Here is a 285,052-nt window from a genome sequence, read left to right as displayed (position 1 = left end):
TTGTCTTAAAAAAAAAAAAAAAAAAAAAAAAGCCAAGTATCCATGACAAGAAGCCAAACTTTATGGAGCACTTACTAGGTGCCGGGTCCTGGGCCCCCTGCTGGGATTACAGATGCACATTACCACGCACAACTAATGTTTTGTACTTTTAGTAGAGATGCGGTTTTGTCATGTTGCCCAGGCTGGTCTTAAACTCATGAGCACATTCCATTTAACCCACACACTAGCCAAGGTAGTATTATCGTCCTCATTTTATAGAGATGAAGCAAAGAGGTCATGATCCCTGGTCACACAGGCTCACACACGCAGGAGCACACTGGCATTTGAATCTAGATTATCTATATATTTCACTTAGGCTGACCCCAGTGTTCTTCGAACTGGGTTCCTTGGAGCTCTGGGTTCCTCAGAGGTGCCTGAGGAGCTTGTATGGGGTTGGACCAAGCCTGGAAACCTCTCTTCTTTCCCTTTCCAGCTGGAAATGACCCTGGTAGCCTCCTGTCATCTCTTTTCCACGTTGGATTTGGCAGAGACTCCTTTTGGGGAGAGTATTCCTTTCTCCACCAAAAGTGTCTTTCAGCTGTAGAATCTGGGGGTTCCCACTGAAATCATCTTTGGTTATAATATCCAGAGACTGGAAACAACCCAAATGCTCCTCAACTGGTGAGTAAATAAACGAACTATAGTCCAGCTATACAGTAGGAATACTACTCAGCAATGTAAAGGAACAAGCTGCTGATACATGCAATAATGTGGATGAACCTCAAAGGCATGATGCTAAGTGAAATAAGCCAGACTAAAAGTCTACAGACTATAGAATATCACTTACAGAACGTTCTGGAAAAGGCAAAATGATAGGAACAGAAAACAACTCAATGGTTGCCTGGGAGTAGGGATGGGATAGACTACTAAAGAGCAGACGGGACTTTGGGGGAGGTGATGGAACTGTGCTGTGTGTGGCGCACTCGGGTCACATGGTATTAGCCAGTGCTTTCTGACAGATCTCCCCCTCTTCCCCGCTGCTCAGGGCCCCCAGAAGCTAATCCCCATGGCAGAGGCCACTCTGAGGGATTAGTGCTGGGAAAATTAGGCGCCACATCTGCCAGCCCCTGGAGAGCTTGGTAAATAAAGCCTGTGCCTCAGAGCCCAGGAAGCCATTCCTGTCCTTTAGAACACAGGGGACTCTCAGAGGCACTGGTTAGCCAAGCTGGGGCCTGAACTGCCCTGTTCTTGCTGGAACTTTCTGAAGAGGGTAAGCTGTGACCAAGAGCCTGAGGGCCTGACTGGATTGTTCTGAGCAGGCTGGAGCGGGAAGAGAAGCTGGAATTCAATGCAGGGGCACACAGGGTGACCAATGGTCCCATTTGCCTGGGACTCAGGGGTTTCTGGGCATGCAGGACTTTCAGTGCTAAAATCAGGACAGTCCTGGACAAACTGGGATGCTGGGTCACCTGGCAGGGGTTTCTCTCACCTGGGAGGGGAGCCACGTGAAGGGGAGGGTTGCTTTGCTCCCCCCGGCTTCCTTGGCTACCCGCCTTGTTTTCTAGCTTATCTCTGCCCTTCTCTTCTTTTTCCAGCCCCCCCAGGACCTCTTTTTGCCTTTACTCCTCGGACTCAGTTTCTTGCTTACGGGATCTCCTGCGGTGTAGACCTGAATCCTCGAAGAGCCAGAATCTTCCATGCCTTGGAGAGAATGAAGACCCAGGTGAGGCACAGCCCCAAGAAGCCTTCAAATATCGGGCTAAATCCCCCCATATTGCCTTCATCATTATCATCATCATCATCACATTTCTAGAGCTTGCATCTGCAGACTAGGAAGAGTTGCAAATATTTTACATAAACTCACTGAATTCTCAAAACGAACCAGAAACTCTTTTTCCTTTTTTATACCCCCAGAGGCCTCCGCCTGGAGTGATCCCAGCTCATTCCCAACTACCTGTTCAAAGACTCTCTCCTCCTACCTCCCCTAGGCTGAGTTCATCTGTATCTGTGAGCCCTGAAGCCCCTTATTACACCTCTAGCTACCAATTGGTGAACAGCTTTCTATGGGCTTTACATGCACTATCTTATTATTTTCAACTAAGCTCTGTAAGATGTAGGAACAGTTGTTATCTGCATTATGCAGATGAGAAAACCGAGACCCAAAAGGGTGAAGTCATTTGCCCAGAACTAGTAAAGGCAGAGCCAGAGTCAAGTCGTGCTTCCCCGTCCCCAGGCCCTTGGGTCTGACCATGCCACCTTCCTGCTGGCTCCTTGAAGGCAGATGTGGCCCAGTACACAGCAAGCCCGTGGGGATTGTTTTCTGCATGAATGACTGGACAAAGAAGAGCAGTTCCACAGTGGTCCGTGAGCATGAGGAAGGAGGTGAGGGTGATTGCGGCACAGACCACCTGAGAAGGAGCAGGGGTTAGGGGTAGTGTAGCCATTTTATAGGTGGGGTTTGGGAGGTCCTGGTTCTTCCTGGGTCCTCCCCTGCTGCCAGCAATTTCCAGCTGGGAAGGGAAAGGAGAGAGATTTCCAGCGCCTACTGCAAGTCAAAATGTGAGCAGCTGGCGAGCAGCTTAGAGATTAAATACTGACCCACCTTTGGGTCTGTTGGAATAAATCCTGAGATTGGAGACAGATTTGAGATGAGGCTGGGCCCCAGAGGAGGGCTACAGATCTGGGGTACAGAGACCCCAGCTGCATTTTGAGGAGGAGTGGGGTGGTCAGTCTTACAGAGCTTGACTCTCAGCTCTGCTGTTCACTGCCCATGGATCCAGCAAGTCAATTAATGTCTCTGAATTTTATTTTTCACCTAAAATAAACTAAGGATGTGGTGGTCACATCTTAGGTGCCAGTTAAGGGATAGCGGGTTGCCTTCCCGTCGAGGGGTCCTCACTGTGCCTGCAGCTCTATGTTCACGCTAGGAGGGGAGAATCTTCCATGTGATCCTGTGACAGTGTCTGAGAGCCTTCCATTCACTCCTTTGTGGCCGAGGCATAGTCTTGTATCTGGGGTTACTCCTCCAACAGGTGGAGAATCCCAATGCTTTTGGGATCTTTAATGGCTTTATTTTATAAAATTTGAAGTGTCATTTACATGAAATAAAATCTGTGCAGTTCTATGAATTTTTTTTTTTTTTTTTGAGACAGGGTCTTACTCTGTTACCCAGGCTGGAGTGCAGTGGCATGATCACAGCTCACTATGGCCTTTAACTCTTGGGCTCAAGCAATCCTCATACCGCAGCCTCCCAAGTAGCTGGGTCTACAGGTGCATGCCACCATGCCTGGCTAATCTTTTCTATTTATTTGTACAAGACAGGGTCTCGCTACATTGCCCAGCCTGGCCTTGAACTCTTGGCCTCAAGTGATCCTCCTGCCTTGGCCTCCCAGAGTTCTATGAGTTTGAACAAATATATACAATTCCATAACCACCACCACCACAATAAACACAGCACAGTTCCATCAGCTCCCCCAAAGTCCCTTCTGCTCTTTAGTAGTCTACCCCAATCCCTATCCCCAGGCAACCGCGGAGTTGTTTTCTGTTTCTATCATTTTGCCGTTTCCAGAATGTTCTGTAAGTGATATTCTACAGTCTGTAGCCTTTTGGTCTGGCTTGTTTCACTTAGCATCATGCCTTTGAGGTTCATCCACATTATTGCATGTATCAGTAGTTTGTTCCTTTACATTGCTGAGTAGTATTCCACTGTATAGCTGGACTATAGTTTGCTTATTTACTCACCAATTGAGGAGCATTTGGGTTGTTTCCAGTCTTTGAACATTATGACCAAAGATGATTTCAGTGGGAACCCCCAGATTCTACAGCTGGAAGACACTTGTGAAATCACGCAAGATTTCCAGATGTCAAAGTAAGCTCTTTACAAGTAGCCCGACCTTCTTGTTCAACGACTGGAGAAGTAGAGGCCCAGAGAGGGGAAGAGACTTGTCCAGAGTTACAGCTGACTCAGGGGGTGGAGCTAAGATTTGAACTCAAGTCTTTCACCTTGCACGATCATGTAAAGTTCAAAGGAATTTCCTGAGAACCTGCTGGTGCCAGGTGGGGTCCCGGGTGTCGAAGGCGTAAGAGCCAGGAGGAAATTCTCTACTGGTGTTGGAAAGAATCCTCACCTCGTAGGGACCCAGACAAAGAAGCCAGTAGTAGCCAGTAACCACGAGTCGCTCTGCCTAAAGGAGAATGAGAAGGTTTCACAGATGCCCATGGGTGTTAAGGGAAGAACACAGTTTGATGGAAAAGGATAAAAGGAAACCACAGCCCCAGGGGATGGCAGATGGAAAGGTACAGAGAGGAGCAATGATGTGGGAGGTGGGGCACAAAGACACAAGTGCAGGGAAAGGGCTGGTGGAGTTCATCGGAGTCGGATCGTAGGAAGTCTCTCTTGCCAGATTGTCTCCTGTAAAACGCGCCTGGCACACGGTGCTCAATATGTGAGTGATCTTTGTTATGAAAGAGAGTGCAGACTTGGACGGGGAGGGATGGAACATAAACTCAGCGAGAGTCTCCTGGAACAGAGCCCAGAAGGCAGATGTCAGTATGTACAGACAGTTGATACATTTCAGAGTTGGCATATGAGTCGGTGGGGGACAGGTTGGTGTATTTAATGAATAGTGCCGGACTATTGATTATCCATATGGAAAAATAAAATGGGATCCCCATCTTGTTCTATAACCAAAAATTATTTTGTGTGTGAAAGTACAAAAACTTTTATCTGTGACCTCTGTGAAGAAAAAGATTTCTTAAGCACACACACACACACACACACACACACACACACACACACACACCATACACGCAATGCAAACCAAAAAGACGATAGTGATAAATTTGGCAACAACCAGAACCAAAACCAAAGTCCCTCCTATTCAAAAACACTGTAATAGCAGACCAGGTACGGTGATTCATGCTGGTAATCCCAGCACGTTGGGAAGTCAAGGTGGGAGGTTTGCTTGAGCTCATGAGTTTGAGACCAGCCTGAGCAACATAGTGAGCCCCTGTCTCTACAAAAAATACAAAAACTGATCAAATCACTGCACTCCAGCCTGGGTGACAGAGTGAGACTGTCTCAAAACAATCCCGCTGGGCACCGTGGCTCACGCCTGTAATCCCAGCTCTTAGGGAGGCAGAGGCGGGAGGATAGCTTGAGCCCAGGAGTTCGAGACCTGCCTGGGCAATATAGCGAGACCCCGTTCTCCACAAAAAGGAAAAAAAACAAAAAGACAAAAAAAAAAAAAAAAAAAAGCGTAAAACAATCCCAAAATACTGTAATAGCTAATAGGGCTTACAATGTGTCAGACAATGTTATTTTTATATGTTAACTCATCTAATCCTTACAAATTGATGAGTTAGGCACTATTATCATCCCCATTTTACAGGTGAGGAAACAGAAGCAAAGAGAGGTTAAGTGACTTTCTTAAGGTCACACAGTGGTAAGTGGCTGAGCTAAGATTGCAAATCCATGGCAATCTGGCCATGGATTCACCACTACGCTATTCCAGCTGTCCACAAAAGTTATCAATGCGGTGTGAAAATCAAGCCACAAACAAGAACTCTAATAAGTAAAGAAAAGAAAATAGAAAAGAACCAGGTCAAGGAGAACAGTCCAACTGCAGAAAATCAAACCCAGATACATACAATAAACACGTAAAAGATATTCAATGTTATTAGTCATCAAGATGATGCAGATTAAAAATGTTAATAGCAGTAAGAATCAAAGGTGGTGTGAGCACAGGCCAGGCGTGGTGGCTCACGCCTGTAATCACAGCACTTGAGAGGCTGAGGTGGGCAGATCACGAGGTCAAGAGATTGAGATCATCCCGGCCAACATAGTGAAACCCCATCTCTACTAAAATACAAAAATTAGCTGGGCGTGGTGGTGCGCACCTGTAATCCCAGCTACTTGGGAGGCTGAGGCAGGAGAATTGCTTGCAGCCAGGAGGCGGAGGTCGCAGAGAGCCGAGATCGCGCCACTGCCCTCCACTCTGGAGCCCAGTGAAAGAGTGAGACTCTGTCTCAAAAAAAAAAAAAAAAAAAGAGTGGTAGGAGGATAAATTGGAACGACAACTTTAGAGAGGAACAGAATAGCATGTGGCTAAGTTGAAGAAGGCTGCACCTTGCCACCCAGAAATGTCACTTCTAGCACAGAGTTTCCAACTGTATGGCAAAATGGTCATGCTTTTAAGGTAGCCTGGCTGCAGGCTCTAACTATTGCACCACACAGTATATCTATACAACAACACACTCTGCAGAAGGTAAAATGAATAACCCAGAACTGTAGTCAGCTAATTGAATAAAAAGCAAGTTGCATTGCAGGAGGATTATACCGTATGAAATCATTTATGTTCGTTCAAAACTGTGCAAAACAATACTGCATGCTGTTTATGGAAACATAAACACATAGTAAAAGAATAAACATGTGCATAAATCAGCATGGGTGTCACGTTTGTGGGGAGCAGGAAGGAAGTGAGATCCACAAAAGGTACACAGAGGGCTTCACCTCGACCTAGAATGTTTTATTTCTGTCCAGTCATTCATGTCATCAATATTTATTGGCCGGGTGTGGTGGCTCATGCCTGTAATCCCAGCACTTTGGGAGGCCGAGCTGGCCAGATCTTGTGAGGTCGGGAGTTTGAGACCAGCCAGACCAACATGGAGAAACCCTGTCTCTGCTAAAAATACAAAATTAGCTGGGTGTGTTGGCAGATGCCTGTAACCCCAGCTACTCGGGAAGCTGAGGTAGCAGAATTGCTTGAACCTGGGAGGTGGAGGTTGCAGTGAGCTGAGATCCCCCATTGCACTCTAGCTTGGTCAACAAGAGTGAAACTCCATCTCAAAGAAAAAAAATCCACAAATATTTATTAGGGTCTGCTATGTTCCAGGAACTGTTTTGGGTACTGGGAATACCTCAGTAAACAAAACAAACAACAATCCCTGCGGGATGGGGAAACTGAACAGAGTAAATAACCAATGACATAACATATTTGAAAAATGTAAATATATGAGAAAAATATGATATAATGTTAAGATTCAACAAAGTTGAGTGCTAAGGATTCATTACATTATGTCTCTCTCTCTCTCTCTCTCTCTCTCATATATATATATATATATATACACACATATAAAATGTGTGTGCTTATGTGTGTGTGTGTGTGTATATATATATATACATGGAGAGAGAGACAGGGTCTTGCTCTGTTGTCCATACTGGCATGTAATGGTGCAATCATGGCTCACTGCAGCCTTGACCTCCCAGGATCAAGCAATCCTCCCACCTAGACTCTCAAGTAGCTGGGACCACAGGCATGCACCATGACACCCAGCTAATTTTTATTTTTATATTTATTTATTTTGAGGCAGAGTCTCACTCTGTCACCTAGGCTGGACTGCAGTCGTGTGACCTTGGCTCACTGCAACCTCTGCCTCCCAAGCTCATGTGATTCTCCTGCCTCAGCCTCTTGAGTAGCTGGGATTACAGGTACACGCCACTATGCCTGGCTAATTTTTGTATTTTTTGTAGAGGCAGGTTTTGCCATGTTGCCCAGGCTGATCTTGAACTCCTGGACTCAAGTGATCCACTTGCCTTGGCCTCCCAAAGTGCTGGGATTACAGGTGTGAGCCACTTCACCCAGCCAATTTTTAATTTTTTGTACAAAAAGGTCTCACTATGTCACTCAGACTGGTCTCAAACTCCTGGGCTCAAGTGATCCTCCCATCTTGGCCTCCCAAAGTGCTAGGATAATAGGAGTGAGCCTCTGGGTCCAGTGTATATTTTTCAGTATGCTTGAAATATTTCCTAATTGTCACAGGCCAGCAGGGCTTGATGACTGGCTGGAGGTAGGGCTTGAAGGACAGAGAAGGGCCCAGGCAGACCCTGAAGCATGAGTGACTAAGTGGAAGCAGGTGACATGAACTGATGTTGGAAATACAAGTGAGGGAGGAGGGGGCGAAAGAAGTGAGTTGTCTTTTCTGGATGTCGAGTTCTAGATGCTTGAGGACTTCCAGGTGGAAATGGCCCTCTATCCCCAGGATAAGGGTCCTGAAGGAATTTTTTTTTTTTTTTTTTTTTTTTTGGGCAGAGTCTCGCTCTGTTGCCAGGTGCCAGGCTGGAATGCAGTGGCGCAATCTTGGCTCACTGCAACCTCCGCCTCCCAGATTCAAGCTATTCTCCTGCCTCAGCCTCCTGAGTAGCTGGGACTACAGGCGCATGCCACCAAGCCCATCTAATTTTTGTATTTTTAGTAGAGACGGGGTTTCATCATGTTGGCCATGATGATCTTGATCTCTTGACCTTGTGATCCACCTGCCTCTGCCTCCCAAAGTGCTGGGATTACAGGGGTGAGCCACAGTGCCTGGCCCTGAAGGAATCATCTTGAATTCCTTGCCAGCGCTCTCATTCTGTAGGCCTGCTAAGATAGACAGAAAAGGATCAGGGAGAGCAGGGAAGAGTCCGGATCCCAGTACAGTTTAGGCCACAGGGAACATGATGATAGTTCAAAAGAGGTCACATGTCAGATGAGAGTCAGGCAGAATGGGTTCACTACCACCTTGCTCTGCGATCTTCAGCAAGACGCATAACTTCTCTGAGCACATTTTATTATCTCTAAAATGGGCAAGCCAACTTCATGGGAAGGTTGTGAGTTGTAATAAGATAATACAAGTTAAGGGACAAGGGCAGGGCAAGGCATAAAGCTAGCATCCAATATATGATGCCTGTTCTTCTTTAGACAGGTCCTTTTCTTCCTGTAACTTCAGTTTTCCCACCTAGAAATAAGAAGGTTCCACAAATGATATTTAAGGCTCTTCCAGAACTTTGGCTGAGTAGGTTGAAAACTGGGCTTTGGGTTCAAATCCCAGCTCTGCAACTAGCTGTGTGACCTGGGGCAAGTCACTTAACTTCTCTGAACCTCATCTGTAACAAAAGGGCACTAGCAGTGCCTGCCTCATACTGACATTCCTCTTAAAAGGCTTTGCATGGGCTTAAAAGGCTTTGGGATACCAGCCGGAAGTGGCGCTGCATTTCCAGGGTCTGGGTTGACTATGAGGGAACACACAGTTCTTCTTGGGGGCAAGGAAATACCCAAGGTTGGGAAATTTTTAAAGGAAAGAGGTTTAATTGACTCACAGTTCAACATGGCTGGGGAAGCCTCAGGAAACTTACAATTATGGCAGAAGGGGAAGCAAACATGTCCTTCACATGGTGGCAGGAAGGAGAAGTGCCGAGCAAAGGCGGAAAACCCACACGTCCTCCCTCTCCAGTCTCTCAGCCTCCTCCTTCCCTGCCCTCTGCTTCCCTCTATGGCAGGCTTTAGGACCTGCTCACATCATTGCAGGCACACTCTGCGTTGCCTGCCCTGACCCATCTCCCACACCCATCTTTGGGAAAGGACCCCATTTCTCTGCAGCACCATCCTTCTAGAGGTATCCACACAGGTCCTTTTTCATTGTAAAGGTTAGGTTTTTCTACTCACTTTGGCAGAGCAACATGGGAGCTGTGGCAACGTGACCAGCCTTCCAGAGCTGGCCAGCACCGTGGGGTACCAGCCACGTGTTGAGAGCTTTATACATGCCTGCTGGGTGCTCTTTCGCAGGTTCAAGAACACTAAATTGAAGGAAAGGAAAAGGCAGATGTTCTGGCAAGTGGGTGTGGGGAGGGACGGAGGGAAGCTTCGTTTTGCACCCTCAGCGCCCACACACTCACTCCATAAGCACGCATTGGGCAGCCAGGAGAGACCAGTGGCCACAGAGGAGAAAAGTGAAGAAGGGGCCTTGCCCTTGGAGAGCTCCCACTCTAATAGGTAGATCAGCTAATATTGTAGAACGATTATGGCACTACAGAGAGTTGGATTTGCACCCTGGCTTGTTCCAAGTGCCTTGGGAGGAGACACGGGTGAGGAGATGATATGGTTTGGCTGGGTCCCCACCTAAATCTCATCTTGAATTATAGTTCCCATAATCCCCATGTGTCATGGGAGGGACATGAGAGGAGGTAATGTAATCATGGGGGTGATTACCGTCATGCTGTTCTTGTGATAGTGAGTGAGTTCTCAGGAGATCCCCTTTATAAGGGGATTTTCCCCATTTTGCTCATTCTCCTTCCTGCCACCATGTGAAGAAGGACATGTTTGCTCCCCTTCCACCATAATTGTGAGTTTCCTGAGGCCTCCCCAGCCATGTGGAACTGTGACTCAATTAAGCCTCTTTCCTTTGTAAATTACCCAGTCTTAGGTATGCCTTTATTAGCAGCGTGAGAACAGACTATTAGAAGAGAGTCGAGGAAAGCTTCCTGGAGGAGGTGGCATTTCAGCTGGTCTTAAGATATTCCACTAAGTCCATAGGGGAGTGAGGTACAGCAAGCAGAGGTGTGGGTGCTCTTGCAAGGAAGAACTATTGAAAAAGTTGCACTGGGAAGGGCGTTGGTTTCACAGGTATGAAATTTATCCAAAGCTGTGGGCTCTCATGACATCTGGCTAACCTGAGGCTAGGAGGGGGCAGGGTTAGGGTCCTTCTCTTCCCTCTGGCTGACCCCCAAGGGGACTGTACCCTATGTTCTTGCTCCCCTAGGCTGGCTGGCATCTCAGCTTGCTGAGAGTGAAGAAGAAGTGGCTCCTCCCGGCCATCTGCAGCTTCTTCTGCCTGCTCTCCGTGGTCATGACTGGCTGCTTCCTGTGGCAGTATCACCTCCCCAAGCTGAAGACTGGTGAGTGCAGAGACAGCCTTGAGTTTTTCCCCATAGCCCCGGGGGTCCTCCTGGGCTTTGAGCTGCCACCCCTGATCCTAAGGTGTAGGGGGCACCATAAGATTTAGACTCAGAAGCTCCATCCTCCATTCTGGTCCAACTCTCACTAACTGTGGCCTCTCTGTGCCTCGATGCCCTCATGTATAAAATGAGGATCCTGATGCCACTGGGGTTTGGGGGTAAAATTCAGGTACACACACACACACACACACACACACACACACACACACACACACACAAGAGCAAACAGTGTTTCCCTTCCTCTGCCTTCAGCCACCATGGTGGAATCTCCAGGCTGCAGTCCCCTTTCAAGACCCTCCTGAGGCTGTATCTAAGACCTCGATAGGAACAACTCACAGGTGTTCAGAAGCAGCAGCTGCCATGCCTGGGAGCCTCTTCTTCCTGGTGGATCAAGGCCCAATAAAGGAGCCAGCACTGCTGGTGATGCTTACCGGGCCCACTGTTGGTATAGCAATCCCTGGGACCGCCAACCCGTTGGCATCCTGGGTGGTCCAGGGTCCCACGTCTCTGCAGAAGTCGGGGAAAGAACGCCTGTCTCCATTCCTGTGTCATCCTATGTTACAGATGCTCCAAATCTCAGTGAGGTGCCCTGGGCTCCCAATCTCACAGAGATTTTTGCAGAAATGACTGCTTTTATTTTCTTGCCAGCTCCTTCCTCTCCCACCCACAGCCCTTTCTTTCTAGGGTAAGTTTCTTTATGAAGGGCTTCTTAGCCTTTCAAGCAAATAGATCCTGGGTAGGCAGCCTGGTCTGTCTTCTAGGGCCATGCTTCTCAATCTACTAACCTACCAATTCACAGCGGACCAGTATTACAAATACATAAGAATTAATTATTAGGGAAATATAAAAAGACACGCAAAAACAGAAGCCCAAGTTTTCAATTATTAGATTCAATGGATGCAGAATTACTTCATCAAGCAGCAAGAAAAGTTCTAAATGCTTAATCTCAAACTTGTACTTAATTTGTCACAAATGGGAAACAAACAGTTTGTGGTCTGCAGACCACGCTGATCTAGGTGCTCACCCTCCCATGGGTATCACCTGAGGGGTGGTTAGACAAGCAGACTCTCAGGCCCCACCCCGTATCCACTGAATCGAATCTGGAGTCTCGCTCTGTCACCCAGGCTGGAGTGCAATGGTGCCATCTCACTGCAAACTCTGCCTCCCAGGTTCAAGTGATTCTCCTGCCTCAGCCTCCTGAGTAGCTGGAATTACAGGCACCTGACGCCACACCTGGAATTTAGTAGAGGTGGGGTTTCACAATGTTGGCCAGGCTGATCTTGAACTCTTGACTTCAAGTGATCCACCCACTTTGGCCTGCCAAAGTGCTGGGATTACAGACATGAGCCGCCTCACCCGGCCATTTTTTTTTTTTTTTTTTTTTTTTTTGAGACAGAGTGTTGCTCTTGTTACCCAGGCTGGAGTGCAATGGCACGATCTCGGCTCACCGCAACCTCCGCCTCCTAGGTTCAGGCAATTCTCCTGCCTCAGCCTCCTGAGTAGCTGGGACTACAGGCACGCGCCACCATGCCCAGCTAATTTTTTGTATTTTTAGTAGAGACGGGGTTTCACCACGTTGACCAGGATGGTCTCGATCTCTCGACCTCGTGATCCACCCGCCTCGGCCTCCCAAAGTGCTGGGATTACAGGCTTGAGCCACCGCGCCCGGCCTTTTTTTTTTTTTTTTTTGAGACAGAGTCTGACTGTGTTGTCCAGGCTGAGTGCAGTGTTGCAATCTCGGGTCACTGCAAACTTTACCTCCCAGGCTCAAACCATTCTCCCACCTCAGACTCCCGAGTATCTGGGACCAGGCATACGGCACCATGTCCAGCTAATTTTTGTGATTTTTGTAGACAGGATTTCGTCATGTTGTCCAGGCTAGTGTCAAACTCCTGGGCTCAAATGATCTGCCCTCCTCGGCCTCCCAAAAGTGCTGGGATTACAGGTGTGAGCCTCTGCGCCCGGCCAACCCTGCCGTTTAAGATTCCTTGGTAGCCGGGCGCGGTGGCTCACACCTGTAATCCTAGCACTTTGGGAGGTTGAGGTGGGTGGATCACCTGAGATCAGGAGTTCAAGACCAGCCTGGCCATCATGGCGAAATCCCATCTTAGAAAAAAAAGATTCCTTGGTAATTTTTCATGTGTGTGCGTTAAAGTGGGAGGAGCACCACTGTCGACAGCAGCCCCTACCTGGGTCGCAGGCTGAGCAAAGCCTAGGCTCTAGCTGGGACCACCCTATCCTGTGAAGCCCACGTAATGACGTTGTTGAGGCATGCTCCCTGAGGTTTGTAATTTTCCTGTTTGGGACCGTGTCAGTTATCTATTGCTAAGTGACAAACCACCCCAAAGCCTACTGGCTTCAAACAAAGCAAGTGATTATTTGCCATGATTCTGTGGGCTGGCTGGCAGCTCTGCTGCTGGTCTAGCCTGGCTCTCTCCGGTGCAGAGGGCAAGTCAGCTTGTGGTGTGGGGGGCTCTGTAGACTCTCGCTCTGAAGGCCGCTATCGCAGACCTGTCCACAAGGTGGCGTTCTCAGGGAGTAAGCACCTAAAGGTCTAGCCTAGGAAGGTCGCAATTTGTTCGGCCTCATTCTTTTGGCCAAAGCAAGTCACAAAGCCAGCCAGCTTCGAAGGCGGAAGGAGCTGACAGAATGTATGGTCATATGGCTGAGCGTGGTAGCTCATGCCTGTAATCTCAGCACTTCGTGAGGCTGAGGTGGGTGGATCATCCGAGGTCAGGAGTTCAAGACCAGCCTGGCCAATATAGTGAAACCCCAGCTTTACTAAAATTACATAAATGAGCCAGGTGTGGTGGAGGACGCCTGTAGTCCCAGCTATTTGGGAGGCTGAGGCAGGAGGATCCCTTGATCCAGGGGGGCAGTGGTTGCAGTGAGCTGAGATTGCGCCACTGCACTCCAGCCTGGGTGAAAGGGTGAGACTCCATAACAACAACAATAACAACACAAAAGAATTTATGGTCATATGCAACCTCCCACAGGAACCTTGTCTCAGTTTTGGGTGGAGTCTCAGGGCAAAGTGGAAGATGAGGAGGATGTATTAATAGTCCTGCGGGGTGCTCATCCCCCTTCACACCCCACTCCAGCCTTAGAGGAAAAGGCCTGGGTGCTGCTGTGATGATATCACAGCCTGAATCCTGGCCTGCCAGCTCCTCACCATCTCCCCTGAGGTGCTGAGGAAGCCACACACCCCGACAAAGGCAGAGCAGGTTCAGCCCCACAGCCCCGATGCTCAGCTCTGGTGAGACAATGAGTTGTTGCTGTGGTTTAGGCCTGAGTCATAGGTGGGGCTGGAAGTCCACCCAAACACATAATCAGGGTGAGGGCAGGTAAGATGTACAGACAGATGTGGCTGAGCCTGCCTCATGCAGCCAGAATGGTCTAAGTTCACGGACCACAGGGAGATGGGAAGCTGGTTAAGCAAGGGAGTGGGGAGTGCAGTGACCACCAACCAGGAGCTGTGGCCTGATGGATGTCACCAGCGGGGCTGGGCCTTCTCCCCAAGGGCACGCTCTGCTCCATAGCCCCTCAGGGCCTATGGCTGGTCTCTGCACCCTGATATCTTTCAGTTCAGCTGGGGAGGGCTGTCCTTGAGGCACTGCTCCGGCCTTTGTCACCACTTTCCCCCTATCTCCTAGATTCCTGTCCTGATCTCTGTCCCCTCCTCATCATGTGATGTTCACTCCAGGTTCCCTGGGGCCAGAGGAGACCTCTGCCCCTGTGAGGATGTGTCCCCGGCATCCTGAGCCCGTGCCCCTGGTCCACCCACTCCCTGTGTTGAAGGAGGCCCTGGAAAAGGTCAGTGATGACCCATCAGGGAACTGGGCATGTGGGCTAGGCCTGGGTGATGAAGGGGAGGGCAGTCCCTCTGTGCTGGCAGTGGCATTCACTCATTTATTCATTCATTCATTCATCCGTCCAAGATGTATTTCTTGAGCATCTACTCTGTGCTAGGCACTAGGAATATGGCAGGAAGAAGACACTGACCTGCTCTCAAGAAATTACTGATCTGGAAGTGAGAACAGTGAGGACATAAACATTTATAACTCTGGGGCAAGAGTAGGGTAAGAAAAGTTTAGGGGACTTTGGGAGCACAAAGGAATGGGCCTTAGGATCAGGGAGGGCTTCTGGAGGAAGTGGTGTCTAAGCTGCAGTGTGAACAAGTAGCAGATGCCCAGATGACCTGTGTCTGGTGAGGGAGGCTGGGGTGGAGGGCTGTGCTCCAGACAGGCGGAACAGTACCTGCAAGGGCCTGGAGGCTACAGAAAGTACATGACACATGCAGAGAACTGAGAGGCCATAGGTGGGAAGTGGGGAGGGTGAGCTGGGAGAGGATGACCGAGCCCATATTGCAGAGGCCACTTCGATATGATTAAACACTCCATGCCCCCAACACAACGTTTACCATTGCAGGATGGCCAAACCCTAGAGGGAGGTGCCAGTCAGACCCCAGCCACTTGGGTCACCTTGGGAGACATGGAGACGAGTGAAACATGATCAGAAATATATGAGCCATAGCATGGTGGGGGAGACTCGAAACTGACATCTGAGGAACAGTTAAAGGGAAAGCGGTGTTGAGTCCCCAGAAGAGAGAAGGCATGGGCCAATGCAGAGCCAATAATCGCTGTTTGCAAACACCTGAAAGGCTTTTGTGAAGGGGAGAGAACAGAAGGTGCTATGTGGCTTTCAGGAGTTACAGCAGATACTCAAAAGAACAACAATAATAACCATGCCGCCTTCTGTTAGCACCTGGTAGGTGCCATTGCCACGAAGCCTCTTACACGCATTCCTCATGGATCCCTATCTACAGAGGGGACAGAGGCTCAGAGAGGCAAAGTTAGTGCAGGGATGGAAAGTGGAGGTGGACAGAGCTCAGTCAAGGATATGTAAAATCACTTGGCAAGGTGGTCTGGCAGTTAATTAAGATGTACGGGCCAGGCGTGGTGGCTCATGTCTGTAATCCCAGCACTTTGGGAGGCAGAGACGCGTGGATCACCTGAGGTCAGGAGTTCAAGACCAGCCTGGCCAACATGGTGAAACCCCATCTCTACTAAAAATACAAAAATTAGCCGGGCATGGTGGCGCCCATCTGTAATCCCTGCTACTTGGGAGGCTGAGGCAGGAGAATTGCTTGAACCTGGGAGGCAGAGGTTGCAGTGAGCCGAGATCGCAACGCTTCACTCCAGCCTGGGTGACAGAGCAAGACTCTGGTCTCAAAAACAAAAACCAAAAAACCAAAAAACAAAACAACAGCAAAAAAGAACGGGGGCTAGACTTGGCGCAGGCAGGGTTCTAACCTTGATTCCATCAGTAGCCACATGGGCAAGTCATCCCATATCTCACAGGCCCTCATTTCTCATCTGCAAAATGGACAGAAATTAGCACTGACTTACAAGGATTAAAGAAGACAAGGTATGAAAATCACTTTAGGCCATGCCTGGCACATTCTATTTTTTAATTATTATTATTATTATTATTTTTACTGTTGCTATAACAGCCTGGCACATTCCAAATGTCCAATAAATGTCAGCTGTTATCACCATCATTGTGCTTCATCATTGATAATAATGAAGTATTTTTCACTAACTGTTCAGGCTAGGTGAGGTGGCTTACACCTGTAATCAGCACATTGGGAGGCCGAGGTGGGAGAACTGCCTGAGATCAGGAGATGGAGACCAGCCTTGTGTACAGTGACACACCGTCTCTACAAAAATGTTAAACAATTAAACTGGGTGTGGTGGCATGTGTCTGTACTCCTAGCTACTCCACAAGTCTGAGGTGGGAGGGTCACCTGAGCCTGGGAGGTGGAGGCCGCAGTGAGCTGTGCGTGAGCCACTGCACTCCAGCCTGGGAGACAGAATGAGACCTCCTGTAAAAAAAAAAAAAAAAAAAAAAAACCAAACAAATAAATGTTCAAAGAGGGCCGACCGCCCTGCATTAATAGTGAATTTTCCAACATCAAGGGTTCAGGCTAGGCCTATTGGAAGTTTTCTAGGTCATCTGACATGGGTTTGACTATAAAGCAGACATGGGTTTGACAGCAGTAGTTTTTTTTTTGAGACAGAGTTTCGCTCTTGTTACCCAGGCTGGAGTGCAATGGCGATCTCGGCTCACCACAACCTCTGCCTCCTGGGTTCAGGCAATTCTCCTGCCTCAGCCTCCTGAGCAGCTGGGATTACAGGCATGTGCCACCATGCCCAGCTAATTTTTTGTATTTTTAGTAGAGACGGGGTTTCACCATGTTGACCAGGATGGTCTCAATCTCTTGACCTCGTGATCCACCCACCTCGGCCTCCCAAAGTGCTGGGATTACAGGCTTGAGCCACTGCGCCCGGCTTTTTTTTTTTTTTTTCTTTTTTTAATGGAATTTTGCTCTTGTCGCCCAGGCTGGAGTGCAATGGCGCCCTCTTGGCTTACTGCAACCTCTGCCTCCTGGGTTCAAGCGATTCTCCTGCCTGAGTCTCCCAAATAGCTGGGATTACAAGTGCCCACCACCACGCCCGACTTACTTTTTGTATTTTTAGTAGAGACAGGGTTTCACTATGTTGGCCAGGGGTAGTCTTGAACTCCTGACCTCAGGTGATCTGTCCACCTTGGCCTCCCAAAGTACTGGGATTACAGGCATGAGCCACCCCACCAGGCCTTAAAGCAAAAGTTTTAACCCCCTCTCCTTTTTTCTTTTGCTAAGAAACTGTTTCTTTGAGCAAACATCTTATGAAGAAGCCCAACAGTGGGGGCCCCAGCCCATGGCGCATGGTTTGGAGGCTCACTGGGGTGTTGTGTGCAGGGTGTGGCTGTGCAGGATGACTACTGAGGGTGAGGGTAGGGGGCCTGTCACTGAGCCCGTTCTTCTCCCTCAAGGTGGACGGGATCCTGCACCAGGCAATGTCTGCCCCAGGCGTGGCTGCCATGTCTGCAGTTGTCATCCACAATGACACTGTGCTCTGGACAGGGAACTTTGGGAAGAAGAATGGCTCAGACCCGACTTCTGGGACCCCCAATGAGTACACCATGTACAGGTCAGCTGGGTGATCTCTAGGGTCCTGTGGAGGGGTAAAGGGATGGGAGGGCAAGGGGGACCTAGGAGGTAAGGATACTGAAGAGAATCATGGCTGGGGTCTAATCTGCCAGGACCTGTTACAAAGTCGTGAAGATTGTTTTTTTGAGATGGAGTTTTGCTCTTGTTGCCCAGGCTGGAGTGCAATGGCGCGATCTTGGCTCACCACAACCTCCGTCTCCTGGGTTCAAGCGATTCTCCTGCCTTAGCCTCCTGAGTAGTTGGGGTTACAGGCATGTGCCACCACATCCAGCTAATTTTGTATTTTCAGTAGAGACGGGGTTTCTTCATGTTGGTCAGGCTGGTCTCGAGCTCCTGACCTCAGGTGATCCGCCCACCTTGGCCTCCCAAAGTGCTGAGATTACAGGTGTGAGCCACGGCACCCCACCAAGTCTTGATAATTTTTTTTTGAGATGAAGTTTCACTTTTGTTACCCAGGCTGGAGTGCAATGGTGTGATCTTGGCTCACCGCAACCTCCACCTCCTGGGTTCAAGTGATTCTCCTGCCTCAGCCTCCTGAGTAGCTGGGATCCTGAGTAGCTAGCACCACCACACCTGGCTAATTTTGTATTTTTAGTAGAGACGGGGTTTCTCCATGTTGGCCAGGCTGGTCTTGAACTCCTGACCTCAGGTGATCTCCCCGACCTTGGCCTCCCAAAGTGCTGGGATTACAGGCGTGAGCCACTGCGCTCCGTCTAAGTCTTGACAATTTTATAGAAGAGGAGACTGAAGTCCAGAGAGGACCAGTGGGTGCCCGATGTTACATCACAGGGGTAAAAGGTCAGGAAGGCATCCCTTCCGGAAAGAAACTTGGCTCTAAACCTCCCACAATAAAAAAGGCTGCCTTGTGCCCATCCCCTCAACCCTGAGCATGTGCCACAAAGGAACCATAATCAGTTCCTGGGTCCTTGTCCCAGGTTCCTATCAAGTGGCAACAGTGGCCCAGGTGGAAACAGCTGGGGATGTTTAGTTGCAAACTGGGAGTCTCCCCTCCTGTGTGCTGCCTGCAGGCTCCTCAAAGCTCATGATGTAGAGTGAACACATTTGTTCCTGGGGACACTGTGGGCTTTACAGGAATCCAGAGGGAACGGCACTGAAACGGCACCTGCTCTGTGCCGGGCATGGGGCCAACAGTTCTATCTGCTCTCACATATTGAGCACTTAGCACCTCCCAGGTAGGTAACCAGGCACTTTGCACACACAACCTCATCCCATCCTTTTATTAATACCACCGGTGAAGCAGGCAATGAGATGGAATCTCAGATGGGTCTAGAAACTTGCCCAAGGCCACAGGGCCAGTGAGAGGCAGAGGCATCATCCAAATCCAGGTCTGTTCCTGAATGGGAAATGCCTGGTAAAGAGCCTGGCACAGGATATTCATCCCACCTCAGCCCCTTTGCTCTGGGTGTGTTCTCAAGCATCCCAAAGGCAGTTCCACAGAGGCTGCTTCATTTCCGCTGGAGATGTTGACTTAAGCAGGATGCAGTGCTTCTCTAGAATACGAAACGGTTGCAGGCTGGGGGCACAGGGTGGATGTGGATTGTGGGGTCAACAGGATGTCCTTTGACCCCTTGTGTTCCCAACATTATCTAGGATCTCCAGCATCTCCAAGATCTTCCCCGTGCTCATGCTGTACCGTCTGTGGGAGGAGGGCGTCGTGGCCTCTCTAGATGACCCTCTGGAGCGGTACGCCAGCACCTTCACCATTAACAACCCGCTGGGCCTGGCATCAGCTCCTGAACGGCAGGGCCTCAGGGACGGGCTGCAGGAGGTGGGCCCTGCCCCAAGACCTTCACCTGTCACCCTTCGAAGGATGGCCAGCCAGCTCTCAGGTGAGTCTCAGAACTGACTCAGGCTGACCCAAACCATTTCAGAAGGGGAAGCTGAGGAACAGATTCTCATCTGGTTGAAATGGCTCACTCTCCCCTCTGCTTCCTGAATTGGCCCTATCTCCCTCTCACTGGATGTGGGTGGTGGGCCAGGGAAAGAAACATCTCTCGAGGTAAAAGCTGAAGGGAAGCCTGGAAACAGACCAAGTAGAAACATCAAGATGAGTTGGCAGGTCCAAATCAAGTTGATAAGGCAAGTCAGTGAGTCAATATGTGGCCAGGCTCAGTGGCTCATGCCTGCCATCCCAGTGCTTTGGGATGCCAAAGTGGGAGGATCACCTGAGCCTAGGAGTTCTAAACCAGTCTGGGCAACATAGTGAGACCCCATCTCTAAAAAAAAATTAAAAATAGCCAGGTGAGGTGGTGTACACCTGCAGTCTTAGCTACTTGGGAGGCTGCGGTGGGAAGATCACATGAGCCCAGGAGTTAAAGGCTACACTGTGCTATGATTGATGACATAGTAAGATCTCCTCTCTCACACACACACAAAAGGCTATATTTGTAAACAATGCTACAAAGACTAATTTCCCTTAATATATAAAAGTCACCTGCAAATTATTACAAAGACCAACAGCCCAACAGAAAAATGGGTAAAGGAGAGGAACAGAATTGACAGCTCATAGAAAATACTCTTAAGAATATTCTGGGCTGGGCGCGGTGGCTCAAGCCTGTAATCCCAGCACTTTGGGAGGCCGAGGCGAGTGGATCACGAGGTCAAGAGATCGAGACCATCCTGGTCAACATGGTGAAACCCCGTCTCTAATAAAAATACAAAAAAAATTAGCTGGGCATTGTGGCGCGTGCCTGTAATCCCAGCTACTCAGGAGGCTGAGGCAGAAGAATTGCCTGAACCCAGGAGGCAGAGGTTGCGGTGAGCCGAAATCACGCCATTGCACTCCAGCCTGGGTAACAAGAGCGAAATTCCGTCTCAAAAAAAAAAAAAAAGAATATTAAGGGCCAGGCGGGGTGGCTCACACCTGTAATCCCAGCACTTTGGGAGGCCGAGGCGGGTGGATCACCTGAGTTCAGGAGTTTGAGACCAGCCTGGACAACATGGTGAAATCCCGTCTCTACTAAAAATACAAAAATTAGCCCAGTGTGGTGGCTTGTGCCTATAATCCCAGCTACTCTTACTTTGTAGCACAGGCTGGAGTGCAGTGGTGTGATCTCAGCTCACTGCAACCTCTGCCTCCTGGGTCCTGGTTCAATCAATTCTCTTATGTCTGTCTACCTCCTGAGTAGTTGGGATTACAGTAACACACCACTATACCCAGCTAATATTTGTATTTTTAGTGGAGACAGGGTTTCACCATGTTGGGTAGGATGGTCTTGATCTCCTGACCTCATGATCCCCCCACCCTGGCCTCCCAAAGTGCTGAGATTACAGGTGTGAGCCACAGCGCTGGGCCCTTCTTTTTTAAAAAACAATTTTATTATCTCTCAACTCATGGAAGGTGGGGAGGGAGTGCACCCAGGGGCCCATCATCTCACCCTCAGCTGAGCCCGGTAAGTCTGATCACTGCTCCTCCTTAGGGCTGCCCAGAAGGCTCCGCTCCACTTCACTGCTGTGGAAGGGCAGCACCCAGGAGGCCCTGAACCTGCTTAAGGATGATGTGCTGGTGGTGGACCCGGGAACCAGGTGAGGAGCGTACCCTGATGCCCAGCCTCTCATTAGGAGCCTCCTGGGGAGACACACCTGCCTGGGAAAAAGCTGACATCATTTCATCCTAGGTGATCAGAGAGACTTGCTCCCCAGCTGGAAAGGCCAAGGCCTAGAGAGGGGAGGCCAGCAAGGCAGGGGAGAGCTGGGCCCAGAATCCAGTTCTGTTTGAATGGCATGTTTTTTCCATTCACCAACTTAACATTTATTGAGAACCTACTTTGTCCAGAATGTGCTAAACACAGAGGTATAGCAGCAAAGAAATCCAACTGGGCCCTCCTCATGGAGTTTGCACTCTTGGGAGGGAGACACCATGAGCAAATAAGCAAGGTGAATACAGATTTTGCCAGGCTGGAAATAAATGGGTTGCTGACCAGATGGGGAATGGATAACTGGGTGGCCATTGAACAGAGAAGCCCCACTCTGGGAGCAGTGGGACTGTGGGACCGGACAAAGGACAGCTGGCACTCTCTGGCTTCAGGGGCCCGCCTCTGGGCGGTGACCCATTTCCAAGTTTGTCCCTCTGCTTCTCCAAATGCTGAACCTCAGGCCCCACGTCCCTTAAGGAAGAAATGATCCAGGTGATGCAGAGAGGGGAGATGCCTGGACATCTTAAGGCTGGAGTCCTCCTTTCAGCTCTGTGAATAATTTATTGCAATGTGACCTTGGGTGATGCACGTTATTTCTGTGAAACTCATCTAACGAATCTTCCTCATCTGCAAAAATAAGGAAGTTGGCTTAGAGTTCAGGAATGCTTAGTAGAATTTGTGAATTTTCACCTATCCTTGCACCTTCCTGAGGCACTATTTTAGAGATTCTGAAATGGTATTTGCTCCTGGAAAGAAAAGAGGCCTCTTGCTGGTTACTGGTGTCTGCCCCAGCCTGGAAGAAGGGAGGGGTGAGACCTTGCCTCATACGTGGTCACTATCATTTTTGTTTCCCCAGAGCAATGTAAGCCTTTAATTTTTCATTCGATAAAGTAAATCTTACTAAAGTGTGAAGGGCCAATAAGATGTGTCTGCTAACTTTGCCAGGTGCACCGCTGAGCCCAGCTCTCTTCCAACCTGCTATATGACACTGGGCAATTCCCTGTCCCTCTCTGGGCCTTGGTCTTCCCAGATGTAGAAGAGAGAGCGTCAATGCCCTGAAGTCTCTTCCAGGTCTGACCACCCAGGATGCAGGGGAGCAGGTTCCTTCCCAGCCCCACCCAGTCCCATGAAACTGGTGGCATTTCAGACAGGGTGGGCAGGTGAGGAGGGGCCCCATCCCAGTTGCCACCGCTCTCCTTCCAGGTGCCATTACAGCACGCTGGCATTTTCGCTCCTGGCCCACGTCCTGGCAGCCCACACCGTCCAGGGCGACTACCAGCGCTGGGTCTCGGAGAACGTGCTGCAGCCGCTGGGGATGGCGGACACGGGCTTCGACCTCACGCCCGTCGTGCGTGCGCGCCTGGCCGCGGGCTTCTACGGCAGCGGGCGGCCGGCGCCGCTCTACGACCTGGGCTGGTACCGGCCGTCGGGCCAGATGTACTCCACCGCCGCCGACCTGGCCAAGCTGGCCATGGCGCTCCTGGGGGGCGGGCCCCGGCAGCTCCTACGGCCCGACGCGGCCAAGACGCTGCTGGCGCCGCTGCTGGCCTGCCCCGGCGCCTACTTCGCCAACGAGACGGGCACGCCGTGGGAGTTCCACGCGCAGCGGGGCTACCGCGTGGTGCGCAAGGACGGCGACCTGGACGGCTACGCCGCCACCTTCTCGCTGGTGCCCCCGCTGCGCCTGGGCCTGGTGCTGCTGCTGGCCGGGCCGCGGCCGCCCGGGCCCGACCTGGTGGCGCGGGTCTACGACGAGCTCCTGCCCGCCCTGGAGCGCGCCCTCCGGGAGGCCGAGCCCGACCCGGCCCCGCCGCCCAGCGCGCGCCCCTTCGCCGGCTACTTCACCTTCGCCAACCTGACTTTCTACGAGGTGCGCGCCGGGCCGGCTGGCGAGCTGCACCTGCGCCAGTTCGGGCCGCGCGTGGAGGCGCTGGTGCCCCCAGCATTCCGCACCCTGGCGCTGCGCCACCTGCGCGGCCGCGTCTTCCAGCTGCACGTGGCCCGCGAGTTCCCCTGCGCTCTGCCGCTCGGCGACGCGTGGCTCTCACTCGAGGCCCAGCATGGGCAGCTGGTCAACTTCTACCCTTTGGATCACCACGGGCTGTCCCCTGGCTTCGACGTGCCCGGCCTCAACACGTACCGAGTGCTGCGACTGCAGCACAAGCCGGTGTTCAAGACCCAGTGACCCTGGGCTCAGCCTGGAACCCCCCTGTCTCTGGTCTCCCAGCTTTCCCGAGTGAGGTTTGGAAGGGGAGGTTGTGGGGATGCCAACTACCTGGGTTTTCTAATAGGCATCCCCACAAATTAGCCAGGCTTGGTGGTGGGCGCCTCTAATCCCATCTACTCAGGAGGCAGAGACAGGAGAATCACTTGAATTTGGGAGGCAGAGGTTGCAGTGAGCCGAGATTGTGCCACTGCACTCCAGCCTGGGCAACAGAGTGAGACTCTGTCTCAAAAAAAAAAAAAAAAAAAAAATCAACCTAAGCTTGGGCAACATGGTGAGACCCCATCTGTACAGAAATAAAATAAAAATTAGCTGGGCATGGTGGCTGGTAGTCCCAGTTATTCAGGAGGCTGAGGCAGGAGGATTGCTTGAGTCTAGGATTTGGAAGCTGCAGTGACCCATGTTCGTGCCACTGTACTCCAGGCTGAGTGACACAGCAAGACCCTGTCAAAAAGATAAAAATAAAAATCAACCTTATTGAGTTATAATTTACATAAAATGATCACACCACCGGAGTACAGTTGGGTGATTTTGACACATATTTATGCCCACCACCACAATAGAGATATAGACAATTTTATCACCACGAAGATTTCCCCCTACTCCTTTGCGGTCAGTTCTCTCTTTCTCACCTAGCCCCAGGCATCTGCTGATCTGCTTCCTGTCACTATAGATTAGCTTTGCCTGTTCTAGAATTTCATACAAATGGAACCATATGGTGTAGTCTTTTGTGTCTGTCCTCCTTTGTCAGTACGATGGTTTAGAGGTTCGTCCATGTCTGTGTGTGTATGAATAGTTTATTGTTTTTATTCCATTGTTTATATATGCCACAATTTGTTTATTCATTTCTCTGTTGGTGGACATTTGGGTTGTCTCCAGATTAGGGCTAATTATGAAAAAGCATTTCTATATAAGTCTGTGTGTCAATACATGCTTTCATTTCTTTTGAGTAGCTATCTAGGTGTGACTGGTGTGCAGTTTTCCAAAATCTGTGTACCATTTTATATTCCTAACAGCAATATGTGACAGTTCAGTTGTTGGCATTGTCAGACTTCTACATTTTAGCCGTGTTCATAGTTGTGAAGTCCTATCTCACTGTGGTTTTAATGTATTTATTGAGCTGTAAAAGCTCTTTATATAGTCTGGATACTAGTCCTTTGTTTGATATATGCGTTACAAGTATTTTCCCCCAGTGTCTGACTTGACTTTTCATGTTCTTAATGGTGTCTTTTGAAGAGCAGAATTTTAAAATTTTGATGATTTTCATGCCTGTTAAATCTAGTATAAAATCTGGGTGTGCATTTTGTGTATCTTTTTTAAAAAGTAAACTTTTGATTTTGAGATAATTGTAAATTTGAGATAATTGTAGATTCATAAGCAATTGTAAGAAATAATCAATGTATTCTTTACCTAGTTTCTTCTAATGGAAACATCTTGCAAAACTCTAGTACAATAGCACCAGCAAAATACTCACATTAATACAGTCAAGGCTGGGCGCAGTGGCTCACGCCTGTGATCCCAGCACTTTGAGAGGCTGAGGCAGGTGGGTCATCTGAGCCTAGGAGTTCACGACCAGCCTGGGCAATATAGTGAGCCCTCATCTCTACAGAAAATAAAAAAATTAGCCAGGTTTGGTGGTGTCTGTTTATAATCCCAGCTACTGAGGAGGCTGAGGTGGGAGGATTGCTTGAATTCTGGAGGTCAAGGCTGCAGTGAGCTGTGATTGTGCCACTGCGCTCTGCTATGGATGGCAGAGTAAGACCATGTCTCAAAAAAAAAAAAAAAAAAAAAAAAAAAGCCAAGGTCCAGAACATTTTCACTAGCACAAAAATCCCTCTTTCCCCTTTCCTAACCACACCCATTTGGTCCTCAGCCACACCCTCCCCTTAACCTCTGCCAACCACCAATCTGTCTCCATTTCTATAATTTTGTCGTTTCAAGAACGTTATGTAAATGGAGACATATAATATGTAAGCTTTTGGGATTCTTTTTACCACTTGGTGTCATTCTCTGTAGAATCATCCAAGTTGTTACAAGTATCAATAGTTTGTTTCTTTTTGTTACAGAGCAGTGGTTCCCTGTATGGATATAGCACAATTTGTTTAACCATTCACTTGTTGAAGGACAAGTGGGTTGTTTACAATTTGGGGCTATTATGAATAAAACTGCTATGTAGATTTGTTTAGAGGTGTTTGTATGAAGAATGTAAGTTTTTATTTCTCTGGGATAAATGCCCAGAAGTGCAACTGATGGTTCGCATGGTTAGTTGCATGTTTAGTTTTTAAAGAAACTGCCAAACTGTTCCCCAGTGGCTGTACCCTTTTACATTCTAGCCAGCAATGTATGCATGGTCGAGTTTCCCCCTATTTTCTGGCTAGCATTTGGTACTGTCACTATTTTTTTATTTTAGTAATTCTAATAGGTGTGTAGTGTTGTATCATTATGGTTTTAATTTGCACTTTCCTCATAGCTAATGAAGTTGAACTTTTTTTTTTTTTTTTTTTTTTGAGGCGGAGTTTCGCTCTTGCTACCCAGGCTGGAGTGCAATGGCACGATCTCGGCTCACCGCAACCTCTGCCTCCCGGGTTCAGGCAATTCTCCTGCCTCAGCCTCCTGAGTAGCTGGGATCACAGGCAGGCGCCACCATGCCCAGCTAATTTTTTGTATTTTTAGTAGACACGGGGTTTCACCTTGTTGACCAGGATAGTCTCGATCTCTTGACCTTGTGATCCACCCGCCTCGGCCTCCCAAAGTGCTGGGATTACAGGCTTGAGCCACCGCGCCCGGCTGAAGTTGAACATTTTTATATGCTTTTTGCCATCTGTATATCCTCTTCAGTAAAATATCTCTTTATGTCTTTTGCCCATTTTCTAATTGGATTTTTAAAAAATTGTTGAGTTTTGAGGGTTCTTTACACATTTCAGAAACTGGTCCTTTGTCAGGTACATAGTTTGCAAATCTTTACTCGTCTGTAGCTGGCCTTTTCATTCTCTTGGGTCTTCTGCAGAGAAAAAATGTAAAATTTTGATCAAGTCCAATTGTGGTAGGCTGAACAGTGGCCTCTCAAAAGATGTATACATCCTAATCCCTGGAACATGTAAAGGTACATTTTATGGCAAAAAAAAAAAAAAAGGAACTTTGCAGATGTGATTGCAGATGTGATTATGTTAAAGGTGTGTGTGTGTGTGTGTGTGTGTGTGTGTGTGTGTGTGTGTTTGACAGGGTTTTACTCTGTCCCTTGGGCTGGAGTGCAGTAGTGCATTGCAACTCACTCAGCCTCAAACTCTCAGGCTTAAGCAATCCTCTCACCCCAGCCTCCTGAGTAGGTGGGACTACAGGTGGGCACCACCAGGCCTGGCTAAAAGTTTTAAAATTTTTTGTAGAGACTAGGTCTTGTTATATTGTCCAGGCTGGTCTCGAACTCCTGAGCTCAAGTGATCCTCCTGCCTCAGCCTCCCAAAGTACTGAGATCATAGGCATGAACCACCATGCCCAGCAGGTTAAAGATCTTGAAATGAGAAGGTTATCCTGGATTACTGAGATGGGCCCTGAATGTAATCACAAGTATCCTTATGAGAGAGAGGTAGAGGATGATTCAGTACTGATGGAAGACGAAAAGGCAATGTGACCTCGGAGGCAGAGACTGGAATGATATAATCACAAGCTATGGAACTCTGTTAGCTCCCAGAAACTGGAAGAAGCAAGGAATACATCCTTTCTTATAAGCAACAAGGGTAGCACAGACCTACTGACATTTTGATTTGGTCCAGTAATATTGATGTCAGACTTCTGGCTTCTGGAACTGTGAGAGAATAAATTTCTGTTGTTTTAAACCACTAAATTTGTAGTAATCATTATAGTTCCCACAGGAAATTAACACACCACTTTATCAACTTTTTCTCTTATGGGTCGTGCTTTTGGTGTCAAGTCTGCAAACTGTTTGCCTAGCCCCAGATCCCAAAGATTTTCTCCTATGGTGTTTTTTAAAAGTCTGTCATTATGTGTTTCATATTTAAGTTTGTGATCTATTTTGAGTTAATTTTGTATAAGGTGTGAGGTTTAGGTTGGGTTTCATGTTTTTGTCCATGGGAGTCCTGTTATTTCAGCATCATTTAGTGAAAGGGCTCTCTTTCCTCCTGCCTTAGTCCATTGGTGATGCTAAAACAAAAATACCTGAGACTAGGTAATTTACAAAGACTGGAACTTTATTCCTCATAAACTAAATTTTATTTAGTTCTGGAGGCTGGGACGTTCAAGATCAGGATGCCTGCAGGTTTGATTGTCTGGTGAAGGTTGTTTTCCGCTTCCAAGATGGCGCTATGGTTGCTGCATCCTCCGGAGGGGAGGATCACGTGTCCTCACAGCAAAGGCAGAAGGACAAGCAAGCCGGATGCTGCATGAAGAGAAGACTCTTTTACACAGGACCTAATCCCATTTGAGCCCTCATGAACCATTACCTCTGAAAGGCCCCACCTATTAATATAATCACTTTGGCCATAAAATGTTAATACCTGAATTTTGGAAGGAACATATTCAAACCATTGCACCTCTGTTGAATTGCTTTTGCACCTTTGACAAAAATCAGTTGGGCTAGGCATGGTGGCTCAATCCTGTAATCCCAGCACTTTGGGAGGTCAAGGCAGGCAGGTCTCTTGAGCCCAAGAGTTTGAGACCAGCCTGGATAACATGGCAAAGTCCTGTCTCTACAAAAAAATGTCCACAAAAATTAGCTGGGCATATGGTGGCATGCACCTGTAGTCCCAGCTACTTGGGAGACTGAGATGTGAAAGGGTCGCTTGAGCCCAGGAAGATGAGCCTGCAGTGAGCCACGATTAGGCCACTGCAATGCCAGCCAAGGCAACAGAGCAAGATCCTGTTTCAGAAAAAAAAAAAAAAAATCCGCTGGGCACATTTGTGTGGGACTATTCCTGGGTTCTCTATCCTGTTTCATTGATCTATGTGTCTCTCCCTCCACCAGGTGCTGTGGTTTGAATGTATTCCTTCCTATACAGCATAGTCTTGATCATTATAGCTGTATATAAATCTTGAAGTTATAAACTGGGTAGACTGATTTCTCCTACTTTATTCTTCTTTTTCGAAATTGTTTTTTAGCTATTATGGGTTCTCTGCTTTCCATACAAATGTTATGGAAATCTTGTCTACATCTACTATAAAATAGCATGCTAGGGTTTTGATAGAAATTTTATTAAATCTGAATATCAATTTGTGACACTCAAGTCTTTTGAGTCTTCCAATTCATGATCACAATATGTCTCTCTTTTGACATCTTCTCTGGTTTCTTTTATAGGTAGTTTATAATTTTCAGCAAATAACTTTAGCATATGTTTTGTTAGATTTAAACCTAAGCATGTCATTATTTTGGAGCATTTATAAATGGTCTTATATTTTTAATTTTACTGGCCACTTGTTTGTTGGTAGTATACAGAAATGTAACTGTTTTCTGTATGTTAATCCTGTATTCTATGACCTTACCGTACCCATTCATTCATTCTAGGAGTTGTTTCAGTTTTGTTTTGGTTTTTGGTAGATTCCTTGGGATTTTTCTATGTAGACAATCATGTCATCTGTAAATATAAATAGTTTTGTTTCTTCCTTGCTAGTCTGTATACTTTTTACTTAATTTCCTTACCTTATTTCATTAGTTGGAATTCCCAATACTATGTTGAATAAGAATGGTGAGAGTGGACATCTTTGCCTTGTTCCTGATGTTAGAGGAAAACATTCAGTCTTTTTCCACTAAGTAAAATGTTAGCTGTAGGTTTTTGGCAGGTTTAAAAAAATCAAATTGAGGAAATTATTCTCTTATTCCTAGTTTTCTGAGAGTATTAAAAAAACTCATAACTGGATTTTGAATTTTGATAAAACATTCTGCATAAATTGATATGATCATGTAATTTTTCTTCTTTAGGCTATTAATCTGGTAGATTACATTGGTTGATTTAAAATATTGAACCAGCCTTGAATACCTAGGAAAAAACCCTACTGGTCATGGCAGGGCAAGGTGCAAGACCTTTTCCCAGGTAAGATTTGTCTCTTGGCAAATTTTAGAAAGCAACTCCTTGACGTCTTATTTATTCTTTCAGTCTTCCGGAAGATTGGAGTCTCCAAGACAAACGCAGTTTCCAATGAACACTCAGAAGCTGCCATACTTCCTGGGTTATTTGGGCTATAAAAGTGGCTTCGGGCTGGGCATGCTGGCTCACACCTGTAATCCTAGCACTTTGGGTGGCCAAGGCGGGTAGATTGAGCTCAGGGTTTGAGATCAGTCTGGGCAACATGGCAAAACCCTGTCTCCACAAAAAAATACAAAAATTATCTGGGCGTGGTGGTGCATGACTGTAGTCCCAGCTACTAGGGAGGTTGAGGTGGAAGGGTCGCTTGAGCCAGGAAGGTTGAGGTTGTAGTGAGCTGTGATTGCGGCACTGCGCTGTAGCCTGGGTGACAGAGTGAAATCCTGTTAAAAAAAATGGCTTCATTGTCACTTTGGAGAGTTTGTGGGAATCCCTATGGAGGAATTATTTCCTTCATTAGAGCCTTTACCACTTCGGCAGCTTTCTCAGTGCTGGTGAAGTAAGCCTTAACCCAGCCTGGCCCTCCCGACTCCTCGTTCCGTGAAACTGCTTCCCTCAGTGAAGAATTCTTGGTTGGGTTCTGTTAATGGCAAATCTGTGGGGTCCAGTCTGCTGGAATAAACTTAAACAATTATTTGAATGCAATCATCAACAGGAGCTGGAGGTTCCCTGGTAGCTGGGTGGCAGGTTCAGAGTAGAAATAACTTTAAGAGTTATCTTTGGTTTATCTAGAAGCATGGCGTGGTGCTTTTCCAGCCCTGGCAGTCAACAATAGCCCCCTTTTGCTAGAGCAGGGGAAACACAGAATGAATAGTATGTACTTTCATGGGCTGCCCAAAGGTAAACTTCTGAGCTTCCTGCAATATATCACAGGTGGCAGCCACTGCCCTTAGGCAGGTAGGCCAGCCCTTAGTTACCTTGTCAAGCTGTTTTGTAAAGTAGGCCATGGGACATTTTAAGGTTCCAAGGTCTTGAGTTAATACTCCAAGTCCAATTCCCTGTTTTTCTTGAACAAATAAATCAAAAGTTGGTGTAGGTCAGGGAGACTCAGGGCAGGGGCTGTCATCAATTTCTTTTTGACAGTTAGAAAGGCTTTTCAGCATTCTCTACTCCAAGAAAGGGTGACCCTTTCTTCTCCTTTTAAAGTCTTGTAGAGAGGTTTGGCTATTAACCTAAAGTTAGGGATGTAAATTTGACAAAATCCAGGCATCCCTAAGGGACCACATAGTTTAAGGATACTGGAGACTGCCACCTGATTTATTGCCTCTGTGATCTGAGAGAAGACTATGAGTCCCTTTGGATAGTTTGAATCCCAGGTACTGAATGATGGGATGAGAGATCTATGCCTTTTTCTTAGAAACTTTGTACCCTTTATCTGCTAGGAAATGTAAGACTTTGATGGCATGGAGGATGGAGTTACCCTCCGTTTCACTGGCTATCAAGATATCATCTGCATATTACAAAGAGTTCATATTAATTAACCTGGAATTCTTAGGACTGTCAGATCTACATCTGTATATTTCTTTTATTTTTCTTTCTTTTCTTTTGCTTTCTTTCTTTCTCCTTCCTTCCTTCCTTTCTTCCTTTCCTTCCTTCTTTCTTTCTTCAGAGTCTCACTCTGTCACTCATGCTGGAGTGTAGTGGCACCATCTCAGCTCACTGTAACCCTTGCCTTTCAGGTTCAAGTGATTTTCCTGCCACAGCCTCCTGAGTAGCTAGGCATACACCTACACAGGCATACACTACCACGCCCGGCTAATTTTTCGTATTTTTAATAGAGATGGGGTTTCACCATGTTAACTAGGTTGGTCTCAAACTCCTGACCTCAAGCAATCCAACTGGCTCGACCTCCCAAAGAGCTGAGATTACAAGCTCGAGCCACTATGCCCAGCCTCCATCTGAATATTTTGGATAAGCCTCCAAAATTCTTTCCAAAATGCTGATGGCTTCTCATCCACTTCTCTTCTAATTTCCTGCATCTTGTTTAAACTTCTGGTTTGAGGGACTCCCTTCCAGAGCCCCAGCAGAAAACAGTCCCGAAACCCTGTTTTTCAGATTCCAGTTGGGGTCATGGAGGGGCACTGCCAGACTATTACTGGTCCTCACTCCGTTATTAGGATCTCCTGTGTGTAACCGATCAACCTTCTCCTGAGCCTTTTCTAGCTCTATATGACACCCTTCAGATGCCAGCAAGACTTTAAGGAGGCTCTGTACATCAGCCCATGTGGGGTGATGAGTCATGAAAACAGACCCAAAGAGGTTAGCCATATGTTTCAGGTCACCCCTACAGGCTGGTTTGCTCTGCCTACAGTTACGTAAGTTCACCTCATTCCAGCAGGCTGTCCTTCTTCAGTTCAACCCCCAATGGAGTCTGGTCTTAGAGGGAATTGCCCTATAGGGAACAGTAGCAGAGCCAAGCCAAATTGTGTCCCCTGATGGGTGCAAGAGGACAATATCATTTCTCTGGGGTTCGCAGATGTCTCCTTGCTGAAAGGAGAGAGCAAAGGAAAAAATGGGAGAAGATCTTGGCAGAACTAGGGTGCAGGTCCTGTCCATAAGTGAGAGGGCTAGCAGGAGTCGGGAAAGAGTTTTGCAGGCTTTGGAAGTCTCAGGGGTTGGAGGCATTGACGAGGCTGAAGCTGACTGCAGGGCAGCTGGTGGAGAGTGCTGAGATGGCTGGGCTGGGCTTATAGAAGTTGTAGCAGCCCAGACTGCCTCATCTAAGGAGAATTCTTCTCTGCTGGTGACGTGGGGACCACAGGGCAAAGTGCAGATTCACCACCCTTCTTAAAAGCCTCCATCTGTGGCGTCAAAATTTTACATTTGATTTGACCAGGTTTATTCTGATAAAGGAGCATAAACGCTTAGGCGTCAGGAATTTCCCATAGGATAGCAAATGAATCTAGTTGTAAGATATGATTTATCAATTTTGAAGAATTTACACGAGCAGCCTGCATTCTGGGGTTGAATTTTGTTTTATTTATTTATTTATTCATTCATTTTATTTTTTGGGGGGTCATATTTTGATTTTCCATGACTATGTCGACACACACACACACACACACACACACACACTCACAAACACTTATCAAAATACAATCCAGACTAGGGGTGGTGGCTCATGCCTGTAATCCCAGCATTTTAGGAGGCCAAAGCAGATGGATCACTTGAGGTCAAGAGTTCGAGACCAGCCTGGCCAACATGGCAAAACCCTGTCTCTATTAAAAATACAAAAATTAGCTGGGTGTGGTGGTGCATGCCTGTGGTCCCAACTACTTGAGAGACTGAGGGAGGAGAATCACTTGAACCCGGGAGGTGGAGGTAGCAGTGAGCTGAGATTGTGCCACTGCACTCCGGCCCAGGTAACAGAGTGAGACTCGGTCTCAAAACAAAGCAGAACGAAACAAAAAGCATTTTAACTGCAGTAGTAATTAACAAGCCCCAAAAGTGTCCAAACTGAAATGAGTGCTTGCCACTCTTACATCAGTGGATTGGGCTTGTCTAACCTGCAACAAATGGAAATTCCTTCAGAATCCCCCAATTTGACAGAAGCAGCTCCTACCGTCTGGTACCCACAAAAGACACTCACCTGTCCAGATGCAGATGTCAAATTTCAAAGAATATTCTTCCAAGTGTTAGATATAGTGAACCCCAAGTTTCTCTTCAGAGAATCAGTATGTCAGTATGTTCAGGCCTCTTATTCTTTAATTCTCCATTTTAAAGTTTAACTTCCTTGTAGTTTCAGTAAGCAACCTTTTCCACCAGTTCTAATCAGTAGTTCACATCTGTTCCCCTGGTCCCTGCTCTGTCCTGACTCGTTCTGGTCACCTGCTCTGGTCACCTGCTTTGACCCCTGGTGACCTGCTCTGACCTGCCCATAACCATTCTTCCTGCCAAACTACCAACCCTTCCACTCCAGCTCGTATCTCTGCTCCCTTTAAAATAGCCAATCAGAATTAGACTACACTGTGGGGGTCTAACCTTAGCCAATAGGGGAATGACACAGCTGTAGGGGTGACTTCCTTCAGGAATAAGTACCCCTTCCCCTCCCTTGTCCAAGTGTGCACTCACCATTGTTCCATCTGTGAGCTGCACCCTTCTATAGATGTAAATTGCCTTGCTGAGGAAATTAATATTTGAGTGCTACTTCTTCTGTGGCACCGGAAAATTTTACATATAACACTAGGTAATCAGGACTGCAGTTGGGGCCAAAGAGAGAGAGACTAAAACCTCTGGCTAAATATGGCTGAGCATTTGCTAGAAGGGTTTCCAAAACTCTCCCAGCCTGTGACTGCCAAGTCACAAGCGATGCAATCCAAGTCAGGATGCCAGAATTTTGTCACTGAATTTTAGGGGTTTGACCTAGGTTCAGTTGTGCTCACTGCACAGAAAGCCAATCACTGAGACAATGAGTATTGCCATGGAAGAAAGGCTTTATTGTGGGTGATGTCATCCAGGAGATGAGAGACAAGTCTCAAATCTCTTTCCCCAATGAAAAGTTAGGGGTTTATATAAGAGTTGGTCAACAGGCATCAGATAGATAAGGGGGCTGGCACCTCACCATCCAGATACAGTGATCTGGAAAGCTTCAGCTCCCTTATACTATCTGGGAGGCCAAATAGGTATTTCCTGAGAAAGGAACTCAGATAAGAAAAATGTACATTTCTCAAGCTTCAAGACTGGAAGGGTCAATTTGTATTTTATTTTTTTTTATTTTTTTTATTTTTTTATTTTTTTTTGAGACGGAGTTTCACTCTTGTTACCCAGGCTGGAGTGCAATGGCGCGATCTCGGCTCACCGCAACCTCCGCCTCCTGGGTTCAGGCAATTCTCCTGCCTCAGCCTCCTGAGTAGCTCGGATTACAGGCATGTGCCACCATGCCCAGCTACTTTTTTTTGTATTTTTTAGTAGAGACAGGGTTTCACCATATTGACCAGGACGGTCTTGATCTCTTGACCTGGTGATCCACCCGCCTCCGCCTCCCAAAGTGCTGGGATTACAGGCTTGAGCCACCGTGCCCGGCAATTTGTATTTTATTAAAAAAAACTTGTAAACATCAGTTCTATGGGGAAATTGGGCCAGTTCAATGGTATATAGTTGTTTTGATATATTGCTGACTCTATTTGCTAATATTTTATTAAGGATTTTTGCAACTAGACTCATGAGGCATATTGGTCTACAGTTTTTTTTTTTCATTTTTGTGTGTGTTATCTTTTGTTTTGGTATCAGGATAATATTAGCTTCATAAAATGAACTGGGAAATGGGAAATGTTTGTGCCTCTTCTGTTTTCTGGAAGATATTGTGTAGATAGTGTTAATTCTTCTTTAAACACTTGGTAGTATTCTCCATTGACACTATGTGGCTCTAGAGATTTTTTTTTTTGGTAATTAAAAAACATTGTTAATTCAATTTCCTAAATGGTTATGGGATTATTCAATATAAGTGAGTTGTGGTAGTTTCTGCTTTTACTGGAATTGGCCCATTTCATCAAAGCTGTCAAATTTATGCCTGTAGAGTTATACATAATATAATATTCTCTTATTATCTGTTTTTTTTTTTTTTTTTTTTTTTTTTTTTTTTTTTTTTTTTTTTTTTTTAGACAGAGTCTTGCTCTTTCACCAGGCTGGAGTGCAGTGGCGCAATCTTGGCTCACTGCAACCTCTATCTCTCAGATTCAAGCAATTCCCCTGCCTCAGCCTCCTGAGTAGCTGGGACTACAGGCACGTGCTACTATGCCTGGCTAATTCTTATTATCTTTTTGACATCTGCAGGACCTAAAGTGACATCCTGTTTTATTCCTCATATTGGTAATTTATGTCTTCTCTTTTTCTGTTAGTCTTTCTGGAAGTTTGTCAACTTTGAAACAGTGAAGCAAACCAGCTGTTTGTTTCATTGATTTTCTTTCTTGCTCTTCTGTTTTCAATGTTATGCTCTGGTTTTATCATTTCAATCCTTTGCTTGCTTTGAGTTTATTGTGCTCTTTTTTTCCTAGATATTTTTTTTCTGGATCTTGACATGGGAACTAAGATTACTGATTTGAGACTCTTCCTCTTTTCTGATGTAAGCATTTAGTGCTATCAATTTCCCTCTCACTGCTGCTTTAGCTATACCCCACATGTGTTAATTTGGAGTATTCTTATTCTCATTAAAGTAAATGTATTTTTAAATTTCTTTTGAGATCTATTCTTTGACCAAATGAATTATTCAGAAATGTGTATCTTTGTTTCCAAGGGTTCAGAGATTTTCATGTTATCTCTACGCTGTTGATTTCTAGTTTGATTCCACTGTGGTCACAGAACACATTTTATATGATTTCAGATTTTCTTAAATTTGTTGAGGTTTGTTTTGTGGCCCAGGATGTGGTCTATCTTAGTATATATTTCACTGGTGCTTGAAAATAATATATGTTCTGCTATTGTTGAGTGGAGATTGTTGGATGTCGATTAAATTCTGTTGGTTGTAGGTATTGAGTTCTGTATTCTTCATGATTTTCCATCTGTGGTTCTATCAGTTATTGAGAGGGAAACTGAAGTCTCTAATTATAATTGTAATTTTGTTTATTTCTTTTTTCAGTGCTATCAGTTTCTGTTTCACATATTTTGCAGCTTTCCCTATTAACCTGAATGCTTGGTATGGATTTAGAACAGAGTTTTTATTTTATTTTTTTATTTTTGAGACAGGATCTTGCTTCATTGCCCAGTCTGGAGTGCAGTGTTGTGATCATGGCTCACTGCAGCCTATGCCTCCTGGGCTCAAGTGATTATCTCCAGCTCAACCTCCTAGGTAGCTAGAATTATAAGCACAAGCTACCCTGCCCTGCTAATTTTTGTATTTTTTGGAGATGGGGTTTTGCCATGTTTCCCAGGCTGGTCTTGAACTCCCGGGCTCAAGCGATCCACCTGTTTGGCCTCCCAAAGTGTAAGGATTATAGCCATGAGCCACCATGCTTGGCCTGACCTCTTTAATTATATGCATATATATATATATATATATATATGTATATATATATATATGTGTGTGTGTGTGTGTGTGTGTGTATATATATATATAAATTGTATTTTATTAACCAAAATATATGTGTGAATAAAAGATGACCACAAGTTCCCTGCTGTTACTTTTATTGAGAAGTGAGGGGCCGGGCATGGTGGCTGATGCCTATAATCCCAGCACTTTGGGAGGCCGAGGCCGGGGGATCACTTCAAGTCAGGAGTTTGAGACCAACCTGGTCAAAATGGTGAAACCCTGTCTCTACTAAAAATATAAAAAAATTAGCCGGACGTGGTGTCAGGTGCTTATAATCTTAGCCACTAGGGAGGCTGAGGCAGGAGAATTGCTTGAACCTGGAAGGTGGAGGTAGTGAGCTGAGATTGGGCCACTGCACTCCAGCCTGGGTAAAAGAGTGATTGAGACTCTGTCTGAATAAATAAATAAATAAATAAATAAATAAGTGAACTTTATGTCCCCTCTTCTTGAATCTGGGGCTTCTTGACGAATAGAATATAGAATATGTAGCGGCAATGAGATGCCCTTTTCCAGGACTGGGTCTGGCACTGGCAGTTTTCCCTTCCTTTTGAGCCATTTCCCCTGGGAAGCTTGAGCTGTCACATAAACAGGTCTGACTACTCTGAGACATGCTTTACTGGGGGTGACAGTCTCAGATGAGCCCAGACCTCCAACCATCCCTGCCAAGGCCCCAGACATGGTGTGAGTGAAGCTGCCTTGGATTCCCAGACTGACCCATCCACCTGCTGAATACCTCTGAATGACCTCTTTCAATGTCATATGGAACCAATGACCCATCCAGCCAAGCCCTGCCTGAACTTCTGACCCATGCATGCAATTAATGACTAATTAAAATAATTAATATGAATAATAATACAATGAATGACTTAAAATAATAACATTCAACTAGTTGACAATTAATAATGCAATTACTGTTTGTTTTCAGCTACTAAGTTTTGAAGTTCTTTATTACATGACAAGAGAAGACTGGACAGTTACCAGGTACCCAGCTGACATTTAGTCGTGAACTGAGGTTTCAAAAGCACTGATATAAACTGCACTGAGCCTTGGTGTTTCTGTTTCGAGTTCTGTTTGTACTATGAAGATGAGTGTGGAGCAGGATAATATATCAAGAATTAGGATAGGCACAATGGCACATGCTTGTAATCCCAGCACTTTGAGAGGCCAAGGCAAGAGGATCACTTGAGCCCAGGAGTTTGAGACCAGCCCAGACCACATGGTGAGACCCTGTGTCTAGTAAATTTTTTTTTTTTTTAGTTATCTGGGTGTGGTGATGCACACCTGTGGTCCCAACTATTAGAGAGCCTAAGGTGGGAGGATTGCTTGAGCCTGGAAGATTGAGGCTGCAGTGAGCATTGATCTCACCACCGCACTCTATCCTGGGTGAAAGAAGGAGACTCTGTCTCAAAAAGAAAAAAAAAGGTAATTTGTGTTTGTTCTCACTATATTTTTTTCTTTTTGAAAATTTTATTTTGTTTTGTTTTTATTTTTTTGAGACAGGCACCGTTATGGCTCACTGCAGCCTCGACTTCCTGGATTCAAGCAATACTCCTACCCTAGCTTCCTATGTAGCTGGGACCACAGGCTCATGCCACGCTTTGCTAATTTATAAAATTTTTTTTATTGAGACAGAGTCTTACTTTGTTGCCTAGACTGGTCTGAAACTCCTGGGCTCAAGCAACCCTCCTGCCTTGGTCTCCCAAGGTGCTGGGATCGCAGGTGTGAGCCATTGTACCTAGCCATCTTTCTCTCTTTTTTTTTTTTGAGACAGAGTTTCACTCTGTTGCCAGGCTGGAGTGCAGTGGTGCGATCTCGGCTCACTGCAACCGCCACCTCCCAGGTTAAAGCAATTCTGCTGCTTCAGCCTCCTGAGTAGCCGGGACTACAGGTGCATGCCACCATGCCCAGCTAATTGTTTCGCATTTTTAGTAGAGATGGGGTTTCACCATGTTGGCCAGGATGGTCTTGATCTCTTGACATCATGATCCTCCCGCCTCGGCCTCCAAAAGTGCTGGGATCACAGGTGTGAACAACCGTGCCCGGCCCATCTTTCTCTTTTTTAAAGGAACCCGCCAGGGCTTTAGTATTTTTAGTTCTCACTCTGGGAACCTTGCTGGGTAGAAAAGAGAACCTGCGTAAAGGCAGATGCTCCACTCTTTTGGTCAGAGCCCAGACTTGCAAAGAGCCTGTGCAAGGTGGGGAGGGAGGGGAGCAGTTTTGGGATGCCCTGAGGGAGAGGAGGAGACATCCTCAGACTGGAGCAGGGTGGAGGCAGGCAGCTTCCAGAGCAGCACCTGGGGTGCCCAGTGGGAACGTAGGTGCTGAATTCCAGCCCATGTGTCACTTGTCATGTGTCCTGGTGCAAATCCAGGCCCTCTCAGAGCAGGCATCCATATGGGCCAATGGTGGCTCTGCAAAAGGCCCCTGGACCTTTGCACAAGTCTGAGGAGGAGCCCAGTAATTACCAAGGTCAAGTTTTCTACCAGTCCAGTACAATGGGGACTCGCTGGATTTCATTGCGTCAAAGGACATAAATATGTGTCTTTTGTTTCATACCTGGAATTGCGCACTGAGACTGGTCATCTCAGCTGCACGTGCAGGGCAGATGCTTTCTTCTTCTTGGACCTTGCAAAGGTTAGGTGTGGCTCAGAAGGTAGGGCAGCTCCAGGTGCCTCTCGTTGGTGGGGTGGGCCGTCCACTACCTCATGCCTGGGGTGTGTGTGTGGGAGGGAAGGTGTCCAAGGCTGGGGCTGGGCCCGGGGGCCTGGGAAACACTCTCTGATGGTCCTGGGGTTGCATTCTCTGTGCCGAACATTCCCTCCATTATTCTTGGACCTTCAGTAAGGCCTTGTCAAAAATGCCAGTCTGGTTGGTGATCTGGGTTGCGGGGAATTAATCTGCTTACAGAGGGACGAAGGCTCCTTGGGTCTGTGTTGGACAGGACAGTGTTGTCAGTCCGGGCTCCACCTCTTAGTGGTTCTCTGGTAGACTACTTAACCTCTCTGTGCCTCAGTTTCCTCACCTATAAAATGAGAATGGCACTAATACTGCTCCCTTCGTGGACTGTGAGGATTAAATGAGATCATGTATTTAAAGCCCATAGCACAATGTCTAGCCCATGTCAGGGTGGAATAGCTACTGGGGCTACCTGAGGCAGCTGAAGGGGACCTGGACTTGGTAGGAAGAATGACAGGTTGTGGTTGGAGAGGAGGTGGGGAAACAAAGATGGGGGCATGTGCGAAATGACACCATTCCGGGCCCTTCCCTAGAAATACTGGTGTTTGCAGGGGACCTCCCCAGGGGGATCAAAGTGTTACTGGATGGAAGGTCTTGACTGTGAGTTGTCCAGGTTCTTGGCTTGTTGAGCGAAGAACTGAACAAGATACACAAAGCAACAAAAGAACAGAGTAACGGAAGCACAGGTTTCTTGAAGCAAAAGTACATTCCATAGAGTGGGTGCAGGCCTGAGCAAGTGGCTCAAGAGGCACCCCCCACCCCCGGCCCGGTGTGGTGGCTCACGCCTGTAATCCCAGCACTTGGGAGGCTGAGGTGGGCAGATCACGAGGTCAGGAGTTCAAAACCAACCTGACCAATGTGGTGAAACCCCGTCTCTACTAAAAATGCAACAACAACAAAAAAATTAGCTGGGCGTGGTGGTGCAGACCTATAGTCCCAGCTAACTGGGAGGCTGGGGCAGGAGGATCATTTGAACCCGTGAGGCGGAGGTTTTAGTGAGCTGAGATCACACCACTGCACTCCAGCCTGGGCAACAGAGTGAGACTCCGTCTCAAAAAAAATACCAAAAAACAACAACAAAAAAAGACGAGGCGCCCCCTGCCACCATTAATTTGGTAACACCTTTAGATACCATTTAGAGGCCTCCAATTGGTTATACCCTATGAAAGATTGACTAGTGACCAATCAGAGACTGAAGTGGAGGCTTGGCCCTTAGCCAATCAGAAGCTGACGTGGAAACTTCTGTCTTGTTACCCCAGGAGTGAGGATGTGGCCTGTCTGCTGCCTAATCTCGCCTAGCACTGGCTGCACCTGCTATTCTTTTGCTTCTGCCTTTACCCCTGGTCACCCTATTTCCCAATTCTCCTGCCTCAGTAGGAGGCTTTGTTATTGAGCAGGTTAGGGAGTGCTGTGATACCAGAATTTTGGCCCGTAACCCCAAATGGGACCATGGGTTACATGGGAATGTAACCCTGTGTGGTGGGCAGAATAATGGTGCCCTAAAGATGTCCATGTCCTTATCTCCAGAATCTGAGTATGTTAGAGTAATGGCAAAGGGAAATTAAAGTTGTAGATAGAATTCAGTTGCTAATCAGCTGACTTTTATTTTTATTTATTTATTAATCTTTGAGACAGAGCCTTGCTCTATTGCTCAGGCTAGGGTGCAGTCGTAAGATCCATGGCTCACTGCAACCCTGACCTCGGGCTCGAGCGATCTTCCTGACTCAGTCTCCTGAGTAGCTGGGGCCACAGGCTGCACCACCACACTCAGCTAGTTTTTTTTTTTTTTTTTTTTTTTTTAATTTTTGCAGAGATGGGGGTATCACTTTGTTGCCCAGGCTGGTCTGGAACTCCTGGCCTCAAGGGATCCTCCTACCTCACCCTCTCAAAGTGCTGGAAGTACAGGAGTGAGCCACTGTGCCCATCCCTTAGCTGACTTTTAAAATAGGGAGATTATCCTGGATTATCTGAATGGGCTCAATGTAATCACAAAGGTCCTTAAAAGTGGAAGATGCAGGCAGAAGGAAATATGAGATGTAGAATAGTCAGAGAGAGATGCAACATTGCTGGCTTTGAAGACGGAAGGAGGGGCCATGAGCTAAGGAATGCAGGAAGCCTCTAGATGCTGGAAAAGACAAGCACATAGATTCTCCCCTAGAGCCTCCCCTAGAACCTCCAGCTCTGCCGACACCTCGAAGTTCGCCTGTCAGGTCTTGCATTGGAGTTGTAGTCCACAGAACTGTAAGATAATACATTTGTGTAGTTTAAGCCGCCATATTTATGGCAATTTGTGACAGCAGCAGTAGGAAACATACATCCATGTGTCAAGGGAGAGGAAACTGAGATCCAGGAAGGTTCAGCAATTTGTTTGAGGTCATCCAGCTGGAAGCTCTTTGATTCTTCCAGAATCTACTGCTCAAGTAGCCAGAAACAAGAGGTTCACCTGCCCTGCCCCCTCCTTCCAAGGGCATCTGCAATATTCTCCCTCCCTCTCCTGGGACCTGACAGTCACTCTTTTATGAATTTGGAATTTTTTTTTTTTTTTTTTTTTTTTTTTGAGACGGAGTTTCGCTCTTGTTACCCAGGCTGGAGTGCAATGGCGCGATCTCGGCTCACCGCAACCTCCGCCTCCTGGGTTCAGGCAATTCTCCTGCCTCAGCCTCCTGAGTAGCTTGGATTACAGGCATATGCCACCATGCCCAGCTAATTTTTTGTATTTTTAGTAGAGACGGGGTTTCACCATGTTGACCAGGATGGTTTCGATCTCTTGACCTTGTGATCCACCCGCCTTGGCCTCCCAAAGTGCTGGGATTACAGGCTTGAGCCACCGCGCCCGGCCCTGAATTTGGAATTTTTTTCTCTTTTTCTTTTTGAGATGGAGTTTCGCTCTTGTTGCCTGGGCTGGAGTACAATTTCAGCTCACTGCAACCTCTGCCTCCTGGGTCCAAATTCAACCTCCTGCTTCAGCCTCCCGAGTAGCTGGGATTATAGGCACACACCACCATGTACAGCTAATTTTTTTGTATTTCTAGTAGAGACAGGGTTTCACCACGTTGGCCAGGCTGGTCTTGAACTCCTGACCTCAGGTGATCCACCTGCCTTGGCCTCCCGAAGTGCTGAGATTAACTGAGCCACCGCTCCCAGCCTGAATTTCTAAGATTCTGAGATTCTAAGATTTAGAGCTGGAAGGATCCTTAGCAATCATCTCATCACTAGTGAAACAGATTCTAGTGGTTTTTGAATTTTTTTTTTTTCTGTTTCCTGTGAAGACCTGGGTGTGGCTATGTAATTTTTGTTTCAAACAACATGTAAATCTGATTTTTTTTTCTGCTTTTTTTTTTTTTTTTTTTTTTTTTGAGACAAGGTCTTATTCTGCTGCCAAGGCTGGAGTGCTCTGGTATGGTCACAGCTCACTGCAGCTTCATGACCTCCTTAGCTCAAGCAATCCTCTCACCTCAGCCTCCTAAGTAGCTGGGACCACAGGCATGTGCCACCACAGCCCAGGATTGTTTCTTTTCTTTTTTTGTAGAGACAGTCTTACTCTGTTGCCCAGCTGGTCTTGGACTCCTGAGCTTAAGTGATCCTCCTGCCTTGGCCTCCCAAAGTGATGGGATTACAGGCATGAGCCAGGGCGTTCAGTAGTAAATCTGATCTTTAAAATAGTTAAAAGCAGAATTATTCTGGAAAAGGTGGAGTTAAGAGGCAGAGGTTGGCCCTGTGCCCTGGAAGGTCCCTAGGGCACATCCCTGAACTCTGAGGAGCAGTGAAGCACACTCAGTCCACCTTCTCCTCCAGAGGTCAGGGGCTGGAGGCTTTGCTTCTCTGACCTTCTGCTTCCTCCGCTCTTCATGTGGCTGCCACCTGCTCCTCTCCAGAGACACTTTCCCTGCCATTCTATGAACTGATGTTACAGAGGTTAGCTGGCTTCCATCCCAGCACTTAGGACCATTTGTCTTTATTCTGTTTGTTTTAATAAGGACTGTAGGGTTCATACAGGTGAGCGTCTTGTCTCTCCTGTTTCCAGATATGACCCCCATGACTGGCAGTGCCTGGTGTGCAGAATGCATTCAAGAAGTATCTGCTGAAGGGTGAATAAGGCTCAGAGAGGGAAGCAACTTGCAGAGATCACACAGCAACATAGTGGCAGAGCCAGGATGGGGAAGCCCATCTCTGGCCCATGGTTAGAGGTCACCCTGGGCAGCTGGGATGCGGGCTAGGTCTGGGCAGGGACAGATACATTAAGGGCTGGTTGCAGTAGAGCCCTTCAGAAGGAGCCCTTCAGGGACTGGGCGTGGTGGCTCAGCCTGTAAACCCAGCACTTTGGGAGGCCAAGGTGGGCAGATCATTTGAGGTCCGGAGTTCGAGACCAGCCTGGCCAACATGGTGAAACCTTGTCTCTACTGAAAAATTCAAAAATAAGCCAGGCATGCTGGCCTGCACCTGTAATCCCAGCTACTAGAGAGGCTGAGGCAGGAGAATTGCTTGAACCCGGGAGGCAGAAGTTGCAGTGAGCCGAGATCGCACCACTGCACTCTAGCCTAGGTGACAGAGTAAGACTCCATCTTAAAAAAAAAAAAAAAAAGGAACCCTTCAGAAGACCTGGGGGCACTGTAGGGGAAGAGGAAAAGCAAGGGGTTAGGATTTCTTTCCTCTCCTGGGGAGATTAAGACTCCATAGAGGGAAGACCCAAGCTAAGGACTCTGGCTGTGGGCCTCTGGCTGGAAGGTCAGGCTTCAGCCCCTTCCTACCTGGAGGAGGAAGAAAGGTGGTGAAGGGGAAGGCCCCACGGCCTCGGGCGTGGAGGAAGCCCGGATAAACTCACTCCGGAGGGTACGCGGGGTTCATCAGCTATTTCTGCAAGAGTGTAGGATTGAAAAAGAACAGATGGAAAAAGGCAGTGCCAAAAACCCAAAGTATGACCCTTTAATGGTGCAATTTGACATTGGGAATAAGCGAGGGGCTCCTGGCATCCAGTGAATCACACCATTTAAGGAAACTGGGAAGGAAGGAAGGCAGCTATTAGATAATTGTCATAGCAATCCTGAGGGTAGGAATTAGAAACCGCATTCTGCTCAGAGAAGTGAGCTGACTTGTACAAGATCATGTTTATCAGTAGGGTCCCAATACAGCTCTCTAGGTCTCTAAAGCTCTCTGTACCAATCCTTGTTGGATTTACAAGTGTGAACTAAAAATGGGTTTATTGACTCACCTGAGTGTGTGCTGGCTGGGCTGGGCTCCCTTCATTCCCTCCTGGGCCCAGGGGCTCCTTCATGGCCCCAGAGGCCATGACCCTGGAAAGTTGTGAGGAAGGAGCCGATCTCAGGCTGCCTTTGCCAGAAATTTGGTTTCAAAGAGGGAGGAAGAGGAAGAAGAAATTCTGTATATTGCGCTGAAGTGCTCTAGGGATGCAGAGATGTGGGGAGAGAAGATGCTGGAATTTTCTGGGAAGGGAGTTTGAAAATCTAGGAAACAGTTGAAATAACTCAGCGTAAGAGCAAAATATACCTGGGTGTTACCCCAACCAGGCATTCAGTGTGACCTTCAGTGCTCGAGATGCCCCCTCTCTGTGAGCCTCAGTTTCCACCATTGTAAAATGGGAGAGCAGCCCAGTGTTGTGTGGGAGATAGTTCACACTGGATCTTAAGAGCCAACTGGTACATTTCCAGGAATTTTGGGAGCCAGTTGTTAATGTCATCATCAAAAATTAAATTCTCAGCAGGGCGTGATGCCTCATGCCTATAATCCCAGCACTTTGGGGGGCTGAGTTGGGCAGATCACGGGGTCAGGAGTTCAAGACCACCTGGCCAACATGGTGAAACCCTGTCTCTATAAAAAAATAAATTCTCTAATAGAAATCACTGTCACTGAGGAATGAATGAAGTTCCAACATAAACTTTATTATTTCTTTTCTTTTCTTTTTTTTTTTTTTTTTGAGATAGGCTCTCACCATGTCACTCAGGCTAGAGTGCTGTGGCACAATCATGACTCATTACCACCTCCACCTGGGCTCACATGATCCTCCTATCTCAGTCTCCTGAGTAGCTAGCTGGGACTACAGGCACATATCACACCACGCATAGCTAATTAAAAAAAATTTTTTTTTGGTAGACACGGGGTCCCACTATATTTCCCAGCTTGACCTCAAACTCCTGGGCTCAAGCTAGCCTCCTGCTTTGGTCTCCTGAAATACTGGGACTACAGGCATGAGCCACTGTGCCTGGCCCGTTTCCTGTTTCATCTTACCCCTTAACTTAAACAGAAAGGTCAACCAGCATCCAGGGTGGTTGTTAGGTTGGCAACCTTCCCTGGGGCAACCAGGGAAGGTTGGAGGTTGGTTGTTAAACCTGTGATAGTCCACTCTGGTAGTAACTATCTAGGTGGTCATGACATTCAGTGACGAAATACACATGATGGAGGTGTCATGGTGGCGGTGTCCATCGGCTGCCCCTCCCCAGACTGCCTCCGATAAACTCGCCATCTGAAGACAAACAGCTCCCTGGCTAGGTAACTCCAACCACAAGACCAGTCTCCTAGTCCCTCACCCCAGTGACTGGCTGCTCTCGAGTTGGTCCTGCAGAGAAATTCTGAGGCCAGTAGGCTGGAGCTGACATACATTATTATTTCTCATTTTCCATTATTTTGTAGAGACAGGGTTTCACCATGTGGCCCAGGCCGGTCTTAACTTCTGGCCTCAAGTGATCTTCCTGCCTTGGCCTCCCAGAGTGCTGGGATTACAGGTGTAAGCCACCACGCCCAGCCAGTATTATTAATAAATCAGAAGTGGGGGCTTTGAAAGAGGTACCCAGGGGAGCTGATAGGGAAATAATCTTTGATTTGACTTTCTCTGCTTCCTGTCCCATCACTGTGTCTTTAGCTCCCCACACATTGGCCTGGATCCCAGCTGGGGTGGGAAGCTGGGGGCAGAGTCAAATACCGACCGCTCCCCACCTATTCCAGGATATTATAAAATGCTTCTCTCTGGGGCTCAGCTCCAGCTGTTGCACGCCCCATCCCCCAGGGGGCAGAGTGGCTCCATGGAAAAGAGGCCAAGCTCAGCCTCCATCCCTGCCCCGCCTCCCATCCTCCACTGGCAGTGCAGGGCTGCTTCTAGGGGGTCACAGGGAGTAGCGCTTACAGAGCTCTTACTATGTGCCAGGCTGTCTGTTGGGCACTGTGGCCACCCATTAGCTCTATTTAGCCCTCTCTAAATAGCCTAAATAGGGTGGGCCTATTTAGCCCTCATGAAGATCTTGCAAGGTAGAAGGTTAACACTCTCCGCTTGCCTCTCAGGCCATCAGGGAGACTTCCCACCCGGTACTTCCCACCTCCTCCTCCCACCTGAGCCTCCCGAGTAGCTGGGACCACAGGTGCATGCCACCACACCTGGCTCATTTTTTGTCTTTTTTTTTTTTTTTTTTTTTGGTAGAGATGGGGTTTTGCCATGTTGCCCAGGCTGGCCTTGAACTCCTGGGCTCAAGTGATCTACTCTCATCGGTCTCCCAAAGTGCTGAGATTACAGGTTCGAGCCACCGTGCCTGGCTGGGTCTGCATTCTTGGTGCTTTCAATAACCACCTGGGATGCTGCTGCTGACACCCTGCCTGTGGGTTCCTTGAACTCCTCCCTTGCCATCTGTCCTACCTCCTGTGTCCTATGGTCATTCCCTTGACTTAACAACAGCAGCCTCTCAATCATCCTAATTTTAAGGACCCCGGTTTCCAACCACTACCTCTTATACTCCTGTCACGTCTCCAGCATCCTCATTCCAGTCTCCCCCCACCCACAAAATGAATGCATTGGCCCCACGCCTTTGCCTTGTCCTCATGCTGCCCTGCGCTCTGAACCTAGCTTTGGCCCCAAGGCCCATGGCTATTGTCACTCCATTTTTTTTTTCTTTTTTTTTGAGATGGAGTCTCGGCTCTGTCACCCAGGCAGGAGTGCAGCAGCATGATTTCAGCTCACTGCAACCTCTGCCTCCCAGGTTAAAGTGATTCTCCTGCCTCAGGCCTCCCGAGTAGCTGGGATTACAGGCCTGTGCCACCATGCCTGGCTAATTTTTGTATTTTTAGTAGAGTCAGAGTTTCGCCATGTTGGCCAGGCTGGTCTCGAACTCCTGACCTCAGGTGATCTGCCTGCCTCGGCCTCCTAAAGTGCTGGGATTACAGGTGCGAGCCACCTTGCCCAGCCGCTATTGTCACTCTTGCATTTACTCTCATCTCCTTGGTTCTGCTCTGGCTTTGTCAGACTCATCTGGCGAAATCCCAGATTCCAGATTTACTCCTCTGCCTCCAGATCATATATCCAATTGCCTGCTTGATGTTTAAGCAGGCAATTTATGATCACTAACTTACGCCCGTAATGGAATTCTCCATCCTCCCTTAAACAGGCTCCTCCTGCGGTCTGCCTCATTTTAGTTGGTGGCAGCTCCATCTTTCCTGTTGCTCAGGTCAGACACTTTGGAGGCCCCTCTGGTCCCAGTTTCTCTCACACCCACATCCAATCCATCAGCAAATCCTGCCGGCTTGACCTTCATACTGTGCCCAGAACCCAATCACTTTTCACCACTTCTGCTCCTGCTGCCCTGTTCCAAGCCCCTCTCCTCTCCCTCTAGGGTTATTCTTGGTATTTCCTAACTGTCTCCCTGCTTCTCTCCTGGCTCCCTGTGATGGTTGCTTTTCTCGTGTCATCTTGGCTAAGCTGTAGAGCCTGATTATTCAAACACTAATCCATGTGTTGCTGTGAAGGTATTTGGAGATGTGGCTCACATCTGCAATCAGTGGACTTTAAGTAAAGGAGATTATCTTCAGTAATCTGGGTAGGCCTCAGCCAATTGGTGAAAGGCGCCTTAAGAGCAAAACTGAGGTTTCCCCAAGGAAGGAGAAATTCTGCATCTGGACTGCAGCGTCAGCTCCTGCCTGAGACATTCCAGCCTGCTGGTCCGCCTAGCGGATTCTGGATATGCTAGCTGATTTGGGTAAGTCAATTCCTTGAAATAAATCTTTTAGTATATATCATACTGGTTTTGTTTTTCTGGAGAATGCTGACTGATATGTCCCCCCACCATCATTCTGCAGGGCAATCAGAGCAATCCTTTTAAAAGTCAGATCATGGCACTGGTGCTCTCAGACACTCCACAAGCTTTCACCTCATGCAGTGAAAAGTGCAGGTCCCCTCCTGGTCCACAGAGGACCCCAGCTCTTGACAGTCTCCCCCTTCTTCTTTCTGCTCCAGCCATCCTGGCCTCCTTGCAGCTCCTTGAGCACTCCAGGCATCCTCTGGTCTCAGGGCCTTTGCTCCTGCTGTCCCCTCTGTCTGGAAAACACTTCCCCAGTGGACCACTCGCTTGCTCCTTCACACCTTCAGCCATTTTTTTTTTTTTTTTTTGGAGACAGAATCTCACTCTGTTGCCCAGGCTTGAGGGCAGTGGTGCCATCTCGGCTCACTACAACCTCCACCTCCTGAGTTCAAATGATTCTCCTGCCTCCCGAATAGCTGGGATCACAGGTGCGCCTACTACGCCTGGCTAATTTTTGTATTTTTAATAGAGATGGTGTTTCGTCAAGTTGGCCAGGCTAGTCTCGAACTCCTGGCCTCAAGTGATCCACCTGCCTTGGCCTCCCAAAGTGCTGGGATTATAGGTACAAGCCACCATGCCTGGCCCTTTTCAGCTATTTCTTTATTCAAATGTCGTCTTCTCAATGAGAACTTCCCTGGCCATGCTATTTTTGTAAACCTTGGGATAATGTACAAAAGTGTTTCTGGTGCAGTAATCTTTGTGTCTTTTTTTTTTTTTTTTTTAAACATATGCCTGTACCTGTGCAACCACCAACTAGATCAAGAAGTAGAACATTTCCAGCCCTCCAAACGCCTCGGAAGTAACTACTCTTAGGAATTCTATCGCCATCGATGAACTCTTCTTGATCTTCGTACAAACGGGATTTTAGATTACGTGCTCTCTGTCCTCAATCCCTCTATTGTAAAATTGCAGCCCTGCTCAAGAACTCCCCAGAGGCTTTCCCACTAACTTTTTCATGGCTTCCTTCCCACCTAATATATTGTGTTTGATTGTCTAAGTGCCTATCAACCCCTCTCAGGATGTGAGCTCTGCGTGGGCAAATGTTTTTGTCCGATTGGTTCATTGCTCTATTTCCAGTACCTGGCGAACTGACCATCACTTGTGGGCCGTCAATAAATATTTGTTCAGTAAATAATGAATTAGGCTGGGCGTCGTGGCTCATGCTTGTAATCCCAGCACTTTGGGAGGCCGAGGCGGGTGGATCACTCGAGGTCAGGCGTTCGAGACCATCCTGGCCAACATGGTGAAATCCCATCTTTACTAAAAAAATTAGCTGGATGTGATAGCATGTGCCTATAATCCCAGCTACTTGACAGGTTGAGGCATGAGAATAGCTTGAACCCAGGAGGCAGAGGTTACAGTGAGCGGAGATTACACCACTGTACTCCAGCCTGGGCAATGGAGCAAGACTCCATCTTAAAAAAAAAAGATGAATTAATCTCCATTTTCTAGATGATGACATTGAGGTTTAGGGACGCACTTCACTGTGTCACACGGCATTAATGATGGAGACGGGATTTGAACTGTCATGTACCTGAACCCAAAGCCTGTGCTTAGCCCACTGTTTCAGTCCCTCCGTGCATGAGTCTGTGCACATGTGTTCATGTGTCATTGTGGCTAAGGAGGTGAATAAACAGAAGGGTATTGATTTATTTGGGAATATTTTCTGAGTGCCTACTGTGTGTCAAGCACTGTGCTGGCACTGGGAACCTTCTTGGTTAGCAAAACAGAGACATCTATTTACTTGTGGCTGTATGTCTGTGTGTGCACATGCGTGTTTACTGCAGTGGATGGATACATGCTCATTTGTGCATGCTTATGTTGGAAGTGCTTGCCCCTATGTGTATGCAGGTGTCTTCTGTGGTGCGTGTGAGTGGAGCTCTGTGTCCAAGTGTGAAGGGACCCGAGACGAGTTTTAGAGCAGACCACCTGGGTTTGAATCCTGGCTCCTGCCCTTGCTAGCTGTGTAACTGTGGGCAACTTCTTTCAAAATACTGCGCCTCACTTTTCCCATCTGTGAGATGGGGATGATGACAGTTGTTTACTTTCTTGGGTGCTTTAGGGCAGTGCCACTCAAAACATAGCCAGGATTGGGGCCTTAGAATTATTTATTATCAGTGTATAACAAGATAGGTACGGACATTTTAGAACCTTGTGTGACAGCCTGAAATTGGCAGGACATCCAAATGTGATTGGTGGTCTTTTGGAACACGGTTTGGGTGTTGGACAAGTTTGGATGTTGATTTCACAGCCCGACCACCTATTGGATTCTGAAACAGGTTGGGAGTTAAAAAAAAAAAAAAAGCTGGGCATGGTGGTACACAGCTGTAGTCCCAGCTCTTCGGGAGGCTGAGGTGGGGAGGATCACTTGACCCTGGAGCTGGAGGCTGCAGCGAGCTATGATGATGCCACTGCACTCCATCCTGGTGACAGAGTGAGATGCCATCTCTAAAAATAATAAAAAATAACAAATACAAAAGGAAAAACAAATCTAGTCTTTCACTGAAGATAATTTGAAAAGCACAAGTTTAGAGGATTAAGCAGGATGATACAGACAACACACTCAGAACAGTGGCTGACACAGAGTAGTGTTGGAGAATGTTCTCTGTTGTAATGACAGAGGCTGATCGCGTGTATGTGTGACTCAAGCAGAGGGCGGGGCTGAGTTTGAGCCCGAGCCTGCATCTGCGTGCCTGTGTGTATGCATGGGTGTGGGGCGGGAGGGATGTCACGGCTTTGTGTGTGGATGTGTGTCTGTGTGCAGCTGACGACAAGATTGTGCGCACCGTGGGAGTTGCTTACAAATAAGTGTGTGTAAATGTGCGGTGCCTCTGGCTGAAAGGGGGTGTTTATGATATGTGTGAGTATATAGGGCTGGGGGTGCTGAGGGAAGGGGATGGGGTCGACTCCAGCACACTTTCTGCTGCCTGGGGACTCACCATCACCAGGGTTTCTGCTGTAGCAATAGAGGTTTTTTTTTTTTTTTTTTTTTTTTTATGAGACTAAATGCTCTGTTGCCCAGGCTGAAGTACAGTGGTGTGATCTCAGCTCACTGCAAACTCTGCCTCCTGAATTCAAGCAATTCTCCTGCCTCAGCCTCCCAAGTAGCTGGGATTACAGTCACCTGCCTCCATGCCAGGCTAATTTTTAGTAGAGACAAGATTTTACCATGTTGGCCAGGCTGGTTTCAAACTCCTGACCTCAAGTGATCCACCTGCCTCAGCCTTCCAAAGCACTGGGATTATAGGCATGAGCCACCGTGCCTGGCTTGTAACAGCTGTCTTGGTTTTACCTTTGTGTCTCCGAGGGGACAGCAAGGAAGGAGGTGCTCGCAGTAGGTGTGGTTGGTAGGGGGCAGGGGGGCTGGTGGCCCCAGGATCCCCTGCACTGTGTCATCACAGTTTCTGGGGCAGGGCTGATCCAGGCAGACACTGATCTGATGGATTTGGTGGAGGAGTGCTGGAGATGGGGAGGGGCAGAACATTTCTACAGTCCCATGGGGGTGGGAGTGGGGTTTCCATGGTCATAACTCCAAACCCGGTGAGATGCTATGGGGAAAGGCTCTCTCCTGTTTCTCTTTTTCTCCTTGATGACATCTTTTGTGACAACCACAATGCCCCTGTGTCTGAGAAATGACTGAGTTTGTGGGTGCCCATTTAGGGCCTGGAGAGGCAAAGATTGGTCTCAGCTGTCCCACAGGTGGGAGAGAAGAGTGAGAAGGTTGAGAGGAACCAATAAGGGTTTGATGAGAGAGCTCAGAGTTGGGGACCTGGGTCAGGATTCCTGAGCAGGGAGCAGACCCCTGTGAGATTGTACTGGATCTCAGAACGGCAAGGAAAGTCTAAGGAAAGCCCAGTTTGGGCCAGTAACTGGGGCAAGTGGAACTAGAAAGGGGATCCAGGCTTCTCAGAGGAACCAGGTTAGGAGATGGAAGGCATCTTGAGTGATGGGTCAGAGGCCCCAGGACACCTAAGGAAGGCCTGGAATTTGCAAGCTGAGCCAACCACGCTGTGTGCCTATGTGTGGTGCCTGAGCCAGCTGACCTCACCATGAGCTGTCACAGACTCTCCTCCTTAAGGGATCTGGCGGCCTTGCCAGCCTGCTGTATGAACTGGCATAAGGGGTCATGTATCACATTTAACCTAGCAGTCACTTCCATGCCAGTGTTACTTACATAGTATCTTAGTCTGTTTCTGCAGCGATGATAAAATACCTAGGACTGGGTAACTTGTAAACAGCAGAAATTTATTTCTCACAGTTCTGAAGGCTGCGAAGTCCAAGATCAAGGCAGCAGCAGGTTCAGTGTCTGATGAGGGCCTGCTCCGCATAGACGGTGCCTTCTCTGTGTCTTCACTTGGTGGAAGGGACAGAAGGGCCAAAGGGGACAAGCTCTATGTCCTCATGTGGCAAAAGAGCAGAACAAGCAAGCTGAGCACCATGTGAAGCCTCTTTTCGGAAGGTGTCAATACCCTTCGGCAGGTCTCTGCCCTCATGGTTCAATCACCTCCTAAAGCCCCCCACTAAATACTATTACATTTGTGATTAAGTCTCAACACAGGAATTTTTGGGGACATTCAGGACATTCAGACCATAACACACAGAAATTCACAAAAGGTATTACATCAGTGTTTGACTTCATACCTTTGCGTCTGCCATTCCCTTGACCTGGAATACTATCTCCACCCCGCCTTGGCTTCCTGGGAGCTCCCCATCATGCTTTGGAACCCTGCTCAGCTCCCCAGGGGCTCTTCTTCAGGTTAGTTGCTCCTTTCCTGGAAGCTGTCGACACCTTGCATGTGGTGCACATCGCTGGGGTTGTAGTTATTCACATACCTGCTGGTCTCCTCTGACTGAGCATTTCCATGAGGCCAGGCAGGGGTCTCATTCACTGCAGTGCTCCCAGCACCAGCCTGGTGCTTGGCTCTCCATGGGTGCCTGGTTCATAGGCAGTGAAGTGGCCCAAATGCCCTGATAAGCTCTTGAGGGCAGGAGTCATTTCTGTTTCCCCCACAGCATCTAATGCAGTACTTATGTGCAGTAGGAATTCAGTTGAGTACTTTTTGAATGAATGGATGAATGAGTGAGTGAGTGAGTTATGATTCACTCATAGCTCACAGTTCTCAGTGCAGGAAGCATGATTCTGGCATCTGCTTGGCTCCCAGGAGGGCCTCAGGAAACTTACAATCATGGTGAATCAGAGGACAGCCTCCTGGTTCCCATCCCTCTCTGGCCTCTATGCCATAGTGTTTTTCAAGCCCAATTTCAAGCCCCAGCCCCAGATCTACCTCTAACTCCCAGAGCATTACCCAAGTGTGTTCCCAGGGACACTGGTCCCATGAGATGCTCTCCCAGAGGGCAAGCCTGAAAATGGTAATGCCTTCTCAGAGATTTACACTACACTTTTACCGTATTTAAGGCTCTGCAATATCCTGAGATAAATAAATCGGATTAACTTGCCTTACTCCAGAATTTGCCAAAGGTATTTGACCACAGAACCCTCCCTGAAAGTCTCTGATATCTACATGACAAATATGTATTGAGTGTTTAGCATGAGGCAAGTGATATGGTTTGGATCTGTGTCCCCACCAAGTCTTACGTCAAATTGTAATCCCCAGTATTGGAGGTGGGGCCTGGTGGGAGGTGGTTGGGTCACGGAGGCAGAGTTCTCATGAATGGATTAGCACCATCCCCGCCGTGCTGCTCTTGGATAGCGAGTGAGTTATGGTGAGATGTGGTTAAGAGCGTGGCACCTCCTCCCTCTCTCTCTTGCCCCTGCTTCCACCAGGTGACGTGTGTACCCCTCTTTGCCTTCCATCATGATTGTAAGTTTCCTGAGGCCTTCCCAGGAGCTGAGCAGATGCCAGAATCATGCTTTCTGCACAGACTTGCAGAACTCTGAGCCAATTAAACCTCTTTTCTTTATAAATACCTAGTTTCAGGTAATTATAGCAATGTGAGAATGAACTAATTCAGCAGGCATCATCTTGGTTGCAAAGAACACAGCAAGAGTGTATGATAGACACCGGCTCTGCCCAGCACAATAGTCATAGCTAATATCTATGAGTGCCAAGGCTTCCCATGCTCCATCTCATCAACTCCTCACCCACACTCTAGGAGTTAGAAACAATTGCCCTTATTTTACAGACATGAAAATGAGGCTCAGCAGTTATGTGACCTCTTCAAGGCTGCTAAAGAATGGCAGAGTTGGGCTATGAATTGCAGGGCCCCTCACAGAGCTTATACTCTTTAACACAATGGAGTGTTCTTAGAACGCTTAGAAGTTGCTTTATGTCAACACTGTACCCTAGCCCAGGCCAAATCCGCACCCCAACCCCAGCTCCAGGGCCAGCCCTAGCCTGGCTCCATTCTTAGCCCTGGAAAACTCCTAGTCATGCTTCAGAACTCTGCTCAGGGCCTCTGGGAGCTCCTACTTGTTCTCTGGGGAACCTCAGAGGAAAAAGAAATACTGAGTCCAAGTGATAATTTTTACAATTCACATTTATTTTGGGAAAAAAAAGGTTCTGCTAAAAATACTCCTACAAAGGCATTGGAGTAACAGGATCAGGATTGATCTTGGACACAGCTGGTGAGATTTCCTTGGTCACAGCAGTGGGGTCCAGAGGAGCCAGGTCTGACCCACGGCCATCGGAACCCCAGCTGCATCGCTCCCTGACCTCCCAACATTGTGAGGAAAACTCATATTTATGACCACAGGAAACCGAGTTCTGGGAAACCCTGCCAGACAGCCCCATATCCCAGTTAAGAGCTCTGGTCTGCATAGCTCAGGCTGTGGCAGACGCTTCAGGAGTGTGCGTGCTCACTCCCAGAGCCCGGGGCTCTGACAGCGGCTCCAGGGAGGCCACGCTCAAAGGGTGCCACAGTGCCCCCTGGGGATCTGGGGCTTGACTGGCAAAGGATCTGACAGTGGAGAGGGGCTGAGTGTGGAGCACTGGTAGCAGCATAGCATAGTGATTCAGAGGCGGGTGCTGGGGTCAGAGGCCACTTACTGGCTGTGTGACGGGGGAGAGCCACAATGTCATGTCTCTGAGTTTCCTAGTCTGTGGAATGGGAGTAATAACTGTACCTGTCTCATGGAGTGGCATGAGAATTAGGCAAGACACTGTGTGTAAAAAGTTGGGCACGGTGCCTGGCACATTGCTGGCACTCATGAAATAGCAGCTATGATTATGATTTGGGGGCTGGGCATGACCAAGCGGTAATTGCTCTTCTCCAGAGTCCAAAAAGGCTGATTGTGAGTGAATGTCCCTGCCAGGCCTATGCTGGGTCGGCCTCAGAGGCTCGACTTGGTGCCCCCTGCCCGTCAGAGTCCCTGTCCACAGAGGGGAAAGGGGCCAGGCCGATCATGGAGTGATCCACAGGCACCCCCGCCATGTGGCCTCCCAGCTCTGGAAGGCAGTGGCTAAGATTAGGAAAGGGCAAGGGAGGGGAGGTCCTTGGGAGGGGCTGAGGGCTGTGTGGCCATGGAAGCTACGTCCCAAACGCCAGAGGGAAGGCACCTGGCTCTGGAGTTTGCAGCAAGACCCTGTGGTTGTCCAGTGTTAAGACTCGGGCTCTGAACAGGAAGGGGTTCTGCTTGGGGAATATTCCTCAGTGGGGTTCTCCCAAGGCAAATCCCCGGCCCTGCAGTTTCCTCACTGCTGGGAGGGAAATTCCACCCCAGACGAGTCCCTCCCCAAACTGAGCCAGTGGGGCCCAGGCTTGGCTCCTAAGTCCACCAGCCAGTGGGCACTGTGGCCTGTGTGGGGCTTTACTCAGCCGTAGCCTGGAACAGCCAGCCCCTTTCCCCGCTAGGAAGGCCTGACATATGCAATTCTGCCACTCTACCAGGGAAAGAAGGTCAGCACCCCACTCAAAAGGAGGGTTTTGGCCCTTGCCAAGGTGCATCTGTAACTCAGATCCAAAGGACAGAGCTGTTGCTCGCATCTGTTTTCAGCTGTCTCCCTCCCCATCTCTTTCTCTCTTTCTTGCTCTTTTTTTTTTTGTGCTTTTTAAAAAATGCTAGGGCCCACAGGTTTGGGGACCCGCAATGAACAATGAGACTGGAAATTGCAAGAATTAGCAGCATAGACTCATAGAGTGATGGAATCTTAGAAACATGAATCGTTCCATTGGAATCTTAGAATGATGGGCTTTGCAATCTTAGAATCTGGGAATCTTCCACCTGTGGAACATCAGAATTCTTGACTCCTGCAGTCTCAGCAGGGCTCCCAAGAGTGTATGTGGTCCCGGCTCTGACCTCCTCCCTCCTCCCTCTCCTGCTTCCTCTCCTCCAACAGGGGCTGTTAGGTCTTGCATAGAGACAGGGGCCTTTGCTCCCTCTCTCCTCTAGGGAAAGCTGTGTCTTAGTCTGGGTAGCAGGGCTTGGTGGTGGGTGGGGGGCATCTGTAGCTGTAGGTCCAGCTGGAAGCCCCACCCTGCCTGTGCCTGCCCCACCTGGCCAGGTGTTGAGTGGGCAGGCCTGAACCACAGCCTTGGGGTCTGTGGGGTCTCCCAGGGTGGCCCTGAGTGGGCTGCTGGGCCCCTCCAAGGTATTAAATTGCTGCTGCTTCTTGTTATATCAGCTTTCCTGAGGCAGCCTTCATGCTGTGAAGCTAAACTCAGACACACTCTGGGTCTGAGGGTCTTTCAAATTTTTCTGAAAGCTTAGCTCGGTCTGGGCACATTCCTGAGGGTCAGCTCTACCCCTACTTCATGGGTCCTAATCTGTGTCTGGGTTTGGGCCTCCTAGCTGAAAATGCCCTGCTTCTTCTTAATCCCTGTCTACACCAGACCCTCTCTGCTGACATCGGGGCAGTTCGTGGTCGGGGAAGTCAAGCGAGGATGCCAGCGTCTGGAGGAGTCACCTAGAGGAAACTGTCAAAAATGGAGACTCTTGGGCCCAACCGCAGGGATTCTGATTTAAGGGGTTGGGGTGGAGCATGTAAAACAATAAATAGCCCGGGAGATTCTGATACAGGTGGGCGATGGCATACATTTTGAGAAATCCCGGGAGGTGGGGAGGAAGGACTGCAGGCAGATGGCCTGGTTGGAATCTTCTGGGAATCATCTCTGGGAATCAGTTTCCTCACTTGGAAATTGGAGAGGATAATGCTTTGGCACCTGATGTATGGCAAGCATTCAGTGATTATTGCAATCCCTGTGGCCTCGACCTCCTGAGATTAGCCTTCGAGGGGGTGTGCCCTGAGCCCACTCTCTTTCCTGTTATGTGACAAAGACCAAGTCCCTTTCTGCAACCAACACTCTGATCTTGGTTTCTCTGAAGGAAAAACTGGCAGCTGCAAGGCCATATCCACCCTAAGTTTGATGGCAGAAGCCATTTTGCAGAAGGCTGGGTCAAAGCCGCCTGGTGGTGCATTCGCATGTGTGTGTAGCATCACACAGCACAGTGGGGCTCCCTGAACTTCCCTCTGGGTTTCCCCAGGATAACACACTATTGGAAAAGACAGGACCCCAGACCCATTCCAGCACATGTGGGTGATCTCTCCGGGGCTAGGGTGATCAGGGCAGGAATGGGTTTCCTGAGGAGTTTCTCATGCTCACCTGCACACCTGCCCCCGCCAGGCTCAGCTCCCTCGGTGCCTGGCAGCTGTCTCCCCACCTCACCCCTGCCACCTCTAGAGAAGCTTGAAGGAAATGGGGTAGACATCAGCTGAATTAAGAATCAGGTAGCATAAGACCCAACCCTGCTGTTTCAAGCAGCTGAAGTGACTCTTTGGATTATCTGCGTCAGTGAGGATGGAAACAGATGCAGCAGAGCCTGGCTTCTCCCGAAATAAATGAGACCGGGGCCTCTTCCTTCTAGGGGAGAGGAGTAGCTGGGAGGCATCCTGCCCCATCTGATGGCTGAACTGGTGCTTCTTCCTAGTACCTAGTGCTCACCCTGCTACTCTCCTGCTCAAGAATATGCTGTGGCTGGACTGTGTATCATGCCTAAACTGCCTCCATCTCCCCTTACATCAACCCTCACTTCCCCCATTCTACCGGTCCATCCAGACTCAACTCCTCACTATGCTGGACCAATCTGGCAGCTGCATCTTGGAATGACCTTTCTCTTGACCTCTGTCATTTTCAAGACAGCCTCCTCCATGAAGCCCTCCCTGACAGCCCTAGCCTACATGAGCTTTCTCTTCTCTTACTGGCCCATGTCAGATGCTAACTGTTTCTTGTCATCTAATTGAGCATGGTAGAGGAGGCATCAGAAGCAGAGAAACCAAAGCTCATGGCCTTGCTCTGCCCCTTCAGGCTATGTAATCCTGAGCAAAGTACTTCATCTCTCTGAGCCTCAGTTTCCGCCACAAATATGCAGGGGGAACACTCCCTCCTCATGGGACCAAGGTGTGTAAGTGTCTTGCACAGCCTGCCTCACCCACTCCAATGCTCTCATTTTATAGATGGCTTAGTGAGGGGAAGTGTCTCCCCAGATCCATGTCCCTAGTGACAGGAGAAGGCTGCCACCCTGGGGTTGGGACACACCTGCCCTAGCATCCTGTGGTATCCTGTCTTTTGAATGCATTTATGTGATCTTCCCTAGCAAGCGTCTTCCAGCCTTCGGTACCATCTTCAAAGTACAGGAGCCCTGGAGAGAGCCAAGAGTGGCCCTGGGCCTAGCCCTCGGGTGGGTGGTGGTCTGGGGCCTGGGTCCTTCCGGTACTTCAGCCAGGCGGGAGGAATAACCGGGCAGGGTGGGAGCTCCCAGCCTTCTGGGGATGAGCCCCTGATGGGAGAGAAGTATGAGGCTAGCGACTGCTCACAAAGTGGTGGCAGAGAAGCCCCTAGGCGGTGGCAGGGTGGGGACCAATTAGAAATGATGGGGGAAGAGTTCAGCTGATGCCGTCTGAGTAAGAGGCACTGCTGGTTAGTAAACAGCCACAGCCCTGAGTCCCTTAAGTGTCTCCCACTGCCACGCCACCAGGTCTCGGCTCTGAGGCCTCTGGTCCAGCACACAGCCATTATCTATTCTGATTGGTCTGCCCACATCTTCCCAGTTGATATTTTGAATATCATCCTCCAGGGAGACGACTGCTGAGCACCAACAACGATCCATTTTGGGGGCTCTGGAGCAGTAGGGGTGGGGTGGGTAGCATGGCTCTCTCCTACCCAGCCTGGCCCCGCGTGGCTCTGCCAGCCGCACCCTCTCAGAGCAGCTGGTGCCCATTTCCACGGTGCCCTGGCTTGTATTTACAAGGCAGCTTTCTTTCCTCCAGTACCAACTGTGTGCAGAACAGCCGGAAACTCCCCTAACACTACTGGGCAGGCGGGGGCTGGCACTTGGGGAGGTTGAGCCAGGAAAGGATTAGTAACCAGGCAGCGGGTGGCTCAGAGCTGTGCGCCTGGGCGAGCGGGTGGCGTAAGTGGAAGGCGCTTGGCAGCACGGCCTGCCACTCCCCACTGAGCAGCAAGCAAGAGGTTGGGGCGGGGGGAACTGCCCCAGTGGCAGGTGGGGTAGATGGGTGGAGGTGGAAGAGATGTGAGCCGTGCCTGTACCCCTGGGACAGTCACAGTGACATCTGTTTGTTACCCTGAAGTGGAGACACAGAGGTCTGTAGCACCTGTGCTCTCGGAAGCAGGTGTGCAGGGGCCATGGCCACTGAGGAACTTGGCCCTGGAGGGTGGAGGGGCAGACATGCTGGCTAGCGGTCACCAGCCCAGCCGCTTAGGACAGGAAGCCATCTGACAGGAGGCACTGACTGCCAGCCCCATGTGGGGCCCCAGAGCAGTGTGGGGTGGGCTGGGGAAACAGAACTAATCTAAAGAGCATCAGGGCAGCTCCCGCCAGAAGGTGACCTTGTGTGCCGAGACAGCTGCCACCCGCGCGGGGCACTTTTGGGGCACAAAGTGAAGGCCAGTGGGCCACTGCCGGCCAGTTTGCAGGAAACCTGCCAGTGCCTTCCCTGTGGCTCACCCTGCTGCCCCCCCCAGGGAGCCCACACTTCTCTGTAATCCCTTCCTTTCCCTTTACAGCTCAGGCTCCCGGAACAGGTGAGCGACAGACGACAGGCTGGGCTGTGCTGGATGCATGCTCTGACTGTGGCACTGCTAGCTGGCTGCCTGTGGCCCGAATCTTTCCCACTGGCCATCTCCTTGGATCTGGGAAAGGTCCCGAGAGGTGGCCTCCATGGCTCCCCCTCCTCAGCCAGACCTGATGACCACGGCACATCCATCTCCCTGCCTCCTCCTGCCACATGCAGAATTCTGATTTTAATGTGAGCAGGAGCTCATTTGCACAGAGAAGACCAGAGTTGGCCTGGATAAGGTGGTCATACCTGTGGCTCTGCCTAGGGGTCCATGGGCACTCTAAGACCCTCACATTCCCGCTGTTGCAGTTGAACTGACACGTGGACCCTCTTCTAAGTGCACCCCCGTCAATGATCTGCTCCTGATGTACCTGCAGGGGCTCACCCTGATTCCCAGGGCATCGAATGCTAAGTTCGGAGCCACTTCCAACTCACTTCCTTTGCTGCCTGTGCTTTTGATAAGCCAGAGACAGAAAGGCCACGTAGAGCTGTCGTTCTCCATGTGTATTCTCTGCCCTGGGCTTTCTAGAAGCCCGAGGGAGGAAGGGCTGATTAGAATAGCAACCCTTGGCACCTGGGTCACATGGTACGTCCCAAGAGTGCCAGGGTCTCCCTTGGAACTTACAGAGAACAGGGGTCATGTTATAACTAAAGCGTTTATTTCCATTCAATTTCACTAACTGATTGCTCTGCTCAGGTGCCTGCGTTGGCTCACAGGAGGGAGTCTGTGACCGGATCCCTAGGCTGAGGGCTTCCCCATGGCCAAGACCTTCAGGCCCAGCAAAGGTCTAGTAGGGGGAAGGAGGTGGGAGAGAAATCACACACTTTCTCTCCGGGAAAGGGAAGGAGCATGCTTGCCCGTGTCTCTGAGCACACCCTCTGGAGGGCAGGGTATCACAGTGAATGATCCGGGTCCCGGCCTCCCATGCGGCCTGGTTTAGGCTCCCAGAGGCAAAACTGGGTTTTGGCCATCTGAGGGGACTCGGGAGCCTCAAAGGGGCCTGTTTGCCTGGAAGTACTAGATAGATTGTGGTAGGAGAGTGGGAAGTGGGCAAGGACTTCCAGCCCTGCAGCCTCAGAGCCCACTTCCTCCTCAATCTGTCAATTTCATCCACAGTCCTGGAGCGGGAGGCTCCTCCACCGTGGCGCCTCCCCCTCCACACTCAAATCTCACTCCAGTCTCTGAATGGCCCAGATGGCCCCATGGCAGTTGGCTTTGGTGAGGCCTGGTGGCAGGTGGGAGGACGGAAGAGTGTCAATGAAAACCGTATAAAAAATCCAGAAATGTGCATATAAAATCTCGCCCTTGGTGTATTGCCTAAGTCAGTAAGCAGAAAGCACCTTCTTTCTGGAGAAGGATCAAGTCCTCAAAAGGTAGGAAATGTCAAAGTGTCACTTCATTGTCATAAAAAAAAAAAAAAACAACCCAACAAACAAACCCCCTAAACCAAAACCACCCTGACCAAAATACCCCCGAGTCCACTAATTGCTGTAAACAAACCCAGATGCAGGACCAACCCTTCTCAGCGGCAGTTGGAGCTGACGGCAGTCACTGCAGCATCAGTCCTCGAGGCGGGGCTGGCGGGAGCAGGCACCCAGGCGTCGGGCCGCTGGGCTGTGTGCATGATATGCACCTGGAGCTGCAGACCCGGGGGCGGCCATCCTCAGGAAGGCTGACTTTTCTGGTGTCCCCAGGTCCTCCCTGACCCAGCAGGACAAAAGCCCCTTTCAGCCTCGTGAGCCCACAGGAGAAAACAGTGTCTTTCTTTGGAGTTTCTAAAATAGTCTCCAAAGACAGAAAAATTCTTCTGTTTGCCCAGTGGTGGCGGGAATAGATTTTCCCAGAGGGGTTCTCAGGGTGGCTGCCTGTCCATCTATCCCGTCCACTGGGCGCTTGGTTGTTGAGTGAGGCCTAGAGGAGCAGCGGGGACAGGAGCCAAGGGCAGCCCCTGTCTCTCCCCTTCACATTTGTTTTTCTGAAAGTGTTTCTTGGCTCTGGCCAGGTGACCTTCCCACAGGGAGTGGAAGAGAAACTGCTTTTGGTCCCCGATTGGACACGTCGCATGAATCTCCCAAGCCCTTTTGTACCCCCAGAGCAGTCATTGCTTTCCTTATGAGAATCTTCTTTAAAAAATAGTCCTTGTATTTCCCGCCCCCTCCCAGGATCTAGTTTCTTTTTTTCCCATTCCCTTTTTTTTTTTTTCTGTCGTTTGAGTTGCGTGTGTCCTTGGTGACGTCTCGTGGCTGGCGCTGCTTGATTCTTCCTGTGGCCCGTGGCCTCCTGGCGGGTGGCTGGCCCTGCAGTGGATGGAGCACCAGGAGGGCCGGCGCATGGGGCGGAGGGGGCGGGGCTTGGAGGAAGTGAGCTGAGGCAGGTGAATGTCAAACCTCCACAGACTGAATCTGGTTCATCTGCGCCCGCATCACCTGGATACTGTTCAGTATTTTTTTCTGGTGGCCAGCCAAAGTGACCCCAACCCGGAGAATGTCCCTTTGGGAGAGAAGCACGTGGGTTAGGGAAATGTGTGGATGGAGGGGCTCTGTGCCTGGGAAAGAGCTGCCTGAGCCTGGTGGGCAGGGTGGGGAGGGTGCGGGGGGGTGGGGGGGGGGAAGATGGCAAAGCAAGGAGTTCTGGGGAGTGGGGAGTGGGGAGTAGGGGGTGTGGAGTGGGGAGCGTGGAGTGGGGAGCGGTGAGTGGGGAACCGTGAGCAGGCAGGCAGCCACAGCTGGAGGGTGTGACTATGGTGCGAGGTGGAAGAGCACTTGGGTAGGAATCAGGGCGCTGAGGCACCCTTCTCTCCTCTGCTGCGGGGAAGGGAAGCCGGCTTGCATTGTCTAAGCACCTACTTCCTTCATATCTCCCTCGCCCTTCCTACCAACCCCCAGTCTGCAGGTGAGAAAACTGAGGCTGAGGGAGGTGCTATGATTCGCTCCAGGTCACACAGCTTGTAGGTGGCAGGCAGACCTAGGTATCAGTCCACGGATGACTCCAAAGGTGGCCGTCTTGTCCCTTGGTCCCTGCTTCCCTACTGGGACATGATCTATTCCTCACCCTCCAGATCACCCCACTTGGCTGGTGGGGCCTGCGGACAGGGGGAGATAAGGCGACCAGCAGAGGTGACTGAGCACTTACTCCATCATCATCTGAGACACGACATCGAAGGAGGTGAAGCCGGCATTGGCGAAGCTCTCCTTGTACTGCCCCATCTTGATGGCCTCCAGCCACTCGTCCACCGTGTTAAAGCTGGTGTAGTCGGGGATCGTGCGGTCCAGCAGCGGCAGGTTGATGCTGGGGTTGGGGGTAGGCGACAGAGACGGTCAGGGCACCTGTCCACAGGGAGTGTGCAGGGACGGGCCTGTAGGCTGCGTATGCATGAATGTGCACGTGTGCATCCATTTACATGAACATAAGTGAATGGGTATGTATGTGAGTACTTCTGCAGGAGTGCAGGCATGGGTTCGAACCTGTGGAAACATGCATGCGTATAGGTGTGAGCAGGTGAGAGTGAGCGTGTGTGCAGAACTCAAAGCTGGGACCAAGTGGGAAGTCTAGGGAAGGCACTGCAGGGATGGTGGAGAGGCTGGACCTCAGGAATGAGGAGGGAAGATGCTGCTCCATGCTTCTTATTTTCAGGGGGAGGGATTTCAGCTGGACTAGCTATGCCGGTTATTCACAGTTTCCTCTCCTAGTGCCATTCTCCATCCTTCGGCACCCTGGTTTGTGCTATGGGAAGCTCACCTTCTGGACTGTCCAGAGACTGTATCTCCAAAGCCCAGCTAAGGCTGGTGGCGCTAACGAGAATGACTTCCTGGCTGGCAAGGAGTGAAATGGCTCTCATGAGGTTTAAAGCTCAGAGGGATTTGATCTGGAGAGTTAGGGGTGGCTGATGCACGGTCATGGTGAGGAGAGACAGGCAGAGGGAAGCAGGACGATCCCTGCTTTTAAGAACATGCTGGAAGAAGGACTTTGGCCCAAGGGGTCTCTGACTACAGCCAGCCCTAGATCCTAAGGGCACCTGGCCGGACGCCCCTCTGAAGCCCTGTGGGATTGTGAGTCCTGAGGAGTAAGTGTGTGCAGGGCCAGCAGTGAGACCTGTGACTATCACCCAAGGAAGGCAGAGGGGAGCTGCTGCCCCATGGAGCCTGTCCTGGGACCTCAAGGTGAAGGGAAGCACCGGGTCCCCAAGTGAATGCCCCTCAGGCCGAGCCCGTCTCCTGGGCATGGGGATGCTGACCCCCTGTGGGGGCACAGATGGGTGTACAGTGAATACAAACTTCTGAATGGGGGTGTGTGTGCAGGTGCCTATGGATCTGTGTAGGTGTGAGAGCCTGAGACTGTGTGTGTGAGCAGGCGTGAGTGTTTGTGCCTAATTGTGTATTCATCTGTGTGCATGTAGGCCTGCATTTGTGTGAGCATGTGTGTGATGAGGATATAAATGGAAGCCAGCGGGTCCAGGTTTGAGTGTGAGGGTAGTTAGGAAGGAAACTTAGTGACAGGTAAATCTATTCATCAACTAAGATTCTGGATCCTTTGGTCATGTTTTTTTTTTTTTTAGATGGAGTTTCGCTATTGTTGCCCAGGCTGGAGTGCAATGGCACGATCTCAGCTCACTGCAACCTCTGCCTCCTGGGTTCAAGCGATTCTCTTGCCTCAGACTCCTGAGTAGCTGGGATTATAGGTGCATGCCAACTCGGCCAGCTAATTTTTAAATTTTTAGTAGAGATGGGGTTTCACCCATGTTGGCCAGGCTGGTCTTGACCTCAGGTGATTCACCTGTCTCAGCCTCCCGAAGTGCTAGGATTACAGGCATGAGCCACCACGGCTGGCCTTCATCTGGTAAGTTTTCTTCAATACTGTCCTCTCTGATCATGCTTTAAAAGATGCCTCCTCTGCCACCTACAGGGTATAGGTCCTTTTATTCCTCTGGGCAGTCTGTGTCCTCTGCTCTCCACCCCTAAGGCAGGGCAGGTGCCCAACAAACACGAGTCCTGTCCTTCCCCATCCCAAACTGCAGTAAGGAAGAGCATCTGTCGGAAGTGGGGGCAGAAGGGATGGGAGAGGGGAAGAGGGGCAGGGCCTGGCTGGGGCGGGGCAGGGGCAGGGCCTTACCCGGAGGAGAGGGGCGCCATGGCTTTGAGGCTGTTGGGGTTTCGGATCATCTTGTCTAGCGTGTTGACAATTTGGCCGAACTTGGGCCGATGGTTGCGGTCTTTCTGCCAACAGTCTAGCATGAGTTGGTGCAGAGCGCTTGGGCAGTCCATGGGTGGCGGCAGCCGATAGTCCTGCTCGATAGCATTGATCACCTGGGACAATGGGGGAGTGGAGTGGGGTTGGGTGGATGGGCTGAGGGCATCTACCCTCTGCCAGGGCCATCTTGCCCCCATTACATTGCATGTTTGACCTATTTAGTTGCTGTGGCAACCACCTTCACCTCCTGGAGGCAGCCCCAGGGATGGGATGACCTGGGTTCCCACCATCTAGACCCTTAATATGACCTGGCAGCTGGGTCTTAATCTGCCAGTCTTGGGACTGGCAGCGCCCTGAGATAGCTTCCCCCCAGGGTCCGCCAAGATGACCCCCCTGTGTCTGGTTCCACCAGCTCCTCCCTCTTTCCCACCTGTGAGCCCCCTCTTGGCTTTGATGGTCCCAAGGCCTCCCCTCTCTGGCTCCTTGCTTGACCCCATGTGACCACATGCTTGATTTTAGTGCCATTTACAGCTCCAGGTGTGAGATACCTCCCCCCATCAGGCCCACAGCATGGCCTTGAGCCTGGCTGGAGCCCCCTCCCACCATCCCCTGCTTCTCTATCAAGGAAATGCGCCCAAACACCCCTCTCAGCCACCAGGGCCATTCACCTTCCACACTTGACTGGGGGTCACCTTCCCTGGGTAAGAAGTTTCTTCGAGTTCTTCCTGTCTGCATTTTTGCAAATGGAAATCCCTTGGTTTGACATCAGCCCCGCATTAGCCCACCTCAGCCTTTGCACACTCTGTTCTTTCCCACTGGAAGTCCTCAAGTCTCCACATCCTGCCACCGTTTGAACCCCACTTGTCCTGTGATCACTCCCTGGCTGACCTTGCCCATGCCGCTGGTGCCTCGGTGCCTCCAGGGCTACTCTGATTTAGCACCTGATCTGAAAGGCTCCCGATGACAACATCTGGTTCCCTGAATAATCATCTTGCCCCCTAGTTAGGTGGTAAACACCTGAAGGGCCGATGTGGTCTCATTTGGGGTTGGCCACAGATGCGAGCACCCTGAAGACATGCTGATGTGAGGATGGGTGGCCTTTCCTACTCCCTACAGCCTGGAGAGTCCAGGGTCCTGTGCAGACATTTGAATCAGACACCATTGGACTGGCAGCTGCCCTGGGAGCCAGGCCCACGATCTCAGAGGCCCATGTCCCATGCTCTGGGAGACTGGCACAAGGCCAGGAGCCCTGATCTTCCCTCTCCCATCTGGCGGGCCGGAGAGGCCTTGCCCATCCCCTTGGAGACTTACGTCCTGGTTGGTCATGTCCCAGTAGGGCCGCTCCCCGTAGGACATCACCTCCCACATGACGATGCCGTAGCTCCACACGTCACTGGCGGAGGTGAACTTCCGGTACTGGATAGCTTCCGGAGCTGTCCAGCGGATGGGGATCTTCCCGCCCTGGGAGACAGAATGAGGAGGGTTCGTGGGTGGGAGGCTGGGCTGTCTGACCTCTTCTTTTAATCCTCCCACCCTGTGCCCTGTGATGCCCCAATCTCATGAGGCACCTCGTTGTGCCCCAAACTCACCATGCTGCTTCAGACCACTGGGCATTCACACCAGCTGCACCCTCTGCACGGAGTGCCTTTTCCTGCTCTGCCATCTGGAAACCTCCTTCTCATCAAGTCCCTCCGAGAGCCTTTCTGAGCTCCCAAAGAATTGTCAGCTACCCTCAGTCCCACAGCTGTGTCTTACGTCTCCCCGTCGGGGAGGCACGCCTCAGACAGCACAGTGCTCTTGTGACTTGCCTACTTGGGACCATCTCTGGGCTCTTTGTCCTTTCAGTTTAAAACATTCAGTAAGCCTCGCTGCTTTCAGGGGAGAGTCCCGAACCTGGGCATTACAGGGGCGCCAAGGTTCAGCCCTGTCTACCTCTCCAGCGTTATTGCTCACCACCATTGTCCCTACAGCCCGTATTTCGGTCACAGGACTTTGCCATGAGACCATGGCATCTGACAAACGTTTCTGGGCCTTTCCACTCTCAGCTCAGATGTCAACCTCTCTGGCAAGCCTTTCTCTGCCTCCAGGGCTGGCTGTCCTGGCTCACAGCCCTGTCACTCCACACGCCTTTGCACATTTGTTCCCCACCAGTGTGGGAGTTGAAAGAGGGCAGGAGCTGTGGTTCCTGCTTCCCTGTCCCCTGGGCCCAGGACGGTGCTTGGCCCAACTGGGCGTTGGTGAAAGTGTCTTGCAGGGAGAGATGGACACGCATGCCCTCTTCTCCGGCCCTGGGACTCCAGTGTTCCCTGTCTCCATCTTACCAGGGCACTGGTGTAGGTGGGGTCTGAGGTATCGTCCTCCAGAAAGCGTGAGAGCCCGAAGTCTGACACCTTGCAGACCAGGTTGCTATTGACAAGGATGTTGCGGGCAGCCAGGTCACGGTGCACATAGTTCATGTCTGCCAGGTACTTCATGCCGGCTGCGATGCCCCGAAGCATGCCCACCAGCTGGATGACTGTGAACTGCCCATCGTTTTGCTTTGGGAGAAGTGGAGAAAACACAGAGTAAATGGAAGAGCAGGCATCAGAGCTCTGCATCGTCGTCACAACGGGAACTTCGAGCTGGACCCTGCCAGCCTGGCTCTGGGCTCCCCTGGGGAAGGACTCAGATGCTTCGGGACCCTGGGAGAGGCCCCTTAGAGGTCAACTTCAGGATGGTGGAGAGAATACAGGCTTTGAAGCAGACCCGCTTGGTTTGACTCTGGCTTTGTTCCTTCTTGGCTGTGCAACCTTGGACATGTGACCTAACATCTCTGAGTCTCGGTTTCCTCATCTGTGTGTTAAATGGGCCTAAATCACACCCATCTCCCAGGGCTATTCTGGGTTAAACAAGAAGGTGCAGGAAGGTGCCTGGCACAGGGTAGGAGCTTCACAAATGTCTGTGGAATGGCAGCTAGTTCAGCAGCCTGCTTCCGACGCCCAGGCTGTGCTCTGTCTAGCTGGTTGACAGTGATCTCCTGGGAGACCTTGACACTTTCTTCTGATGGCCTTGTGTTCTGAACTCCTCCCACCAGCCTATAGGGCTTTGGGGAACTCCAAAATCTGGTGAAAACCCTGAATGAGAGGTCAAGACACTGGGTTCCATTGCAGGACTCATCTTGACCCTTTGGGTGACCCTGGGCAAATCCTGTCTTTGAGCCAGTTTTCTCCTATGTATAATGAGAAGGCTGGGTAAGAGCAGAAATGGAAACACATTTCAGGTGTATGCCGACTCTGATCAACTGATTGTGGCTTCCTGGGGAACCATACTAAGAATAATTCCGGGACTGCTTCTGGGCTTAGTGGATGAGAGTGCTGGGAGTGATTAGCAGTGCCTGCCATGGGTAAGGGAATAGAAAGTGACAGCCTGCAAGCCATTCCTGACCTAGAGCGTTTCCAAGACCCCATCAGATTCTGACAGTATAAAGCTGTGTCCATCATTCCTTTTCCTGCCCATTCAAGGGCCCCTGGCCCTCCTGTCTTCCCCTACCCGGAGAAAGGAGTCCAGGGAGCCATTTTCCATGAACTCGGTGATGATCATCACAGGTGTGCTCTTGGTCACGACGCCCTCCAGGTGGATGACATTGGGGTGGTCGAACTGGCCCATGATGGAGGCTTCGCTCAGGAAGTCCCGGCGCTGCTTCTCCGTATAGCCCGACTTGAGCGTCTTGATGGCCACAAAGATTTCTCTCTTGCCTGGCAGCTTCAGGTGGCCACTGCAGACCTCACCAAACTCCCCTGAGACAGAAACACCAAGACAGGCAGGATGTCATTTGCCAGGTGGAAGGGCCACCTCCCTGTTCCCACTCTTGGGGTCTGCAGGTACATTTTCTCCTCAAAGGCCCATTCATCCTCACAGACACAGAACCCCTTCAAGAATGTTGGGGGTCCAGAAAAGTCCCAGCCACCTTTGGGAGAAGACAGTAAATTCCTCATGGTTGTTCTTTGGTTGTCGGTGGCTGGGCATGCGGGAGGGTGCAGGGGAAGCCGGGAGATGGGGAGAGGCACCGAGGAGGATTGGGGTGAGGGGGAAGCACTGGACCAAAGGTCCAGAGAACCGGGCTTCAGACCCAGCTCAATCTCTGACTCGCTGTGCATGTCCCTTCCCAGCTCTGTGCCTCAGTTTCCTCTTTTGTCAGTGAGGTGGTTTTGCTGGATGACTTTTGAGGGCCCTTCTTTCATGGTCATTCTGAGCCTTCAGGCCTTAGAGGGTCCTCTGAGGCTCCTGTCCCACATCCTACCTTCTGGCCCAAGGGTACACATTGGGGTGGTCTCACCACCCATGGCTAAGGCCATGGTACCTGTGAGGATACCAGCCACCTACCTGCTCCGATCACCTGCTCAATTTTGACACAGGAGATGTCAATTTCCTTGGCAAACTCCCTCACTGCCTCGTTGGGGTCCTCGTAGGTGAAAGGGTCAATGTAGATCTTCATGCCTGGGGTCACTGCGGGACAAGACCAGGCTCAGTTATGTGGACTGACTCAAGATGCACACGGAAGGAAAAGCGGGAGCCGGTTCCTCCATGGAGGGAAATCCACACCCACGCGGCCCACATAAGAACTGGACCACTGCCTGCAGGTCCCTTGGACTCTCTGGGTCTCACTGAGCAGATGGGCACTGGACTGAGTAGGAGGCGAGGGGGGCAGAAGCCAGCAGAGCTGGCAGGTAGGTCTCAGCTCTTGCTTCAACACTTGCAGGCTGTCAGCAGTGGGTTTCTGGAGCAACTGAGACTGGCAGGAGTGATAAGCAATGTCTGTTATAGGTGTGGGCACAGAAGGATAAACAGATGGATAGGTGATAGAGAATGAAGGGGTGCAAAGTAAAGGAAGGGGGGCAAAAAGGAAGGTAGCGAATTGGAACTAGAATACAGAAAGAGCAGGTAACAGACCATGCTGTCTTTGGGGTTCTGCTACGGACGTCTCCTGGTCTTTCCAGGTCTAATTCAAGCCTCCTCTTCCCCCAGGGTCCCTTTCTAGCTGCCCAGCCCTCCCAGATGGGACTCCAGACCCTGGAGGGGCCGCCCCACTCGCCAGCGACTGAGTATCCCTGGCTGCTGGGCCACCTCCCAGGGCCTCCACTAGCCAAGTCTCAACTCCTTCTGGATCCCTGATTTTCTGGTAATCAGCATGAGGCTAGACAGGTGGCATATTAATTTGATTCCTGATCTGATGCATATTTTAATTTTATTATTATTATTATTATTTTTGGTTCTCCCTCTCTTCTGTCCCCAACTCTTATTTTTTTATGCACTGAGAGAAGAAGGTAACCTGGATGTCAGAGACCTAATTCTGAACACCGAGCACTGAATCAGCAAAATGCTTTGAAAGAAGGGAAAGATGATCCATCCATCTTCCCCCTCCCAGAGAGACAGCTGGTCTTCCCCTGCCCAGACCCCCTGGTCCTCCCTGAGCCCAGGCCTTCCTCTGGCTCCTCCAGCATCCTGCTCACATTCGCCTGCCACTCCAGGAGCTGCAACTTTGGAGGCAGGAGTTCTAGGAGTTGGGAGTTGGAATCTTTGGGTCACCATAAGGCTCAGCTGGTTGGTGCATGAGGCCATCAATCCTGTTCAGCTGTGTGACTTTGGACATATGAATTGACCACTCTCAGCCTCTATTTTAGACATTCCAGGAGTCTAGGAGTTAGAGCCTGTAATATAGGGGTTGACGAATTGGCCTACAGCCCGTTTTGTAAATAAAGTTTTATTGGAACACAACCACGCTCATTCCTATGCCTGTGGCTGTTATCAAGCCTCAACAGCAGAGTTGGGTAGATACAAGAGAGACCCACAAGGCCTAAAATCTGTCCCCTTACAGAAAAATTTGCCAACCGCTGCTCTAACACATTAGCTTTATTTGGGGTTAGTTGTGTGGGTATTTGTTTAGCTCTGGAGGTCTGGGGTTTTAAATTTGGGTCTGTGGGCTATTTAGCAGTCCTAAGAATGGGTGGTGGAAGGTCTGGTAACCTCTTGAGATGGGATGCATTTATTATGATTGTCCTTTTCTTTTCAAAAAGTGATTGATGCTGTTTCTGAAGTCCGTAAGTTATGGAAATAAATATTATAAAAAATAAAAGTTCTCAAACATGCATCCTTGGGTATAGACCTCTGGATTTTAAAAAATTAATTAATTATTAGGATTATTATGGAGACAGAGCCTTGCTCTGTTGCCTAGGCTGGAGTGCAGTGGCATAATCTCTGTTCACTGCAACCTCTACCTCCCGGGTTCAAGTGATTCTCCCACGTTAACCTCCCAAGCAGTTGGGATTACAGCCATGTGCCACCATACCCAGCTATTTTTTTGGATTTTTAATAGAGTTTTAATAGGTTTTGCTATGCTGGCCTGGCTGGTCTCCAACTCCTGACCTCAAGTGATCCACCTGCCTCAGCCTCCCAAAGTGCTGGGATTACAGGCATGAGCCAACACACCCGGCCTGACTTCCAGATTTTTAATAATTTTATACATGTATATGCTCTTCTGGTCACAGGCTCCAACACTTTCAGCAGGGTCTCCCAGGAGTCTGAGGCCCCCAGAGAGGTTAAGAACCACCATCCAAGACTGTGGATGCCTGGGAGGAGGAAATGGACACGTGATTGTTTCTGATTTTTCCCTCCCCTCCAGTGTCTATGAGACTGAGTAGAATCTGAATCATAATAGCAGCTACTTAACTGAGCCTTTGTGCCTAACGCCATGCCAGACTCTTTCTATGCCTTATCTCCTCCACTCAAAAACTCTTAGAGGGAAGGATAATTATTCCCATTTCACACATAAGGAAACTGTGGCGCAGAGAGGCTGAGTCATCCGGCCAAGGCCACACAGCTAGCAAATGGCACAGCCAGGATTTGAACCCAGGTTTGTCAGACTTGAGCCTGGGGGCAGTACTCCTAATCACCATGTTCACTGCCTCCTGGATGAAATACAACCAGAATCTGGTCCATGCCTCCTCCTGGAGTATTCCGCCATGACCACCTCCTTCCCCGTGAGCCTTCTCAGAGCCGGGGCATCGGCTCCCTGGGGATGTTCTCTTTCTTGCTCAGACTCAATGCATGGGCTGTGGTTCTTGGCAGCTAGCTTTCAGCCTCCCTCCCACCAGGCCTGGGGGAGGCCCTTTCTGATGGGCCAGCTGGAGATGGAGGACAGGAATGGGTTGACTCAGGGAGGTAAGGGGAAGCACAGTGCTCAAAACCTCCTTGGTCACTTCCACTGCCAAGCAACTGGATGCCATCCCCATGCTGTGGCCAGCAGCCCTGATCAGGAGGGTTCTCTGCTGCTTGCAGGACAAAGGCACATGCCCGTGCCTGGCATTCCCAGCGCTCCATGAATTGGCCTCACTTCCAGCTCCCTGCTCCCTACATGCCAGCTAACAGGACTTAATTGCCCCGGGGGTTCCAGACACACTTCGTTATTTCCTGCCTCCATGCTTTCGTTCATGTTGTGCTCTCTACCTGGAACGCCCTTTTTGCTTTCTGTGACCAGATCAAATGCCATCCCCTCTGTGAAGCCTACCTGGATTGCTCCAGGGAAGACTTGTACCCTCTCCACAGGCTCCCACAGCCCTGAGTCCACACCCGCTCTTATGATCTTGATGTCTGTATGGCTTTGCTACCTTCTACCAGGGTTCCCAGATTCACATGTCTTCAACAGGGTAGTGCATGCTTGAGGTCCCAGCTACTCAAGGGAGGCTGAGGCAGGAGGATTGCTTGAGTCTAGGAGGTTGAGGTTGCAGTGAGATGTGTTTGTGCCACTGTACTCCAGTCTGCGTGACAAAGCGAGACCCTCTTTCTCTCTCTCTCTCTCTCTCTCTCTCACACACACACACACACACACACACACACATACACACACACACACGAGGGGACATAAACACAGCTCACAGCTAATAAATGGCAGAAGTGGGGTTTGAACCCAGGCCGGCTACCGAGTCTGAGTAGCTGGGACTATAGGTGCCCACCATCATATCTGGCTAATTTTCTATTTTTAGTAGAGATGGAGTTTTACCATGTTGGTAGGGCTGGTCTTGAACTCCTGACTTCAGGTGATCTGTCTGCCTTGGCCTCCCTAAATGCTAGGATTATAGGTGTGAACCACGGTGCCTGGCCCCAAACTATTTTTAAGCCCAGGATTTTTTACTTCAAATCATGTCTTACTCAGAGGCTTTGTACCTCGAGCTCCTAGACTCTGCTCATTCTTATGCACCCACATACAGTCGTGCAGCAAATACAGTGGCTCTGTTTTGGAGACAGGTCAGAATCCAGCCACTTCTCACCACTTCCACCCTGCCACCGGTCTGACCACCATCGTGTCTTCCCTGGATCCTTCCAACAGCCACCCCACTGGTCTCCCTGCATCAGCTCCTTCGGTCCCTTCTCCAGACAGCAGCCAGAGGAGTCTCGCCAAGGCTGTAACTCGGAGCATGTCAGCTCTCTGCTCAGAACCCTCCGGCAGCTCCTCATTTCGCTTAAAGAAAAGCCAAGGCTCTGCTGAACCTGAAGCGAATCTGCACGTGGGACTCCCTCAGACCTTCCATTCCTCTCTTCGCTCTGTCCCAGTCACACTGGCCTCTGCTGTTCCAGAGATGGGGCGGCGGGAGAAATGAGGGCACTGGGTGGGGGAGAGGCCACCAGAGTTGTCACTGGGGAAGAACAGGTGTCTGGAGCCACAGAGTGAGAGGGAGAGAAGGACGAAGGGGCTCCTGCTGCTTTTCTCACCTCCTGGGCCAGAGCCCAGGGTCCTCATCATCTCATTCATTCAAATGGATTCATTTATTTATTCTGCAAATCTGTGTCTAGTGCCTGCTATGTGCTGGGCACCATGCGGGTGGTGGGGAGACATGGTAAATGTCAGACACAATTCCAGGCCTCCAGTGGCCCCCACTATCATGGTGGTGAGAAAAGAAACAGCCACTTCAATGCTGCCTGCAAGCCCGGATGAGGCCCCTGAACCCAGGATGTGGGGGGGGGCAGAGGAGGCTGCTTGGGGGGGTCTGTATGGTGGAGCCTGAGGGATGAGTAAGCGCTGGATGGGTAAAGGCAGACGAGGAGAGTGCTCAGGCAGAGGGAACCGCGCTTTCAAAGGTCTGGCAGTGAGAGTGAGCTTAGTGTAACCAGGCAACCACTGGACTGTCTGCCGGCAGCATGGCAGGAGGAGGTCAAAGGTGGCTGAAGAGGTCACTGGGGAACCGGCAGTGAGGGGCCCGAGGGTGCCAGCCGCCGGGGAGTGTACATACTGTGGCCACTGGTGTAGTGCTGCAGCTTGTCCGTGTACTCGGAGTCCGCACGCTCAAACCCCCGTCTTCTGGAACAAGAGCAAAGGGCTGGAGCCACCTGGAGGCGCCCGGGGGGCTGGGAGCCACAGTAGGTGATTGGGAGAGGGTGGGCAGGCCCTAGAAGCCACAGCCCTGCCTGCCCTTTCTGGCCCACTTGTCCCTTCCCCACTCCTCCCACCTCAAGTCCAGGTTCACGTTTTCCCCGGTTGCCCCTCCAGCCAAGCCCCCTTCAAAGAGCAAAGTCATCTTCCAGCTATGGCTTCTGGCCCCGGAAGCCCCAGGGCCCTCTGTCCATCTGACCTTATGGTTTGGTCTCTTCTGAAACGGGGAACTCTTTAAAGAAGAAGAGAATCTTTCTTTGCATTATACCCAGCAGAAGTCACCCTCCTGCCTTTGCTTGTGCCGTCTGAGCTGCTTGGGAGGCCCCTCCCCCGCCTCCTCCAAAGTCCTCCTCATCTTTCCAGCTCCTCAGCCAGGGGCCCTGAACTCATGCAGAAAGCAGGGCAATCTGTAGGCCCCTTGCACCATCCACGAAGTTCCTAGCACCCTGCAGTCCTTCTTGCCCACTGTAGCAGGGTCTCCATGTGCCACCCCTTTCAGCAGTGGGGTTGTCAGGGGCAATGCCTAACCCAGAGGGATGGATTGCCCGTGGTGGCCGCTTCGGCAGTGGGAGGCCACCTGACGGCTTCCACTTCCTGCCCACGTCTCTCCCTGCAACTGTGGGAATGCCTCCTCTGTTCACCAGCGCTGCAGAGGAACGGCTGGATCGATGGAGAGAACCCGCCTGGGACAGCCAGGCCTGGCCAAGCCTGGAGACCCTTACCCACCTGTTGCACACGATGGCAATGACAACCACGGCGATGAGGAAGACCAGGCCAGCGGCGGAGGAGCCGATGATGAGTGGCAGCTTCTCCTGGATGCTCGTCTGGTACTCGGCTGGGGAGAAAGCATGGTAGGGCATTCTCAGCCTGGCTCTGGGAATCTTAACACCCCTGTCCCCTCCCCCCTGCCCTGCTGCTGGATCTTCTGGGATCCTCAGGCTTTGTTCCTGCCCCTGACAGAGCACCTGTCACATGCCCATGCAGAAAATGGGCTGTCACTGACTCACAAGTAACCCTGGACAAGTCCATGATCCGTTCTAATCCTCAACTTCTCATCCATAAAATGGGCATAATTCCTGCATCTCAATGTTGATGCGAAAATTAACAATAATAAGAGCTGACACACACACAGGCAGTTAAAAGCACAGACTCTGGAGCCAGACTTCCTGGGTTTGAATGAGGTCATCTCCGGGTCCTTGGCACCCACACTTGGCCTGGTAAGCGGCAGGGCTCCACCACTACTCCCGATGGTGCCACTTACTATCTGTGTGAACTCTGGCAAAGTGACTTACCTCTTTGTGCCTCAGTTGCCTTATCTGTAAAATGGGGAGAATAATAATAATCCATCTCAGGATTGTTGGGTAAAGCACTTAGAACAACACCTAGCACATAAGCAAGCATTCAATCAATATTAGCTATGCTTGTCATGGAGTGTTTTATGTGTCAATCACTGTGCTAAGTATGTTACCTATCTCGGAACAGTCTTAGGATTATCCCATTTTACAGATGAGGATACTGGGCTTAGTGAGGTCATGATGTGCCTGAGGTCACAAAGAAAGTAGCACCCCAGCCAGGCATTTGAACCCCAGTCTGCTTGAACCAAAGGTGGGAGTTGAAATGGGATAATGCAGAAGATACACTTGGCATTAGCCTGGCTCTTGGAAACCACTCAATGCCATTAACACTATCATTGATGTACATTTTATTATTTTTACTTCTCTCTCTCTCTCTCTCTCTCTTTTTGAGTAGGAGTTTCACTCTTGTCACCCAGGCTGGAGTGCAATGGTATGATCTCGGCTCACTGCAGTTTCTGCCTCCTGGGTTCAAGCGATTCTCCTGCCTCAGCCTCCCGAGTAGCTGGGACTACAGGTGCCTGCCATCACACCTGACTGATTAGGTAGTTTTAGTAGAGACAGGGTTTCACCACATTGGCCAGGCTAGTCTCGAACTCCTAACCTCTGGTGATCCTCCTGCCTCGGCCTCCCATAGTGCTGAGATTATAGGTGTGAGCCACCACACTCAGCTATTTTTACTTCTTATCTGTCTCACTGACCAGAACAGGAACTTGCTGAGATCAGGAATGAGGTCAGCTCTGGGTCCTTGGCACCCACACTTGGCCTGGTAGGTGGCAGGGCCCCAGGCACATTTGTTGAATTAATAAAAGGATCTTGGGACAGTCTCCCAGTTCCCAGCCAGTGACACTCACCCAACATGGAAAAGGGCTTAGAGAGGTGAAAAAAACACTGCCATGAGGAACAGGAAGATTGCAGAGGAGGTGAGTGCCAGAAGAGATGGCAGAGCCATAGGGAGGAGTTTTGTGATAAGGCAAGAATTTAGGGTCCCAGGAGCCTCTGAAATGTTCAACCAGGCAAAGGCCAAGGCCCACGCCCAGTGGTTAGAGCAGACTCTAGAGAGGATGCTGGAGTCTGGTCACACAGAGCCACCTTGGAGCTTGGCTGGCTGGTGAAAGGGATCCCAGACTCACAGCAATGAGAAACTATGACTTACCTACCATCTGGTGGGTGCTGATATGCCTGGGACCTAGCACCAACCCTGTGCTAGGTCTCTCATTCTTAAACTAGTTTGGTAATGATGGTGATAATGAGATCGTTGTTATCACCCCTGTTTATGAATGAGAAAGCTGAGGGTTGGAAAGGTAAGGTGACTTGTTCAGGCACATACGGTTAGGGCTAAATCAGAAATGGATTCGTTATCTCTTTGGCTTCAGAGCCCACACTCTTTAAACTGGGCTGCTTCTAGATTATTAGAGCAGGAATGGTGCTTAGAGACCATGTAGTTTGTAGTTCCAGAGTGGGGAATGTAGCACACAGGCTACTACCGCCCATTCCTTTGGCTGGGGCAGACAATACTAATCTATCCCAGAACTTCTTCCTGCTGAACTCAGATGCAGCTTCAGAATCCTTCTCCGTCCAATTGCAAGTCATTTGAGTTGCATATGATCAAATATGTTTACTCTCTCAGATTGAATGTGATGCTTTTGTTTTATAGATGAGAAAAAAATTGGACCAAGGAATGTATAACTTGCTCAGAGTGGCTCTGCAAGTTAGGGCTGAGCTTCCCAGAGTCCTGGGAAAGGGAGTGGCCTGGTTGACACAAAGGCAACAGAAACAGGGCTTTTATATATGGTTGTGCACAAAGGTTCAAAATGAGGAGGGAGGGAGGGAGAAGGGGGTGCCTCTTCTAATCTGCACAAAGGTGCTTCCTGGGAATGGTGACCCTCGAGTTGGTTGTGTTTGTGGAGTCTGTGCCCTCCACTTGCCCGCTGGACTCTGCTCACCTTCTGTCATGGTCTGGAAGTACATCTTGCCGCTGTAGCGCCCGTAGCCTGCCACGGTGCGTGCCCGCACCTGGAAGACATAGATGGCGCCGGCTTTGAGGCCCTGCACGGTGACCGTGTTGGTGGGGCTTTTTATGGCTGTGGCGTTGTACTCACTGAGCTCCTGCCAAGGAACAGAGAAGAAAATTAGTGAGGTGTTGGTCACGGCGGGCCCAGAGCCCACTGCCTGCTGGGGGCAGATCTGGCCATCGGCTAAACATCTGTGGTTCCCAGTTCTTCATCCCTTCCCTGTAATTGAATTGTGCCTTTTGCCATGTTACTTTTTGACACTGTCCACAAAAGCAGGCAGGGTGTATTTCTCTGTCTCATGGACGTTGAATTTGTCCACATGCCTTGTGTTGGCCAGCGGAATAGTCTAGTGGACACGATGCAAGCAGGGGCTTTACAGGTGCCTGCTGATTTGTCTCGGCCTCTTGTGCTTCCGCCATGAGAGGAGCTTGCACTGGGTAACTGCTGGCTCCAGAAGGAGAAACAGGTGGAGACCATGACCCAACTTCTAGGATGAAACAGGGCCACCCCATTGACTCACAGACATAAATCCATGGGCAAGAAAAATAGCCACTTGTTGTAAGGTGTTACATTTTTGGGACTGTTTGTTTTGCAGCATTATCTCAGGAAAAGCTGACTAATACACACGTATTGGGTGGTTCCTATGTGCAGACCCTGAGGACTAGACTGTTCTTGGAGACTGAAGGGAGAGGCCCCACCTCATTCACTTCTGCATCCCCTTCCCTGCCCTATGCCTTGATGGGTTGGTTAAGTGGAAGGGCCCTTGTTCAGCCTCAGCACGCTTGGGTGAGTTAAGAACTAAGGTCCAGAAGGGAAAATGATGCTCAGGGTCACACATATCAGTTCAGAGATGCTTTGAGATTCAAAACCAGGCTGGATACGGTGGCTCACACCTGTAATCCCAGCACTCTGGGAGACCGGGCTGGGAAGATCACTTGAGCCCAGAAGTTTGAGACCAGTTTGAGCAGCAACGCAAGACCCTTTCTCTTGAAAAAAAAAAAAAAATTATCTGGGTGTAGAGACACAGGTCTGTGGTCTCAGCTACTTGGGAAGCTGAGGTTGGAGGATCGCTTAAGCTTGGGAGGTCAAGGCCACAGTGAGCCATGATTATGCCACTGCACTCCAGCCTGGGCAACAGAGCTAAACCCTATCTAAAAAAAAGTGCATCCAAAACCCAAAAAACCAAGCCAGAGTTTTGCACGGAGCCACCTCTAATGTCCTCTAATGCCCAAACCCAATGTCCTCTTCTTTGAGAGATGAAGAACACTGATTCTGGCTTCCTGATTGCTGCCCAGGGTGATCCAGGGAGTCCAGGACAGGACAAACGTCCAGCTGCTGCAGCAGGAGTGGAGAAGTGACTGGGTTGGATACAGACGTGATGCTCGTTCAGGCATCTGTCAGCTGCCCAGCAAAACTTCCCCAAATATCCTCTTTGCATTAGGCTGGGACTGGGGTACTGCAGTGGGCTGAGACACAGGCCCTGGCCTTGGAGAGCTCAGTCCAGAAGAGCAAGCAGTGTGAGAATCCCAACCCTTTCAAGATCATGAAGCTCTCTGAGAAAATGTTTCCTGATAAAAATCTGTGAACCCTCATCCAGAAGAACGCACACCTAGCTGTACATGCCAATCACATACACATCACGGAGTGCATGGAGCCCCTGAAAAACTTCCCGCAATGATGAAGGTTCGGTATGTGCACGTTATTACAGGCTTTATAACATGGAGGTTAAGGTCACAAGCTGGAGCCAGACTTCTTGAGTTCAAATCCCGGCTCCACTATTTACTATCTCTGCGACCTTAGGAAAAGTTCTTTAACATCTCTGTGTCCTTATCTGTGAAAGGGGGATGGTGACAGTGGCTACCTCAGGGGTTGTTTGGAGAATAAAATGAATCAATGGTATAAGAGGCTCACACTGATAGGGTAAGCACATGCCGAGGGGCATGTGACCTGGTCTGAGATGGGGGCTATATTAGTCCGTTCTCACACTGCTCATAAAGACACACCCGAGACAGGGTAATTTACGAAGGAAAGAGGTCTAATTGACTCAGTTCCACATGGCTGGGGAGGCCTCGGGAAACTTAAAACCATGGCGGAAGAGGAAGCAAACACATCCTCCTTCACATGGGGGCAGGAGAGAGGAGTGCCAAGCAAAGTGGGTAAAGCCCCTTATAAAACCATCAGATCTCGTGAGGACTCACTCATTATCACCAGAACAGCATGAGGGTAACTGATCCCATGATTCCATGACTTCCTACTAGGTCCCTCCCACAACAGGTGGGGATTATGGGAACTATAATTCAAGATGAGATCTGGGTGGGGACACAGCCGAACCATATCAGGGGCTACCCTCATGGGTGGGGGGCACTGGAATGGGATCGCAAAGAACAAACGGGAACCACCCAGGCAAAGACACGCATGCTGGGCAGAAGGCGCAGCAAGTTCAGAGGAAAGGAGGTGAGAAAAAGCTTGGGATGTAAGGGATATGAAGGGCGCTGACCTGAAAATGTGTCTCTACCACCCCCGTACCAGGGGGAGGCAGGGATAGCTCGGTGGGGCAGTGGCAGAGAGGAAGTCTCTTTTACCAAGCCACATCATCTGCCTCCTCCTCCAGGAAGCCTTCTTGACTTCCCAGCCAAATGTATCTCTTTCTTCTCTGAGTCCCAGAGCACACGCTGTGGGTGCCATGGGAGGGGGTTTCTGCTATGCCCCCTCAACTTTGGACTGAGGCTCCTTTTGCCACCTTGATTATAAGTCCATGAGGGAGGGCTTGTGTTTGTTCCCTGTACCAAGCCCGGGGTCCTTCCCACAAAGTCCTTCCCCAGCATCCACCGGGTGAAGGCTGACTCCTTAGCCTGGCATTCCAGATCCTTCATCACCCGCTATTTTCCAGTCTCTCCTGAGACATCCCTAACGTTTCCCAGGTTCCTGCCATCCCCAACTCTTTCCCTCTTTCTCGGTAGCGCTGCCAGATTTAGCAAACACAAATATAGGATGCTGCTCAGTCACATTTAAATTTCAGATGAACAACAAATACGTTTTGGTATAAGTATGCCCCATGCAATATTTGGGATGTATTTGTACTAAAACATTTATTTTTAAAAAATTCAAATGTAATCATGTGTCTTGTATTTTATCTAGCAACACTACCTCTGGACGCTCGAAGCTTTTGCAAGCGCTGTTGCCGCTGCCCCAAATCCCCCTTCCTCACTTGTCTTGCAATGCCTTACTCATCATTCAAGACTCTGCACAAGGCCACCTCTGCTGAGGAGACTTCCCAGATGTCCCAGCGTGGAGTGGCAGGTCTAAATTGTCTCCTCTTTCACTTATTGTCCTGATATGCTTGTCTATCTTTTTTAAGGATGTGGATTTCCTGAGGCCAGGGACCATGTCTTGCTCATCTCTGGACCCCCCCCCCCTCAACGCCCGGCCAGGTTACTAATTATTGACATAATGAATGAACATAAACACTCAAAAATCTACAAAACCCGGGATGCAGTATCAGATGTGGACACTAGGTGCCGCTGTACAACATGGGATTGCTCAGACTTGAAAACAGGTTAGATTCTGCGAACCGGGTGGGTGCCCACTTAGAGATGTTGGAGGTTTTAAGTCCCTGATTATGTGAGGGAGACGGGAGGCAGCTGCTGGTTCCATAGGTGCCTCAGAAGAGCGAGGAACCAACCTGAGCAGCTCCCTTCACTAACAACACTGGGCAAGGGAATGGAAGCTGTTTCATTTATCATTTCTATCTATCTATCTATCTATCTATCTATCTATCTATCTATCTGTCTGTCTGTCTTGTCACCCAGGCTGGAGTGCAATGTCATGATGACAGCTCATTGCAGCCTCAACCTCCCAGACAAAAGCGATCCTCCCACCTCAGCCTCCCTAGTAGCTCAGACTACAGGCACATACCATCACACCCGGCTAATGTCTGTATTTTTGGTAGAGACAGGGTTTCATCATGTTACCCAGGCTAGTCTGGAGCTCCTGGACTCAAATGATCTACCCATGTCAGCCTCCCAAAGTGCTGGGATGACAGGCATGAGTCATCTGTGCCCAGCTGGAAGCTGCTTCAGATCCTACTCTTTTCACTTAATTGCACTGTGACCTTGGGAAAGACCCGTCACTTCCCTGCGCCCCTGGTTTCTATTCCAAAAAATGGAACAATCAATGCCAACCTCTCAGGGCTGCTGTGAAGATAAAACGTGATAGGGTGGTGCCTGCCACGCTGGAGATCCCCTAGAGATGCCAATTCCCCTCGGTCTCTGCTCTCCCTGGAGTACCTTTATCTGAACAGTGATTAAGCACGAAGGGGCGAGGGGAAGAAATTCAGTATGAAATCCATTTCAGTCCTTAGTCTGAGAACTTACCCGGAAGCTTGGGGCCAGTGAGGCATTGGGTACATGTCTTAAGCCTTCCAGGCCTCAGTTTTCTCATCTCTAAAGTGGGTTAATGTCAGTAGGTACCCCAAGGGGTGGTTGTGGAGATTTAAAAGGAAAATATAGGTAAAGTTTTTTAGCACAGTCTCTAGTACATAAAAAGACTTAATAAATGTTGGCTCCCACCATCATTGCTACCATTAAAAACCATTATAGAGGCCGGGCGCGGTGGCTTAGCCTGCAATCCCAGCACTTTGGGAGGCCGAGATGAGTGGATCACTTGAAGTCAGAAGTTTGAGACCAGCCTGATCAACATGGTGAAACCCCGTCTCTACTAAAATTACAAAAAAATTAGCCAGGCATGGTGGCACATGCTTGTAATCCCAGCTGCTTGGGAGGCTGAGGCAGGAGAATCGCTTGAACCTGGGAGGTGGAGGTTGCAGTGAGCCGAGATGGTGTCATAGCACACCAGCCTGGGCAACAGGAGTGAAACTCTGTCGTCTCAAAAACAAAACCAAAAAAAAAAACCCAAAAGCCATTACAGATTAAGCCCGTACCTATGTTCCTTGCATGGACGAATGAGTGCAGAAGTGAATGAGTGAGTGGACAAACCTCTCCAGGTAGCTCCCACTCCAGGTACGGGGCACAGCCTGAATACGGCCTGCACTTTCAGAGTTCACCCACCCCTGCCCAGCCTTTGCTCCCCCTTCCTGGAATGCCCTTCCTCTTCACTTTCTGTTAAATAAATACTAAAATCGATGTGGCCTGCAAGGGTCCATCGACCACAGGCGGCCTCACGAATGCTCTTCTTGGGGGAGTTCTTGGGGAACCAGATCGTGAACCTGTGTGCTTTGGGGCAGCTGCCAAAGGAGGCCGCTTCTCCGGGGGCACTGGAGCTGATGGAAGCAGCCAGGCCTGGGTCTGCAGCAAGGCCACCATTTATCAGCGGCCTCCAGAAGCCATCCCGCCAGGTGGTTGTCAGCTCAGGGCTCCGGGCAGGCTAGGAAATCCCAGTGGGGCTGAGGAAGGGCTAAATGGAGAGCCGGCTCCAAGATAGCCGGTTCTGAAGAAGGAAAGGAGAGGGAAAGAGGTGGAGGTGGGGCCTGCACGGGCCTGCGGCTTCAGTGTCTGACTTCCCTTCCTAGGAAGATTGGAGCGTTCGGGGAAGAATCCAACGGCAGGCACATGGAGGGCTCCCGTGTTAGGCAAGAGCTGGCTGCGGACCTGCTGGAATAAATCTCACCACCTGCAGCCTGGCTGTCCCCTCCTGGTGGTGGTGGCCGGCACATCGCCGCCTTGTCTGAGAGGTCAGGGACAGACACGACTCCAGGTTCTGGTCCTCCCGCTCTGCCAGCACCTCCTCTAACATTTCCATCAACTCCGCTTTCTACCCCGCCTTAAACCCCGGCATTCTCCTGGAGTCTATCTTCTGGTTCTTCCACCGCACGCTCTCCTGGCTGCTGTTCTCCACCCTCCCTGAACCCCAACCCCTTTGCCCCAGTAAGCACCACACCTACAAAACACAAACCCGATTCTGCCCCAGGAAAAGGTAGCCCCATCTCCGGGGAGTCACCCTTCACATTTCCCTGGTCCTCTGGGCTTTGAAACACAGACTCTGCCGGCGTTTACCATCTCAGCTGCCAGCTCCTCCGGCCCGTGCTACCTACCATCATTTCTCACTTAGTGTCCCCTGGGAGCCCTGTACAGGGACTCCCTGGGTCTCCATGTCTCCCTGGAATCCATTCTCCACACAGCAAGCTACAGGGAGCTTGAAAGGAATCTGAGTCAGATTGCATCATTCCAGAGCCATCCATCATACTTTAAATCGAATCCAGACTCCCAAGGCTGGAAGGCCCATGACAATCAGCCTGGCCTTCCTCCCAACCTCCTCCCATGATGCTCCCGCTTCTGCTCCTGCCACACTCGCTCTGTCTGTTTCCTGAACGCAGCCCACACGTCCCTGCCCCAGGGCCTTTGCGCCTGTGATTCCTGCTGCCCGTACTGACTGCGCTCCCACTATGCGTCTGTCTGGTGAACTCCTAGCATCTTTCAAGACTCAGCTCAAGTGCTGCTGAATGAAGGCTTTCCCTCGCCCCTGCCAGGACTGTGGGCCACTGTCGATACCCCCGGGACCTTTGCTGACCCTTCTGTGGCTAATGTCACACCCTGTCTCATGGATCTCAGCGTCTGACTCTTTTTCCCGGGACTGTGAAGTCCCTGAGGCCTCCGAGGCATCTGGTCACTCTCAGGATTCCTGGTACCCAGCTTACGGCTTGATCCAAAGCTGGCGAGAGTGAAAGTTGACAGTGTCCATCTCCCTACTGGCAGATGCCAAGCTGCCCCTCTCTGTACCACAGGCCCTGGGGGGGAGGGGCTGAAAGAAGAAGGCCCATGCCTCATCACATCTGTACCTTAGGCTATGGCGCCTCAGCCTCTCACTGCCTGATCCCTCTCACCATTTATGCCTAACATTCTCCATGGCAGGGGCTGGTCCTGTCTACCTCTTAAAGGTCATCCCAGTAGCATCCTTGGGGAAAAACCTGGGAGGCAGGAGAGCCAAGAGTGAGACCAAAGGTCCAAATCCTTGCTGGGTCCTCTTGGGCAAGTTAGGGAACTTCTCTGTGCCTCAGTTTCCCCTTCCATCTAATGGGGTGAAGAGCCCTGTGGTGAGGACAAACGAGATGCTAGAGGTGACGTGCTTAGCACGCAGCGCATGCTCATGAAATGTGGGCAGGTGGTAACCTTGGCTGCTGCAGAGCCTGCGGGTCCTGCCACCCCCGGCAGGGGCCTGGGGATGCTCGGGCAGTGGCAGAAAGTGGGGCAGAGCTGCCTCTCGGTTCACGCCTCCAGCAGCCTCTCCGGGGCCTGCCCGCCGCGGTAGGAAATGGGTCGCAGGCAGGGCCCGCACTGGGATTCCTCATTTCCGTTGCCCGTCTTTGGGGACAAACACTTTCTGTTTCATTTAATCACAAAGCTTCGTAATTAGTTTTTTTTTTTTTTTTTCCTTTTTGGGTTCTGAGTTGCTAAGCTGTTCCTGCTGCGGGAAGCCGAGATGCTGGCTCCTGCAGAGCCTGGGAGCAGATGGCTTGGTGACCCAGGACTCCGGCTCCTTCAAGGCTCTCCAGGGCCCATCGAGGGGCGGGGCTGCTTCCGCACAACACCCACAGCTCAGGCCCTCAGGTGGCCACTTCCTGAGTCATGCAACAAACACCTCTTGAGTACCTACTGTGTGCCAGGCGCCAGCGACACAGCAGAGATAGTGCAAGATTTCCACCCTCAAGGAACTTACTATTTAGCTCAATGTAGAGAGAGTCAATATTTAGCTCAACGTAGAGAGAGTCAATACCTAATTACTCAATAATTTAAAAAATGATAATCGTGACAAATGCTACACAGAAGGGCCAGGTGCAAGGAGAAGAGGAAAGGGGCACTGGATGGTATCTGGGCAGTGATGGAGGGCTTATCTGAGGAGGTGATGCTAGGCTGAGGTCTGGAAGGCTGAGTCAGAGCTGGCCAGGTGGAGAAGGCAGGGGTGGGAGCGATCTAGACAGAAGGAATTCATCCATTTATCCATCCACATACGGCTACCATCCGTCCCCACTGCCCTTTTTTTCCTTTTTGAGATGGCATCTCACTCTGTCACCCAGGCTGTAATAGAGTGGCATGATCTCTGCTCACTGCCATCTCCGCCTCCTGATTTCAAGTGATTCTTCTGCCTTGGCTTCCCAAGTAGCTGGGGTTACAGGCGTGCGCCACCATGCCCAGCTAACTTTTGCATTTTTAGTAGAGATGGGGTTTTGCCATGTTTGCCAGGCTGGCCTCAAACTCCTGACCTCAAGTGATCTGCCCTCCTCGGCCTCCCAAAGTGCTGGGATTACAAGTGTGAGCCACTGCGTCCCGCCGGTTCCCTCTTTCATTCACAGGCTCCATCACTCACATCACTCATTCATTCACATGATTCATTCCTTCAGTGTCCATTGCCTCCTGCAGGAGACACGGGCACCCCCCCCCCCAATTGCAGTGCCGTCAGAGAGGGGAAGAGTCCACGTTTGCTTGTGGCGGAGGTGACACTTGGGAGGGACCGTGAAGATTTCAACAGGCAGAGATGAGGGGAAGACGGGGGAAAAGTGTGGGCAGCAAGGTGGGTGGGTGTGGGGATGGTAGGTATGAGTCCCAGGAGGTGTTTGGGGGCCAGGGCACAGGGGAAGGGATTCATTCACTTGTTCACTCAACTGATACTGATCAAGTGTCTCCTTGGTGCCAGGCCTGGGTGCCGGGAGAAGGTGATGAATGGAGAGACATAGTCCCTGACCTCTTGGAAGGCACTTCCTTGGGGACGGGATGAACATGCATGCAAGCAACCGCAAGGCGGTCGGCGAAGGCTGTGTGAGTGTTGAAAGGTCCCGGAGACCCGCATGGTTAGCCGATCCAGCGGTTAATAGGGAGCAAAGGCCGGGCTGGGCTCCAGCAGGACTGGCTGCCACTGTCTGCACTCTTCCTCAGCCTTCAGGGAGAGCTCTTCTATCCATGTGCAGTTCCCGGTGGGCCTGCCCTCAATGAATAGCCTCCCCATCGGTCACCGACACCTTAGTCTGGATGGAAGCCCAGCGATGCCTTTCCCAGGGGCCACTGCAGCCTCGGTGGCTGTGTGTTGCCTCCTGGAGCAGGTAAGAGAAGTCGACATTCAAAGGAGAGGCTTCCTGGGGCCTCTCATGTCCAGCCACGTGGGCGGGCAGTTGTGCTGTCTACCTCCGGGCCCCCATCCTGTGCACACCCCACATCCGCCTGGCCTCCCATCCTGTCACCGTTGCCCACTGTGCAGCAGGCAGGGCAGAGGAGGAAGGCAGGCCAGGGACGTGCATGGCCTCTGCTGAGGGCCAGGTACCATGCTGGGCGCCACGCTGCCTTTTCTCCTTAACCCGCATAGCTCCCCACAAGGGGCCTCACCCACACTTGGCACAGGTGGAAACTGAGGCGCAGAGGGATAAAGATGCCTGCCCAAGGTCACGTAGCTGGTGAAAGACGGAGCTGGGATTTGAACCTGTGGCTTCTCACTCCTAGTCCAGTGCTCCGTCTACCATCCCAGTGGCTTCCGCCCTTGGGTCCCCGAAGGAGTAATAAAGGGCTGATTTAAAAGCTCAAAGTGAAATCACCTCTCCCCATGCAAAGGGCATGCAGGTGAGTGAAAGAGGGTGTTTCTGCGGGAATCAGAGCAGGACGGGTGGGAGCTCTCTTGAGCGGTTTCAAATCTCTGTTGAAGAATAGGTGAATGGCTGATTATTACTTCATAAGCGCAGCTTTTTGGAAACCCAGTTTTTCACCACATCAAGCCACAGAGGTTAAGATGAAAGGGTCGTGGTGGGGAAAGGGATGTGACTGTTGCATTTTACTGAGATTTTTGGGCAGATCCTCCAGATCAGAAAAGTGAGATTCAGAGAGGTCAAGGCACCCACGGGAGGTCTCACAGCCAGGGAGGAGCAAAGCTGGATTGGGAGCCAGGCAGCCTGACTCCAAGGCGAGTGCTCTTTCCGATGCACTAATGTGTCTCATCTTGCAGTTGGGGCGGGGGGCGTAGAAGCCCCAGGCTGAGGCCTGGGAGAGGAGCCCTCAGGGAGGTGGGTGATGGGGAGAGCACCCAGCCCATAAGTACCTTCTCATAGTACTGCAGCTCATAGTCCAGGATCACGCCATTGGGCTGGTCTGGCTGGGACCACGACAGGGTAATGCTGTCCACGGTGCGGCTCACCTGATGCATGATGGACACTGCCGACGGAGCTGGAAGAGAGGCCAGAGGTCAGGGGTTAGGGAGGCAGGAGAAGGTGTGGCTTCTGGCCCAGCCTCAGAGGTGCTCGGATAGGTGGGAACTGTGGGGTCAGAGAGGGAAGGGCATCTGGCTGAGGCCACACAGCCAGGCTGGGGGAGCCGGCAGGGGGAAGAGGGGCTCATGCAGGGCAGGGGGTGCCACTGCTGAGCTCTCTCGGGGCACTTTCAGGTCACAGACAGTGATGACTTCACCAGCCCTGGGGACACTCAAGTCACATCAAGTCGAGAGACAGTAGAGGTGGAAACAGTTAATTGTATGTCATGTGAATTTCACCTCAATAAAATCAGTCAGTCATTTTCCTCTCCTCCCATGCCTCCCATCAGCGCTGTGAGTGCTCTCACAGAGGTGGTTAGATGAAAAGACAGGTAGTCAGGGGGGCTGTGTGCAGTGCTAGAAGGATACTTAGAAATACCTCAGTACACAGCTGGGCGTGGTGGTTCACGCCTCTAATCCCAGCACTTTGGGAGGCCGAGGCGGGTGGATCACCTGAGGTCAGGGGCTCGAGACCAGCCTGGCCAACATGGTGAAACCTTGTCTCTACGAAAAATACAAGATTAGCTGGCATGGTGGCACATGCCTGTAATCCCAGCTACTTTGGAAGCTGAGGCAGGAGAACTGCCTGAGCCTGGGAGGCGGAGGTTGCAGTGAGCCAAGATTGTGCCACTGCACTTCAGCCTGGGTGACAAGAGCAAATCTCTGTCTTAAAAAAAAAAAAAAGAAAGAAATACCTTAGTACAAATCCCTCATTTGATTTCGTGATTGTTATTTTTTGAGACTCTGTTGCCCAGGTTGTAGTACAGTGGCATGAACACAGCTCATTGCAGCCTCAACTTCCTGGGCTCACATGATCCTCCCACCTTAGCCTCCCAAGTAGCTGGGACCACAGCTGTGTGTCACCATGCCTGGTTAATTTTGTTTTTGTTTTGTTTTTTTGTGTGATGCAGTCTCGCTTTGCCGCAGTCTAGAGTGCAATGGCAAGGTCTCAGCTCACTGCAACCTCCGCCTCCTGGGTTCAAGTGATTCTCCTGCCTCAGCGTCCTGAGTAGCTGGGATTACAGGTGTGTGCCATGATGCCCAGCTAATTTTTATATTTTTAGTAGAGACGGGGTTTCACTGTGTTGGCCAGGTTGGTCTTAAACTCCTGACCTCAGATGATCTGCCTGCCTTGGCCTCCCAAAGTGCTGGGATTACAGGCATGAGCCATTATGCCTGGCCCAATTTTCTTATTTTGCAGTTGTGGAAACTGAGGTCCAGAGAGGGGCTGTGAGCTGCCCGGGTGCCGCTGTAGGTCCATGGCACTCAGCCGGCTCTTGATTCCTTATTTCATGACGCATCCCGCCCGCTGTCTTTTGCCTCCTTCTCACTCAGAGCAAACCTCCAGGAAGCATCTGCTCTGCGTGGACACGGCCCTGGCCCTCTCCACACGCTTCACGAGTGGACTGTTGATGAGGGGTGTGTCAGCCCTGCTGACAGGTGAAGACATGGAAGTTCTGAGCGGCACTCGGCTTCCTGAGGTCACACAGCCAGTGGGGAGCCGGGAATTGGAGCCGGGTCTGCACCTTGCCAGAGCAGGGCTTGTTCCAGAGTGGGACTGGCCAGAGGGAGACTCCCAGTGCAGTCCCCGGCCCCACGCTGCGACTCTGGCAAGCCTCCTTGCTTCTCTGGGTCAGAGATTTTCATGGTCCCAGGAGTGCGGCTGAGGACGCACCAGGGTGAAGGGAGCACCTCCTGCATTCTTTCCTCATTCCTGGGTGGGTCTGTGACAAGCAGATGTCCTGTCTCAGCCGATACAAGGTGCTGGAAAGCGGAGGCCGAGCCTTCTCCCAGCCCGGAGTCCTGCTCTGCAGGGGCTCTGACCACGTGGGACATGAGCGTGGGGCAGGCTGGGTAGGCGCTCAGGGGCACACACATCGACTGCGGGGTTTGAAGGCTGGAGCTCACTCACCCATTTCCTGCTCTGCTTCTGCCCCTAGACTGCCTCTCTGCTTTGCTGTTAACTGGCTGTGTGACCTCGGTGAGCCGCCTCCCCCTCTGCACCTGGCTTCCGCCTCAGCACCCCAGGCCAGGCTGGAAGAGCTCCGAGGCCTTGAGGCTCCCCTGTTCCCTGCCAGTCCTTCCCCTGTAGTCCTCGGCCAGGGGGCCAGCGTGGGCCTGGGCAGGTCCAGACTCCCCTCCGGCACCGCAAGGAGCCGTGGGAAATTGTCCTGAGACACTCCAGGTGAGGTGGCAGCACCCGAGAGAAGGACTCAGACCCTGGTCCACAAGGCCCTGATGAGCCTCTGTTCCTTTCACACCAGGGAGGCTGCCTGACCCTCAGCTTGGCTCCTTGCCCTGCCAGGGCCATTGGCCTCTTGGGGTCAGGGGTCTGGTTGTGTGCTCAGTGTAGCGCCTGGCCTGCGGTCAGTGCTGTGGTGTTTCACTGGTGTCACTTGCCACAGCGCACCGAGCATGGACCTGCAGCATCTCGTTTGACCCTCTCAACGATCATGCGGGATGCGGGTCAATATCTGTACCCTGCAGAAGAGGAATCAGAGGCTCAGAGAGGCACAGTGACTTCCCCAAGGTCACACAGCTGGCGAGGAGCTGAGGTGGGCTTGGCTCTGAGTCATGCTGCCCTAGCTATGACCTCCTCTGGGCCTCAGAGCCGTCCCTACTTCCCACCTGCCTGCAGCCCCAGCGCCGTCCCTCCCCGCAGAGCTGCCTTTGTGAGGAGCTGAGTGTTCTGTCCCGGACTGGCCGAGGCCCGGGCTTCTTTGTGAAGTCCAGGCTGTCTGTCCCTGTCACGGCCCTGTCAGTGGTCGGTGTCCCAGTGAAACAACAAAATAGGGCCCTTCTGGAGTGTCACAGACCAGGGCCAATCTGGAGGCTCATCCTTTGTCCTGGCCTGGGGAGCACCCCAAGCCCCTTGCCTCCCCCAGCTTCTCAACCCCTCTGATCCAACCCACAGGGGCCGACCACCGGGTCTGCGTGTGTGTGGTGGGGTGGGGGTACCCAGGAGAATGCTTGAAACTCAGCCGCCAGAGATTCCAGGAGCGATGCCCCGCCCCTGCCTCCGGGGGCCTGAGGACAATTCTGGGGTGAGGGCCTGGGTGAGGCAGCCTCCAGGGCTCCTTGAAATACTGGATCTATCTCCCAGAGGGCTGGCCAAGCAGGTGGGGAGCGATGTGTGACGGGTGGAGTCGGGGGTGCTGCTGTCTCGTGTGACATCAATGGAGCATCAGGGACACAGAGCCCGCAAGGACGGGGGAGGAGTATTTGGATTTTGCTGCTGCCAGCTGTACTCGCTCACCTACTGCTTCATGCCTGGACCCGCCCCGTGCTCAGGCCAGGATGCTCCCATCCAGCCCCCAGCAAGGCTGTCTAGCCTAGTGGTGGGGTGCCCTGAGGGTGGAGTCCGACAGCCCTGCAGGCCACTCCCTGCTCCTCCACTCACTCACATGTGGCCTTGAGCAGGTACTCGGCCTTGCTGCGCCTCAGTTTTCATACCTGTCCTGTGGGAACCCTCACTTGGCCAGGACGCTGGGAGAAGGCAGTGGAAACGCATGTGAGGGTCTGAGTGTGGTGCTGGTCGCCCCTCAGGAGGGCGACAGGGTGAAGAATGCTTCAGTTCATGGAGTCGCTACGATGCCAACATGATGCTGGGTGCCGGGTCTCCAGAGAGGAACCTCACAGGGTCCCGGCCTTCCAGGGACTCACGGCTTAATGGGAGGAAACATTGTTTCTCAACTAAATGAATGCCTGTCCCAGGCTGGGTGCCATGCTAGGCATTGGGGAAGCTATAAGACTCAGAAGCAGCCTGGAGCTCTGGGGTCCAAGCTCCCATTTCAGGACTTGGCCCAAGTGATTAAGCCTTGAACAAGGGCAGGAGTAGCTCCATTCACATTTCTCCCTGGGATTCCAGCAGGGGTTGCTCCATTCACACCACCGTCTGTGATTTCAGCAGGAGCTGCTCTGTTCACACCTCTCCCTGGGATTTCAGCAGGAGCTGCTCTGTTCACACCACCTTCAGGGATTTCAGTAGAGTCTGCTCTGTTCATGCCACCTTCAGAGATTTCAGCAGGGGCTACTCCATTTACACCAACCCCTAGGATTTCAGCAGGGGCTTCTGTTCACACCACTGCCTGGGATTTCAGTAGGAGCTGCTCTGTTCACACCACCTTCAGGGATTTCAGTAGAGGCTGCTCTGTTCACACCTCTCCCTGGGATTTCAGCAGGGCTGCTTCATTCACACCACCCTCTAGGATTTCAGCAGCATCAACTCCTTTTACACCTCCCCCTGGGATTTCAGTAGAGGCTACTCTGTTCACACCTCTCCCTGGGATTTCAGCACGGTCTGCTCTGTTCACACCACCCTCTGGGACTTCAGCAGGGGCTGCTCTGTTCACACCACTCTCTGGAGTTTCATCTCCCAACAACAAAGGACAGTGGTAGAATATATTCCTCTAGATCACAGAACATTCATAAGTTGAATGGGCACAAGGATAACCAGAGACTGTATTCAAATTCACATTGTTGGCCTCCCCCCAAGACCCTCCACTGAGATTCTACTTCAACAGGTCTGGGGTGGGGCCTGAGAATCTGCATTTCTAGCAAACTCCCAGGTGATGTTGACCCTGCTGGTCTGTGGACCACACTTTGGTGACTAGTAGATTCAGGGCCAGAGAAGGAAAGTGATTCGTCCAAGGCTACGCAGCTGGTAGTGGCAGAGCTGGACTAGGGCCCACAGCAGCGTGACTCGTGGTCTGGTACGCCCTACCTGCTATGCTGCTGCCTGCAGCCTGGCTTCTGCCGAGCCTGCCCCCCACCTGCCCAGGCTACAGTCTTCATACAGGGCCTTGGAGCTCAGAGGCTCTTGGAGCAGCCATACAAGGAGTTCCATGAGAAAGGAAGAGACAAGGCTGCTGAGGAAGGTAGGGGAGAAACTTTTAGTCTTGAGGCACTGGGGAACCACAGAAGGACTAGTAGGGGTGATGACCTGCTTCTTAACTAAAACAAGCTTGCATTCAGCTTGTCATTCTCATAGCCCCTGTATGCCCCCTGGTGCCCAGAAAAAGGGAAAGGCCATGCAGCTAACAGCTAACAGCAAACCACATGCTTCACATCTGTTAACTCATCCATTAATGCTGGTATTACTGTTATGCCCATTGTACAGATGAGGACATGGAGGCATGGAAGTGTGAAGTAACAGCAAGCTGGGATTCGAACCCAAGCTCACTCAGGTCCAACACATCCTTTCCCCTCCACCGGCTGTGGCTGATGCTGGCTGACGAGGGAGCGGACCTCTGAGGGCCCCTGAGGACACCCTGGTCCAGCTCCCATCCTGCTGCTGCAGGGCTAACCCCGCCTGGTTCCCGCTGACTCACCTACCACCCACCCGGCCCGCCCCAGCTCTGGGAGCTCAGCTGCTGCTGGAGGCAGGTCCCACACAGCCTTGGGGGTCTGGGCCTGGTGGGCTTAGCTGGCAGGCTTGGGTTACAGGCAGCTCACCCGGGCTCTGATCCCATAAGCCCTGTAACCCTGGGCATGGCAAGGAGGCAGCATTTGCCAGGAAGATGATCAAGGCGGGCCAGTGGGGGCCAGCAGGGCTGGCCTTTCTCCTGGAATCCAGGAGGATTAACGGCGGAGTAAAGGGAACAGCTGGATGCTCTCCCACCCCTCCTGCTGCCCGCCGCCCACCCTGGGGTGTCAGGTTTCCCTGTACGTTGGTCATCAGGGAATTCCGGTATTTTCAATTACCAGCCGGGCATGCTGACAGGGGGATGGGGTCAGCGGTGCCCTGTGACCCCTGCAAGGAGATGGAGCCCCAGGGAGTAAACACAAAAGAGGCTTGTGGCCGAGAGGGGCAGGGGGAGGCTGGCCAGGCGGGGTCTGCTTGGCTGGAGCAGGTGGTCAGGGGCCCTGCTGCCCTCAGCGAGCCCCGGGGGGAGTTCAGCTCCTTCCTTGGCTGAGACCTGGGGAAGAAGCCTTCCCTCTGTGTGCCTCCGTTTCCTCCTCAGGGCATGAAGAGGTAGTATGGGGTGGTCTCTCAGGGTCTTCTGGGACTAGGATGCCAGGATAGGACAGGAAGCCAGGTGCCTGTGCCCCTGGTTGCTGCAAGAGGTGGTGAGCTTGGGGACTGGCTCAGCTTCCCCTCACAGCCCTGAGTTCTGACCCTTTCACTGGTCTGAAGATCCCCAAGCTCAAAGGGAGTGGGGGAGAGGTCACTGGGCATAAGACAGTCTGAGACCCCATCCCAAGCCTCAGATTTGCGGATGCCAATGTCTACCTGATGTCTTCACTTCCCAGTGACAACCCTCAGTGGCTTCCCACTGCACCCAGAATAAGACACAGACACACTACTCACTGCTGTGGCCCACAAGGCCCACCTGCCTGGCCTCTGCCTCTTCCCTCTGCTCGCCCCCTTGCTCCCAAGCTGTCCACTCTGGCTGCCTTCCTGCTCTGCTTCAGGACCTTGGCTCTATGGTGTTTCTGCTTGGAAATCTCTTTCCCTCCATCTTCATGACCAAATCTTCCTCTTCATTGAAGTCTCAGCTCAAATGTCACCATCTCCAAGAAGCCCTCCTGGACTGCCTCTCCCCTCCAGTAGCCCTTTCTCATACCCATATTATTTTCATCATGGCACCAACACAATCTGAGGTCAGGGACCTTGTCACTCATTCAATCCTTTATCCGCAGAGCCTGAAACAGTGTGTGGCTTGGAGTAGGTGCATGACCAATACATACTGGAGGAAGAAAGGAAGGAAGGAAGAAGGAGGAACGGGAGAAAGTGAGGAAGGGAGGAGGAAGGGAGGGAGAAAGGAAAAAGCAGGGAGCAGGCAGATTCTCCCCTTTTCTGGCGAACCTGAGTCTACCGATCTTGTGGGCTGGACCCTAAAACAATGGCCCCAGGCAGTAGTTCCCAAGCAGCCAGTGGCAGGCAGGTCCCCTCTCTCCCAGGCCCTGTGCCCGCCCACAGTTGGGAACTGCTGCAGTGGCGTGGGGCCTCTTGCCACCGGCCAACCGACAGTTCCACGACAATTGCTCGTCACTGCATGCGTACTCTCCAGGGTCTATAGCAGGGACAGTTTACTTGGGACAGGACTCTCAGAATTCCCAGCTAATCATGGGACAGCTGCTTTTTGAGGATTTGTCTCTTAAACCTGTAGCAAAGCAGTTAACACCCGATGATCTGGCTGCAATTCCGGATGACCTGATGATAATTCTCACAGCCGAATTTCTGCAAATAAAACTTCCAGAAAGTGGGCCTTTGATTCTTTCGGATGTGCCTCTTAGAGAGTTTTATGGGACAGAAAAAAGGAAGAGCTGAGAACTGGTGCTGGGGTGGCACTGGGTATTCTGTGGCTAAGAATGTTTGAGGAACACAGAGGTGCAGCCCCCCTGCTTGCAGAGACTCACACTGCACGTGTGTTTAATTTAAGGCTCTAAGAAGTCCTGCAGGGGAGAAAGCCAGTTAACGCGGTTTAACCGGTGGTCCCAGGCTCGTTTGGCCTCAACCTTTTCTTTTTTTTTTTTTTTTTGAGACGGAGTTTCACTCTTGTTACCCAGGCTGGAGTACAATGGCACGATCTTGGCTCGCTGCAACCTCCGCCTCCTGGGTTCAAGCAATTCTCCTGCCTCAGCCTCCCGAGTAGCGGGGACTACAGGCACGCACCACCATGCCCAGCTAATTTTTGTATTTTTAGTAGAGATGGGGTTTCACCTTGTTGACCAGGATGGTCTTGATCTCTTGACCTCGTGATCCACCTGCCTCGGCCTCCCAAAGTGCTGGGATTATAGGCGTGAGCCACCGCGCCCGGCCTCAGAAACCTTTTCTTACATAATAGTTATTAATGTTTTTTAGAACTAGCAATCTGTGAAACATATGAAAAAATAAAACAAAATAAAACAAAAAACTGGGTCCAGGAGACATTCTTAGTACTTTTTCCTGGATTTGAGGAGAGCCCTCTCTCGCGTGGCAGTTGGCTGCTCCTGTACTCTCCCCTTGATTCAGCTTATATTTAGCAGAGCCTACCCAGGGCCAGGCTCCTTCCTCACAACCAGATGGAGTAGGGTTCCTGCCTCCCTCTCTACCAATGAGGAAAGAAAGAGACCAACAGGATCCCCCACTCTGCAGGCAGCAGGGCCGGGATGGGGACCCAGGTCTGTCTGACTCTAAAGCCCAGGCTGCTTTCTTCTACCCCTGCTTACCTGGCCCTGCCCACAAGCAGCCTATGAGTGGCTGAGGTGCCGCCCTGGGCTTTGTGCTGGGGAAACATCCAATCCCCCACCTCCTAGGGGGTCGTGGAATCATCTTGATCTCACCTTTGGCTTCCTGGTGGGACAGTCCTACCCCAGCACCTGGACTAGCAAGATGTTAAGAGCCCGGGCCTCAAAGCAGGTAGTCTGGGCAGCCTACCTCCACCTCCTGTGCCTCAGTTTCTCCTCTGTAGAACGGGCCACAAAGGTTAAATGAAGACCAGCTTGTAAAGTGATTAGCACAAGACTTGGCCCAGATTCAGGGGCCAGGGGATGATGTGAGCTGCATGCAGCTGTCTGGGCTGCTCAGATTCTCAAGTGGCACCATGAGTAGCTGCGTGCTCCGGAATAGTGGGGGCATGAAGGTAAGGAAAGGTGGTGTTCAGGGTTCCGATGCCGGCTCTTCTGCCCCTAGGCCACTGCGTGACTGCAGGCAAGTTACCTCTCTGAGCCTGGGTTCCTTTCCTGTAAAATGGGATGTGGCAGACGCTACTCATTGCCCATCAGCCATCCATTCTTTCTTTCTCCAATTAACAAAACCCTCATTCTTAGCTAGGTACACTGTGCCCAAATAAAAGAAGACATTTTCCTAACCTCTCTGGCAGCTACAAGTGGCCATGAGATATAAACCGAAGCATGTGTGGGACCTCTAGGAAGTTCCCTTAAAAGGGAGGGCCCTACCCTTCTCACTCTCCTTCCACTGCAACCTGAGACATGGATGTGATAGCTGGAGATCTTGCAGCCATTTTGGTCCATGAGGACATGAAGCTGTGTGCTGAGGAGTTTGAATCTCTGATGACTCCATGGAGTTGCTGTACTCCTATCTTCTGACATGCTTCACACGTCAGGAAAAGAAACCTCCCATTAGGCCACTCGGTTAGACTGGTTGTAGTAATCCCCCTGTTCCCCCTTGTATCTACGCCCCTTGCGCTGTAACTGGAGTTCTCGCTCTCTGACTCTGGGCTTGGCCACGTGACTTGCGGTGGCCAATGGGATAGAAGCCAACACGATATAGGCAGAGGTTTGCAAAGCCCCTGGGAGTGTCTGTCTGCCGCCTCGGTTCCCTGTGACTGCCGTGAGAAAACACGCACCGGCGGACCTGCTGGCCACGGAGCCACGTTGGAGCAGAGTTGCTGCTCCGGTTGTCCCCACCAGGGCCGCTCTAGACCAGTGGACAGCACTCAACCCCCAGACATGCCCTAGAGCCCTGACAAAACCCGAAGAGCTGCCGAGTGACCCGGAGCAGATGAACTTCAAACCTAAGAATGCACCGCGCCACGACCAGAGTCGCCGTCCCGCCAACCCCGGGCCTCCCGAGCTCGCCCCCTGCTTCTAGTTCCACGCCGTCGGTTTGTGGCCAATGGCTGACTGTTGACCAGCACTATCAGTGAGATCACTGTGGCAGTGGCTGTTATTTTTCTTCTTGGAATACGCAGCCCAAACCAATCTTAGATGCTACTCTAGGTCAGCAATGCCTTCCCTGCAGAATGCTTGGGAGGATCAAAGAGGAAGGTGCGCAGAGGGCTCGGCCCAGGGAGGGAAGTGCCCTCTCCCTCTGTCTCCCTCTGGAACCTCGTGGTCCCAGGCATGAGCTCACAGGAGGCTCTGCTGGCCCATTTCCCTCTGATCCTCTTGGTCCCCCAGGGAGAGAAGTAGGTGAGTACATGTTCCTGCCAGTTCCAGAGGCTGAGCCGGTGTGTGCTCGCCCCACAGCAGGGCGGGAGGATCAGAGAACACAGTGGCAGAAAAGGCTCTGGAGAGTTGAAAGTCTTTCCACGACAACGCCATGTGGAGTGGTGTCACAGAGACCCGGCCGGGGTGTTGGGGACCTGCTGTGGGATCTTGGGTAGCCACTGAGGAACCTGTGTGGGCCTCAGGTTTTCTTCTAAAGGGAGGTGTTTGCCCTGGGTGGACTTCAAGGCCTCTGCCAGTGCTGCTGAGTTTTAATTTGATGGGGGTTTAACTTCTGTGATAGGCAGAATAATGACCCCCAAAGATGTTCACGTCTTGATCCCCCGGATCTGTGAATACGTTACCTTGCATGACAAAATGGACTTTGCAGGTATGATGAAGGTGATGACCCCTGAGATGGGGAGATTTTCCTAGATGACCCAGGTAGCTTGAACTTCATCTTTGGAGTGCTTACAAGAGGAGAAGCTTTCCCAGCAGAGAGTCCAAGAACCGATGAGTTGGAGAGTGAGAAGAACCCGATGGCCTGCTGCTGCTTCGGAGATCTCGGGGTTTGTGGAAGGACCCAAGAGAGGCCTTGAGGAGCTCAGGCAGCCCCCAGCTGATGGTCAGCAAGGGGAGAGAGACCTCATTCCTACAGCCACGTGGAACTGAATTCTGCTAACAACCCATCTAAGCAAGAAAACGGATTGTCCCTTAGCACCATCAGAAAGGACACGTCCCTGCCAATGCTGCTTTTAGCTTGATGAGATCCTTGCTAGACTTCTGAACCTGCAGCAGGGTAAGATAATACCCGTGTGTTGTGTTAAGTTGCTGGGTTTGTGGTATTTTGTTCTGGCAGCAATAGGGGACTAAGCCTCGCTGCCTTCATGCACTGTCCAGCTATGTGCCAGGTGCTGTCCACATTCTTGTTAATGTCGTTCTTGTTAATGACAGATAAATGCCCATTTTGTAGGTGATGGAACTGAGGCTCAAAGAAATGCGGTCTTCTTCTTCCACCCCACCCCACAGTCGGAGTCTAGCATTGTCACCCAGGCCGAGTGTAGTGGTGCGATCTTGGCTCACGGCAACCTCCGCCTACCAAGTTCAAGCAGTTCTCCTGCCTCAGTCTCCTCAGTAGCTGGGATTACAGGTGCCCGCCACCACACCTAGCTCTTTTGAAAAAGATTTTTAGTAGACATGGGCTTTCACCATGTTGGCCAGGCTGGTCTCGAACTCCTGACCTCGTGATCTGCCTGCCTCGGCCTTCTAAAGTGCTGAGATTATAGGTGTGAGCCACCACGTCCAGCTAAAATGAGGTCTTCTTACAACCTGGCTACACAGCTTGGAATGGGCCGTGTGGGACGGGGGCTGAGTTTGTCAGGCCCATCTCCGATGCCCTTTCTCCAACATGAGCTCCTAGGATATGCGGATGGGAGAGCTTCCTAAGTGCTTGGCCCACTGTTCATTCCAGGGGGCCTCAAAGGCTGGGAATGCCCAGCCAGGCTGTAGTATGGATGGCACCTATGGACAGCCTGCCCCATCTCTGTGGAAGGCATGAGTCTGGCCACATCATCCCTGAGGATGTAGAGGCACGATTAATTACTCAGGCTCTGTGACTTCGTGGCCTGGGTGAGCTGATCCAGTGCTTGCTTCTCATTGCTTCTCTGTCTTTCAGTCCTGAGGGCTCTCCCTGTGTGCCTGTTCCGTGGAAACCCCTCACTTCCATGCTCTGCCCTGCTCCTGGGCACATCTAGCTGCAGACAGCAGGCTCCGTCCCAGCAGCCCAGACCCGCTCCTAGCTACTAATAAGCTGAGGCTTCTCGGGTAGGCAGTTCCACCTGCAGAGCTCCCAGTGGATTCAGGAGAGGTCCCTGCAACCACGGAAAGGGCTCCAGGAGCTTCGTTCTGGCTTTCCTTTCATCTATGAAACAGGATGACAACAGGACCTGCCTCGTATCGTTGTGAGGATTCAGTGGTAAGGGCTCCGCACGGTGCCTGGCACGCAGCAAGCATGGGACAAATGTGAGCCGTTTGGGGGATTAGAGTGAATAGAGAATGAGCTCTGTGTTTTGGGTGCCTACTACCTGTGCCAGCAACCTGGGAGGCACCTTGCATAGCTTAGCTGAAATCCTCACAGCTGAAATCCTCCTGTAAGGGGCCGGGGGGGCGAAGGTGTCCATGAGGGAGATGCAATCAGACATAGGCGGGGTGACTTGTCCAAGGGCTCATGCTGGTGAGCGGCCAGGCTTGGCTCAAAGCCAGGTTCGGCTGCCCAATTCCAAAGCACAGACCCTTCCCACTACCTCCAGAACCTGGCAGAGGTGGGGGTGTTCTGGGCTTGCTCAGGGTGAGATCCTTAAAGAGCTTATGCTGTGTCTGGGGCAGCCCTGGGGAGTGGCCAAGGGCGCTGGATAGGAGCCCTGCATTGGTGAAATGCTGCGCCTCCCAGCCCCTGGGTCTCCAGGGCTGTCTCTCCTTGTCATTCGGATCTCTGCTTAAATGCCACCTCCTCAGAGAAGCTTTCCTCTGACTGCCCACCCTAAGGCTCAGCCTCTGTCCCTCCCTCCCGCCCTTCTCTGCTGTGGTCTTGTTTGTGGGTGTGGAGAGGCAGGAGGGTGGCATCGCTCACTCTGAACAGCCGGATTGACTTGGGTCTGCCGCTGGCCAGCGGGGTGTGTCTGGGTACAGGGCATGACCTCTCCCAACCCGTTTCCTTATCCCTCCAGCCCAGCCCAGCCTCCTTCCTCGGGGGCCGTGAGCACCACTCATGAATAAGAGGCAGAACGGCGTTCTGGAAAGGGAGAGTGTGGTTCGCAGGCGGCATGATGGCTTTATGAAGTCAGAAGACAGTTCTGGCCCTGGCGAATGCCAAGGGATTGCGAGTAAGGCCCAGTCACTTGCCCAAAAGAAATACTTTTTCCTTTTAAGGCAACGCACTAGATATTTATATATTGAATTTGAGGGTCTGCTTAAAACCTACCACTGAATGCATCTGTCCAGTAATCAAGTCCCCAGTCTGTTTCCCGGCCTACGGCACCTCTCCACGCTTCCCCGAGCCCTTCTGCAAATGTTTGCTGAGCGCTCACTGTGCTGTAGCCCCCTCTAGGGGCTGGGAAAACTGTGGTGCTGATGACGGGGGAAACGAATTGGAACAAATGACCAATGGCACAAGGCTAGAATTTCAGCCATGGGAACCAGGAGGCCGTGGTGCTGGGGCTGGGGAGGGAGGTGTCTGACCAAGTCAGGAAGGTCAGTAAAATGAGCTGAGGCCCGAACGAAGAATGGGATAAGAAAGCCTTTCCAGGCAGAGGGAACAGCACGTGCCAAGATTCTGGGTCAGGGGAACCTGACGCTTAGGGGGAACAGAAAGTGGAATCCTCCCTCTGGTTGCCTCCTGCACTTCCCTCCCCCAGGCCATCTTCCTCCCTGCATGATTCCATCTCTGCTTGCTAGATGCCTCTCCATTCTTCAAAGTCAAGCTCAAATGCCTCCTCTTCCAGGAAGGCTTCCAGGACATACCCTTTGCCCATTCCCTAGGAGGATGATTTCTCCTGCCTGTGATCTCCCTCATCTCCCCCAGCACCTCTTGGGTCCTCATCCACATCGTCTTGTATGTAGACTCTGTGTTTGTGTCTCATTTTTCCAACTAGGACAGGCATCCTCCAGGGCAGATACTCTGTCTACGCTACCCTGGAGAACAGTGTAGACTTGGAGTTACATGGTCCTGTGTTTAAATTTTAGTAGAGGTCACTTAAGTAGTGGGATCTTGCATAAATGACTCCAGCTCTTTTTAACTGGCAGAAGCCAGCAGGAAGCTCCTGGAGCCCTTTCCGTGGTTGCAGGGACCTCTCCTACATCCAGTGGGAGCTCTGCAGGTGGAACTGCCTACCCGAGAAGCCTCAGCTTATTAGTAGCTAGGAGCGGGTCTGGGCTGCTGGGATGGAGCCTGCTGTCTGTAGCTAGATGTGCCCAGGAGCAGGGCAGAGCATGGAAGTGAGGGGTTCCAGCTCCCTGGGGTTCAGTTTCCTCATCTGGCAAAGGGGGATGATGTGGTGAGGGTGTGGTGTGGTTACATGGCCCCCACTGGGCTCTGAACAGCTGTAAGAGAAGGGGCTTGCCAAGGGGCTTGGAATCAAGAGGAGCGGGAAGGACTTGTTATAATTCCAAAAGCCTCAGGGCGTTGAGGGCTTCCAGGGGTTTAGACTCACTCAGACCTGAGTTTCCCAAATTTGTCCAATGGTAAAAAACACCCGCGTCACTTGTTAACAATGCATATTGCCAGGGTCTTTGCCTGGGGTTCCGATTCGGCAGGACTGGGGTAGAGAGAAATCTGGACTCTGGTACCTGTGTTCCCATACAGTTCTTATGTACAGTTGGGTGGGGAAACTGAGCCCTCAGAGGGAGGCAGTATTTTTCATGTGCGTGGTGGATGAAACCAATGATCCTCTCAGTTCTTCCTTTTCTGTGATAGGATTAGGTATCCACATCCTTTGCCAAGTAACTCTGCAGGGCCCACTCACTGTGGGCAGGGCGTCTTTCCCCATCCCACTGACGCTGGGCTTGGCCGTGGGACTTGTTTTGGCCAGTGAGGTATGGTTGGCTCCCTCCAGGATCCTACGCTTCACCTTGAGAGAAACAAGCCTGGGATGGCTGCCAGCCCAAGGAGAACGAGGAGTCACACGAAACAGGCTGAACCCAACTCACATTCTGGAGGCCTGCCCGGCACAGAGAGCGTGGCCAAGATTCATCAAACCCCAGCTGACCCACACACTAGTGAGTGAGAAAATAAACGTTTATTGTATAAACTATCGAGTTGTGGGTGATTTTGTTACACAGTGTTATTGCAGGAGTAGCTGACCCATACACTGACTAAATGAAGGCTGTTCATTTGCTAATTTCATGCAGCAAAGGAATGGCAAAGCCAAGCCTAGGTCTCTGCTCCGGATCCAGTGCTTGCTTCTCATTGCTTCTCTGTCTTTCAATCCTGAGGGCTCTCCCTGTGTGCCTGTTCCCTGGAAACCCCTGACTTCCATGCTCTGCTCTGCTCCTGGACACATCTAGCTGCAGACAGCAGGCTCCGTCCCAGCAGCCCAGACCCGCTCCTAGCTACTAATAAGCTGAGGCTTCTCGGGTAGGCAGTTCCACTTGCAGAGCTCCCAGTGGATGTAGGAGAGGTCCCTGCAACTAGGGAAAGGGCTCCAGGAGCTTCCTTCTGGCTTCTGCCAGTTAAAAAGAGTTCTATTTCCTCTAACCCCATTGGGGGCCTGGGTTTCTCCAGCTCAGAGCTTTGCCAAGCCAGAGAAGACAGCCTTACAGCTGAGGCGTTCTATTCTTTTAGGGGTCTTTACTATCACTTGCTGGATTTTTTTTTCTTTGAGATGGGAGTCTTGCTTTGTTGCCCAGGCTGGAGTTCAGTGGCATGATCTCGGCTCATTGCAATCTCTGCCTCCCGGGTTCAAGTGATTCTCCTGTCTCAGCCTCCTGAGTAGCTGGGATTACAGGTGTCTACCACCATGCCTGGCTAATTTTTGTATTTTTAGTGGAGACGGGGTTTCATCATGTTGGCCAGGCTGGTCTCGAACTCCCGACCTCAGGTGGTCTGCCCGCCTTGGCTTCCTGAAGGGCTGGGATGACAGGTGTGAGCCACTGTGCCTGACTGGCTTTTGAGGGTTTTCTCAGATTGCCTGCTTTGAGTCAGATCCCTCGGGACCCCAATCTGAGTGGGGCTTAAATGCACTGAGGGCCCCATAGGAACTGTAGGCAGTCACTCACAAACATGCTGTTTCAGCCACGGCAGCATCGCACACATTCCCAACCCAAACCACACTCCTCAGACACAAACACACAGACAGGCAGAGCCACATTCCGACGTACAAACTCATGCTCAGACACACAGCCTCCTCACCCCTGTCCCTAAGGCCCCTCAGCTTGAGATACGTGCATGCTCACAGATGCATGTATACAAAAGCCACATGGCCACAGTCATATGCATTGTAAACACACGGTCACCAAACACATATGACAGCACACTCACAAATACCCAGATTCACACGCACAATCAGACCCACAGTCAAGCTCAAGGTGCCGCGGACACATCCAGGACTTTGCCCAAGCACTGGAGTCTGTCAGACCTACTCAGTTCCTGCCTCTCACTCTTCCTGGTTTGGGACTCAACTTGTCTGAGTGCCATCTGTGAAATGGGGACATGGATGCCTCCTTCTCAGGGAGGCCACAGGGATGCAGTGAGGTCATGCGTGGAAAGCACCCCTCAACCACATGGAGGCAGTTGCCCTCTCTCTCTCTTTTTTTAGACAAGAGTTTCGCTCTTGTCACTCTGGCTGGAGTGCAATGGCACGATCTCGTCTCACTGCAACCTTCACCCCCTGGGTTCGAGTGATTCTCCTGCCTCAACCTCCTCAGTAGCTGGGATTACAGGTGCCTGCCACCACGCCCAGCTAATTTTTGTATTTTTAGTAGAGACGGGGTTTCACCATGTTGGCCAGGCTGGTCTTGAACTCCTGACCTCAGGTGATCTGCCCGCCTCGGCCTCCCAAGGTGCTGGGATTACAGGCGTGAGCCACCGCGCCCGGCCAGCTGCCCTCTGTCTTTCCGCCTCCTTGGCATGGCCTTCCTCCCTTCTGAATTCCATTGTTTTCTATTGTTCCCTTCAACATTCTACTGGCTGGGTGCAGTGGCTCTTGTTTGTAATCCCAGCACTTTGGGAGGCTGAGGCAGGAGGGTCACTTGAGGCCAGGAGTTCAAGACAAGCCTGGGCAACATAGCAAGACTCTGACTCTTGAAAAAAAATGTAACTGGTCCTTCAAATTGCAAGTCAAATTCCACCTCCTCCAGGAAGACTTCCTGGGCCTGGACTTCCACATCTGCATCCCTGCATGCTTATCGTTTGGGCTCCACCCTACATCAGAAAGATCAGCTGGGGAGCCCACTCACTTTCCCTCCTGCAGCCTGGCCTCCCTCAGCTCTTTCATGGACACGGCCCTGACCATGCTTACTGTAGGAGTTTGGCAAAGGTTGTTGTGTGAATAGCCGAGGGGCACACCCGCAATGCCAACCAGGAGCTCTTCTACCCACAGGTGGCATAATGTCCTGGATAATCTCATGTGGGCCTCAGGTGGGGGATGAGGCTGGGAAGCATCTCTGGGACCTAGCCTCACATGACCCTGAGGACAGCGGTCCTGGCGGAGAGGTGAGGCCAGAAGCCCAGGTGGAGTGGGGGTTAGAGAGAGGATGGGGTGGAGGCGATCCTGGCGTGTTCGGCAACTTATGTTTTTGCTGTGAAGGAAGGAAGAGTGAGCGGGGGGTGGAGGATGACATGTGACCATAGAAAGGGTCACTAAAGGTGAGCCTGACGAGAGTTTTCTGGAGTTAGACCGGAGCGGGCTGAGGGTCACAGAAGGCACTTGTGATCAAGGTTCAAGTTAGGCGGCAAGAGATGACATCTCCGGGCTCTCCTGGGGCTCCGGGAGGCCATGAGACGGACGCCTTGCCCATGCAATGCGTGCAGAAGAGAAAGATGCTACCTCTACCTACCTGGCTTAAAACATCACTGCTGCCCTGGGTCTTCCCTCTCTTCGTGCAGACACGCCCGAGACTCAGCTTGGAACATGCAGGCAAGGAGCAGGGGTCACGGGGAAACGTCATGGAAATAACCTGGCTCCCTGAGTGTCTGCGTGGATCGGAGCCACCCTGCTAATGTGGACTGCTCACCTCTGGATTCTCCCACGAGAGAGAAATACATCCCGCGTTCTTTAAGGCACCTAGTGTTGGATCTTTTTGTGACAGCAGCTTAACTTTGACCTTCAATAATATGCACTGGACAAAGGGGAGCAATGACTATTAACACCACTACAGTGAAAAGCGAGCGCTGACTCTCCCCGGTGGACGGATCCCATGAGAAGCCTTTGGAAAGAAGAAATCGCTCCACAGATGTGAAGGAGTCTTCGTGAGGACTGAGGGACACGCCCTGGCCCGGCAGGATAGGGCGCTCCCCCGGCCCACGTCGGAAGCGCTTACCTGCCTGGTTGGTGGTGATGTTCACAGAGGCGAACTGAGGCGAGAAGGGGCTCTGGTCAGTCACGCCGTTCACGGCCTGGATCTCGAAGGTGTACTGGGTGTGGGCCAGCAGGTCGCTGATGTAAATGCGGGGCTCGGTCAGGCCCAGCTGGCGCGGGGCGTACTGCACGTTGTCCCCACAGCGGGTGCAGGCGCCCCGGCCCGAGCCGCAGCTCTTGCAGATGATGTTGTAGACGAGATCCTCTCGGCCTCCGGAGTCGCGGGGAGGGGTCCACTCCAGCATGAGGGAGGTCTCATTGACGCTGGAAATCACAGCCTGGGGCGCCGAGGGGATGGCTGGGGTGGGGGAGACGGGCTGGTCAGTGGGGGGCTCAGGGGCTGCTATTCCGCACGTGACCACTGTGCCCACTGCTCTGGCTCCAGCCCAGGCCTCCGAAAGGACTTCCTTAAATTCCTTCTCCTGTCTCCCCACCAGAGAGATGTTTCTAGAATATAACTTAGCCTGCCATATCTGCACAAACCTTTCCCTCTGGGTTCCAACCTGCTCAGTGTTTGTTACTGAGGATAGTATTTTTGCGTTTGGGATTCTACCTGCCCGGTATCTATTTTCTCCTTCTTCCTCAGAACAGCCCAGCTTCATTCATGGTGGTCATATGTCCAGCTAAAAGACAGCATTTCTGGTCAGGTGCGGTGGCCCACACCTGTAATCTCAGCACTTTGGGAGGCCCAGATGGGTGGATCACTTGAGGTTGGGAGTTTAAGACCAGCCTGAGCAACATGGAGAAACCCCGTCTCTACTAAAAAAAAAATACAAAATTAGCCAGGTATGGTGGCTCATGCCTATAATCCCAGCTACTCGGGAAGCCGAGGCAGGAGAATCGCTTGAAACTGGAAGTCGGAGGTTGTGGCGAGCTGAGTTCACACCATGGCACTTTGGCCTGGGCAATAAGAGTAAAAAAAAAAAAAAAAAAATAGACAGCGTTTCTCAGCCTCCTATGTTTAAGTGCTTGTCACTGATACAGAGCAGAAGTTGTTGACTAGGATCGTTTCTTTAAAAAGCGACAGACAGCCATGGCGTGTCCCTTTGGCCTTTCCTCCTTTCTGCTGCCTAAAATGTGTGTGATGGCTGGGACCGCAGCAGCTATGTTGAACTATGAAGTGACCTTAAGAACAGAAACTAAAGTGGCCCACGCCTGTAACCCCAGCGCTTTGGGAGGGTGTGGGAAGAGCCTTGGCAAGATGGTAAGACCCTGTCTCTACAAACAAATTTGAAAAATTGGCCGGATGCGGTGGTGCACACCTGTAATCCCAGGTGCTCGGGAGGCGGAGGGCGGAAGGCTGAGGGCACCTGAACCCAGGAGGTCGAGGCTGCAGTGAGCTAACATTATGCCACTGTGCTCCAGCCTGGGCGACAGAGGGAGGCCCTGTCTCAAAAAAGAAAAAAACCAAAAAGAATATAGAAACCATACACTCTGAATGGCAGAAAGAGCCAGGCCCTGAAGGCCATCATGGATTGACCCTACTGTCTCAGGGCTGCCTGCCTTGGGCTCCTTTTTTGGTGAGAGAATAAATCTCTACAGTTTCAGCCACCAGGGTCATCTCTGTTACAGCTGAATGCCATTTCTGACAGATACAGGGGTTGCAACGCTATGCTCCTAGGCAGCCCCTTCCTGGCGGAACTTGGGCTGTGACTCAGGCAGCCGCTTCCAGGTTAGGACACTGGGCAGCATTTTCTGCCACAAATGCCACCTGTGTGGTTCATCTCCTGCCGGGCCTCCCATCCCCTGTCCCTTTGTGAATCCAGACCTCGACTTTATCTTCCGCGTGACTCAGCAGAAGGAGGTAAGGAGCCAGGCGCCCGCATGGTGGTGTCTGCGTGGTGGGAGCAGGACCACCCCAGGACACTCCTTCCTTGAGAACTTTTCCATCTCTCTTCCCACCAGGGAAGGGCTGACTATAACCAGACAGCACCCAACCCTCGCTCTGAGTTGTTCTGCAGGGAGATCTGGGACTCGGTCAGGCATCGCCCTCGAGGGGCCGCAGGACTTACTGGTGCAGGGCATGTCCAGGGGGTCCAGGTCCGCCCTGTAGTAGCCATTGCGGCAGACACAGTTGGTGGCTCCTTCGGAAGTGGTGCGGCTGTTGATGGGACAGTGGGTACACGCCTCGTCCCCTTGGTTGGCCTTGAAAGTTCCAGATGGGCAACCTGGGAGAGAAGACAAGGAGGGTCACCAGGAAACCGCATGAAGACTCAGAGAGGCCACGAGCCACGCAGCCTCACAGAGGGGCCACATGGCCTCGCAGAGTGGCCATGCAGCACCGTTGCTGGAGGATCCCAGCTCTTGAAGTGTTTGAAGTCTCCAGGCCCCAACGTGGGAGTTCTAGTTCTGTCGGGACTACCGCGTTTCTTGTCCCTGAGCTGTCTGGGGCTCCCGGCAATCTTCCCTCGCCTGTCACAGCTGGGCTGTCTCACGGTCTATAGAATCAATCCCGACTGGTTAGGAGGCATATGTGAAGAGGTCTGGGGCAGCGCGCATGGGTCCCGTCTTGCTTAGTAATGTCAGACTGGGCCCTGATTCTTAAAACTAGTTCCTGGGTTGCAGACCATCAAAAGATTACACAGCAGAAGAAGAGTCCTAGGGCAGTGTAGAGAGGTGATGTGGTCGATACTTTGGAATCAGACAGAACTGGCTTTGAGTACTGGCTAGGCCTTTTCCCAGCTGTGCAGCCCCAGACAAGCAGCTTAGCTACTCTGAGACTCAGTTTTCTTATTTGTAAAATTAGGATTCTAAGGCCCATCTCTGCAGGGCCGTTGTGAGTATCCTAAATGAGTGTAAGGCACATGGCACAAGGCCTCGCACAGGTGCCCAATGAATGGTAGCTGTTATAGTTGGTATTTAATGTATTAAAATATTAATAGGCCGGGCGCGGTGGCTCAAGCCTGTAATCCCAGCACTTTGGGAGGCCGAGGCGGATGGATCACGAGGTCAGGAGATCGAGACCATCCTGGTTAACATGGTGAAACCCCATCTCTACTAAAAATACAAAAAATTAGCGGGGCATGGTGGCACGTGCCTGTAATCCCAGCTACTCAGGAGGCTGAGGCAGGAGAATTGTTTGAACCCAGGAGGCGGAGGTTGCGGTGAGCCGAGATCGTGCCATTGCACGATATATTTATATATCTGTATCTGTCACGAGATATATATACATATATATGTATCTGTCACGATATATATATATATATATATATATATATATATATATATATATATATTATATATATATAAATAAAAGGAGCCTGCGTTACCAGGGCCAGCCTAAGGAGGGCACTGTTTGCACTCAGCTGGCATTTGCACTTGGCCTGCATTTGGGCTCTCTCATGGGCTGTGGCCATCATCCCTAATATGGGGTCTATATCCACTGCCGCTCTGAGCATGAGGTTAGGGCTTATAAGAGGCAACTACCTTGTGTGCACGCATATTCAAATCCACCTTCCTCTTCTTGCTGGCCCTGGGCTGAGGATCAGGAGGCTGAGACAGGCCCTGCCCGTCACCCAGCCTCAGCCTGCTGGGTTCATGAACCCAGCTCTGCTGTGATACCTCACAGGGATTGTGCAAGGGATAAGTGGGTGGACAGGAAAGAGCTTTGCAACAAACCTTTCATCTCCTTGGGATGACACGTAGCTAAACCATCCACAGGCCCCAGGCTCTCACCTGGAGCACATTTCATGCCTAGGTACTGTGGATTCTTCAGCAAATGACTCAGCCTCTGAACATCAGTGTCTATATAGGTAAACAATGAACATAAATTTCCCTAATTCATTTTTCCAGCTCTAGCCTTCAAGGGCAGTGTAGAGAGGTGATGTGATCTTGCTGAGACAGTGGGCACAGGCCTGGTCCCCTTGGTTGGAGTTTCCAAGTCCAAGTCTTAGCAAACTACCCTCCCTCAACCCTCAACCAGCTCTGGCCTCAGAGACCCTGCCTTTCTTGGTGCCTGGAACATTGCTTGGGTTCAGAGTGCTTTACTTACCCACCATCATTATTTTTCTGGGGGTCCCCTGCCCACGCACTCAGCTCCCCCAGGATCAGAGCCATGTCTGACTCACGGCTGCTTGTCCTGTGCCTAGCTTAGAACCTGCACTCAGAGAGTGTTGTGTAAATACTTCTTTTGTTGTTGTTGTTAAAAAATCTTTTTTTTTGTAGAGACAGGGGTCTCACTATGCTTCTCAGGCTGGTCTTGAACTCCTGGGCTCAAGCAGTCCTCCTGCCTCAGCCTCCCAGAGTGCTGTGATTACAAGCCTGAGCCACCACACCCGGCCCATACATACTTCTCGGAGCTGCCTGCTTAAGTGGAATGAGCATGGGTTTTGGACACCGTGCAAGCAGGAAGGGGGTGAACACAGTGGTTGTGTGCAGGCTGCTGGCAAATCCCAGACCCATCTGTGTGAGCAGTGTGGCCTCGGGCAAGTCACTTAAACTGCTTCCTTATCTGTAAAATGGGACAATAGTATCTGCCTCCTAGGATTGTTATGAGTTTTATATTGCTAAACTTCCTGGCAGTATTAAGCAATCTGGTTCCAAAGCAATTTGCTGAGTGACCTTAGACAAGTTGTATGACCTCTCTGAGCTACACTATTCTCACTGGTAAGAGCATCCACTGCATAAAGTGGCCGTGAGGATTACAGGAGATGGACGCGGTACCTGGCACAGGGTTGGGGAAGGGCGTGGCTATGATCCTAGGGCCTACTGGATGGAGTAGGGGCTCAGTGCATAAGCCAAGGACAACTCCTGCCGGGACACTGGAAAATGGCACCCTGGTCCCTACATTTCCTATCTCGTGGTGGGAGCTTCTGTCAGGTGGGCCAGTAAAGATGGCAACCATGCCAATCAACAGCCATGCTGGCTGGTGCCACTCTGGCCAGGCTCTGTGGGGATCTCAGCCCAGCTGAGCAGCAGGGGGAGGCAGGACTTAGACACAACCGACAGACCACAGTGACAGCAACGAAGATGGCAACGAGTGTCTCTGGGGAGTGGTTACGGCCTCCATCATGAAGGCGGGGAGGCCAGGACTCCAGAGTGTAAACATGCAAGTGGCAGCATTTACTGAGTACTTTTTTTTTTTGACACAGGGTCTTACCCTGTTGCCCAGGCTGGAGTGCAGCAGTGCGATCTCGGCTCACTGCAACCCCTGCCTCCCAAGCTCAAGCAATTCTCGTGCTTCAGACTCCTGAGATTACAGGCATGCGCCACCATGCCTGGCTGATTTTTGTATTTTAGTAGAGATGAGAGTTCGCCACGTTGGCCAGGTATGTCTAGAACTCCCGGCCTCAAGTGATCTACCCGCCTTGGCCTCCCAAGTGCTGCGATTACAGGCATGAGCCACCACGCCCGGCCCTAGTAAGTCCTTATTAAGTGCTGGCACGGTCCTGAGGACCTTGCCCGCATTAACTCATGGAAGCCTTGCCCGCCCTGTGACACATGATCACTGCCATGTTCAGCTGTGATTTCACGTTCAGCTCCATGAAAGCAAAGGAGGTGAAGCCACTGTCTGAGCATGTGGGCTTACAGTGCAGAGCCAGGCTTAAGTCCCAGGTGGTCTGGCTCCAGAGGCCACTTCTGTAACCACCACACCATCCTGCCTCTAAGTTGACTTTGCATCAACAGCTCGTGAGTGTTGGGCAGGGACTGGCAACTTCAATCTCTAGGCCCCTGTCCAGGGCTCTCTCCATTTTGCTGCACTGGCTCTGGGTCCCCTGAGTCCTCCTGCCCTCCATCTCCCCTTCCTCTTGGGCACTGACCCTTCCCTGATGGCTGGATGAAGGGGCAGCCTCCCCATCTTGGTACTGCCCAGAGCTTTGGGGCAGTCAGGACACGCAGGCTGCAGCCCTAGCTTTGGCTGAGCAGTCGGGCTATCTGAATGGGCTTCCTCCTCTGTAGAATGAGGGCGCAAGGCTCCCAGGAAGGTCTAGAACCATCCTTAGAGATGCCAAAGGGTTTTGGCCCCAAGATCAGGCTCCTCCTAGCTTCCTCTCTGAAGACAGCCTGCCCAGCTCAGCATCCCTTCTCCACCTGCTGGGCATTCCCGGGGCTCGGCTGGTGGGTGGCTGCTCTCTCTCCCCTCTGCGCCGTGCCAGCCTCTCCATCTGGACTGCCTTCCCAGCTACCCTCTCCCCCTCGCAGTGTCCTGGCTACCTCTCAGACTCCCCAGGCCACTCCTGCCCTAAGCCACCCTTCATTTGCTCTGCTGCCTGGCCAGGCTCGACCCCCATAACCCCCAGCGGGGCACTGTATCATTTCTGTATCTATGGCACTGTGTTTCATGAAACTCGCTCTTCTCTGTCCTGGGAAGCAGCATCACTCTCCAGTCCCTGCAGCCAATCTCTCTCCTGTCCCCTGCAGCCAATCAATTACTAGGTCTTCCCTCCTCAGCAGTCTCTCGTCTTGTCTTGGCCGCTCCCCGAGCTGCCGGCATCTAGAAAGCTCTTTCCACCCACTCCTCAGCCTCTCACACCATCTGGCCTCCTCCCGCCCACCCGCTCTCCAAAGCCAGCTTTCTAGAGTGCAGACCTTTCCAAGTCACTTAAAAATCCACAATGGCACATACGCTGGAATATTATTCGGCTGAGAAAAGGAAAGAAGCACTGATACACACATGGCACAGGCGACCCCGACACACTGTGCTCAGTGGAAGAAGCCAGCCATGAAAGCAGGATTCCATTTATATGAAACAGACCCAGCGCAGCCACATCGAAAGAGACAGAAAGTCGATTCGTGGCTGACAGTGGCTGGGGATAGGTGAGCAGGGGGAGGAGCTGCTAATGGGGAAAAGGGCTTCTTTTTGGGTCGATGAAAATGTTCTAAAATTGATTGTGGTGATGGTTGCACAATCCTGTGGATACACTAAAACCATTAAACTGTACAATTTATTTATTTTTTGAGATGGAGTCTCTCTCTGTCACCCAGGTTGGAGTGCAGTGGCACGATACCAGCTGACTGTAGCCTCTGTCTCCTGGGTTCAAACAATTCTCCTGCCTCAGCCTCCAGAGTAGCTGGGACTATAAGCGTATGCCACCATGCCCAGCTAATTTTGTATTTTCGATAGAGACACAGTTTCACAGTGCTGGCCAGGCTGGTCACAAACTCCTGACCTCAAGTGATCCACCTGCCTTGGCCTCCCAAAGGGCTGAGATTGAAGGCGTGAGTCACTATGCCCGGTCTGATTTGTGCAATTTAAACAGGTGACTTGTATGGTCTGAGAATTTTATCTCAATGAAGCCACTATTTAAAAACATCCACACCAGCTCCCCAGGGCCCTTGGGCCCCAGGAGCCTGGCACTTGTCCACCACTCCCACCTCAGTGCCTGGTGCTCTCTGCACTCCGCCAGGTCCAGCGCCCACCCTAGGCCCACCCCACACCCGTGGCTCTTGTCCATCTTCCCTCATTGCTTAGAATGCCTTTCCTTCACCATCAGGCAAACTCCTAGACTCCTTTAAGACATCATCTCTTCTAGGAAGTCTTCCCTGAGCCTCCTGGCAGGGTGTCTATTTTGTTTATCTATCTATCTATCTATCTATCTCTATCTATCTATCTATCTATCTATCTATCTATCTATCTATCTATCTATCTGTCTATCTATCTATTGAGATGGAGTCTCTCTCTGTCACCCAGGCTGGAGTACAGTGGCATATCTTGGCTCATTACCACCTCGGCCTCCCGGGTTCAAACGATTCTTCTGCTTCAGCCTCTCGAGTAGCTGGGATTACAGGTATGCACCACCATGCCGGGCTAATTTTTTGTATATGGTACCTATTTTAATTACTTGCTTGTGAATGTGCCTATCTGGTTGGACTATAAACTCCCAGTATAATGCTGGGCTCCTAGTGAGTGATGAGTGGATGAAGGAGGAGCTGGAAGGGGATTGAGCCCCACCCCCTTAGTTGACATTTGAAGAAACTGAGGCCCAGAGAGGAACACACAGGCATAGCTCTTCAGTAGCAGAGGCCAATTCTGATCCCAAGTCTACTGTGTGACCGTGGGGTGTGCTGGGGCCTCAGCTCCCATCAGCTACCTCTGAGAGGTCTGAGTGGCCTCTGTCCACGGTGCCCGGGGGGCCACACTGCTCTCAGCTTCTGGGCTGGGAAGGCACCTGTCCTGGTGGCATCTGTGTGTCATGTGCGGAAGTGGGAAGAAGATAATGAGACCTGAAGTCATGGGAAGGCGGTTGTCCCTCTGATAGGTGTGTGGGCTTGGGAAGGCTCCCTCTCATCTGAGACTCAGTCTCCTCATCTGGAAAGGGGGCTGATGAGGCCTGCATGGAACAATGACAGGAAGAGCCACTGAATGGCTCTCTGCTCCATTTTGGCCTCTCTGCCAATCCTCCTCAGTCCTTAGAATGATCTGTTTTTTTTTGAGACGGAGTTTCGCTCTTGTTACCCAGGCTGGAGTACAATGGCACGATCTCGGCTCACCGCAACCTCCGCCTCCTGGGTTCAGGCAATTCTCCTGCCTCAGCCTCCCGAGTAGCTGGGATTACAGGCACGCGCCACCACGCCCAGCTAATTTTTTGTATTTTTAGTAGAGACGGGGTTTCACCTTGTTGACCAGGATGGTCTCGAACTCTCGACCTCGTGATCCACCCGCCTCGGCCTCCCAAAGTGCTGGGATTACAGGCTTGAGCCACCGCGCCTGGCCGATCTGTTTAAAATGAATCAGACCTGCAGCACCTTGTCTAAACTTACCTGTATGCAATTTACCCCCACTGCACTTAGAATAGACTCACATGCCTAGCCTGGCTACAAGGCATCTGAGGTTGATCCTGATGGTCTCCCGGCTGCTTCCCCTCCTCCCGTCACTCCCTGTGCTTCCACCTCTGGTCCTCAAATGTGTTCTCACCTCCACGTCTCTGGCCAAGCTATTTCCTCTGCCTGGAATGCTTTCCCTGCTCTTCCCGTGGCTGCCTCCTTTTTCTCCTTCAGGCTCCAGCTTAAATGTCACCTCCTCCGAGAGTCCCGCCCTGACCACCCTGGCTAAAGCGATCGTCTCTTGCTGTGTTCCGTCTCAGTCTCACTTTCCTGTACTCGTCCTCATCACAATTTGTAAATATATTAGAAAACGGTTTATAAATGTATGTGTTGTCTTTTTCCCTACACTGAAAGTACCTGGGAAGGGGAGGGGGAGCCGGGCCTGTCTGGCCCTCACTATTTCCCCAGCCCCTAGCATAGTGGCTGGCCCACAGTAGGCACTTGATGTATACAGGTTGATTGAATCAATGTGCCTTTTATAGGGTATCATCAGGATCAGATGAGAAAGTGGGTGAGAAAGTATTTAGCTGAGTCTGTGCCCACGTGGGGCTCAGCAGAGTCATCCAGGTCTAACCAGCCCATCATCAGGCTCACGTTCCTCTCTGCTTCCCATTTGTCCCCCCCTTGGTCTTCCCAGGGACCTGTCGATCCGGGTGTTGACCAACACATCTCGGTTTTCAAACTGCAAGCCTTGTATCCCAGAAAATCCCTTAGTCTTGGGCAAGCCGGGAGGACTGACCACCCTACTGTAACCTCTCCAGCACCGTCCGTCACCTCTCATCTGCTTGCAGCTCCCTGGACATCTGGGCCGCAAACGCTGGTCCCTTTGCCTGAATGCCCTTCTCCGCCATCTCCCTGGCCCGGGGATTGGTGAGGCCGATGTGTGTGCCCACTTCTAGGCGGCCTGCCCTCCCCTCTCCTATAGCACCAGCTCACACCTCCACTGTAGCTCTCCAGACATGCTCCGTATGCAGTGGCGTGCTGTTAAACTGGCAGTTTAGGGGAAAAGAAGCCCTGATTGGTTGTGTTTGCCCATTTGTGTGGTGTAAATACTCCCACCGGAGCAAATTCCAAGCTACCAACTTGAGATCATTAAACCCTGACTTGGGAAAAAATGTGCACAGCCGGCTCTTGCAAGTCGAGCTCCAGACCACCACAGGACTAACATGGCATGTGACTTTGTTCTGCCCCTGGTAGGTGAACCGTGGTTAGGGTAGAGGCTGGGTCTTTAACTTCTGCATCCCCAGCACCTAGCCCAGGATCTGGCACATGGAAGGTAATCAGCCAATTCAGTTTTGCTGAATGAAGGCAGGTCTGTCTCCGGGTTGGATAGTGAGTGACTTGAGGGGAGGGGCTATAGATTTGAATGGATTGATATAGACAAAGCACTTAGAAGAACACACAGTAAACGTCACGTAAACGACTGTTACTACTCATCCAGCATGGAATGACATGTAATAATTCCCATTTATTATGTATTTTCCAGGTAGGCCTGATGCTGTGTCTTAACATGGATGCTCTCACTTATTCCATAAACCACACACCCAACTAGGTACCATGATCATTGCCATTTTACAGATAAGAAAACTGAGGCTCAGAGGGAGTGAAGTGATGGCCCTAAGGTCACATAGCAAGTCAATGGGACAGCTGGGGTTGACCTCAGACCTTCGTGATTCAGAACACCTTGTGTCCAAATGCTACTCAGAAATTAGTAAGTGGGGAGTGTCACAGCTGGATACCATCTTGTCAGGCCTGCCGAGGGAACAGGATTTGCTGAAGCCTCTCAGCAGGGCAGAGGTAAGGCCTGGCCCTCAAACCCAGGACTCAGGGCCCAAAGCAGCCGGCCAGCACTGGCCTTCTGCAATCGCCCAGAGCTCTTGGCCAGGCAACCCAGGGCAGGATGGCAGCGGGCCGGGGAAAGGAGGGAGGATTACAGGGAAACAGATTTTCTCCCCGCCTGCCCCCTGGGCTCCGGGGATAGGTGATAATTGACCGAGTGAGCCCTGAGTCAGGCCGAGGCAGGACTCCATCTGGGCCTGGCATAGTGGGGCTGCTAATTGGCACCGGATGATCCTCAAAGCCTCAATGGCTGGCCTGCTGCCTCTGCTCCCCCTCTCCTCCCAGGGACTCCAGCTTAATCCCAAAGACAACCGATGCTACCTTGGAGTCAATCGCTGGGTCAGGCCCAGCGTGTCAGGCTGCCAAGGCTTGGAAGGAGCATCTCTGTCTTCCTTGGGGCCCTATAGACCAGAGGGCTCTGCCTGTGGCTCTGGTTAGAGGTGGCATCTGAAAAGGTCTGTATCCTGGGGTCGAGTTCCTGCTCCCCAGACCTGAGCACGGGGTCTGATGAAATTGAACCTGGCCATGGCCAGGGCTTAATCCCAGTCCTGTCTCTCATTAACTGTGTGACCACAGGCAAGTTATCTAACCTCTCTATGCCTAAGTTTCTTGTCTGTATAATGGGAATAATAATAATATTGACTATATTTGTTGCGAAGATTGAACAAGTTAGCGAAAGTAAAGCACCCGTAACAGTGTCTGCCTGGCTCACGGTGAGTGCTATGTAAGTATTGGCTATTATTCTATTCATTCATTCTTGGCTTCCATTCGCTATGTGCTAAGCACTGGAGATAAAGAAGACACAGTCCCTGTCTTCAGAAGTTCAGGTCTAGCTGGGGAGATGGTGAGTTGTAAATTTATTGTACAGGCTTTTACTGAGTCCCTAGTAGGTGCCAGGTACCGGGACTTCGAGACAAAAGGCCTCAGCCCTGGAACATAAGAGGCCGTGACTAAGCAGGGGGCTGAGACGCCTTCCTTTAACCAGGCTTACCTGCTGGCTGCTGTGGGCAGAGGGGCCAGGGAGCGGGTTCTGGGGTCAGCGGTGGCAGGTTTGAAGTGCAGCCAGCTCGCTTTCCTTCCTTGGACTCTCTAGAAAGTACGTTCTGGGTTTCGGTTGGGGAGAGGAGTTTGACTGGATAGGGAAAAGTGTCCTGGCCCCAGAGCAGGGGGGCTGGCGGCTTCACTGGCGTTTGCTCTGTGATCCCAGGGCACTTCTTCCCCACGCTGGGCCTCTGGACCGCTCTGGCTCTACTGGTCCAAGGAAGACGCTGCCTGGCACCCTCTCTATGGCTTCTTCTAGGTTGGGACTCCAGCTGTCGGTGGCTCAGCCACCCAGTGCTGGGCCCTTACAATCTCTTTGAACTGTGGAAAGACTGATTTGCATATTTTCAGGGACTGCGCTATGTGTAGGGCCGGGCTGGGCTTGCAGTGTTCCTGTGGCTGAGTGGGTGGGGTTTTGGGGTCTGCCTCATGCAAAGTGGCTTTTGCATTTTGCATGCTTCCTGGTTTTGCTGCGAGGTTAACCCAGCGGAGTCAGTCCCTCTGGGTTGGGCTAGGCTGGGCAGGATGCCCAGTCCTCCTCCGTACTGTGGGCAAGCTGCTGGAAGCAGGCTGCTACCTCCTGAGATGGAGAGGAGGTGCTTCTAAGAACCGCAGGCCTAGGATGCCTCCCTGGTCCCTGCCCTCCCTGAGCAATGGGAGGTGTTATTCCCATTTTACAGATGAGGAAACTGAGGCTCACAGAAAAGGAACACCCTGTCTAAATCACACAGAGATTTCGGGTCAGAGCGTGTGCCTCTGCAGGACCTCACTCTGTCACTCAGGCTGCAGCGCAGTGGCGCAATCACGGCTCACTGCAGCCTGGACTTCCTGTGCTCATGTGATCCTCCCACCTCAGCCTCCTGAGTAGCTGGGACTACAGGTGCACATCACCATGCCTGGCTAAATTTTGGTATAATTTGTAGAGATGGGTTTCACCATGTCATCCAGGCTGGTCTTAAACTCTTGGGATCAAGTGATCCTCCCATCCTGGCCTCCCTAAGTGCTGGGATTACAGGGGTGAGCCACTGTGCCCAGCCTTCAGCCGTGTGTTTTCCAAAACCCCTGCCCTCAAGGTCCCTGGAGCTCCTTCCCACTTGATGAAAGGTTTCCCTTCTTGTCTATCTGCTCCTTCCCTTCCTCCCTCTTCCCCCTTCCTAGGCAAGACAGCTGAAGTCCAGCAAGTGCCTCAGGGCCATGCCCCTGTGGGGGCAGCTCCCACAGGGACCACCCAGGGGCTGTCAGTCATCCTGCCCCAGTACCCAGGTTCCCCCTGCCTGCCCCTGCCAGGACCCGGCTCTGTGGATCCCAGCCAGCAGTTGGCAGGACCACAGAAGTCAGAAGGCGGAGGCAGGGAGCTGCACGAACACGCCTCCCCTTTGCCTGAGGGGCACCCGGGCCTCGCCAGCCAGGCCCCCACCGCTGCCATCGGTAGTCACTCCTCTGCCCGAGACCCTTCGGTGTCTTCCTTATGCCTGGGGAGAGTCCGGCCTGCTTCGGCCTCCCCTCCACGGTCCGCCCAGCCAGCTTCAGCTCTCTCGCGCTCCCAATCACACCTTGAGCTCCAGCCACCGCAGGCACTGCCAGTTCCAGGAACAAGCTGTACCTGGTCTCGCCTCTGGGCCTTTGCACAGACAGTTCCCTCTGTCTCACACGCTGTCCCAGCTCCCACCCAGCTCCTCCTCGTCCTTCAAATCTCACTCCAGCCTGACTCAGCTGTTGGTCCTTTTCTAGGATATCCCCCGCCAGGGCTGGCTCTGGGGTCTCTCTCCTGTGCTCTAGGAATGCCTGGCACTGCACCTCTGCCACTGCCTGAGTAGACAGGATCCTACTAGGCTGTGAGCACAGTGCTGGTGATGGTGGGTAACCCTGGGGGCTGGCACCAGCCCCAGTGTCTGGCTGAGAGGTGATCAATAGAGGCTTCAGGAATTGTTTGTTGACTGACTGACTGAGGCCCAGAAAGGTGGAATCCTGTGCTTAAGCTCATTCAGCTTATGCGTGGACTAGAGATTTTGCTCGAGGCCTCTGGGATCCTCTGGTGACAGGCTCTCAAGGCATCCTACCTTTGTCCTGGGCATTTGATTAACATCTGTCTCTCCATCTCCCATCGCCCTCCTCCGGTCAGCTGTGAGCGCCACGAGGGCAGCCTGCTCACTGCCTGGCACAGAGCTCTCTGAGGGACAGGCTGCAAGGCCTGTAGGTCCCCTGGCCCCATGGCCGGAGCAACCGGGACTTTCATGACTGCTCTGTTCCCCAGTTGCAGGGGGAGCTCACAGTCTCCCAGGGGGAGCCAGACACAGAACCCCACAGTCTGTGAAGGCTGGTGAGCTGGTGAGGGTGTTTCATGGCCTGGCCCTCCCAGCCCCTGGACCCCCGCGCTGCACTCAGCCCCAGCTCTGGCCGGCCTCCCTTCAGGATATCCCAGCTCCCCCGCAGTGGGGGCTGAGAGCTCCCGCCCTCCCAGCAGGCAGCCCCATTCCTCCAATTTCCTCCCAATTAATCAAGCTCTGAACTTTTTAATTATCTGCCTGCGGGGTGACTCCCCACTCTGGTGAAGCAATTAAGGAAGGACATTTCCAAGTGTTCTGTGGCTGCCGGCAGGCAGCGTGGACCGAGCCCCGTTGGAGGAGCTGGTGACAGGAGGGGTGGGCAGGAACCCCTTCCCCAACATGAGCTGCTGGGAAGTTGTCCTGGGGTCCGAGCTGGAGCTCTTCTGGGAATCTGGGGCCGCACTGTGCAGGGTAACCCCCCTCCCATTCACTCAATGGCGCTTTCTCTGCAGCTAGAATCTGACTTCAAAAATCCTAGCTACTACGTGCTAGGCACTGGGGTAAGTGCTTAACAATGTCGCTGCATCTTCACCTCGGCTCTGGGAGTAAGAATATGATGATCTCTATTTTACAGATGAGGCCACGGAGGCTCAAAAACATGAACAACTCCAGACATGCAGCTGGGATTTGAGGCCAGCTCTGACTGCACAACCACTTCATTCTATTGTCTCCCGAACATCAGTGTGTGGTCCGTGAAAGTGCGCAGGGCGCTGAGAAAGGGGAGTGGGTCAGGCTCTGGAGGAGATGCCCCGAAGCTGGAGACGTGCTGAGGAACACGGGCTTCTGTGCGGGGCTGCTGGTGGGAGAGGGTGCCGCAGGGAGAGCGACTGTGCAAAGGCACAGAGGCGTGAAACGGGCGTGGTGCGCGTGACCTACAAATAGGTCAGGGTTGCTAGAACGTGAGGTTCAAGGCCGGGAGAGGAAGGAGATGAGGCTGGGGAGTCAGGCAGGGTCTCGGACATTGGAAGTCAGCAGAACCTTCATGATCTTCTGGGCTAAGCTCCTTATTTTAGGACTATAAAATACATGACCCAGACAGGAACAGGGTGTGTGCCTGAGGTCACACAGCAAGTGAGTGTCTGGCAGAGCTGGGGTTGGAGCCCAGCTGTGCTGATGCTCAGATCCGAGGGAAGAGCGGGGCAGAGGAGCAGAAGCATCAACCCATCCCGGCGGAAGTCCAGCTGGCCTCCCGGCTTTCTCCCTTGCTCTCCCGTGTCCCTGCTCTCCTCCAGCTGCATTCAGGCTTCCACAGCGGCCAGAAGGAACCCGCAGAACAGCAATCAGCTCCTGTTGCCCAAAGACCTCCAATAGTTTCCAGCTCACTTGAAGTAAAAACCAACAGCCTGGGCACGGTGGCTCACACCTGCAATCCTAGCACTCAGGGAGGCCAAGGCGAGAGGCTCCCTCGAACTGAGGAGTTTACAACCAGTCTGAGCAACATAGTGAGACTTTGACTCTACAATTTTTTTTTGACACAAAATCTGTCTCTGTCACCCAGGCTGGAGTGCAGTGGTGCGATCTCGGCTCACTGCAACCTCTGCCTCCTGGGTTCAAGCAATTCTCCTGCCTCAGCCTCCCGAGTAGCTGGGACTACAGGCACATGCCACTGTGCCCGGCTAATTTTTTATATTTTTAGTAGAGACGGGGTTTCACCACGTTAGCCAGACCTTGTGATCTGCTCACCTCGGCCTCCCAAAGTACTGAGATTACAGGCATGAGTCACCACGCCCAGCCTACAAACATTTTTTAAAAATGAGCCGGGTGTGGTGGCGGGAACCTGTGGTTCCAGATACTCAGGAGGCTGAGGTGGGAGGATCTCTTGAGCCTGGGAGGTTGAGGTTGCAGTGAGCTAAGATGCACTCCAACCTGGGCAACAGAGCAAGACCCTGTCTATAAACAAAGATGAATTCCAACAACCAACCCCCCACCCCCAGCCAAACAATAGCCTGCAAAGCTTCCTTTTCCTCTCTGAACGCCCCTCCACCTGCCTGGCCTCCTGTCCACTCCTGAGCCACACTGACCTCCTGGCGGCCCTGAGAATACCCGGCTTCTGCCAGCCTAGCCTCACAGCCTTCACGTTCACCGTTTCTCCTGCCTGGCTCAAGTCCTGGTTCGGTCACTTCTTTTCTGTGCCCCTCTCTGGAACTCACCTCCTCATGTATATTTGGGGACCGATCCCTCCTGAGAAAATGGGGACCAATCGAGTATCCCCTTCCCCCCAGCTGGAGGCTGTCACTGCCATAGGGTTCGGAAGGCTGCAGCCTCCCAGCCCGTAATCCCTGGGACTCACAGATGCGGGAATAGCAAGTGTTAAACAATAATCACAATGCGCCTGAGGGGAAGCCGGATGTGTTTGCGAAGCTTGACACATCTGGCAGGGCCAGGCCCCTCCCGCACATCTGGCTGCTGTGTTGACAGGTGGTGTAATGCGCCACCGAGGTAAGACCTGGCAGGCCCGGTCCTGGTACCGCGAGGGTGAGAGGGACCCGACGCAGCTGGGAGCACCTCCCAAGCCGTCCCGAGCGCAGGTTCCCCGTTCAGGCCATCCACTGTACCTTGCTGGCTGTGTTTTGAGAGGAGAACTCAGGGCCCACAACCCTGGCCCCCAGATTCCTAAATCCCTGCATCATTCTGTCGGAGTCTGCTGCTGGCCACCCCTGCTGGGATTTGGGGAGCCTGGGAAAGCCCCCTCCCCCTCCAGAAGGTGGGGGCGCTTTTTCAGGGTCACCTCCTCTAGCACTTCCCTTCTGCAGGATCCAGAAATGTGGTCATCAGCTCCACCTGAGGGAGCCCCCAACCCGGGCTGAGACTGGCCTCCTCCCTCCTCCCACCTGCCCCACGAAAGCCATGGTCATTAATAAAGGACACAATTAGCTGTCAGCAGAGAACATGTCTGGAATTTTTTACCTGCTTGGTGAGCTTGGTTAAGGCAACAAACCCCTGGACCCCCCGGGGACGCAGCTGCCACACACCTTTCAGGGCCCCTTCACCCAGGCCCAGGGCAGGAGGGCACCTGTGAACTCTTTCAGTGTGGCTTCTGCAGGCCTGGGCCTGCGCACAGCAGTTTTTTTTTTTTTTTTTTTTACAGGCCAGTGGAGAAGGTGATAGAACAAGAGAGATTCCTAGCAGAAGTTAGCTTTTTTTAAATCTAAGAGGCAATACCATTCAGTACAATGATCTCCCCCTTCCTATGCTGACTTAGAGTCTTTCAGAGCTCAGAGGACTATGGAGAAAAGTTAGTGTCTTTATCATTTCATTTTGCAGTTAGGGAAACTGAGGCCTTGCTCAGGGCAGAGAGGACTAAATATGCTTTGTATAATCCTCTCTGCCCTGTCTCTGGGTCCTGTCCTATAGATCCCCTGGTCTCCTGGATCCCACAGTTAGAATTTGTTGCCAAAGCCCTAGAGAACATTCTGAAATGTGCAATGGTCGTTCCGCATACACCACTGGGTCCTGGTTATGTGTGGGGCAGGGAACAGCGAGGACTGAGCAGACGCAGTCCCTGACCTTATGGAGCTGACGGTCTAGTGGGTGAGAGACGGAGGGAAAGAAGCAACAGACAGAAGTGACATGCACACCTCTGACAGGCCATGAAGGAGACACACAAGGGCTGAGATCGGACCTCGGAGGCAGCAGTTTAGGGACCGTGGGCAGAAGGGCCTTTCTGCAAAGGTGATACGGAAGAGGCAACACCAGAGGAGAAGAGCATTCCGCTCAGCAGGAACGGTATTTGCAAAGGTGGGAAAATCTCAGCGCCGTGGTCACTCATCAGCACAGCAGCAATGGGAGCGGAGTATTCAGAGACTCAATATCCATTCGCTCTTGGCCCCAGCTGCCTGTGACCCCAGACGGAAAGAAGTACTAATCCCTGGGAGGAACTTCCTGCCTGGGCATCTCTGTCCTCACAGTGCCGTGATGTTGGAGACGTGTCACCCACATTGTATAGATGAGAAACGGAGGCTCCGAGCAAGGAAGGGCCATCCCCAGTGCACATGGACACCAAGCTCGGAAGACTGGCCTCCACCACCTGCCTTTCTCTCCCTGCTTTGTCTGGGTACCTTCTAGAACCACCGCATCCCCCGGACACCGGGAAGGTGGGTCTGCTTGAGGCCCGGTGGCCTGTGACTTGAATGCTAATGAAAATTCCACGCAAGAGGTCTCAGCATTTGGCACCTCAGGGAGAAGGGATTAGGAAATACAAAGGCCAAGGATCCTGACTGGGAGGCCCGGAATCGCTCTCCCTCCTAGGGGTACAGAACCCGTCACCTTCCTCCTGTTGGCTTCTAGGGAGCAGGAGAAGGCCTCGGCTAACCCAAGCCATAAATCAAATGCACAAGATGTGGCTTGGCGGACATCCCAGTGAAAAGGATCTGGGGGTTTGAGTTGACCACAAGCCAAAAGCTGCTGAAAAAGTCAACGTGATTGTAGCTGTAAGAGTAGAAGTAGAGTGACAGCCAGCATCCTCCTGGTAGCTCAGGCAGGGCTAGCTTTGGGCTCCACATTTTAAGGAGGTCTACCGAGCGACAGTGGACAGGCCATCTCAGGATTTTAGCTTGTTTTCCACTAACTCTGAGTGGTGCTGGAGAGGACCGGGGTGAGGTCCAGGTACGAATTCTCTCCGCAGCAGTGACAGGCACACAGCAGAGTTCTGGAGCCCTACTTGTCCTGAAACCCTCCCTAGTATGGATCCCTGAGAAGTATGAGTTCTCTTCTTATTCTCACTCTGCTCCTACCTCCAAATCTAAGCCCTCCTGGACCCTGGGGATTTGCGATCACGTGTGTGGTTCCATGCGGACCTGCCCTTGATCTGAGGATAGATTTACTCCATAAAAGACTTAGCAAGCTTTTGCTCAGTGATCTCTTTGTGCCCAGCTCTGTGTCAGGCACTAGGCACAGAGTTGAACAAGACACGGCCCCTGGCCTTGAGGCTCACTGTCTAGCAGGAGAGAGAATGATTAGCTAGGAGTCCCAAGGACGGCTCTCCAGAGGAGGCGCCATTTGAATAGGGTATTAAAGGATGAGCAGGAGTCTGTCGGGGTCTGAAGAGACCACGGACGTTTCAGACAGGCAGAACAGCGTGTGCTGGAGGCATGGGGGGACAGGAGCACAGGGTGTATAAGGGAAGGGTTCAGACATCAGGTGAGGCAGGCGATCTGGGATTATGTCACAAAGGGTTTTTTTGTGCTCGGTGATGGAGTTTGGGGTTTTATTTTCTAAGAGCAGGGAAGCCAAGGGCGATCCTAGGCCAGTGCCCAAACGGCCACATAGCCCTGGTGCCCTCGGCCATTTCCTCCGGCAGCCTGCCTGGGCCCTGGCACCCTCACACTCCAGCCCCCCTGCTCTGGCCTCAGGTGGCCTCTCCTCAGTTTCAACTCTTTCCTGTCTCCTTTTTGTTTCTTCCAGTTCTCTTCCTCCCCTGGGTCTTGAGCCCTTCCTCCCCGGTTGTGCCCAGCCCCACCTCTTTATCATTAAAAAGGAACCAAGCACCTAATTACCAACAGCATCCCCCATTGACTGAGCACCTACTATACTATGTTCCAGACTTCATGTAAGTTGTCAGGGGGCTGTGCTTTCCAGTGGTTAGGGGCACAGGCTCTGGAGTCAGGGTCCTTCCGGCCTTGAACTGTGACTCTGCCACTGACCTTGGGCAAGCTACTCAAATTCTCTTTGCATCTCAGTTTCCTCATCTGGAGCATCGATGTATTAATAGGAGGTACCCTGCAGTGAAGACTTGGAGTTAATAGGTGTCGAGTGTGTGTGCCTGCATCATCAATCCTACAGCAACCCTGTGAGTGCTACTGATATTCCCACATCTGGAGGAGGTGATTGAGCTTCTACAGGGCTGAGTAACCACCCTCCCCCAGCCAGTGTTGGAACTGGGAGTGGGGAGCGAGAGCATCACATCTGAGGCCAAAGGCAGGGTCTTAACTGCTCCATCACATGGCCTCACCTCCTCAAGGCTGGTGCCTGGGCTGGGCTTAGGGTTCCACAGCTCAGCGGGCTCCCAGCCTGGTGGGGAAGGTGCCCAGGTCAGTAAGCAGGTTCCAAACAGTGCCCAGGGGAGCCTGTGGGGAGGAGGCGCTGGGCCTGGGAGCCCAGAGGAAGAGTCTGTAACACTGTGGTTTCCTGGAGGTGAAAACACTTGAGCTGTGTTGGAAGACTAAGAATGACAAGACAAAAGCAAGAAGGGAGAAGCAGGTGAGGCCGAGGGAGCAGCCTGGGCAGTGGGCTGGGGATGGGAGCTGCACGGCCAGGCTGAGGGCCTGCCCCGTTCACGGCGGCTGGAACCCAGAGTCTGTGAGTGCGGAGATGCAGGACCTGGGGCTGGGCAGGCAACAAGCCGCCCACCCAGCAACAGGTGCGTGCCGACCCCTCCGTGCCCACGGCCGGCAGGTCGGGAGGTTCCGTCTATGGCAGGGTGCTCTGTGAACCTCTGGAGGAATCAGGAAGAAGCCTGCACCGGTCCTTGCCCTGGGACATTCTTTTTTTTTTTTTTTTTCCGAGATGAAGTCTAACTGTGTCACCAGGCTGGAGTGCAGTGGTTTGATCTTGGCTCACTGCAACCTCCACCTTCCGGGTTCAAGCAATTCTTCTGCCTCGGCCTCCCGAGTAGCTGGCACTACACAGGTATGCACCACCACACCTGGCCATTTTGTATTTTTAGTAGAGATGGAGTTTCACCATACTGGCCAGGCTGATTTCGAACTCCTGACCTCAGGTGATCCATCTGCCTTGGCCTCCCAAAGTGTTAGGATTACAGGCGTGAGCCACCGGGCCCAGCCTTGCCCTGGGACATTCTTGAATCATTAAGTGCTTTGCAGCAGAGAGGGTACCTGGGCATTCCAGCCTCCTCTGCAGGGCTCCTGAGGGTCTAATGGATCCCAAACTTTCCCAGGGCCAAATGGTTTCTTAACAAGTTACTTTAAAATACATCCCCCAAACTTACCAAGATCCCACACCTTCCCCGTTTTAAAGGGTCAAAAGTTGAAAATTACAAGCCAACAGCAAGATTTGCAGCACAAATGATCTTCGGCCAACAGTGGGGAGACTTTATGACAAATCGCAGACGTGGCCATTTAGAGCAATCACCTCTAAATGGTGCTTCAGACTTCTCCTAAATGTCTCCTCTATTTGAACAATGTGTTTATAGGGCCTGGGGCTGCTGTGCTCTGTGTGTGTGTGTGTGTGTGTGTGTGTGTGTGTGTGTGTGTGTGTTTGTAGAGAGAGAGAAAGAGATTCAAAGCAGAGGAAAATGACAAACTTCTAATCGTACAGACCATTCTCATCTCAGCTCTTATAAAAATAGGGAGGCCTGATTGTTTCTAAAATGGTTCTGAAAGTTCATAAACTTGACAAGCACTTAGCTGTGGCACCCACAGAGAAGGACTGCTCCTTGAGAAAGCTGGAGATGAGGGGTCAGGGGGCAACTTGCGGTGAAGGGCAGCCTGTAAAGATAGCCCAGCTGTCACCAAGTAAGGGCTTGAGGCCACAGCTTCCTAGCTCATTTTCTCTGACCTCACGGCAGCCCTCCTTAGGCGTGTCTCCTTAGTTACAAAAGAGGCCAGAACTAATGTTTTAACATTTATCTTCTATTAAATGATGGTTCACATGGGGCAGGTGCCGTTTTAAGTGTGTTATATGGATTAATCATGTAATCTCAAATTATACTATAATTGTCCCCATTTACAAGGCATGCAAGCATAGAGAGGTAAGTCGCTTGTCCACTGTCACTGACGCAGCGAGTGGCAGAGTAGGGATTTAAACTGAGCTGGACGCCACGTGCTTTCAGCCACCGCTCCCGCACCGCTCAGGAGTGGGACTCCAGGCTGGTTGGGGCCTACCTCAGCGCCGTCACCTCCCCTGCTCTCATCACAACATCCTGACGAACTCCTGGCTCTGCTTTACAGCCGAGGAAACTGAGGCTCTGAGCATTCAAGTGGCCTGGCCGGGAGCACACATATCTGGTGTGGGCAGAGCCAGGGTCTGCCCGTGCTGCCTGGTTCCAGGGCCCGAGTACCTTGCAGGGTGCTGAGCTGCCAAAGGCCTTCAACTGCAGGCAGGACCTAGCGCCCTCTTAATCTGACCAAGGACCCCAAAGGGCTGGGATCAGTCAAGGTCCCAAGGATGCTGGCCCTGGGCTATAGGGGGCTATAGGCTTCATTCTTGGGGGCTTCCTAGGGGCTTCTGGCCCAGCTTCATCTCCCCAGAGAAACAGTGCTGTGCTGAAGGTAGCCGAGCATGCGCTGAGCCAGCACCGCCACTTCGTAGCTCAATGACCTTGAGTTTATCACATAACTTCTCTGTGCCACAGTTTTTCCACCTGCAAACTGGGGATAATAACACTCTCCCTCCTAAGGTTGTCGAAAAGATGGCTAATACCCGTGAAGCACTTAGACCCTGCTGTCAAACTAGACAGCCTCCTGCCTACCCCTAAGGCCCCTCTCGCTGTAGACAGCTGCCTGGCTGGGCCACCCTCTCAGCTGCCTGGGTCTCCTGCCAGCCCCTGCCCCTGCAGAGAAAGCAGCACTCTGGGTTCCAATCCCAGCCCTGCTCTTCCTGGCTGAGGCTTTTGGGCACATGAGCATACCTCTCTGAGCCTCTGTCCTCCTGTATGTTACACACGGGCAATAATCCGTGTTTTAATAACTGTGGCAAGCTACGTTAGCTCAGCCACGGTGGAAAGCAGTGTGGCAATTTCTCAAAGAACTTAAAACAGAAGTACCATTTGACCCAACAATCCCAATACTGGGTACATGCCCAAAGCAATATAAATTGTTCTACCATAAAGACACATGCACACATATGTTCACTGCAGAACTCTTCAGAGTAGCAAAGTCATGGGATCAACCTAAATGCCCACGAACAGTAGACTGAATAAAGAAAATGTGGTACATATACACCAGGGAATACTACACAGCCATAAAAAAGAATGAGATCATGTCCTTTGCAGCAACATGGATGAGCTGGAGGCCATTATCGTAAGTGAACTAACGCAGGAACACAAAACCAAATACTGCGTGTTCTCGCTTATAAGTAGAAACTGAAGACTGAATATACACAGACAGAAAGAAAGGAACAAGAGGCTCATGCCTGTAATCCGAGCACTCTGGGACGCTGACATAGGGAGATCGCTTGAGGTCGGGAATTTGAGACTAGCCTGGCTAACGTGACGAAACCCCGTCTCTACAAAAAATACAAAAATTAGCCAGGCATGGTGGTGGGTGCATGTAATCCCTGCTACTCGGGACGCTGAGGCAGGAGAATCCCTTGAATCAAGGAGGTGGAGGTTGCAGTGAGCCAAGATCGTACCACTGCACTCCAGCCTGGGCAACAGAGTGAGACTTGGTCTCAAAAAAAAAAAGAAAAAAAAAAAAAAAAAGAAAGAATAAAAAAAGGGAACAGGAGACAAACAGACACTGGGGTGGAGGATGGGAGAAGGGAGAGGATCAAAAAACTACATATTGGGTACTATGCTTGTCACCAGCGTTGACGAAATAATCTGTACACCAAACCCCTATGACATGCAATTTAATCACATGTACCCTGAACCTAAAATACAAGTTAGGAAAAAACAAACAACGAACAACACAGAGGCAAGAGCAAGGACTCAGAATTACACAGACCTAGGTCTCTGCTCCTTGCTCCTTGCATGGTCTTGGGAGAGTTGCTTGAACCCCCAGAGCCTCAGTTTCCTTAGGTATAAAATGGGAATACTCCCTTGCAGGGCTTTATACTGTGAGGACAGAATGAGGTTCCGGCTTGGACGGTGCCACGGACGTGCAGGGGCTCAGCAAGCGGCCGTTAGTATCACTGATTTCTCCTTGCGGGGATCCTTCATTCAGCAGATACGATGCCCTCCACATGTTCCACTTGCTCAGATACCGCCACAAGCAAATCAGCTAGCGTCTACTTGAGAGTTTCTAATCGAATGGGGAAGATGAAAAATAAGCAGGCATGCGATAAATACAGGGCAATGTGCTGGAGAGTGCTGGGGGGCTGCTTTGGCTGGTGGTCAGAGGGGGCTTCTCTGAGGACGTGGCACCTGAGCCGAGACCTGAAGGACAAGAAGGTGCCGGTTAGGGGGAGTTAGGGGGACAGTGTGAGGAAGGGTATTCCAGGCAGAGGGAACAGAACGTGCAAAGGCTCTTCCTCCGAGGGAGTGGATAAGCCTGGGGTTCAGTTTCAGTCTGCACAGAGGTCTGGCGGCTGAAGCAGGTGAATAAGGGGGAAGTGAGTGGGAGACGGGGCAGAGCAGGAGGAAGAAGCCAAACCGAGGGCCCACGGCCAGAGAGAGGCGCCTGAGTGTGGCTCTAGGTGTGATGGCAAACCGTGGGGCTGGGAAGTAGCTTGTGACGTGAACAGTTCCTCTGTCTGCTGTGTGAGGAATGGGCTATGGGGACACAGGGAGGCCAGGGAGGAGGCTGCACCGTGGTCCAGGCACGGATGACAATGGATGTACAGGGTGGTGACAACGAGGGTGGAGAGGGGCAGTCCGATCTAACAGGGACCCATGAGCGAGTTCTTCAGCCTTCGGTAACATCCCATGCAAATGTCAGGTGGTGACGAGTGGGATGCTGTTAGCCTTCCGCGAAGCAATAAACGTATTTCCTTCGGAATATTTCATGGTTTCAGCACTGCCTCTCCCCCAAGGACTCTCAGTCAGTGAGCTGCCTGCCCATCGAGAGCTAGTAATTAGGCTTCTGGGACAGGTGCCCGGGGGGCTGGCAGAGCCTCCTCTCTGGGCTATGCAGAGCCTGCAGCCACGCTGCTCCTTGGCAAAAAGTTGAAAGAGAAGAAAGCTACCCCTGGCAGCTCCTTGCTCCATTTTTAGGGTTCTCCTGTTGCCCCTCACCCAACCCCAGGCATGTATGTGGCTCCTCCAGCTGTCCGGAGGCCCCACGGGACCCCTGCTGGAAGTCTCAGATCTTGCCCGGCTCCTGGCATCAGCCCTCTGTCTCCAGCCCTGCCTCATTCTGTCTGATGTCAGCTCATGCTGAGAGAGGCCAGGGATATGTCTTTGCCAGGGAATCAAAATGTTACACTGTCTGTTCCCCGCGTGCATTAAAACAGGATCCCTCCTGGAGACACCAGACCTTCATCCCAGATGTTCATCAAATGATGGACACTTCCGGCACTGTGACATACAGAGCAGGAGTGACTGTGGGGCCGACAGGGCATGGGGCTGCCATTCATATCCTGCCATGGCCTCCCCCTGCTCCTACCTTCAAGACTAAGCCAGCCCTGAAACCAGCCTGCCAATCGCATCTTTCTAGAACAACCCTACCTTCCGCTTCTGTGTTTCCTAAATGTGGCCACGTGGGTGCCTTCCACCCCCATAGCCTCGAGGGGGATGCCATCTTTACTGGCCTGTCCTGATGAGGAGAGTGAGGCTCAGAGAGGGAAGTCACTGTCCAAGGATATATGAGTGTTGGTGGCAGAAGTGGGTCAAGGTCTCCACTGGCCTGGAGTTGAACATGGGCTCCTTTGCACCCAGCCCTGCCTGCAGTCCAGATTCCCTCCTGCTCTACAAGGACTTAAATGATAGCAAGAGGTTCTGGCCATTTATGGGTAATGACAGACAAGAATGGACAGCAAAGCATGTGTCCTCCACAAGCTTTCTAACTGACCGTGACAACCACTTAGATAAGACACAGTTATCTTGGAGAATCCAGGCACTAACCCACGGCCCTTTGTCTCCTAATACCATTATTAGAGCCCGTCACACTGCTCGAGGGTTGGTGGTGTGCAAATTCATTTATTTGTTCATTCATTCATTCCACAGACACTGATTGAGACCCTGCTATGTTGCAGGCATCTTGCTGGGGACAGAGATGCAATCTCTCCCCCAGGTAATTGCTGCTTAGTCTCCTCTGTCAGACAGTGAGCTCCTCAGGTGGCTAAAGCAGTGGCCTTGGGAGTCAGGCCACTTCCTAGCTGACTCCTTGGTATCTTTCTGTGCCTCAGTTTCCCTATATGATAAATGAGGGTAATAACAGTACTTAACAAATGGGGTTATTGTGGGGATTAAATAAATTAATGTGTGTAAAGTGCTAGGATAATGTATCTGCACAGAATAAGCGGTTGGCTCCATTTTTCCATGTTCTAATATGACTGGGGGGCTGGGCATGGTGGCTCATGTGTATAATCCCAGAACTTTGGGAGGCCAAGGTGCATGGATCGCTTGAGGTCAGGAGTCCCAGACCAGCCTGGCCAGCATGGTGAGACCCCGTCTCTACTAAAAATAAAAGAATTAGCTGGGTGTGGTGGTGCGTGCCTATAATCCCAGCTACTTGAGAGGCTGAGACACAAGGATCATTTGAACCCGGGAAGTGGAGGCTGCAGGGAGTAGATATCGTGCCATTGCGCTCCAGCCTGGGATACAGAGCAAGACTCCATCAAATAAATAAAATAAAATAAAATAAAATAAAATGACTTGGGGCATTCTCCATCCAAGGCTTTACCACACTGACGGTCACCACTAGGCTTCATTTTTCACCATTGTGTCCCAGGCTTCTTCCTCCTTTAATCATCCTGGTAGAGGACGCAGAATGTATTCATCAGGAGTTATCTATCTTGAGTATCTTTACACTTGCGCTTACATCCTCATCATTCCTTCAATAAGTATTCTTTTCTGAATGCCAGACGCCATACTAGAAGCTTTAGTGACGTCATCTCATTTAATCCTTACAACATCCCCGAGTTTGGCACGATTTCTCCCATTTTGCAAAGAAGAAAACAGGCTCAGAGAGAGGCTGCATGACATCTGTCCATCCATCCATCCATCCATCCATCCATCCATCCATCCATCCAAGATTTACTGGGTACTTATGGGATGAAGCAGCCAGCCGCTGTGCCAGGGCTACGTAACAAATGAGACCCAGTCCCTGCTCTATCAGGCTCCCAGCCCGGCAGGGGGAGACCTATGTTAAATAATCGGCAGTATGATGAAGACGACAAGCGAACGAATGCAGGGTACGATGGGTGAGTTCAATAGAGGCTTGACCAGGGTAGTTCACTGGGCTTCAGCCCAAAACAGCCTAGAAACATCCCTTCCTGCCTCCTGAGCCGCCCCTCCCAAGTTCCGTCTTTGGCCCTTGCTCAACATCACAAACTCCTATTCATCGTGGTTGGTGGCCCTGCTATGATGCCTTCTCATGTCAGTTCACAGATGTCCTTCATCCTCAGAGATGCCTGAAGCATCTGGACCCTATCCTGGACCCCGTGTTTGCCATGGATTTGCTGGCTAAGTGCTGACTCAATGTCCTTGCCTTTGGGAAGCCTTCCTTAACCACCACCCTGCCTCTAACCCTGTCCTTGAATAAGCAGGTTGTTCAATTCTCCAGATTCCCACGGGGATTTGTGTATATCCCCAACTTTTTCCCCATATCACAATTATTTCCACTTTGATTGTCTTCTCCCCCAGACTTTGAGTCTCTTGCTGATGGTCACCAGGCCTTTGGTGATACTTAGTAAGAGTTGGTTTCAGGAATAAATGGAGGTACAGAGTGGTTGAAAGACCCAGGCTCTGAGTGTCAGAACAGATGGTTCTGGCCAAATGACCTTGGGCAAGTCCAGGGTTAGGACTCGGGCTGGTATGCAGAGTTTCACCCTGCCCTCCAACTCTAACCAGTTGACTGGTGGTTTCCCAGAGCGTTGTGCTGAGAAGATCCTGACGTAGCATGTGCGTTGGTAGGAAGAGTATCGTGATTGATTCCCACTGTCTGCCTTGGATTCAGCAGAGAAGTGGCAACAGGTGTTCCTCATTTCTGATATCCTGGGAACGCTGTTTCACTCTTTAAGGCTTTGTTTTTCCCATCTGCAAAATGAGCAGACTAGACTCCATTAGATCTGACCCTCTAGGATTCTGAACCCCATGTCCTTTATGGGGACAGGAGCCAGCCTAGCCCAGGGCCTGCTGCATAGACGGTCCTGGGCAATGCTGGCTGGATGAATAATCTTACTTGGTCACCATAAGACTCTATAGAGAGAACAGGACGTGTGATTCCATTTTAACGTGAGTGGGGCTAAGAGAGGTAAGCAAAATCACGTGCCCAGAGCCACCCGGCAAAGCCTAGATTATTCCTTGGGTCTTCTGACTCCTGACCTATGCCCCTTCCCCTGGTTAGTTGAATGTGCCTTTCTGAACAGATATGTTCCCTTATGTCAATCAAATAACGACGGTAATCGGCAACCTTCTTGCATTTGACGGTACAAAGCATTTTACATTGGTTATTGCACTTGAGCCTCACTGGGATGGGGCGACCATTGCTTTGAGACGGCAGAGTGGAACACGGATGGCCAGAGAAGGCTTGCGATCTGCTCAGGTCACACAGATCTGGGACTCAAATTTTCTGGTGCCAAACCCCAGGCTCTGTTTCTTGTCCCTGACTAACCAGCTCTGACGTTTGACTCCATTTCTTTCCTCGTGACCACCTCTGCTTTTTCAGGAAAGATGAAAGAACAGAGACATAAAGGGATGAAATAGGAGCCGAGCTCCCCTCTTCCTTGAGGCCAAGCCCCACCTTGGGTCACCTCTTTGGGGGAGGCCGAGAAAAGGAGAGAAGGGGTCATTAGACCCAAGCAGTGGGGCACCAGCTGGATGACAGGCCCGCTCGGTCTTCCCTGCAACCCCAGCCTGGGTTCACACCAGCTGGGTAAACAGGAGCCAGGCCTTCCAAGGGCTAGGGATGGGCTGGGGGATTCCAGCCCCTCTCAGGCTGCCGGTCTGTTGCTAAGGATTCTGGGAAAGCGTGAAGAAGGCCAAGGTGAGAAGCTGAACAGGAAGGTCTGGTCTGGCTCTGTCCTGAGGAAGACAGGGATCATCTGGAAACAGATGGGAAAATGGCTGAAATGTGGTGTTCACCTTCTCCCTCTCCTTGCTCCATACACACCTAGTTGAATCTGCTGAACAGTGTGCAACTCTGCGTATGTTACTTGGTCTCCTGTGACTCAAATTTCGCATCTGTAAAATGGGCCCAAGTTCTTCAGGACTAGAGAAACTCTTTTATTTCTCCCACCTACCCCCCTTTGGGAGAACTTCCCTCACTCTCATAAACTTGTGACTCCGTAAACATCGCATCCTCCCCACCCCAAACAGCAGCTGGCCAGAACAAGGAAAGCAGGTATCTATGTGTGTGCAGGGGGTCATACTAGTGAGTCTCTCTCCCCTGACTGTGAAAATGGCCCTAAAAAGGGGACTGAGGGTCCCAGGGGCCCCTGTGACAGTGGGAGAATGGATTCGTGCCTGGGCTGTTTTCTTTTTTTTTCTTTCTTTTCTTTTTTTTTTTTTTGAGACGGAGTTTCGCTCTTGTTACCCAGGCTGGAGTGCAATGGCACGATCTCGGCTCACCGCAACCTCCGCCTCCTGGGTTCAGGCAATTCTCCTGCCTCAGCCTCCTGAGTAGCTGGGATTACAGGCACGTGCCACTATGCCCAGCTAATTTTTTGTATTTTTAGTAGAGATGGGGTTTCACCATGTTGACCAGGATGGTCTTGATCTCTTGACCTCGTGATCCACCCGCCTCGGCCTCCCAAAGTGCTGGGATTACAGGCTTGAGCCCCCGTGCCCGGCTGGGCTGCTTTCTTTATAACACTGGAAGCTGAAATAATTAGGCCCCTCTGGCTGGGACATCTTTCGAATGACTGACGGCTCTCCCAGCCCTGACTTTGCTGATCCAACGCCCACGGCCGTCTGCAGACTTCTCCATCTCTGCACGCTCAAATCTAGCTCAGGCCCTCTCACCCCCAACCCCTGCCCCGCATGTAAAGCTTCCCCTGGTCTTGCTCCAGCCACCTGGAACCACAAGGGCCCTCTTCCCACCTCCTGTACCTCACAGGACTTTGTCTGCCTCTTTGAGGAAACAAAAAGCTTCCTACCAGGGCCCTGGGCCGTCCACCTCCTGGGCCTGTGGGCTCTTAAAAGAAGGCTCTGTCTTCTCCTCAGTTTCCCCAGTGCCCAGGGCATAGCACGTGCCCACCACGGCTTTGTCCATTGGACAGAAGACATGAACAAGAGGGCCGGCCTCATGTCTGCCCCCTCCCCGGCCCTGGTGCATGCTACAAAAGGCCAGGGGTCACTGTGGCTCTGAAATCTACTCATTTTCTTGAAACACACAGAAAAGGTGAGACAAAAGGTGGGAGAAGCCTGGGGTTTTCAGCCATCTGGCAGGATCTGAGGCTGCAGGCCACGCACAGGCCCTCAGAAGGTCAAGTTCAATTACTGGCTGGCTGTAAGACCTTACCTGGTTGATCCCTGACCTAGCAGCAGCCATGCCGCATTCCCTCCTGCACGCAGGATAAAAATGTCCAACGCACAACAGTCTACGGATCAATGTACCAAAACACATGGCCCATTGAAGCCACCGCTCACAAACCCACAATAGCTGTCTTCCTCCAGTGTTTTCAAACAATGGGAAAATGGGGACAAGCGAAAGGGCCCTGCCTCGCTGCACTCCTTGTCTGGTTCCTGTTTGTATCTCTGAGGGCCTGGTGGAGAGTTGGACTCCGCAGAGGCCCAGGAATGAGTGGCTTCTCCCCCCACCCTGGTGCAAGCTGAGCTCTCTCTTGGACACACACGCTCTGTGGAGTGTAGACGCTCAGAAGGCTTCGGGGAAATCAAAAGCGGCTATGCAGGAAAGGCCGGGAACCCGCTGGAGAGGCTGCTCGGCAGGGCCCCCGGGCCCCCGGGCCCCCGGGCCGGTGATTCATGTCTCGCTCGCTCGGGGTAGGAGCACAGGCCGAGTACGAGCTGAATTCATAAGACCTTCTCTGTTTCATCTCACAGATGTTTCTGGGATGGATGTGTCAAGGAAAAAAAAAAAAAAGCTGAAGTTGAAAATTCCAACCCAGCACATGTCCTCCAGCCCTCAGAGACGTGATGAGGGCTTAAAACGCCTTTTCTCCTCATTTGCCCAACATCTCAGGAGAAGCCAAGTGGCGACCCTGTCAGGGCTGTTCTGGGCACCCTCTGGCTACGAAGACCACCTCATTAGCCTGGTTTTCCTCTGAAAACGAGCTTGCACAGACTGCATTGTGGGTGCCTGTGTGAACGTGTGTGGTGTCGGGTACCCCTTACCATGCTCCAGACCCATTACCAGATGGAATCAGGCTGACTTCCAGGTACTACGATGTGCCAGGCGCTGCATGGAGCACCACGGACCTCAGGAGGTCCATGTTCTTATCCCATTTTCTTTTTTCTTTTTTCTTTTTTTTTTTTTGGAGACGGAGTTTCGCTCTTGTTACCCAGGCTGGAGTGCAATGGCACGATCTCGGCTCACCGCAACCTCCGCCTCCTGGATTCAAGCAATTCTCCTGCCTCAGCCTCCTGAGTAGCTGGGATTACAGACACACACCACCATGCCCAGCTAATTTTTTGTATTTTTAGTAGAGACGGGGTTTCACCTTGTTGACCAGGATGGTCTCGATCTCTCGACCTCGTGATCCACCCGCCTCGGCCTCCCAAAGTGCTGGAATTACACTTATCCCATTTTCTAGATGATTTGCCTGCACGTATGAAAGCCTGCCCACATGCCTGCATGTCTACTCATGTGCACAACGTACTCACGTGTGCAGCTCTGTCTTTATAGATCTATATGCAAACATATGTACACGTGTTTGTGTCTCTGGACACGTATGTGTGTATGTGTGTACACACCTTCCTGTTATGTTCTCTTTCAAAATGGGTACACTTCTTTTTTTCTGAGATGGGGTCTCGCTCTGTCACCCAGGCTGGAGTGCAGTGGTGCAATCATGGCTCACTACAGCCTCGATCAGCCTCAAGCAGTCCCCTGGCCTCAGCCTCCTGAGTAGCTGGGACTACAGGCGCATGCCACCAGGCCCAGCTAATTTTTGTATGTTTTGTAGAGATGAGGTTTTGCCCTGTCACACAGGCTGGTCTCAGACTCCTATTTGCTGCCTTAAAGTGCTGGGACTATAGGTGTGAGCCACTGTGCTGGGCAGATAGATACCCCTTATTGAAATCCTGTGCTGTATACAATGCTTCTCTTACCATTCTTTATGTCATCACCAATCCTGGCAAGGCAAATTGTATTATCTACATCACTGGTTGGCAAACTATGCCCTGCAGGCCAAATCAGGCTTGTCATTTTTTTTTTTTTTTTTTTTTTTTTGAGACAGGGTCTCACTCCGTTGTCTAGGCTGGAGTGCAGTGGCAGGCTCTCAGCTCACTGCAACCTCCGCCTCCTGGGTTCACATGATTCTCCCACCTCAGCCTCCCAAGTAGCTGGTATTACAGGTGTGTGCCACCACGCCTGGCTAGTTTTTGTATTTTTTGGTAGAGATGGGGTTTCACCGTGTTGGCCAGCTGGTCTCAAACTCTTGACCTCAAGGGATCTGCCCACCTTGGCCTTTCGAAGTGCTGAGATTACAGGCATGAGCCACCATGCCCAGCCTGGCCATATGTTTTTGTAAATAAAGTTTTATTGGCACATTGCCAGGCTCATTTGTTTACATGTTGTCTATGGCTGCTTTTACATCACAATGGCAGAGTTAAGTGGCTGCAACAGAGACAAAGGTTAAAATATTAACTTTCTGGCCCTTTACAATTTGCTGTCCCCAAACTGACATTTTTACACAAGGAAACTAAGATTCAGACAAAGTATTTTCATCATCCAAGGTCATGGGCATGTTTAGTTAGCTAAACACCTTGGCCACCATACCAGATCCCCTCTCACATTTGGACGTCTTTGTTAAACTGTTCCTATACATTTGTTACTCTGTCCCCATGGACTTATACACCTGGGGAAGGTTTGTAGGTCTCTATGAAATTTTCTGTGTAGTAAATCTGGGGGAAAGAAAGTGCATTTTTTCTCTGTTGGGAGTAGGGCTCTTATTAGTTAGCTCATTTGAGTCTAATAATTTGTGTCTACTTACTCCATTGATTTTTTTTTTTTTTTTGAGATGGAGTCTCACTCTGTCTCCCAGGCTGGAGTGCAGTGGCACAATCTTGGCTCACTGCAACCTCCGCCTCCTGGGTTCAAGCGATTCTCCTGCCTCAGCCTCCCAAGTAGCTGGGACTACAGGTGTACACCACCATACCCAGCTAATTTTTATATTTTTAATAGAGACAGGGTTTCATCACGTTGTCCAGTATGGTCTTGATCTCTTGACCTCGTGATTGGCCGGCCTCAGCCTCCCAAAGTTTTGAGATTACAGGCATGAGCCACCGCGCCCAGCCTACCCCGCTGATTTTTGAGAAAGCCATGCTAAACTATCCCGCCAAGTGGATCTGATTTGACACTTTCTTTTTGCAAGTGTATCTATTTTTTTTTTAAGTGTTTTGAAATGAAGTTCAGGATTATTAGGTCTTGTCATTACAAGATATAATGACTTTCTTTGTCCCTAATAATGCTGTTTTATCTTAGTCTTTTTATCCTCTGAAATGTACCTTGCTACTTAGTTTATTCTAGAGAATATTTGCTGATACGTAATTTTCTCTCCTTTGACTTTTCCTCTTTGTGCCTCATTCTCTCTTAGGCTTGTCCGTAGTAGACAGACAGAGCTGTACTGCTTTTCCTCATCCAAACTATGAATTTCTGTTTGTTTTTTTAAGTTTTGAACCCATTTTCTTTTTCTTTTTTTTGTTGTTGAGACATAGTCTCGCTCTGTCGCCAGGCACCAGGCTGGAGTGCAGTGGCGCGATCTCGGCTCACCGCAACCTCCGCCTCCCAGATTCAAGCAATTCTCCTGCCTCAGCCTCCCGAGTACCTGGGACTACAGGCACGCACCACCATGCCCAGCTAATTTTTGTATTTTTTTAGCAGAGACAGGGTTTCACCATGTTGACCAGGACGGTCTTCATCTCTTGACCTTGTGATCTGCCCGCCTCAGCCTCCCACGGTGCTGGGATTGCAGGCGTGAGCCACCGCACCCGGCCTGATCCCATTTTTATTCACTGTGAACACGAATATGTGTTTGACCTTACTTATGCTCTTATACCGTATGTTTTATTTAGAATCCATTTAAAGCTTTTTTCTCCTTTCTTAATTCTGTGGAATTGATTGTATTTGCTGAATGCCTTTTTATTCCCTCTGCTGGTTCGGAAGTTATATATTCTGTCTTTCATGGGTACCCTGACATTTTTTAACACTCACATTGGCCTCAACCAAGCCAAAAGTTCATTGCTTTCCCTATCTACCTCCCAAATAATCTTAGCATGCTGTAATTCCAATCCTATTCCTCCTAGCTTCCATTTTATGGCTGTATTTTTCTTCCACCTACTATTTTAAAAATCCCTTAAATAAGGCTGGGCATGGTGGCTCATGCCTGTAATCCCAGCAATTTGGGAGGCCGAGGCAGGTGAATCACGAGGTCAGGAGTCTGAGACCAGCCTGGACAATATGGTGAAACCCTGTCTCTACTAAAAAATACAAAAATTAGCCAGATGTGGTAGCAGGTGCCTGTAATCCCAGCTACTTGGGAGGCTGAGGCAGGAGAACTGCTAGTACCCAGGAGGTAGAGGTTGCAGGGAGCCTAGATTTCACCGCTGCACTCCAGCCTGGGCAAGACAGAGTGACTGTCTCAAAACAAAACAAAACAAAAACCCTTAAATGAAAAACTAAGTCACCCAAGAATTTTCCTTTCTTACTTACAAGGTTGTATAAATATCATCTCTAGTATCTTTATGTGGGTACATGAGGATGGGGGTATGGGTCACCCACATCAGCACAATTCATGTTCTAGAATATTCTCCGTGTCTGTATGCATATGTACTCACCAAGTCTCATGTGCATGACTGTGCATGCATGACGGTACTTGTCAATGTGAGTCTGTGGACACCTGTCTGTCCCTCTGTGCAGGTGCTATAATCATTAATAAAATAGTATTGTGCCCCCCTTCTTCTATTATACAGAAAGTATTGGCTGAACCCTCAGAGTCTTAGGTGGAAGCACCTAACAGTTGTGACTGCTGATAAACGCTCAGACAAATGCCTTAAAGGCTGTGAGAGAGCAGAGGAGTTGTACTAACCAGGCTCTTGTGCAGTCAGGGAAGGCTTCCTGGAGGAAGAAGCACCTGACCTGAATCATGGCAGAAGAATAGCAACCAGCCAGACTGAAGAAGAGTGGTATAGCCCTGCTGAGGTGGCCTCTTCATGACAATTGCTAGGGTTGCATCCCAGTCCGAGGGTTAGAAGCTGTGTGATTCTAATCAAGTCCCTGAACCTCTCTGGTAAGAATCCTGCACACCCTGCAGAAGTATTGTGAGGCTCCAGTGAGAAAGAGGATAAATGTGGCTGGCAAGCTGAGAAGGGATCCATGGGGTCAAGACCGTAAAATTACAGCACTGGCAACAGCCACCATTTCTGGAGACCAGACTTGCCAATCTGCCCAGCCACACTGAGAGGTGGCACTGGTTTGCCCTCACTATTGAGAAAGCAGCCACAGCTCAGAGAGTGACATGACCCTCACCCAGGGCCACGGAGCGCTGGGCAGGCGCAGGGGACTCAGGGCCCAGTGTCCTGATGACGTGCACCCCATTCCTGCCATTCCTGCTGCTGCGGCCCAGCTCGGAGTCTCTCATCCCTCCCTTTCTGGTTCTCCTTCGCTCTCCCTATTCCCTGTTCAAAGGTCCTCCTGGACTGCAAGAGAGGAAAGTTGCCCCACTGGCTGCTCCACTGGGGGCCTGGGGAAGCCCAGTTTTTCCTCTCCCCAGTCCCCCTCCCTCCAGAGGCTCCCTTTGCAGATTTATGTGGGGCAGAGAATCAGGTTAATGGAATCCTGGCTGCCTCTGGCTGGGTGCGGGGTGGAGAGCCCCCTCTGGAAGCCATGATGGTCAGCCCTCGGTTTCCAGGCCAGCCTCACACAGCCCCTCTTGGGCCCTTGAGGAGCCCGAGGGGAGGGTGTCAACATTTCACACCTTTCTGAGGAAGCCCAGGTGGGCACCTCCCACCTACCGCTGTGAGACTGGGTTTCCAGGATCAGTTTGGCCCTCCCCTTCACATCACCTCCAACAGCTCTTGCTACCTCTGCCAGCGCCGAGTGGCCCGTGTTGCGGCTCTGGATCTGGAAAGTCCTGGATTCCTGCCCTGCTCTGCCTGACAGGCAAACCGCTCGGGCTCCTTGAGCCTCAGTTTCTTCATCCGTAAAACGGAAATAATAGAGGACTCATTTTTAGGGTTGCTGGGTTGACATGAGAAGATTCGTGCAAAAGGCTTAGCAGGTTGCCTGGCACGCAGTAGGCACGCGATATTTTTGAACGGATAAGTGCTATCACACAATGCCTACAGCTGAGGTTTTGTGCAAAATGCTGCCACGTTTTACCGAGGGGGAGAGGGAGCAGGGGGCAGCCACTCCCCTTCCCAGGTCTGGTTCGTGTCTGGTGCTCACGTACCTCCTAGGACCTGAACGCAGTCTATGTGCAAGACACTCTGTAGGCTGCCCTGCAGAAATCGCCTCACTCAACGGCCATCACCATCCCTGCGGCCGCCCTTCATCCTCAGTGGACCTGCTGTTCTTCAAAGGGCACCAGCTGCCAGTGTGGCCCTGCAAAGATGCAGTCAGCACTGCCAGGTTGATCTGGGGGGCCCCTGGGTTTACCGCCTGCCCGGCATCCCAGGTTCAGACTTTCAGACTCTGGAGGTCAACACAGAGCGTCACCCCTCTTCCGGCACCCACACACTTGGCCATGCTACCTTCGAAACGTCTGCTGTCGTTCTTGGGGCCTGGTTTCCTACTTGTAAAATGGGGCGACTGGACTAAATGCTTCTTGTGGATCTAAGACTGTTGACATAAAGAAATGAATATGAATTTTGAACATATTAGGGGCCAGGTATCCCTTGCCTCCTGGTGGCCCTGTGAGCGAGGGTCTGCTGTTAGCTCCCACATTACAGATGGAGAGACCAAGGCCTGGGGAGGTAATGTCACTGGCCCAGCACACTCAGCAATGTGCGGCCAGCTGGGGATTCGAGCACAGTCCTGCCTGGCCCTTTCCCTGGTGTGCATGGCCTCCTCCTCTGAGCAGGCTTCTCCAGAGGCTGCAAAGAACTTGAAGGAATCATGTGGTCCCTGCACGGGTCCCCTTCAGTGTCTGAGAACTGCTCCTCCTCTCAGAGCGCGGCGTCTGATGCCAGCCTCCGGGGACAAAGGCTGGGCAGCCAGCTCCCCTCAGTGCAGCCCTGGAATTCCCGCCCAAGCCCTTTCTCTGTATTTTTGGAGCCTGGCCCAGCGTTGGCCCACCAGTCCTGGGAAGGAATTTGCAGTTTCTTGTTTCTAAAGAAAGGAAAAGCAAATTGTCAGCCCTAGCCCCGCCTTCCCACCAGTCAAACCTGAGCACGATCATGAACTTGCACAGCCATTTATTGCTTACAAATCCCTTCCTCCTCAGCCTGGCACTCAAAGCCTCTACTTGGTGCCTCGACTTACCTCTCCTGCCTCATTGCTATCACTTGGAGCCTTCGCTGCTGCCCAGACAAACGTTCCTGATGATTCCTGAACACACATCACACGCGGCTGTCTCCCGGGCCTTTGCGGCCATCACTTTCTGCCTGGAATGCCCTTGCCATCTGTCATCCTATAGATCCAAATTCTGGCTAGTCTGAGACCCAGCCTCACCTCCAGGAAGCCCTCCATGATGCCCGGGCCATCCCCACCATTCCCAACCCCCACAGCACTTCCTCTGTGTCCCCAGATGGCCCTGTCATTCCATTCCTTAGGGCAGGGGGCTGTCTTGATTCATGTCCACCTCCCCAGTGGCCTCAGAAGGTGATCTGAAAATGACAGCTGACTAAATGGATGAATGATGGAGAGGGAAGGGTGTTTGATGAAAATCAGTGTGGCTATGTGTGCACTAGACAGGCAGGTGAGGGTCAAGGCCAGCTGTGGAGAGGCCTCTGGGGACCACGCACCCGTGGTCCCTCACACCCTGGCTTGGAATCTGGGTGCGGCCTGCAGAGCCGACCCCATCAGGCTGCAGGTGTCCTGCCCGTACGCTGGAAGCTGATCCTGTGGGCCCCTAAGACACACATGAACAAAAGGAGAGCGGCTGACCCGAGCCTCTCCCCGCTGGGTGTGTGCTGCGGGTGGGGAGGGGCCGACTGCAGGCCCAGGCAACTGCTCCCACCTTCCCTGCCAAGGCTCCAGGGCCTGGGGGCTGCATGCGGCTCCCGCCTCCCAGCCCCGTAGTGGATCTGCCCACTTCACCCGCGCCCTGAGGAGTAATGAGTGAGTCAATGTCACGTGCTTTGCACAGGATCTGGCACAAGACACGTAAAACGTTCTTGCAGCACTCACAAGCTCTAATTCTTGATGTGACGCTACGGCACCTGAATACTGAATATTCTACGGTTCTTGACTATGACATTCTATGACTACAGCATTCTATAATTCCTGCCTCTACGTCTACAAGTGAATAGTCTATGCGTGTGTGAAAAAATGGTATGATTTTCTCCCATACTTTTCTCTGTGACTGCACCATTCTAAAATTCCTGCTCGTAAGGCTACAATTTCAATATTCTATGGTGGTAGACTTCCAGAATTCTATGATTCTGACCCTTTTGTGCCTGCAACATTCTAAAACTCCTGCTTCTTGGTCTTCTCTGCGCTTAGTCATCTTAGTGCTTCTATGATTAAATGATTGTAACATTCGGCTGGGTGCAGTAGCGCATGCCTGTAATTCCAACACTTTGGGAGGCCGAGGCAGGCGGATCATGAGGTCAGGAGTTTGAGACCAGCATGAACAACATGGTGAAACCCCGTCTCTACTGAAAAAAAAAAAATACAAAAATTAGCAGGGCGTGGTGGCGCCTGCCTGTGATTCCAGCTACTCAGGAGGCTGAGGCAGGAGAATCGCTTTAACTCAGGAGGCAGAGGTTGCAGTGAGCCAAGATTGCATCCCTGCACTCCAGCCTGGGTGACAGAGTGTGACTCTGTCTCAAAACATAAATGACTGTAGCATTCGATAATTCTATGATTACAACTTTTCTAGGACTGCAATATTCTAAAATGCTTGCCTGACTGTGATTTTAACACTGCAATTCTGTGGCCATGACAGGCTGTGACTGTGATGTCATGCCAGCCTGTGGTCTTGGGCTGTCTGGCCTTGTCACCTCCCCGCACTGCCAGCCCCTGGCTGCTTGGCGGTTCTATCAGTGTTCACAGTTCTCTCCGAAAGGTCTCCAGCTTTATTCTACAGTCTTGGCCCTCTGGCCTCTTCACGCCAGAACAAGGATTGAGTCAACTCCATGTTCACTGGTGCAGACGTAGAAGAGGCTCCAGGAGCTGCTAGGTGGGGTGGGCAGGGCTGGGGGGAGCTGGAGGGGCCTGGATGCCTCAGCTGCTTCCTGGGCCACAGCGTTGGGTGGGCCACGGAGCAGCGTAGGCCCTGCTGCTGCTACTTCTGCTAGGGTCCATGGAGAGGCACGTGCAGCCACTCATGAACCCCATGCCACAGTCCCTGAGGAGCTCAGCCCCTGGTGGTGTCCCTGCTGTCGTCACTGACACAAGACCCAAAACAGCCGTGAGCCCGAGCAGCTGGCTCAACCCAGGAAGAATTGAGTGGGGGTGGCTGTGGCATCTGTGTTCCAGGGCCGGGGAAGCAGAACAGAGATCCCTGCTGGCCACCTCTGCTTTGAAATGTTTGTCTTTGCCTGGGCATCAAACATTGCCTCTTTCCTTTCACTCTGAACGTGTGGGTGTGTGTGGCCCACATGTGACTATGAGCACTCATGTTTGTCGCCCTGGCTCTGTCTCTGTGGGTGTCACTGTGCAGGTCCCTGGTGTGTAGGTCTCTATACACATGTGGACGGTAAAGCCCCCCTGGAGCAAGGCCAGGGGTCTGTCACCTTTTGGCTGGTTATCTCTACAGTCCCCTGAGCCCTGGCAGAGAGCCATTTCCAGGTGCGAGTGAGGGGGGAACAGGACAGGTAGCAAGTGTCACTCAGAATTAGGCTTCTCTTAGCTCTGCTGGCTCTGTGTAGACCACACTGCCCCCAGGGCTCTGGCTTGAGGACTCTAGCACTTCATCACCCTCCTCACTGGTGTGGTTTTATTGAGTAATTACTATGTCCTAGGTGCTTTACATGAGTCCCCTAAATTAAGTCCTCACAGTGACCTCATGAGGTCAGTGCCATCATTACCCATTTTCTCTTTTTTTTTCCCTGAGACGGAGTATTGCTCTGTCGCCAGTGTGGAGTGCAGTGGTATGATCTCGGCTCACTGCAACCTCCACCTCCTGGGTTCAAGCGAGTCTCCTGCCTCAGCCTCCTGAGTAGCTGGGACTACAGGTGTGTGCTACCATAGTCAGCTAATTTTTGTATTTTTAGTAGAGACAGGGTTTCACCATGTTGGCAAGGTTGGTCCTGAACTCCTGATCTGCCCAGCTCGGCCTCCCAAAGTGCTGGGATTACAGGCGTGTGTCACCGCGCCTGGTCTCCTTACCCATTTTCTAGATGAGAAAATGGAGATTTCAAGAGATGCAGCCCAAAGTCACCAGCTGGTGAGTGGTCAGGTTGCATCCAGGCTTGGTGGACAGCAAAGCCACTACTATGTATATAGACTACCATGCTATAGGCCAAGCTGGCAGCAACGGGACCCTTCCTGAGAATACACTGGGGACGAGGGGTACCGCTCTTCCACCTGCTCCTGTGGGCCCCTGCTGTGTGCCAGGTTGGGAGCAGAGGGCACAGAGATGGGAGCAATCCAGTTCCTGCCATGAATACGGACAATGCGAGGCCAGAGAGGACCCGAGCCCGGGGGCGGCGCATGATCCGAGGGCACCGAGGGCGAAGTGACACATTCATCCGGGGAACCCAGGGCGGGCTCCCTCCAGGTGGCCTGGTCTGAGCTGGATCTGAAGAAATGTGCGGAGTTTCCCTGAGCAGGGCAGGGGAATGGAGCAAGGTGAGGGTTTCTCCTCCTTTCATGGACACGTGGTGCCCCGGTGGGGAGGAAGCGGGGCAGCAGCTCTGGATTCCATACTCATTTACTAAGAATTTCAGGAAAAACTGGTTTGGCTCCCGCTGGACGGAAGGCAAAGATCAACTGGAGGTCAAAGGCAGGGGGAGGGCGCTGTGGGACATCCAGAAAGAACCTGCCTCAATTCTTAAACCCTCTCTGGGTTGGGACCTGTGTCAGGCCGCAGGGACACAGTGAGCCAGACCGGCTCCCGCATCGCTGGAAGAGCTCGCCGTCCTGGGGGAGGCAGGGGTGACAGCATTTCTCAGGGCTGGACAAGCACAGGCTCTTTGGAAAGGGACATGGTCTTTTGTGGCCTCTTTGGAGACTACCCCTCCCCAGCCCTCAGCCACCAGGAGCAAGGATGCCTTCCCCCTTGAGAGGTCACTGGGAGAGAAGTGTTGCCTTAGAACTGGTCACAACCAAATTGTTTCTTTGGATCGGCATTAAAATCTAAACATTAAGAATTTAAATTCTCCTAGAATTCCTGGGTCCCTGAGAATATATTTGGGACCCTCTCCCCATCCTGGGGTTTGCAGACCCCAGCTGCAGAAAGTGTGAGCTGGTACCTGGGAGCCGGCACCACAAAGAAACTCTAAATATACTCCTTAAGCCCAAGGTCACGGGAAGAGACAGGGGTGCCCGATGTTTTCTAAAGCACTTTCTGTGCTTCTGGAAGTCTCACTGAACGCGCTCAACAGACTCACTGCCCGGAGTAAGGCAGCCTTCCAGCCTCCTGCTCCTCACTCCGATTCCCTTCCCCGCTGCCAGTGGCCGATCAGCTGATCCAGCTACTCTCCTGCTCAAAATCTGGCCATGGCTCCCCAGTGTCCTCAGGGTTACAGCTTCGATCCCTGAGCTGGCATCCAGGCCTCAGCAGGGGCCTCCTCACCTCACTCCTGGGGCCTCAGCCTTCAACCCGCCCTGCACCCTTAGCTCCCAGCTGCTCTGGGACCAGGGTTCTGACTGACTCAGCTCCCGGGATCGCCCCTCCCCACCGACCCCAGCCAGCACGCCCCCTCCCCGATGATTCTCATTTGTCTGACTCTCTTGGCAGAGGCTTCCCTGGCTCCTGCCAGGGGCAGACATGATGATCTGGTTTCCCACCTGCAGCAGGGCCCTGGGAACCGAGGCAGCACAGCCTCCCCGGGTCGTTCCTGCTTTGCCTTGCAAAAGGCAGAGGCCGCACCTGGCCCCCAGCTCCCACTTAGTCCTCCTGCTCCGGATGGGAGGCGTTCTGAGCCAGCTGGACATCGATTCTCTAACCCTGGCCACTGCGGGAGGGGTCAGAGAGCATCTTGTTCTCCCTCTTCCTGCCCCTTCCAACTTACGGATGGGAGTGAGGTGTAAGCCCAGAGAGGGTGACAGACTTGAAGGGAGCAGCACAGTGAAACCTGAGACCTGGGCATCTGGGTCCTGGACCAGTGCTCTGCTCACCCCCTGACGTAGGCTCCTTCCCAGCCTTCTCCACTCTTGACCCAAGGGTGGCTGCCATAGTGTTTGTTCTGCCTGGATCATGTGAGGAGTTCGGCGTGCACGCAGATCACTCCTGAAAAACGGCATCTTCGGTGAAATTGGGATGCCAGCACCTAGGTTATCAGTCCTATCTCATCGACCTCATCCATCGATTGGATCTTCCTTTCTTCTGATCATCTATCCAACTGTGTAACTAACTAATGGGGCTGATAACCTACAATGGCTCAGGGAGGTCAAGTGCCTTTCCTAAGGTCACACAGGAATCCAGGTTTACCTGAATCAGACAGTTTATGTCCAGAAAGTGTGGTCAGTTTACGGAGTCTGCTTGAGACCACAGACTAGGCTCCTGACCTATGAATGTTCTAGGCGCTCTTGGTGACCTGAGAGTGCTTCCTTCAGAAGAGGAGGACAGTGTCCCATGCCCAAGTTCCCCTCCCCTAAGGCTGCGGAGGAGCCAGGCTCTCTGTAACCAGCTCTGCCCACCTCTGGGCTGTCTGGCAATGCCCCTGGGAACCTGGCACTGGCCAGCTCACCCTGCCCCGGCCACAGGTGCCCTGGGACAGAATGCTCACAGGGCCGCCATCCCAGGCTAGAGCTGAAAATTAAATTAAAACCACGACAGGGACAGTTAATTAAAGCAGATTAGCGCGAGACTAATTAGGGACGCTGACACTGGAACCATCGCACTCCAAGATGTTAATTAGCTGTTCATTAATGTCAGCTCCCTGTTCAAGGGAGAAATATGAACAGCCCTTATCCGGGGCTTCATTCTGGAGCTGAGTAAACAGGGGCAGCTGCCCAATGGCAGCCCCAGCCTCCGCCCGTCTTCCCTCCGTCCCTCCCTCTGGCCCTGCTATCTGCCTACTCCCTTTGTCTTCCTCCTATACCAGTTTCTGAATACTGGCACTGCCAGAGAGACCCTGGACCCACAGAAAGGAACAGCTCGGCTGGGGCCCAACACACAGCAGCTCTGGAAGGTGGTTTACCTGCTCTGTAAGCCGGCCTTGTGCACAGGAAATGCTCTATCTCCGCCTTCCTACTCACTGGCCTGAGTCAGATAGAGCCCTTTCTTCTTCCTTCCTTCCTTCCTTCCTTCCTTCCTTCCTTCCTTCCTTCCTTCCTTCCTTCCTTCCTTCCCTCCCTCCCTCCCTCCTTTCCTTCCTATATCTACCCATCCATTCACAAATCCATCTATGATCCATGTATTCATCATTTTCTCCCATCCACTAACGATTTTATCAAAAACCTACCTCCAGCCCCTCACAAATATTTAATTTTCCCTTTGCTGATCCATTCATCTAGCCATTCATTTAGCAGGAATACACCCATTCACTCTCTCCACCCACCTGTCAACCTATCTTCCTAAGCACGGTTTCACCCGTCCAGCCAGTGAACCTACCAATTCATCCGCTGAGTCTTCTACCCACATTCAGCAGCCACTCACTCGCTCACTGTCATTCACTCATCTAAACACGGATTCTTCCACCTGCCAATCACTCATCTTTCCATTCCTCTCATACACATGTGTGATCAGCTGCTATGTGCCAGGCACCGTGCTAGGTGCTGGGGAAGAAGAGGAAAACACAGACGAGGAGAAGCTTAGACAGTGGAATCCTGACTTTTGTTCCGACTTTACAGATGAGAAAAATCAAAATTAAAAGAGGTGAATTACTTGCCTAAGGTCACCCAGCACACGATTCATCCAGGGTTCATTTAACAAATACTTATTATATCACCTATGTGTATTGTTATATACTGCTTGAGGATACAGTGACACAGTTCCTAACTGCATGAGCATCACAGTCTAGAGCAGTACTTCTCGAGATAATCTGAGGAAAGTCATTACTGCCACCCACTCAAATGCACATATATATACACACACAGGAAGCATTCTGTAGACAATTTCAGTAAGTTCATAAACCTCCAAAGGCCGTCCACACACGTTAGGTGAAGATCTGTGGCACTGGCTGGAGAGACACACAAGTAAAGAGAAAGCCAAACCCAGTGTTCTATACATTATAATACAGATGTGAGGAGGAGTCAGTGAAGGCTTCCTGGAGGAGGCGATACCCAAGTTGAGTTATGAAGGATGGGCAAAGGTAGTTAAACAGGCTAGCTAACCTCCATTTGCACGGTGTTGCGTGTGCAAAACTCAGAGGAGCGAGTCAGTCGAGGGTGCTTTTCGGGAACCACGGTGGGCCCGTCTGGGATGACTGGGGCTGATGTGTGCAGGGGACGGGGCAGGGCTAACTTGGACGCGGGTCTCCTGTCTGGCTCTTCCTAAGAAACGAGGACCTGCCTCTGGCCTCACTGCTGCCCTTGCTCTGGGAAGGGATGGGGTTTATGTAGGTCTCGGTGGCTCCTAGCTTAGGGCTCGGCTGAACCACAGCCAGACTGTCTCCTGGAGGCCTCAGGCCTATTCTCTGCCAGGCAAAAGGAACTATATTCCCGGCAAGAACCTAAGCCATGTGGCTCTGTGGGACGGGTTCTCCATCATCCCAGCCTCTGCCTGAAGCTAGGGATTGGAAGGCAGGGAGGGGAGACCCCTGCGGGCACTCGGCCTGAAGCTGGACGGCAGGCCACACTAGCACATGGCTGGCTCCCTGGGAATTGGTCCAGGCTCGGACCCAGGGGCCAGAGCGTGCCCTGACTCAGGACTGGTCCCTTTGGCCAACAGGGACTTCCTTTCACTTTTGCCTGCTCCAGCCTGCTCTGTGATGGTAGACACCTGGCTCCAGCTCAGTATCCCCTCAGGGCAAGGTCACTGAAGGGCTGGCCGATTTCATTGGAAGCAACCAGATATTCCCAAGGAAGCAGGAATTTAAGAGACAGAAAGACCTGGGTTCAAATCACACCTCTGCCATTTAGAGGCTAGATGACCTCAGGTGAGTTACTTTATCATTCTGAGCCTCAACTGTGAAATAGGCATGGTATTAACATAGACACTCTTGCTTTCTTGTCTCATCACCATTTTAGATTTATTTTTAGCGTTGTTCGGTAGGCCTTTTCCATCGCTTTCCTTTTTTTAAAAGAAAAAAATTAAAAAATAGAGACGGGGTTTCACTATGTTGCCCAGGCTGGTCTCAAACTCCTGGCTTCAAGTGATCCTCCTGCCTTGGCCTCCCAAAGTGTTGGGATTACAGGTATAAGCCACTAGGCCTGGCTTTGATCCCTTTACCTTTGATCCTTCTCCATTTTGGTTTAGATGTGTCCTTTCAAAAGATCATGTAGCTGGACTTACTCTATTTTTTAACCCTAAGAGTCACTGCCTAGTAATAAGGAACTATAACTTATTTACATTTATTGTAGCACTGTAATTGGTACACAAGATGTCTAACAAAGCTTATTCTTTCTTCTCAGCATCATCCAAGGACCTTAGGTTTTTGTTCTCCCTTATCCATTGCCCCTTCCACAAGTACAACCTCTGGAGCCTCATGTGCTGAGAATATATGGCTCTATGCATATTAGTAACCACATTCACTCAGCAAAAGCCACCCCTGGCTTCAGAGTATCTCGTAAACTGACTGTCCAAGCAGGAAAGACCTTTAAGATCCTCAGAACAGAATGCTAAAGGCCAAGGTCACACATCTTTTGTATCCATGTTGGGAACAGAATCGGATCCTCTGTTACTCAGTCCAAAGGTTAATAGAAGCCCCGAAGGGCAACTACCCTAAGGCCCAGGCAAGGGAGAGAGGAAAACGTGAAAGTGAGAAGAACAACCCAAGAACCAGAAGAAACGTCCCAGAATGTAGGAGGGACAGAGGGTATTTCTTGTGCCAAGAACTTGGGTTTTATGATTACGAAGACCGGCTTCCGAGCATGATTCTGCTCCCATTTTTTGTTCAATCCTGGGCAGGTCCCTTCCCCTCTCTGGGCTTCCGGTTCCTTTTCTGGGACACCAGAAAGCTGGATTCGATGACTTATCAGACTGCACTGTAAATTTCCATCTAAACATCTAGAGGGGGCAGTTTAGAATGATGCTGATGGAAGTCACTGATGACTGTCCCAATAGCTGACCTCTCCTTACTCCTTAATAATAGGACCTACTGCCGGGTGCAGTGGCTCACACCTGTAATCCCAGCACTTTGGGAGGCCGAGGCAGGTGGATCACAAGGTCGAGAGATCGAGACCATCCTGGTCAACATGGTGAAACCCCGTCTCTACGAAAAATACAGAAAATTAGCTGGGCATGGTGGCGCGTGCCTGTAATCCCAGCTACTCAGGAGGCTGAGGCAGGAGAATTGCCTGAACCCAGGAGGCGGAGGTTGCGGTGAGCCGAGATCGCGCCATTGCACTCCAGCCTGGGTAACAAGAGCGAAACTCCGTCTCAAAAATAAATAAATTAAAAAAAAATAATAGGACCTACTTTTTAGCTGGGCACATGGTCTTCCAGAATCAAGCTCACACTTCCCGTCTGTCTTGCATCTGGATAGTATAGTCATGTAATTTGGTTCTGGCTGACGCGATGTTAGCAGAAATGGTAGCTGCAATTTCTAGGAAGTGTCGTTAAAAGAAGCATGTGTGTCTGTCTTTACCATTTCCTCTTTCCTGCTGGCTGGGATGTGGATGCGATGGTTGGAGGGTTGGCAGCCAGCTTAGATCTTGGGACCAAGACAGGAACCTGAGTCATTCACGATTATGGAGCTATACCAGCTGCCTGCTTCTAGATTTCATGTACTTGAAGGAAGCAGAAACTCCAATCTTATTTAAGCCATGGTTATTTTGATTTTCTGTTACTCACAATCCAAACAGATGCAAATGGTTAAAAGTGCATGCCATGGATTCGAACATACTTAGTTTGAGTCTCAGTTCTACCACTAATAATCTGAGCAATCTTATGCAAGTCACTTGACTGATAAGTCTTGGTTTCTGTAAAGCCATTGGCATAGTCTTTGTTTCATGATTAAGGGTTCGGTAAATAATAGCTACTTTTTTTTTTTTTTTTTTTTGAGACAAGCTCTCACTGTGTCACCCACGCTGGAGTGCATGGAGTGTAGTGGTGCAATCATGGTTCACTGCAGCCTCAACCTCCTGGGCTCAAGTGATCCTCCCGCCTCAGCCTCCTGAGTAGTTGGGACCACAGGCACACACTACCATACCCGGCTAATTTTCTTTGTATTTTTTGTAGAGATGGGAGTCTCACTGTGTTGCCCAGGCTGATCTCGAACTCCTAGGCTCAACGTATCCTCCTACCTCAGCCTCCCAAAGTGCTGGGATTACAGGCGTGAGCCGCCGCGATCAGCAATAGCTGCCATTGTTACAGCTAGCATTATTACTATTTGCATCAGCTAATCTCTGCCCTAGGAGTTCCATGAAAGCTGTAACTCCTGTCACTCTGGCTTTCAGGGGAAGCATCTTCACTGTGATATACTCGGGATGGTACATGTAAGAATGGGAGCACAAAGGCTTCAATGACAGACAGTCCTGGGTTCAAATCTCAACTTTACCATTTACTCACTGTGTGATCTTAGCTAGGTCTCACCACCTTTCTAAGCCTGCCCCCTTTTCCTGGGGATGGTGATATGTATCTCAACAGGGTTGTTTTAGGCTTTCAAGCTGATAACGTCCAGGAGGGCCTGGGGTGGGGTTACTGCTGGAGAAATGGGAGCTGTGTCTATGGCTTCAGGAAGTGCCTGTCTTCAGCATAGAGGATACATGAATGGTGTGGGTATGACCATGCTGGTGTCGGCTCTTCTGGAGAAAAAAGTCACGCCATCACTCATCTTTTGGTCTAACTGGCCCTGAGGGGGTGGTTAAGACACGGGCAGGAAAACCAAAGCTCCATTAAAAAAAAAAAAAATCCAATCAATTTGTAGCAATCCAAATAAAAGTCATTAGATGTGGCTTCCTCACTGGAGGTACCCAGAGGCCTGTTCCTCACCAGGCTCCCAGGAAATTGATTGGCAATTACTGACACTAATGGGAGCTGGGGAGGCCTGGTGATTTCCCCATCACTCTCTGGGGACAGTGATGACATGTCAAGATCTGTCAGGCTGAGTCTGTCCCGGTGTGGTCAGGACCCCAGATCTGGCCAGAGATGGGGCAGCCAGCTGGGGTTGAGTCCCCTTGGGGACCCTCACCCCTTTACTTATTTATAACTTGGTTTGACTCATGGTGACTTAATGGGCCTACTGGGGCTATGCAGATGGTGGGTCCCATAACAGGAAGATGGGTGGAGGGTACCAGTAGGCGTCCAGGCCTGCCCTTTGACCTGGATCCGGAATTCCATAAAGAAGTCGTTGGTCTTCACAGGAAGTCTTTGGGCAGAAATGGAAAGGAGGGGCTGCCAGAGAGGCTGAAACAAAGGTTGTGAGAGGCGGTGGCCAGAGCCAGAGTTTCAAGGCAGAATGAAATGGCACAGAGACCGGGAGAGAGAGAGAAAGAGGGAGAGAGAGAGAGAGAGAGAGAGAGAGAGAGAGAGGCAGGCATCTGCTGGGAGACCAGGCTGTGGAACAGCAGAGCTGGCAAGGCCCTGAGAAGTCATCTAATTCAGGTTTGTCTTTTTATAGCTCCTCGGCGGCCAAGGCACAGAGAGGGTAAGGCACTATCCTGAAGTCTCACAGCATGGCTCCGGAGAGGCTGGGATTAGAACTTCATTAGCTGCCCCCAGTGAGCCAGAAAGTAAGACTTTCCCTGGGATGGGGGAGCCTAGGTTAAGGTTGAGGGGCATTCACTGTAACCTATGGGGGCCATCGCTGAGCCTGGGAGTGGGGACTTTGTGTAGTGGAGAGAAAGACACATAAGCAGATGGTGACAATTGGGAGTGACAGGAGAGGCACGGAGTGTGGGAGCTCGGGGGATGGCCAACTACCCCAGTCTTGGGGGAGAGGGTGCTTAGGGGGGATTCTTGGTGGTGACATCACAACGGAGATCTGCATGGATAAATGGATGTCAAGATCAATGGTGAAGGGGAGGGCAGAGAAAGAGGGGAGTTCTAGGCCTAGCGCGCAGCACGTGCAAAGGCTCAGAGGTAGGACTCAGCATATCCCTGCCACACAGCATGGTTGAAGGCAGAGTGGCAGTGCCCAGGGCAGGGGTGAGTGGTAAGGTTGGGCCAGATGGCTACAGGCTTTCCTTGTGGGATGGGAAGGAGTTTGACCTTTATCCTGTGCGTAATCAGGACACGTTTTAGGTAGAGACACACCATGACCAGATTTCCATTTTAGAAAGATGGCTCTGGAGCTGCCAGAGGGGAATGGATGGATGGGGAAGGGGACAGGCATGGGGCATGGGGAGACCGCTACCCAAATCAGAATGATGACAAGGTCTGCTATGCCAGGGCGGGGGCTCGTGGGGCCTGGAGGGAAGGTGATTCTCAGGGATATTCAGGAGAGAAAATGGGCAGGACGTGGTGTCTGTCCCCATAGCCAGCCTGAGGTGAGGGAGGGCTGTAGGATGGCTCGGGTGGGACTGGAGGAAGACATGGTGGGGGCTGGCCAGGTACATTGAACTTGAGGGACAGATGAATCCAGTACAAGGATCTGAAGGCAGATGGACCACGTGGTCTGGCAGAGGGCGAGAGGGCCGGCTGTAGTCAGGGAGGTGACGGGCTAAGGATCAGAGAGGTTAAGTGTCTAATTCCAGATGACACAGATGGCAGGGGCCTTGCTGGCTTCAATCCCAAAGGCCATACATTTCCTATCACTCGGGCTGCCCTTCAGGGAAAAGATCAAAGGGCTGGGCCCTTCCCGCCCAGCAGTTCCACAGCTTATGCCCTGACCTCTGGCCCACCTCCCAGTCTAAGCCCAAGAAGCTCAGTGATGGGGCCCTCTTCCTGTCCCCGCCGTCAGGTCAGCCCCATCCTTGGCTATGGCCACGCAGGCCCCTGGCCAGTGGGCAGTGAGGCTGAGACCACTGCAGTCTGAGGGCTCAGATTCCTGAGAGTTCATGCCAGCCAGGGGGTCACTCATGCCTACAGTGTCTTGGGGGGCCAGGCTCTCCTTTAACCTGCCTGCTCAGAGCTCTGGAAGCACGAGGCTAAGCATGGGCACTGCTAGGTAGGTGTTTCTCTCTACCTATCAAGGAGCTCTTGGCTAAAGCACAGTCCAAGCCCTGAAAACCCCAAGAAGCTCAGGCACTGAAGCCTCCTGTGCCCAAAGCACAAAGAGGGCTGAAGACGGAGCCTCTGGCTTGGCGTTTCTGAACAGGAAGGAGCCTGTGGGCATATGCGGCCACAGGGCGGTGGGCATATGACTAAAAAGGCAGCAGACTACCCCAGCAGCAAGCATGGGCTTTAAGCCAGGCAGCTGCCGGTTCTAATCCAGCTGTGTGACCTTCGGTGAGCCGTAAGCCTCTCTTGGCCACATTTCATTTGCAAAATGGAAATCATATCAGGACTTGCTGCAGATCGTGGTTATGAGGATTCAATGATGTTCATGTTCACGTTTAGAACACGTTCAATGTTTACATTAAGAACACAAGTTTAGAAGAGTTTACAGTCTAATAATGTTGCTTGGGATGATGATGGTAAGGCTACAGGTGGTCACATCAAAGCGACATCATTCTCGTCTGGCCTGGTCTGACCCTGTGGCGGGAGCAGACCTGGTTATATTTATTCTGGGCCCGTACTTACCCTTGGGGGCTGGCTGTGGCATCGAGCGAGGCTGCCCATCCACCTTGGTATTGATCTTCCTGTCTACCAGGAAGGCACGATGCGTTTAACGCATCAGCCAGCGGCTGGTGATGATCCCAGCTGGGAGCCAACCTGCCTGATTGCAGCTCTCCAAGTGGGTCAGGGAGTTGGAGAAAAGTAAAACTTCTCAGAGGGGCACCCCCAGTGGTCTGCAGCTCCAGTGGTCAACGCCCCGGCCAAGAGACCTGGACTGAGGTCCTGGCTTGGCCCTCATCCCCCAAAGGGTGACCTTAGGCAAATCACTCAGCCACTGTTGCCTTATCACTTCGGACTTCACACATCTCCTGTCTATCCACCATCTCACCTGGCTCTCACGACCACCCTGGGAGTCGGGCAGAGCCTGAGTTACCATTCCCATTCTACAGAGGAGGAAACTGAGGCTCAGGAGGGCCCAGCCACCAGCCCGTCCGAGGTCACACTGCAGGTAACAGGCTTAGCCAGACTGACTCCACACCCCAGGCGGACACCCCACAGTTACTGTGAGGGGCTACGTGGTAGCAAGGAGGTAATGCACACCTGGAGGGTAGACTATGCCACTCTGATCAGCAGCTGAGAGCGGGTGGAGGCTGGAGGAGAGGGAGCCCAGGGATCCAGGTGGGGGGCTGCAGGGGGAACGGCATTCCAGGCAGAGGGAACAGCGTGAGCCAAGGCCCAGAGGGCAGCAAGGGCAAGTTTGAGACCTGAGGTACCGGTGGGTGAGGACAGGGGAGCCGGGCCAGTGGGCTTGGCGGAAAGGGTGCCGGAGAAGGCAGCGGGGTATAAAGAAGGTGGGAGGTAGGATGGGATTGTGACCAACCAGAAACCTCCATGGGCATGGACAGAAACAGGCATCCTGGTCACCCAAGGCCTTTGGCCCAGTGCGTGGCTCCTCCCCAGTGACAGACACTGCAGGGCGGGGGCTCAGGGAAGTCTGGTTTTAAGAGGGCCGGCAGGGCTATTACAGAAGGCCAGGCTTCCACCCTGGATAGAGACCCCAAGTCCATACCCAGAAACAGTCAGGAAAGTGTTAACTAGTACTGGTTGGGGGTGTTCTCTGACTAATCCCACAAATGCCTGAGATGAGATGGGTGGTAGACAGTCAGGCCTGCAGGACAGGTGGTCTACGTCCCATTTTATAGATAGGGAAAAAGAAGGAAGCCCAGAGAGGTTAAGTAATTGGCCCCAGGTGACACAGCACGTGAGTGGTAAAGTTGGATTTTAAATCCTGTCCTGCTGCCGCCAACACCCACACACCTTCTGCCTCTCAGAACAGCAGATGCCCGATGGACATGGCAGCTTCACAGACTGAGCCCTTGGAGAGAGAGCTGGGAGCTCAGACAGCCATCAGTTCCACTCCAGCCCCGCCCCGGGCTCCCAGCCATGCTCCCAGCCCCAGACCCCCGCACTGCCTCCAGACCTTCGCCCAGGGCCTGCAAACCACTCTGGAAACTATGAACAACAGCCCTTGCAAATATAACAGATTCTGGAATCTTTAAACAGTCTTTGGAGCCTCCAAACAGCTTCCAGGACTGACAAATTGCTTCCAAAATGTTCACATGCCTTCGGAATCTTTGAAGAGCCCCTGAGACCTGGACCAAAATGGAGAGCCAAGAAGGGCCTGGGGCCAATGCGGGGCTCAGGCCGTCCTCCAGTGTGGGCTGGCTGCACCCACCATGGCCTGATGCTGGGCCCAGCCCCACCTCTGGTTTCACTGAGAAGCTTCGTGGTGGCCCGGAATGAGCACTGAACTCAGAGCCCGGGGCCAACGAGGCTTCCTCTGGCCTCTTCCTTGATGGGTGGTCTTGGGCAACTCATTTCTTTTCTATGGGCCTCAGTTTCCCTATTTGCAAAGTGGGATTTCTGTGTGAAGGTCTTAGGCCGTGCGGGGCTGCACTTTGGGACTCAAACCCAGCCTGTGCCCCCCAACCACCCCCCACCTTCCTTCTCTAGCCTGTCCTGATTCCAAGGGTGGTGGGCTAGGGAAAGGCTCCCCTTCAACCAGGAAGAGCAGGCATGTGGGGGGCCAGAGAGGTGGCCCTGGCCCACGTGGCTCTGCTGTCAATGAAGCGGACTTGACCTTTTCACTTTTCATGGGAACTGGATTTAAACCTTCACCCCTTGGCATCCACAAGCACTTCTCAGTAAAGGCTTCTATGGGTGCCCTGCCCAGCGTGGCGACAGCCCCAGCACCTGGCAGCCTTCATGCGTGGCCATAGAGGGTGACTGGTTCCAGCCACCCAGAGCTGTCTCCATGGTTACAGGCACAGAGCCGAGCCGGGCTTTTGAAGAACACTCATAAAGGCGCAAGCGTACTCCAGATGAGCCGGCGTGCATTTGTGAAGCAAAGCCGTCGGGCCGGCCCCGCGCCTTGTAAACCACGGCTGCCTGTGGGCTCGGCTGGCCTGGTGAGAACATAGCTCCTGTTTCCTCCCAGCCTCCCTGAGCCCTACCTCAGGCCCACCCACCTAACCTCAGTGGCTTTGAAGGTAGATACACCTCAGCTGCGGTTGGCTTCTTGACTGTGTGCCCTTAAGCAAGTGCATTCACCTTTCTGAGCCTCAGTGGCCTCATCTGTAAAGTGGGCATGAGGAGGCTGCCAGGATGCAGTTCAAGGAGGCTTGACAGGGAAATGAGTGGGAAGGGCAGAGCGAGGTGCAGAGTAGGTGCTCGGTGTGTATCTGCTCCCTCCATTTGCACCCCCCATTTCCAGCATCACCCTGCATGGGTCCATAAGGCCACCTCCTCCCAGCAGCACTGGGGACACCACCTCCTGCTTCCACTGCTCCCTGAATGTCAACTTGCATTAGGGCACTCATCACCTCAGCTGCAATGGCTTCTCCGCTTCTTTCCCAGATAAGCTTGAGCACCCAGCCCAGTGCCCTACCAGCCTCGCTGAGCAATGCTCAAGTTCAGCACTCAACGGGTCCTCAGGAAATACATAAAGATGAGCCAACAAATTCATGTGCTGACTATCATTTCTTTCTCCTTTATTTATTTATTTTTTGGGGACAGGGTCTCGCTCTGTTAACCAGGCTGGAAATGCAATGGCACAAACTTGGCTCACTGCAACCTCCGCCACCCAGGTTCAAGTGATTCAACCTCCAGAGTAGCTCAGATTACAGGCACCGGCCACCATGCCCTACTAATTTTTGTATTTTTAGTAGAGATGGGGTTTCACGATGTTGGCCAGGCTGGTCTTGAACTCCTGACCTCGAGTGATCTGCCCACCTCTGCCTCCCAAAGCACTGGGATTACAGGCGTGAGCCACCGTGCCCGGCCATGTCTATCATTTCTGGGCCTCAGATACAGGGGTGCGGTCTTTGGAGGGCCAGCGGGCACATTTCGGGGGGATGAAATAGAATACTGGGAACTGAGAGGAAGGCCAGCTGGGGTGCCCCGTGCTCTGGGCAAATCTTAGCAGACTGCCTCCCTGACTTCTCTCATTGTCGCCCCCATTTTGCAGAGGAGGAAACCAAGGATCAGAGAGTGAAGTCACTTGCTGTGGCTATACGGCTGGTGGTGATGCTTCATCCGGGACACTTCATTCAGGAAAATCTGGGCACGCCCACCCATCTCCCAATGCCTCGCGGTGCCTGCTGCTGTCCCCACCTCCCAGATGGCCCCTCCACGGCCTCCGCCGGCACCCACCACAGCTGCCCATCTCAAGGTCAACCTGCTGCGGACAGGCCCTTTGTGCTCCACAAGGAGCCAGACTGCATCCCAGACCAGGCCTTGAGCTTCCCCCACCCTCAGCTTCTGATCTCAGATGCCCAAACTTACCCCATTCTTCTTGATCCCACCTCTAGTGGCCCCTGCACCCTACTCTACACCTTCATGTCAGGCTCCAGGTCACCAGAAACACCCCAGTCTTGAGAGCAGTGCCCCAGGAGGACAAAAGACTCAGGGTGTGAATTCTGGTCCTGCCATTCAGGAGCTGTGTAACCTTTGACAAGTTACTGAACCTCTCTGAGCTTGGGTTTTCTCACCTGAAAACAAGAGAAGCTGCCTGACAGCCAAGTTGAAGGGTATAGATACGCTTTGTAAACAGCAAAGTGCTAGGTAAGTGCTTTAGAGAATTATGATGGAGCGCAATATTAAAGTATATAATACGCCTAATTATAATAAATTATAAATCATCAATTAAAAGCTGGGGGCTTGCAGGTGACAGAAGAAACATACACGACACAGACTTAGGCTCCTGTGGCCAGTGAGGGTGGTTTCCAGTCATTCACTCGTCCCTTTACCTGTCCATCAGTCCATCTACCAAGTCTTCAACCTGGCCATTCCACCAACACTCACCAAACTCCTGCCAGGTACAGGGCGCTTGCACAGCCTCAGGTGGGCTGAAGACGGCGATGCTCAACTCCCACCCACGATGAGCAATACCAGCTACCGCTTATGGAGTTCGATCTAAGCAGGCTTGCTCCAGCTTCTCCTTTCATCCTCATAGCTGTTACTATACCCATTTTACAGATGAGGACGCCAAAGCTCAGAGAGGCCGAGGCCAGGACCCAGCTCAACTTGAATGGCCCTTCTGGCTGTGGTGCCACGTTCGTCTCCCCATGGCTGCCCTGAAGTCCCTCCCTCCTGCTTTCACAGGCGACATCTCACTCTCCAAAGCCCATACCCCCAACTTCCTTCGTTCTGAGGGTGCCCCCAATGTAACCGGGTGGGTACACCTCTGAGTACCACACCCCTCCTGCTGAGGTTTCCAAGTGCTCTTAATTTCCCTCTTCATCCGTTCCTTATTAATTTTCTTACAAAACATGTTCCATGATTTCACGGACATCATTGCTGCCCACTCCGAGTGGAAACCTGACGGAAAATCCCCAGGTGGGCCCGAGGTGCGCAGCCTCCAGCAGCTCAGGCCCCGTGGGCAGGGCCACAGCCTCACCGCTCCCCCCGAAGCTCCCCTTCTCTCCCTGGCCAGGCAGGACAAGCGGGGTGTGACTGGTGGTGCCTAAATTCACTGTGATTTCACCCTCCTGGTATCTGGAGAGGGGGGTGTGGTGCCTCCATTTCACAACCAATGTCTGGGGGCTCAGAGATGGGAACTGACTTGCCCTGGGCCACACAGCTAAGCAGGGCTGGGGCTGGGGTTTTATTTCGCTCTGTTGCCCAGGGTGGAGTTTTGAGGTGAGATCATGGTTCACTGCAGCCTTGACCTCCTAGGCTCAAGTGATCCTCCTACCTCAGCCTCCTGGGATTACAGGTGCATGCCATCATGCCTAATTTTTCAGTTTTTTGTAGAGACCTGGGTCTCACTATGTTGCCCAGGCTGGTCTGGAACTCTGGAACTCAAGCGATCCTCCTGCCTTGGCCTCCCAAAGCATTGGGATTACAGGCATGAGCCACTGTGCCCGGCCAAGGGGCTGGGATTTTAAGCCCAGACCTGACTCCGCGGGCTCCCTCCCATCTGCCCCCTCGACATGGTCCTTGCCTTCCATCCCCAGTGCCCAGGCACTGGGCCAGTTATCTTTAGCCCCTTTCTCACCACCCACGAAGAAAGACGACAAGCTTAAGGACAGACAAGCATGGGGACAGCCATCCGGAGAGTGAAAGAGAAGGGAAAAGATGGCTTTCTGCCTAAACCTGGCCTGGACATCCTAAGTGTGGTGGGGACTGATGGAGTGGATGCCATCCTGCTTTGCGGTCTTGGTTGTCACAGTCCGAGGGGTTAAACAGAGAGGTGCAGAGAAACTGTATCTAATGCAGGGTTCACAAATGTTGGACCTGAACTTGGCCCCCAGGGATCTCCCATGCCAGTGGTGCCCAAAGCACAGGGTGGCTGGTCCCCGTCTCAGACCAACAGGATAAGACATGGGATTGGGGGCCCCGGAGATTCTCATACACACATGGGCAAAGATTCATTCATCTTTCCAACCCCTCTCATTTGACAGATGGAGAAAAAGAGGCTCAGGGAGGGCAAGGGACTTACCCAGGACACACAGCACATGGGTTGTCAGGCTGAGGCCAGACCCTTTCTTCTGACTCCCTAGTTGAGGTTCTTGCCACCTCACTCCAAGGGCAGAGAACAAGGGGTTTTACTAAGAGCCTGTTTGGGAGCTGCCAGTGGGTTGGGTGGCACTGGGGAGGGAGACTTGGGGCTGCCAGGGCCTCTTGTCTTGGGTGTGTTAGGGTGCCCGAAAGTCCGTCATTCAAGCTATATTTCTTTCCCGGCCTTGAGGTGGGACAGCAGGGACCAGGTGACTTTTCAGGGGAAATTAAGTGACGAGGAATCAGATGGGGCATGGACGGGAGTGGGATGGGAAGGCAGAGAGCCTGGAAGATAAACTTTCTACGCTGGCAGCTCTGCTGGGGTCGGCTGCGTCCCTGAATGTGCCCCTTGTCCTGGGAGGTCCCTGCACCTCCTGCCCTGATCCCCACCCACTGGGAAATTCCCAAGAGGTGGAGATGGTGGAGATCTACCACTCATTCTCTCAGAGAACTCTAGGATACAGAGGTGTAAGGGCAACCTCTGGATTAGCGCTTTCTTTGACTTTTGGGGAACCCAGGCCCAGAGAGATGTGACTTGCCTCAGGTCAGAGTGCGTTAGTAATGGCCCAATTTTGGGGGGGTGCTGGACAGGTGGATGTGAAGCTCCTGGAGGGCAGCAGGAGGAGGAGGATTAATGGTCAAGCAATCTACCAGCTCCCTCCACGCCACCACAGTGGGCATAGGTAACAGGAGAACAGAGGAGGGCTGGGGGACCCCTGGCCGGGCCCAGGGCGCCTGCTGCGTGGTGCTGATCGGCCCTTCCTGCCATAGGACCATGTTGGCAGTGGCAAGGTCCCGCTCCCCTCTCCTGTGTCTCTTCTTGGCTGGTGCCCGGGTCTCCCGAACAAGAGCTGCCTAGTTCAATCCTCAAAGCCCCCCAGCCCCAATGATCTTACGAAACGCCCCGTCAGACTGAACACTTCCCTAGCACCCAAAGCACTGCAGTGTCCACGCTGAATTCTCTACCTGGAATATCCTTTGACCCATCTCCAACAGGCAGACTCCTATTCAACCTTCAAAGCCCAGCACAAGGTTTGTTTCCTGAGTGAAGCCCCACCCTACCTTCAGAACCAATCAAGCTGGCCAGATCTTGGGCTCACATATCGGGCAGCAAGTGTTCGGTAAGATACTGAAGTGCTTTGTGCCTCAGCTTTTCCCCTTGTAAAATAAGAAGATGAAGATGAATACCCAGAGCAGACAAGATACCTTTCAGAGCAGGGAAGGGGCCTCACGCTCTCGTCCTGCTCCGTGCCTGCTGCGGAGCACTGCATAGGTCCACAGCACACACTGGGTCTTCTCTTGCTCCTGGCTCAGTCTTGGTGCCTAATACAGCACCACACACAATCAATCAGAGACCAAGAAGGGGGTCTGTTCTATGCAAGAAGCAGAAGCTTAGAGTTAGACAGTCCTGGGTTCAAATCCTGGCTCTCCTGCGTCTCCTAACCTTGCTGGGAGTCAGTTTCCTCATCTGTAAAATGGAAATAATTATGTCTACCTTGCAGGGAGATAGATGGCGAGGATTCAACAAGGATCCTGGCACACAGCGAAGGCTAAGTAATTAAATGAGTATGATATAAAATATATGTTATGTATATTAATATATCAGATACCAACATGAATGAATTAAGACTGTAGTTCCCTGGAAACTTGTTCTTAGGTACTGATCCCTTGGAAACACATCTTAGGAAGGTTTCTGTCTGATCTGTAGACATCTCTGCACCCCAACCTAAGCTCCACTTAATTGTCTTGCTCTGAGGGTGCCGAGTAAATACTCCAGGCCAGCTGGTGCCTGGAAACTGCCAATTGCTGGGGAGCAGCTCGTTAATTTTCCCTTCTCTGCACAGACCCTGCAGCTTCTGCAACTCATCCTGAGAAATTGACTGGAGCGGGTCAGGCCAGGGCCAGGGGTCGCAGGAAGTGGGGCTGAGGGTGCCAGCGGACTTAAAAGGGCCTGCAGAGGCACTGCTGGGAAGCTGTCTGGGCAGGAGGAAATAGACCCAGAGCTGCTGAAAGGCAGAAGGATCCCAGACCTGGCCCGGCTCTGCCAGCTCTGACTCAGCGGCCTGGTCTTCACTGGATGGGAGAAGCCAAGACCTTATAGCAAGGCAGGACGTCCAGCAGCCCTGCAGGGCGGGGCCACGAGGTCCCATGCCAATCAAGGAAAGGCTACATGGCATAGCGGTTGAGAGCGTGACTCTGGAGTGAGACTCCTTGGGTTTGAATCCTGGCCCTGCAGTGTACCGATGTGTGGTGTTGGGTAAGTTACTTAAGTGCTTTGTATTTCAGCTTTTCCTGTTGTAAAATGAGAAGATGAAGATTAATACCCATGTCATAAGAGCGTTACGGGAATTAAATATACATTAAGAGCTTAGAACTGTGCCTGGTATATAAATATCATTCAGTAAATGTTAAGCTATTAATCTTATTAGCTCTTCCTCCCCATTCGGAAGCATACTATTTGGATGTTCTCATCTGCAAAATGTGAGCACTGGGCTTGACTCTGCAGCCAAGTGTCAGTTTCACCACAGTCACCAGCTCCCAGGAGTTGGCCTCAGGCCCCTTTGGGACTGGATGGAGAGGGCCGTGGTCAGCCTGGGATGTGCGCAGAAGGGAGACAGATAGTGTGTGGCCTCTCACCTGCCACTATTGGGACATTTTATTTACTCAGCAGGTAAGTCCCCAGCTCTTGCTCTGTGCCAGGCACGGGCTGAGGTCCTGGGATACAAAGGAGACTCAGCACAGGCATAGTTTCCCACAGAAGCTGAGAAGTCGGGTGGGCACAGCACTGCATTCAGGCTCTGGGGGACCTTAGCCCCCCCATTCACAATGGGCCCAGTGACGCTACCTGCCTGAACTGCTCACCTTTCCTGGAATTTGCTTTTTTTTTTTTTTTTTTTTTTTGAGACGGAGTCTTGCTCTGTTGGTCAGGCTGGAGTACACTGGCACGATCTCGGCTCACTGCAACCTCTGTCTCCCGGGCTCAAGCAATTCTCCTGCCTCAGCCTCCCAAGTAGCTGGGATTATAGGCATGTGCCCCCACACCCGGTGATTTTTGTATTTTTAGTATTTAGTAGAGATGGGATTTCACCATGTTGGCCAGGCTAGTCTTGAACTCCTGACCTCAGGTAATCTGCCCACCTCAGCCTCCTAAAGTGCTGGTATAACAGGTGTGAGCCACCGCCCCCGACTGGAATTTGGCTAGGATACTCTTGCCCCTTGCTCCTCTTTTTGAGACCCATTCATCCTTTGAGAACCAGCTCAAATGTTCCACCTCTCCCTGCAAAGTCACTCCCTTCTCTGTGCTGCCCGGGAATTCTGTAGGGCCCTCCACCACTGCAGGGCACTGCCACTGTGTAAGGGTCTGTTTGTGGCATTTCCCCCTTACTGGGACCATCCAGAGGGCATAGTTGTGGCTATGACTTCCCCAGTACCCAGTGACCAGAGATCACCTGGCACAGGGCACAGGCTCAGACCGTGGGGGCAGAGGCTGGGAGGGAGCTGGAGCAGCCAGCCTTTCGACCCCCTGGGAGGCTGGGCTCCTCATATGTAAAGATCTAACCAACCGGTATGCTCAGGTCAGAAGGCTCGGCCTTCAATGCTGGTTCTGCCATGTCCCTGTCATGCTTGGCCAGGTTATCAAGCAGCTCTGGGCTCCCTGGCAGCTTCATCTATAAAATGGGGATATTTCAGAATGATGGTGTGCAGAGCCAGAGCCTAGCAAGGGCCCTAGCATACAGCAAGTGCTCAATAAAAGTCATTTCTCTTCCTTCCTTCCTAAGGTAGTACTTGGGACCAGCATCCACACCCTGCAGTGCCCAGGTCAGAGACAAGATTCTGGGAGAAAACACGTGGACAACCCCAATTCTGGGAAGCAGGCCCAGAGGAGCAGAGGAGGCAGAAGGGGAGGAAGGGAGGTGGCAGGTCCCTCAGAGGTGCCCCAGCTGGCTGTTCCTCGAAGCGTGGGACCCATGGCCCACATGTGCCAAGCCACCCCAGGGTCCTCAGCTCTTCCTTGTCCCCCGCCTAGCTGGGAAGCGTTCCCATCCTTCCTTTAAGCAGAGGCGCCTGCCTCTTGGTACTGCAGCCGGAGCGCTGATAATAAAGGCACCTCTGTGTGTCTCTGGGGAAGTAGGGCTGGGGGGTGGTGACGAGGTGGGGGCCGCAAAGCTCCCGCAGCTGTGTGTTTGCAAACAGGGGAGCTGAGCTGTGCAGAGGGGCTGAAAGCACTAATTGTCTTTAATTAAAGGAGGTTGGAGGCAGTGTAGGCTTTGACAAAAGAGATTTCCAGCCTGTTAGCAGCTTCAGCCTGTGCCGGGGCTGGGCTGCCCAGGCGCGCCCTCAGCTTTGTTCCTGTGGGGCCTGGCCCTGTGGAGGGCACAGCTAACACCTGCCTGGTGGGGGTGGGAATGGGGGCGGCAGGAGCCAAGCACACACAGTAGGACCCTACTGTGCTGAGAAGCTGGGCTCCTAGGGCCTGGGAAGGTATCCTAGTGGTGAAGTCCTTTTCCATGCATCCACCCACCCAGCCATCCATCCTTCCACTCATCCATCCACCCACCCACCCACGCCACTGATGATCTCAACAAGCACTGTTGAGCGTTTGCTCTGTGTCTAGCCAGTGATCAGAGCTGGGGGCGCAGGAATGTGACAATGCCTGCGTTTCAGGGACTTGCTATTCTAAGAGGTACAGCCAGCACAAACTCAAACCGGCGGGCTTGAATCCTGGCTCTGCCACTTACTAGCTGAATGATTTTGGGCAAGTTACATCACCTCTGTGCCCCTCAGTTTTTGCACCTGCAAAAGGGGGATGATTACTGAGCTACAATAAAGCATTTGCATCATGCACTTTACAGACATCAGTGGCCATTATTCATTCTTTCACTTATCCAACTTCATGCCTGGTTGGAGTCTAGCATTCCACTGATGGGAAGAACCCTGGTCTAGAAGGCTCGCTGGGTTCCAGTCCCAGATCTGCCACTTTCTATGTGACTTCCCAGCCTCAGTTTTCCCACCTGTACAATTAGGGCTGGATAGGATGCAGGGGAGGGAGGGCTCTGCGGGCAGGGATGGTCTCGGCTCTCTCCAGAGTCTGGGAATGGAGGCTTCTCGCTCCGAGCCAGCCTTGCTGGGCTCCTGCCCACTGCTGCATACAAATGGGCTCGGCCTCCCACCCCTTAGCTCATTCCATTCTTTTGTCTTCTCTTTCACCGGGCTCACCCTCAGACACATCTGCAGCTCCCCTGGCAGGCACACGTGCTAGTGAGCTCCCTCTCCCTCTCTGTCACACACACACACACACACACACACACACACGCGCGCGCGCGCGCACGCACCTGCCTGATTCTCACTCTCACCCACTTGAAGGTCTGCTGACCCTGGATCTAGGGTGGGCGAGAGGGGGCTGCTCAGTCTCTGATCCCCTCCGGCCCAGCTGTCTGGACTGGGTGGTTGCAGAGAGGTGGAGAGAAGTGCAGAGAGTGACAGCGTCCTGGGCCAGAGTCCTCAGGCAGCGGGAGGGGAGGTCAGCTCCTGAGAGGGAGGGCCTGAGTCAGGCCACAGGGGAGGGCAGTTCTGGAATGTTCACCTTGGGGAGCATCACGAGAGGTCGGGAGACATTTTTCCCAGCCCACTCTGGGCCGGCAGCCCCCCGTTTAATTTATTCAAGGGCCTGATGGGGAAACCGAGGCTCAGAAAGACTGAGTATGGCTCAGAGATACACACCAAACCAGGACACACACATGGGGTCGAACCAAACCAGGACACCCTTCTGTCCCTTTAGAACCCATTTTCTGAAGTCCTTCAGAATCAACAGGCCAGGCCCGCTGCGGGGCATGGTTTTGACAGATGTCTGGTGTGGACTCCAGGCGCATGGCTCATCTTGTACCTGCAGGATGCCAGCCCAGGGAGGTGGTGGGGGGCAAGGAGAGGGGGTGGAGCATGGGTGCTTGAGACTCCTGCGGTTGACACACATACTCTAAGCTGGCTGGGTCTCAGGCTAGATCCTGGTCCTGCTGAGGCCCTGGCTGCAGCGTCACTCAGGGCAGAGGCATCCATAGGTTGACTTCCCTGCCATTCCTGAGCCCGGCCCCTCCATCTGCCCTCGTTGACCTTGAAGACAAATGGGCTCTGGTCATGGCTCCACCTGCGTGCCCCTCAGAGGCTGATAGAGGCTCCTGTTCACCTGCCCTCCACTGGCTGGGAGTCCACTGAGGACCGAAGCTGTATTTTCTCCTTCATCTTCCACCTGAGCACCTGTGGTGGGCACGACAGTGGCAGCCGCACCTGCTTTCACTCATCTGAGCCTCACACTGAGCGCTTCCGGGCTGACTCTCTGGCTCCCATTTTACAGATGAGAAAACTGAGACCCAAAAGAGTTGGGGGCACTTGCTCAGTGCCTGGAGGGACTTGGGACTCAGGCTGTGTGAATCCAAAGCTGTGATTGCTCTCTCCCCAGGCCTAAGTCGGGCTGGCCACAGGGAGGGGACTACTGGGTGAATGTGCACACAGTAAGTACACCTGAGACTCAGGAGAGTGTGTGCAACCTGGCCAGTGACCCCATCAATGTGCAGGTGAGGAGGGTGAGGAGGGTGAGTTGTGGTCCTGGTGTGTGGGCACCTGTGCCCCTTGCTAGGGGGGACAGTTAGGGGGCACATTCTAATCACAGTGTGTCTGGGTTGAGGAGGGAGGCTTCACTCTCCCACAATTTGCCCAGGGTCCCCAGCATGTCCAGGCACAGGCAAGCAGTCCCCTTAGGGAAGGAGATGGGAGGGAGCTGGAGAGATGGGGAGAGAGAGAAGTGGGGGGCAGGGGAGGGAGAGAGAGAATCAGAGAGGAGGGAAGACGGGGAGACTAAGACGAGGAGGAGAAGAAGGAGAAAAGGACACCGAAGGAGGAGGGGACGGAGGCGGGGCAGAGAGATGAGGAGGAGGGAGAGAAGGGGCAGGTGGGACGGAGGAGTCAAGTTCAGAGAGCTGGGAGGGGCAGGAAGGGTGTGGGATGGGGAAGGCTGGGCCAGTGGTAGCTCCGGAAGCCAGACCTGGAAGGGGCCCCACTGAGCAGGACAGGGTGGGGCAGGGAGGTCCCTAGAGGGGCTGTCCTAGCCCACACCGGCTAGGAGGGTGGCTGAGGGCTGTGAGTGAGTGGGTCTGTGTGACTGTGAGAGTGCACTTTGGAGTGTGAGTGGGTGTGAGTGTGCATGTCCAAGTGTGAGTGGGGGTATGTGCACTGGTGAGTGTGAGTGGGTATGAGGATATGAGTGCGTGTTTCCTTTGTGAGTGCTTCCGAGTGTGAGTGGGTGTGAGCATGTGCTTCCGAGTGAGTGGGTGTGAGCGTGTGCTTCTGAGTGTGAGTAGGTGTGAGCGTGTGCTTCCAAGTGAGTGGGTGTGAGCGTGCACTTCCGAGTGTGAGTAGGTGTGTGTGCTTCCGAGTGAGTGGGTGTGTGTGCTTCTGAGTGTGAGTGGGTGTGAGCGTGAGCTTCTGAGTGAGTGGGTATGAGCGTGTCCTTCCAAGTGTGAGTGGGTGTGAGCGTGTGCTTCCGAGTGAGTGGGTGTGAGCGTGTGCTTCCGAGTGAGTGGGTTTGAGCATGCGCTTCCAAGTGTGAGTGGGTGTGAGCGTGTACTTCCGAGTGTGAGTGGGTGTGTGTGCTTCCGAGTGAGTGGGTGTGTGTGCTTCTGAGTGTGAGTGGGTGTGAGCGTGAGCTTCTGAGTGAGTGGGTATGAGCGTGTCCTTCCAAGTGTGAGTGGGTGTGAGCATGTGCTTCCGAGTGGGTGTGAGTGTGTGCTTCCGAGTGAGTGGGTTTGAGCATGCGCTTCCAAGTGTGAGTGGGTGTGAGCGTGTACTTCCGAGTGTGAGTGGGTGTGAGCGTGTCCTTCCAAGTGTGAGTGGGTGTGAGCGTGTGCTTCCGAGTGAGTGGGTGTGAGCATGTACTTCCGAGTGTGAGTGGGTGTGAGCGTGCGCTTTCAGGCCCAGGCAGACTGGGGTGTCTGGTCTTGGTATCCTGGCTTCACACACCCTCTGCATTTTGTACTCATGAGAACTGAGCTGAAAGATTAATTCATATTTTAATACAGCCTTTGCTGGCAGGATGGGGGTGGTGCAAATTTTTTTTTAAAGGCACTAGGTGAGGAATGATTGACTGATAGATTGCTTTTCTCCATCTATCCATCCATCCATCCATCCATCCATTCCCCACCTACCAAGCACCTCCTATGTGCCAGACACGATGCTGGGGCAGAGGACCAAACCAACCAACCCAATAAGCTCATTCCCACGTTGGCAGCAGCAGCCTGGATGCTGGGAAAGGTCTACTGCGGTCCTGCGTGTGAATGCCAGTCCCATTAGTGTGCTCTGGGGGACCGCACAGGCCCTTCTTGTAAGATGGGGTGGGCGACTCCTGTTCCTAGGGATTGGTGAAGATGTTATGGACAGTACGTGGCACCACTATGGAAATTCCAGATCTCTGAGGCTGGCTTATGGCACTGTGGTCCCTAACCACTATCTGTAAGCAATTTTATTTTTTTTTTCTTGAGACAAGGTCTCAGTCTGCTGCCCAGGCTGCAGTGCAGTGGTGCAATCATAGCTCACTGCAGCCTCGAACCCCCAGGCTCAAGTGATCTTCCCACCTCAGCCTTCCTCATAGCCGGAACCACAGGCATGCATCACCACACCCAGCTAATTTTTCAATATAAGGGTCTCACTCTGTTGCCCAGCCTGGACTGCAGTGGTGTGATCATGGCTCATTGCAGCATGAACCTCCTGGCCCAAGTGATCCTCCCACCTCAGCCTCCCTAGTTGCTGGGACTACAAGCACGTATCACCACACCTGGCTCAGTTTTTATTTTTTGTAGAGATGGACCATGTTGTCCAGGCTGGTCTGGAGCCCCTGGGCTCAAGTGATCCTCCAGCTTCGGCCTCCAAGGTGCTGAGGTGTGAGCCACTGTGCCTGGCCTAACCATGATTCTTACAGAAGATCCTGAGCAACCAGTGGCTGCCAGCTCCACAGTGGCCACAGCTGCGTGGCCTCACGGGGGGCACTGGGTGGGAGGTGGGTCAGCCCTGCCCGGCCCAGGCAGCTGTGGAACGAGCACAAAGATTTGAAGGACGGGAGGCGCCCTCCCCCTAGAAGCCCCACAGCTACCCCGTCTCTCAGGCCTAGAATAGTCAGAGCCTCCTCAGGCTACCTCTTGCTTGTTTTCCAGCTTTCTGTTCTGATGCCCCTTTCTCCAGGAAGGCCTCTGGGCCTCCCAGGCTGAGGGTGGTCCTATCCCCCACACCCTAGTCCTGGTCTCCCTAGTGGGTCCCAATCGTCCTCACTTCCCCATGTGCATCACGGGCTCCTTGCCTGTCTCCACGGTGAGCCATGCAGGCAGACGCCACGGCGGATCCCGCTCTGTGTTCTGGCCCAGCACAAGGCCTGGCACATTTCTAGCGGGGCTGGGGCATTTGCTGCTCCATGGGCTGACAGACCATATTCTACCTGGTGCTGCTTCCCCTGAAGGCCTGAACTCCACTTCCTTGGATCCCACATCCCTCATGGGGAGTGGCATCAGGGACTCTCCTCACTCAGGAGGTCCAGGGAGTTGGGGGTGGGGTCTGGGTGATGAGGGTAGACAGGGGGATGAGAAATCTCTGCGATGGACTACCCCTGTGTCCTTGAGCCACACCTTCCTCCTCTCAGAGCCTCAGTTTCCTCAGCTGTAAGCCAGGAGGGTAACTTTCATGGTGCTGGGTGGGGAAGGGCACAGTCTTTGGCCTTAGACTGGTGGCCCTGCCAAGGGGTGGCTGGTGGTGGGAGATCTTCTAGACACATCTCTCAAAGGCTGCCGCCTCCCCATTCCTAGGGTCCCCACCCTCATCATATATAAAGTGTTTTGCAAATGAAGCTTCAATACCCACCCATGCAACCCAACCAACGCCACAAAGCCCCTCCCAGCTGGAAGTCCTTCTGCTGCACATCCCACAGCAGGCACAGCTGAGCTTGGCGGCCAGCTCTACCCTCCAAGCCTCAAATGGGGAGCCAAATGACCCAAGTGGGCCATCATTTCCCCCACATACCTCCTGTGGGCCAGGCTAGTGTGCCTCCTGCCCTCTTCTCTTCTCTTCCCCAGGCTGGATTCAACACTGGGTGGGGCCCCTCCTCCAGCATCACTTCTGGTCCATCTGCGAGCACCCCACCCCCCAGCAGCTAATCCCCACAAAGCCCTGCGCAGGGCCCAGCATGACAAGCAGGCCCCGCACTGCCTACAGCTTGGCTGAGCGTGCTCAGAGGGGCCGAGGCAGGATTCAGCACGGCTGTCACTCTCCCTGTCCGCTCCTCTAATTGGATTCCCAACACGCAGAGGTCAGCAGAAACGCTGGGGAGAGGAGAATCAAAGGGAAGGGGCGTCTGGGAGATAAAGAGAGGCATTCTTCCTGGGCCACAAAGACTGCAGCACAAGGGGGCGGGAGGGGACCCCACGAGGGGCTGCCTGTCTGGAGGGGGAAGGGGACAGGATGGGACAGCTCAAGGCAGGCGACAGAGGCTGAGGGCCTATTTCCTCTAGGCTGGCGTTTCCCCACGCTGCACCTCTGCTCACGTGGTGCATTGGGCCTGTAGGCCATCACCTCATGTGGGGTCTGGGCCTCCTCCAAGACCTGGTCTCTCACTCCTGCCTGGTGGAGGAAGCTTTCTTGGAATGCAGTGGGAAGGTTCCGGAGTCCACTGGACCTGGGTCCCCATCCTGGCTTGCCACCTGCTCTTGGCGAGGTTCCGCAAGCCCTTCCAGTCCTCTGGGGCAGTTTCCTCCTCTGTGGGAAGGGGATACCACCAGCTGCCACCCGGGGTGGTGGCCGGGATGAAATGAAGGGATGTCAGCAAAATGCTTGGAGCAGAGGGCCCACAGTAAGCGGGGCACTCATCGGTGACCCTTCCCAAAGCTCCTCGGCTGGCCTGGCCAGGGCGGACACAAGCCTCTCTCCCCAGGGGAAAGTGCTTCGTAAACATAAAGCCGAGACAGATGAGAGGGGAATGGCAACCTCCAGCCTGGGCAGGGGCTTCCCCATCTTCACCACCACCCTGTGCCTATTGGGCAGAGGAGGAAATGAAGGGAAATGGCCAAGACAGTAGAGCCTGGCCAGGGAGCCTGCCCCCTGTGCCCCTACAGGGCTGCTGTGCCCTCCTGAGCATGGCAAGCAGGTTCTGTGGGTGTGAGTGAGTGCAGGCACAACCAGCGGGGGAGGTAGGCGGGCCAGGGCTGGAGCCTTCCTGCAAAACAGGCCCGGTTCGCTTTAAGAACACTGGAACCACTGATTTTGCTTCATGAAAGAGGCATGAATAGGACCTCAAAGGGAATTTCTAAGACAGAAAATCAATGGCCCTGACATCTTGGCCCCCAGAAAGTATGTGTGTATGTGTGTGTCACATACACACGCACACACTCCACAGATTGATCCAGCCATGTGCGTACACACACACACACGTGCGCACCCACATACACACACATGGCTCACATATGCTAACAAGTACCCATTTTCATGTACATCTGGCTTGATAAAATATACAGATGTATACGTGAATCTGAATACTCTGGCTGATCTCCCTGTGGGCGGGTTCGTACCCAGGCAAACACATACCTGCAGGACCCAGTACGCATACTCAACAGCAGTGGCATGTACCCATCGATGGGGACCTCCCTCCATGCGGCACACACATTCTTAGGTGTGCACTTGGACTGATCCAGCACACTCATGAGTGTGCCCCTCCCTGCACACATAGGCTGGGGCAGGTCAGGCAGACACAGGAACACACTGATACAGAGAGAGGAATGGTCACAGCAGGCTCCAGGGCCACCTGCACAGGTGAGCACTGCGTGCAGCCCGCCCCTGAAATGTACATACATGCTCATAGGTCCAGAGATGTTCCAACTGCACGTGCAGAGGCTGGCTCAGTGGGTACGCTAGCGCACATATGGGCACACAAACAACTCCCAGCAGGCCCAGCACACACACATGCGCACCAGGGACGCTCTGTGCTGACCCAGCACGTGCGTGCACATCCCTCCCGGGTCTCCACGGAGCTCCCACAGACAGACAGCTCTGACAGCAGGGTGTGGGGGAGGGCAGCTCAGGGCCAGGGTTGCCAAGGATACGGATGTGGGGCTCCCAAAGCTACATGGCCTGCCCAGGCAGCACAGACAGGCCAGTGACCACTCACAGGGCTTTAAAATGTTGTCAATCAGACGGCGATGCCTTTAAGGGAGGGAACTGGGAACCCGGGGCTGGTTTCCTGGAAGGAGCCAGTATAACCCTGACCGGTCCCAGGTCAGGTCTGCAAAGCCCCCCCAGGCAGAATCCTTTCTCTCTAAGGCTGACATGAGGCTCCGGGCCCAGAATTTGCTGGGGACACAGCGACAGACACAGCTCTGCATGGCCTCTAAGGCTCACTGAGGCCAAACCTCCTGCTCCACCAAACCACTTACTTGCTGTGTGACCTGGAGCAAGTCACTTGCCTTCTCTGAATCCCAGTTCCCTCATCTACAAAAGGAGATGGTCAAAACTTCGAGCATTTAGATTGCAGGGGCCAGGCTGTGACGAACAGAGCTGACATTACTGACCACATGCTGTGTGCCACGTGCTCAGCAGATACTTTCTATTCATTATCTCCTTGAGTCTTTACAACCTGCTCTGTAATATTCCATTTACTATTGAACCTATTTTAGAGATGAGGCGATCAAGGCTTTGGTGGACGAGGTACCTGTCCAGGGCCGCAGAGGCAGCCGATGTCACAGCCAGTATTTGAACCCCGTTGGCTGGCTCTCGCCTACTTTGCTAAACCTTCCTGCTTGTAGGTGTCTGGGGTGGTGGGAGGCAACACAGGGTCATTATCCTCATGTCACAGAAGGTCACAGCTGTCCTGATGGCTTCTCGAGGAGTGCCACGAAGACCAGGTAGAACAGAATCATGGATTGTGAGGCACGTTCTACAGACGTTGACACTGAGCTCCACGGGGGGAGGAGCTGGGGGAAGGAAGTGCTCTGCCTGGGTCCCAGAACCCAAATGTGGACCCAGGGACCCTGACTTTGGGAGCTGCTCCTGCACTGTTCAATCAATGCATCCAGTGCCATGACACACACGCACACTAGGTGCCTGCCGTGCGCTCGGACTTGCTTAAAACTGAGGGCTCATCCATCACCATGTCCCCTCCACCTTAGACATGTAGATACTATCTCGTTTTCTAGAAGCTCTGCCAGCACTGGGCTGGTGCCCACCCTGACAAACCATCCCTCCTACGGCCGGACAGTGCCTCCCTTCTCATCCTGCTCCTGTCTTCTGAGCTCCTTTCACTCCTCCGAGACTCCACGTCTTGGGAAGCTGGGACTACTGGTCTCATTTTACAGCAGGGAAACTGAGGCTCAGGAAGAGAACCTCGCCCAGGCAGTCAGTCTCACGGGTGGCTAGTGGCAGGGTGGGGCGCTCTCTGTGCGGGGCTCCCCCGGCAACCTCCAATTCTGGGTCTGCACAGACCCAGACACACGGTCGACTCCCACCAGCTCCTTATGAGAGAATCGAGTCCCACGGCAGCCTGTGGATTAGGACCACACTGCACAGATTCAGAGCATGGTCAGGCCAGGGCAGGGAAGGGAGCACGAGCGGAAACTACGGTGGTTTATGTTAAACAAAAATGGCTAAGACTGAAAAATGCTCTCTGAGACCTCCAGCTCCAAGAAGGATGAGATCTTAGGGAAACGCTGAGTCTCAGGGACAAGGAGTCTATCCGTGCTTAGAAACATCAGTCCCAAGCACAGACAGACCTGTGGGGTGCCCGGGGCATGTCAGTTTCTCAGGAGCCCTCAGAGGTGGCGGGAAGAACCCCAGCCTCTCCATGGGCCTCGGTTAGTAGCGCCACTCCCAGCAGGGTTGAAAGGGTCCATGTCTGAGACTGGGGTGGGTGAGACGCTGGAATAAGTATTTATTGAGCACTTTCTGTGAGCTCAGCACCATCCTAGAACCTGGAAATACAGGAGGGAACAAAACAGTCAGAACAGCTGCTCTTGTGATGCCCGCACTCCATCTGGGAGCGACAGGAAGTTGGGTAACACAGCGGGAAATACACGGTATGTCAGACGGCAGTTAGGAGAAACACATCAGGACGGGGACGGGCTGCGTGTCGGTATAAAAATTGGGTGATGGGGAACCTCAGTGAGCAGGTGACATTCGGGCAGAGACCTGAAGAAAAGGATGGAGCAACCACTGTGAATATCTAAGGAAAGAACATTCCAGGCAGAAGGAGGTCAGAGTGCCTGGAGGGCGGGAGGGAAGGAGGAAACGGGAGATGGGAGATGATGGAGGGCCTTGTGGGCCAGTTTTAGGAGCTTGGCTTTTGCTCTGTGCAAGACGGGGAGTCTTAAAGATGCCGGGCAGACCAAGCATCCTAGGAACCCCAGGCTGGAGGAGGCAGGGTGGGAGCAGGGTGGAGGCGGCCACGAGGCCAGTGGGTAGGTGAGTCTGGACTTCAGAATAGAGGTCTGGGCTGGATATCAGCCCAGAGAAGGTGTCTGAAACTGTGGGACTGGGTGGAGTCATGCAGGGAGAGAGAAGAGGACAAGGACGTAGCACCGGGGCTTCCAAGGTGGAGAGCTGGGGAGGTGAACAGGAACTGGCCACAAAGCACTCAGAGCGAGAGGCGGAGGGAGGAGGGACCCTAGGAGCCGGTGAAGTCCCAGAAGAGGGAGTGGTCACTTAGTCAGATGCTGCTGGCAGGTGGAAGCAGGTGAGGTCTGGGACTGCCCACTGACTTGGCGACACGGATGTCACTGGAGGGCTTGAGGATGAGCTGTTTTTGTGGAATGAAGGGGAGAATGTCTGCTATGAATGTGTTCCTGAGAGCCTAGGAACAGGAGTCAGCAGCCGGTGGGGCTTCGGAATCAAACTAACCCAGTGACCCCGTTCCAGTCCCAGCTCTGACCCTTTCTAGCAGTGAGCCTTGGGCAGGTCACTTCAGGGGGCTAAAATTTCCTCATCTGAAGAATGGGGAGTATAGCGCTTTTACTTCCTAGAGTCCTTGAGAATCCCATGAGATAACAGTCATGAAAAACATTTGCTAATGTGAAACACTGCAAATATTCCAGCAGGACAAGTACAGCCTTTGGATTTCACTTCTGGCTCCTCTGTCAATTTGCTGTGTGACCTCAGCTTGGTTATTTAACCTCTCTGAGCGTCCACTTCCTTTTCTGTAATAGTCGTACTCAGCTTCTGGGGATGGTAAGGATTCAGCAGAATGTTCATGAAGCCCAAGGTAGCAGCCTGGCACAGGGTGAGTGCCCAATCGGTATGTGCCTGTGCCTGCCTCCTCCGGAGATTTTATTTCTGTTACTTACAAGTAGATTTCAGCAAGAGGTACAGAGTCAGGAGCTGGACCCTGCGTGTGAGTGCCGGTCCCCAGACAAGTCATTTCATCTAAGTTCTTGGCCTCAGTTTCCTGTGAATTTGGCAAGCTGTGGCCTTGGCACCCTTTGTTTGGGGGGTGGGGGACAGAGAGGACACAGCTCGCGGACTGCAAGTGGAATGGAAGTGGCCGTGCATTCATGACCTCTCCTTGGCCCGTTGTCTCATTGGGCAGGCAGGTTACTACGACCAGAAACCAAAATCCCTGTTATGAAAACAGCAGCTTACGCCAGCCACCACAAGGTCCCATGGGAAGAGAACGGGAAGGCCCAAGAAGGAGCAGGAAGCCCAGGGTACCAGCAAGAGCGGGAGTCCCGGGCCAGCCCGCTCCGCAGGGTGACTCCTGGCCCCCCAGCCACAGGCCGGCGGAGGTTTTCTGGGACCTGTCACCATCCCGCCAAACCCGCCCGCATGAGCCCTGTGTTCTGGGGTCCGTGAGAAGCTCCTCCTGAGGCTGGCCTGCGGGCAGAGACCAAGGTCTCCTCTGGAGTTTCAGGGGAGCCCGGGGGTCTCATCCCTGGTGAGGTGGAGGTGGTGGCAGGGGGAGCTGAGTGACTGGACATCTTGGAGATGACAAGGGACTCCACAGAAAGAGCCAGGCCCAGGAACCTGCAGCGCTGGGTTCTAGTCCCGGCTCTGCCTGACAAAGTGTCTGGGACCCTGGGAAAGTCATGCCTCCTCCCGGCCTCGGTTTTCCTCGTCTCTAAAATGGTGCGAATAACCTTTGCCATGCTTCTCTCGTGTGGGTATTATTCAGATCAAAGTATCTCGTGGAGTGGGACCAAATATTACATACAAGCAGCCTCCAATCTTTTCTGGAACAAAGGGTGTAAGTAAATAAATACTGTACATATGTAAGACATTATCATTACAAATGGCGTTTCTTCCACTAAGCTATGGGGAGAAAACAAAAGAAAACAGAAACCAGTTCGGTATGGCGTGAAGAATTCTCATCAGGACCTCAGGAGGCCTTCGCTCTGATCCCAGCTCCGCAGGTACCTGATAAAATGAGTGAGCCTGGGTAGGCCACCCGCTACTCCCTGCCTTACAGCCCTGGTAGAGAATCAAACAGATGTTGGTTGTAGAGAGGCTTTGCAAGTTCTGCCAATGAAGAATTAACAATAGAATGTTCCCTCCTTGCCAAGGAAGGGAGTCTGGGACGGGAGAAAGGACTCAGGCCGACCTCGGTTTGAGTCTCTTACCTGCTGTGCAGTCTTGGGTAACTCTCTTCCCCTCTCTGGGCCTCAGTTCCTCCTGTGAGGTGTGAGGTGCAGCGGCTTAGGGTGGGGGGAGTGGGGACAAAGGGCCCCAGGGAGAGGGGTGCCCAAACGGGGTGGGGTGAGGCCAGAGCAGGCCGGAGGGGCCCGAGCCAGCTGCCGCAGAGCAATGAAAAGCTCTTAACCACACAGAATTGTTAACGACTCCGAAATCCTGTTGTACCACAGGCTTAGAAAGGCTTAAACTGTTAAATGCATAAACTTCCTCAATAAACGGGCCTCTCTTGCCAGATTCTGAAGCCCAGCCAGATGAAAAGGCAGTGGCTGGAGGGCGGGGAACTTCCCCAGCTGTTTACGGTCCTGCTGGAGTGATCTGGAGGCAGCCGGTGTGTTTTCAGGGTCCTGATGAGCCAGTCTGGGGCTGAGAAAGGACAGCACAGGGCTCCGGGGTCAGAGGGCCTGGGTTCTAGCCCTACTTCTTCCGAGCTGGGTCATCTTGGGCTTTTCCCCTCAATTTCCTCTTTTGTGAAATAGGGATGACCTCACCCAACCCTTCAGGGTGACTGTGGGTTAGTGGGATACTCCTTGTGCAGAAGAAATTAGAAGTGAAAGGCACAAAGGCATAGACCTGTTCCTGCCACCTAAGGGGGTGTGACACTGGCCAAGTCTCGGTTTCCTAGTCTGATGAGAGGATTCAAGGAGGTGACCGGGCAGCAACGGCCCGAGGTGAGCATTTGGTATGTGGGGTGTGGGACAGATGGGGGGCTTTTCTCTCTGGCCAGAGGTTAGCCAGGGTTGGGGAGCCTCCTTCCCTGAGGCTTCCCTACTCCTGAGCCTTCGTCCTGGGACTGCATTCCATCCTGCCTCTCATCTCTTGATAGGAAAGCACCTCGTCATTCAAGGCCCAGATACGGGTCTACTCCTCTCCTGAGAAGCCCTCCTGGTTGCCCCCTCCTTCCTTTGAGGCCCCACAGTCCTAAACCTAAGTCCCTCAGCTGGTTATCTGTGAAGCTGTCTTCACTTCCACCATCTCAGGGGCTCCTCAGTCATCCGGAGAGAGGCAGGGCAGGGCGTAATGTTGCCATTTCCCAGGTGAGCAAATTGAGGTTCTTACTTTTTTCCTTTTTTTTTTTTTTTTTTTTTTTTTTTTGAGATGGAGTTTCACTCTGTCGCCTTGGCTGGAGTGCAGTGGCGTGATCTCGGCTCACTGCAACCTCCGCCTTCCGGGTTCAAGCGACCCTCCTGTCTCAGCCTCCCGAGTAGCTGGGATGACAGGTGGCCGCCAATACGCCCAGCTAGTTTTTTATATTTTTAGTAGAGATGGGGTTTCACCATATCAGCCAGGCTGGTCTCAAACTCCTGACCTCGTGATTTGCCTGCCTCAGCCTCCCAAAGGACTGGGATTACAGGTGTGAAACACCATGCCCGTTACCCCCCTCACAAACCGAGGTTCCTTCTATCACACCCTGCTGGTCACTCTCCATAGGGTCTACAGGATGGGGACTCAATGACCAGGTGGACAAGACATGGGCCTCAGGTATAAAGGGTGAGTACATTCTGGCATCAGTCCTCTTCGGGTTAATAAGTTGTCCCAGCAAGCTGCAGAAAGCCAGGTTCAAATTCTAGCTTGGCTACTTACTGGCTGTGTGGCCTTGAGCAACTTGCTGACCCTCTCTGGGCCTCAGTCTCATCATTTGTAAAACAGAGCTAGCAAGACCCACAGAGGGTTCAAGAAGATAATGGAAGCATAGCATATACCGCAGTGTGGGACACACAGGTGGCAGATTTCACTTCCCCGTCTCGGGCCTCCTGCAGGCCTCTCAGCACTCCCCTCAGCCTTTGAAGGGCAGTCGAACTGAAGCCCTGGTAGCCCTTCCACCAACCTCCCTTGGCCAAGAACACCTTTCTTCGGCTTTTCCCTGGATGGCTACACCTTGTCTGGGGGTAAGCAAGATGCCAGGGCGTAAAAAAAAAAAAAAAAACCACCATCATTTCCAACCACGTTTTTTCCTGGACTAATTGCCCTTTCAGCCCTTGTTTCTTCTCATCCTCCAAAGCCCTGTGAAAATGACTCCTCCTCCAGGAAGCCTCCTCGGCTCTCTCCACATTCCCTCCTAAGCACCCCAAGTCTGTAGTTATGGATGGAGCTTTCTCCTGTGACCTAGACTGGAAGCCCCAGGGAGGGTACGGAGGGGCCTTTAGCATCTGGGCAGCTCCCACACCTGGCCTAGGAACTGGTACACGGTAGGCGCCCTGGAAGTGATATTTGAGTGAAAAATGAAGGAGCTGCAGTCCAAACGGTCCAATATTTCTTACCCAGACCACTGGGAATTTGAGGACCAGAGAGAATCATCTCATGACCTGAGATCCAGAACCTTCCATTTAGCTGACTCAGGAGAGAGGACTGAGGTGACCCCCATGCTTCCCCCTGCACCTTTCCACCTCCTCCTTGCCTGCCTAACTCTCGCTCTTCACTCAGCTTCCACTGGAGTGGCCCCTCTTCCAGGAAGCCGTCCTCTGACCGCCTGTTCCTGGCTGACGCTCCCCTTGACGGGCTGGGTGCCTCTGTCTGCTTCTACAGCCCCCCAACACCTGCTCTGCTTTCCCCAGCACGACCCCAGTCCCCCTGCACTTTCACTGTCCGCAGATGTATCTGTCACTATCTCTAGGCTGAGTGGGCCTTGGGGGCAGGGGCCATCATGGTCATTTCCAAGGCCCACTAATGCCCGGCACATGACACTCAACAAGTGTTAGCTTCCTGGTCCTCTGTGAAGACATCCTTGAGCCCTCCAAGAAACAGAAAAATCAAAAGCTGGATGATTTCAGTGGATGTCTATGGATAGATGTGTCATGGAGAGATGGACAGATGGACGGATGGTCCAATGGATGGATAGGAAAGGGGCCGTGGTGGAGGGTATGAAATTTTTCCTGTTTTTTTTTTTTTTGTTGTTGTTGTTGAGACGGAGTTTCGCTCTTGTTACCCAGGCTGGAGTGCAATGGCGCGATCTTGGCTCACCGCAACCTCCGCCTCCTGGGTTCAAGCAATTCTCCTGCCTCAGCCTCCTCAGTAGCTGGGATTACAGGCACGCGCCACCATGCCCAGCTAATTTTTTGTATTTTTAGTAGAGACGGGGTTTCACCATGTTGACCAGGATGGTCTCGATCTCTTGACCTCGTGATCCACCCGCCTCAGCCTCCCAAAGTGCTGGGATTACAGGCTTGAGCCACCGTGCCCGGCCCCAATTTTTCCTGTTTTTAAGAGCAAAGACCTGAATCGCTTGAGTACATTGGCCAGGGTCCCTACCTAATCCCCATAACAAAAGGCTGGCCTGTGTGGTCTCAGCCCTGGCCTGAGCCTGCGGGTCTGCAATCACCCCTCCTCCTCCCTCAACTGGGCATCTCCACCCTGTCCTTGAAGAGAAGCAGCAGAACTTTCTGTGTGGGGGTCTGGGCCTCCCCTCCCACCCAGCATTCCAACCCTCACACCCTTCCCCAGTCAGCACAGCACAGGCTGCCAGCTGGCAGCCTCCCTCCCAGAGCCCACCCCACTGACCTCATCCCACCCCCGCAGACGCCCCCAGACACATCTGGGCCACTGGTCCAGCCTCTGTGAGAAGGGCTGGAGCTGAAAGCAGGGTGGGAAGGAGGATCTAGCTCTGAAGGCCCAGAGAGGACCCCCGGCCCCGGGCCCCTCCCTCCCTTGGCTGGGAAGCACAGGATTCTGGAGTAAAACAGAAAATAAAGCCACAGGCAGAACATCCCTTGCTGGTGAGCATGCCAGGAAACACGCACTCTCAAAGGTGGCGGCGAGAAGGGTAACTCGGTCGAGCCTTTTGGAGGGTAATTTGGTGATGTTTGTCAAAAGCTCTAAAAAGAGTATATGCCTTTTGACCCTACAATTCCACGCCTGGAAATGTATCCTATGCAAATACCAGCGGCAGTGCAGAAAGACAGAAACAATGCCGCTCACCTCAGCATTTGTTTAGGGTAGTGAAATACTGCAAGCAATGTATCTGTCAATCAACAGGACAGTAGTCAATGAGTTACGGTACATTGAGTCTACGGGATTCTCAGAGCTTCCCCACAGTGATGTTACAGCTCTCACATGCTATGTAAAGATGTCCACAAAATATTATTGTCAAAAATTCTCCTCTTAGGCATGGTGGTTCATGCCTGGAATTCCAACAGTTTGGGAGACTGAAGTGGGAGGATCATTTGAGGCCAGGAGTTCAAGACCAGCCTGGGCAACATAGATCCAGTCTCTCTGAAAGAAAAAAGAAAAGAAAAGAAAGAGAAACCTCATGTAGTTTAAGCAGGCGTCCATTTTTTTTCTCGAACCAAAACATCAATATGTGTAAATACACATAAATCCGCCTGAAAGAACCTACACCAGTTTGTTTCGCAGTGGTTATTTCTGGATGATAGGATTATGGGTGATTTTAATTTCTTCCTTTTTGCTTATCAGTAATTTCTAAAGATTCTACAAATAACCTGCATTGCTTTTGTGATAAGGGAAAGTTGTTTTTTCCTCAAAATAAAAAGCTCACCAGGAAAAAAAAAAAAGTTCATAGGCAAAGACGGTGTTCATGAAAGTCCTTAATCTTATTTTTGTAATAGTCTTCTGGGTATTTTCTCATTTACTCTGTATAACAGGCCTCTGTTTATTCTGTTTTGCAGATGAGAAAACAAAGGTTGGGAGAGGGTCAGTTGCTCACCCAAGGTCACACAGCGAGTGAGAGGCAGAGCTGGGGTTTGAAAGCAGGTCTCTACAGCCAAGGTCAAGGAGAGGCCATGAGCTGGGGAGAGAGCAGCAGGGCAGGGCAACGAGAGGGAGAGGCTGGGAGGAGAAGCCCAGCAGCTGGGAACTGGGGAGTCTGGGCTGCAGCCAGCGAATCAACATGTGCATGCGACCGCCCCAAGCTGGCTAGCAGCCCCTCTCCCCATCCAAGCTAAATATTAACAATCCCACTACTCCCGATAGCATCGCAGCAATCACGCTCACTGCGGAACTGCCTCCAGATCCCTCGCAGATGCTGGTTGGCCACTGGGAGAGAACAGGGTGAGATCCCCAAAGAAGGCTAGGTTGGGGGCTCCTGCTGGGCGGGCGGAAGTCGGGAGGAAGTCGGGACTGAGGTAGGTAAGGAGAGACCAAGGAGAATGGGGATCTGGAGACCGGCAGGCTTGGAGAAACTGAGGCAGAGGCACATTTGCAATCAAGCCTATCATACTCTGGAAAGAGTCAGAGAAACAGACTTGGGTGGGGGTGGCTGCTGCCATTCCAGGGACACTTCCTGCCACTCCCCGCAGACCTGCTGGAAGCCGCAGTGGGGACTGGGGTCAGGGAGGGATCAGGGCTCTTCTCAAGGAAGTCCCAGGAATCCTCACCTGGCAGCTGTAGGGCCAGTGTAGACCCCAAATGGGCATGTGCTAAAAAGTGAACAGGTGAATTAATAGGGGAAAATTGCTTCCTAATCCCTATACCCTGCAAAGCACTTTCTACCCATCAAATATGCCTGGACTGTCACACCGGGGGCCTTTATTCATACAGTTCTCTCTGCCTACAATTCCCTTCCTCCCTCCCTTCAGCCATCCAAAGCCTACTCACTCTTCAAGGCCTAATTCAAATGCTACCTCCTCCTTGAAGCCTTCTGAGATACCCAGTCACACAAGACACCTTCCTCCTCACGTGCGCAAAGCACTTTGCTTGGAAGGACTTCACCTGTGGCAGTACCACACTTGGCCTTGTTTCCTGGGTGTCTGAGTCCCCTGCTCACCCAGGAGCCACTTCAGACCAAACGCTGAGTGTCAGGGTTTCTCAGGAACCCTCTGCCTGGAACGCTTTCCCCCCAGCCTTCTCAGGCCCCTCAGCTCAATGACACCTCTTCCAGGAAGCCCTTCCTGAAGCAGGATCACTTTTGGATCTCTACCGTTACACAGTCTTCTCCCCCTTCACAGTCTGCAGCTAGTTTATTTATTTGCTCATTGACTTTTTCTTCTGTCTCCTGCCAGCCACCCACTCAGAGTGAAAACTCCGGGAGGGTTATGAATGTGCCGACTTGTTCATGTCCGTATCCCCCTGCACCTGGAATGCGCCTGGCTCACCGCAAGTACCCCATGCATAGTTGTGAGAGGGCTAAATGGCTCACAGAGGTTACTGAAAACATGCCTGTTGAATAGTCGCCTTCCCCAGGCCCCTCCCTCTCCCACGGTGCCCTGTACACAGTAGACACCAGAGGAAGTTGGTCAGATTGAATCCATGTAGCCCACTCACTGCATTGGGAACTAGTAAGTCTTTGCTCACCATCACCGCCCACCCCAGGGATGGTGGCCACTCCCTGTGAGGACTCCCTCACTCTCCATGTGCCAAGAAGACATAACCCAGCCTTATTTTCTCTAATTTATATTAACAAAGCAGTGGATTTTTTTCTATTAAATTATATCTCAATATTAAATGCATCTTTTCAAATCACATCCTCTTAGAGACTCTGCTAACGTCCCGCTGCCCCAGGGTGGACCATCCTGGAGCGGTGTTGGGGCTGGGCTTGCGTCCTGTGTCTTCCCTTTGGCCTTTGGCGCCCGCTTGGTCCAGCCAAACGTGTGTTATCACATCGTGTGTCTGAGCTCATGGTCCTGCTGCAGAATCATCAGGGCCACTTGTTTAAAAATGCTAATTCTGGCTGGGCACAGTGGCTCGAATCCCAGCATTTGAGAGGCTAAGGCAGGTGGATCACTTGAGGCCAGGAGTTTGAGGACAGTCAATATGGTGAAACCCCATCTCCACCAAAAATACAGAAATTGGCCGGTCGTGGTGGCACGCCTGTAATCCCAGCTACTCAGAAGGCTGAGGCACAAGAATTGCTTGAACCCAGGAGGCGGAGCTTGCAGTGAGTTGAGATTGCACCACTGCACTACAGCCTGGGTGATAGAGCGAGATCCTGTCTCAAAAAACAAAAAACAAAAAACAAAAAACTGCTGATTCCTGGCCCCATCTCAGAGCCACATTCCCAGACCTGGGGGAAAGGTTTGAGCCAGACCCAGAACTCTGCCTTTTAACCAACTAACCAGGTGACTCAGATCCACAATAAAGGCTGAGAAGCCCTAAGCTAGAGGACGAGAAAGCACTGGGGCGATGTTACTTGGATGTGAGCTGGAATCACCGTTCCCACATGTCCCACACCAGCAGGGCTGGTGCCTGTGGGGTTTGGGCTGCAGCAGCCTCACATCTGGGTGACTGCCGCACAGGCCCTAGCAACAGCTGGCGTCCTTCTGGGCTCCCTGAGCTCATTAATCACACCCTGACTGGCCCCCACTCACACCCAGTGGCTGGCTGGGCTGGGCTGGAGTCCTGGGGAGGCTGTCAGGTCCAGGGGAAGACAGGGGTGGAAGGAAGCCTGGGCTGGGCACACCTTATCCCCACCCTGCCTGCACCCTCACCATCTGCAAGGAGCAGCTCTGATTCTGAGAGCCTGCCTATGCCAGGCAGCCTCTAACATGGCCCCATGACTCTACCTCCTGGCACTCACACTCGGTATAATTCCCTCCCCTGGGGTATAGCCTGAGTTGGGTGACTCGCTTTTAATGCAGACAATATGGCAGAAGTGGCAAGATGTCACTTCTGAGATTAGGTTATAAAAGATTGTGGCTTCTGTCTTGGGTGTTTGCTGGTATTCGCTCTTGGCTCTCACTCTGGGGAATGTCACTGCACATGCAGGAGGCCCATGTGGTGAGGGGCAGAGTCCTGCAATCAACCCTGTGAGTGACCTTGGAAGCAAACCCTTCCCTGCTCCAGACTTCAGATGAAACCACAGCCCCAAGCTATACCTGGATTACAACCTCTGAGCCAGAAGTACCCAGTTAAGCCACACCTGGATTCCTGACCTTCAGAAACTACGAGATAATGAACGTTTGTTGCTGTTTAGAGACAGAGTCTTGCTCTGTCACCCAGGCTGGAGTGCAGTGGCATGATCATAGCTCACTATGGCCTCAAGCAATCCTCCCACCTCAGCCTCCCAAGTAGCTGGAACTATACAGGTGCACATCAACACACCTAGCTAATTTTTTTCTTTTTCTTTCTTTGTAGAGACAGGGTCTTGCTATGTTGCCCAGGCTGGTCTCAAACTCCTGGGCTCAAGCAATCTTCCTGCCTCAGCCTCCCAAAGTGCTGGGATTACAGGCATGAGCCACTGCCTCTGACCTGCTGGCTGTTTTAAACTGCTAAGTCTTGGAATAATTTCTTATGCAGCAATAGGTAACTAACATACCTTCTCATCCGAGAACACCTCCCGTCTCCGTTTTTCCTACATCCCTCCTCGAGCCCTTAGCTGTGGCCGCATCAAACCTGCCTCCCTCATGGGCAAAGTTGATTCATGTTCCCAGGCCTTTGTTCATGCAGACTCTTCCTCCAGCATTTCGGGGCCACCCATCCAAGACTCAGCTCTAAAGTCACCTCCTCTGTGAAGCCTTCCGTCATTTTCTGTGCCCACTGTAGCCTGAGCAGTTCCTATTAAAACAAGTCTAACACATCACCACCTTTGTATGTTTATATGTCTGTCTCCCCTGCTAGACTCTGAGCTCCAGAAGGCAGAGCCACAGTCTGATTCTCCTCTGTACTGCCTGATGCTCAGCATAAGGTCTGACACAGAGCGGGCTCAGTAAAAGTTTGATGAATGAACAAACCATCAACGAGTGACTGGTTTCCTATCTACTTCTTCTGCCACCCACGCCGTGTCTCACTACTGCAATCTTCCAAGGCTGTGCACTTTTATACCCAAGGCTGTAAAACCAAATTTGTTGTCTTCCCCAAGAAACCAGCCCTTTCTCCTAACTCCCCCGTTTCTTTTCTAGAATCATCCCCCTCCCGCAAGCTGGAATGCCCTGTTGCCTCTGACTCTTCCCTCTCCTCCCCTTCCATCCTGTTCTCCCATCCCATCCCTTTCATTGGCAAAATCTCCTTTGATTTGACCTCTCCTCTGCCCCAGCACTTTGGACGCCCCACTCCAGCTGCCATCGTCTTTCGAGGTGACAGCAATGATCCCCCTGCAGGCCCATTCCTCCTGTCTCTGGCACCCGCATCCATCCTTCTAGGTCTCTTGAAAAGCTGCCTTGCTTGTCTCAGAGGGCTAGAGGGAGGAACCACAGAGCTGGTAGATGTGACATTTTATCAGGTGAGGATCACTGCAACCACATTCAGCTTGGCTCTCCAGGGATGCTGGATTAGAGCCCAAACTTCAGCCTGGCCTCTGCGGCACCCCAGGATCTGGTCCCAAACTCTGAACCCCATGCGGAATGCAAGAGGACATGACACAAGTAGGCTCAAGTTCCCTATACCCCCAGCACCACCACTGCAGCTCACAGGCTGAGCACCTGGGCTTTGTACACATCATCTCATTTTGTTAACATCTATTAAGTACTTCCTACATACTGGAAACCATGGCAAGCACTTTGCATGCACCAAGTTCCTGACTCCTCACACCAACGTAGGAAGGAGGGTTTTACATTTCGCCAAGGTGATACCGCTAGTGAGTGGCAGGGGTGACTTAACCCAGGCCCTTCGACCTTCACGGCCTTCTTAGCACCAGGCTGTACCGCTCACAAACGTCTCGTGTTTGCGGCTCACCTTCATGGTTCTTCGCCATATTCAAACACCACCTGCACTTACTTAGTAGTGTTCCGTGAGCTAACTGTGTGGCATGGTGGTTAAGAGGGTGGGCTTTGGAAGCCCAGATCCGCCACTTAGGCTCTGTTTAAGCTCTCTGAGCCTCGATTTCTTCATATACAACAGTGCCTTCTGTCACAGGGTCCTTGTGAGGAGGAAATGAACTAAGTCACAGAAGTGCTTGACATACAGTACAAGGGGCAGCTGTGGGCCTGGCTCACAGTCAAACTGCATTTCTCCAACTCTTTGAATAGGAGGTAACCTTCTGACTTGCTCTGGCCAGTGAAATGTGCACAGAGGTTATGCTGGGGGTGCCTTCCAGGTAGAAGCCTTAAAGCTAGTATTCCAGCTGCCACGCTCCTGCCATCAGTCTGCCCTGCAGGTGGCAACATTCCGAATGGGTGGCACTCTATCCACTTGGCTCTCAGAGGGAGGAGTCCCAGGCCCACCCACAGTGGACGTGGAGCATTCAGGGAGAAATCAACTTTGATTGTGTTGTCACTTCAGCACAGTCTGGTCTATACTGACAGAGTAAAAGCTCAAACAAATGTTACCTTATTAATGTATAAATATTACGTACTATGACATACACGTTCTTAAAAGGGAACCATATCACCTTTGTCAATGAAGAAAAAGACACCACTTGACATGCTCATATGATAACGTAAACAAAAAAACCTTTGCCGACATCCGTGCATGGGCACAGATGGTGGTTCGGGAAGTGCTGCATTCCAGCGCCTCCCTCCAAGAAGCTGAATGATGGTTGCGGTTTGGAAACCCTCACCCTAGAGTGCCTCGCGGTCAGCTCTGGGCTTCAGAGGCCAGGCCCGAGTCTGCAGCCCGAGTCTGCAGCCAAGACCAATTCCGCGCACTTGCAGGGGCACGTGCCCCGCCCCGGCCCTTACCTCGGCAGACGGTACCATTCTCCACGGCCTCGAAGCCTGCTTTGCACATGCAGCGTCCAATGGGCACCAGCCACTCGCCGTCCCCATTACAGTAGAGCTTGATGGGCACATCCACCTCTTCCGCATTGGCGATGCAGCTGCCCCGGGCAGCCACCAGCGATGTGCTCTCAGCCCCCGACAGGGTTTCCTGGAAGATGGCGCCATTCTGGATGATGCGGGGGCACTTGCGGTAGAAGACACGCACAGCGATGAGGGACATGCAGCCGCCGTAGTCCTGGAAGGCCAGGTAGAAGCCGCTGCGGGACACGGGTCCGAAGCTGCGCACCTCGGTGTTGATTTTCATGACGCGGCCACCCAGGTCCACCTGCGAGAAGCTCTCGTCGGCTGCGATAGTATCCACCTTCACCCACGGATTCTCCATCCAGTTGGGGAAGGTCTTGGTGGCCGAGTCAAAGTCAGCCTCATAGTAATAGAGGTTGAAGGTCTCCTTGCAGGAGCCAGGCACGCTGGGGATGCTGCTGCAGTCACGCACCGAAAACTTCATCTCCACGTGGATGCGGTGGGCGCCCCGGCGCCGGATGAACTTGGTCCGTAGCCAGTTGTTCTGGCTTGACTCAAACACGTTGCACACCTGGTACGTGCGGATCGTGTTCATGTTCTCATCGTAGCCACTCACCTCTTCCCACTGTGGGTAAAATGCTCGTCAGGTGGGGAGGTAAGGGATCAGCCCCGGCAAACACTCACTCTAAGGTGGAAGAGACAGACTCTGCCTTAGCGAGTCCTCCAGTCTCATGGTGAAGACATCAGAGACTTCCCAATCTGATGGGGGAGACATGCCAATCAGGCGGGAAAGGCACACAACCTGCTCTTGGCAGACTGCCTGATCTCACCTCGCCTCTTCCCCACCCTTCCCCAGACCGGGGCGGGGGGGGGGCGTGGACCTTACTGTCAGGGGTGCACTAATCTCACAAAGGAGACAGGGACCCTGGCCAGGAAGTCCCCACCTGGAAGGGAAACATAGGGAGAGCCTTTCCCCCCTTAGGGAGGTCCTTCTGATGAAAGTAGACGTAGCTTTGTGCTTGTGGGGGCTATCAGTCTGCTGGGGGGGAGACAAAGCTTCTGTCCTCGGTGAGCCCCCTGTCTGACCAGGGAGAGACAGCCCTTGCCCTTGGGAACTCTCAGTCTGATGGAGGAAGACAGTCCTCACCCTCAATGAATGTGTAGGATAATGGGAAAGACAGGGCCCTTCCCCACCAGAGCAGCTCTGCTCTGGGGCTTTCAGCTGCTAAAATTTCCTCTCTGGTACCTGGAGGGAGGCTGCCCACCCTCCCTGACCAGGGAAAATACTCCTGTACTCTCGGTGGGGCAGCCTGGGCTCTCACAAACCCAGCAGAGTCGCCAAGTCTCACTGCTGCAGGAGGCTGGGCCGGATGGTGGAAAGTTGGGGCGGGAAGGGCCCAGGGCCTGGGATATCTCCTCACACTCACGGACCACACTCGTTCCCACTGCTGAGCCTTTTGCACACTTCTGTGCCCTCCTGGGGCACCCTCTCTGGTCTCCTCCGCAGCAGGCTGTCCGGATGCCCGCTGTCTGCATTCAGCAACTCTCCCGAGGGCCTTCGGGAGCAACCTCCCTGTGTGAGTGCCCAGTACATTCAGCCCTCGCAGGCCAGTCTCAGTGGGGCTGAGAGCTTGCTGAGGGCAGCCACCTAGCCTGTCCTTCTCCCATGTCCCCCTTGGTGTTGGCTGGGTTCATCTAGGGTAGACCCAAAGGAGCCCCAATAGCAGAGTCCCCTCTCCATTCTATGCTGGGGCTGGGCACCCTCACGGAATCTCATTTCTGTGTCATGATTACCATACGTGGTCTGTATGGTTATACCCCTTTTACAGAGGAGGGAGTAGAGACCAGAAGTAAGGTCACTTGACCCAGGTCACAAAGACACAGAGCTGTTCACGTGCTTGCCTGGAAACACAAGGATCCCAAGTGTGCCCCAGGAGTCCTGGGTTCTAGTCCCAGCTCTGCTAACTTGATGAGTGGCCTTGGGCAAGTCACCTCCCCCTTCTGGGCCTCCAATTGCCAAACGTGACTGTGGGGGTGGTGGCTGATGGAAGAGGTGTCACCCTCAAGTGGGTGTCCTTTATCCTGTGCCACTCAGATTCTCTGGGCCACGTCTGTGCGTGTGGAGCAGGGGCTGGCAGCCTGAGGAGGGTCAGGTGCGACGAAGCGTGAGTGCACACGGGGAGGGCAGGTCTGGAGCTTACTGGCTCAGCCTCTTCTTCAACGTTGACTCTGAAGCTCCCTACATTGCATTAAAAAAATTTTTTTTTTGGTGGCACCATGTGACAAAGTCAGCCCCTTGTTACAACCGCTGCTCTTCTTCAGAACTTAATTAGAACACTTAATTAGAGCACGCTGCCTTTCTCCCCTTTCTCTAATTAACATGCGGAGGCCCTGCAGCCTAAACACCCCAAATAATTGCGTCCGGGGCCCTGCAGCCCAGCCTGGCCTCATTACTGGCAGGGTGGGGCCGTGGGCCCAGCCGCCTTCGCAGATGGAAAATTGGTGACAAGAAAGAGCCACAGAAAGCGGCCTGACCCTGGGGCCCTGCCTATTGAGAGCACAGGCCTGGAGGGTGGGGGGGGGAATGCAGTTCCCTGGGGCAGCAGCTGAGTGCCAGCAGAGGAACCCCGGTGGGGGGAAGGGAAGGGCTGGGTTGCAGAGTCCAGAGCCCTCCCCAGAGAACATGGGGATGAGGGATGAATATCAAACTTCACGACAATGACAATGATGAGGGTGATTACAGTTCCTCTTGACTGGGAGCCCGATCCATGCCAGGCATTGTGTCAGACACCTTGCAGGAAAACCTCGCAACAGTCTGATGAGGAAGATACCATCACTATTTTAGAGAGGAAGAAACTAAAGCTCAGAGAGATGAAGGAACTGGCCTCAAATCACGCAGCTGGTGAGTGGCAGGGCTAAGACAGCTTTTCAGGAGTATCTGACCCCACAGCCTGGAATTTATTCCCAATTTTGCTCTTGGGAACTCACAGCATAGATCCTAGGATAATAAGAGCCAAGGGAGGGGGAGCTTTGTGTTATGGGGACACAGAAAGGGGGTAGAGGGGGCTCAGTCAGAATCCTGAATACGAACTTTAGCCTCTCACCTATTGTCTATAGGGCCCCAGGCAGGTGACTATACTTTCTGGGCCTCAGTTTTCTCATCTGGAAAATGGAGATAATTCCTCTCCATGGGATCAGAGATCATGTGTATAAAGGTGCTTAATCCAGTATCTGACATAGAAGGGGCACTCAAGAAATGACAGTTCACTTTCTTCATCTGTAAAACGGGGGTAGTGCCAGCACCTACTTCTCAGCCTCACCCCAGGGATTCTACAGGATAAAAGCTGAAAGCCTCTAGCCTGTTGTCACGGTAACTGGCTCCATCAGTGGTAAGGGATCATGGCTCCATCAGTGGAAGGCGATTGGGAGGGTGGGGCTGAGAGAGGCGCGGTTCTGGGCCCTGAAGAGGGGAAAAGGGCATTTGGGTCCTGCAGCAGGGCCGGAGGGATCCCGGGGACCAATGTAAGGTTTGGGGACCACTGACTCACCCCTGATGGAGGATGCACCATCCAGCCCAGCTCAGCCGTCGCTGTAGTGGAGTCCATTAGCGTTTCTGTGGGGAGAGCAAAGAGTCACCGCCCCGCCCCACCTACCAGGAGCTGTCAATCTCTCTGTTGGGCCCTCATCCTGCTTTACAAAGAGTCCCGCCTCCTTCCATGGCCCCAGTCATCTGGCTCTAATTCTCCAGACTGCCCTCCGTTTAGACTCCGCCTCTCTACTTCATTATCCCGTCTACCCCACAGCCTAGCCAATCATCTGATACCACTCTTCTAGGCCCCGCCCCTCCGGGCCCAGTCCCTCCTTATAGCACGGTCAGGCTCCACCTCTTAGCCAGTCTAGGCCCACTAACCTAGTACTGCCCTGCCCTTCCTTTTCTGGACGGGGAGGGTCTTACAGCCACTAAACCTGGGGTCTACTGGATGGGTTTCAGAGGGTTTGCCATGAAACCCTTGATATATTACATCAAACGCTGGGTATCTGTTTTTCAGCTTGCATCGAATTCTCAAAAACTGGAACGTGAGCCTTAGAAGGGCTGTTCTTGTGTCCCAGCTGAGCCCCTCAGTGTGCCCTCCCTGTCACATCTTGTCAGGGCACTCTCTCCCATTCTCCGGAAACCTGGAGTCTTCCACCAGGTTCCCATCCCTGGGGCCACTCCCCCAGGGCTCAGACAACTCTGCGCCCAGGACAGGGTCCCAGGAGTGGAGAGGTGTTGAGAGCAAGTCCTGCACCCAGTAGGGGCCAACTGTCATGTGGCCTGTGGGGGTTCAGGAGGCACATCAGCTTCCGGACCGTCCTGGGTTCCACTTGCCATCCCGATTCTGGCAGCTGCAGGGCCTAGGGGGAAGGAGAGCCACAGGGCCCTGGAGACCCCCATTCTCCCCAGGTCAGGTTCAGGATCCCTCCCCGCTACCCCTTCCTTGCCTCTGTGGCTTCAAAACACTTTTTGAACGGAATTGCAAAGCACTGAATGAATTTAAATGACCCCTTTTCAAGCATTCATTCAACAAATATATCCTGATGCCCATTATGTACCAGGCACTGCACTGGGCACCCTGAGGGAGAAAACCATGACTAGCAAGGCCCCACCATAGAGCAGTTCATGGTCTGGGAGTGGAGATGAGGTGCGAATATAAACAGCTGTGCAAGAAAGAGTAGGGGAAGAGACGTAGAAGGTCACAGTGATGCCACCTCGATCAGTGAGAGCGGGTGAGAGGCATGCCTGCTGCTCTGCTCCAATTCCAAGCCAAGGGCAGGCATCACTCATCAGCCCCAATACTGTGGCTACACAACGTTTCTTGCCACAGTCTTCCAGGAAACGACTATGAACCATCTGAGATGCTATCCCTGATCCAGCCCAACCGCCTCCTTTTGGAGACAGGGCAACTGAGGCACAGGGATGAGAAGGGACTTCCTAAAGATCACACAGGAGTTGGTGACACATTGTGAAGTGCAGGTGTCTTGCCTCCTATCCTATGAACTTTTAGACAGGTGCAACTATTAGTTTGATGGTCTGGGCTAAATGATAAGAACCAGGAGAGTTGGGCTGTGTGACCAGTGTCTGGGCTGATGAGAAGGTTCCAATAGGAGACAATGAGGCTTGAACTATGGCAGGGGTGGAGGGGATGAAGGCTGGGGATAGGAGGAAGCATTTGGCCAGAGGTGACCCCAGTCAGACCCATAAGCTCACAAGAGAGGATGTACAAGTGTCCCCAGGACTGCCTGTGGCTTGTGTCCCTTTGCACTGGCATCCCCATGACTGCCTGTGGTCACTGTGTCCCTTTGCACTGGGGGCTGGCACAGGGAGGGGGTGGGGGGTAAGGGTGCCAGGGACGGTAGAGTCAGTGCCAAGGGCATCTTTTTGATGGCAAATTGGAGGGAAGTTCTATTATGCAGCTTTGGAGCTGAAAAAAGGGTTCCTTTTCACACTCCGAATGCTACAGATTTTTCTTCCTGGAGAGAACAAGGGCTGAACTTTTAACCTGTTTTCTCTCATCGGCCTCAGCCAGAGACGCGCCAAGCCGGGCTCTATGCCTGGGCCCAGGGAACAGCTGCTGGGAGCTGTGTCGAACAAGGGGGAGGAGAGACTCTGCTTGGGACAAGAAGGGTGTTGGGCGGGAGAGGCAAGCCCGCCAGGCAGGTGGCCCCATCCCTTGGCTAGATTCCTGAGCTGACCCAGAGGCCAAGCACTAGAGGATTCCACAGCCCAGAGAAAGAGGGGCCGGGAACTCACATCCTCATTTTATCGGTGGAAATTTGGGCCCAAGGAGGGCAAATGGCTTGCCAAAGTCATACACTAAAAGTTGGCGCTCAAACTCTGGGCTCCCAAGAAGCTTAGGCCAGGAGCTTCCCCTGTGCCTTTCACCTCTCCTGGCCCAAAGCAGTGGCCCAGAGCAGTGGGAGCATCTCAGGACTGGAAGTAAATGGGCTGGCTGGTTTGCAGATAAGAAGGGACCTCGAGGGAACATGAAGTTTGCAGATCCCCTTGGGAGGAGGCGGAGGCCGGGCATCTCCTCTGCTGGCTTCTCCCGTGCCACTCCTGGCCTTGCCTGGAAGCCTGGTCCCGGGAAATCTGTCACCCCTCCAGGTTGTGGCAGGAGGCGGCACAAGGGTGCTCTCTCTCCAACCTGGTCTTTTGCTTTTCAATGTTAACACCTTCCTGTACCTCTGCACAAAAGGCAAATGAGCAGAGCACACAGACCCGGGCTCTGGAGATCGCAGAGATCTGTGTTCTAACACTAGTTCTGTCCTTCCCTTGCTTGGTAACAGATATCACTGGTCATAAAAGGAAGGAAAATAAACACAGACTACTACAAATGGATCTTTCTTTCTTTCTTTCTTTTTTTTTTTTTTGAGACGGAGTCTTGTTCTTATTGCCCAGGCTAGAGGGCAATGGAGCAATCTCGGCTCATCACAACCTCCGCTTCCCAGGTTCAAGTGATTCTCCTGCCTCAGCCTCTTGAGTAGCTGGGATTACAGGTGCCCACTACCACGCCTGGCTAATTTTTTATATTTTTAGTAGAGACGGAGTTTCACTATGTTAATCAGGCTAGTCTCGATCTCCTGACCTCAGGCGATTCACCCGCCTCTGCCTCCCAAAGTGCTGGGATTACAGGCATGAGCCACTGCTCCCAGCCACAAATGGATCTTTCCAGGTGGGCAGATCACCTGAGGTCAGAAATTCGTGACCAGCCTGGCCAACACGGTGAAACCCTGTCTCTACTAAAAATACAAAAATTAGCTGGGTGTGGTGATGCACGCCTATAATCCCAGCTACCCAGGAGGCTGAGGCACAAGAATTGCTTGAATCCAAGAGGCAGAGGTTGCAGTGAGCTGAGATCGCACCACTGCACTCCAGCCTCTTGCTCCGGCAAGACTCTGTCTCAAAAAACAAAACAAACAAGCCAAACGGACCTTCATTTGTTCTGCCTCTTGATAAACCTCAGTTTCCTCACCTGGAAAATGGCCAAAATAGCTTCTGAGTGTGGAAGTATAGCAGCTTGGAGCCAAGTACAAAGTAGATGCTCACTCAGCAGCAGCTCCTGTTCTGTGTGTCCAGCACCTGCACACACTGCTTCCTCCTTTGGGCTTATTAGGTGGCCCCTGAAAGCGAAGGCGGGCCCAGGAGGCTCCAGCTTAGCCTGCCTGGCTTCCCCCACCTCCCAGATATGCCTGCCAACATCTGACAGGCATGAGTCTCTTGCTCCACAGCCACAGCCTCCAAGGAGCCCGTCCCAGTCCATCTGATGCTGTTTTCCCTGGGGAAAGGTTCCTCTTTGTTGCTCTCAAACCAAGCACAAAAGTCAAACTCTGTTCTCTGGGGAATCTGGAGTTAATAGTTCTTGCCTCAGGAACTTACTGGGTTCAGGAAACCAAGCTCCATTTCCACCACCACCACTTCCTTCTTCTACCCCGTAACACCCCAGATGTCTCCCCTCCAATCCCAAAAATCTAAAAAGGGAGAGAACTGGCGTCTGCTGAGACCCTATTAGGAGCCAGAATCTCTCACCAACATTCTCACAACAGTGCCAAGAGGTGCTTGATACTGTCCCATTTCACGGATGAGAAAGTTGAGGCTTCTAAAGCCTCAGGAGAATCACGACTTGCCCAAGATCACACATCTATTCCATCCACAAGCTGCACGCTACGAGTAGGTGGAGAGACCAGCCATCTCACTCTGCACAGACGATGTGGTGTCCCTTCTCACCCCGTACCTCACACATACGGTTCCTGCTCAGCTCCACATCTTCTCTGCCTGCCCTAACGTTCCTCACCTGTGAAGTCTCAACTCAGGTCACCTCCTCTAGCAACTCCTCCTGAATCCATTCTGCCCCAAAGCTCTGCAGCCACGGGTGCTTCCTGTTTTCCCAGAATTTGCAGATATTCTGGGTGATAACTACCCTATTTGCTATCATGTCCCAAAGCTCTGTGGTCCTCTGAGAAGTGGGTGCTGGGTCCTGGTCCTGGGATCCCTAAGACCTAGCACAAGGCTTGGCACCTAGGCCTCCTCTCCCCATCTGCAAGGCTTGAGCATACGCTAGTGTCCTGTTGCATAGGGTTGCCCAGGCTACAGCCTTTCATATAGACAACGTCACTGACTTAGCCATTTCCACCTACGACCTGTACAATTATTTAGCTACTACTTTTTCTTCCACTTGACTCCTTTTCTTTCTCAAATGCATCTTAGAGAAAAAAACATAATCATTATTATAAATGGAAAACTAATATCCTTGCCATAACAGGAAGGAAAATAAACAGAGTATTACAATTAAAAATGTTCATCTGCAAAGTCCCAAACATCGTTTCACTTCCCACACTTTGGGAGCCGCTGGGCTTCCTCAGGCTGCCTCTGAAGCTCTGGAAATGTTTCCATCCCTATCCCCACTGTGACGGTGACAATCTCTCATGCAGGGGAAGCTGTTGTCACTGTACACAGATAATTAATCACCACACTATGTGGCTAAGACCACAGTGAGGATGTGCATGCTGTATTGAGGGTTATAGGAAATGAGTATGGAAGGAGGGGAAAAAATGCCAAATTTAGGGATGGCTTCCAGGAGAAAGTGACTCCTGAATGGAGGCTTCAAGAATGGGTGAGGGGGGCCCGGCGTGGTGGCTCACGCCTGTAATCCCAGCACTTTGGGAGGCTAAGGTGGGCAGATCACAAAGTCAGGAGTTTGAGACCAGCCTGGCCGATATGGTGAAACCCCATCCTTACTAAAAATACAAAAAATTAGCTGGGCATGGTGGCGGGCGCCTGTAATCCCAGCTACTCAGGAGGCTGAGGCAGGAGGATTGCTTGAACCCAGGAGGTGGAGGTTACAGTGAGCTGAGGTGGCGCCACTGCACTCCAGCCTGGACGACAGAGCAATAGAGTGAGACTCTGTCTCAAAACAAACAAACAATGGGTGGGGGGGGGGAGGGAGCTGATGTGGAGTGGGAAGGGCATGCTAGGCAGAGGAGAAGCAGAGGCAAAGGCCAGGAGGTGAGGTGAGCCACGGCCGGGTTTGTGGGAACCAAGCGCTGGCTGAGGGTGGGGCTGGAAGTGGTGGGAGCTGAGAGCTGAGCCTGGAGAGGTTTAGCAGATGCTCTCCAGGTAGCACAGGACGGAGCCACGAAGGGTCACAGCAGCTCTCCCAGGCCCCTCTGCTGGAGCATCTCCGTCTGCCCACACCCTTGCCAGCCTCGCTGGTGCCATCCGTTTCCCACTCTGCCAACTGTGCCCTTTCACCTGCCCTTGGCCCCTCCCACCCTATTGAAATGTCTGGTTCCCAGACCCCGGCTGCTCTTAATGCCAATAAAAAAAATTCCCAATGGACAGAAGAAGAAAGAGGCTATGCAGATTCTTAGCATCCAGGCAAAAGCTGGAGGTGGGGCCACCAGCCCAGAGTGTCTTCCTCAGTGTGAAAACAGGGGCCCGGCCATGGGAGTGCCTTTGGCCCTATCCCTACTGTGACCACACCCCTTCTCGACTTCCTGGAGGTTTCACAGAAGAAAGCAATCAGGAGGCCCTGACTGCCGGGCTGCGGGGACCCAGTGTCCCCTCCGGCTACGTGTGAACGAGCGGTGTGCATTTCAGAAATACTTGAACTTAAAGGGGAGACACACTGAAGTCATTAGCGTTGGGCTGACAGGAGGTGGCTGCAGGGGGCCCCCTGCTCTCAGGCTGGAGCGGGTGGCTGCCCCCTTCTCTCTGATCCACCCCTAGTCAGCTCTGCCTGATCCCCTCGTGGGCTATAATTCTCTAGGACCACAGATGCTATTTCTCTGCACTAATGGCAGTATGTGAGTGTCCCGAAGTCATGAAGAAGGAACTTTCATTAAGCACCTATCGTATGCCAAGCACTGGCCAGGGCCCTCTAAATGCCATTTCAGGCTCATGACAACCTCCAGAAGCATATACTATTATTAACCCCATTTGACAGGCAAGGAAACTGAGGTCAGAGAGGAGAACCAACCTGCGTAAGTGCACAGAGGCAGGGCTAGGATTGGAACCCACATCCGTCTTTTCTCACATCTATGCTGTTTTTAAGATGCCATGGCCATAGCCTTAAAAACAGACAACCCAGCGGGGCACAGTGGCTCACATCTGTAATCCCAGCACTTTGGGAGGCCGAGGCAGGTGTATCACAGGGTCAGGAGTTCGAGACGAGCCTGGCCAACGTGGTGAAATGTCGTCTCTGCTAAAGATACAAAAATTAGCCGGGCGTGGTGGTGGGCACCTGTAAACCCAGCTACTTGGGAGGCTGAGGCAGGAGAATCGCTTGAACCCGGGAGGCAAAGGTTACAGTGAGATGAGACCGTGCCATTGCACTCCAGCCTAGGTGACACAGTGAGACTGTCTCAAAATCAAAAACAACAACAACAAAAACACAACAGACAACACAAAACAACAAAGTCATCAGAGCTTGTGTATGATTATCTTCTCTCTCTGCGTGGGCCTGTGTGAGAACAGGAGAAGGTGGGAGGAGGGCAGCAGGGCTGTGGGGCACAGACTGCCCAGGCCAGAACCTTGGCTCTGTCATGCTCTAGCGTATGACTGCAGGCACGCCAGTTCTCCTCTCTGAGCCTCAGTTTCCACATCTGTAAAACGGGTCATTGTGAGAATTAAATGACACTCTGTAGGTGAGTCGTGTTCATCTGACATCTCCCAGGGCACACATGTGGGGGAGGTCTGCATCCACCTTGTTCACCACTGTGCCTTTGACACTGAGAACTAGGCCTGGCACACAGTACATGCATCCGCAGTACCTGCATCACCCACAAGGCAGCTGGGTGATGTTTCTAAAGTCCATGTGTGATCCCGTTTAACGCCCTTCAGAGCTCCTCCTGCTACCTGAAGGATCAAGTCCTAACTCTCAATGAGGCACTCGAGGCCCTGCCAATAGGTCCGCTAATAACCTTCCAGCCACTGTCTTTGTGTCTCTGGTAACCAGCCATCCAGAATTTCCCTCTGCTTGCAGAAGGCACTTTACCTCTCTGGGCATTGGTGACTTGACCCTTCTAGATTTTTTCTGCCTGGAACGGCTGGCCCTCCTTGCTTCTTTAGCCTGGCTAACTTCTCTTCCAAAACTGAGCTCAAAGCCTTCTTCCTTCTTCCTGGCAGCTGTCCTGACTTCTCTCGCTCTGGCTGGGTTAAGTAACAAAGTCATGGTCATTCAGTGAACATCTCCACCCGATGTGTGCCAGGCCCCGAGCCAGGCACTGGAGACACAGAGGCAGATTAGCAGGCCCTTGCCTTAAAAAGCTCCCAGACTAGTGCCCGACATGTGAACTTACTGCAGGGAGAAGCGGAGTGAGACGGCTGGTCCCGGCCAGGAGCCAGGAAACCCAGATGAAGAAGGGAGTAGTTTTGAGCAGGAAATTTGGAAAGGCATCTCAGAGGAGGTGGCATGTGAGCTGGGAGGAGAGGGAAGGGCGCGCCACATACAGGGCCCAGCAGAATCAAAGGCACAGAAGTGTAAGACATCAGGGATGTCTGGGCAATACTGAAACTGATGACTGGCTCTCAGAGGCGGGCTCCAGGCCAAGCGCTTAGCACTCATTATCCCATTTCATCGTTAACTATTTGTGAAGTAAGTACTTTAGGATCTCCCTTTACAGATGGAGAAATCAGAGTTTGCAGAGGTCGTTCAAGGTTTCCATGGCCAGGAAGTGATGATGGAGCTGGGTCAGCCTCGCACCAACGGCCATGTCCTTAGCCACTGTGCCACGCTGGGGTGTCTGTCCCATGAAGTGGGAGCAAAAGGCTTCATGGACGGAGACTGTAGCACAGAATAGGCTGCTAGCATGTGGAAAGCCTCTCAAATGTGGGGCTAAGGAGGTTGGGTCTTGTCCTATAGGCAGAGGGGGCTATGGAAGATTCCTGAAGAGGGTAGTGATGTGGTCTGCCCTGAGAACTGCTGGGTCACAGAGCGGCCTTGGCAGAGGAAATGAGGCTAGAATTGGGGGCCAGCAGGGGGGAAGGGTTGAAGCTGAAGATGAACAGACACCTGGGAGCTGCGCCCATGGGCCTTTGCCTACAGATTGACCAGTGGCCTGCAGCCCAGGCAGCAAATCAGCCTGGCGTGAGACCCAGCAGCAGATGCCAGCCTGGATTCTTCCCAGCAGTTCCTGCTGCACCCTGTCTGGGGCTAGTGGGACTCAGGTGACCTGAACCTGGGCCTGGCTGGCATCTCATGACCTGGTAAGATGCCAGCCACAGCCTGGAGGCCTGACCTGGACTGTCCATGGTCACAGCACTCTTTCCATGGTTCAAGTTAGAAATTCCAGGAGAAGGCAAGGACACTGACAAGCCTGGAAGACTCACTTCACCTCTCTGAGCCTCAGTTTCCTCATCTGCAAAATGGAGATGACAAAATCCTTGCTCTGTATACTTCGCTGCAATGTTTTAAGGATCAAAGGAGGCATTGGGAGCAAAAGGTTTTTACAGCATGCAAAGGCTGGACCATGCAGAGCCATCGGGAAACTCACTAACATTGGTGAAGGCCACTGGGGCAGGCGCTTCATCAATACTGTCTCATTTACGTCCCAGAGCAAACTTACGGGGAAGCCAAGGCTCAGAAAGATCAAGGACTCCCAAAAGCCCACATGGCCAGTAAGGGGCAGGGTAAAATTTCATCCCATTGGTCCAGTGCCAGAAGCCACCAGATGATGTTGCTTCAGGAAAGGGAAGGAAGAATCACTGCTTTCATCTCCAGTGCCTTTGGTGTCAGGCCCTGAGCTAAACCCTCTGCACACATTTGTAAGGCCCATACCTTTATCCTATCGTACAGATGAGGAAACGGAGCCTGCAGAGGCTCAGAGATCTGCCCCAAGTCTTACATCCAGAAAGAAGCAAGGCGGGATTTGAACCCAGGTCAGCCTAACTGAGTTTCCCGAGGCCTCTTCTCTATAAACATCATGAGAGGCCAGGCGCAGTGGCTCATGCCTGTAATCCTAGCACTTTGGCAGGCCGAGGCGGGTGGATTGCCTGAGCTCAGGAGTTCGAGACGAGCCTGGGCAACACGGTGAAACCTCATCTCTCCTAAAATACAAAAAATTAGCTGGGCAAAGCGGCATGCACCTGTAGTCTCAGCTACTCGGGAGGCTGAGGCAGGAGAATTGCTAGAACTTCGTGAGTTGAGATTGTGCCACTGAATTCCAGCCTGGGCAACAGAGCGAGACTCCATCTCTAATAATAATAATAATAAAAAATAATAAATGAATAAACAAACATCATGAGAATGGGAATCTGAGGGACTTGGGTTCACCGGCCTAAAGCAAGGCGAGGGGTGGTAATGCCAGAGAAGCCCCGGACTCGCTCCTGGAAGACTGCAGATTTCTAAAGTGAAATCTACCAACAAGCAGTGTGTTGTTTTTCCACCCCGGTCCCCTGCTCAGCCCTCAGTCTCAAGGAAAGGGAACCCAGCTAATGTAAAATCCTTCTGCCCGAGGACTCTGGTAGCACACACCCCTTCTCATCTTCCCACCGCTCAGAGGCCCTTCTCTGCCTTCGTTGCCTGCTTGGAGCCTGCTCTTGTTTTCTCAGGCCCAGGCGGAGGAGTCCCTGTGACGCCAGCTCCTCTGCTCTGTCCCCTGCCTGCCTGCCGCTGGTCTGGGCATCCGCCAGCTCCGGCCGCCCCGGCTGAAACCCAATCCTCCGGGCCAGCCTGGCTGCTCGCTAACAGCGGGCCGCATTGTGCAGCCGGGGCTTCAGGAGAGTTTGGATTCGCTGCTTGGGGACCCACTTAACCTCCGAAAAGGACAGAATGATGGATGGGGGTCTGGGATGGGGTTGCTGGGGGTGGGGTGGGTGGTAAATGAACACCAGGGCTTACTGGGGAAGGGAAGGAAGGGAGGCAGGGATGGGAACAGCCCTGGACACATTAAGCGTTCCTTTGGTTCCCACGACAACCTTGAGGGACGCCTGCTACTGGTCCCATTTTAGGCGACTTGACCAAGGCCACGTAGTGAGTCAGAAACCGAACCCAGGCCAGTGGCCCTCAAGCCTTCCCGACACACCAGGCTGCGTCTCACAGCTAGCATTTGCCCAGTGATGTTTTAATTTTTAAAGTCTTTTTACTTAAACGAACCCACACACTTTTCACATCTATTCAGTAGAAAAAGAAGTATAATCATGGCAGCCGGCGTTACTGGGCAGCTACTGTGTGCACAGAACAGTGCCTACCACTGTAACACTCATCTCCCGAGATCCTAACGGGACCCACCGAGGGAGGATCAGGAGAGGGGAGGAAAGCTCAGAGAGCCAATCACTTGCAAGGTGTGGCAGAGCTGAGACACCCTCAGGCTGGCCAACGAAGGCAGGAAGGCTGGGCACCCGGGTTGTTTATAGGTGCACCCCTTCTGAGTGGTTCTAAATTTGTGCACCTCGCCTCTGCCCATCAGACAGAGCCTCACTCCGCAGCTGGCACTCGAGGTGCTGTTCCTTCCCCCTGCCATGTCCCTCGCCCTCCTGGCCTGCCTAGGATATTCAGACATGTTCATTAAGACCCATCTCGACTGGGCGCAGTGGCTTATGCCTGTAATCCCAGCACTTTGGGAGGCCGAGGCGGGTGGATCACAAGGTCCGAAGAGTGAGACTATCCTGGCTAATACGATGAAACCCCATCTCTACTAAAAAAATACAAAAAAAAATTAGTCGGGTGTGGTGGCAGATGCCTGTAGTCCCAGCTACTCAGGAGGCTGAGGCAGGAGAATCGCTTGACCCTGGGAGGCAGAGGCTGCTGTGAGCTGAGATCATGCCATTGCACTCTAACCTAGGTTACAGAGTGAGTCTCCATCTGAAAAAAAAAAAAAAAAAAAAAAAAGAAGACCCATCTCAAATGTCTTCTCTCCTCTAAGAAGTCTTCCTGGCTCCGGGGCTCCCAGAGTTTCTATGTGTCTCCCTTCGTCGGACTTGTCACCTTGTCCTGAAACTTTCTTTTACTCATCTGCCCCTCAACTGGACTGTAAGTGCCTTGTAGGCAGGCCCGAGTCTGGCTCACTGTGTGGCAGCCACCAGCCTCTCTATTAAAACCACCTTACTCCTCATCACTCAGGCCTACCCAGGCCATAGATGCTCTTTCCCGCTGACGTCACCTGTGGCAGTGTCTGAGTATTTCCTCCAGGAAATGCCATCACTGCTATCAAGATGGCTCCATATGCTACCCAATCCAAAGTACTTACTGTGCTGAGCTGTCACACATGATCCGTTTTGATACCCACCATGCCTCATTCGAGAATGTTATTGTCCCCATTTGCCCACCCACCCATCTATCCATCCACCCACCTGCCCTCACCCCATCCCATCTGTCCCACTCCACTCGCCCACGATTCTACTACCTGTTCATCCACTAGCATCCCACGTATGTATCCATTCATCTTCCTACTGAACCAACCTCCCTTCCTTCATCCCTTCCTTCCTGCAGATGGGGGAAATAACCTTCAGAGAGGTTAAGTAACCTGCCCAACATCACACAGCCAGTACGTGGCAGATCCAGGAGCTGAACCAGGTACTCTTTTAATCACTCTGCTAAATGGCCTCTTAGCTGTCTCCCTTTATTGATAAGTGTCCTGCTACATGCAGGTATAATCTTACAAGTCACCTCAAATCCTTGTGCACGCGAATGGAGTGTAAATTACAAATCGATAAGACACAGGCCACTGTTAGTCCAAGCTGGGGTCTGTGGGGTTGGAGTCAATTAGCAAGCCTGCTGCAGGACCTGCTGGGACTTGATGTATTTGCCTAATTGGCACTGGTTTCCCCCAGTGAAGGACAATTAACTCAAATCCCAGAACCCAGACCACCCCTCTGCTTCTGGGCAGGGTGTCAGGCATTTAGCTACATGAAATGTACTGTTTATTCACTCACTCATTGACCCATACACCCACTCATCCATCTATCTTTCCCACCATCCAATCCTTGCAATCATCCATAAACTATCATGACGTCTGCTCACTCACCCACCTACCTATTTACCCACCCGCACACATGTATTCACTTATCCATCTGCCTGCCCATGCACCCACTCATTGACTTAACCAAGTCCACCCACCAGCACACTCACCTATCCATCCATCCATTCATCTATTCATCAAATAACCCAATCCAAGCAGCTATTTATGAAGTCATTCTGCCATCTTGCCTTCCACTCATCCATCTATCTATCCATCTACTCATTCTCTCATCTACCACATTCACCTGTCTATCCTCACACCACCGATTTATCCACCGCCCATATGCCCAGCATCCCACTTAGGTTCCCTCCCTTTCTCCTCCCCTCTCTTCCTCTGAAGACGGAGGCTGAAGCAACCCTCCCACTTCTCTTCTTTCCATTCATCTATCCACCCGCCCATTCACTTACCTGTCCATCCATTCACATCACTCAAATCTCATCCCATGAACCCTCAACCTCTGAATGATCTATACATCTGCTATCCACACCTCCCATCCAGCTAGCCTGCATTCACTGAACACCTACTATGTGCCAGGCCCATGCTGAGTACTGGCAAATCAGACCAGATGTGGTGGCTCATGCCTGCAATCCCAGCACTTTGGGAGGCTGAGGCGGGTGAACTGCTGGAGCTCAGGAGTTCCAGATCACCCTGGGCAACATGGCAAAACCCCGTCTCTACTGAAAATACGAAACTTAGCCGGGTGTGGTGGCACATGTCTGTAATTCCAGCTACCTGGGAGACTGAAGCACAAGAATCACTTGAACTCAGGGGGCAGGGGTTGCAGTGAGCTGAGATCTCACCACTGTACTCCAGCCTGGGCGACAGAGTGAGTGAGACTTGGTCTCAAAAAAAAAAAAAAAAAAAAAAAGCATGAGAGAATCAAAAACAGACACTACCACTGACTTGATGATTTGAAGCAAACTCTCAGTCCTGTAGGACTAGGGTCTCACCACTAGTTCCCACACATTTTCCAAGCTCCACATTCTACCTGTGAATTGGGCCCTTGCCGAGTCTGGCATCCTGGGCTCTGTTCTGTGGCATCAGAACCTGGCTTCCCTCTGCCTTCAGAAAGCCTGCGTCACCAGGCCCCCATCTGTCCTGTGAATCTGTTGTCCACATCACATTATGGACATGGACATAGCTGGGGCCCATCCCATCCCAAAGAGGGGCCAGGGAATCAGAACTTGAACCAGGTTCGGCCCCACCTCCACCGGAGTCCTCTGCCCTACAATCTGTAAGGGGGATCCCACAGCAAAGGAAGAATCCTAACCCTGCCTGCAGGTTAGAGGAGACTTCTCAAGTGAGTGACAACTGGCTTGAATCCCAAATTGAGTAGGAGACAGCAGGGCAAAAGGAAGGAGGGACAGAGGAAGCACCAGGAGAAGGGGAAAGGGTGTCTCGAGCAGAAAGAACAGCTTGTACAAAGGCCGGGAGGAGAGAATGATCAGGGCCCCTTCAAGAACCGGCAGGAGAGAGAAGGAAGGCCCAGGAGAAAAACTCCAGACATCACCGAGTCCTTTTTTTATGGAGACAGGGTCTCTCTCTTACCTGGGTCAGATCGCAGTGGCAGCATCATGACTCACTGCAGCCTCAACCTCCAGGGCTCAAGCGATCCTCTCACCTCAGCCTCCTGAGTAGCTGGGACTACAGGTGCGATCACCACGCCCAGCTAATTTTTTTTTTTTTTTTTTTTTTTTTTTTGGTAGAGACTGGGGGCTAGCTATGTTGCCCATGCTGGTCTTGAACTCTGGGTCTCATGTGATCCTTCCACCTCGGCCTCCCAAAGTGCTGGGATTACAGGTGTGAGTCACTGTGTCTGACCTCACAGAGGGTCTTGAATGCCAGGTTGAAGGACTAAGACGTCATCCCTAAGCCAGCAGGGGACCAGAGAAGAAGTGGCCTGACAGCTATTGTTCTCTTCTCTTGTGTAATGGCCCCATGTTATAGATAAGAAAATTGCAGGATCAGAAAGGTACAGAGGGCTTCGCCAGGCCACACAGCTGGTCAGGAGCAGAGAAGAGGGTCCACTTTAGGGCTGATGGTTCCAAAGCCCTCACTCTTTCTGAGAGAGGCTGCTGCCTCGGAGGAGACGTTTCCAGAATGCCTGCATCCCTCCCACATTAACGCTCGGCTCCAGGACCGCCTCTGCAGCCCTCGGCAGTGTGGGTGCAGTGACAGAACACCCCAGGGTGCCATCTCTGCTCAGCATGACTCCCTGGGCTCCCTTGCCAACTGCACCTGGCATCTCAGGCAGTTAGGCAGTCACGGCTCTGCTGGGGCATTTTCTCGCATGTCGATATTTCTCGGGAGAGCTGCTCAGCAATTTCCCATCACCATCTTCACCACAGACTCCAGATCTTCATCGTCAGTTACCATTTATTTCCCACCATTTCCCACTGATACCCTGAGAGGCAATGCCAGCCAAAGAGCCAGCTTCTGGCATGGACTGGTGGGGCTCTTGACATGGAGAAGGGCTTGAAATGAAGGGGGCCTTGGGGTGGAGAAGACACAGGGGGAGAAGTGGCACCCTGAACCGGTGGTGGGAAGGAGGACACGGGCTGGGAAGTGAGGGAATGCTACTTCCACCACTAGCATCTCTATTGTCATAGCTACTGTTTACTAAGCACCTACTACCTGCCAGGCACTGTCCCTTGCAATGGACATCCAGTATCACACCTGAGCTCCTCTAAGCCTTCCAAAGCCCTTCAAGGGATGGATCATTGCCCCCATTTTGCAGATAAGTAAATTGAGGCTCAGTGAGAACAAGTAAGGAGGCAAGATCCCTGTAAGCTGGTGAGGCAGGCAGACTCTGATTCTGGGTGGTATGACCCAAACTCCTTTCATGATCCTAAGGAGCCTCTTGGGAGTTCAAAGTCTTAGGTGAGAACTGATGCAGGTAGCAGGGTTGAGAAGGGTGGACTTCCAGGCCTCAGGTGGCAGCATAGAATCAGACCACCCCCACTTCCCCAGCTTGAGTTAGACGCCCCTTCTCTGGGCTTCACTTCACCCTCCAGAGTGTGTCTGATGCCCTTTCCTAGCCTGGTTTTGGGCTGGACCTGGGGCCCTGCAATGCTGGGCTGGTAGGTGGAGGATGAAGGCCATCGGTGCCCAGCGTGACCTGGAGACAGCTTCCCTGAGGCACAAGGAGAGGCAGTGTCAGACGGCCTTGTGCTAAGCCCACAAACACGGCAGGCCCAGCCCTGTCTCTGAGCCAAACAGAAGCCTCCCAAGCTGCTGGTGGTGCCACTGCCGGTCCACCTGAGAGCCAGAGGCCACAGGACCATGGGCCACGGCTAGGCCCAGCGCCCCACCCCAGGCAGCCCATCAGCTCCCCAGCCCCACGCTGGGATTCATTCTCAACAGGAATTCTGCACTGGTGATGGTGGCAGCAGCCCGGAGCAGCCCAGTCAGACCTACGGATGCTGGGAGCAGACTCAGAATTTTTTTTCCTATAAAGAGCAAATTGGACCCAGAACCTCAAGCATCTCATCACGCTGGCTTGCATCCCACTGGGACAAGATGCTTCTCTGATGGAGTTAAGGTGTGTGGTGGGTGGTCCCCTCAGGCTGATGGGCTCCCCACCCTTTCCCTGCTAGCCCTCTCCTCCCCCGACCCACCACAGGACTGCAGCCTCAGTGACCTCATCTGGGAAATGGGAAGAGTAGACAACACCTACTCATAGGTATGGACAAAACACCCTTTGCACAAGGCCTGGCACAGCCAACCTAGCTCAGGAGAGGCTCGTACCACAATCATGACCACCCCTCATTCACCTGGAGTGGACAGACTGAGAACAGCTCCCAGAGAAACCGCTGGGGTCAGGTGATGAGTTGGACAGCTGCCTTTGAGCAGGGATAATAAGCATAGTCCTCATTTCCAGTGATTGAGTACCTACTAGGTGCTCAATGCACAGTGCTAGCGACTTTTCATAGGTGGTGCCCATTTAACAGATGTGGTCCCCATTTAACAGATGAGGAAACTGAGGCCCAGAGAGGAGCTGTGACTTGCCTGGCGTCGCCAGGGAGGCAGGGGTAGTGCTGGAACTTTGAGTGCCGTTTGAGGCTTCCTCCTGCTGCCTCCCTTCAGAGCTCAGCGAGTCCCCTGTGCTGGGCCTGGGAGGGAGCGTTCACTTGGCCTTATTTAAAGTTGCAATTATCTGTCCCATTTCCCACTGGCTACAGCTGAGCTCTCCGGGGAGGCAGGAAGACCCTGATGGAGGAGGATGCCGTGAAGACGGAGTGTCTGAGGAATCCTCCCTGAGCTTCTGACTGAAGGAGCAGGGAAGACACGTGCTCCTGGGGGAAGCTCTCTTGCCGTACCTGACCTTTTCCCTCTCTGCCCCCACCCCAGGGAGCAGACCAGGCCGGTGGTGGATTCCCAGAGTGGGGAGGCTCCTTGTCGGTCCTGCAAAGGTTGTGAAGGAGTCACATCACGAGTTGAGGCCTTAGGGATTGCTGGCACGCAGCATGAAGGCCACACCCAATGCAGAGACAGAAAGACTGAGGCAGCCTGAGGCCTGGTCCAAGATCCCCTAGTGAGGCAGCCAATGTGTGGGGCTTAAGATTCAGAGTGACCCGGGGCCGGGCGCGGTGGCTCAAGCCTGTAATCCCAGCACTTTGGGAGGCCGAGGCGGGTGGATCACGAGGTCGAGAGATCGAGACCATCCTGGTCAACATGGTGAAACCCCGTCTCTACTAAAAATACAAAAAATTAGCTGGGCATGGCGGCGCGTGCCTGTAATCCCAGCTACTCAGGAGGCTGAGGCAGGAGAATTGCCTGAACCCAGGAGGCGGAGGTTGCGGTGAGCCGAGATCGCGCCATTGCACTCCAGCCTGGGTAACAAGAGCGAAACTCTGTCTCAAAAAAAAAAAAAAGATCCAGAGTGACCCGGAAAGCCTGTGGAGAGGTGGAAAGACAGACTGGGGAAGGGCCCCAGGGCTCCAGCAAAGGAGAATGCTGGTGCTCACGGGATGGACTCAGGATTTTCTTTTTCTTTTTTTTTTTTGAGACAGGGTCTCACTCTGCCACCCAGGATAGAATGCAGTGGTGCCATCTCAGCTCCCTGCTACCTCTGCCTCCTGGGTTCAAGAGATTCTCCTGCCTCAGCCTCCTGAGTAGCTGGGATTACAGGCACCTGCCACCATGCCCAGCTAATTTTTGTATGTTTAGTACAGACGGGTTTCTCCATGTTGGCCAGCTGGTCTCGAACTCCTGACCTCAAGCGATCCTCCTGCCTCAGCCCCCTAAAGTGTTGGGATTACAGGTGTGAGCCACCGCACCTACCTAGACTCAGGGCTTTCAACACATTGGTGCTTCCTGAAGGCTTTGCAAGGAGCAGAGTGCCGGGAGAGTCCCATGCTGCAGACAGCCAGCCTCAGAGATGTTTTGGCCCAACCAAGGCTCCCTGTCAAACACTCAGTGGTGTGGCCAGAATTGGTTCCCAGAATGTCCAGCTCCTCGCCCTCACCCAGGCTCAGAATTAGACTCAGACAGACACCCACTCAGCAATCCCACGAGCAGCCTTCAGCACCCCTGCCTGTCCTCTCAGCCTCTGCCCTGCTCCCATTTTAACGCTCCCCTCCTGTGCATCTGCCCTACCGCAGCCCCTGCCTGGAGGAACCCACAAACTGGCGAGGGTGGCACCCCATCAAGCGGTTCTCATATATGCTGCTGGAGTAAGGGGCAGGGGAGCGGGAACCTGGCAGTGGAACCCAGGTTAGGTCCAAACACCAGAGAGATGGCCTAGCCAGCGGCATATCCCAGGGGCTGAGAGAGTGGCCTCAGCACTCATTTAGATTTATTTATTTACTTATTTATTTTTGAGAGTCACTCAGGCTAGAGTGCAGTGGTGCAATCTCGGCTTACTGAAACCTCCACCTCCGTAGTTCAAGTAATTCTCCTGCCTCAGCCTCGTGAGCAGCTGGGATTATAGGCACACAGTACCACATCCAGCTAATTTTTGTATTTTAAGTAGAGATGGGGTTTCACCATGTTGGCCAGGCTGGTTTCGAACTCCTGACCTCAAGCGATCCACCCGCCTCGGCCTCCCAAAGAGCTGGGATTACAGGCGTAAGCCACTGAGCCCGGCATAGCCATTTACATTTGAACCCCACTTCCTAACCCACTACCCCAGGGCAAGCCTCAAGCTTCCCTTTCTTAGCTGTGGAATAGGAACAAGATTAGTACCCGCCTCGCAGGTGGCTGGGACAAGATCATGCATGTTAAGCTCTTAGCCCAAAGCCTGGCTATAGTAAGTGCTCAGTAAAATATCCACCGTGGTCATTATAACTTAAATTACAACACAAAGCAATCACTCAATAAGCGGATGTTATGATATTGTTATTATCAACATCAGCCAGCGCCCTCTGGGCAAGGCTGAGGCAGACTTGCTTTCTCATCTATGGGAGACAGAATAATGACCCCCCAGAGATGCCCATGTTCCTCATCCCAGAATCCGGGAATGCTGCCTTATGTAGCAACAGGGACTTTGCAAATGAGATTAGGAATCGTGAGATGGGGGATTATCCTGGACTAGTCACGTGGGTCTAACGTAATGATGAGTGTCCTCGTAAGAGGGGGTGTGAGGGTTGGCGTTAGAGAGGCGATGTGACATCAGAAGCCAGGTAGGAGTGACACGCTTTCGGGATAAAGGAGCCACAAGCTCCGGGATGCAGGCAGCATCTAGAACTCTCTACAAAGGGTGAGGACACGGATCCTCCTCCTGAGCTTCTGGAGGGAGTGTGCCCCCCACCCCCCGCCGGCCATTTCAGGCCAGTGAAACCCATTTCAGACGTCTAACCCCCAGGGCTGTAAAACAATAAATACGTCTTGTTTTAAACCATGAAGACTTTGGTAATTTGTCAGAGCAGCAACAAGAAATGAACAGATCATCCTTAGCGGAGAAAGTGGCCACCTCTCATCTCTCACTCGATGAGGGCTGGATCCATGAGCCCCAAGCGCTCACTTCCCGCCGCTGAGAAATGCCCCAACGCTCTGCTGAAGGGCATATGAAGTGGGGGTCTGGCCACTTTAGTTGACATCTATGGTTGAGGGGAGCTACCTTCCTCCACCATGTGCCAGTCCAGAAGAAGCTTGGACCTGAGGCAGGGCAGGTGCTGGTCCTGTGTGACTGGTCCCTGGTGGGCCCAGCAACAGTCTCTGTCCCGGAGGGATGGGAGAGCAGGTGGGGGTGGGCTGGTGCTCTCAGGAGCACCATGGATTTAGTGTTTTTCACCTGCCAAACCCTGCTCAGGACTCGTCTTCCCAAAGCCCTCTGAGGCAGGAACGATTATCAGCCCCATTTTACAGATGAAGAAACTGAGGCCCCGAGAAGTGAAGCAACCTGCCCGAGTCCATCCTGCAGGATGTGGCCCAGCTTCTGCTCACACAGGCCCAGGCCCGGGCCCAGACCCAGGCAGCCCAGGTGCTCCACGGATGCCCTATCCACTCCCAGACCACTCAGATCCTGGCAGGGAACCCCTGCGTGGGCCTAGCTGTGTGGATCCGGGGCTACTCTCTGCCCAGCACTCTCTGGGCCTACAGGTAGGAATTGTGGCCCCTTGTCTGCCTCACTGAGGGTCTGTGCTGTGGCTGGTCACGGGCACCAGATGCTGCTGCAGAAAGCTGGACCTGCGGGGGAGGAAGAGATGCTGGGAATCACCGGGCACCAGCACTCCCGGGTGAATGCCAGCCTTCCTCATGATGAGCCACCGCAGCCCCGCAGACCTCGCCCAGGCTTTCTAGAGCGTGGGGCCATCACACTCCCATTTCACAGGAAATCATGGTAATGAGAAGGGTTACAATGGTGGCCACTGGTCAAGTCCTGTCCCTGCCAGGCACCAAGCTAAGTGCTTACGGATGTGTCCTTTTGTTCCTGGACACAACCCCTACAGGAAAGTCTAATCATCCTCATTGCCATCTAGGTCACTGGGATCCAGTGAGGAGAAGGGGCTTCCCCCGGTCGCGAAGCCAGGAAGGAGCCATGCTGGAGACCGGAGCCGCAGAAGCCCCTCATACGCCGCCCCTGAGCCCCTACCCAGGTCTTTACTGGACAGAGGAGTAAGTGGGCCCAGAGGGGTTCCCGGCTTGCTCAAGGCACAGGGATTCAGTGCACAGGTGGCCTGGGAACCTGGTTTCCAGGCCTCCAGAAGAGGCTGCCTTCCTCTTTGCCACAAGGTGCCCCTGAGCCATTCTTGGGGGGTACAGGTTCCAGCTGAGGGCCCCGAGGCCCTAGGGAGGAGTGGAGGGTGTCTGGAGTCGGCCCAGAGGCATATGGTCCTGCTTCCATTTTCTCCTGTCTCTGGTGGGACACCAGCTGCTGGCAGCTGGGAAACTGGAATTGGGAGTCCCCAGTGGCCCCTGGTACCATCAGGGACACTGCCTGCACCCTGGTCCCTTCCCATACGCCACCAGGAGACGTTCCCCTCAGATGACTCCGGGTGATGTCGGTGCCAGGCTGGGAGGAGGGGGAGGAAGGCTGGGCGTCTGCCACAGCAGGCCTCAGAGCCCCGCTCGGAATCCCAATTGAGCTATTTTTAATGTGCTTCAATTTTCATTTTCTTTTATTGGAAACCACAGATGGTGACTTGCTGCCCCCTCACACACACTGAGCAAGGCAACGACAGGCAGAGATGCGCAGCAGACACGTGTACGCCCCCCTCCCTCTGCCGGGGAGCCAGAGCTGGCAACCGAGTCTCACGGCTGCCCTGGGCCTCGGTTTCCCCATCTGCAAAATGGACTTTGCTGAGGCAGCCCTGAAAGCACCTGCCAGACCCCATGAGCGTCTGGGTGAGCTGGGGAGGAGGCTTCAACTGGGCATTGGCAGGGAAGGGCATCCAGAGGAAGGGTTGCCAGGGAGAGAGAGGTCCAGGAGAGGGAAAGAGTGGGGAGAAATTGTTGGCTCTGGGGAATCATCTTATTCAACACTCCCAGCTGCACTTTGAGACTTTCCTATCCCCATTTTACAGACGAGGGAACGGCGGCTCAGGGCTCCGTGTCAAGTGTCCTGCCCAAGAGTGGGGTGGCTGACCTGGGTCTGTGTGGACATGACCCCCAGGTGCCTCTCGCCCTCTCCAAATGGTTCCCGATCAGATGCTCTGTTATTTATTTTTTCATTATAAAAGCAATACATGCTCATTAGAGACAATTGGGAAAATATAGAAAAGTCAGATGGAAGTGTAAAGTACAAAATAAGAATTATCTCCCCCCACACCCCCTCCCCCGCTCCACGACCACTGCCAACATTTCGGTGCGTCCTCGCTGCTCTTTGTTTTTTTGCTTCTCATGATCTGTCACACTTTGAACATGATTTGGTAGTGCCACAGGGTAGTGGCTGGCTGCGTGTCACAACGGACTCGGGCACATTTGGAAAACATCAGTCCTGGCGTTCCCTTATCCCCATGAGACCAGAAGAATTAGAGTCATGGGGGCAGGCTCGTCATTGGTGGCTGGGAATCTGTATTTTCAACAAGCCTCCCAGGTGATGCCGATGCTGCCAGCCTAGGGAGTCCAGAGACCTGCACGCACTTGGCAAGACCGCTGGCTCTAGAGACAGCTGGCGTCGCCTCGCTCAGCCATGGGCTGGGCTGTGTGGCCTTGCTCACATGCATTCACCTCTCTGAGCTGGTTTCCTTATCTGGAAAAATGGGACCTTCCTTTGCATGCTTGGGAGGAGGATGAGAGAAAAAGGCCAAACAGGATCTTACACCCACCCGAGACACAGTCACCCTCCCAAGGCTGTCATCCTAAGTGTCCTAAGGCCAGTTTCCGGGGGTATAGATGGGACAATGGGGAGGCCCCTGGAGCAGAGGAGAGAAATCGGTCACAGCAGCAGGGGAGTGATTCACACAGGACTTGGGGTGTACTCAGCTGGCCCAGCCCCCACGCATCTCATCTCCCTGAGTTCTATCACCCTCCGGGACAGGGGATCATGGCATGTGTCCTCCTACCTGTGGCCGGGATGACACGAAGCAGACTCTGAGGAGCTCAGGCTTTGGGAAGGGTGGAGAGCTGCCCCCTGAGGACAGAGGCAAGAACACCTAAAGCTGGGGAAGAGGGCACAGGTGGGGCAGGAGGGGCTTTTAGAAGCAAAACCACAATAGATGTGACCAAGACTGCCTCTGCAGACAGGGGACAGAGTGGTCCCTGTCCTTAAAAACCCCAGGCCCCCACTGCCGTGCTTGGAATTGACCCTAGCCCACCGTCTTCCCAGCCCACCCTATTTGCCAAAATTCTGCTCAGCTTTTAGGGCCTGGCTACAAGGTCATTTTTGGGGCTCCCTCAGCCCCACTTTCTGTGAACCTGCACTCCATCCTCCACACTGGCAGATAATTATTTCTGAGTGCCCCACCTCCACCAAACTGTGGGGTCTTGGAGGGCAAGACTGGGTCAGGTTATGCTCTGTCTCAATCAGCCAAGCATGAACTTTATTTTTATTTTTTGAGACGGAGTCTCACTCTGTCACCAGGCTGGAAGGCAGTGGTGTGATCTCAGTTCACTGCAACCTCTGCCTCCCGGGTTCAAGTGATTCTCCTGCCTCAGCCTCCAGAATAGCTGGGACTACAGATGCCTACCACCACGTCCAGATAAGTTTTATATTTTTAGTAGTGACAGGGTTTCATCATATTGGCTGGTCTCGAACTCTTGACCTTGTGATCTGCCTGCCTCAGTCTCCCAAAGTGTGGGGATTACAAGCGTGAGCCACTGTGACCGGCCATGAACTTCAAGTCTCAGTTTTCTCAGCTGTAAAATGGATGACTTGTATTATCTGTCTGATGTGCCTCAGAGGTTTGGCATTTCTAGCAAATTAGACGATGCAGATGCCTCTTGAACCCACAGAGTGCACAAGCCTCAGGTTGGCAGGCAGAGAGAATGTCACATGGGTGGGATTTGGGGCGGGCCCACCAGCCTCTGCACCCCTCCCCTGAAACACCTGCAAGCCTGCTCTTGGCTGTGAAGCAGTGGGTGTGGCTGTGGTGAGAGAATCCCTCCGGAGCGTGCTACAGTTCATCGAGGAAGGTGAGCTGCTAATTGTCCCCCTGGTGAGAATGACACCTCCTTTAAAGTGTGTCATAGAACACAAGGGGCTGGCGGTGGGGTGGTAGAAAGGGCTTTGACTTCTCTGCCCAAAGGCTCAGAGCTACCTGGTGAGGGTGATGGCTGGGCAGAGGTGCTGGTATAGACCTAGCCACGCCTGAGCTTCCTGAAAGGCAAGAGCAGCGGACTCGGGAACAGTCCTAGACAGTTTGCAAGGCCCCTTCCCATCAGTGTGTCATGGCTTTCTCAGGAGAGTCCTGCAACAGGGCACTCAGACATCCGTCAGACCTTCCCTGAGGGCCTACTGCAGGCCTGTGCTGAGCTCAGCAATCTCCCAGAGACCCCACCCTCTCCCGGGAAAAAGGCAGATAATGGGGGTGGAGGTGGCAGGAATGGCCTGGGGCAAACAGACCATTAAGTGCAATATAGGGTAACAGGTACTGCAGGTGAGCAGTACACCGGAGCACAGGAGCAGCATAAAGGAAAAAGGGAGGGGTGCCTCACTGTCCCCATCTCACAGATGAGATAACCAGCGTTCAGTGAGGCCAAGGGTTTTGCTCAAGGCCCATGGTGATTAGTGGCTATGGTGGCCTCCAAGTCAAGTGCCCTTTTGGGATGCTTCATGGCAGGTGCAGAAGCGAGCCGGGAAAATAGCTGGGAAAAATGTTCTGAGTGGAAGGAGCAAGTGCAAAAACCTGAGGAGGGAACATTCATCATTCATTTTTGTCATTTTCTGGTGTGTTTATGAGTTAACTAAGTAACCATCCATCCACCCACCCACCAACTTGTCCATCCATCCACCCATCCATCCACCCATCCACCCACCCATCACCCATCATCCATCCATCCATCTATCCATGCGCCATCCACCCCCCCATGCATCCATGCATCCATCCATCCACCCACCCATCATCCATCCATCCATCTATCCATGCTCCATCCACCCCCCCCATGCATCCATGCATCCGTCCATCCATCCATCCATCCATCCATCCATCCATCCATCCACCTTCCCACCCATCATCCATCCATCCATCCATGCTCTATCCACCCACCCATGCATCCATCCATCCATCCATCTTCCCACACATCATCCGTCCATCCATCCATGCTCCATCCATCCACCCATGCATCCGTCCATCCATCCATCCATCCATCCATCTTCCCACCCATCATCCATCCATCCATCCATCCATGCTCCATCCACCCACCCATGCATCCATGCATCCATCCATCCATCATACATCCACCAGGACCTGGCTGTGCTCCCCATAAGTACCAGGCTCTCTGCTGGGGGATGAGGATATGAACTGGTTCTGACCACTATCTCCAACCTCGCAGACTATAAAATCTTGAGTGGCCCTCAGAGAGAGGTCCAGGTTGCCCCTTATACCACCATGTTGCAGAGAGGGAAACCGGGGCCTAGAAAGGTGACCTGATCATGCAGGCAAAGATCGTGAGTGGGAGGTAGCACTGGGACTTGAGTCCCAGTCTCTGGGAGGAGCCAGCATCCCATCCTGGCTTTGGATCACTGCTCAGGCATGGCACAAGGGCAGCCTAGTGCCCTGTTTCGTGGCTGTCCTGGGAGCCCCAGGGAGGCAGTGTTCATGCAGATGAGTGCCAGCTGACACTGGATACCCAGATCAGGATGGACATTGACCTAAAGACTGCCTGGTGCCCTTATGAGCTGCCACATCATCCACCTGCCCAGGAAGCCCTGTCCCAGGAGAAGCTGTCCTCTCCTAGGAAGGACCCTCTGGGTCCCTCTACATGGCCCTTCCTGACCCTCTGCCTTTTCAGGCTGGGGTCCTGGACAGAGTGCTTTCAAATTCTCAGGGGTCAACCCTCAGCTTTTAGGATCCCTACACCTAAAAACACAGCTTACACAGAGTGAGCATGGTCTGATTTTTTTTTTTGGGGGGGGGGACAGGGTCTTACTGTGTCAATCAGCCTGGAGTGCAATAGCATGATCACAGTTTGCTGCAGCCTCAACCCCCCTCCCCACCCCGGGCACAAGTGATCCTCCTACCTCAGCTCCCAAGTAGCTGGGACTATAGGTGTGTGCCAGTATGCCTGGCTAATTTATTTTTATTTTTTGTAGAGAAAGGGTCTTGCTATGTTACCTAGGCTGGTCTTGAACTCCCAGCTTCAAGCGATCCACCTGCCTCAGCCTCCCATAGTGTTGGGATTACAGGCATGAGGCACCATGCCCCGTCGATTTTTAGTATCATTAGGGTAAACACAACACAGATGAGAAAACTGAGGCTCAGGGATGACAAAATTCCTGAGTGCCACGACTGGTAAGTGAAAGAGCAAGGATTTGGATTCACACCCCTCTGACTCCAGAGTCTGCTCTTAGCTTCCCTTCTAGAATGCCCGAGGCTGTCCTTCCTATCTCATCTAATTGTCTCATCTTTCAAGGGCCACCACCTTTGGGAAATCCTCCCTGGCTGTCTGGACCCACCTCAACGCTCCCTGCAACCTGTCTGTGCCACATTATCCTGGGAGCTCATTCAGGTGGGGTCTCCCGAGTGAAGCTGGGGTCTCTCAGAGGGTGGGGCTCTCAGCAGAGAATAACTCAAGTATTCCAGAACCACCCAAGCCCTGAGCACCCTCAGGCCCCCGCAACAGCAACTCCCCATCATCCACAAACACGAAGGCCTTCCCCACCCAACATCACCCCCTACCATTACTCTGTTTTTTAAGAAGTTTGTAAGTAAAAAAAGTATATGCTTATAAGATACTGAAACAATATGGAAGGGTATAAAGTGAAAAGTCAAAGCTTTTCCTAGATGTCATAATTAAACATCATTTAGGCATTTTACTGCACATAGACGTATTTATAGAGGCACAGATGCATATTTATTCCTTTGAAAGCTGCAAATGGAAACATACCCAGCATACTGTTAGTAACCTGCTTTCCTATCACACACATCTTCTGACCCGGGTACAGAAGCTTCTAGCACATTCTTTCTACAGTCTCCCCACGTCTAAGGTTCTCGCACGTAGCCTCTCTCCACTCATCCCTCAAGGTGTCTGTGAGGAGAAACTGAGGTAGCAGGTGCCGCCTTGTTCTGGGCCTGGCCCGGCGAGGTGGGGTGGGGTCAGTTCCGAGGTGGACACGGGGTCAGCGCAGGGCCGTGGGCGGGACAGCGTCCTCCCGCTCTCCCCTCTCCCACTCGGGCTGCGCTTCCCCGACACCTCATAAATCTGCAGGCGGCCAGTGTGCTCAACCCAGACGGGACGCCCGCCGGAGACTCCCAGATAAAGCCGCCCACGGGCAAAAGGAAGGATGGGGCCCTGTCCGCACCGCAGGCGGGACTCAGGGTCAGGGCCGGGTCAGGGCCTGGGACCATGGGGTCCTGGCGGTCAGTCTGACTGAAGGCTCCCTGTGTCTCTCCCAGGGGACCGTCCCCGGCCAGCCGCCCAGTTGAGCTTCCTGCCTCCCCTCCGGACCGTTCCACCGCCCCCATCCATCCTGAAACCGCAGCCACACAGATCTTTCCCGAACACTCCTTCTATCATGTCCCTCCCTGCTCATGGCCTGCCCGTGGCTCCCCAGGGCTTGCGGGAGAAAGTGCAAGCTTCTTCCCACGGAATTCCTGAGCTAGCCCCAGCTGCTCCTTCCAGCCGGACGGACCCCCAGCCCACCCCCACCAGAGCCCTCGGCTCAGCCGCCGGCCCCTCTCCCTATGCTTGCACCTCCCCACTTGTCCTGGGTTCATGTAGTGAACATCCTCGCACCCAGGGTCACAACGTGGCTGCATCCCCACAATGCTGTGACCCTGGGTATGCCAGTGATGGTCTCGGACAAAGAACCACCTTTCTAGAGTTGCAACATTACGTAAAATGAGCTGCGTAAATTGTAGGCATAGTGCTTGGCCATTCATAAGGACACGAGTTAGTTTTCTTCCTTTCTTCCCTGTGCCTAATAATAAATATAAAAATAATAATATGATTGGCCAACACTGTGCTGACGCCAGGCACGCTTGGAAGCATTTACATGTAGCAATTTGTGAATAGTTAATATCCTGAATACTCTTTTGACATAGGCACTGTATTATTCCCATTTTACAGATGAGGAAACAGAGGCACTCGGCAGTGAAGTAATTGCCCAAGGTCACATGACCATATCGGGGAAGAGCGAGGACTCAAACACAGTGCCTCTAGCTTCCCTGGAAGCCCCTCCTAGTGGGATGGCGCCCCCTCTGTCCTTGCCATCCCTCTATTATCAAGAATTCTGGGCTGGGCGCCGTGACTGATGTTTGTAATCCCAGGACTCTGGGAGGCCAAGGTGGGTGGATCACAAGGTCAGGAGTTTAAGACCAGCCTGGCCCACAGTTAGGCCAGATACCCTGGCTGATTTGTGTAAAAGTACACAAATTAGCTGGGTGTGGTGGTGGGCGCCTCTAATCGAAGCTACTCAGGAGGCTGAGGCAGGAGAATCACTTGAACCGGAGGTTGCAGTGAGCCACCACTGTGCCACTGCACTCCAGCCTAGGCGACAGAGCTAGACTCCGTCTTGAGAGGGGCGGAAATAATTCTGAGCTCACCCTGGGGTCATGGGCCAGAAGGACAGGGAGGGGAGGGTCTGCCAGTGGGATGGATGGGCCTTTCTGAGGCTTCTTTCTCCAGACCTCGGCATGGCTGAAGGTGGCCTCCTGCCCATTTGATTTGGGGCATCCCCTCCCCTGCATCCATCTAAAACCGTTTTTTTCCCCATCCTTGTTTTTAAAAATAGTAAAAGTGAGCATGAACATTCAGGGACGGCAGGTCAGTGCAGTGACAGCAGAGGCGGTCGCTCTGGCACGTCCACACCCTGAGCAAGTCCATTCTTGGATCCAGACCTCAGTTTTCTCACAAGGGCCATCTGCGAGAGGATTTAGTGGCACCTGACACCGCATTCTAGGACGCCGTAAAGTGAGAACGTTTTCCCCTTTTCAATTCTCTTCAATTCCCTGATCCCTCAAAGAGAAAGTCTCCTCTGGGGCTGCTGAGACGTTAACACCTCTCCGCCTCTCTGAAACACGCTGGTCTTTTCCAGCAAAGAGCAGGAGAGGGGGGCCTTGAGCTCGGGGCCTCCTGTGGAGCTGTCTCTAGTGCACAGGGCCCTGGGCTCACCTCCCCTGCCCCTCACCTCACCTCTCCTGCCCCTCACATGCCCCTCCCCTCCCCTGCCCCTCACCTCCCCTCCCCTCCCCTCACCTCCCCTGACTCTCACCTCCCCTCCCCTGCCCCTCACCTCTCCTGCCCCTCACCTCACCCCCCCGACTCTCACCTCACCTCCCCCTGCCCCTCACCTCCCCCTGCCCCTCACCTCCCCCGCCCCTCACCTCCCCCGCCCCTCACCTCCCCTTCCCTGCTCCTCACCTCCCCTGCCCCTCACCTCACCTCCCCTGCCCCTCACCTCACCTCCCCTGCCCCTCACCTCACCTCCCCTGACTCTCACCTCCCCTGCCCCTCACCTGTCCCTCCCCTCGCCTCCCCTCCCCTGCCCCTCGCCTCCCCTCCCCTGTCGACCTCTCTTTTCTGCTCTGGGGCTACAAAGATGCCCAGTGCCTACAAGAGCCTCTGCCTCCTGACCCACAGCACACAGTGTCATACAGAAGAGGCAGCTCCCCGTCAACAGCCTTGATGAGGGAGGGCAGGTGGCAGTTCTGAGGTGTCCACTCCATGGCCCTGTACCAGACCTGGGAGACCGAGCCCCAGCTGCACAGCAGTGACCAGCCCCACTGCACACCATGCGCCACCTTTGCCGGCCTCCCTGGGCTCCTCTCTGGCCCCCTGAGACCTGGTCTCAGGCGCCCTCCCTTCTGCAGGAGCCCAGCCAAGGAGTGGGCACCAGGCTGGAGCTGGATGTGGTCGCCCTGTCCTGCTTCTGTCGTATTTATAGCTCCCGTTACCTTCTGTGTGTGTCAAGAGATGCTGGTGTTTTATTTATGGCGGGATACAGACTTCCATCTTCATACCTTTGTCCAGTAAATAGTAAAGTGAGTCATTTGTAGAACCACAGTGAGAACATGGCTTGAGATGGTAGAAATTGAGACTGACAGCTGGGAGCCACAGGACGGGAGCCTTCTGAGCACCTTTGAGCCACCAAGCTGGCTCAATCCGGGGACATTTCTGCTGTCTCCATGGGTTGAAAGTTTACTGGCCGCCTGTCTCACTCCTGGGGTGGCCATCGGGGTCTAATATCTTGGGTGCCCCTCAAGGAGCCCACAGAGCACTCAGGCCCAGGATTTGGGTTCCTTACAGCAGCCTGGAACCCCAGGGGGTCACAGATCTGACTGTCTTGGGCCCATGTAAGGGTGAAACCAAGGTTGAGTTGCAGGCTCCTAGGCCTTCCTGTATCTTGGTGAATGAGGACTCGTCCCCCCCGATCCCAGCACCCTCCCGGCTTGAGGTAGCGATTTGGGAAAGGCCCCTTCACCACATCTGGAGCTCATTATGCGAAGAAGCTGGAGAGGCGGAGGATATAAATGGGTCCAGCAAGGGTTTAGATAAATACTGGGATGATAGATCCGCACCAGGTTATTGAGGGAAAGTGAAAGGATGTCCAAGGAAGATCCTTAACCTTGTCAAGCTCCCCGACAAACTGTCCCCAGGGGGACCGTCCACTCAGCAGCCTTGTCTCCTGCCTCTCCCCCACACGCAGCCTGGGCGCAGCCAAAGGAAGAGGCCCCTCCCGCTCTGACTCCACGCTCGCGTCTGTGCTGGGCTCTGCACCTGGCCCGCTTGCCTTTCCCTGTGGCTTGGCTCACGGCAGCCTTCCCTGGCCACCCAGACTGGGCTTGGTGCCTGGGCTTCCTCCATCGGGTCATGGGACTGAATGACTTTGCATGTCCACCAAAGCCACCTGACTGGTCCATGACAGCCCATGGCAGGACCCAGTGCATCGGGATCATGGGACAGTAAGAAGAGCCATCATGTATGTGTCCACCATGGCCAGGATGTGTGCCGAGCATTTTATGTGCAGTGACTCATCTAATCCACACAACGATCTGGTGAGGCACCCCGCTGTTTTACAGATGAGGAACCTGAAGGTCGGAGAGTTAAAGCAACTCGCTCAGGGTCACACAGCCAGGATGTGGGAGAGCCGGGAGAGCTGGGCTATAAATCCAGGGTTACCCAACTCTGGGGCTCATGACCTTTCTTCCATACCACGATGCCTAACCCAGCAGCAGGTGAAAAAGACTGCTGACTGGGAGAACAGATGGGAAACAAAATATCAGCCTGGGGCCAGGTGTAGTGGCTCGTGCCTGTAGTCCCAGCACTTTGGGAGGTCAAGGCAGGAGGATCACTTGAGCCCAGGAGTTCAAGACCAGTCTGGGCAACACAGTGAGATCCTGTCTCTATAAAAAAAAAATATACAGCCCAGCATGATGGCATGCACCTGTAGTCCTAGCTAATCAGGAGGCTGAGGCAGGAGGATGGCTTGAGCCCAGTAATCTGATGCCACAGTGAGTCATGATCACACCACTGCACTCCAGCCTGGGCAATGGAGTGAGGCCCCAACTCAAAATGTGTGTGTGTGTGTGTGTGTGTGTGTGTGTACAAATATGTATTTATTTTATAAATATTAAAATCAATAAAAAATTAAAATACAAACATATATTTATATGCATATATATTTTTATATACAAATATATAGATCAGCCTGGATCCAACTCTGCTCAGGCCATTTTCAGAGGCTCTTACTAAAGAGTGGGTTTTAATTCCCTTGTATGTCCTGACTACACAGTAATCTTATTTTGTTATTCTTTTTTTGAGACAGGGTCTCACTGTGTCACCCAGGCCGGAGTGCGGTGGCGCAGCCTCGACCTCTGGGCGCAAGCCATCCTCCCACCCCAGCCGCCCTAGTAAATGGGGTAACAGGTGGACACTATCCCACCCGGCTAATTTTTGGATTTTTGGTAGATACAGGTTTTCGCTGTGTTTCCCAGACTGGTCTTGAACTCCTGGGCTCAAGGGATCTGCCTGCCTCAGCCCCCAAAGTGCTGGGATTACACGCATGGGCCACCACACCCCACCTAGTAATTCTAGAGTGTTGCACACTTGGTTTTCTGACTACACAAGGAATGAAAACAATTAAAAATAACACCTGTGAAGTACGTCAGACATTTCCAAGAACATTCATCATGTGTGAGTTTCACAACAACCCTGCATGGTTTCACTGGTCAGATGAAGAAACTGAGGCTGGGAGTGCAGAAATGACCCACCCAAGGCCACAGAGAACTAGTGAGCATCTGAGTCCAAAGCCTGTGACTGGTGTCATTGTGCACAAGTTGGAACCCCAGCCTGATTTTTAAAGAAGCCAGCCCCAAATTTGGGGTATTTCATCTCTGTGATGGGGACAACAGCCCTAATTCATTCTCCACTTGCCAGGACCCTCATGGAGAAGGCTGGTGGCCTTCATGACAAAGGAGGTGGCCCTGCAGCGAGGTGACTCCAGAAGGAGCTGACATCATTCCTGCCTTTCTGTGTGGCAGGTGCATCCTCCCGGCCCACCGTCTTTGACCTTGTACATCCCCACTTTCTACGTGGGGACGGCACAGCTCGGAGGGGCTGAGCATCCTGAAGAAAGCCGCATGGTGGGCGTGCGAGAGAACCCGGACCTGAACCCAGGTCCGCTCACATTTCCCAAGGCAGAGGCTGTGGAAGCTTCTGGAAGAGTATAAAGGTAGGGAAGGTGAGCCTTGACCAGCAGGCTGAGGACAGAGCTCTCCACTCAGGCTCTGTTGAGAATTGGAAGACAAGGTAAAGACATGTGACAGAAGTCAGCTCGGCGGTGGCCAAAATGCCGACTTGGGCTTGGGTCTCGGGGCTCAGACCTGCCTGTTCCCGGAACAGCAGAGATAACAGGGATCCTGTTACAGCAGCGGGACACTCCTGGGCAGGTAAGGACACCTCTGTGTTCCTGCCACCTGGCACCCCATCAGTCCTGTGTGCGGGAAGCAGATGGGGGTGGGTGGGAGATGAGAGCTCCCATCTGTCCTGACAGCCTCCAGGCTCACTCACTGTGTGACCTCTGTGAGGTCCCACCCCCTCTCTGTTCTTTAGAGCATCCCCTCCAGCAAATGAAGGGTTGGACTGACCAGTGTTCTTCAAATTTCAGTAGCCCTTGAACTACTGTTAGGACTTTGGCCATATCCACGCAACCACCTGGACTCCACTTTACTTTGAAATTGGCTCATCTATTTTCACACAAAGAAATTCATCAGTAAAGGAAAAATCAGACTACTCCTGGAACTAGAAGAAAGCCAGCACCAATTCCTAGAATCAGAGGCAGTTTGGGGAGATGGTTAAGTGCATGGGCTCTGGGGCCTGCAGCCTGGATTCCTAGGCCTCGCTCTGACACTCACCAGGTGTGACCTGGGTGGGTTATTCAACCTCTCTGTGTATCAGTTTACTCATGTGGAAGGTGGAGCACAGCACCTATCTCATGAAGTTGTAATGGGGATGAAATATCTGTACTATTTGCAAAGCACTTAGAAAGTGTCATGTTTGTGTTTGTTAAATAAAAATATATAAGCTCAACTATTCATGATGAAAACAAGATGATGTCCTGGCATTCCCGCTCCCTAGCAGGGTCTGAGCTTGAAGTCTATGTTTCCCCCAGTTGAAAAGGGAGATTAGGGGCTGTCAGAGAGGTGTTAGAGACACGCTGGCAGGAAACAGAGACTTTCTCCGTGAGTAATCAGCAGGCACGGAGGAGAAGGGAAGGGGAACTTTCTTACCGTGTGATTCAGCGTTATTTAATGCCATTTCCGTGTTCCCCTGGAGCCTGCTCCGTCTGACACTCGAGTAAACACAAGACTAAAGCACATCAGAAGTCTGGCTCTGGTGACCCAGAACTCCAGGAAGAGAAGAGAGCAAAGCTCTGATGCCACAGAAGGGTCCGGGCTTCAGCACCCATCCCAGCCCATCTCCCTTGCTGCCCCTGCCCCTTGCCTGCTGAAAATCCTTCTACTGCTCCGGCCACTACCTTGCCTGGATTCTCGGGCTGCCCCAATATAAACTACCCCACTGCCTTTCTTTTCATGGAGAGGTGGCACATGGGAGAAGCCGAGATAAGGATTCTGGACTTAAAAGTCCACATCTGACACTTGCTTGTTGTGTGACCTTGGGCAAGTCACATCCCTGCTCTGGGCTGTTTCCTCATCTGCCAAATAAGAATCTAACTGCCTTCTTCAGAGAGGAATGGGGGGTTATTAATGACATAATGCAGGTTAAGGGCTGTGCACAGCTCTGAGTGCATAGTTGGCACTCAATGAATGACAGCTGTTGCTATAAATACATTCAAAATTTGAGAAGAAAGTCCTCTGTCAAACCATGTGTTTTGATTGGGGTAACTTAATGCATTTCCTCCTTATCCCCATCCTTCTGTCTGTATGTCTTTCTGGGTGTTCCATGAGGGCAGGGGCCAGCTGACTCACCTCAGTATCCTCAGCCCCCAGTCTAGGGTCTGGAACCCAATGGCGGCCCAGCTGAATGAGTGAATGAATGAATGAATGAATGGCTCCGGTAGACCTAAGCCACCCTGTGGATAGGGAGGAGATAGCATCCTTCCCCTCTCTATGCTGGCCCAATACCTTCACCTTCCTTTCCCCTTCCCTGAAAGAGAAGCCAGGAGGGACAGCTCCCTTGGCAGTGGGGCTGATGTCACCTGGGATCTGTGACACAAGACAATCAAGAAACACCTGTTGTTACCCATAGACCCGAACACCTCGGTCTGAATCCTTCAATTCACTTCCAGGTTTCTGCTGGATCTTTCTGATATGCCCAGACCCGGGCAAGACAGTGGGGGGCGTAGAGAGTTCTAGAAGACATGCACATCCCAGTCCCTGCCCTGTGTTCCTTTTTTTCAGGGCACCAACATGCTGGCAACCAGCAAAGCCACCAAGTAAAAAGGAAAGAATGGGACAGACCCTGATGGCCAGCAGGTCACAGACAAGAGGCTTCATGACATATGTGATATATTCTACTAGGTTGGTGCAAAAGTAATCTGGTTGTTGTCATAACTTTCAAAGGCAAAAACTACAATTACTTTTGCACCAACCTAATACTATTTCTAGAACGAGTTGGAGGAAACTTTATAATTAAAATAAATTATGTCATTTATTTTATTTTAATTATATGTATGTATGTGCGTGTATGTATGTATGTATATCTCAGGACATTAGAATCAAATTGATGTAAAAAGAGGACCCAGGCCAGCTGCGGTGGCTCACGCCTGTAATCCCAGCACTTTGGGAGGCCGAGGAGGGTGGATCACGAGGTCAAGAGTCTGAGTCCAGCCTAACCAACGTGGTGACTACTAAAAACACGAAAGTTATCTGGGCGTGGTGGTATGTGCCTGTAATTCCAGCTACTCAGGAGGAGGCAGGAGAATTGTTTGAATCCGGGAGGCGGAGGTTGTGGTAAGCCGAGATTGTGCCACTGCACTCCAGCCTGGGAGACAGATCCAGACTCTGTCTCAAAAAAAAAAAAAAAAAAAAAAAAAAAAGAGGTTATGATCCTAATTAGGAAACAATATTTGCTCTGAGCTTCCCAGCAGCCAATACAAGAAAGGAAGCCATTTGGGAGGGTAGAATGAAGGAATACTCAGAACAACAGCCAAACTTACTGAGTGCTTACTCTGTGGCAGGCATTAAGAGCTCCACGTGTGGAAACATTTTGAATGTTCACAGTAACCCAGCGAAATCAACGAGATTATTTGCTCCATTTTATAGATGGTAAAACTAAGGCCAGAGAGGATTCAATCATTTGCATAAGTAGCTAGCAAGTATTAGAGCCAGGAGGTGGCCTAGGAAATTCAGTTCTAGAGTGAACTGGTTCTCCATTACCATGCTATCCTGCCAGGCCTGTATATGTGGTTTTTCATCGGCGTCACACAACTCCACCAGGTGGGTGTTACTATCTTCAGGTGCTGAATCAAGTCACTGAGGCACAGAGAGGTGAAGTGACTTGCCCAAAGTCACACAGCTCATCAGTGGCTGAGTGGGGCCACCCAACTTCACTGTCCTTTTCCTCAGGCAGACTGGCTCAGCTCCACAGCACAAGGGGTTCTGAGCTCGAGCCACCAACAAAAGGAAGTAAATGGGTTCATGCCCGGTGAGGAAACAGGTCACACCTGAGTCCCCAAACAGCAGCGGAATCCCGACGGCTCGCTTGCCTGCTCTCCTGCAGGCCGCCCCTGCTGGCAGAGGTCCCTGATGACTGGGGGTCTGGCAATGCCAGCTGACAGACGACATGCCTCCCCGGGGTGTTTGCTTTGCTCAGCTGGGTGGGTGAGTCATCTCAGATCCCCCCTCCCTTGCCTGCGGCTGTGCAAGGGCTTTCGCAGCTGGAGAATCTCAAGCCCTCTCGATATGCTCTACCAGGATGACAGAGTCTGGAACAGTGTAGTCGGTCTGGCATCAACAGACCTCGATTTTGAGTCTGATCTTGGGCAAGCCACTTCACCACCTGGGGGCAATGTCAAGGATTAAACAATATAATTCCGTAAAAGCACTTAGCAGAGTGTTTTGGCACAGAGAAAGTGCTTAATAAATTTCAGCCATTGTGAATACAAGTAACCCTGCCTGGGCTATCTGTGGCCCACAGCTGCTCTGACCGCAATGAACAGAGGACATGAACCCGCCTCGCTTGGGCCCTCAGCCTGGTGACCAAAGCCTGAGCGGAAGGCAATTCTCCCTGGGTTTCTGGTAAGCAGCAACTGATGCAGAATTGGAGTTTGGCTGTGTCATCTAAGGCCAGTCAATCTTCCCCTCTGGGCCTCAGTTTCCCCCTCTATAAAGAGGCTTGGACTGAGGGGCTCACCTGCTCTGACCATCTGTCACTTCTTGCTTTATTTCATCTGACTTTAAAACACTCCCTAGGAGGGAGGCAGGGCGAGTTCGAACCCCCTTTTCCAGGAATGAGGAAAGCAAGGCTAACCTAAGAGATTTGCACTCCGAGGGGTTCACAGGTCAGGGGGGTGCAGAGGGAAGAGTGTGGCCTCAGACAGAGTAGGATCTGAATCCCAGCTCCCCTACACGCTTGTGGGAAGGTCATGAAGAAAACACACTTCATACCTTCGTGAGCTGGCTTCTGCAGCCTGAAAGGTGGGGGTGAGACCTCTTTTGCAGGAGGCGGTCAGGATTCAGAAGTGTGTACTGGAGAGTCTAACACAGTCCACGGTCCACAGTAGGTGGCCATACTGTGGTCGATCACGGAGGTTTTGTTATTCTTTGCAAAAGGCTAATTTCAGCATCTCATCTCCCCCCTGCAGAAAACACTGGACTGACCTCCTGTTGCTCCAAGTGTGAAGACACACAGAAGGGGACTCTGGGAGGAGCCCACAGGCCCCCCCGGCCTCCCCCTGCCCCTCTCCCCATTGAGCTCTCAGTTCCAGCCACTCTGGATCCTTTTGACCTCTAATAACTCACACTCCTGCTGGGTCTTCGCCCAGGATATTCTCCCAGCTTGGTGCACCTTTTCCCTTTTAGCCGGGTCGACTCCCACTCATCTTTCAGGCCACATTCGTGTCACTTCTTTCAGCCACCTGAAGATAACGTCCCCCAGTGGAGTTGTGTGAAGCCAGTGAAAAACCACATGTATGGGCCTACCAGACCCCATCATGACAGCCTCTTTCGGCAACTGTGAAAGGTGCAGTTGCCCCATGTCTGTGAGGCGCATCCTTGGATGACCGTCTGATCTGTTGCCAGGCTGTACGGCCCAAAGGGCAGGTGTCTGGTGTGATCTTTCCGAGGCTACACTCACTCCCTTCCCTGGCAAAATGCCTGGCCCAGAGTAGCTACTCAGTCATGATTGGATTTCGATCAGAGCAGAGTTGATCACTATGTGTTTGGAGGTCTTTCTCTCCAAGCCTTGCTGGCATACAGAGAAGTTAAACATCCCGATCTTGCTGCGTCCCCACTGGGCAGGCTGACTGTTGAGGTGTGGAAGCGGGTGCGGAGATAGGCTTTGAACGATAAACTACAGATTGTCACAGAATCCGGAGCAGCATCAGCTAGGCACACCAGCCACATCTGTGAGCAGACGCCAGGCACCACGTCCCACCGTGCTCACAGCTGCCTCATCTGAGGCCCAGCCTAGGCCTTGCTGAATGACATCAACAAAGCCCTCCATTGCCAAGCACCCACCGTGAGCTAGGCTGCTGCCCAGATTATAATTATCTCAGTACCTCCTCTCAACCCCCATGACCACCCCCTTTCAGAGATAAAGGAAACGGAGGCTCAGACTGGTCACTTGCCCAATGTCAAATCAATTAGAAAGTAGGGAGGGACGTTTAAAGTTTTTATTTTTTAAACGAGGTATAGCTCATATACAATAAAGCATGCAGATCCTAAGTGTACAGCTTGATGAATGTCTCAAATGCATATACCCGCGTAGCTATCACGCAAGAAGTTCCTCATGTCTCTTCCTCATCAATATCCTTCCCTCACCATAGGCAATCACGATCCTGACTTCTGCCATTGATTAGTTTTGCCTGATTTTGAAGTTTCTATGAATGAAAGCAGTCGGTGTGTATTGTCAGATGTCTGGCTTCTTTTGTGAGTGTAATGATCTTGCGTGTTATCGGCAGTTCTTTTTGATTCCTGTGTCATATTCCCTCCTGTGAATGGATACGCCACAATTTATTTGCCCATTCTTTGTTGATGGACATTTGGGTTGTTTCCAGTTTGGGGCTGTGGCAGGCAAAGCCGCTATGAACACTGTAGTCTAGCACCTGTCTTTTGGTGAACGTGTGGATTCATCTCATTTAGGTATATACAGCTGGCCCCTGGATAGCACCAGTTTGAATGGAGCAGGTCCACTTATGCTTAGACTTTCTTCTGCCTCTGCCACCCTCGAGACAGCAAGACCAATCCCTCCTCCTCAGCCTGCTCAACTGAAGATGATGAGGATGAAGACCTTTATGACAGTCCACTTCCACGGAATGAATAGTGAACATGTTTTCTCTTCCTTTTGATTGATTTTCTTTGTTTTTCTTTCTTTTCTTTTCTTTCTTTCTTTTTCTTTCTTTCTTTCTTTTCTTTTCTTTTTTTCTCTTTCTTTCTTTCTTTCTTTTTCTTTCTTTCTTCTTTCTTTTACTTTTTTTTTGAGACAAGGTCTCTCTCTGTCACCCTGTCTGGAGTGCAGTGACATGATCATAGCTCACTATAGCCTTGAACTCCTGGCCTCAAGTGATCCTCCTGTCTCTGCCTCCCCAGTAGTTGAGGCTACAGGTACATGCCACCATGCCTGGCCTAGGATTTTTTTTTTTTTTTTTTTTTGAGACAATGTCTCGCTCTGTTGCCCAGGCTCACTGGGTGATCACAGCTCATGTAGCCTCACTGTAGCTCACTGTAGCCTCCAATTCCTGGGCTCAAGCAGTCCTCCTGCCTGAGTCTCTTAAATTGTTGGGACTATGGGCACACACCACCATGCCCACCTTACAATTTTCTTAATAATACTTTTCCTCTAGATTACTTTATTTTAAGAATACCGTACATTATATATATGTGACATATATATAAAGTATATATATATAATACAAAATACGTGTTAGTTGACTAGGTTATCAATAAGGCTTCTGGTCAACAGTAGGCTATTAGTAGTTAAGTTTTGTGGGAGTCAAATGTTATATATGAATTTTCAACAGTCTGGGGGGTCAGCACCCCTACCAACACATTGTTCGAGGGTCAAATGTACTAAACAGGGAGTGGAATTACTGGGGTAAGAGGTAGGCATGCGCTTAATTTTATTAGAAACAGCTAAACTGTTTTCCAAAGGGATGATATGAAATTCATATCCTTGCCTCAATCTGTTTCTTGGGGAAATCATGATCTGGGGTGATTTTGTTATTTTGAGTAAGGTGATTCATTGTGTTAATAACGAAATGGGGTCTGATTCTTTTCAGTACTACTGGGTGAGTCCATTGGAAACAAATTGGCACATCAATTATGAACTCTGTCAGAACTCCTACGTTGTAATTTGGGGGTTTGATAAAAATAGCTTCATTACCTGGATGCCATGTCAGGCTTCCGGACTCAGAGCTCGGGGGACCCAGTTCAGAAGCAGATGACAGTACCATGTGTAGAGGTGGCCAAGGAGGCCTAGGCCTATGACGTGCCAGGCACTGTACTCAGAGCTTTGGGGCTATCATCTACTTTAATCCTCCTGGGCCAGGTGCATGGCTCACACCTGTAATCCCAGAACTTACAGAGGCCAAGCACTTGAGGCCAGGAGTTTGAGACCAGCCTGGCCAAGATGGTGAAATCTTGTCTCTACAAAAGAACACAAAAATTAGCCGGGCATGGTGGCACATGCCTATAATCCCAGCTACTTGGGAGGCTGAAGCACAAGAATTGCATGAATCCGGGAGGTGGGGGTTGTAGTGAGCCAACATCATCCCATTTCACTCCAGTCTGGGCAAGAGAGCGAGACCCTGTCTCAAAAAAATAAAATTAAAAAATAAATTTGCAAAAATCCCCCCAAATGTATTATGAAGCAGTGATGACCATCCCATTTTACAGAGGAGGAAACTGAGGCTCAGAGAGGTGAAGTGCCTCAGCCTAGGTCTCACAAGAAGTAAGCTGATCCTGGTAAGCTGGTACTGGAGGTCGGTAGCCCTTCAGGTGTTAGGGGTGGCATCACCGAGCCCTGGGGTGCTGTGGCCATTAATAGCCAATAAATTCCACAGAGCAGGATGCCTAGTACAGAGTCGGCACTCAGAAAGGATTATTTAGGCTGGGTGTGGGGCTCATCCTTGTAATTCTAGTATTTCAGGAGGCTGAGGTGGGAGGATCATTTGAGCCCAGGAGTTCAAGACCAGCCTGAGCAACATGGTGAGATTCCATCTCCACTAAAAATTTTAAAATTAGTTGGGACAGGCACCATGGCTCACGCCTGTAATCTCAGCATTTTGGGAGGCGGGTGGTTCACCTGAGGACCAGGAGTTTCAGACCAGCCTGGCTAATATGGTGAAACCCCATTTCTACTACAAATACAAAAAATTAGCCGGGCATGGTGGCACGTGTTGTAATCCCAGCTACTTGGGAGGCTGGGGCAGGAGAATCACTTGAACCCAGGAGGCGGAGGTTGCAGTGAGCTGAGATCACACCATTGCATGGCAACAAGAGCAAAACTTCTAAAAATTAGCCAGGCGTGGTGGGGCATGCCCGTAGTCCCAGCTACTCAAGAGGCTGAGGTGGGAGGATCGCGTGAGCCAAGGAAGTTGAGGCTCCAGTGAGCCATGATCACACCACTGCACTCTAGCCTGGGTGACAGACTGTGAGACCCTGTCTCAAAAGAAAAAAAAAGAAAAAGTTCATAAATGAATGTAGCTAATGTCAACGTGGAAATGGAACAAGGACCCTGAGAAAACCTGGGGGTTAAACTTCTCTGCTTAGAAAGACATCAAAGCAAAGTCAGCCAGGTATCATACCATGCGTCCATAGTCCTAGCTACTCGGGAGGCTGAGGTGGGAGGATCCCTTGAGGTCAGCAGTTTGAGACCAGCCTGGGCAATTTAGTGAGTCCCCTCTACAAAAAATAAAAAATTAGCTGGGTGTGGTGGCATATGTCTTTAGTCCTGGATACTCGGGAGGCTGAGGTGGGAGGATCGTGAACCCAGGAGGTCAAGGCTGCAGCAGTGAACTGTGATTGCTTCCTCCAATAGCCATTGCACTCCACTCCAGCTAAGCAACACAGTGAGACCTCTCCGAAAAAGGAAGGAAGGAAGGAAGGAAGGAAGGGAGGGAGGGAGGGACGGAGGGAGGGAGGGACGGAGGGAGGGAGGGAGGGAGGGACGGAGGGAGGGAGGGAGGGAGAGACAGAGAGGAAAAAAGAAAAGAAAGAAAGAAAGGATTTAAAAAAAAAAAAAAAGACTAGAAAGTCATTTAGTTGATTCACCCCCCCTTTTTTTTTTTGATCTGGGTGAGGCCCAGGAGCTGGGAACCCGGACAGAGCTCTGGCTCTCAGCTTTGCCCCTGCCCGCACCCTTCCCACTGACATTCTTCTATTATTCCTGACTGCTCCCAGGCCCACCCTCAATGCAGAAGACAGGGCTCTCTGTCTCCAACCTGTCTCATGCTACGCATCTTTCTATATCAGCTGGGCGGTCCTCATGTTAGTGACCCTATGGCTTGCTCCATACCATAAGCCCAGAGCTTTGTAGACCAACACAGCCTCTGGGCTCCTATGAGCCAGGAAGGTGATGTGGATGGATCCTACGAGCAGGGGTCTGGGTCTGATGCTGGCTTGGACCCTGCCCGCCCACCCACTCACCCATGGTACCTCGGGCAAGCTGTTCTCTCCAAGCCTCAGATTTCCCATCTGCAGCAGGATGAGTTTGTGAGTGAAATAAAATGGGGCAGAGGAGGTGTGGGGGTACCAATGAAGCGCATGGGCACTGGAGACACGGAACGAGTTCAAGCCCCAACTCTGCCACTTCCCCAATGGGAGCAGGTGCCTTAACCACACCGAGCCCCGGCCTTCTCATCTCTGAAACAGGGAGAAAAATAAAGCCCTTCCCTGAGACAGACACGTAGGGCAACAAGGCCAGTGTGTAAACATTCTGGGTTTCCATGCAGGTGAACTATTACTGCCCTTGCTTTTGTTACTGCACTGAGTCAGAGCCAACATGAGAAACAGGGGTTTTTTTTGTTTTTTGGTTTTTTGTTGGGAAGAAAACCAGGCTGTCAAAGCAATTATATCCTGCCTTCCCTGAGCTTTTAGACTTCATTCCAAACCTCTAAACAGGAAGAACAGAAGGGCTACAGGGTCCATTTACTCACTCAACACGTATTTAAGAGCCTACTATGTGCCAGGAGTTATTCTACCAGTCAGGCAGTGAGCACCCAGCACTTAACTATAGTAATCTGCAAGGAACCCCTTATCTCCCAAAGAGAGACAGGAGGGCTTGGGATTTAGATAAGAGGGAAAACAGACGGCTCCAGGAACGCGGTTTTAAGGAGTTTTACTTAGCAGGAGGATAAAATAGAGGGGACAGACTTGTGAAGTGTCAGCTTGGGAAGACAGGTCCCAGCAGGCGCATGGCGAGAGAGGAGATGTCTCCCAGGGCTGCCGCTGGGGAGACTGGGCACTCAGATAGAATCTGAGGAGACAGGTAGGGGGGAGGTCTCCAAAGCCAGTGCCCCATAGGAAGATGGGACCTGCATCCCCCACCACAGGGGAGAGCTGGGGGCAGGGAGAAGAGGCAGGTAGACGGGAGCAGGGCACAGGAGCTGGGGTGCCAATCCCCTTGCCTTCAGCAAGTCCAGCTTGGCCTCATCACTGGACACCAAGCTCCGAACCTTACACGGACTGCCCCCGCAGCCAGGGGAGGCAGGTCCCATTCTGCTCCCTATTTTACTGATGATGAAAATGATACCCTGAAAGCTGAAGAAATGAGTCCAATGCCACCCACATCAGGAAGCAGGGAGGGGCTGGCATGCTGGTGAGGGGTCTGGGCTGAAGGAGGGTGGGGCTCTGGGAGAGATGGGGAAGGGGATGCCACACAGGGGGAACAGCGGGAGCAAAGGCAGGAAGGTTTGAAAGGGTCTGGTGAGTTCCAGGAATGGCAAGACACTCAGGGTGGCAGGACACGGGCCCCGGTGAGCACGGTGTCCCCAGGTGGCACTCAGAAATGCAGCTGTGGTTGTTGTAGTGACCAGTGAGGCTTGAGAGCATGCTTGCTCAACGCTGATGCCACAGAGGTACCATCCCAAGCCCGCCAGACTGCAGGACCCCAGGGCCATAGGTCTCACCTTTTTTTTTTTGGCTTGTTTTGAGATGGAGTCTCTCTCTGTCGCCCAGGCTGGAGTGCTGTCGCGTGATCGGCTCACTGCAACCTCCACCTCCCAGGTTCAAGCAATTCTCCTGCCTCAGCCTCCCAAGTAGCTGGGACTACAGGTACATGCTGCCATGACCAGCTAATCGTTTGTATTTTAGTAGCAACGGGGTTTTACCGTGTTGCCCAGGCTGGTCGCGAACTCCTGAGCTCTCAGGCAATCCACCTGCCTCCACCTTCCAAAGTGCTGGGATTACAGGCATGAGCCAACGTGCCTGGCCGGGTCTCACTTTTTAAGGATTGTGAGGGCACAGTGACCATACCGAGTGCCACTGGCAGTTCATGGACTGGAGCCGAGGGTGCAAAACACCCTGATGGGGCAGGACAGTCCCACACAAGGAAGAATCAGGGTTCTACGTAAATGAATCGTAACCTTGTTTAGAAAAACTAATAGATGAGACCGATGATGGCACAAGCCCCACAAGAACAGCATATCCCAGCGACCCCAGCTGAAGCGCGTTCCAGTGAGGCCGCATGATGAGGACATCGCCCAGGAGGAGAGGAGAGGACCTGGCTGCATCAGTACCACTGAAAAAGATCTCAGGGTCACTGGGGACCTCGGGTTGAGTACAAGGAAGCAACAAAGGGCTCAGGCAAATCATTTGGGCTCGAAGCTTCAAAACCGATTTATTTGGATAATCCCTCACCAGGCCTCCCTGCCTCAGCGCCTGGTTTCTCTAAGGATTTATTTTGTGAAAATGTCTCTCTCAACAAGTAAGTTATCCCAGCCTGAGCCGACGAGGGAATTCTCTGTGTTCAAAACCACAAACCCCGGGCAGCCCTTCTGCGGCCCGGCACAACTTTCTGCGGCGTCAGGTCATGAATCACTCACCAGATCCAAGAACGATTCCAGGCCAGGCCGGGCACGTGGGGGAGGGCAGCTTCCTTCTACTCGCAGCTTCTGGGCTGCTACGCAGGATCGGACCGGCTTCTCCTGACCCTGATTCTCCAAGGGTCACCTGCCTGAGACCCCAGAAATGCCCAGACTGGGTTGGGTCTGATCATCCGTGCCAGGCCCTTTACACAGATGAATTCTTTGAAGCTGTGGATTGGCCAGGTGAGCCAGGTCTCGGTGGCTCACTTCAGAAAATGTGCTCAGAGATGGGGTGATGTGGTGACATGGAAAAGGGGGCAGAGCTAAGTCTAGAAGCCAAAACCCTGAACAGGCTGTGCATGGTGGCTCACACCTGGAATCCCAGCACATTGAAAGGCCACAGCAGGTGGATCACTTGAGGTCAGGAATTTGCGAGCAGCCTGGCCAACAAGGTAAAACCCTGTCTCTACTAAAAATATAAAAATTAGCCAGGTGTGGTGGCATGTGCCTGCGGTCAGTGTACTTGGGGGGCTGAGGCACAAGAATTGCTTGAACCTGGGAGGTGGAGGTTGCACTGAGCCAAGATCGTGCCCCTGCACTCCAGCCTGGCGATAGAGCGAGACTCTGTCTCAAAAAAAAAAAAAAAAAAAAAGAATTAGCTGGACATGGTGGCACATGCCTATAATCCCACCCACCTAGGGAGGCCAAGGTGGGAGGATTGCTTGGGCCCAGGAGTTTGAGGCTGCAGTGAGCTATGATTGTGCCACTGTATTTCAGCCTCGGTGACAGAGCAAGAACCTGTCACAAAACAAAAACAAAAACAAAAACAAAAAACTACACAAGTTTTCAAAATAAATAAAATAAAAAATAGACTGAAAAGAACAACCCCAAGCATGCTTCGCTGTGCCAGGTGACTGGGAGTGGGCACACCTGCTCACTGCTGGTGTCCTCCCCAGCCTGCCAGACTACAGGACTCAGGGCCACAGGTCCGAACCGTGCAAGGACTGTAGGGGCAGCCTGGTCCAGAGGTTCCTCCATCGTGGCTTGAGAACGCCTCTCTTCCTCCTCTCTGCCAATGCCAACCCCAAGGTTTCACCTCTCCTAGAAGTTTCTGCAGCAGAGCCCTGGCACATAGCTGGTCTTCAGTAAACGACTGTTAGATACAAGGAATGAGTAATGGTGACAATGACTAATAGCCTGCGGGCTCCGTAAGTGGCTACTGAATGAATGACCGGATAACGAATGAATGAATGGCAGTATGGCCTCAGAACAGGAAAGCACATGGAACTCATATGTAGATCTGAGTCCTGGCTCTGCCATTTACTACCTGGATGACGTCTGGGAAATTACTTTGCTTCTGTGAGCCTCGGTTTTCTCATCTGCAATGTGGGGATTAATGGTAGTAGCTACCACAGGCGCTCATTAGGAAGCTCCTGTGGGTACGGAACCAGCGGAGCTCAGCGTGGCACCTGACACCCAGGCATACTCAGGGACAGAAACCATTATTCTCATGACCATCATCACTACGTGCTTGAGGGTTTGGGGAGCAAGAACATTTGGGGACTCCTGGCTTTGGAAAGACCATCAACACAGACGAGCACAGAGACAGGAATACTAAGGAACAAGAAAATGACAAAGGAAAAAGAGGAAGAGAAACTAAGACGGGGATCCCAAGTGACCAAAGCCATCTGCGCTAAGAGGGGATAGACTGAGCCAGGTAGCTCCTAAGAATCCATCCAGCCTCTCAGTGGAGAGTGCTCAGCTCTGAGATGAGTTGGGATTTTTTTTTTAATCTTTAAATGGTTTGACCAGGTCTTACCCCAAGGTAGAGCATAACTCCAAGACCTTCGTGAGGCTAGGTTGATATAAGAGCTACCTTGTTCTGGCCTGAGACCCAGACCCAGTCTCATTCTAGGTTCTACCTCGTTTCAGAGGCATCTGAACAGCCTGTGCATCATGGTAACTTCCTCCTACTTCCAAGGTCTTGTGGGAGTGTCGCGCTGAGTTGTAAAAGCCTCTAGGATAGAGGAGGAAGTTATTTTTATGGGCAGACAATGTATTCATTCATTCCCTCATTCATAAAACGTCAAACCAGGAGCCTGCTGGTAACAGACTCCGTGCTAGGCACTGGAGGCCCAACGATGAATAAGACAAGAAAGTCTCGACACTCCAGTTTAATGGGGGAGGGTGATGTAGACAAAATTAGCCATACCTTGGTGTTATAAGAATTGTGAATCAAAGCCTGAGGGTAAGCAGGAAGCAGGATATACCAAGGAGGGGACATTTGAGTTGGGCCTTGAAGGATGAGTAGGAGTTTACTAGACAGAAGGGAGAAGGGCATTCATTCTAGGTAGCAGCTGGGGCCTGAATGAAGATCTGGGGCCATGAGAGTTTATAACATGTATGTATGTATGAAACCTAGAATTTGTGGATGAGAATGATATCCACCTAGAGTTTGTGAGAAGAGGACAGGCAGAGAGGGCCTCAGGGGCCAGGTCAAAGAGCAGCTGTTTGACCTTGATTTTTTTAGATAAGGAGCCCAAGGTCTGAGCAGGAAGGTAATGTGGTCTCAAATGCAGTTTAGAAGACTCAGGGTGATGCTCTGGGGGTTCAAGAGTCATCGAGATGGTCCAGGAGGGGGCAGGGAGAAGCCTCGAGGTCAGGTGGTGGCTGTGGGAACAGAGGCAGGCAGGAGCTGAATGGCCAGGGCAGAGGGAGGCACAGCTGTAATGGACTGCGAGGCTCTGGCCCGGGCTGGGGCAGAGTGGGGGTGTCTCCTGAGAAGCACGAGGCGGCCAGACGAGGAAACTGAAGCCCTGGATGACTGGCCCTAGCTTCCCGTCCGGCCAGTGGCTGGATTCGGAGACACCTGGAGGCTCGTGGGAGTGGCAGGCTCTCCACTGTGTCTTCCCTTCTGCATCCACCCAGAGCGCCATGGCCAAGGTGGCAGCTGATCTGAGCCAGTGGGTCTCCCCTCCTCCCCGGCTCCGACAGGGAGGGGCCGGCTGAGTCCTGCGTCTCCATTGGCCCAAAGCTCCATTCTCCGGGTGACCCCCTGCCGCCGCCCCACAGTGCGCTGGGAAGAAAGGCTCCTCTCGGACAAGAAAGCCCCATTGCAGGCTGGGCCCCGGGTCTGGGTAGCGCCTTTATCCACAGTGACCCTGCCAGAGTGTCAGCGGCGCAGACACGCCGCGCTGCGGAGGCTGCCCCCACCCCCGACGGGCCTCGAGCTGAAGCTGTGAAGGGGCCCCCTCCGGGGCCTCTGGGAACCAGACCGCGGCCTGCGGGCCCCACCGAGGCTCCCAGGCTCCTTCCCACCCCCCCCAGGGAACCACGCTTTGGCCAGCACAGTGACTGAGGCGGGTCTGTGGGGTGGGGGCTGCCAAACAGCCCCGGCTCAGGCATTGGGAAGGGGGCCCCATGGAACTCTTTGTCCAACCTCCGGAACGATTTGGGAGGAAAGTTGAAGGGGAGAGGCTTTTGTGCCTCTGGGCCCAGCACCAGGCCTCATTCCCCACACCAGCCAGGCAAGAGGGGCCTCATTGTCCCCAAACGTTCCCCCATACCAGCCTGATCACTCCTCGCCCAACCCCCTTCCAGGTACAATCTTGCCAAAGAGGAAACGGAGGTCTCCTCCCGCAGACCTCCGTGTGTGTGATGCACTCTCTTCCACAGCCCCCTACTCTGCTTATGATAGCAACAGTGACGACCACTATGATTATCTTTATTGAGCACTTCCTTTGGGCCACGGACAGTGCCACACGTCTCTTAGTGCTATTCATCCTCACTTTACTAACGGGGAACTGAGGTTCAGAGAGGGAAAGCAGCCTATCAAAAGTCACACAGCATGTAGGTCTAAGCCAGGATTTGAACCCAGGTCCATCAGAGCCCACACTCTTATCCACCATACAAGATACCAGAGGCTGCTGTGCTCCTGAGGGGTGCACAGGCAGGGGCTCTTCCAGTCCTCTCCCTCAGTCCTGTTCTCTGGGCAGATTCATTTCCAGCCGAGTCCTAAGTGCCCTACAGGAATCATTCGTCTGTCCCGGGGTGGGGGGGAGGATTTCACGGAAAGCAAATTCCCATTGAGGGAAGCCAAATGAGTCCAGCTTGAATTGCAGACTTTCCCGTCATACAGACCCGAGAGACAGGCTCTACGCAGAGCCTCAAATCAGACCCCTGGGAAGTGGGAGAAGGAGGCTCCCTGCTGAATGTTCTGAGGTTGCTAGAAACCCCCTTCTCAGGAGCCCTTCCTGCTCTCAGGCCTGGGGTAAGCCAGCATAGTCTTTTCCAAAGGCGCAAAGTATGGACTCCAAACTTCCTTAGAGGCCCTGGTTCTTTGTTTTCACACGGAGTCTCACTCTGTTGCCCAGGCTGAAGTGCAGTGGTGTGATCAAGACTCAACTACAGCCTCGACCTCCTGGGCTCAAGCGATCCTCCAACCTCAGCCTCCCAAGTAGCTGGGACTCTAGGCACACACCACCATGCCTGGCTAATTAAAAATTTTTTTTTTTTTTTTTTAGTAGAGATGGGGTCATGCTATGTTGCTCAAGCTGGTCTCGAACTCCTGGCCTCAAGCAATCCTCCTGCCTCACCTTCCCAAAGTGTGCTGGGATTATAGGTGTGAGCCACCGTACCCAGCATAGGCCCTAGTTCTTAACAGTAGTCTCAGGAAGATGCTCCCACACCATGCCCGCCAGGTCACAGGAGTCGGTAGAGCTGGTTCAAATCCCGGCGGTGCAGCCTTAGTCAGCCTCACCCTCTCTTAAGCCTCAGTCTCCCTGCCCTGCAGGGGTGTTCTGAGATAACGGATGTAAAGCATCAAACACCCTGTTCAGCACAAAGCAGAGGCTCCATCAGACAAAGCTCTATTCACTATCGCCAGCACCACAAAGCACCACAGCAGAGGCTTGTGATCTGTAAGTCCCCTGAATCTGTGCATGAAAGTGTCTGTGTGCCTCCAACTTTCCAGGAGGGGGCGGTTCACAGCCTGCCTTGAGAAGGCAGCTTCTCAAGGGTCTTCATACACCAAAGAAGTTAAGAACCACAGCAAAATAATATTGATGTTCAGGCTGGGAGTGGTGGCTCACGCCTGTAATCGCAGCACTTTGAGAGGCCAAGACAGGCAGATCACCTGAGGTTAGAAGTCTGAGACCAGCCTGGACAACATGGTGAAACCTCATCTCTACTAAAAATACAAACATCTGCTGGGTGTGGTGGTGCACACATGTAATCCCAGGTATTCGGGAGGCTGAGGCACGAAGATCTCTTGAACTCAGGAGGCAGAGGTTGCAGTGAGCCGAGACTGCGCCACTGCACTCCAGCTTGGGCAATACAGTGAAACTCAGTCTCAAAAAAAAAAAAAAAAAAAAAAAAGAATACTGACGTACTGGTGATACTTTATTGGGTGTATATATCTCTGGGCTTTGGTTTTTCCACTTGGAGACTGGGGAGCCTACCCTAACTGTCTCACAAGGATGTTGCGAGGCTTGGGTGAGACTGGAGGGGACAAGGATGCTGTGGACTACTCCGGGCTGTGCAGCGGGGAGGGGAATGGGAGATTTATCCTGCTTCTGCCAAAGAGGCAGCCAGGGCTGGGTGTCTACAGGCTGGGCCACAGAGGCAGCTGCTCCGAAGCCCCCTCACAGAGAGGTCTGAGAGAGACACGAGCCTCCTGCCCCAGCCCAGACTGGCCCTGGGTGGGGGGCCCAGGGCAGGACTCTGTCCTTCTTGACTGAGAAGCTTCTGACAGGGCCTCTCCTGTGGCCTCTGGGCTGAGGTTTTGCTTTTGGAGATCAGGAGGCCAAGAATCCAGTCCTGGGTTCAGCTTCTACCTCTGTCCCCACCAAATCATACCAGCCTGATGTAGTAGCAGGTCATGAGCATGGGCTTTGGACTCAGAGAATCGTGGGTTCAAATCCCAGTTCTGGCATTTACTACTTTATAAAATCAGTCCTTTAAAAGGACTGTTAACATGAAATGTTAAAATTGTATAACACGAATGTTTTCGGCATTCGTATTGTCACACATCACTGTGTGAATTTGCACAAGTCCTTACCCTCTTTGGGTCTTGGTTTCCCCATCTGAAAATAAAGAGGTTGGTTAGAAAGGCAGCCTAGGCCAGGAGCAGTGGCTCACACCTACAATCCCAGCACTTTGGGAGGCTGAGGTGGGCACATCATTTGAGGTCAGGAGTTCAAGACTAGCCTGGCCAATATGGTGAAAGCCTGTCTCTACTGAAATTACAAAAATTAGCCAGGCGTGGTGGCAGGCACCTGTAATCCCAGTTACTCGGGAGGCTGAGGCAGGAGAATCACTTGAACCTGGAGGTGGAGGTGGCAGTAAGACTGTGCCATTACACTCCAGCCTGGGCGACAGAGCGAAACTCCGTCAAGAAAGAAAGAAAAGAAAAGAAAGGAAAAGAGCAAAAAGAAAGGAAGAAAGGAAGGACGGACGGAAGGCAGCCTAGGAGCGGGAACATGCAGAGAGTCTGGACAGTCCTCGATTAAAACTCAGGAAAAATCCACTTGGGCAAATCCTTTCATCTCTTTGAGCCTCAGTTTCTTCATCTGTGTTAAGGGTCTCATTCTTCATCTGTATTCAACAGACGCTAGCTGATTTTTTTGTGTGTGATGTGCCAGGTCTGGACTGGGTGCTGCTGGTAAAAAGATGGTCCCACCTCTACGTGATGGGTCATGGTGAGACCCCCTCCCAGGAACGCAGGAGGAGCAATGGAGATGGCAATGGGGACAGGCTTGTAGGCTGCAGAGTCGCACCGTGTCAGCCGCTGTTAATGGGCCTCCAACTGCAGACCAGAAAATAAAGCAGGGAGGTCCCTAAATATTTACCTGCTAGACAAAAATCAGAACCCTCTCAGCAGAGGCACCGAAGGCAGCTTTAGAATCTAGACATTTGTGTGTGTGTGTGTATATCTGTGTGCACACGCGCACTGGGGGTGTGGAATGAAATGAGGTCATATGGAAATGGACTATTTTTATTTCAACAAGGCATTTTAAAAATACTCTTAATTATATGAAGATGGGGAAAGATTTTCTCAAAAATTAGAGAGAAGAGTTAGAGCCGCCCTCCGGCCCCCCACGCGCTTCCCCAAACCCTGCTCTGCCTCCAGGCTTCTGCCCCCACCTCCTCTGGCCCCTCACCTTTCCCAGGCCCCCGCAGCTCTTGGCTCCCACTCCTGGGAGGCCGTTGGCCCACACATCTGGGCAGAAGGGAGCCAGAATTCGCAGAGCCCCACCCTCTAAGTGCTTTCCAAGTGGGTTCTTATGTCATCCTCACTCTGGGAGGCAGGCCCTCTAATTCCCACCGCACAGATGAGGGGGAGCTCATCACCTCCGGAGCTCAGGAAGGTTGTGCTCCCAGGCTGAGGTCACACAGCCTGTCAATGGTCTGTACGGCCCGGAGCCGAATCTCCTCCACTAGAGGGGGCCGCCTTCCAGGGCAGCTGCTGCTGAGATTTCAAGTCCTGAGACCAAGGGGTCCTTAGGACTGCGCAAACCAAGGACGCGGCAAATTCCTCCCGGGTGGGACGAAGACTGGGGCACAGGTCGGGCAAAAGCCTTCTGGCACTGGCTTCTGTGCCTCTTTCTTCTACACAGGAATGATGGTTGTTTTTGTTTGTTTGTTTGTTTTTTGAGACGGAGTCTTGCTCTGTCACCCACTGCACTGCTGGAGTGCAGTGGTATGATCTCAGCTCACTACAACCTCTGCCTCCCGAGTTCAAGCGATCCTCCTGCCTCAGCCTCCTCCATAGCTAGAGTTACAGATGCACACCACCACACCCAGCTAATTTTTGTATTTTTAGTAGAGACAGGGTTTCACCATGTTGGCTAGGCTGGTCTTGAACTCCTGACCTCACGATCCGCCTGCCCTGGTCTCCCAAAGTGCTGGGATTACAGGCATGAGCCACCGTGCCTGGCTGATGATGGTTATTTATTGAGCACTTACTATGTCTCAACCATCTACTAAGGTAAGGACTGTGACCATCCCCATTTGACAGATAAGGAAACTGAGGTTGTAAGAGATGAAGCAACTTGTCCACAGTCATATCTAGTCAGAGTTGGCACCAGGACATGAACCCAGCTGGTGTAGCTGCAGAACTCCTCAGGGGTCTGCTGTCCCCCAGTGGAGCCCCTAGTCCAAAAGAGGGAAAGGGACTCGTGCACAGTCACTCAGCAAGTCCTGACAGGGGTGGGCCTGGGCCCAGGCCAGGCTCTTCCTGCCCCTCTGTCCTCCATTCCCTCCAGAATAATCTAGCCCATGCTAGAGTCCCCAACCTGGCTGCCAGGAGATTGCAGTGTCAATACATGATCAATTTACATTAGAAAGAAAGAGACATACGCTTCCATGCCAAAAATGCCAACAGAGCCTCCTGGGGTGAGTGGGGACAGGCCAGAGTGAGAAGACATTTAAGGTCCATTTTCTCTCCACCCGCTCTGGATCCCCCAAACTACGCGAGGCAGCCTGGGGAGCAAACCCAGGGCTACGTACTGACAGTGCAGCGCTGCTCCCTTGGTCCGGCCGCCACCGTCTCCTGCCTGGACTCTGTGGTGGTTCCTCCTGTCCCATCCCCCACTGTCTGGCCTCTCTTGACGTTCAGAGTGCTGCTTTCTGAACCCAGGTTAGGTCCTGTCATGTCCTCAAAACCCTGCACCTCTCCCATCTCACTCCAGATAGAAGCCAAAATCCTGCCATGGTCGGTCCCTCTGTGTCACCTGCTCCCATTCTCCCCGGCCCTCCCGCTGCAGCCATGCTGGCCGCCTCACACACCCCATCACGGCGCCTTTGCCCAGCTCTCCCCTCTGCCGGGAACACCCTCTCCCAAGTATCCCCGAGCCCACTCTCTTGCTTCCTTCTGGGCTCTGCTCAAACACCTCCTCCTCAGAAGGGCCTTCCTGATCCCCTCTTCCCGCTGGCCCTTCCATCTCTGCTGCGGTTTTCTTCTTAACACATCCCTACTTAAGCTACTCACTGCATATCTGGCATCAGCCCTGGCCACTAGAAGAAAACCTCCATGGGGCAGGACAGTCCCTGCTGCCCCCTGTCCACAGCCACACGGCTGGTAAGATTTTGGATGTCGAGACCCCTAAAGGCCAGGGAGCCCTGACACCTCCCACCCAAGTGCCCGGAGAAGTGGGGGAAGGGCCGCCTGGCTTGATATCCGTTGGATCTGAGTGCACGTCTGTCCTGCTGACTAGCTGTGTGGCCTCATCAAGCCACCCCCGCCTCTACCCCCAGCTCTGAGTATTAGGAACCTCATCTGTCCATCCAGGAGAACAATACCAGTGGGACCTTCCCCCCAGGGGGCTGTGTACAGCCAGTGTGTGAGCTCCCCAAGGCCAGGCCCACGATGCCTAATTCACCTCGGATCCCACACCCGCACCCTGGGGCCTGGCCCCGTGCCAAGCCCCTGCAGACTTCAATCCCACTCTGTTCAATTAAAGGGAGATGACGGATGTCACAGCACTCTGCCAACTGTCACCCAAAAGAACAAACAGAAGCATATCCTCCTTTCACTCATCTGAGAGCCGTGCATTCGTTCATTCATTCTTCCAGTCAATATATATCAGTCGAGCGCTTACTAAGTAGGGGCCGGGTGCTATGCTAGGTGCAGGGAATCTAGTGATGAAGCAATTGGACCACGGTCCCTGCCCTTGTAAAGTTAACTGTCTGGTAGGAGAGGTAGAGATGTTCAAAGCAACAAACTCATCATTTAAAAATTACGATGCAATTTTTAAATGATGAGTTTGTGACAAATGCAGCCAGAGATGGGCCCACGGAGCTACGCAGGCCTCCTTGAAAAAGTAGAGGATGGGTGAGAATTACTTGGGTGATAAGGGAGCAGCATTCCAGCTAGAGGGACCAAGCAGTGCAAAGGCCCTGTGGTGGGAAGAGTCTAGGAGTTGCAGGAAACTGAAAGGGCCAGAGTGGCTGGAAGCCCTAGACCAGAGTGGGTGACGGACATTAGGCAGCGTGGGAAGGACGCAGACTGCGTGGGCCTAGGGGGCCACGGAAAAGTGACCTGAAAGCAACGGGGCATCATAGAAACACTCTGGAGCAACAACATGGCTGGATCCACAATCCAGTCCTGGTCGTGTTCTCCTAATAAAAGTCTGTGTGTTTCTCTCTCCCAGCGTGGCTGTGGTCTGAAGTGTCAGGCTTGAAATCTTAATTTGGAGGTTTCAAACAAAACGTCCTCTCTTTCCAGTATCTCATGCCCAGGTGAGAATGTCCACCCACCTCAGGACTCAGCATCCAAAGCTATCTGGGTGCCCGCTGGCTGAGGTCTACCTGCTGACCAACAGCACAGATGTCACAGAGAATTAAAACCTGCCCAGAAATTCAGGAACCTGGGTGCAGCTCCCTCTGTGATCCTAACTGGGAGGCATTACCCCGAGTGAGCAGATTATCAGGATGTGTAATTTCTGGAATAAACACAGCTGTGTTTGTTTCTCCACGCAGCGCTCCAGACAGAACGGCAGCCTGGCCCGCCGCGTGCAGCTGGAGCCTCGCACCTTGGGACGGATGCCGACAGGGAGCCGAGAAAACACTCCTCCCGCAGGCCACTGGGAGCTGGCATGCAGGCGGATCTGCATGGAGGCCAATTCAGGGCCCCTGAGGAAGCCAGTGACGAGACCTCAGAGGTCCTGGGGTCCCAGAGGGGAAGTGAGCATCAGGACACCTCCAGAGGCCTTGTCTCTTCGGGACTGGGGGGCCACGATCAGGCGGGACAACTGGCCCTCTAAGCCATGGGAAGATCATCCCTAGTGTGATCAGTCCACGCGGGAGAACCATGAAAAGGTCAGAGTCCAGCCCTGGAGCTTTCCAGGTGGGAAAACTGAAGTCCAGAACAGGAGAATGGGGAGATTAGGGTGAGGGACGTGGTCTGTCCAGCCACTTTGTGACAGGCCCGGCGGTGGGTCTCAGAAGCACTCACCCTGCTCTGCAGTGGCTGTGCAGCCTGTGGGGCCCACAGAGCAGGGCTTTGAGCCCAGTTCCATCACCCAGGAGCTGTGTGACCAGGAGTAAGTCATGTGCAATCTCTGTGAGGCTCAGTTTCCTCCTCTGTAAAGTGGAGATAATCATACCAACTCCGCACCTCGGGATCATTTTGAGGATTAAACAGGATTCTGCATGGAAAGCGTTTTCTGCAGTGCCAGGCACACTGCCAGGAACCCATAAATCATATATATTCCGTACTCCTTCACTCATTCATTGATTTTTTCTTGAGCACCTGCTAAGTCCTAGGTGCCATGCTGAGCATTTGTGAAGTTCACATTATTATAGGTAGGTTATGGGAAAAATGATGACGAAATAATGTTTTATTTGTTATTATTATCCCCATTTTACAGCAGGGCAAACTGAGGTTCAGAGTGGTTAAGACATTTTTTAAAGGCTCACAATTTGTTTTTATTCCACCTTACTTTCAAGAGGGCTAGAGGCAGATATTAAATAGTCCGAGTCTCAGCCAGACACAGTGGCTCACACCCATAATCCCAGCATTTGGGGAGGCTGGGGCAAGAGGATTGCTTAAGCCCAGGGGTTTGAGACTAGCCTGGGCAATATAGAGGAGACCCCTAAAAAAAAAAAAAGGTAAAAAAAAAAAAGAAAAGAAAAAACAGGCAAAGATAGGAGAGGAAAAAAAGACAAGACAATAAAAATATGTCCAAGTCTCCATAGCTAGAAAAGGGAGCCACCAACTTATCTCCCTTGGAAGGAGTTTTAGTGGCTATGGATCTAGCCCCAAGTTCCAGCCCTGCCACTGTCTGTGTGTGTCTCAGGCAAGCAGCTGTCCCCTTCTGGGCTTCAGCTTCTCCCTATGCCCAGCTCTGACATTCTGCATTCTGGGATGGTTCTCACGGTGCCGCCTGGGCTGTCCAGGCTCGATGGAAGAGCTGAGGCCCAGCAAGGTGCCAGTAACCCTTCCCTGGCTCAAGGAGTGAAGTGGGCAGCGTGGGACAGGAAGCGGAGGAGCTCCCTGGGAGCTGTGGGGCTTCAGTTCGGGGAGAAGAGAGGCAGCGCCCTGACTCATTGACTCTGCCCTGGTCCCTACCATTGTGGCCCATCCCCTAAGGATGTGGGCTACGTCCTGGCCTCTCCCACTGCTGGAGTAGCTGGCTGGGCAGGAGTAGCCACACCCAGGGTCTGGCTTAATGGAGGCTAGGCCCACGTAGCCCTCCCGGCCTCCAGCCTGCCTCTCCCTGCTCTGGATCCTCTTCCCATGCCCGGCTTCATGGCCTCCTTCCTGAACCCTTCCTTCCTTGGGATTTCTTTCAATGGCTTACTACTGCTTCCAGTGTCAGACATAGCTCACCACTCAAGGCTTCTCTTAACAGACTCAAACCTCCTCTGCCATTTCTTTCTCACACGTTGGTTCACTGTGGCTTCTACAAACCTGCCCCTTTCCTAGGTTGTTGCCCCTGCTAAGAATGCCCTTCTTTCCATCCACTATGTAACGAAATCCTACCTACTGAAGAATGCCATCCTGATGGTACAGGCTGGAGGACTTTCCCCGCTGCACTCAACACATTCCATCTCACACCCAAGTGTGGCCTTGGGCATACACCGAACATCTCGGAGCCCGGTTTTTTACCTACAAAATAAGTGTTACTAATTATTATGGGCTGGGTGTGGGCGGCTCCTGCCTGTAATCCCAGCAGTTTGGGAGGCTGAGCCAGGCAGATCACTTGAGGTCAGGAGTTCGAGACCAGCCTGGCCAACATGGTGAAACCTCGTCTCTACTGAAATATAAAAAATTAGCTGGGTGTGGTGGTGGGCGCCTGTAATCCCAGCTACTCGGGAGGCTGAGGCAGGAGAATCGCTTGAACCTGGGAGGTAGATGCTGCAGTGAGCTGAGATTGCACCACTATACTCCAGCTTGGGCAGGAGAGCAAGACTCTGCCTCAAAAAGAAAAGAAAAATAAAAGGAAAGAATCCATTATGCAGGGTTCTTAGGAGGATAAGTTAGAGCATGTCAGAACCTCACCTAGGAGGGCGCCTGGCACTTAGTGAGGACTCAATGGTGGAGGCTGCCGTGATCATGATATTGATGAAGGAAGAAGAAGAAAGAGAAAGAGCAGAAAAGAAAGAAGAGATAGAGGAGGAGGAAGAGGAAAAAGAAATGGAGTAGGAGAAGGAGAAAGAGGAGGAAGAAGGCCTTGCCTATCACCGCTACGGGGATATCATTCTTTGCCATCAGAATGTCAATTTTCTTTAATTTCCCTCGATGTCCCCTAGCGTCCTAGAGTCTTTCGAAAAATGGCTGTTGACTGGATGGACAGATGGATGGATGAAGGTGGGAGGGCGGGGTTGTGAGAAGGAAGGATGTACGGACAGATGAACAGAAACAGATCAGTCTGGAGGAGACCGAGTGTGCTATCCCAGAAGCCTCGCAGCAGAGCATCCCACTGGCAGCGGAGGCTTCTGGGACCAGATGCCAAATCTGTTCCCCTGCTGTTGCATCTCCCCCTGGCTCTAAGCTCCTGTGCTCCTGGCCAGCATCAGTCTGCTCTCAAGGTGGAGTGAGTAGAAGCTCGGGGCAGCTGCCACCCAGGGGAGTTCCAGCGCTTCCCCCACCTGTCACCAGCCTCTGACAGCAGGAATATATCTCCAAAAGTGTGAGCCAAGTCAATGGGAAAATAGGATTTACTTTTCAGAAATTCACTTTGGGGGCCAACTTCTCCAGAACTCCCCAATGCAAAAACCTTGGCAAATCCACAGTCAATGGCTCAGAAGGTTTCTCCAAACCTGGAGAGTGTACTGTTTGCAAGCTCCCTCCAGGGCCAGGAACTGGAAAATGAGGAAATGTCACAGTCCAGATACAAAAGAGAGACTTGGGAAGAGAAATGCACTGTGCTTTTGGTGTCTGTTTATTCATGCATCAATTTCATCAATTTATCCATCCAACTATTCAAAACAGGCAACCAGCCTGCCATTGTCCCTCCATTCACAAAACCATCTTGCTATCTATCTAACTACCTCTCGATCTACCAGGCCAGCCAGCCAACCATCCAACCACCCAACAATCCACCTCACTATCAACCTGCCCATCATTCACCCAGCCCTCCAATCCATGCACTTATCCTCTCTGTATCCAGCCACTTAACCCGTTTAACCATCAGTCACTCAACCACTCACCCAACTGCTGAGCTGTTCACCCAACCATCTAACTGTACACTACCCAACCAGCATGGCTGAGAATCTCCCAGTACGGTTGGAGAGAAACCTACACACGGTATGGCATAACTTAGGCAATATAAAAGGGGGGCATACAAGGTACCACCAAGGACACAGAGGCCACCAAGAGCAGAAGGGGGAAGGGCCAGTGAGAGAGATCAGAGCAGGCTTCACACAGGAAGAGATGCTCAAGCTTCATCTCAACAGGCAGCAAGAATTGACCAGGGAGAGATGGCGAAAACGGTACCCAGGCGAGGGGGAGCGGGAGGAGCAACATGAAACAATGTGGTAGATTCTAGAAGCCCAAAGGCTTGAGTCCCCAAAACTACTTGGTTAGCTGTGGGCCTGGGCCAGTCCCCAGTTTTTCCAAGTTCACCAGACTCTGTAATTCCCCTTGATTCCTAGAGAGAAAGGGCCATGTCCTGCGCAGCTGGGTGGGAAGCTGCCATCTGCTGCCCTGGGCTGCGCTCTGATGGCTACAACAGGGATCAACCCGGGAAAGAGAGAAAAGCGGGTGACCTACAATTCTGTGAAACAGGCTTTGCTGCCAAGCCAACCCAGGTATAAATCCCAACTTTTTATTTTGCAACAACTTATTTAACTTCTGAGTCTTTCTTCCCTCTTCTGAAAATGAAGAAAACGTCAACAGCTCTATGCCAGGCCACTGTGAGGTCGGAACCAGCTAATACGGGGTGGGGGGTACTTGGTAAGCTGTGGGTAATACTAGTTACTCTTCCTGATCACTGCCAATATGGAAGTCCTACTGTGTGCCAGGCAAAGTGATCTAAAACAGTGGTTTAGAGAGCCAGCCTTAGACATACATGAATCGATTCTCAGTAAATGTCAGTTCTCTGTCCGTGTATGTAAATTATGTACAAATGGTTCAGAAAAAAATACATTTACGTTACACACACACACACACACACACACACACACACACACACACAAAGGGGGAAGGGAGTAGAGGGTGAAAACACACAGGAGAGCAAAGGTGGCAAAAACGTTGGCGATTGTTGAATCTAGGTGAAGGCTATACAGGTGTTTGTTTTACTCTGCTTGCGGGTTCTCTGTATGTTTGAAATGTGAAAAAGAAAAAGAAAAAGAAATCAGCTCTTTCTCTATCTATCTTGGAGCCAGACTGCCTAAGCCTGGATCCTAGCTCTACCATTACTGGCCAAATGGCCATGGATACATGAGCACCTTCTCTAAAGCTGCATTTTTCAGTCTGTAGAATGCAGGTGCCAATACCTCAACCCCGTGCCTGGTCTTTAGCAAGTCCTTAATACATGCTAGTTGCTGCTGCTATTATTACTATGATTACTGTCTTTGAACGGCTAAGAGACTGAGGATGAGAGAGGTTTGGTAAAACACCTGCTTAAAACAAAATACACGAGCTCTTTTAATTCCCCAAACAACACCATGGGGTAGGTGACAGGATCCGCACTTTACAGTGAGAAACTGAGCTGCAGAGGGTAAAATGGTTTACCCCTGACACTGGCGGTGAGTGGGAAGACTAGGATTTGAACACAGTTCTACCTGTCTCCAAAGCTGAGGGTCTTTCCCCCGCGTATCTCCAGCCTCTCCTGACTCAGGCCCAGCCTCATCACCCTTTCAACTCCAGAAGGGGCCAGTCAGAGGGAGTCCTGAGCTTTGCTGGCATGGCTGTGCTTCTGGGCCAGCCAGGGGCACCCAGTGTCAGGGGCTCCTTGGCAGCTCAGGAGCCCTTTTCTACTTTTCTCCTGAGAGCTGCGGGAGCTGCCATCCGAGGCCGTGGGGAGTGACAGCTGACGCTGATGGGGACAGGCAAGAGGATGTACCGGCCAGGGCCCTGACTCGAACAGACTCCCTGGGCCATGGCCTTTCGTGGGTTCCAAAAAGGCCCTGCGGGCTCTGGACGAGGCTGTTCCCAGGCTCTGCCTCCCCGTGAGAGGCGGAGAAGCCCCATTCAGGCGGGACGCATCCCACTGTGCGCTAAGCCGCTTTCTCCCCACTTACACGTTTCAGATGCTTTTTGTCCTTCCGGCTTCCCATGGACTCAGGCCAAGTGACAAGTTGGTGCCGTGGACATATGTCGTCGCCATAATGGGAATGTTGACCCCACGCTCTCTCCCTGCTGGGGCCAGGCAGCTTGCACCCCGCCCCAGCGCTTGGCATGCCCCGTTCTCAGTCACATAGGACTCCTTCCAGCTCCCCAGATACATCACACGCTCACGGGCCTCCTGTCCGGATCTCTGCAGATGCTGTTCCTGTTGCCTGGAATGGCTGCCGCGCTGCTTTTTCACCTGGCTCTTCCTTAAGAATCGTCTTAGAAGTCGCCTCTTCTAGGACGCCTTGTCTAACCTCATTGTATAGTTCAAGAAGCTGAGGCTCAAAGAGCTAAGTTAAGAGAGCCAAAGTCACACTGTCAGTGTCTGAGCCAGAGGTCCAATCTAGCATGGTTCTATTCTAAGACCATGCTGCTTTTCATACATTCTGCCAACTCTGCCTCCATCAAGAAGAAACCTAGGGAAGACATGCTCGCTGCCTCCAAACATGGCAGATGCCTGCAAGATGGATCTTGTGTTCTTAGATTGTTCTGGAGGGTGGGAAAGAGGAACCATGTAGGGAAGTTATGGGGAAAGAGACTCCCCAGTTCAAGGTGAGGAGGCATGCTTTAACACCCCCCCAGTGCTCACCCGCTATTTGACCTTGAGTAAGTCATTGAACCTCAACTTCCCCATTTGTGTAATGGTGCTAACAATAATCTTGCTATTTCTTTACCCCAAATACCTAAACCAGAGGTTGTAAACTGCCAGCCAGTGTGCCAAATCCAGCTAGCTAACATGGTTTGGTTTGGCCAGAACTGTATTTTAGAATAAGATGAGTAAATATTCAAAAATCAGTTTTCAGGCCAGGCATGGTAGCTCATGCCTCTAATCTCAACACTTTTGGGAGGCTGAGGCAGGTGGATCACTTGAGCCCAGGAGTTCAAGACCAGCCTGGCCAACATGGCAAGACACTGTATCTACAAAAAAGAAAAAAAAAAAAGTGCTGAGCACAGTGGCAGGTGCCTGTCTTTACAGGCAGGCATGGTGACACATGACTGTAGTCCCAGCTACTTGGGAGGCTGAGGCCCAAGAACTGCTTGAACCTGGGAGGCGGAGGTTGCAGTGAGCCAAGATAGTGCCACTGCACTCCAGCTTGGGCGATAGAGTAAGACTTAAAACAAAACAAAAACCAGTTTTCCCATGAGCATCAGAACTTTGCAAATCAGGCTGGGCGCAATGGCTCATGTCTGTAAACCCAGCACTTTGGGAGGCTGAAGCACGAGGATCTCTTGGGCCCACAAGTTCGAGACCAGCCTGGGCAACATGGTGAGACTCTGTCTCTACCAAAGCAGGGTGGGAAGTGCTCAATGCGGTGGCAGGTGTCTACGGATCCAGCTACTTGCGAGGCTGAGGTAGGTGGGAGAATCGCTTGGGCCCAGGAGATCAGGGCTGCACGTGAGCTGCAACTGTATCACTGCACTCCAGCCCATGAGACAGAGTGAGGCCCTGTCTAAGAAAAAAGAGAGGGAAAAAAAGAACTTTGCAAATCAGAAGATCTGGCAAAATTAGGCACGGATTCCCGTGTGACAACATGGTCAGGAGTGGGTAGCACCTGCCGTCTTTTTTTCTGAAACGGAGTCTCGCTCTTGTTGCCCTGGCTGGAGGGCAGTGGTGCAATCTCAGCTCACTGTAACCTCCGCCTCTTGGGTTCAAGCAATTCTCCTGCCTCAGCCTCCCAAGTAGCTGGGATTATAGGCACGCGCCACCACTCCTGGTTAATTTTGTATTTTTAGTAGAGATAGGGTTTCTCCGTGTTGGTCAGGCTGGTCTTGAACTCCTGACCTCAGGTGATCCACCCACCTCAGCCTCCCAAAGTGCCAGGATTACAGGTGTGAGCCACCGCACCTGGCCACATCTCCCTTCTTTAGACTGGATGCGTGCTCCTCCTGGGGCACACATCCGACAGCCGGGTCACCTCACTCATTCACAACGTGGGCCAGCTTGCAAGTCTGGGACCTCTGACCAAGACTCTTGTGATGTATTCCCTGTATTTCATTAGGCCAGATTTCCCGGTCAGTCCGCAAACAGAAGCCCACATTTCTTGCCCGATGGTTTAATGCATTAACTTTGACTATGGTGCCCAGGTCCCGTCAACTATCCTTGGAAGTGACACACAGAGCTCAGTGGTCCCACCCACTTACTTCTCTGCACACATCTCCATGCGCTGTGGGGCCAACCTGTGCTCCAAACTTTATCGACGACAACTGGCCCATGCCTTGAGGATTTTTTCTTTTCCTCGAATGTGTCCCCACTCCTGCGATGGCCTCTGGGCAGGGTGGGAGTGAACCACGGTCACCCCTTTAACTGGGTCTTTCATAGTAGAATGAAGCATACAGCTGCTCCTCAGCTCGGCCTTCTGAGGTGCCTGAAATTAGGATCCCCAGTTCACTGATGAGGAAAATGAGGCCTAGAGCGTTGAAGTGACCTGCCCCAGGCCACAGGGTTGAAGTGTCCTGCCCGAGGCCACGGGAGCACCTGGCACCCATCCTCTCAGTTCAGTCCCACCAGCCCAAGGCCCCTTTCTCTGGCCTCAAGCCTCACACTAGGTCTGGAATATCTACAACTGCAGGGTGCCATTTTTCACGAATTTTAGGTTTGTTGATTGCACAGACATCTATCTAGTGTCTGTCATGAGCCAAGCCCTGTGCTGTACATGGTGAAGTGGTAAGTCCCCGCCCTCTGAGAGGAGCCAAATAACACTGACAGTGCAGGGGGTAAGTGCTGGGGGTGGGGAGGGAGGGAAAGAGGTTTCTGGTTTCCTGCTACCTCCCCACCCCCATCCCTGGACTGGACGATGAACTCCCTGTGGGAGACTGTCTACAACATGGCTGCCAACAATTCCTCCCGCTGCTAAACACGAAGCCACTCCTCCCATTAAGGAGGGTCTAGGTTCAAGTTTGGACTACAGGTTGGCCCAAGAAACATGGAAAAGAACAGGGTGCAGGGGTGGGCACTGAACTCTGAGTGTCACCTGATTCAGTGAGTCAGGACATGTTGGGTGGGACGTTGGGCAACCCACCATTAAATTTTCTGTGCTAAACAGCTGAGTAAGAAATGGGACTTCTCGTCAAGAATGAAACAAAAAATCAAGCCCTGTATATTTTTCTTTTCCTTGAACCTAATAAGGAAGCCTGGGATGAATCCGAGCTGGCGTTGTGACTGGCTTTGACCAACAGAATGCTGCAGGGGTGACACTTTGTGACATTAGGGCCCAGCCCTTAAGAAGTCTTGCAGTTTCCAGCTGGGTACGGTGGCTCACGTCTGTGGTCCCAGCACTCTGGGAGGCTGAGGTTGGTGGATCATGAGGTCAGGAGTTCAAGATCAGCCTGGCCAAGATGTTGAAACCCCGTCTCTACTAAAAATACGAAAATTAGCTGGGCATGGTGCGGGGGGGTGGGGGGCACCTGTAATCCCAGCTACTTGGGAGGCTGAGGCAGAGAACCACTTGAACCTGGGAGGTGGAGGCTGCAGTGAGCCGAGATCGCACCACCGCACTATAGCCTGGGAGATAGAGTGAGATTCCATCTCAAAAAAAAAAAAAAAAAGAAGTCTTGCAGTTTCCATTTCACCATGTTGGGAGCTACTTGCCATGGACAGAGGCACAGTCTAGACCAGCAAAGGATGGAGACAGCAAGGAGCGTGAGGGGACCAGCCTTCCAGCCTTCTCTACAAGTGCCTCAAAGACGTATGCGAAGCCGTGATGGAACTTCCAGCCCAACCTTGCTGAGTGCGGCCTCCCCAGGGATCCCCACTAACAACCAGGGGCAGAGAATAAGCGCCCAGCTGAGCCCAGCCAATCCACTGAATCAGAACAACTAAGACATCATTGTTGTTTAAGCCAGAAGGTTTTGGGATGGCTTGCTAAAGATAAGTGATACACTTGTCCGGAGTGGAGTCCTGTACTGCTCATAGCTCCCCTTTCTCTTGCCTGAAGCCTGGCACTGGGCACTGAATCGTGGAGCTGGAAGAGGCCTCCAAAACCACTGAGCCTCACCCCTGTCGTTTTATAGACGAGGCAGCTAAGGCTCAGGAGGCCAAGCAATTGCCTCCAGGTCACACAGGGAAACAGAGGCAGATCCAGGAGGCAAACTCAAGCCCTGACAGTGGCTGAGCACCCAGGGAAGCTCTGCACTAACTTGTAACACACCAAGACAAAGGAGTGCAGCAAGTCCGTGGAGAGGTGCCCCTGGTGCTCACACATTCTGTCTCAAGAGGCAGTCACCATTCAGCTCCAGCCGACTGTGCCCATGTGGGAATGTGGGCCCAGCGAAACCAGATTGTCTGACTTTTCAGAGATGCCAGAAACAGGACTTTTCTGCAAAATCTCATGATTTTCAAATGTTGGCTAAGAATTCAAACTGGATGGATGAGCAATCGAGATTGGCCTTGGGCTTCAAGCTTGGTCCAGTCAAGCTTGAAGCAAGTCACATTATCCCCCAGACCTCAGTTTCCTCATCTCTAAAGTGGGCCCCATGGCTCCTGCCCCTTTCAGGACGACTGTGAAGGGCCGATGAGCTATTGTGTTTGGAAGCGCGAGCTGTGAATGGCCCTGTGACTGTTCCATAGTCTCTGTTCTCTGTGGAGGCGCCCCTTCCAACATAATGAGTTTGCACCCGATTTGTCTAAGTTAGAAAACATTATTCTGACCATTATGACAGAGATTGCATTTTTATGGCAGGTTCGTGTGTTCCAGAACCCTCCCACTTGCAGTATCTCAGGATGTTGACAGAGTCCGAGGCCAGACAGCTGACTTGGAGACCCTCATCAGAGCCAAGCCTCTCCTCTGAGCAGGGAGGCACGTTCCAGAAGTGGAGAAGAGCGTGAGCTCCTGAGTCACTGGACTTGGGTTTGAATCCCTGCCTCACCACTCCCTAGGTGTCCTTGGGCCATTCACTCCTCTCAGAGCTTCAGTTTCCTCATCTGTAAAATGGGCATCATAACACAATCACCTGTGGGGCTCTTGGGACAACTGCACAGGGCCACACACGTAATGCCCTTAGTACAGTGTCTGGCATAGATGATCATGGCAGGGAAGTTGGTGCCTGGCAGGCACTGGGCCAAGAAGGAGGGCACGGCCATGAAGGAGTCTACCCATTTCCCGGATTGGGGAGGTTGAATTGGAGTGGGGAGGGGGCCTTTGAGAAAACCTGGGTGGAACCTTGCGTGGGGCAGGCTGGAGGGGCCTCCCAGCTACCCAGCAAGTCAGCCAGACCTCCTTGCCCTATAAGGCTCAGAACAGAATGGATAGGGGAGAGCTGGAGATGGAAAATCTGGTCCACTGCCTCCCTGTTCCCCCTACTGTGAATTGAGCTTCCCATTGGTAGAAAGCAAGGATGGCAACCATGAACATTTACTGCAAGCTCAGCACACCTGGGGCACACACTCAGCTTAGTCTGCCTCAGATTAACACCTCCATTGCTCACAACCATCTCAAGAGCTAGGAACTATGATCACCCCCATTTTAAAGATGAGGAAACCGAGGCTCAGAGAGGTGAAGACACAAGCCAGAGGACACAGAGTAGGGACAGTCTGACTCCACACACCCTTCCTGTAACCCCAGGCTCTGCTGTTTATAGAACAGGAGAGAAAGTGATCAGGGCAAAGCAAAGGTGCTGTGGGACTTCAGAGAAAGGGGCAAGTCATTCTGGCCGGGGCTGAGGGTGCTGCTGACATGTAATGGTTATGGCAGCCGATAAAGAGGTTCTGCCAGTCACTGTACACAGGACCTCATTTAATCCTCGCCGTGAGCCTCTCACACATGCACAGCACCTCCAGTGTCCAGATGAGGAAGCTGAGGCTCAGAGAGGGGATCATTTGGTCAAGGCCATACAGCAGGCAAGGTTTCCCCTTCTGAGGACACTCCCACCCTGCGGGGACTACAGCAGGGCAGCAGATGGCTCCAGGAAGCTCACCTAGTGAGAGTGTCCTAGGCAAGTCCCCAGATGACATGGGGTGTTGGGGAGACAGGTGTCCCCCTCCCGCACCCTCCGGAAGGCAGCTGCTTTAAAAGGCCCTAAAACGCTTTCAAGGCCGCCTTATCAGACGGACTGAGCTGATCCCAATCAGGGAGCCTCCAGGTGCTGCCACAATCAACAACCGCCCGGCCGCCAGCCCACCCCTGGGAGCTGTGCAAACATTCTTTCCTTCCCTGCCTTCCCCCAGCTAACCTTCTTTTTATGCACGAGCCAGCGGCCGCCTGGGCTGGTGGGCACTAACTCTGATTGATTTCACTTCATTTCGGTCTTTTCCAGTTTCCTGCTGAGGTTTCTCTTCCTCTTTCCCAGGAGTTCTGTGTTTTATCTTAGGCCGTTGGGGGGCAAATTTGCCTGCCTAGTGGAAAGACCTGGAGAGTGTGTTAAAAATACAGACTCCCCGGCCTTGTTCCCCGTCTCCCAAATCTCCAGCTAGGTCAGGCATCTATGTGCCAGGTCAGGAGACGGTTCTTGGTCGGAGGCGTAGTATGTCCTCCTCTGCCAGAAGGCCCACGCTGGTCTGCATCTCCTCCACCCTCAGGGGGAGCAGGGGTCCCCTGTCTTGCCCAGCCCAGGCACCCTGTCACCAGCAGGCTCCGTCTGCCCCTTCCTGTGTGCAGAGGCCCAGTCTTTAGCCTAAACTCACAGGTGAGCTCTGGGCAGGCAGAGTTGATCAGAGGCTACCATGGGCTGAAGTTCCAGAAAACTGGCCCATAGAACCTGTCCCAGGCAGGGCACAGTGGCTCACGCCTGTAATCCCAGCACTTTGGGAGGCCGAGGTGGGTAGATCACTTGAGGTCAGGAGTTTGAGACCAGCTTGGCCAACATGGTGAAACGCCATCTCTACTAGAAATACCAAAAAAAAAAAAAAAAATAGCCAAGTGTAGTGGCACATGCCTGTAGTCCCAGCTACTCGGGAGGCCAAGGCGGGAGAATTGCCTGAACCCAGGAGGCGGAGGTTGCGGTGAGCCGAGATGGTGCCACTGCACTCCAGCCTGGGTGGCAGAGTGAGACTCCACCTCAAAAACAAAACAAAACAAAACAAAACAAAACAAAACCCTGTCCCTGCTTTGGCGCTGATACAGAACCTTGAGGAAGCAGGATCAAGGGTGCCTAAGACAACCCCACAGGAGGGAGGGATTATCTTAGGCACCCTTGGTCCTACTTCCTCAAGGATTATCCATCCAATGTTCTAGGATGATTTCAGGGTGATTACAGATGCCCAGGACTTAGGAGGCCTAGGGACCCCGGATGAGAGCTCCCCTGGACTAGGAATCTGAGTATTTTCCCTTGACGGGACCTGGAGAACAAGGCAGAGATGGAGTCTAAGTCTGTCCGTACTTGGGGGGTTGCCATCCTGAGGCTGGGGGAAGTTGGGAGCTTGTGGGGTGGGTTAGGGGAGACGCTGATGGCTGAGCTGATGCCTGGACAGTCTAAATGCCAAAACGGGGTCCACATCACCATCATTGAGGGCAAGGACCTCAGGGGGTTGAGACGAGCATTTAATGTCCACAGCCTTAATGAGTGTCTGACTCAGGAACCCAGGGGGAAACTGACGTGCAAGGAGTCTGTGCTCCTCGCTCCAGAGCGCACAGCCAGGATTTGAACTCCGTCTGTTTGCCCCTGAAGGCTGTGCCTTTTCTCCGCCACACACTGCCTGTGAAGTCAGCTGGCCCTGTTCCCCACCGCAGGACAATCCCTTCTCCCGCTCAGCCCCTGACAAGAACTAGGTGCCTGGTGACTCTTTAAAAATATATGGATGGATGGAGAAATGAATGAGTGAATAAGTCAACTTGCTTTCAAATTCTACAGCATTTAGGTTTTAAATCTAAGCCCTGATTTCCTGGCTAAGACGAATACATGAAAGCAGTCTCCTTCAAAAATGAGAAGCAAAAGAAACAGACATAAAAGGAAAACCAATTCCAAATTAATCCCATGGAAGGTCGCTGGGTCTTAGATAGGTAATGCCCCAGAGGTGAGCCCAGTATGGGGCGGGAGAGTCGAGTTAGGGGAGGGAGGGAGGCAGGTTCCCCTACCCCCCATCAGAAGTGGACTTGTCTACCCAGCACACAGTGGCTGCTGGTCCATCTGAATGCTCTGCTCCAGCTGAACTGATCTATTCGTTATCCCCAAGCACTTTCTTGCATCTCTACTTAAGCCATCTCCTTGGTGTCTCCCTCCAGGAAGACCTCCTTGATTTCCTCTGCCAGATGGACTCTCCTCCACGTCCACATTGTGCTCCCAATCCTTATCACAGAACACGGTATCATATATTCATCCGTTCGTTCACTCAACATTCGATTCGTTCCATGTTCCTGGGCACCCACATGGCTGGGCACAGTTCTAGGCACCAGAGATGTGGTAGCAAACATGGCAGATGAAGTCCTGGCGTTTACAGTCTAGTGGGCAAGGCAGAGGCCAAGCAGGACTTTGATACTTCTTCAGGTGGTGATGGGTTTCATGAAGCAAAACAAAGCAGGTGGGATGGGAAGGAACGGAACCGGGTCTGTTTTAGATGAGAGAATCAGGGAAGGCCTCTGGGGAGGTAGAATTTGAACAGGGCTCTTCAGACCAGAACTGTGGACACAAAAAATGAGGCAGATGGGTCTCTGCCTTCAGGGAGCTCACAGTCTAGCCAGAAACTGACAAGCTGGCCTTCCTGAGACTGTCCAGGACCAGATCTGGCTCACGTGAACATCACCACACACTGCAAGTCAGTGTTCCTTCCAAGCACGAATCTGGCCAGGTCCCTTGACAGCTCAAGAACCTTCAAGGGCTCCCTGCTGCCCTCGGCATCTGATCCAAACTCCCCAGCTTTCCATTCTAGCCCTTCAGGACCTGACCACTCCGCTCCCATTCCCAGTCTCAACCCCTGACTGCAGCCCTCAATCCCCACCCTCCTCAGACACATCAAAATAAGTACCTGATCATCCTGCTTCCACGTCTTTCTATGGACATACAGACATACTATTTCCTTTTTCAGGCAAAATTCTCCTCATCCTCTAAGTTCCAAAGTCAACCTCTTTAACTCTTGAGAACACAGTTCGTTAGCACGACAGGTGGCCAAGAAAGTTTCACAGCAGGGAGAATGGGTGGTGAGAAAACGCAAAGCATAAAATCATAAAAGATGAAATAACCCTGTTCTGTCCTCAACCACCCCAGGGGCTTCATAGCCTCCCCTGGGAAGCACGCTGGACCCCTATCACATTCTGTCTCACCCACTCTTCCCTGTCAGCTTGTCCCGTCTCCTTGCCTGCCCGGGGTCCAGCACCATGCCAGCCAGAGAGGAAACTCCATCAATATTTGGAGAGCAAATGAGCAGATGTAAGGAGGCTGATTTTCTGGAGACCTTGACCTTTGGATTCCATCTAGTGGCGGGTCTGCCACCGACCTCCTGTCCTGTGGGACGTTTCCCCAGCGCTCTTCGATCCGATCTAAGCCCCCATTCCACATGTTCTAGGCTTGCTTTCCCTTGGTCAGGGGGTGGGAGGGTCTCACGGTTTGGGGGAGATGCTAAGCTTACCATCCTAACCTAGGAGCCTCTCATATACACACCCCCCCTCTCCTCTCTCCTATTCGGAAGGCGGTAGCTGGGGATTTCCTGGGGCCTTAATGGCAGGACAGGTCTTTACCGGCTGAGGAGATGCAGAAGGGAAGGAAATGGTGGCCATGTGGCTCTGCATGCTGGGAGCCACAGGGGCCACCCTCCTACCACCCCACGGTTCAGTCCTGTCTCCACAGACCATGTCACCCTCAGGAAGACCCTGCTGTCTCCTGAATGTGCAAAGGCAGCACCGTCCATCCCTGGCTTCCACGGCCCGAAGGCCATACCCAGTTCTAGAAGGGGGACTTCTCCCATCTGTTACCCGGTCTGATCCTCACAAACACCCCAGGAGGCAAGCAGGACAGACATCATGGGGCGGAGGAGGAAAATGAGGCTCAAAGAGGGGAAGCAGGGTGTAGATGATGGACTCTCTAAGAGATTTAGCCAGGCCATTTTACACCCAGGGAAACTGAGGCCTCTATAGGGAAGGGAGCTGGCCCGGGGTCACACAGTAAATTAGAAGCTGGCCCTCTGACCTCCACCTCACACCACCTCCCCATCCATTCAGCCGGCTCCTTATTAACAGCTGATGGACTACATTCCTAGTGTCCAGGGGGCAAGGGAAGAGCCTGGGGCGAGCGTCGGGGTGCTGCAGCGGCCCTCCTCCCACCCTGCCGTGGCTTCCCGTCCCCACCCTGCCCCCAAGTGGCCGTCTAAGTAGCCATACCCTCCCGTGATGCCAGTGCTCAACAGCCCTGTGTCCAGCGCCAGGGTCCAGGCTGGCCACAGCCCACCAGATTCCAACCAGCCTCTGCCAGGGCGATGGCTGGACGGACGTGGCCCTTCCATCTACCCTGCAGTAATTAAAAACACACCCAGGCCTCTTCCAACGAGAGAAGGGCCAATTTTCTTCCCCTCCAGCACCGCTGACTGCAACCTAAATAGCAATATTTATGCCAAGCTCCCCATAATACTGTAAACATCCCAATGTATAGCGGGCCAACGCATGAGTCATTTCCCCAAAGCCAGAGTTAGTAAGTGGTACCTCAGCCATATTCCACGGAGCTCCCGCCAGCAGCCGGGCCCCAGGGCTGCCCTCCACACCCAGAACCCATGGCACCCTCGGTGCCCCAGTGGCCCCACTCCGGGAAACCGCAGGCAGCCGCCAAATCCCCCGGGAACTGGAGGACAGCTGCCTCAGGGCCAGAAACTGTGGCTGCCATCCAGGGACACCCCCTGCCCCCCCACTGCGGTCACAAAAGTGCTCATTACCAAAAGAGAAACTCAAACTGTAGCACGGGGTCCCCCACGATGCCTTTCCCAGAGGCTGCAGCCCCCACGCGTGGTCTGATAGGTTGTTTTTCTGAGGCTGCAAGAAGCGAAGGGGCTCCCCACAACCCCAAAGTGGCCTGAGAAGTGCACACAGGCCTTATCCCTCAGCCTACGGGAGCAGAACCCTGGAAAGGGTCACGCGGTTTAGGGGCAAGAAAACCCAGCTAAGTGAGTGCTGGTTTCAAAGAAAGATCTCAGACCTGGGTTCTGTTTGTATCACCCAACGGTCCTGGGTGGGACACTGGACTTTTCAGAGCCTCAGTTTCCCTATGCGCTAAAGAGATGGAGGAATCGTACCCACCTGGCTTCCCCGGAAGGCGTATTTTGAGGGATCCAACACAATTGTGGGCGGGAAGGCACTTTGTAAAGCTTAAAGTACCTTGTCAACTGTGCAGCACGCCGTAAACCACAGAGAGCTGCGTATAGTGCGAAGTACTTCATAAACTGTAAAGTGCAGTACACGTGAGAACCATTATTCATGTTCGCTTCTTGCCCTGCAAGCTCGGCCATTCCTGATGGACACACCCAGACCCCACTAACTTTCCCTCCAGAGCAAGCTGGCTGGGGAGACCTGGCAGCTACCCCTGCCCCACTGGGGGTCGGGTGGTACCAATACTCGAGGCCACGGGGAGGGGGCCCGGCGACCCTGGCCAAGGCCAACACATGGCAAGAGCATCTGGTCCGGCCTTGGCGGCAGCTGGAGAGTTCCCGGGGCTCCAGCCGCCACGCTGAGCGCCGCGGCCGCGGGGCGGTGGCCGGCAGGGGTGCCCGGAGACCCCGCGCGGCGGAGAGATGCCCACGGACCCATCCCCTACGCAGTCCTCCCGGGGAGGGGACCCCATTGTACGCCGCGGGCGATGGGCAGGCAACGACGCGGGGGCTGGCGCGCTCCCCCTCCACTCTGCCAGTCCCTGCTCTCTGGGGCGCCGGGCCCCATCCCGGGGGCGCAGGCCGGGAGCCCCCACCCCGGCCGGCCGCGGTGCCTCCCTCCCTCTGCTCCCTGCCAAACTTTCCAGCCCCGACCGCACGACGGGCCCCCCCATCCCCGGCCGGGCCCGCGCCCCTCCACCCGGTGCCGACCAAGACCAGGCCGGCGCTAGGCGGCTGCCTGGGCCGGGGGCGGCGAGCGCGCGTGGGCAGCCCCCAGCCCTGGGCGGCGCTCGCCGGGCTGGCTACAAAGCCTCGGCAAGATGGTCCCTTCGCCTCCTCCTGGCACAGTCAATCAGCGCCCGCCGCTCCCCGGGCGCCCGCGGGCCCCGCTCCTCCCGGCGCGGCCGGACACACCTCCCCTCGGCCACCTGCGCCCGGCGCCGGCCCCCGGGCAAACTTTGAGGGCCGCGGGGCGGAGGTGGGCGCCGGCGGCCGCTCGTGCCCGGCCGTTCCCCGCCCCCATCGCCCGCCCGCTCGCCAGCCCGCTCACCTTCCACCGCGGCGAGCAGCGGCAGCAGCAGCAGCGCGGCCCCCAGCCTCCGCAGGGCCATGGCTGCGCTTCCCGGAGCCTCGGGCCGCGGCGCCGCGGGCCCCGGGCGGCCCGGGCGGGAGCGCGCGCCCCGGGCTCGGGGGGCCGGGGGGAGCGGCGAGGCGCGGCGCACACACAGCCGCCGCCACCGCGCAGCCAGCAGAATGAGCCATCCAGCCCGGGCAGAACGGGGACCCGGGCTCCGCCAGCGCTGGGCAGGGCCAACCTGAGCCGCGGGCGCGGGGGGAGCCCTGCCGGGCCGCCACCCCCCCGCGCGCGCCCCGGTCCCCGGCGGCCCCGCGCCGCCCCGAGCCCCTGTCCGCACAGCGTGCCCGCAGGGTCACCGGGGGGCAGCGCGGGCGCTGGAGCGCGGCGACCCCGCGCGCTCGGGCCCCCGAGACCCCGGGCTCCCCCCGCGCAGCAGTGGTCTCTCCCGGCGCTGTGGCTCCTCCAGATAAAGCAGCGATTTCAGCCCAAATGTTTCTCAATTTTTATTGAATGCTGCAAAGCCGGAGAGCGTCTGGCGCGGCTGACAGGGGCAGGGAGAGCGGACGGCGGGTGGGGGGCGGGAGGGGAAGGGGCTTCCCAAAGCGGGGGCCGGCACTACCTGTCAGGGCAGGGAGTGCCACCCCCTCGCCTCAGCCCTGCCAGCCAGGTCCCTGCGGCTTCGAAAGGGACTGAACTGCAATGAATGAAAAAAAGGGGGGGGTGGGGGCATCTGGGAACAAAACAGGCGGCTTTCCCAGGCACGGGGGCTGGACTGGGGCCTCCGAGTGGGAGAGTGGGCCTTGGCGCTAACCCGAGGGCCTGGGGTTGGGGGTGGGGGGGTCACTCTGGCACTGGTGGGCTGGGCCCTGGCAGGCAGACCCCAGGCCTCCCCTCCCTGCCCCGTTGTTCTGAGCGAGCCCCTCCCTGCAGACTCGTCTATCTGTACATTGGATTTCTTCTCTGTTGATATTGCTCCCAGTGCAGTTTGGGGATGGGGTGAAGGAAGTCCATGGGGGAATCTGGGGAAAGCCCCAGCCACCCCCACGCTATGGAATGGATCTGTCTGTGCGGTCGTGGTTTTGTGCATGGTCTTCCCTTCAGGGAAAACACAACCCTGAGCCCCAACCCTGTGGGCCCTGCCCTGCTCTGACAGCCTTCATCACCATCATCATTAACAGGCTTTACCGAGGTCTGGATAGTAGCCGGCTGCAGGGGGCCTGTGGCAATCACCCAGGCTGGACCCCTGGCGGTTGGGAGCCCACTCCTGACTAAGGAGACTTCATCAGGAGCCTGGAACTCTGTAGAGTGGATGGAGGAGGCCAGGGGAGGAGCAGGTGGTTTAAGTCGAAGGCAATTTAAATCTACTCTACCCACATCTTCTGTGTCCCTTTGTCCCACAAACTATCAAAATGTCCCAGTAATTCCTTTGTCAGGGCTCACCCTTCAGTCCATACCAAGAAAATGAGGTAACACAGGCTTTGGGAATCCATCTAAGGTTTGGAAAGTTGGGTCCTCTTTTGAAGCTCCCAAGAGTCCAGTTGAAATGGGTGTCATCCTGGAAGGCCACCAGGAGGAGGCAGCCTGGGAGGGAGACAGAATAGGAGTGAGCAGGGAAAGAGGAAAACAGGAGATTTTCCCCTTTTAAGCCTACACACCCCTCACCAGGGTCAAGATCCACTGGGATGGAGGTGGCCTTCATTTTCAGTTCCTGCCTGTCAGACCTTCCAGGAGACCCAGGGTTTGAGGGACCCCAAGCTTGGCACGTCTTAAGGCAATCCTCCCTCTCCTGGGCAGAGCAGCTCTAAACTCTGGCCACCTCCAGTGCATCCAGGTCCTAGCCACTTACAAATTTGAGAAGTTATTATTGAGCACCTATTATGTACTGGCAGATTCAACTTTTTTTCTTTGTTTCTATTTCCTGGGACCCTTGACTCCACCTACCCATGGCCAGCGGTTACTTCCCTTTTTCTCTCAAAATAGGAAGAGCAGTGCCGTTGCTTTATTGTGAGGGCCTGGTGCTAGGCACTAGGCTGAGCTTGGTTTATTTCTTGTCCGCCTTCATCTTCCCTACTCTGTGCAGCAGGTGTGAAATTTTCATATGATGAAACTGAGGACCAGATAAGTAATTTGTCCAAAGTCGCATGGCAAATCGGAGCCAGGATTCAATGCCAGATCCATCCGACCCCAGTGCTGATCACCTTGTGCCTTTCACAGAAGCTCAGAGCTCAGGTTAACTTTCCACATCCTGTTTTACAAATAAGGAAGCTGATGCCTAAAGAGGAAAGTGGGCCAGGCTCACGCCTGTAACCCCAGCACTTTGGGAGGCCGAGGCGGGCAAATCACTTGAGGTCGGGAATTCAAGACCAGCCTGACCAACATGAAGAAACCCCATCTCTACTAAAAACACAATATTAGCCAGGTGTGGTGGCACATGCCTGTAATCCCAGCTACTTGGGAGGCTGAGGCAGGAGCATCGCTTGAACCCGGGAGGCAGAGGTTGCAGTGAGCCAAGATCGCCCCATTGCACTCCAGCTTGGGCAACAAGAGCAAAACTCCATCACAAAAAAAAAAAAAAAAAAAAAGAAAAGAAAAAGAAAAAGAAAAAAGAGGAAAGTGACTCATTCAATGTTATCTAATGAAATAGACATCTATTCAGGGCCTTTACCTGGAAAAAATTGAAAATTCGTGATGATAGTGAAGTTCCCCTTCCCTCCCATCCTTTTCTCTCCAAACAGTATTTGATTCCCCATTTGGGATCCTATGGGGTGGCTGGGTTCTGCGGTCTGGCCAGGCTCTTCCTCCCCGATCTCTTGGCAACCGCCTTTAGCCGTGCTTTTGTCCCAGCTGTGCACTCCACCTGGTTGCCTTCTTGGCTCTAAAGACTTGGATTCGGCCTCACCCCAGCCCCCACCAAGAGCTTAACTGACATTCGCCTCACTCCTCTCTCACCGACCTATTTGCCTGTTATCTGTTCCCCGAAAGATAATCAGCCCCACATGGTCCACTGCTGATTTCTCCGAAGATTGCTTCTGATTTGCATGCTATCTCTACAACTCCGGCTGACTGTGAGCTGCATGAGGGCAGTGCCCAGATGCAGAACTCTACTGTACGTGCCCAGGGCAGGAGGCCCCAGGGAGCATCTGACCCAATCCCCTCCTCAGCAGGAGAAGAGGCGATTTAAGCTTCATTTGTCTAATGACAACAGCTACTCGAATTTGCAATCACGCTTTAACAGTTTACAAAGCAGCGTTCACACCCATCAACTCGACTCATGCTAATTCAACCAGCCTATCCTTCGAGCCAGCCTGGCAGCCAGGGGAACGCCATTTTTCAGAAGCGGAAATTGGGGCCTGAAGAGGGGCCACTTGCCCAAGGACACGTGGCAGGTTTGGAGTTCGTTTGCTTTTTCTGCAGCTGGAGTGAGGCTTCAGTGACCTGTCTTGTCTATGTCTCTTTCAATCAGAGTTGATTGACAAACATTAGTTGAGCACCTCCTGCATACCAGGCACTGGGGAGGCAGGAACACAGCTGAGGGTCTGCCGGACAAGGCTCTGATCTCTGGGAGCCTACATTCTGCTACAGAAAGACCAATGGATATGCTAATAACAATAGTGGTAAGTGCAGGAAAGATAATGACCAGGGTGATGGGGCAGTGACGGATGGAGGGTAGGGGGCTGCTCTGGCTAGGGGAATCAGGGCAGGCCTCTTAGGCAACATGACAGCTGAAAGGCGGACAGCGAGGAGTCCACCATGCCAACATGTGGGAAGAGAGCTCTAGGCGGAAGAAACTGCAGATGCAGGCCGGGCATGATGGCTCACGCCTGTAATCCTAGCACTTTGGGAGGCAGAGGTGGGCAGATCACGAGGTCAGGAGTTCGAGACTAGCCTGACCAACATAATGAAACCCGTCTCTACTAAAAATACAAAAATTAGCCAGGTGGTAGTGGTGCGTGCCTGTAATCCCAGCTACTCCGGTGGCTGAGGCAGGAGAATTGCTTGAACCTGGGAGATGGAGGTTGCAGGGAGCCGAGATTGTACCACTGCACTCCAGCCTGGGTGACAGAGTGAGACTTCATCTCAAAAAAAAAAAAAAAAAATAGAAAGGAAGAGAAACTGCAGATGTAATGGCCCTGAGCTAGGAACATACCGTGTATGGGAATACACGGGGGGATAGGAGCTGATGTGTGGCGATCAGCTGGGGCATGGAGAAGGTTAGGTCAGGGAGGGAAAATATGGATTGTAGTTTAAGCACAATGGGTGGTCATGGAGGATCCTAAGTTGAGACTGGATAGATTGGAGGTAGGGAAAACAGCATGAACTCGGCTGAGCAGGGCCTGGGGTACCCCATGTGCTAACCCATGCCACCATCCTCTGGGGCCGCGGGGCTGAGCTGGCCTCCAGAGCCCTAGATGGAGGCGGCAGGGGCTCTCCGAACTTGTCTCCCTTAGCTCCCCAGCCCTCCCTCACCTTACTGTGTGACCTCAGGCAGGGCACTCACCGTCTCTGAACCCCACTTGTTACAAACGCTGAATGGGGGCACTGGCCAGAGTGGTCTCTCTGGGGCCACGGCCAGCCTCTCATTGTTGTGGATCCAGCGGGGGCCACAGGACCATGGTGAGGGTCTCGGCCATACCAGAGGATGCCAATGAGCTCTTTTGCTTTCCCTGACTCCCCTTCTTCCTGAGGGGAAAGGTAGGAGGGTTCCTGAAGGGAGGGGAACGTGTTATGCTGAGTGGCAGAGCCCAGAGAAAACACAGAATAGACATCCCCTCTCAGTGTACCCAAGTCTCTGACCCCGTCCCAGTGCCTTTGCTGACGGATGCAGGTCTGATGGGGCACATGGCCTTTTGCGGGTCAAACCACTCCTACAGCCAGTGCCAGGCCAGGGCGAATTTCTTAGTACAGAGACATGGCTCAGGCTCAAGTTCTAGTTCTGCCACCAGTTAGTTGGCTGTGTGACCTCAGACAGGGCTCTTCCCCTTTCTGGGCCTGAGCTGAGAGAGCCCCAGATCTACCCTCATGAAGCTCATGAACCAGCCACTGTTCAATAGAAATGCAATCCAAGCCCTGTATGTAATTTAACGATTACTAGTAGCCATACTACAAAAGGAAAAAGAAATCGGTGGAGTTAATTGTAATATATTAACCCAATATATCCAAAATATTGTCATTTGAGCATGTAATGAATGAACCATTTTATACTCTTTTTTTTCATTTGAGGCTTTTGCAATGCAGTGTTCATTTCATATTTCAGCATAGCTCAATTTGCAGTCGCCACATTTCAAGTATTCAATAGACACGTGTGGCTGGTGGTTAGTGGCCACCATATCGGATAGCACAGATACCCTAAGGAATGCAAAGTCCTGTTTAATAGAGGCTGTCCACGCCTTCTGCGGGCACAGAGGAGGGAGTCACTACTTCTGCTTAGAGAAAGGGGGAGAAGGCTTCCTGGAGGAGGTTCCTTTTCTTTTTTAATTTTTAAAAAAATATGGAACCTTTCATGAATTTGCGTGACATCCTTGCACAGGGGCCATGCTAATCTTCTCTGTATCGTTCCAATTTTAGTATATGTGCTGTCAAAGTGAGCACGGAGGTTACATTTAAAAGATTAAAAATTGCCAGGCTGGGCGTGGTGGCTCATGCCTGTAATCCCAGAACTTAGGGAGGCCAAAGTGGGCAGATCATGAGGTCAGGAGATTGAGACCATTCTGGCTAACACAGTGAAACCCTGTCTCTACTGAAAAAAAAAAAAATGCGAAAAATTAGCTGGACATAGTAGCAGTGCCTGTAGTCCCACCTACTTCGGAGGCTGAGGCAGGAGAATTGCTTGAACCCTGGAGGCAGAGGTTACAGTGAGCCAAGATTATGCCACTGCACTCCAGTCTGGGTGACAGAGAGCGATTCCGTCACACACACACACACACACACACACACACACACACAATTGTCTAGATAGCAAATCTTCTTTCTTCCCCCTTTCAAGAAAACTTTTCTTTCTACGTTACGATAAAAGTAACACATACTTATTGTTAAAAATAAAGAAGATGTAGAAGAGATAAGAAAGAAAACAAAAACCATCCCTAATCTCCCCAGCCTGAGAGGCACTACTGATATTTTGATCTGTTTCCATCCAGGCACAAGTATTTTGCATGTAACTATAACCTCGCTGTCTGTGTGGTGCTGTGCCCGATTTTTTCCCACCTAGCACTGTGGAGCGAGCATTCCGTTGGGTTGTGAAAAACCCTCTGGAAACCTCATTGCTGACCACTGCGTACCATTCCAGGGAGATGATGGGCCATGAAAGCAGAAACTCCTGCTTTCCCACTTCTGGAGGTACATGCCAACCCAGCTCCACTTTCGATGCCCCTCTGAGCACAGAGGCTGCAGGGAGAGTGGAGAGAAGCAACTAGGAGGGTAGGGTTCCGTGCAAGCCACCCCGGTGCCCGACTCCTCACTGTCGGCCCTGGGTCTTTGTGACTCAGACCTGGAGGAGTCTGGGCTGGGCTGCAGCGCCGATTAGCCAGGCTCTTGACTGCCACCTGGTGGCTCTGAGAGTGAATGCACCCTCTAGGAGAACCATCAGAAGGAGGCTGGAGGCAGGAGGTGCTAGGGTCCTGGGTTTTCACTTTTGTGACCCCTGGGCCCGCACCCCACTTCATGACCAGCCTTTTGTGGAAGGGGTCATCTGAGTTGTCATTCTGGAGAAGGGCTTCCCTCCTGCTGTCGTTCTAAAGAGTCACAGCCTGGGGAGGGGACTGCCTGGGTGCAAATCCAGCACCACCTCTGATGAGCTCTGTGTCCTCGGGCCCTCTGCTTTTCTGACTCAGTCTCCTGATCTGTAACATGGAATAAGAATAGTGTCTGCCCCTAGAGCTGTGACGCTGAGATGAGATAATCCATGTGGACAAGCACGGGGCCCTGTCCACAGTACATGCTCAGTGTTTTAAATTATTTAACGTCAGAGGGAAATTAAATGCAAAGTACAGGGGATGAATCTCATTAAATCTCATCCTCTTTCTCTGGTTCTCTGCTCTTAACCCTCAAGCCCCTTCGATGTCCCCACAAGGCCTCCATGTCCCCCTAGTTCCCCCTGTAATATACACTCCCTAGCCTGGCATTCAAGGACAGGACCCAGCCCACCTGCACAGTCCTGTCTCACTGTTCCCTCCAGGTATCCTCCGTCCCAGCCAAACTGCTGTCCTCAGCTCTCGGGGAACTCCTCCGTTTTCTCACCTCCACACTCTCCTCATGCTCAGCTTCACCCTAGACCCCATTTCTCCTGATCCTGTCTTCCAGAATTCTGCTTATTCTCCAAAGACCTCATCACAGACCAACTCCTCAGGAATCTTCCATAGACCAATAGCCCTATGGAAACATCCCCAGCCTGCTGATGACACGCACCTCAACTTCCTTCATTGTATGTTCTTGCAAAGTAGCTTTGTGGAGCAGAAAGAGTGTGGCGTTTGGAGTTAGGGGAGGGGTGTGTTGGAATCACGGGTGAGCTTGAACAGGGAGAATATTCAACCTCTTTAACTCTCAGTTCCTTCCTTCCTTCTTCCCTCTTTCTTTCTCTTTCTTTCTTCCTTTCTTTTCTTTCTCTTTCTCTCTCTCTTTCTTTCTTTCATTCTTTTCTTTCTTTCTTGTCTTACTCTGTCACCAGGCTGGAGTGCAGTGGTACGATCTCGGCTCACCGCAACCTCCACCTCCCAGGTTCAAACGATTCTCCCACCTCAGCCTCCTGAGTAGCTGTGACTCCAGGCATGCGCCACCACGCTCAGCTAATTTTTTGTATTTTTAGTGGAGACAAGGTTTCACCATTTTGGCCAGGATGGTCTCCATCTCCTGACCTTGTGATCCACCCACCTTGGCCTCCCAAAGTGCTGGGATTACAGGCAGGAGCCACCGCGCCCAGCTTTTCTTTCTTTTTTTCTATTTTAGAGATGGGTCTCACTCTGTTGCACAGGCTGGAGTACAGTGCAATGATCATAGCTCACTGCAGCCTCAAACTTCAGGGAGGGCTCAAGCGATCTTTCCACCTCAGCCTCCCCAAATGCTGGAATTACAGGCATGAGCCACTGTGCCCAGCCCTGAGATTTCTTTATTTGTCAAAGGGACCAGATCCTTATAGGTTTATGATGGGCATAGCATGCAGTGACCCATGGAAAACGCCTGCCATTCGAGAACGCCTCTGACATGTTGGTTTCCTTTCCCTGCGAGTTCAGGCCCCATCTGTACAGGAAGCTGCCCTGGGGCAGACTGGATTCTGTTCAGCTCTGAATCCAGGTCCAGCAAAGGACCTGGCACACAGGCACTGACTAATTGCTTGCTAGAGTGAAGAGAAACTTCTCTCCCCCACGTAGAAAGAACCTGCTTGGTGTAGGAGACAGGAGGCAAAATGCTACGCAGTAGCTGTGAGCCATGTAGCTCCCAGTAGCTCCATTACCACGTGGAGCCAAAGCTTACTTCCTCCTGGGAGCTGGAGGGCCTGGCATGTCCAGCTTGTAGGTGAGGCTCCTGGTGGGTGGGTGGGGTGAGGGGTGACTAGCTTGCAGCGGGCAGCCTGTCTCCACAGTCTGTTCCCACCCATCATCTGCTTTGATCTTTGCAACAACCTTGTGAGCCTGGCAGCCCTTTCACTTTACGGTGGAGGAAATGGCAGTCAGGAGAGGAAGTGACTTACCTAAGGTCGCTCAACAGACTCATGAATGCTGGGCTGGGAGCCAGGTCTCCGGATCCCCAGATTTAGGCCCTTCCGAAGCTTGTAGCTGTGATGTGGTTTCAGAGGCACTGATTTAACATCAGGAGAGACGAATTGAAATCCCAAGTCAGCCCTTTACTTTCTGTGTGGCTTTGGGTGGTTTTGTAATTTCTTGAACCTCAGTTTCCTCGTGGCCAGGGGCCCTGTTGAAGATGAAAGAAGCCAGGAGATGGGAAACACCTCTGTCAACTGTGGAGTGCCGTATCCAGGTAAAAGGTTGTTACGGTTGTATACTGAGCCTGATATGGGATACTTTGATCTTTGCGCCCCACAGGAGTACACAGAATTTTATGGCTATTCCCCTGGCCGACCGTTTCCCAATCTGCCTCTCTCCTGGAGTTTGATAGTGCTGTTTTGATGGGTTCCTGGCAACAGAGGTGCAGTAGGGTGGGGGAGCTGGGCGAGTGAGCTGGGTGTGGATGCTCTGAAGGCCAGGACAGCTGCCCCCTATCTGGGTACAGTCACAGAAAACATCCAGACTAGGCTGGGCACTGGGGCTGGGGACACACACAGCAAGGGAAGGTGCAGATCTCTTTTTTTGTCTTTTGTTTTTTGAGACAGAGTCTCGCTGTGTTGCCAGGCTGGGGTGCAGTGGCACGATCTTGGCTCACTGCAACCTCCACCTCCTGAGTTCAAGCGATTCTCCTGCCTTAACCTCCTGAGTAGCTGGGATTACAGGCACGTGCCACCACGCCCAGCTAATTTTTGTATTTTTAGCAGAGACAGGGTTTTACCATGTTGGTCAGGCTGGTCTTGAACTCCTGACCTCGTGGTCTGCCCACCTTTGCCTCCCAAAGTACTGGGATTACAGGCGTGAGCCACCGTGCCTGGCCTGCAGGTCCCATTTTTTAAGGACTCTGAATGTGAAAAGAAAAAAGTTGTGGAACTGGGTGTGGGTGTAGTTGAGCTCTCTGGAAAGGTTTTGGCTGATTCACGTTTAAACAGGACCAGGCAAAGAGGACATTCTGGAAGCGTTTGCCAAATGGATGAGTAGATGGATGGATGGATGGATGGATGGTTGGTTGATTGGATGGATGGAGAGGAGGGGACATGATGATAAGCAGGCAGGCTTCTAGGAGTTGGTGACATGTGAGCTATGACGATTCTCTGGATTGCAAGAAATTGACTAAGGAGTTTTTGGGGGGACACATATGGCAATAAAAACCCAGGAATCTCTACTTTGTGATCAGGACTTATTAAAACCCAGCAAAATTCTCAGGGGGCCTGAACAGGCCTTGTAGTTATTGAGAACTGAAGGCACCTGTAACCACTGAGATAATGCTGATAATAACAATTACCGGCTGGGCATGGCAGCTCACATGTGTAATCCCAGCACTTTGGGAGGCTAAGGTGGGAGCATCGCTTGAGCCCAGGAGTTCAAAATGAGCCTGGGCAACATAGCAAGACTCTGTCTCTATTTAAAAAAAAAAAAAAAATTAGTGGGGCATGGTGTTGCATACCTGTAGTTCTAGCTACTTGGGAGGCTGAGGTGAGAGAATTCCTTAAGCCCAAGAAGTTGAGGCTTCAGTGAGTTATGATTGCACCACTACACTCCAGCCTGGGCAACAGATCAAGACCCTGTCTAAAAAAAAAAATGGTGGTGCTAGGGGCAGTGCTGAGCGTTTTACAAACGTCATCTCATTTGCTGCCCCAAATCCTCTTAGGGTGCTTGAGGAAGGCTCTGTGCCTTCCTGCTCTCGGCAGGTTGCCCCTCTCAGCACCCACCTGTCTGCCTGACTCATTCTGTGACATTCAGGAGACCTCAGCCCCGTGCAGGTGGAGTATACCTAGGCTCCTGGCCAGCGCAAAGCCCTGCTGACTTTGGGTCTCCTAGGAGAGGGAACAGCCCTGCCCAGAGCCTCACGGTGAACTCAGATGTCCTGGTGCTTTTCCATCTCTGCATTCAGATGGGAACAAGCATTTAGGGTCCAGGAGAGGAGCTGAGTTCAAGGAAGGAGAAGGAGCTTTGAGGGTAGGGAGCCTAAACTTCTGAGCTCTCACAGATGTTCTTGGACAGATTCTGTTCCCGGGAAATAGGCCTCAACATGTTGAGATGAAGTGTGCCCAGTCCGTCTTCAACCCACATGCTTGATATTGATGATGACAGAACCCTAGAATCTTTTCTTTCTTTCTTTCTTTTTTTTTTTTTGAGAAGGAGTTTCACTCTTGTCATCCAGGCTGGAGTGCAGTGGCGCGATCTCAGCTCACTGCGACCTCCGCTTCCTGGGTTCAAGCGATTCTCCTGCCTCAGCCTCCCTAGTAGCTGAGATTACAGGTGCCTGCCACCACGCCCAGCTAATTTTTGTATTTTTGGTAGAGACGGAGTTTCACCATATTAGCCAGGCTGGTCTTGATCTCCTGACCTCAGAAGATCCACCCACCTCGGGCTCCCAAAGTGCTGGAATTATAGGCATGAGCCACCACCAAGCCTGGCCAGAACCCTAGAATCTTTAGATTTGGAAGAGCTAGCCTGGAATCAGCTTCTCCATCCCTCTCATTTTATAAATGAAGAAACTACGTCTCAGAGAAGCAAAGTAACTAACTCAAGGTCACACAGCAAGTTAGTGGGCAACGGTGGTGAGATGTTCGCCAGCTCATGGAGTGGAATTGGCAGTTGGCCTCAGATTTCCAACTGGGAAGTCTGGGACAAGGAGCCCAAGGGGAGTCCAAGGAGATAAGGCGGGCGGTTCCCGTTTTTCTAGGACCATCTCAAAGGCTGGGCTGAGCTCAGCCCTGCAACTGTCTGAGATGGGATTGGCATGCAGCCAGCTTGTCAATTCCATCTATTAACTAATAGTCTATTATTTTCCTCCAGGATTAATATTTAAATGCAAATGGCCTGTTTTATCACACATTTGAGCATTTAGCACCCACTGGTCCCTGGCTTCTGAGCAGGGGCAGGCCTTCTTCCATTGGCTTCAGGGGCCCAGCAGCCCTTGGGGATACGGGAATGGGGGTCACATGGGTAGAGGGTCAAACCTTTTGTTCCTGAATTCCGATTCTACACCATACCCAGGACATATTTGGGAGGGATGAAGCAGTGGGGGGTGGCATAAAGGGACAATGGTTGAAAAACAGGAGCCCGTTCTTGTTCAGGACATTTTCCTCCACTTAATTAATATCACAAAGGGAAGCTGGGCCTGCATTGGATTGTGGGGATTATGCAAATGAGGCCATGGACAGGGTGGGCGGGGGGAGATTTCTGAGCTCCTGGTTGCTCAGAGTTTTAAAAACCTGTCCATTTCCAGAAAACCACGACCAAGGGCCAAGGCTGCGCTGTGTCCTTTCTTGAGTCTGGGGCCATGGTGTGGCAGTTGGAGGAATCCTGACCTAACACGATGCAGCCCGGGACTACAGCTTATTTACTTATTTATTTATCAATTTTTTATTAAGTTCTGGGACACGTGTGCTGAACGTGCAGGTTTGTTACATAGGCATCCATATGCCTTGGTGGTTTGCTGCACCTGTCAACCCATCATCTAGATTTTAAGCTCTGCGTGCATTAGGTATTTGTCCTAATGCTCTCCTTCCCCTTTCCCTGACAGGCCCCGGTGTGTGATATTCTCCTCCCTGTGTCCATGTGTTTTCATTGTTCAGCTCCCACTGATGAGTGAGAACATGCAGTGTTTGGTTTGCTGTTTCTGTTAGTTTGCTGAGGATGATGATTTCCAGCTTCATCCATGTCCCTGCAAAGGACATGAACTCATTCTTTTTTATGGCTGCATAGTATTCCATGGTGTATATGTGCCACGTTTTCTTTATCCAGTCTATCATTGATGGGCATTTGGGTTTGTTCCAAGTCTTTGCTATTGTAACCAGTGCTGCAATAAACATTACGTGTGCATGTTTCTTTATAGTAAAATTATTTTAAATCCTTTGGGTATATACCCAGTAATGAGATTGCTGGGTTAAATGGTATTTCCGGTTCTATATCCTTGAGGAATTTTCATACTGTCTTTCACAATGGTTGAACTAATTTACACTCCCACCAACAGTGTAGAAGCTGTTCCTGTTTCTCCACATCCTTGTCAGCCTCTGTTGTTTGCCTGGGACTAGAACTTGTAGAGGGAGTCTACCGGGTAGGTCTTCCCGACAGAGGGCTGACTAGACTGGTCACCCTGAAGGAAACCCAGCCACGGGATGCAGAACTTAATTCTTCTTCTCTAAGAAGACAGTGAGGCCTAGGAGAAAGGGCGAGGGTTTTGGAGTCAGAACTGGGTTCAAATCCCTGCTCCGCCACTTGGTGGCTGTGTGACCCTGGGTGAGCCATTTTACCTCTCTAAGCCTCAGTCTCCTCATCTGTGACATGGGGGACAATAATTGTACCCTCATAGAGTTGATGGGAGGATTGAATGAGATAAAGTCTGTTAAAGGCCTGGGACTCAGCCTGATCATACCAATGCTTGCCTCTTCGTCCACATGCTCCATATGGAATAAATATAATAATAATTCAAGCAACGTAATAATATTTTTTGTATAAATAATATAACACCTATATATATATATATATAAATAGCAAAAAGTAATATGAAAGCATATGCTTGGAGAGGACCTCCAGCAGGAGCTGGGACTGTTCTGAGCTTTTTATTAGCTCGCCGAGGGCTTACGGCAACCCCACGACAGAGGTAAATCCGAGTGCACCCATTTCACGTGTGAGCGTGTGTGTACGGAGGGCTGTGTCTGTTGTCCTCCCTCCTCCGAGCAGATCCTGGCTGGTCGGAGGCCCTCGTCTCTCCAGCCTGCCATAGAAGGGACCTGACATTCATCAGCTTTGACCTGCCTGTTTTACAGTTGGCATACTGAGGCCTACAGAGGGAGAGTAACCCGCCCACCACTGCAGACAGAGTTGGCAGCAGGTCTCCTGTCTCCCAGCCCAGAACTCGCTTCTCTTCCTACGCCCACCCACCTTGGGGAGATTGATTGCTGAACCACCAACTGCCTTATAGGATGAAAAGGTTTGCTAAGCCTGAGTTGGCTTAGCCTGAGCTAGGCCCTGGGGGTGGAGGGCACCAAAGCTGGACAACTTCACACCTGTCTGACCTCAGAAGGAAGCCAGCCGGAGGGGAGCTCTGGATGAGGTGTTGCGGAAGGAGAGTGGGGGAAGGGTCTGGACTGGGAGGGGCAGAGATGATGAACAGCCCCTGGTTCCTGCCCTTTAAGAACCCACAGTCTGGTGGCAGGTCAGGCCTCTAACAGACAGCGTAAGTAGACCACCACAGATAGCATTTATCAAGAGTGGCCTTGTGGCCGCGCGTGTGGTTCCCACCTGAAATCCCAACACTTTGGGAAGCTAAGGCAGACGGATCACTTGAACCCAGGAGTTTGAGACCAGCCTGGGCAACATAGTGGGACTCCATCTCTGAAAAAAAAAAAAAAAAATTTCAAAAATTAGGCTGGGCACAGTGGCCTGTGATCCCAGCACCCCTTTGGGAGGCTGAGGCAGGTGGATCACTTGAGGTCAGGGGTTCAAGTCAACATGGTAAAACCCTGTCTCTACTAAAAATACAAAAATTAGCTTGGTGTGATGGTGCATGCCTGTAATCCAAGCTACTCAGGAGGCTGAGGCAGGAGAATCGCTTGAACTCGGAAGCAGAGGTTGCAGTGAGCTGAGATCTCGCCACTGCACTCCAACCTGGGCAACAGAGCATGACTCCATCTCAAAAATAAGAAACAGGCTGGGCGCGGTGGCGGAGGCCAAGGTGGATGGATCACCTGAGGTCAGGAGTTCGAGATCAGACTGACCAACATGTGAAACTCTGTCTCTACTAAAAACACAAAATTGGCTGGGTATGGTGGTACATGCTTGTAATCTCAGCTACTTGGGAGGCTGAGGCAGGAGAATCCCTTGAACCCAGGAGGCAGAGGTTGCAGTGATCTGAGGTCATACCATTGCACTCCAACCTGGGCAACAAGAGCCAAACTCCATCTCAAAAAAAAAAAAAAAAGATAAAGAAACAATAAAATAAAATACAAGGTGTAGCCAGGAGTGGCGGTGTACCTCTGTACTTCCAGCTACTCAGGAGGCTGAGGTAGCAGGATCACTGGAGCCCAGGAGGTAGAGGCTGCAGTGAGCTAGGATCGAGGCACTGCACTACAGCCTGGGAAACAGAGCAAGATCCTGTCTCAAAAAAAAAGAGTGACTTTGTAGCATACATTGTGTAACGGGCTTTATGCTCATTTTCTTCATTGATCTTCATAATAACCACTGGCCGGTGATCCTATAATAATGTATTAGATAGTGATATAATAAATAATAATATAATAATATCACGTGTAGAGTTTAACAGTATCACATACATAATAACGTCACATAGAGAACATCACAGCCCTTTTATGGATAAGCGCGTTGAGACAGCTGCCTAAGTCCACTCAAGACCTCAGTCCAGGCCCATCTGAATTAAAACCGAATGGTGTACATGCAAGCGCTCTGACATATGACCTCCTAGAGGGGTTCTTTTTATTTCTGTCTTGTTTTTGAGACAGAGTCTCTCTCTTACCCAGGACGCAGGCTGGAGTGTAGTGACACAATCTCGGCTCACTGCAACCTCTGCCTCCCAGCTAATTTTTTATATTTTCAGTAGAGACAGGGTTTGGTCATGTTGGCTGGGCTCAGCCCGTCAAGAGAGTCTGTTGAGATAATATTTAGAAGATACTGGATTAAAGAAAATGTATTATTAAAATGAATTCCACCTGTTTTGTTTTACTTTATTGACATTGCTAAATTGTCTAATTTAAAAGTCCATATGTGGCTGCCTTATATTTCAGTTGCACAGTGCGGCTCTGGGCCAGAGCTGTTGATAGAACTTTCTAAGATATTGAAGCTGTTCCGTTCTGCGTGGTTCAGTAGGGTAGCCACTAAGTCACTTGTCTTGAACTCCTGGCCTCAAGTGATCCACCCACCTTGGCTTCCCAAAGTGCTGGGATTACAGGTATGAGCCACTGCAGCCAGCCTCCTAGAGGGGTTCTGATGGCTGCGTCTAGAGCTTTCTGGGCTCCACTGTGAGCTGGCGCACTCCCAAGAACAGGGGCTGTAAACCATACATCTTGACCCAATTCCCAATGCCTAGCAACCAGTAGGGGCTTGCAGGTTTGAATGAGAGACAAAGCATTTGAATCCTGTGTGGTCCTGGGTTGGGCTGGTTCCTTGGCCAAGTCCATCCAAACATTTGTGGGGTTCAGGGCAAGATACAAATGGAGTTTGTGTCTAATATTTAAAAGTCATACATCACGCTGGGTGCAGTGGCTCATGCCTGTAATCTCAGCACTTTGGGAGGCTGAGGTGGGTGGATCACTTGAGTCCAGGAGTTTGAGACCAGCAGACCAGCCTAGGCAACATGGTGAAACCTCCATCTCTACAAAAAAACAAAACAAAACAACAACAACAACAAAAAAATATACATATACACACACACATATATACACATACGTGTGTATGTATGTGTGTACATCTCTATCTCTATCTATCTATCGGTAAAAATTAGCCAACATGGTGGCACGTACCCTAGTCCCATCAGTTTGGGAGGCTGAAGTGGGAGGCTCACCTGAGCTCAGGAAATCAAGGCTGCAGTCAGCCCTGATCATGTCACTGCATTCCAGCCTGGGCAAAGAGAGTAAGACCCTGTCTCAAAAATGAAATAAAAGTTATAAATCAAACCTAATAAACAGTTCAATAAAATATGGCAACTGTAACTTTATTATAACAAAATATAAAATATGAGTAAAGCCGCCGTTTTTATATGGCTGAAAGTCAGTAAGGTATCAAAGGTGACGGAGTATAATATTACACTTGTCTGGGTAGTCTTTTGATGGGCCGATCATATTTGAATGAGTAATAAAAACCTACATGATTCATAAATTATTATTTGTTCCATCCATGTTGTCTTTCTTGCCTTTATTTCAGCAAAATAGTAGTTGTGTGGTGATAATCACAATTCTCACATAATTTCTGTTCCGTTGATGGCAATGTGAAATTAGACAACCTTTCGCAAGTCATTGTATTTCTTAGCTAGTTTTTAATTAATTTCAATTTGGAAACACTTGCTCTGTTGAGGATGTAGCAACAATTGTCAATAAAATTCTTAAAGCAATATTTAGATTAGGAAATGAGCCATGAATTTTATGTTGCAAGCTCAAACATTGTAATGGGGTTGTGGATGAGAAATTATGATTATTGTGGAAAATGTTATAAGCTGTGAGTTCTTCATGTAAATCATCTCATATATAGCATGATTTTTTATTGTCTCTCAAGGCAATATTGAGATCCAACATCCACGTAAGTAACTGACGTCACACTTTCAGCATGTTATAGCTGGACATACGTATATACAAATTCAAGAGTAATATAAGTTATTTAATATTGCAAAATGTTCTTTGGCTGCCCTGTGAAACTCGTGCAGATACTATGCTCTTTTTTTCTTTCGTTTTTTTTTTTTTTTTTTTTTTTTGAGACAGAGTTTCACTCTTATTGCTTGGGCTGGAATGCAATGGCGTGATCTCGGCTCATGGCAACCTCTGCCTCCCGGGTTCAAGGGATTCTCCTGACTCAGCCTCCTGAGTAGCTGGGATTGCAGGCATATGCCACCATGCCCAGCTAATTTTGTATTTTTAGTAGAGATGGGGTTTCTCCATGTTGGTCAGGCTGGTCTTGAACTCGCAGCCTCAGGTGATCCGCCCGCACTGGCCTCCCAAAATGCTGGGATCATAGGCGTGAGCCACCACACCTGGCCTCCCGTGCTCTTTTTTAAGCACCTCCAGAACCAGGACTTAGAACATCACAAGAAGTAAGGAAGCGGATGTTTGGTTCTAGTGGGAATTTACTGCATTTGTGCTCTTAGAGGAAGGATTTAGCGAGTTAATTAATTTGTCTTTCTTCTTACCTAACAGCAAAGCTCTTCTTCCACTGCTCGGAGCTCCCTGTGCCCCAAAGCAGAGTCCATCTGCACCGTCAGCAGCCACACATCCCACAGCCTTTGTGGCATTTGGACGCAGTCATCCTTTGTGTCAAGGACATAAAACAAGAAAAGAGGAGAAGC

At 52.1% G+C, this 285,052-nt stretch overlaps 2 protein-coding genes and 1 non-coding gene across 6 annotated transcripts; 1 reads left to right on the top strand and 2 right to left on the bottom strand.

The window, feature by feature from the left end:
* The first annotated feature begins 1,690 nt into the window (after positions 1-1,690).
* Positions 1,691-23,645, top strand: LACTBL1 (lactamase beta like 1). The gene is made up of 7 exons (XM_003935006.4): positions 1,691-1,702; positions 10,555-10,690; positions 14,454-14,563; positions 17,627-17,784; positions 19,416-19,654; positions 21,245-21,350; positions 22,664-23,645. The coding sequence occupies exons 1-7, from the start codon at positions 1,691-1,693 to the stop codon at positions 23,643-23,645; spliced, it is 1,743 nt and encodes a 580-aa protein (XP_003935055.3).
* A 39,277-nt stretch (positions 23,646-62,922) lies between these two features.
* Positions 62,923-267,451, bottom strand: EPHB2 (EPH receptor B2). 4 transcript variants are annotated; one of them, XM_074380259.1, is made up of 17 exons: positions 267,236-267,451; positions 194,553-194,617; positions 190,945-191,629; positions 108,800-108,955; positions 106,750-107,085; positions 88,636-88,760; positions 78,535-78,697; positions 76,529-76,552; positions 75,963-76,071; positions 75,097-75,164; positions 70,196-70,318; positions 69,362-69,609; positions 68,155-68,370; positions 67,145-67,294; positions 65,756-65,949; positions 63,779-63,934; positions 62,923-63,136 (listed from the first exon to the last, which is right to left on the bottom strand). In XM_074380259.1, the coding sequence occupies exons 1-17, from the start codon at positions 267,294-267,296 to the stop codon at positions 63,028-63,030; spliced, it is 2,988 nt and encodes a 995-aa protein (XP_074236360.1). In that variant the 5' UTR covers positions 267,297-267,451; the 3' UTR covers positions 62,923-63,027. The 4 variants fall into 4 exon arrangements, with proteins under 4 accessions (XP_074236360.1, XP_074236361.1, XP_039330305.2 ...); XM_074380260.1 differs by having other exon boundaries at positions 75,097-75,161; XM_039474371.2 differs by lacking the exon at positions 76,529-76,552.
* Positions 267,452-272,744: 5,293 nt separating this feature from the next.
* LOC120366123 (U6 spliceosomal RNA) lies at positions 272,745-272,851 on the bottom strand. Its single transcript, XR_005580873.1, has one exon. It is a non-coding gene; the product is annotated as a U6 spliceosomal RNA (small nuclear RNA).
* Between the last annotated feature and the right edge of the window lie 12,201 nt (positions 272,852-285,052).

The sequence above is a fragment of the Saimiri boliviensis genome, chromosome 11, assembly GCF_048565385.1.
Source record: "Saimiri boliviensis isolate mSaiBol1 chromosome 11, mSaiBol1.pri, whole genome shotgun sequence".
Classification (NCBI taxonomy): Eukaryota; Metazoa; Chordata; class Mammalia; order Primates; family Cebidae; genus Saimiri; species Saimiri boliviensis.
The sequence above is the reverse complement of the archived record's forward strand: the minus strand, read 5'-3'. Positions and strand labels throughout refer to the sequence as shown.

Coding starts and splice junctions, on each gene's coding strand:
- LACTBL1 (XM_003935006.4), top strand. Junction 14,564..17,626: donor TGAAGGAGGCCCTGGAAAAG/GTCAGTGATGAC, acceptor TTCTCCCTCAAG/GTGGACGGGATCCTGCACCA. Junction 21,351..22,663: donor GTGGTGGACCCGGGAACCAG/GTGAGGAGCGTA, acceptor CTCTCCTTCCAG/GTGCCATTACAGCACGCTGG.
- EPHB2 (XM_074380259.1), bottom strand. CDS start 267,296: ATGGCCCTGCGGAGGCTGGGGGCCGCGCTGCTGCTGCTGCCGCTGCTC. Junction 78,698..88,635: donor AGCTGCAGTACTATGAGAAG/GTACTTATGGGC, acceptor GTTCCTTGGCAG/GAGCTCAGTGAGTACAACGC. Junction 76,072..76,528: donor GGCAACTGAGGCACAAAGAG/GTAAGTCACTTT, acceptor CTTTCTCCCCAG/CCGAGTACCAGACGAGCATC.